Consider the following 245,021-nt stretch of genomic DNA (forward strand, 5'->3'; position numbering starts at 1 on the left):
TCAAGAGTCCAGAGCCCTAACCACTACTCCACACTGCAGCCCACAATATATGTGTTGTGGGTTTGTCTTGAACTACCATAGTGATTGAGAGAGGCAACGACAGCATTATCAGTCCAGAGAGGACAGACACAGAGAAGGAGAGGTGATGCCTTTTATTGAACTAACTAAATAATAATTAATCACAAGTTCGTGTTGACCTTTGAGATCTTGAAAGCTTGTGATTATTGTTTAGTTCTTCCAATAAAAGGCATCACGCCTCCTTCTCTTTGTCTTTCTTGAACTACTGAACTACACTGAAGTTTACAGGCAAAGTGTCTGAATGATGGGAGCATTTGGACACAAAATGAGTTAGCAGACCATAGATGGGGTTCCACTGCAATTGAGACAGACTGAAAATACCACCAATAAAAAAAATGAACAAAGAGAATCATCTATTCAGGGATACCAAGATATTTAGTAAGTTAGGGGTGTGACTGGGAATAAAAGGGGCAATAAAACAATTCTAAATAAACTTTTATTGTGTAAAAGCAGCTGTGACATCAACTGGAGCCACAATGCTGAATATAGTACAGCGCAGGTAACTCACACAGCACGGATTCCTTCCTCAGCTGCCAATAATCCTACTGTCTCCCTCTTTATTTTATTGATTCCGGAATATATGACTGCGATGATCAATATCTTATGAAAATTCAGAGCACTGCACGTCTCTGCTTAGCTTTCCGGTAAGTCAGCAATTGTTACAAGATATCACATTATTTTTACATACAATTACCCATTTATACAGTTGGGTTTTTACTGGAGCAATCTAGGTAAAGTACCTTGCTCAAGGGTACAGCAGCAGTCTCCCCACCAAGGAAAACAGTGCCACCCGCTGGATGTGGACTGTCATTACAGCTTAAGGCACAAGGGATTTATGTGTTCCACAAATAAAATGATGCCAACTTTCTTATTTTTGCACAAAACAGAATTCACAATGTACCGACAGGTCCAAATCTTACTGTTGAGTCCATGTCTGCTGATAAAGATCTAGGACTGAGTACAGATTGCAGTATTAAAAAATACTCGCTCAGCAGCACTGAACAGAAAAATAGTTCTATAACTCTAAACACACACATATTGTAGACAAGATAGAACCGAGAAGTTTAAAAATCTACTTCCTCTGTAAAGGGTTCCCCCACAGTAAAATCATAGCAAAGTGTAATAAAGCACAGTGAAAGCACAGGAAAGCATTGTGAAGCACAGAGAGGTATGTTAAATCATATTAAAACACGGAACACTATGGTAAATGCATTCTAGAACCATGGGAAACGTATGGTAAAACTGCAAAAATAGTGTGGTAAACTTTTATAAGGGATAACGTGATTTATTTTCAAAGCTATATATAAAAAAAAAAATGCATTTGGAGAAATCAATTTATGCACATTTTAAACTTTCCTTTTTGTTCCTTTACAACTTCAGGTACAAAGAAACCAGTCAAAACATACACAGACACAAGAGAGGGAGAGAGACTTCTCTTTACTATATATTTATTATTTAAAACAAATAAAACAAAACTTAAAAAGGCAATACATCTTCAGGACAATGAAATAGACTTCATTTACATTAACAACAGCGCCCCCTGCCTGACTCTGTGATCTATACCAACAGCGAACTGCGCTCTCAGTGCAACTTAAAACAGGGAGGTATTCATCAAACCATGTGACATCACAGACTATGAACAACATCATCACAGGCACTAGTGTAATTAAAACCAAAAAACTAAATAAATAAAACTGAAGGAGGCTTCATTATTTGTACCCAAGTCCCTTCTCACTTTTTGCTTCTGTTTTCACACTAGCTGTGAGAATTTCACAAAGCTTTGATTAAAAGGAGCTAAAAAATAAAAAAAAAATAAAAAAGAAAAAAAATCGTCAGCGCAGTGTCTAAAAGACACGAAGCACCCTTAACATCAATGCACACTGGCACAGTTGAGCCTAAAAGCACTTACAATGATTGTAGTTAATAAAATACAGTCCCTTCATAATAAACATGGACTTGGATTAGCCGCAGTTCCTGATGCTATGAATCTTCTACATGGTCCCAGTCACATTCAGCAGTCGCTTGTTATAAATGACTTCTTACAATACAAATTCACTTAACATGAATTTCCCGTTGGTGTGAATTATTTTGGAGCCCCTGAAATAAATGATTTTGTTAATCCTGTAAACCTTTTGTCTACAGGGAAGAAAAACGTTAATTTCAGTTTGCTTGGCTTGACTTCCAAGAAGCCTCTTCCTGCTTTACTTCAGAAGCATCTTATTGGCTGCAAAGCGTGCCAGTCATTAGGGGAAGCAGCTGGTTGGTTACAGACTGGAAAGACAGCTCGGAAGGGGTCGGGGGGACAGTTTCCCTCTCCAAAATGACAAAAGGAAGCGCGACACAAACAGAAAGCACGGCTTACAAACAGAGAACTTAGTGTAGTTCCAGAAACAATGTTTGCTTAGACTGTGTTTTCCATGGAGATCTGTATATTGAGGAGATGCGTACGGCAGGGAAAATTCGTTGTGTTTTCTTTTGTTAGCGACAATAACTTCAAGGAGACAAAGTAAAAAAAAAACAGATCTGCCTTTCTCTTTCACTGTCAACTTGCTGACTTTGAAATCTCCGAAGATGCAAAGCTACACAGTGGCAGCTCCCCATGTTGGTCCCCAAGTATTACAGCCCCCTCCCCACCCCAATAATGCCTGGTTAGGAGACACTAAAAAGGTGCGGACCAACATGGAAGAGACAGAAACTCCACAGTATCTTCAAAGTGAACAAATTGGAGGAGGAGGCGAGGAAAATAATCCTCCACAATGAAAGCTAATACAATGTAAAATAAATAAAAGGAAGGAGATTTAAAACCATGACAGCAGAGATGTCAGCTTCTTCAGTTTCCAGCAGTTTGGCAGCTCCGTGCCAGAATACTTCAACACCCAGGAATCCGGTATACTTGAACTGTATTAAACAAGGTAGCAGCTGTACTGGCTCAGCAACACCATCCACAGCCTCTGTGGGATTACCTGAATCTCACTCTAGCTGCTGTGCAGTGTCCCAGTGCTATAAAGTGCATTTATACAACAGTGAAACATCTCTAGCATTGTGCGTCTGTCCTTCAGAAATGAAGGAGGGAGGAGGTCCTACCACAAGAATAAATTTCAGCATCACCAAACGGACCGGACAAGACAGGATACTGTAATTACGGAAACTGTAACCCCTTTTAAACTGGTAGCTCTAGCTTTACTGTCTGCAAGCAAAACAAACACGTATGCATGCTGTATAACGACACAACTCTGTAGTTTTAAAAACGAACGCAGTGCAGACTGTCACGTTGTATATAATGACAATTATTATAGTTTTAATGAGTCGTTACCGCCTGAGTCTAAACTAATACCAAACAGGAAAGCACTGCGTGAGGGGCAGCATGATTCAGTTAGGAATGTTGCTTTTTTTTTTTTGTGAAGATCTCCTGTGGTTTTTTTACACAGCAGAGCTCGGCTGTATTGTAGCAGGGGAATGTTTCCACGATGACACTATAAAACCTGGAAAATTACAGCAGCCCAACCTTTTTAAAAAACTTTTCAAGCCAATATTGCTTTCCTGGTTTGTTATTCCTTACCGTTTATCTTTGATTCTTAGACAGATTTCTTTGTTTGGTACAGTACTTGGCACATGTTGGCGCAAGCATGCTGTTTTTGTCTGGCACTGAATTTGGTCCTGGTCTGCATCAAGTTTTGCACAGCGGGCACTGATTACGATGGCAGGAGGCTGTCTGGCAATGCTCAGCTTCTCCTTTTTACAGAAAAGATGATAAGCATTTTCCTGAAAATCAAATCAAAACCGAGGTATGGATTTTGCAGCACACTTGTCTCTGGATTTAACTAGTATTGACCAGCCTGGAATTAGATCGCTGGAAGTTCCAGACTCCAAATAGAGGGGCTGTAAACTACACATGGGATTCCAAAAACCTGTTCGGCCAATCAGAGAGCGAACAGGTTTGGGTGACCCGAGCCCCCTATCGTCCCTTCACGCCACTGTCAATCAATGGTGCAGCCAGTGGCCACGCCTCCTCCGTTATTCCTGTAGTACCTCCCACTGTCCACTTGAGGGAGCTCCGGGCACGTCTGTCAGTTTATCAGTAAGGCGTCTTCGTAGGTTGTGGTTCTAAAAAAAAAAAAAAAAAGGAAAATATAAAAAAGATAAAAATGAGTCTTGTAAATTTGTTTAGGGAACTGTTTTTTTAAAACAAACACCCCTGACCAGATGACCCAGAAAAAATCAGAACACAAGCTGGATTTATGTAATTTGATACATTCTAAATTTCTCCACAGAAAAATAAATAAATCCTTTGTTTTGGCTACAAACTGCTTTGTCCTATTCTGAGACAGGTTAACATGCCCGTAATCAGAACAGCGAAATTTCACGCTGGCTATGAAGCTCAACACATACATAACCCTCTCTCCCCCTCTCCCAGGTCACTCACCGGTCACAGCAGCAGAATATGGAGCAGGCGGAGGTCTCGATACCCCGAAACTTGCCGGAGTTTGGGGTGTCCTTACACGACGCTATGAAGGAATGGAGCTCTGTGATGTGCATAGACTCCATTGTCTGGTGCTGGAGAGAGAGAGAGAGAGAGAGAGAGAGAGAGAGAGAGAGAGAGAGAGAGGGGAGAGAAAGACGGGAAGAGAGGGAAAGGGAGACAGCGAGAGAAAGAGGTAGAGAAAGAGGGGAAGACACAGACAAGAAGAGAGAGGGAGAAAGAGAGGGAGAGGGAAAGGGAGAGAGAGTGGGTGTTAGATTTTATTTAGTATCCCAAGCCAGAGCTGTACAATGTTATCATCGATGACCAGCAACAAAAAATAACAAAGTGAAATGGACGAAACACTGCTTCAGCATTGCTGAGCTCACTAAACAGGATTACATGGCTCAAAACACTTACACTTTTGCACCTTCTGCTGAATGAAGCGAGAGCCGTATTGAGGAGCTCAATTAGACAACCGTTTCTTAAACATTTAAACATGTTTTGCCGATAAATACTTCTTAAAGGCGATTACTAGTATTATTTCCATCCCTACAGTGAGCTTTGCCCTGCAAGTCCTGCCTACCTTGATGGTCTCATAGGCTCCGGTGATGAGGGCGATGAAGAGGCTGAGCACCATGTAGATGAAGAGGCTGATGAAGGTGTACAGGTACACCTGGCTGAAGAGCCACACCAGGAAGTTGTTCTGCTGCATCTCCGAGAAGGTGACAAACATGTCGTCCCCGTTGATCAGGGAGAAGAGGCACTCCGAGACCATGGACAGGGAGCGGAACTGGAGAGAGAGAAAAAAAAAACACTCACACACACACACACCGTGTTTACAGCAGTATTTTTTTTTTTTTTTTTTTTAATTTAGTCGTCGCCAATTATTTTTACCCCGGTTTTCACCCCAATTTAGCATGCCAAATTATTATCTGTATCCCCGGCTCACCGCTCGCAACCCCCCCCGCCGACTCAGGAAACGGAGGCTGAAACACGCGTCCTCCGAAACGTGCTCCTTCCAAGCCGTCATTTTTCGCACTGCAAATCCACAGCAATGCTACCAGACCTATAGTGCCGGAGGACAACACAGATCTGGCAGCTCCACTGCAGAACCACAGGCGCCCTATCGGCCACAGGGGTCGCTGATGCGCGGTGAGCCGTGGATTCCCCTGCCGACCTAAGCCCTCCCTACCCGGGCAGCGCTCAGCCAATTGTGCGCCGCCCCCTAGGAACTCTCGGTCACGGTCAGCTGTGACATAGCCTGGATTCGAACCAGTGATCTCCAGGCTATAGGGCACATCCTGCGAGGAGCGCCTTTACTGGATGCGCCACTCGGGAGCCCCCGTTTACAGCAGTATTTCTGCAGCTTTCCCATGCTTTTCCCCTGGGGTCAATTCCTTGTTTTCAATTCCTATTCCATGTCCAACTCCTTTTAAAATCAATTCCCAATTCCAAGTTGTATTGAACCGTATTGTATTGCACTGTACTGTATTGTATTGAATTAAATTGTATTGCATTGCTTTGTATTGCACTGAACGGCACTGTTTTTCACTGCATTGCACTGTATTCTTTTGTACTGCATTGACCTGTATTGTATTGCACTGCATTATGAGTGTCAGTGGTCACCTTGACGTGGTAGGGTCCCAGCACGATCCAGCCACAGAAGCAGTATCCCAGGTAGATGAAAGCCACGCAGCAGCAGAACCGGATCACATTGGGGAAGGCAGCTCTCAGTGTCACGATCAGGACCTACAGAGCACAGCGAGGCGTTACACACTCCAGGGCTGGAAACAAGGGAGGCTCCCTGTGGTTACACTATGCCTTCACCACAGCACAGCTTACCCTGGTTTGTTTTTCAATAGGTTTTTCCATACCTCTGTGTGCTTTACTGCACTTTGCTATGCTTTTACTATAGGTACCATTGTCCAGTCCAAAATCTATGTAAAACTCTATTGAGGTGTGTGCAGCAGGGATCAAAATAAGACTCCCTGTTGCATAGCAGTTTCACCCATTCCAGGTTTTACGACGAGCTTGATAAGCCACAGTGTGTAGAGGTAACAAGCTCAGGTGTCTTACTAAACTCACAGTAAAACCTGGAGTGGATTAAGCTGCTATGCAATGGGAGTCTCATTCTCATCCCTGAACACACTGCTCTGCAGCAATGGAGCAGGACCGGAGTGATTTTCCCCTGATGTTTCACCGTTCCATAATTCACTGATTTTTTTCATCACACTTTGAACAGAAGTCAGCTCTTTCAGGTAAAGACGCAACACACGCACACAGACAGACAGGACCTTATAAAAGCATAGCAAGGTGTAATACAGCACAGTGAAAGCATGGTAAAGCATAGGGAAGCATTGTAAAGCACAGAGAGGTCTGGTAAAGCATAGGGAAGCATTGTAAAGCACAGAGAGGTCTGGTAAAGCATAGGGAAGCATTGTAAAGCACAGAGAGGTCTGGTAAAGCATAGGGAAGCATTGTAAAGCACAGAGAGGTCTGGTAAAGCATAGGGAAGCATTGTAAAGCACAGAGAGGTCTGGTAAAGCATAGGGAAGCATTGTAAAGCACAGAGAGGTCTGGTAAAGCATAGGGAAGCACTGTAAAGCACAGAGAGGTCTGGTAAAGCATATTTACAAAAAAAACCAAAATAAACATGGCAAACCAGTTCAGTGAATGCAGTAAACTTTTATGAGATGCTGGGTAAACGACAGTGAATGCATAGCATTCTCTGTCTCTCTCTCACTCACTCTCACTCTCACTCTCTCTGTCTGTCTCACACAGGTGGACACTCACATTGTATTTCTGGAAGAAGCTGAGGTATCGGATGACTCCCACCCAGACCAGCAGGGTGGAGGTGCCCAGCAGTATGCTGCACTCGTCATAGGAGGCCAGGTGCTGAGAAAGACACACACAGGCAGGTTATACACAGAGCAGTGTGCTATACAAGGTGTGCCCATGCCGGGATGCTGGGATTCCTGTTGTACAGGGTATATTATAAACATTACGGGAAAACAATGTCTTGCTGTGATCACTCACCTTGGACTCGATGCCCATCTTAATGAAGCTGCCAGTGATGGTCAGGACATCGCTGATGACCAGCAGGATGTACCAGCCGTTGACGAACTCCATGCGGTCAGTCCAGCTGATCGTCCGGCCAAAGTAGACCTGGAAGTACTGAACGAACTCCTAGAGATGAGAGAGAGAGAGAGAGAGAGAGAGAGAGAGAGGTGAGAACAATGCACACGCTGTCCCAAATTATCTATATCTTCAAAAATACTCAATCCTGGTAAAACTACTCAAGTCAAGAAGAAAACGTTTTGGCTTTCTTCAATTTTGCCTTCTTTACAAATTAGTACACAGAAGAAGCCACTGGACAAAACGTCTGTCTAATTAATACACTGGAAAACTACAAAGCGGTATGTAATTCAATATGTTAACATAACATTATTCAGCAGCTTTCATTCCATTTTATGGATGCAAAACGTGTTCATTTTATTGGGTGATGCCAAACTTTTGGCCATAGCTGCATGTTTTAATGTTTTCTGATTTGTGCAATGGGAAATGTCTGACTGCAGCATTCACATTGCGTTTCCACGGCTGTGTCACTCACATATTGCAGCATCAGTCCTCGGACGATGGAGCGGCCGCACAGCACGAGGGAGAGCACACAGACAATCACCACGAACACGTCAAACGCCAGCCGCGAGTAGTTCTCCGCTGGGGAGGGAGAGAGAGAGAGAGAGAGAGAGAGAGAGAGAGAGAGAGAGAGAGAGAGAGAGAGAGAGAGAGAGAGAGAGAGAGAGGCCTGTGATTCTCAGCTTCAGTTTGCCTACAGGCCTTCAAACACAAGGAAACTGACAACTGTTGCACTGCAGGGATGGAAATGAGACTCCCATTGCATAGCAGTTTGATCCATTCCTGCTTTTACTAGGAGTTTAAAAAGCTTGTTACCTATACACTGTGGCTAATCAAGCTCGTAGTAAAACCTGGAATGGGTGAAACCGCTATCAGAAATATTTCTGAAATATTCAAAAAACTTAGGATTCCATTTGAATTATGGCACTGCTATCCTTACCTGAGGCTTATAAAAAAGTACCGGATAAAAAATAAAAATAAAAAAGCAAACCATATAAACTGTGATACAGCAGTGTGCAAATGTATTAGAACACCTCAAGATGTGTCATTTATATCCTTTATATACCTACCTGCATGAAAACCTCTGGGTGCGAGAATTTACATTTTAGATTATTAAGTGATATAGAAACAATAGACACTCATGGTTAGACCATTTTGTGCTTTAATTAGGCATCTTAAACTACTTCTAAAAAGTGTCCTGCATTTTACCATGTGTGACTGTGTTCCTTTTCTGTTATTATTTTTAATTAATTGCATGTGTGGCTGATTACAGTGAATAATTAAACAAGACCATCACTAATTTGCCTATTTTGACAATTTTCCAATGGGTGGGGTGTTTTAATAAATTTGCACACTACTGTATAGAAAACCGATATATATATATTTCGCATTTTGTTCAGCGTTCACATTAAATAACTGCACCCAGTCCCCACAGCTACAGAGTATTTTTTAAACGCCACTGTAAGGACAGCGCAGTCTAACATTAAAAGGAAATACATTCACAATATTTACAGAGTCCAGTGATGAACAGCACCCTGAAAGGTACAGGATCAATTGAAAATTGAAACGCGATTGATTTTTTGGAAACCCTTTTTCTTACCGTGGCCGGACACGTTGGGGTCTTTACACTCTTCGATCGAGGCTTGGTTGATCAGGCTGATCTTAACCCTTCCGCTGTGAGCTTTATTGTCGAACAATACCTTCAATTAACAAGAGGAAATGAAGATGACCAGCTTGCATTAGGGGTGCACAGCCTGTACATGCATGGACACGACACACAGTAAACGACGAGAAACTCAAGTTTGTACCGAGTCACTTTGATCCTGCTTATCTCTCCCTGCCCAGGAATAATCACTCAAAGGGACAGGGCTCCCTGCTTCTCTACAGACTGTGGAACTCCCTTCCGCTCTCCAGAAGCGCTCCAGATAAGCATTGACAAAATACGAATTACACACGACATTTAAATTTAACGCATAACGAATAAGCAGAGCAATTTTGCTGCATGTTATCAAGCTTCTTGTGGTTCGTTGGTTCCCGGAGTCTCGGTGGTTAATTGTGAATATACTGCATGCCGTGGCTAGAGAATGCCGGGACACTGTAACCTGCCTGGGAATTGCCAGAAACGTGACCAACGTACAGTTGAATCCACTCACTTGCAATGCGTGTTTGTGACGGGTGAATAAGAGACTGGATTCTGGATTTCTCTGCGCTGTCTTAGTCTCCCTCAACCTAATCTACCATTTTACCTGTACATGTCAACTGAATTTTTTTGGAAGGGAAATCTATATAATAAATACAATATTCTGTGTTTGGAGAGAGTCGGGATGCTTTATATTGCTGTAGCAAAGCGATCAGTCAGGAATACAATATTATCGTTTCTTTATAAATATATAGTATGTGAATGCAGACCTTTTGTTCAGTATATTCCATCTGCAGGGTTGGAATTAAAAATATGTATGTTCTGTGTCTGTGTTTATTTGCTTCACAGTCATATTGCTTGTGGTCAATAAAGCAAATAACAATTTATTGTTTTTGTTTGTATTGTGAGACCAAGTTTTTGTACAGTAGTTTAAAGTAGCATTACAGTTAATGCAAGGCTGTAGTTAAAGCATAGACCATAAGTTAGCATTACAGTATGTACAGAAAGTACTCATTATTATTATTATTATTTGTTTCTTAGCAGACGCCCTTATCCAGGACGACTTACAATTATTACAAGATATCACATTATTTTTACATACAGTTACCCATTTATACAGTTGGGTTTTTACTGGAACAATCTAGGTAAAGTACCTTGCTCAAGGGTACAGCAGCAGTGTCCCCTACCAGGGATTGAACCCACGACCCTCCGGTCAAGAGTCCAGAGCCCTAACCACTACTCCACACTGCTGCATTAAAATGCAACATTACCTTGAAGTCATGAGTGACTGCTGCCACTCATGACTTCAAGGTAATGTTGCATTTTACTCACAGTGTCTAAAATGGAGAGTACATTACTCATTGACCCAAAACCTGATCTGTAGTGTTTTCAAATGCAGCCTACAGATTTTTGAAGTGCCAATTTGTGGTGGCCCTTATAAAAGTTGACCACAGTAATTTTGCAGTTTCCCCCATGCTTTTCCCCTGGGTTATACTATGCATTAGTTCACACCACTCTGCTTCACAGTGCTTCCCCATGCTGTGCCATTCTTTCACTGTGTTTTATCACACTGTTCTATGCTTTTACTGTATGTTTCAATGTGTTTGGGATCTACCTCAAATCAAGCTGAGAATGTATTTATCAAGTTTTAAGAATGTGTGCCTGAATTCCACACATTCCCAGCCCTGTTCTTATGACGCAAATACTGTTAATTTCTTCAGAGTCTCTTGTTCTGAACCAGGCCCCTCTAAATGCGCAATACAGTCTCTTAATCCAAGCTGAACAAACAGAAAACCGGGCTACAGTCCTGCTCTGTTCATAAATAGACTCTTTGTTCCTTAAAGTGATTGCTTTGACCAATTTCATTCCACAAATGTCCCCCTACCACGCACTTTCACTCTCTACATAGCTCTCAGATGTGCAGTGTTGAAAGAACACACGTCGGCACACGTGCATTTTTATTTGATAACTTATCTGGTACAACACCAGCTTAAAGAGATCTCTGTTTGCAAGCCAGTAGCCAATCGGCTGCTCGCCCTTAATGACTGACATGATTTGCAACCTATGAGATGCTTTGACCCAGATGACATTACTGGGGAGAAGTGAGTCCTGTAATGTGCTGAAGTGTGGGAGGCGCTCACCGTGATGGTGAACGTGTAACAGTCTGGGATCTCGTTGTTAATGATGGTCTGGATGTTGATCGCTTTCAGTTTAAACTCAATCGTCACATTTATGAGCCTGGAAGTGTGAGGAGACACAAACATTGCAGATCAGTATCAACACACACACACAGAGAGACACAGAGAGAGAGAGAGAGAGAGAGAGAGAGAGAGAGAGAGAGAGAGAGAGAGAGAGAGAGAGAGAGAGAGAGAGAGAGACACACAAACATACAGAGAGACAGACACAAACACACACACACAGACAGACAGACACATACACACACAAATACATACATACAGAGAGACACACGACAGAGACAGAGAGACACACACAGACAAAGACACACACACACACGATGCAGACCTCTATTACGATACGATTTATATCACGTAAAGAAAATATCACGACTCATCGATACACAATGAATCACGCACCCCTACAGGACCAGCCATTCCGCAGTGACATCACGCACCCCTACAGGACCAGCCATTCTGCAGTGACATCACGCACCCCTACAGGACCAGCCATTCTGCAGTGACATCACGCACCCCTACAGGACCAGCCATTCTGCAGTGACATCACGCACCCCTACAGGACCAGCCATTCTGCAGTGACATCACGCACCCCTACAGGACCAGCCATTCTGCAGTGACAGGCACTTACTTGTGGAACTTGAGAGTAAAGTTCTTGTAGCTGCCTCTGAATTCGTTGGGGGACGCCAGGGGATTGACTCCAACACAACCTGCAGGGAATCAAGCAAGAAGGACACGGTTAGGACCAAGGCCAGAAATAAAACTAGCCTTGGGGGGAAAAAATACATAAATAGCAACAATTTGGAACTGAAGCAAGGATTCTGTTTGATTTCAAAAATGTTAAAACTGGTAAACTGTGGCGGTAAATTTAAATATTTAAAATTGTTATTTAAAATTACTTTCCTTAAGTTTTTTTTTTTTTTTTAACCCCTTAAGGTACACTTGTTCAAACGGTTTCTTCTTAAAATACTTTCGAGAGCGACTCGAGTAACACGAGGAGGAAACTGACCATCTGGATGACCGGATCCAACCTGTCAGTACATTGCAAACCCTGTTTCGTGCACCTCCTTGCAAAAATAAGAAAGCTAGCATAATTTTATTTGTGGGGTACATATGTCCCTGGTACCTTAAAGGGTTAAAGAAGCCAAGACATTCTATCTGAGAGTTCTGCTCTCATTTAATGGGTGGTAGTGCCACGCAATTAAACTCACTCACTGGTGGATTAGTAAAGTTCTGAGGTTTCTTACAGAAAATTAAGAAACAACATCATTTAGAAATAGATTTGGCATTACAGTATGGGCCACGAAACTGTGTTTAAGAAAAATAAAATGGTTTCTAAAATCTCGCTCTTCTCTCGTACTCGTGACAACGGTGGGGTTGATATTGAAGGTATCGTTCGCAGGGTCGATGTGCCCTTTCTTGTAGTACTGCTGGCACAGGTAGAGGGCGCTCTCGTTGGCCTTTTGCCCCCAGACGTAGGCGTAGCGTCCCACAGTGGAATCAGAGAGAGCGAGGTACTGAGGGAGGGTAAAGACACAGAATTAACACTCAACACAGGCACGGAAACAAGGCTCCCATTGCACAACACTGTGATCCACTCCTGGTTTTAGTTTAATAAGACACACCTGAGCTTGTTATCCATACACTGTGGCTAATCAAGCTCGTAGTAAAACCTGGAATGACAATCTGCTGTGCAATAGGAGTCTTATTTCCATCCCTGCAACACACACCTCAGATTACACACAAATGAGTTATACACTGATTTTGTACTGGACAATACTACCCATATAAAAGCTTTTCCATCGTAAAAGCATAGCAAAGTGCAATAAAGCACAGTGAAAGCATGGTAAAGAATAGGCAAGCATTGTAAAGCACAGAGAGGTATGGAAAGGCATATTAAAACCATGGTAAATGCATAGTTTACTCATGGGAAAAGCATGGGGGGAAGCCCCCAGCAAACCCTAGCACTGGTTTACCCTGACCAGAACTGGCTACTGTGCTGGTTTTGAACAGGTCATAATGGTTAATCAAATTGTAAAAATGGTTAATGTTTGCCAGTTGGAGAGCTAGCTATGCTGGTGAAATACAAAGTCTATTTTTAAACTTTTTGTGTTCAAGTGGAAAAATTGATTCAGTCATGTTGTCTCAATTCCAGCAACAGACTAATGAGGAAAATAAGGAACAAGGAAGTTCAAAATATATTACTTATCCTTACCAACCTGGGGTTCAGAACTTCCCTCAATGAAGTCTATTATTATTGAAATGATCAGGAGCCAGGAGTCCGAGCAGGGTTACAAACTCACACTAGCCCTGCTGCTGCTGCACCCAGTCCTGGGGTTCAGAACTCCCCTGGTTCAGGCATATTATTAAAATGACCAGGAAGGTGCCAGGAGTTTGATCAATCAGGCCCCTGCTAACCCTATGCAATGCACTTATAAAAGTTTCCCACAGTAAAAGCATAGCAAAGTGTAATAAAGCACAGTGAAAGCATGGTAAAGAATAGGTAATTATAAACTATGATAAATGCTAGGTATTACCATGGGACACACAGTGCAAATTTACTGTGGTAAACTTTTATGAGGCAAACGTTTTGAAAGTGCTTCGTCAGTATCTTTCGTTAAAGTCACAGATGAGCGAGAGAGACAGCTGGTCCACACCCAGTGAAGTCAGTGAGCTGTGGTTGCAGATACTCTCTCTGTGTTCGTGTGTGTCTGCACAGCTGGATTGAGCAGCGAGAGGCTGCAGACTGCAGGCGAGAGACACCTTTGTTTTTCAGCGTCTGCTTGTGGTTTCAAGTGCTGTGTTCCTAAGGAGCTCAGTTCATCCACAGGTTCACCTGAGCTTTCCTTTCACCTCACCCACAACCCTGAGGGGGAAAGAACCGAGGGGTCATTTACAAGGTGCCAATTATTCATCTGTGTCAAAACAGGGAGAAACTCCACTCAGTCGCCTCCTTTTTCTAAAGCTGATCAGAACCATGTTATCCGTTTGAAGATTTGAGCAAACCCAGACTCGGGTGTGACTTCATGCTGTGATGAGAAATGAGATCAGTTCATTCAGAGCAGAATTAGCAGCGGCCCGATAGTTCAGACTCCTGGCACCGACCTGGTCACTGCAATAATACAGCTAAACAAGGGGAGTTCTGAAACCCAGGACTGGGTTGCTACCCTTATAAAAGTCTACCGTGATATTTATGCAGTTTTAAATGGTCACTATGCATTTACCACAGTTTACCCTGGCTTGCCATGTTTATTAACATGTTTTAGTAGAACTCACAATTCTTTACCAATATTTCCACTGTGCTTTATTACACTTTGCTATGCTTTTACTATGGGAAACTTTTACAAGGGTTAGTTTACCATGGTGTTTTTTAATATGCTTTACCATAGGTCACTGTGCTTTACAATGCTTCCCCATGCTTTATTACACTTTGCTATGCTTTCACCGTGCTTTATTACACTTTGCTATGCTTTCACTGTGTTTTATTACACTTTGCTATGCTTTCACTGTGTTTTATTACACTTTGCTATGCTTTCACTGTGCTTTATTACACTTTGCTATGCTTTCATTGTGCTTTATTACACTTTGCTATGCTTTCACTGTGCTTTATTACACTTTGCTATGCTTTCACTGTGTTTTAATACACTTTGCTATGCTTTCATTGTGCTTTATTACACTTTGCTATGCTTTCACCATGTTTTAATAAACTTTGCTATGCTTTTGGGACCCTTCTCAGGGTCACGCTGCAGTAACCCCTGACCTGGTCCACAGTGTAGAAGATGCTCTCGTAGAGGTCTCCCTGGGTGTACACTGCGTAGGTGTCGTCCCCTCCGTCGGAGTAGTCCTTCAGGAAGAGGTGTTTGAAGGACACGGTGTTCTCCTCTTTGAACATGACCACCATCTGATTACTGAGTCCAAACAGCACCAGCTGAGAGAGAAACACACAAACCCAAGCCGCTGTTTCTTTACTCGTTTCACTTGGAATGGTAAGTTAGCCCAATCGACATCGATGACCCTCGCTTGTGGAGAGCTCAACCCTCATAACCGAATAATTGGTTTGTGCAGCTTTGTTTAAACCAGCAGGTGTTAATTAAACCAGTGTTAAAAATGTGTTATTTGTAAAACACACAATGTTGGCAATCTACAAATTAATAAGTACCAAATTGGTGATAATAATGCAGCATTTCTAAATGTTTTGATGAAAGTAACAGGGACAGCTAGTGTACACTGAAGCTGTATTCAAACTGGCCATGTGCTCTTCCTGTAACCCTATCAGAAATGTACAACTTTTCCTGATGTAGAGATTTTTCCACCCCACGCTATTTTTATTACTGTACGATGTATTGAGAATGATTTGCTACACGTGCTGTTTAAATGAACTTGGAGACCGTGAAGGGGAAACCTTTGTCAAACAATTTAGATTTTAAAATGACTACATTTACTAAATACTACCTAACCATTACCAACAAATGAAAAGCATTTATTTTCGTGCTGGTAAGCTAGTTGTAAACAGTTATTAAACTAAAAAGAGAGCTTCTAAAAATAAAAGGTGTGCCAGTTTAATTACTGTTTGGAGGGCAATAAAACCTTCAATTCTGCAAACACCCGTCACCTGAGGGCCCTGGATAACTGGTAGCCTGTCTGCTGTGTGCTGCTCTCTTGCCCTGCCATCATAGAACATGTGCTGATCTCTGGAATGCACAGAAGAGTGAAGTACTACTTGGGTAAGGGGGTGACCCATCCCGGTCCTGGAGGGCCACTCCACTCCAGGTTTAACAGGTCAAATGAGATCATGAACTGCTTCAGGGTCTGGATGGAGGCTTCATGGGTTCAATTAAACAATTTAGAACAGGGTTAGAACCAACCGTGTTCTAGATTGTGGAGCTGGACCAACTAAACCTCCACCCAGACCGTGAAGTAGTTAACGATCTCGTAGTCCTTGTTAAATCTGGAGTGGAATAGCCCTCAAGGACCGTGGCCGGACACCCCTGCTGTAGAGTATCTGCTGTACCTGCACGGTGACGATGACAATCTTCAGAAACTGCAGCACCAGTTTGAACGGTTTGCGTCCCTTTGCGTGGTACTTGTCACAGGGGCTCATGAAGAAATACTTGAGTTTCCTGCGCAGCGCTTCCTCTTCCTCCTGCGACGAACCACATCCTAAGGTCACCGGGGGGTCACCCGCGCTGCCGCTGAGGTTGTTGGTTCCATAGCCGGCGACGGAGGTCAGCAAACGATCCTTTTCTGACAAACACACAAAACAACAACGCCGTAACTATTAAAACACTCCATTTTACAAACCGAATTTCTGAATGCAGAGTTTTTATAGCAGTCTAGACCAAACGAACGTCTTTAAATGGTTTATCCAGGATTGAAAGAGTTGAACAAGCTACATTAAAATGGAAATAAACCCTGGGGTGACTAGGTGGTAGACAGTCGTGTGCAAACGTCTTAGAACCCTTCAGGATTTGTCATTTATATCCTTTATATACCTACCTGCATGAAAACTTCAATTTCAATTTTCAATCAGTAATCAGTGACATAGAAACAGGCACTCATGTGAAAATGTTCGACCACTTTGTGCTTCAAACAGGCATCTTAAACAACTTCTAGAAAGTCTCGTGCATTTTACCATTTGCGGCTGTGTGTTCCTTTTCTCTTACTATTTAAAATGAATTGCAAGTGTGGCCTATTAAAGTCATAATCAATCACTAATCTGCCTATTTTGACACTTTTCCAAGATTTTCAGTTCCAGTGGTTTGATTTCATACGCACAACAAATCCAAACTACAGAAGCAACGAGGCGTTCTAATGAAGCTGCACACTGCTGTAGGACACTGTAATACAAGTCCTCCGATTCATTGTCTTCTTTCCCAGTTTAACAGCAACCGTTTCCATGACAGCAGGTGCTTTATCAACCCATTAAATACCAAATTAATAATAATAATAAAATAATTTAAAACAAGATCTGAGCACAAGTTGTTTTTATGCAACTTGATACATTCTAAATCAATATTTCTTTACAGGAAAAAATGTAAATCCTAAAGTTTTGGCTTCAAACTGTCGTGTCCTGTTTTGAGGAGTCAAGTTAGATGTGCCCGTAATCAGAGCAGTGAAATATCACACTGGCTATGAAGCTCAACACACAGAAAATGGAGCTTCATCATCACTGTGGGGAGGAAAACACCACGAAATAGATCGTTTTTTGGCTTCAGTTTCTTATTTTATATCGAGGCGTCATAAAAGCATCTGAAGGGCTGTATTTGCAGAACAGTTAAATTTAGATGTAACTTTTGCGGTTACAAAATGTATAACGATATATACTGAGCATCAAAAGAAACTTCTCACTATTATAGCACATTTATTTTCGAAAAAAAATAAGGTATATAAATGATGGACATTGACAAAATGTTTTTGGTTTCTTTTTAAATCACTCGATCATTCATCCTTGACCATGACACGCTTGAGTGACTATGACTGAAGCATATGCACTTAATCACCTAATTAGTGAGATAGGTGACTGGACGCTGGATATGGAGTGATTTCAGCTGTTGAATTGCAAGCTTGAACAAAAGCAATAAAGAAAATCACAGAAAAAAAACCAGTATGTCTGTCAAGAGAGCAGCTCCTTCGTGCGATCGGCATGTCGGAGGCTGGACTAGCGCAGCGTGCTGTGGCTCGTCGTCTTGGGTGCTCAGAGCCAGCAATTTCAAACCTGGCGAGACGGTATAACCAGACAGGGTGGCAGTCTCAGAGAGAGAACCAGAGGCTGGAGAAAAGATGGTCTGGCCACTGCTTGTGCTAAACTATCCCACATCCACCCATCTATCTAGGTTTGAAAGGAAAGGCATAACTACAGGGTACAAAAAAAAAAATTAAAAAGGTTGCTCGGAAAAGCTTTGGAACCTCTTGGAATAAACATTCTATTCTGACATAATCCTGACATCATCCAATTCTTGAAAAATAAGTTTACTGATTGCTTTTCTTTCTACACAGCTGAAGAAATACATGATTTCTTAATTGTTTAAACCTTTTGTGTACATCCAAAAAAAAAACTCTTTCTTTCTTATCAAGCATCTCTCATCATAAACGCACTGCTTACAGGTACCTACGTACCAGCTGCTTTGGAGATGACACGCACAAGCTATGGAAATAGATTTACTACGGCATAAAAGGTTAAACATTTTACATGAAGGTATGTTTAGATTGCTTCATATTGAAGTTTAGAAAGATTGATTCATATTGAAGTTTCCAATCAGATCAGAGCACAGGCTCTCCCTGTTTTTTTAGTTCCTGTAAGCTGTGTACAGAGCAACTTCCTACTTTACGTAACTATTTCGCACTGCAGTGGTGTTAACGTTGACTTGCTTGAAGAATGGGAACAGAATGTTCTGCATTTCTAAAAACCTTAAAAAGGTGACAGCACATTGGGACAGGTTGGAGAAAGGCTCCAGAGATTGTGGGATTGTGAGCAACTGCTAACTTAAAAGCATCGCTTTCCACGATCTCCACTATGAAGTGCAAACAGAGAAAGAAAAGCAGTGGTTTAACAGACAATCTTGAGCCCCTTTCACACTGGCATGCTCTACCCAGGTCAGAACCTACCCGGGCAGGACCCGGTGCCATGCGGGTCGGGTACGCGATTTCACACTGCTTTTGATACAGCAGGGTTGACCTGGGTGGCAGATGCAAGTACACAAGGCGTGTATTGATGCCCCGGAATCAGCTTGTTACAGACGCTTCCATCCCAGCCTCTCTGGATTGAACCGTCAGCCCAAATGTTGATTACAGCAAATGTTTCGCCGTCATGCATTTCGTCTCGCTCAACCCGGGTCAAAGCATGTCGACCCACATCCTGAGGTGGGTCGCTGGGACCTGGGTAACCCGGGTACGACCCAGGTACGTGGTTTCACACGACGCGGGATTGTGACCTGGGTAGGAATGTCAGTGTGACTCACAGGAATGCGCTACGAACGGAGTTAACCCTAACCAATACTTCAAAGTCAGCACAGACTCCAGGACCAGAGGACACACAGTCGGAGATGACACAGAGACTAAGGACGGATGGTATAGCAGAGTGGTGAGGGGATGGAATGATTACAGAACCATGTTGTTGATACTGAATCACTGGGATACTTCAAGTGTGGAGATCATTCAGCTGCTAGGAAGCGGATGAGCGCTGATGGGCTGAACGGCCTCCTCTCATTTGTAAAACACCCTTCAGGTAGCTAGTCCAAGATTAGTGCAAAATAGAATCTGTAATGATGCACTTTTTGTTAAAAAGGCAAAATTCAAATTTTCAATTACAAATTTTTTTTTTATCATTTTGTAACAAGTGCTTTTCTCCATGTCCCACGCTACACAATTTCTCATCTTATGAATGCAGTATCCACATTCAACACTAAACATAACGTCCCAATGCCCTGTAAACTACAACAGAAGCCAGCGGCTCAGTCCTGTGGACTGTGTGCCCGAGACCATTCGAACGCTGGGAGAATTACTGAGACGGGGAGCAGCTCTGCTAAGGGGAACATGTCGACACTTCTGCAATTTGGAGAGTCATCACGAGTGTGAAAGTGGAAGTCTAAGACAACAGAGTAGGACATACAGTGTGTGTGTGTGTGTGAGAACTCCACAGAGGTCAAGAAGTTGCCCTGGCATAACTTTGAAAAAAAACATAGATGCATACACAGGAAACTTAACATTAACATGGTACAACTGTGCACACAGTGACTCACAGGGATATATAGTGGGGTTAATTCAGTCCCAGCCAGCAATCACAGGTGTGGCTGTTCCTTAAATAGGTAACCGAGTGCTACCTGGGGAGTGGTCATCTGTATAAAGGAGACGAAAATCCTTTGTTTGTCTGGAGGGAGTCGGGAGAGTTGATAACTGTGTTTATTTGTAACTTAGTAGTGAGGGTGAATGCTCAGCCCATACTTGTGTATTGGCCCTCGTGCCCAGTTACAGCAACCCGAGACGCCGGCATTATGAAGCATTTGGAGCCAAACAATAACATGATTACGGGATTTGTGTGGTTGAGTCACATCAGCAGGAGAAAAAACAACCGAACACGGCCCTTTCAAGCACATGGACTTCCACCCTGCGCAACAACAGTGCCATCTCAGAAGAAAAAAAAATCATGTGTAATGTTAAACTGCTCTGCAGTACGAGTCTCATTTCCAACCTTGCTCCACTTCCGATGTGGTAAGCATCTAACTGGCACGTAGCCTACAGACACAGCCCTGCAGTGATCCACTCACTCTGACACGCACGTTACCACACCCAGCTCCACGACACACAAACACAGCGAGCAGGGCAGTCTGCTAAGGGCTGCAGGGTCGGATTCAGGACCACAACCTCCCGGCTCACACTTTGTTCTCAACACGAGACCACACCGTAATCTCAGCTCCTGCAATAATTGATCTGAAACAGCAATTACTGAGCCAACTTCTCCTTGCTACTTCCCCTTGCTACTGAGAATAACCAGATAAATGGATAAGGAAGAGAAGCAGTAGAGTTTACACAATCAGATTTATACACGAAAGCTTCGGATGTTTCGGACAGCATGTCCTTCTTTGACTGCATAAACCACAGGGATGGAATAAGACTCCTATTGCATTGATGGATGGACGACACCTGTGCTTTCAGACAGTTCTGTTGTCAATTCAATGCTTGTCTTCTTTCTATTCCTTAAGGATATTATCTTCAATTGTTGCTCATCCTTGTTAGACAGCTTTTTTGGGTGGTCACACCAAATATTGATTTGATGTAGATTTTTCTTCTGTTCACTCACTTTGCATTTTGTTAATTGATAAATATAATCTATTAACATGCCTATTTTTGAAAGCATTCTTACTTTACAGCATTTTTTCACACCTGCCTAAAACTTTTGCACAGTACTGTATATATTTTGTTTGGTTAGCTAAATAGTAAATAGCTCTAACAGTCAAATACGGAACGACATTCATATTTAGTCTCGTTTAGACACATTTAGATTAGCAGTATTATTACACAGGTTTTATGTATACAAAGAAAATATACATAAGCTACTAACAACAACAAAAAACATTGACAAAATAAAACGTATCAGTTTTTATTTATTTAAGCAGTTACTATGGTATATGTACGTATTACACTGTTTATTGATATGGTGGTGTTCGAGGGGAGTGTTTTGAACGGGAATTCAAAACACAGCTGAGTGTTTTGAATGTACGCTCATTACACTCAGTGTTATCAACTTACATTGAAAACACTCTAGAGTGTTTATACTGTGGAGTGTTTTGGGGCGTCCTACATTGGGTCACTGCGCTAATACAATACCGCATATAAACACTCACTGACTAGGGCAAAATGTACATGTTTCTATTATTAGGAACTAGCGTACTGGGTGACGAGCAACGCACGTACTCGCCTTTACTGTCAATAACAACTTGGTAGCGTCTTTACATATCCAAAATGAGTCTATGAGACCAGCGTAGGGAAATCAAGAATCATTGCAGAAGCTGATCGCCGTACCTTTGAAGCTAACTTATTCAAAACGTTTAACAGAATGAAACAAAGACAGAGAATAGAATGCGATGCACAGAAAAACAACACGTGTCTCACGTTGTGATCTTAGTATAACGTAAACAGCCGCCTACAACAAATACACAAGCCGTGATCGTACCAGTATTGCTGTAGACATTCATTCATACTTATACAGCGGAAAACATACTGTACCTGAATCTGTACTTCTGTCGTGGTGATCGCAATGCTTATCACCAATGGTAGCCATCTTCTCTGTTTAATAATATAATAGCTTCGGATCGCTCCCCCTCGCCGCCACTGTTTCAATGCATTAAGCTGTACTGTACACCTCAAACGATGTTCCCAAAATACAGCACACTGCCTGAGTGAGTGCGCGCAACACCAGCAAAAACACACTTCCTCCTGGAGATCATGTGACCCGCAAAAACAGACGCGGTGTCAGCTTGCATGCTTTTTTCTTTTTATTTATTTTAAACGCAAGTACAGCTGCCAGTCTTTATTCGCGTGCACTTTGCAGCAAGACTTGTTAAATGAAGCGCAACTGTCTGTCAGCGCCTTGCTCAGTTCGGGTGCGTTTGCTGAAGATCACAAGCGTCCAGGGTCCGCTTCACCATGTGATGTCGCTTCCAAGCGCTGCACTCACGTGAGACGGGTCACAACGGCCGAGGGAGTCTGCGCATTGTTTGCATCGTGTGTATTGCAAACTTGTGAATCAGACTTGCAAAGCGGCACGCCCCGCGGCTTGCGAGATCCGGTTGCAGTCGGCAAGACAATGCCGGTCTTTCACATCGATAAAAGGCTTGTAATACGGGCCAGATGCAGAAGAGACTGTGTGCACACTGTTTGCATTCTGGGACGCCGTTTAATATAAATATTGAAATAACAAATGATTCCACCCTTATGAAAACAAAAAAACTGTCTTAAGCACTGCAATATTAAATAAAAATGCACGTGAATAAATCTTCATTTGGAATTCATTCGCGTACAATTTGATTGTGCTAGGATGTGTCTCAAACGCTGTAATAAATAAACAACAAATAAATTAAACAGGGTAGAAGTCACTGCCTTCTCGTATTTTGTTTTCATGCATGAAAATATTAGCAGGGATGGAAATGAGACTCCTATTGCATAGCAGTACACCCATACCACGTTTTACTACAACCTAGCCTCGGTGTATAGGTAAGAAGCTCAGGTGTGTCTTGCTAAACTCACAGTAAAACTAGGAGTGGATCAAACTGCTGTGTAATGGTTCTTATTTCCCTGTATTAGAGACGGAATATGGATGGGCTGAAGAGTCACCCCATTCAATATCAAGCCCAGTGTTAACTGGTTTACATGAATGACGCGCCACCCTGTTTTATCTTTCTCAGCAGCCTTTATTATTGATTAATATTGATTTATTTCCATGCACAGATGCATACAGAAGAATGGCATGAACATATTTTCACTCGGAACAAAATCCAGCATATTTACAAGGCAGTGACCAAAGCACTGGTCCAGAACTTGAGATGTATAACTATGCAACACAAAAGAAAATGCAACAAAACTGCTTGGAGAGCAATGGAAACTTTAAACTTGTTCAGTCTGTAGCTTGACAAATATAACTTGATTATACCAAACATTTCTGCCTATTTCAAGTTTTATAAAAGGATAATCCAACTGGCAATGCTAATTTAAATAGGAGCCAATGCATTTCTCCTAATGCCAAGTGCTGAAATCATAAACCACTTTCATCCCTTTTTTAAATGCTCCCATTGCATAGCAGTTTCACCCATTCCAGGTTTTACGAGGAGCTTGATTAGCCACAGTGTATAGGTAACTGATGTGTCTTATTAGACTTATGCAATGCAATGGGAGTCTTATTTCCATCTCTGAAATGGACTGCCCAGCAAATAAAAATTGCCCGACTTTATTATTTTAAGATCGGTTTTATTAAGAACTCAAAACAATTTGCAATTCCTCTCACCACCACAAGAGGGCAGAGTAACACACAGGACGAAGCAGGCCTGTGGTGAGAATCCGATATTAGTCACACCCAGCGATATTGACCTAGTTTGTATAACTGAAAAGATAATACAAACCATACATTTTACAAACCTTGAACGATACAATTAATGAACAGCAATTACAAAACACACACATTTGCGCTGGAGCAAAAGCTACAAAAGTGATTTTTTAATTTAATTTGTATTTCATTTTGTTTTATTATTAGTGCAAGTACTTCATGAGTCCCACTTTCTGATTCACAGAAAAACCTGTTTGCAGTTTTGACCGCAATAGGAGTTCCTGCATTAACCATAAACACTGCTCATGCTTTTACAGCACACACAACTCCAGTTCTGTGCCTGGACTAAGAAGACTAGAGAACTTGTCAGCTCCAAGGGCTTCGTTAATGCACAAACTTGTCCTGAGTTGAAGTTCAGAGACTGTTTCCATAAAACGTCTAACAACAAAAATAATAAAGTCCCAGAATGACAGAACTAACCAGGTATGCAGTTGTACAACTTCAAAAACGCAAGACTCGAAGATAAAACTACAAGAAACTAAGTCAAGCAGACAAACGTTTTGTCCAGCGCCTTCTGAAGAAGATGTGAGGTGGTATTTTTATACCAGTAAAGCTGAGGGAACACGTGTGGCTTGGAACTTGGTTTCAGGAGACTAGTTTTCAGGACACTGTGCGGCACACCAGGGGAGACTTGGGGTTTGAAACAGCAGAGTTGCCTCAAAATAGGTTTCCCAGTCTCCTGGAATCAGTTTGTTTATGCTGGGGAGGGGGTGGAGGGTGAGGCAGAGGTTCAGAATCGATGAGGAGGGCTTGTCTACTTGACTCAGGGCCATATTCGCAAAGCATTTAAAATGTTAAACAGAATGAAACAAACTCTTAAATCAAGGGTTAATGAAGAGCTCTTTCGTGTCAGTTCCAGTCCCTCCATCGCGTTACGAGAGAACGTGAATACGGCTCCTTCACTGTAGTTTTACCTGCGTAACTGTACAACGCTTTTGTTCTTCTACAGCAGGGGGGTGTTCAAAGTCAGCCCTTCCACTCCTGGTCTCTATTCCAACCCTGTTCTATATTGTTCGACTGAACCAGTCACTTGACCTGTTAAACCTGGAGTGGAACAGCCCTCCAGGAATGTGGACACCCCCGCTACTGTAGATTCTACAGCGTCAAACTCAGCTCCTGGGGGGCCGCAGTGTCTTCTGGCTTTCGTTCCACCCAAACTCTCAATTAATTAATTGGTCTCATTATTTGATTAATTGGACAAATCGAACGCTTCTTTCCAGGCCTCAAAATGTTTTACAGGGTAGTGTACCTTGAATCAAGTGCATTTTTGAAATCATCAACTGCAAAAGACCTCGATTAAAAAGAAATACAAAATCCGTCCAAATGAACAAATAATTAGATCGATTAAGTGAGAGCTTAAGTTGGAATGAAAATCGGAAGACCCCGTGGCCCTCGAGGACTGGAGTTTGACCCCCCCCCGTCCCCCCGTCCCCCCGTCCCCCCCCCAGCCTTTAGCGGCCGTCGAGCGCCTTGTCCCTGGCGATCACAGCCTCGTCGAACTTGATCATGAGGGTGGTGCCTTTGTGCCAGTGCGCGGTGACCTTGGCAGGGAAGCCGCTGTAGGTGAGGATGGCCTCCACGATGCCCGCGGTGAAGGAGGCACAGTTCAGGGTGCTGTTCTCCTTGGGCACCGAGATGTACGTGTTGATCAGGGGCTCCTTCTCGATGATGTAATAGGTCTTGTCGTCATCGTTCGCCTGCTCCAGCTTGTCGGCTTCCTTCCCGAACAGAGCCTTCCACACATTCACCTGTTCGGGGAGAAAAAGGAGGAAGGAGAGACGCGGGAGTGTTAGAAACATGCAGGATGAAAAAAAGAAAAAAACACTGGAATAGAAATAAGACCAAACATAGCATTTACTTTTAATAAGAAGGCTTTTTTTTTTTTGCTTGTGAGTTGGCAGTAATTCAGTTTTAAAATGGGTTTCCCCTCACCGTAATCTAGCTTGAATTTCTAACATGTTTTGTTGACTTTGAAACATTAGGTGCAACACTTTAGAGCGGTCCTCCGTATTGGTCCGGCAGTATTAAAGTCCTCCAGTGAAGGGATGTTAATAAGATTCCTATTGCAAAGCAGTTTCACTCATTCCAGGTTTAACTACAAGCTTGATTAGCCACAGTGTATAGGTATTAAGCTCAGACATATTAAAACCAGGAATGGATCAAAATGCTATGCAATGGGAGTCTTAATTCTATCCCTGTGAACATGACATACTGTAGTGGTGGCATTCTGAACTTAACATGGGGATGGAAATAAGACTCCCATTGCAGAGCAGTTTGATCCACTCCTGGTTTCACTAGTCTAATAAGACCCGAGTTTGTTGCCTATACACTGGGGCTAATCAAGCTTGCATCAGGGGGTGCACCAGGAGTCTCCTTCCCGTGCCTGACCTTGATGAAGAGCAGGATGTTGATGACCTTGGTCTCTCTCTTTCCGTTCTTCTCCCGCAGCATCAGCACGTCGAGGATGCGCGCCCCCACCTGCTGCCCCAGCTCGGACAGCTTGGCCTGCAGCTCGGACACGGAGTAGACGCGGTTCTGGCAGTACTGCACCATCTCTGAGAAGAGCAGGGCGAAGGTGCTCAGGCTCACCTCCGTCTTGGGCCGCGTCAGAGAGCGCTCCAGGATCGCCGACTTCCCGCGGGTGAATCGCGTGTCCATCGTGTCTGCCTGCCCGGGACAAAACAAGATCAGCGCCGGGAAGAAGCGCCGTGGGGTTTATCGCGATGGAAAATAAAACCTTATTTCGAAATCTGAAAAGGAGGCTCCGATCTGATTTTGAATTGGAACTTAATTTGGGCTATTGAAAAAAACAAAACAACAACAAAAAAAACTACACAGTACAACTAAACTCCAGGTCTGATTTACTGCTGCACAGTCCTGCATCCGATTTTATACAAAACTGCAGGTTTTAATAAAGTGGACCCGAACTCTAGCTAAGAGGATTCGCACCATTCGTGTTTTTAAGTAACAATTCTTAGACACCCGTACTCCCAGTCCAGGAACATGCTAAAACACTTGATTGCTGTAATTAAATTCAAACAATCCCTAAACGAACTGCAAATAGCAAGCTTTACACTTCCTAATACTTTTCCAACAGTCTATCACTTGAGCTGTGATTTGCGATTATTATCTTATGTTAAGAACCCCCATTTTTGTTACAGCAAAGGGAAGTTAAGCTTGCTATTTGTAAAGTGTGTAGTCATTTTTTTTTTCAATTTCACATTAAGCTGAGTTCACATAAGCGGGTTGTTTGTTGGGTTCAGCGTGATTATTATATTGTGCTTGTTAATGGAAACTGGATTTTTTTAAAGACGAGGTGCTGCTAGGATTGTAATTTGCACGTTAAGCGCTTTTGTTTTGTGCGTTTTAAGATGTCCACAAATGCAAACCTATTTCCAAACTAAATGCAATTAAAATGTAAATAGAACAAAGGTACTCGGAGTGCAAAAGTCACTGGCGATCTACTAGTGAGTACGGTGCGGATTTTGAAAGAACATTTTTCGATCACCGTTTTTATTATTAAACTGCCGCGTTTGTACTATCCTGTCTGTGTGTGTGTCAAAAACACAACATTTACCGGTCACAGAGAAATAAAACATTAAAACGACACATTAACTATAACTTGCTCTCATCCCAGGACATACAGAATTACATTAAAATAACATTATAGATACCAAACCCTTCACAATACCTTTCCTTCCCGATTCCAAAACAACACAGATAACCAGTCTGCACTTTCACTTCCGGGTTACCCGTGTCACGAGATTTAAAGGTACAGACTTGAGCAACGAGCACGCGTAGCTGTAGTCATCTATTTGTAGCTGTGGGGACCATCATAAATATGTGATGGGGTTTGAAAAACAGCTCCCTTTACGGGCATACTCTCAGAGCAGCCTCCCTCTATGCTGCTGGAGAAGGAAAAGAGAAAGGAAGGCTCTTATACTCTCTGAACAGCCTCCCTCTGCTGGTGGAGCAGAGAGAACATAAGAACATAAGAAAGTTTACAAACGCTCGTTTGGTTGTTAGTAGCTTATTGATCCCAGAATCTCATCAAGCAGCTTCTTGAAGGATCCCAGGGTGTCAGCTTCAACAACATTACTGGGGAGTTGGTTCCAGACCCTCACAATTCTCTGTGTAAAAAAGTGCCTCCTATTTTCTGTTCTGAATGCCCCTTTATCTAATCTCCATTTGTGACCCCTGGTCCTTGTTTCTTTTTTCAGGTCAAAGAAGTCCTCTGGGTCGACATTGTCTATACCTTTTAGGATTTTGAATGTTTGAATCAGATCGCCGCGTAGACTTCTTTGTTCAAAGCTGAATAGATTCATTTCTTTTAGCCTGTCTGCATACGACATGCCTTTTAAACCCAGGATAATAGTGGTTGCTCTTCTTTGCACTCTTTCTAGAGCAGCAATATCCTTTTTGTAACGAGGTGACCAGAACTGAACACAATATTCTAGGTGAGGTCTTACTAATGCATTGTAAAGTTTTAACATTACTTCCCTTGATTTAAATTCAACACTCCTCACAATATATCCGAGGCTCTTATACTCTCTGAACAGCCTCCCTCTGCTCTGTGCTGGCGGAGCAGAGAAAGAGAAAGGGAGGCTCTTCTAATCTCTGAACAGCCTCCCTCTGTGTTGGCGGAGCAGAGAAGAAAAAGGGCGGCTCTTATACTCTCTGAACAGCTTCCCCCTGCTCTGTGCTGGTGGAGCAGAGAAAGAGAAAGGGAGGCTCTTATACTCTGAACAGCCTCCCTCTGCTCTGTGCTGGTGGAGCACAGAAAGAGAAAGGGAAGCTCTTATACTCTCTGAAAAGCCTCCCTCTGCTCTGTGCTGGCGGAGCAGAGAAAGAGAAAAGGAGGCTCTTATACTCTCTGAACAGCCTCCCTCTGCTCTGTGCTGGCTGAGCAGAGAAAGAGAAAAGGGGGCTCTTATACCCTCTGAACAGCCTCCCTCTGCTCTGTGCTGGTGGAGCAGAGAAAGAGAAAGGGAGGCTCTTCTAATCTCTGAACAGCCTCCCTCTGTGTTGGCGGAGCAGAGAAAGAAAAAGGGAGGTTCTTATACTCTGTGAACAACCTCCCTCTGCTCTGTGCTGGCGGAGCAGAGAAAGAGAAAGGGAGGCTCTTATACTCTCTGAACAGCCTCCCTCTGCTCTGTGCTGGTGGAGCAGAGAAAGAGAAAGGGAGGCTCTTATACTCTCTGAACAGCCTCCCTCTGCTCTGTGCTGGCTGAGCAGAGAAAGAGAAAGGGAGGCTCTTATACTCTCTGAACAGCCTCCCTCTGCTCTGTGCTGGCTGAGCAGAGAAAGAGAAAAGGGGGCTCTTATACTACCAGCTTGCAAATGTAGTTTTCTTTTTATTTATAGCGTTTATTTAACATTACCCTTGATCAAAACAACATTTATTATTTTGTATTTTTAATTTTTTTTTTAAAACTTCAGGAAATGGTTCAGGACAGGTGCAACTTCAAATACCAGACACAGTAAACAGCGGCAGTAATAGGAAACCACAAACTGAAACCCCAAAACTATGCTATTAGTCTGAATGTGCTAAAGAACAGCCTTCCTCCCTCCTCCCCCACACTAGACATGCCTCTGTTTGGAAGAACACTGAGGAGAATCACCATATTCTAGAATCTAGCCAGAGTATTCTCATTCTACCCAGAGGACACCTCAGCTTTATATCACAGACCAAACCTGGGAAAGAACTCACTGCTTCAAACTGGGGTATTGACACAACTTTTTCCTTTGTGTTGTTAAATGTTAAATTGTATATGTTGAATAGAAGCATGAGACCTTTAGAAGAATATGTGTCAGTGTATTAGACTACATGTTCCAATTAGAAATATTGCCGCAACACATTTTGAAATATATTCTGCATACAGAATGATTATGTTTTCATGAAACCCAAATTTCAAAGCCTGAACCCTAATTATTATTATTATTATTATTATTATTATTATTATTATTATTATTATTATTATTATTATTATTATTTAATATGGTTAATATTTTGCCATTTAAATTGGGACATTTATATAATGATTTGTGGCATGGTATGCTGTTGTTTGTTTAATAAGTTGCTTTCAATTGATTGATCCACACTGTGCAAGCCCACATTCAATTAATCTTATTTATTACATTAGATTTAACATAAGATATTGATGTATTAAAATGTACTGAGCATACAATATCACATAGGTCTTTAGACTATAATTACAAATAATGTAATTGTATGTAAAACATAATGTGATATCTTGTTACAATTGTAAGTTGCCCTGGATAAGGGCGTCTGCTAAGAAATAAATAATAAATAATATTTATAATAATAAAATAAAATAAAAGGTTCACACAAAAAGGCTTTTGATGAAATGTAATTTAAGAAATATATATATATATATATATATATATATATATATATATATATATATATATATACTCTAAAAATACTATATATTTAATAACTAAATGAAGGACTAAAATAGTTTATTTTAAATCAGTGAAAATTAGCTTGAGAGAAAAAAAAATAAATTATTGGCTGAATTCAATATAAAAAGCTGATATAAACCAAATCTTTGAGAATTCAGTTCTCTTTTTGTTTCAAATAGGTACGTGTTATTCATGATCAGAATTCAACCAAGATTCAGTATTTATGTTTTTATTTTAAGCCAGCCACGATTGTTGAGATTTACTGACCGGTAATTTGCACAGTGGAAAAGGGGCAAGGAAAACGTTGCAGAGCTTCAAAAAAACTTTATCAAACTCCGCTTTTTGCTTGTTTAGCACACTCCACACAGATGTAACGCTTATCAACGTTTCGTGTGCATTTACCACATACTGCTCTTTTACACTGGGCACAGATATCAGACGTTTTATTTTAATTCATTTAGTTACCTGGCATTGTTTTCTGTTGCGTGTGTCACTTGATGTGCACTGTATCCAGGTTGAGCTGCGTTTCCCTGCCGCTTTGCAGTTTTCTGATCGAAATGATTCTGCCAAAGCTCCGTGGCTAGCATCATAAGATGATATTTTTCCCGGTGCATTCATTGTACAAAACGAATGAATTGATGGCTGCCATGTCCAGTACATTGTAAAATACAGCAACTGGACACCGGTGATTGCTTTCACCGAGAGTTTTGCGCAGATGGTGGAAACTCTCCTCTCGCTTTGTTTACTGTTCCAACCAGACTGTTTTTCTAATTACAGTGAAATAAAAAAAAAAGTCATTGGTAACATTCATTCCTTTTCCTAAGCACGGTTACATCAGCCTAAGTATCACGTTCTCAACCAGTCTCTGACCAGCCGGGCGAGTTTCATCTTTGCACAGGTAGGGAGGGGTAGGGTCCGCTGCCAGCCAAAACTTGATCCCAAATTTGACAGATTTTGTTGGACATGTATTGTGTCCAGCGACAGCGTGCTTTTGTCGGAAACAGCTGCGTGTCCATATTGTTTTATGGTTAGCTTGAAACAGGCAATGCTGTTTTCAATTAAGTTCTTCCAAATGTCTGGTGCCAAGGCAAAAATATCTGTAGTTGCTCTCAAATCAAAACGCAAAAATCTCAAGATTTCTCAAAGAATTCTTGTAATAGTAATATTATAAGACAACAGACTATATACGCTCACGTAGACGGCAGTTCTCCAAGGAATTGATAGGATTACAATAGATATTTGGATAACACATTCAAATACATACTGCTGTGAACTCAGCGGAGTAGAGATAACAAACTGGCGTGTATACATACAAAAAATTGCCTATTGTCGGTCTATTGACAATAAAAACATGTATTGTAATAAGCCGTCAAAATGACTACTTTTGGCTGTTCTAGAAGTGCTTATAACTTTTTTTTTATTTATTTTTGCGATTCTGACTTTCAAACGCCGTCAGGTTATTTAATATATGTATTTAGGAAAAGTTCATCTCGCTGGGGAGGTGAAATCAACATTGTCTGCGGTCTTCGACAGGGCTTCGTTTAGGTCCTTTGTTATTTTCGGTATAAATGTGCTACCTTTAGTTGACATTATCCGCAGACTTCCATACGCTGGTGATACTCAGCTATATTTGTCTTTAAAGACAGGAAATGCTGTTCTATTTCTACGAACTAGCTTTTTATCTCTTTTTTTTTAATTTCTGTTTTTATCAAATTCTGTATTGGTCTGTTTTTAATGTAACGGTTTATTGTTATTTGAGCGTGTGTGAAGCTCTATAGAAATGTGAATCGTTGTATTAATACAATTCCATATTTATTCTGACTTGTAAGATATGTGATTGATTATTATTATTATTATTATTTAGCAGACGCCCTTATCCAGGGCGACTTACAATTGTTACAAGATATCACATTATTTTTACGAACAATTACATTATTTTTTACACATTATTTTTTACATACAATTCCCCATTTATACAGTTGGGTTTTTACTGGAGCAATCTAGGTAAAGTACCTTGCTCAAGGGTACAGCAGCAGTGTCCCCCACCTGGGATTGAACCCACAACCCTCCGGTCAAGAGTCCAGAGCCCTAACCACTACTCCACACTGCTCGCCCGAATTAATACAGTTCCATATTTATTCTGATTTGTAAAATATGTGATTGATTATTATATAGTCACATTCTTTTCAAAAGAAACTGTCAAGGTTAAAGTTTCTTAAAAGTAATTTTACAAATACACCAAATAATGATAATAATTTTAACAGATTTAACTATTACGTTGAATGTGATGCACTAATCATTAGATGCAATATAAGGTAGTGAATAAGTGACCATTAAAATAACTTAAAATAGTAAACATTTCCATATATATATATATAAGTTGAATAGCAGGCGTTTTCTATTTGTGTTTATTCTTTATATTTTCTGGTTTCGTTGTGAGTCATTTCTATAACAATGCACCCAAATGACTTGCATTGCAGTATTACCAGGTATCACCAAGCTCGTAGACTTCTTCTCAAACACCAGACCAAACCGACCCTTTTAACTTTTAATAACTTTTTTTTTTTTCTTTTTTTTTTTTGCACCAACCTAGGTGTCACACCAGTGTCACACCACACAAAACTACAGGACTGTTTCAAAGAATGATTGGCTAAAGACTTTTTTCAAAGCCCATTTTGACTCAATCGAGTTTGCAGTGCATGAAACCCTTTTCAATGTTATAAAGCAACGTTTAATCTAAAAAAAATGTCTGTTAACACTGAAAAAAATAAATAATAATAATTCTTTAAAAGTCCTGCAGTATGTATCTTAAGCAGGTTAAAATGGACTTTGAGTAAAAAACAAAGTTGTACATTTTATAACTTCTCTACTGAAAATTCCAGTTGGAAAGCTGGTACCAGAAAGAGTCTTTACTGGTTTCCAACACAGCTGGTATTTTATATAAATCCCAGCACTGGTTTCCAACACATCAACTAACACTGCAGACAACACTCCTCTGAATTTGACAGTAAACTTCATTGATTTTCATTCCTTTTTTATTGAACCCTTGTAGGCAGTATTACAATCTCCTGAACCAGTATGACCATGTGGAAACCAGTTCAGCTTTCAGCTTTGACTGGGGTAAACTGGCCATTTTAACACCTGCTGCTTTGCCTCTCAGTTTTCAGATCTCTTCTTGTAGTGCCTGCCAGTAAAACCCGGTCTCTCTCTGTTCTGTGATTGTGTAAGGATGGCAGATGAGATTGGGAGAATGTCTCCCGATGTGCAGAGCTGCAGCACAGGTGAGCGTAAAGGAGCCTTGAATTTGAAAATAATATTTCCTTACCTCTCATAAGCAATGCGCAATTCACACAAGTTCTTATTGTTTTTTTTTAAATATAAATACATACGCTTCTGCTTTACCTGCTACTTCAAGTACAACTTCAAGAAACCTATTCCTATTATTATTATTATTATTATTATTATTATTATTATTATTATTATTATTATTATTATTATTATTAGTTTAGAGCTCTTTAACACACAAAACAATTGCTTTGTCTAATAATTAATGCATCATTAATTCATGTTAATATTTTCTATGCAATTAACGTGCACACAAACGCCACCGCCATACAACCCTTAAATATATCTATGGCGGCACTATAGACTTTGTTTTCATTCAGACTTGGGAGCCTTGCAAATGACTTGAGATTAAAGAACACACAGAAATGTCAATATTGTATTGATGTGGTGTCGTCTGGTCCTGCATCAATACCAGATCCGGTGGCGCTGAATCACCCACCACAACACTGATCTGTCATGTGTTCAGGTTACAGGCCCGTCCTGGCCAGCGAGGATCCCGCGCAGAGCCGTCCATCTCGTTGCCTGTCCTGGACACTTCTGCTCCTGTTAGTGGTTGACGTTTGCCTGCTGATATCTGCGCTGGTCTACCGTGAGTGACGCAACAAAGGCTGTGAAACCCTGTCCAATACCTGTCAGATACTGTCAAAGCATTTGTCTTTGAACTTCTTATTAAGGTTCTTTAAGTATTTCTAAATGTTGGTGTGGTTAAAAGTGTTTTATTTCATTTAATAAAAGTGTGCAGCCACATCCTCTGACTCCTGCTCCAGTGTTTCAGCACTGGCAGCTGTTCTGCCTTCGTCCAGCTCGGTCAGACCCTCACATGTACCCTGATAAGCCACAGCTGGATTCTATTAGAGTGTTTTTACAGCAGTGCTGGGAACCCCTCTGATGATGCAATCCAGGGGGATTCCCCAGTGTTGTAAAGGGTTCCATTGAAACCAGCCTGGGGTATTTGCAGTAGCACTTATCTTTTACTTGTGTGTTTATTTCAAAACGTGTGCTTTTACCAATTTACTGTCAAAGTGGCCCAACAGTATCAAATGAGTGTATTATTGAAGGGTGAAATACCTAAGGGAGCACTGCACATACATGATCACAGCGCTTTGATAAATGAAACCAATAAGCTCTCTCGAAAACAAATGGCAAACCATATTACTTAAAAGTACAATGACGTACGATGTAGCAACACACCGTAACTGCCCCTTGTTTCCCAAAGCATAGCAAAATGTGGTAAAGCCTTGGTAAGCACTGTAAAGCACAGATAGGAGGAGGCTGTGTGGCCCAGTGGTTAAAGAAAAGGGCTTGTAACCAGGAGGTCCCCAGTTCAAATCCCACCTCAGCCACTGACTCATTGTGTGACCCTGAGCAAGTCACTTAACCTCCTTGTGCTCCGTCTTTCGGGTGAGACGTAATTGTAAGTGACTCTGCAGCTGATGCATAGTTCACACACCCTAGTCTCTGTAAGTCGCCTTGGATAAAGGTGTCTGCTAAATAAACAAATAATAAGATAGGTATGGTAAAGCATATTTCTAACCGTGGTAACCTATATTATGGGAAAATCCTAGCACACTGCAAAATGACCATGCAAATGTGCCATAGTAAATTATTATTATTATTATTATTTATTTCTTAGCAGACACCCTTATCCAGGGCGACTTACCATCGTAAGCAAATACATTTCAAGTATCACAGTACAAGTAATAATACAATAAGAGCAAGATAAATACAAGATAAACTTTTATACGGGTGGCTACACTTAATGAAAACGATGCAGCAATCTTCATAAAGCAGGGCGTTTTGTGCTTCAGTATTAAGTAGTTTGTTCATAACGAAAGGTCAGATAAGGGGATCTGGGGCTTCCAAACTGAAAAACAGACTTCCAATGACTGAGACGCAAACTGTTACTACAGCAGGTTCAAGCACAGTAACACACTGCTTTTCAATTCCAGTTTCAGGACTTCCTGGTGAGCAACTGAACCTGAAGAAACAAATCTCTGATCTGACAAACACAGGTAAGCCATCTTATAAAAGAGACCATAGTGAAAGAACATCAGAGTCATACAGCACAGTGAAAGCGTGGGAAAGCATAGGCAAGCACTGTAAATCACAGAGAGGTATGGTAAAGCATAGGCAAGCATTGTAAAGCACAGAGGTATGGTAAAGCATAGGCAAGCATTGTAAAGCACAGAGAGGTATGGTAAAGCATAGGGAAGCATTGTAAAGCACAGAGAGGTATGGGAAAGCATAGGCAAGCATTGTAAAGCACAGAGAGGTCTGGTAAAGCATAGGGCAGCATTGTAAAGCACAGAGAGGTCTGGTAAAGCATAGGGCAGCATTGTAAAGCATAGAGAGGTATGGTAAAGCGTAGGCAAGCACTGTAAAGCGGTATGGGAAAGCATAGGGAAGCATTTATGAGGGGGATTTTATCTTCTGAACTATTCTAAATTTATCAAAATGCCTTAGCTCTTCATTCCAAAAGAAAAGACAACTTGTTTAGTATCAAAGAACAATAACTTAAATACTGGAAAGGAGAGAAATGTCCAACTTTCAGAATGGAAACATCTATGCGTTACAGCTGGAGAGGCTCTACCAGACAGATACAGCAAAATTAAATGACTTCCTTCAAATGTGAGGCCCGTTTATAAAAGACTTACACACACACACACACATATATATATATATATATATATATATATATATATATATATATATATATATATATATATATATATATATATTACTGTCGGCGTACTACAGTGACTTTTAAAAAGCATTGTAATATGTGTTATCGTACTAATCCTATTATTATGTAATAATTCTCACTGAAGGTCTGGGTTTAGGTTGTGAGTTTAGATTTATACATGTATGAATGTTAAGTTATATATTTGAGAATATGTTTGTATTATAAGATTGCATGCATGTTATTTAAAAATGTAATACAAATATTTATAATAAAAAGCAAGAAAGATATTTGCAGAAATCATTTTTCTTCACAAGCATACAAATCCTGCAGACAATTCTGATCCAATTTTGCAACAGTTTTCTTACTTTGCGGCCATTTCTTTACGTTAGCGCCATCTTTAAACAGCTTCAGTCTTTGGCACGTTGTCTAGCATTATGAGATGTGATGCATTTTAAAAGATGATACTGTTTAACGATGTGCTCACTATGAAAGAAAATGGATGCAATGTCGGAAAAATGACACATGCTGGACCACGCAGTATTCGAAAAAGACAACGTGGCAAAACTAAAAAAGCTAATTCCTGCAAATATGCCCTGTGGTCCCTGTCGGTGAGATGAGAGGAGGTTAAACGCTTCGTGTTCCCTCAGCTTAAGAGATGCCATTTCAAACTGAGAGAAAGAATGTCTCTTAAAATAACAGAATTCTGTCCTATGTTCTAAGCAGGGAAAATCAACCAATCAGTGGTTCGTGTATTAGAAATCAACCAAATCCTTAACAGTGATTGGTTGATTTCTTAATAGGGGATTTATAATACTCTGCAGCCAGGTTTGATGCGTGAAATAAGAAAGAACTGAGGTGGTCTGCTTGTGACGCTGTTGAGACCCCCAGTTGAGGCCCCTTGCCTTTGCAAATGAATCCTGTTTGTTTTGTAGCTGAAGCCAGTTACAGCAACGCAACAGAGCAGCACAATGAAACCAGAACGAGACTGAGAGCAATGGACTCTAACAGTAAGTGCCTCTTGACAAGCAAACTGTAACCAGATTGATACCTTATTCATTCTCACTGTCACTGTCTCTCTGTCTCTCTTTCAAGTTCAAGTTCCAGTTCAAATACTTTATTGGCATGACAAGTTGAAGTATTGCCAAAGACACAATGTGTTAGAGAACACAAAATAACAGACATTAAATAAACAGTGGTATTTGTGTGTGTCTCTGGCTCTTTGGCAGGACACTACAAACTCTGCAGCTGTTACTGCTCCCTCTCTCCTCTCCCCCAGAAAGACCTGCAGTTTATCTCTCTCTCTCATGTATAGTACAGAAAATTCTACTGGAATATATATATAGGTTTGTGTATATTTCATTCTGTTCTGCAGAAAATCAGTTGCTGCATGTCCTCTAAGAGTATTGCTGCAACAGCAATTTTATTCCACCGGGTGTCGCTGTGTGTTATGCATGAATCCTATTTAAAGCATTTCAACTTATAGCATTGATTTGTGTTTTCTGTGCTTTTAACTGTGCAACTGAACTAACACAGCTATCATATGTTTATACCTCTCAGTTTCATCTTGTAGGGAAGCTGTAATCAACGTTTCAAATTCGTTGAGTGACTCTGGTGAGTAATAATTTCCTAGCCGAACCAATTCCAGAAAAATAAATCATGATGTAGTGCAGTGTTCCTTTTGTGTGTATGTTGCAATAACTCCTGTATGTTCCACAGGCTTGCAGAACGCTACAGAGGTATATAAGATGTACATAAGAGACTTCTGTTCCAAGAAAGCCCATGAAAAAGGTAAGATCAGGGAACTGAACCCCTTGTCCTGTTTTTGAGCCAGAATTGTATTAAACTGTCCTGAGACCCCAGCTCTCCTTCAGAAGACTTCTTTACAGCAGATCACAGTTTACTGTCTCATCTGAAACGCTGTTGCCCCAGTGGTGTAGCTGAGCTGGAACACGCATAATAGCCAAGCCAAGTCACATGACTCCCATCTCCCACACACCTGTCTGATTCACTCATCAGTCCTCTTGATGCAATGGAAAGAGCATTAGGAACTTCTTCTATTACCAACTGCTTCTTTAAGAAGGCTGAAAATACCGACAAAGACTGAATACGACTGTGGACACGAACACAAATGAAGCCACTGACACACACACACAGACAAGTAACGTAAAGCATTCTGACAAGGTGGAGAAAGACACTTACTAAATACTTTTAGAAATGAGATAAATGCATCACCTATTGTATGTGCTGCTAGAAGTTCAGTATACCTATAGAAAAAAATTGTAAAATAACTTGTTTAAGAAAATTAAGTACTGTGTTGCCCCTATATTAACACCATGCTGGGGCACAATGGTTGAGCTGCAGCACAGAGGGAATAAAGAGCCCTCTACGGACTGGGTGTAACCTGGCTTAGCTTCTGAGACCTGACTAGTTCAGACTCCACCTTTGAATGGGCTGCTGATACAGCGATGGCCAGAAGTTTGCATCTCCATATAGAATGAACTAATGTTGCTTCATGAAGCCGAAGCAACATTAAATAAAATATCTAAGTTAAGTTCATATAGTTGTTTTTTTAAATTATGTTTCAATCCTAAAATGATAGATGATGCAAAACCTTTGGCCATAGCTGTAGAGTCTGCATGGTGTTGCATACTGTATACTGTAACTATATCGCACCTTTCTGTGTGCGCAGTAGACAGGGTTCAGAAACTCTCTAGTAGTCCAGTAGTTTAGTAGTAGTTGTAATATATTTTTGTATTATTGGCAGTCGATACCTGCTTCCCATGCCCTCTGGGCTGGAGGCGGACTGGGAGGAGCTGCTACATGTTTTCTGATCAGCAAAAAACCTGGACGGACTCCCAGTCGTTCTGTCAGTCGAAGCAATCAGCGCTGCTCATCATCAACAACGCAGAGGAACAGAAGGTAATCTCTGAACTGTCACCCTTTCAACGCTGCAGAGTCTGTGAACAACATCCTTCCATGAGTTCCATGGGCTCTCAACTCTGTCAAACAGAAAGGAAGTTGTGGTTCACTGTTTACATCACCAACGCTTGAGAACTGCGCGCCACAACAGGCTTTGAGATTCTGCTGTTCTTTGCAGAGGCACTATGCAGTAGGAGGGTATAATACACTAGAGAGCTTTCCTTTTTGTTTTTAGAGTGAATCGGGATCAATGCCTCAGTCCCATTCTAAATCATCTGATGAGCACAGAATTGATTTGAAAGCTTTGCTGATAACTGATAACTTGTGGTCCCCATTGCTTTGTTGATTTGGTTCTCTTGTCTTCCTGGTCATTTTCTATTGAGGTGGATACTGGTTAAACTGCTGCCTCAGGACACTGGCTTATGTCTCATAGTGGTGGAAACTTTAGCTGTTTTGCACCTCGACCATGGAGTTTGTTAACTAGTTGCAGTTGTGCATTTTATCCACTCGAAAGGTTACCTTGTAATCTCAAAGCGCCCCATAGTTATCACAGTATACAATAAAATAAGGTTTACTTGGACTTTCACAGCATTCGTTCAGAAATAACGTTCTTTTTCTGTATGTTTCCAGGACATAATTAGTAAGAGGAGTTCATCTCAGAGCTACTGGATTGGACTCAGTGACAGGGTCAAGGAAGGTGACTTCAGATGGGTGGACAACACAAGCTTCAAGACCACAGAGCAGTAAGTCAGAAGAGAGAAAAATCATAACTCTTACTTCATAGGAAAACAATGCCTGATGCTCTGTGGGGCGATTCAAACTTCAAACACTTACCCTTAGGGTTGAATTTTAATTATGGCGCTACTACCCTTACAACAAATAAAATAAACTATGATAACCGTGGTGAATTATAGTCTGCTAATATTGCATAAAATACCAGTTATCTTTATCACAGTTGTTTATTCTGACATTTGCCACTTTTTAAAAGCTGCTATAAGCAAAGCAGTGCAGTAATTAAAAAGGAATCCTAATGGGGTCCCCGAGGGTCTCCTGGTAAAGGCACGGCCGCATGGTGTGCAGGGGGTCACACAGTCAGCGGAGCGCAGGGGTCCCTGAGGGTCTCCTGGTAAAGGCACGGCCGCATGGTGTGCAGGGGGTCACACAGTCAGCGGAGCGCAGGCGTCCCTGAGGGTCTCCTGGTAAAGGCACGGCTACGTGTTGTGCAGGGGGTCACACAGTCAGCGGAGCGCAGGCGTCCCTGAGGGTCTCCTGGTAAAGGCACGGCTACGTGTTGTGCAGGGGGTCACACAGTCAGCGGAGCGCAGGGGTCCCTGAGGGTCTCCTGGTAAAGGCACGGACGCATGGTGTGCAGGGGGTCACACAGTCAGGGGAGCGCAGGTGTCCCTGAGGGTCTCCTGGTAAAGGCACGGCCGCATGGTGTGTAGGGGGTCACACAGTCAGGGGAGCGCAGGTGTCCCTGAGGGTCTCCTGGTAAAGGCACGGCTACATGGTGTGCAGGGGGTCACACAGTCAGAGGAGCGCAGGTGTCCCTGAGGGTCTCCTGGTAAAGGCACGGCTACATGGTGTACAGGGGGTCACACAGTCAGAGGAGCGCAGGGCTCATTCACAGTTTTGACTTCCTTTTTTTCTGCTCTGTAGGTTTTGGGCAGAACAACAACCAGATGACTGGCACTCCAATGAAGACTGCATCCATTTACGCAACGATGGGTTGTGGAATGATGCTTCATGTGATATACAATCCTATTTCATTTGTGAAAAGGAAACTAGAATGATCTTTTTTTAGAGCAAAGGCTTTGTTTGTAGAGCAAGAATACAATATGCTACTGTGTTTTATTGTGCTTTTTCTTTGCTTTCTCAAAAATTAGATGCCAGTTACATGCTTTTCAGAAGCTGTTAAAGTTATTAGGTACCTGAAGGCAGCAACAGCAGATTTACAGTGTTATGCAGTTGAGCCTCAGAGTTATGAGTACCAAATTGAAAAGGATAACCAACTGAAATGGCAAGTACTGGGGAACACAGGTGTGTTACACGTTTAATTGAAAAAACAAACCAACTTGATAGCAGTATCAGCCTCAACAATGAGAATATGGTATCTGGAACTCAAGTGACATCAAGAAAAAATAATCAAATCAAGGAAACAAACAATTTGCAAAGGAGACTGTGCTGTATCCTTGTGTTAATCTCCAGATTGAGGGTGTAGCTAGCAGGTGTGCACATTCATCAATACCACTGGAAACCCATTTTCAGAGTTACAAACAGCCTCTGTTCCCATGGTGATGTAACTCGGAGGTTTACCTGTATTTTAAATATCTGCATATAAACTGAGTGTTAAAACAAGCAAAGATTTTCAATGCAAAAGCGAAGGACCAGGGATTATAATGTTACTAGTCCTTATGAGAGGTAACATGTATTTTAATACATTGCTTATTGCTCAATTTTCTTTTATTTCATTGCATATTTGATTTGATTTTGGGGCACAAAATGTGTATTTCACAAGCATTGCAAAGATGTTGTTTTCTGTTTGGTGTTTTTTTCTCTTCTTGCCAATAAAAGATAAAAAAAAGGTTTTCATTTTTTGGTTTTTTTTCTGGTTATTAGATAAAGGATACTCCAGTCTGGGGCAGGCTTGAGGCATGGAGACTGAGCTGCTCCCTCCCTCACCCCCCTAAGAGAAAGGGTGCTCCCTCCAGTCCAGGGCAGGCTTGAGGCATGGAGACTGAGCTGCTCCCTCCCTCACCCCCCTAAGAGAAAGGGTGCTCCCTCCAGTCCAGGGCAGGCTTGAGGCATGGAGACTGAGCTGCTCCCTCCCTCACCCCCCTAAGAGAAAGGGTGCTCCCTCCAGTCCAGGGCAGGCTTGAGGCATGGAGACTGAACTGCTCCCTCCCTCCCTCACCCCCCTAAGAGAAAGGGTGCTCCCTCCAGTCCAGAGCAGGCTTGAGGCATGGAGACTGAACTGCTCCCTCCCTCCCTCACCCCCCTAAGAGAAAGGGTGCTCCCTCCAGTCCAGGGCAGGCTTGAAGCATGGAGACTGAACTGCTCCCTCCCTCCCTCACCCCCTAAGAGAAAGGGTGCTCCCTCCAGTCCAGGGCAGGCTTAAGGCATGGAGACTGAACTGCTCCCTCCCTCACTCCCTAAGAGAAAGGGTGCTCCCTCCAGTCCAGGGCTGGGTAGTGCGAGTATTATTATTATTATTATTATTATTATTATTATTATTATTATTATTATTATTTTATTTATTTCTTAGCAGACACCCTTATCCAGGGCGACTTACAATTCTTACAAGATATCACATTATTTTTTCATATAATTACATTATTTTTTACACGTTAATTTTACATACAATTACCCATTTATACAGTTGGGTTTTTACTGGAGCAATCTAGGTAAAGTACCTTGCTCAAGGGTACAGCAGCAGTGTCCCCCATCTGGGATTGAACCCACGACCCTCCGGTCAAGAGTTCAGAGCCCTAACCACTATCATAATATTTTGATAGAAGTCAGGGCTAAGTTTGTCGTGCACACTATGTTTCAACAAACATAAACACAGTGTTACTGACAGCACAGTAGCACAGCGCACAGATGTTTATCTTATCTCTAGCTGGAACAGTTCATCTCACCGAAGTGATATGATTAATTTAGCAACAGCAGTGGTGTAACCTTGCCTGTGATTAGTACCCAGACAGCTCTAAACAGTAACTGAGACAGGTTCCGGCATACAGCACTTTAAATAAATAAACCTGTTTATTTAATTTTAATAACTGTAATCAGACCGCTGCAAGGAAGTTGGTGGCACAGCGATCTGATAAACAGTTATAAAAATAATCTAAACCATTATCGGCACCCCAATCTATCCCTATATGATGCAGTTCAAGAGACACCATGTGATGCAACATGGGTGGAAGGAAGCAGAGTGTTTAAAACATTCAGTAACTTTGCAGCTCGGAAAGTGGAAAGTGCTGTAGCCTGATCCTGTGCTGCTCTTGAAGGAAAGAAAGAAGGAGAGAAAAAGAGGAAAGAAAGAAGTGAAAAAAGAAAGAAAAAGAGGAAAGAAAGAAGTGAAAAAAGAAAGATAAGATAGAAAAAAAGACAGGAAGAAAGAAAGAACCCAGGACATGTTTTTTTAAAGGGGTTATAGTATTTTTTTTTACAAAATGGCCAAAGAACAGTTTTATGTCATACGCAACCCGACAACAGGCAAGATCAGTGAAGACACCAGTAAAAAGGAGAAACCGAAGAGAGGTAATGTTAACACATGGATTCATTCGCTCATTTACTTCATCCTTTTCTTTACTGTATATCAGCCCCCTCTCTCTCCCTTCCTCCCTCTTCCCGTCTCCCTTTCTTTAGACACATTACTGATTGATTTCACATTTTATCAAATAGAAATATTTAGTTTACATGAACTCAACTGTAATAACAAAGTCTCTGCTGTGTAATTACATTGTTATTAATGTAACCTCACAATAAAACACAGCCAGCACTACTGCTGTATATAACAATAATAATAATAATAATAATAATAATAATAATAATAATAATAATAATAATAATAATACATTTCTTATGGTTAGCAATACGACGGTCTTTCATTAATTTCTTAGGGCAATATTCTAAAATCTTTTTTTTTTTTTAAATCTTAAATTAAGAGAATAATACCTCAATTTTTGGTGCTATTCACATTGTTTTTTGGGTTGTGGTATAGAAAACTTTAAAATATGTTTTTTAGCATTGACTTCAATTAAAATGTCTATCCCGTAATTTACATTGCTATGAATCTTATTGAAAAAGTAAACAACAACACATATCTACAGTATAAACACACACACACATACACACACACACACACTGTGAAATCAGTGATTGTACAACTCAAATTGACCAGTAGATGTGTGAAATATTGAGGAAACTCAAACATGTCATGCATTCACTAGGGATTGTATAGAGTCACTGGCAGCACTGCATAGATGACCCGCAGGGTCAGGGCTGCTGAGAGCCCTCACGGGCCCCGAGGAAGGACGCTATCATTATAATTCCCAAGCAGTATTTTCATCGATTTGGACTCTATTATAATTCTTGCTTTTTTATTTACTCTTATGAATTCTATGAACATTTTACACGCACTTCTAGTTTGAACTGCATGCTCATTTTACACGCACTTCTAGTTTGAACTGCATGCTCATTTTACACGCACTTCTAGTTTGAACTGCATGCTCATTTTACACGCACTTCTAGTTTGAACTGCATGCTCATTTTACACGCACTTCTAGTTTGAACTGCATGCTCATTTTACACGCACTTCTAGTTTGAACTGCATGCTCATTTTACACGCACTTCTAGTTTGAACTGCACGCTCATTTTACACACACTTCTAGTTTGAACTGCATGCTCATTTTACACGCACTTCTAGTTTAAACTGCATGCTCATTTTACACGCACTTCTAGTTTAAACTGCATGCTCATTTTACACACACTTCTAGTTTGAACTGCATGCTCATTTTACACGCACTTCTAGTTTGAACTGCATGCTCATTTTTGGAACTGTATTATAATTTGTGCATTTCCTTTGTGTTTCTACTCTATGGAGATTTTACGCGCCTCGATCGTGTATTACATTTTAATTTGTTTCAAGATGAAGTTGATCCCCATATGTTTGTTCATTTTGAATACTACAAGTCTATATGTGTCTTGTATTTTGCATATATTCTGACTGTACTAGCTTATAAGAATCATTTTAAAAATAACACTATTATTGATTTGGACTAAATTATGAGAGCTGATGTTGTAATAAATACAGTACAGCAGCTCCTTTATTAGTACAAATCTATTTTCTTTTTAATTGTGTTATTTTGTATGAGTTTATACATGTATCATACTTTCACTAACATGTGACAGTGAATGCCTACAACACAGTTCAATACATTCACTAAACAGGCCACTGGATTTCACTTTTACTGTAGCATATATATATATATATATATATATATATATATATATATATATATATATATATATATATATATATAATGTTTAAAAGGAGATATAACAGCAGTGTATAAAAATGAAATAAAATGTAAACACCTTTTTTGGATGTACACATAATGTTTAAATGTTTAAAAAAAACAACAACATTAATTTCATTTCTACGATTAAAACGATTTGCGTGAACTCTTTGGAGTTGGAGAGGTTGCCCTGACGAAACTGCATAGTTAACGTGGTTTACTTACACACACACGCACATAGTGACTGAAGGGAGTAGATTTGATTCAAATACTTTAATTATATAACAGAACGAAGGTGCTGGAGAACACATCGCTATCACACGCGTGGCTGTCTGTAAGGATTAATTCAAATATTTGCTAGACGCCATTGATACTGCCTTTATAAAAGTTTACCACGGTATTTTTGCACAGTAATTTTGCAGTTTTCTCAATGCATTTCCTATGGTTATTCTATGCATTTGTCGTAGTTTACCCTGGTTTGCCATGTATAATATGCTCTACTATACCCTTCTGGTCTTTACCATGCTTTCACTGTGCTTTATTACACTATGTGCTTTTACCATAGGAATTTTACAAGAGTGAATTTGATATGCATTTCAAATTATTATGTCAGTATATTACAACTCCCACGGCATGACACATACAAGAATACACTGTGATATAGGCATCTCACAGACTTCTCGTTCAAATGCTCTATAGTTTAAATGTTTTCAATAAGGTTTTTTATTTTATTTTTCTTACATTCAGCCACCGTCTATAACGGTGTCCGCTTTTTTTTGCAAGCTGTTTAGATGCAGACAACAAATCCTAGCATTGTAACATGGACCCGACACAACTAACATCAAATAATACATCACGTTTAAAACAGCAAACCTGTCTTTGTTTTACTCCCTGGAAGTAGTTTCTATACCGGTATTTTTATTACAGTGTTAATAATAATAATAATAATAATAATAATAATAATAATAATAATAATAATAATGTTTCAGAGTAATATGATGCCACCTCGATCTGTTACAAATATTATTGCTAATCAATATTAAACAACTCTGGTTGTATGGAAAAGTAGATACATCCTTAAAAAAAAAAAAAAAAAAACTTACATTAACCTTGTTATTTATAATTATATATACATGGTTCTTCATTAGTACTGGAAAAATATTTTTTATTTTTAATCTTGACAATTTAGTGTCATTGTGTTCATTTGAGGACAGGCGCTTTGTAATTTCTTAACTGGCATCTACCCGTTATTTAAATGTTCTCTTTAACTATACTGTTATGAAAAATTATTGTGTTAATCGCAAAAGTTAAGTCTAAATGTAATGTATCAAATAACATAAATACATCTTGTGTTCTAGTTAAAAATCTTGATTCTTAATGGGTTAATAACTGAACAATCGATCTTAATGTTGTTATGTTGTTATGTACTGAATGACAAGGCATCGTAGAGATATCGCAAACTTTAAAATAAAATAAAAACTTTTATATTAAAATCAATCTCAGCAATACGAGGACAAATACAGCTGATGCAGGAACATTTTTCAAATGAACGCGAATTTAATGCACTGCAAGAGCTGGCATTTTTTTAATACAGTGCTTACTAATTTAACTCATACAAGTAATTGATGACGTTTTAATGGTCAGCAGCTAACCTGTGTGATTAGTCGGTTAAAGCCTCCAGCTCAGCAATCACACACCCCTGGTCCTTTCTAGATTTCTAATACACAGCTGAGTGGTGCCAGTGCTTTCAGCCGCGAAGCTCCAGAGTTTAAATCAATCAACTCAAAGATTTTAAAAAAACTGCATTTCAAGTTACAAAATGAGAGATAAACAGCCGCACTTACTTGACCTGCCTTTCATGAAATACCTGCCACTGTGTTTATTTCCAGCTGTGGAACGTTCCCTTATAAAAGTTTACTTACAGTATTTTTGCACGCTTTTTGCAGTGTTCCCCCATGCTTTTCCCATACTGTGCATTTACCATAGTTTACCCTAGTTTGACATGTTTATTAATATGTTTTACCCCACATTGCTTTTCTTTGCTTCCTCTGTGCTTTATTACACTTTGCCGTGCTTTTATAAAGGTCAACAGGAGTTTTTCTCCTTTTGAAAAAAGCTGAGTGATTTACTCTTTGCAGTAAGTTTTTGATTTAAGATTAGACTGATCTTTTTTTTTTTTATCAGGCTTTTGCTTGAATCGTGTTCTGTAAGAGAGACTTTTGCGAAGCTTTATAAGTGCAACTGGCACGGCACGGTATGGTATTGTGATACACAACTAATGACAGCCTTTTATTTATTTATTTATTTATTTAAACTCTACAGCTAAGCCAAAAGTTTTGCATCACCTAGAATTTTAGGATTGAGGCATAATAATAATTATATATATATATATATATATATATATATATATATATATATATATATATATATATATATATATATATATATAAATAAATAAACAATTTTTAACATAAAAGAAAACTACAAAAGGATACTGCAAAAGTCTACCGGAAGCCATATAGCAGTACAGTATTTCATGTTAGATTTCAAAATGTCACATTTTTTCAATTTTTTTCATGGAAACCTACAGTAGCGGTGTGTAATTCAATGTTAACACTAACCAGCAGGTTTCATTCGACTTTACGAAGCAAAATGAGTTAATTCTGTAGACTTTTGGACATATTTCCATAGCTGTATATGGAAAAGACTGAAGAAATATTCACTACAGTAGTTCCTCGCTAAACTTCACACGTGGGGAGACAGACAGGTTGAACGAAATCAAATAAAAAATCGCGCACACACACATTTATAGTGTGCAACTTATTTTAAATTTATAAATCATTGCGCTGCAGTAACATTAATGTGTTCTCTGTACACACTGCATTAGGTGCAAATATACATCTGTACATATTTCTTTATTTTTTATCCTGAATGAAGGTGAAAACTTGTCATCTTCTGCGGAATGCCAGTCTGACAGGCGAGGCTGGGTCCTGACCGTCATCCTGCTGGTCGTGTTGTCCTTCATATTACTGGTCGTCATGGCGACCAAGTGTGAGTACCTTCATCTACTTTCAAAGCGGTGTAATCAAAACACACGTGAACTGCTTGTGCCGTTTCGCTTTTATACGCGAGGCTAGGCTAAATGGTCAGTTCATTTTCCAATTTAGCCTGGCCACAACCCCCACAAGGATGGATTTACCCCCTGCCCCTCCAATTAGCACAGGCCTCTCATTTAAACCTGTTTTCTGCTGTAGTTTCAGGCGTGAAACATGAACAAAAGCGACTGGACAAGGAGGCGATGAAGTGCAGAAGTGAGGGTACGTACCTCTACAATGTTAAATGTGTATTAGTGCCCTCTGAGGGTGTTTACAGATTTCATTTTTACATCAAAGTGCAGCAGAACCACAGAGTTACTTGTAATGGAGGGTGTTCACACCCTTATTAAAGTCTCCCATAGTAAAAGCATGTGCCATATATAACACAGTGAAAGTATAGGGAAGTATGGTAAAGCATATTAATAACCATGGCAAACCAGGGTAAACTATGGTGAATGCATAGTATAACCATGGGAAAAGCATGGGGGCAAACTGAAAAACTTTTATAAGGGTAATACTGAAATGTCTGTGACATTTGTATGATATATACATTTGTATAATTGTATAATTTTCAAGGGTTTAATGTATATGTGTTGTGTCAATAAAACTTTTACATCTGTAACATGAGGAAATATAATAAGGAAACAACAAAGCTAAGCCAGGAGAGCAGAGGGAGATCTGCACGTTTTTTTGGCTCATTACCCTGTTTTCAGTTTCAAGTGGCCTGTTCGGTTGATCTGAGTTTGTAACTTTGGTTTGTACATACAGAGCAGGCAGGAAGCCCGCGCTTTTTAAGGAGATTCATTTACTAACAATGCTGAATGATGGTGGAGCATTTGTTCTCTTTTTTAACCAAAAAATAATTTTCTTGAGTAATGACGGCCAAGACTGGTACAATATTCATTGCAGAGTTGTCCTTGCAAGCCTCAACCAGAAAACTATTTTTGACGCTAAGAGAAAATGTCAAACCCAGTCACTCCGCATTGTTGTAAGTGGATCATATTTGGGGGACCACAGCACTTGTGGGACTGTTTGTTAAAATGTCCTGCATATTTTTAAAGAGGAGACGATTTTCTATTCAAGGATACCAAGATATTTAGCAAGCAAGTAGCCTGAATTAAGTTATCGGGCAACAAACTCCCCATCCCCAGCTGCGCTGCTTTCCTAGAACATTTCGGGGGACCATTCTACTTGTGAGATGTCGTGCATCAGTATTTTGCATATTTGTAAAGAGGAGACGGTTATCTATTCAGAGATACCAGGGTATTTAGTAAGCAAGGGGTCTGAGTGAGGAGACATGGGCAATACAATCCCCAGCCCTAGTCTTGCTGTAAATTATTTGTTGTTGCCATAATTTGTACTGTATATAAATTCAGTGGGACAGTTTACAAGGTTATGCAGCTCAAACTACATTAAAAAAAAAAACACAAACAAAACTGGATTTGACCCGAAGGAGCTGAATGCCATTCGACACTCCCCTGAGGTTAATGGTGAGCTGGCAAGAGAAAGCATTTGGAAAATATAATCCCCATGTTTCAACACAAGTGTGTTTTTACTCTCTGATTGCTCCTAGTGAAAGCATTCAACCTCAACATTGCGAAGAACCAAAAACAGGTCGCACATCAGCTGGAAGAAATGGAAGCAAACAGTAAGTCCCTGTCGTTACTGGCAAGGTCTTACCTGAAGAGCCCAACCTCTTACTGTATCCTCGACCAACATGACAGCTGATCGTTCTTTTTTTTTTTTTTTAAGGATCTGTCTTATTTCAGGAAATGGAAAAACTGCAAAACGATTCCTCGAGCAATTTAGCAGAGTTCCAGAGCGGTAAGTCAGAGCTCTCCCTGCTGCATTTACCAAGGATGGCCAAAGTTAGCTCTTCCACTCCTGGGCTGTGTTCCAACCCTCTTTAATTGAGACAATTAAACCTCCGTCCAGACCCTGAAGTGGTTCATTATCTCATTTGACCTGATACACCTGGAGTGGAGTGGCCCTCCAGGACCGTGATTGGACCCCCCTGGCATATATGATACCTGCCTCATTTCAATTGAATTCAGATAGAAGCTATTCATGCAGAGGAATCGGTTGATCCCATCGACCCCTAAGATAGGGGGACGGGGGGGGGGGGGGGGGGGAGCTAAGTGGCTTAATAATAATTAATATCCACCAATTACAGCAGGGCTTCTCAACCCCAGTCCTGGGGACCCCCTGTGTCTGCTGGTTTTCATTCCACCTGAGCTCTCAGTTACTTAACCAAACCCTTAACTAAGCGAATAATTTGCATAATCTGACCTTTTTAATTGTTTTCAGCTCTTAAACAGTTGGCGATTTTCAAGTTAACGGTAACATTTTATAAGTAACTTAATCTGCAACTTTTTAAGAACTGAAAACAATCAAAAAGCTAAAATTAAGCAAATTATTAGTTCAATTAAAGGTTCAGTTAAGTAATTGAGAGCTCAGTTGGAATAAAACCCAGAAGACACAGGGGTCCAAGGACAGGGTTTGGGAAGCCCTGAATGCAGTACTATTTCATTGCACAAATCTACAATCATGTTTATAGTTAATTTACTCTCTCAGTTCAACTGATTTTTAAAAAGCTTCCTAAATACTGTCACGCATTCTTTTTACAGTTTTGAAGAGCGTTCCTTCGGAGCTGTGGCGTGATGTGTTGAACGAGATTAAAGACGCCTGCACCAGGACTGAAAATGCTTCAGGTAAAACAGGGTGTAAACTACAACTAAAATAAACAAGTACGCCAGTGCTCACTAAAAAAAGAAAAAAAGAAAAAATCCTCTGAATTGTCAGCTGTTTAATTTAGGTTTAAACAAACTTGCTTAATATCACTCTGGTTAATATCACACCCTGTTTATTATCACCATTTTGAAATGTCCCGTCCGCCAATGGAAACAGGCTCCTGATAATATCACTGTAGTTGATGTCACACTGCGCTTCATATCAAGGGAATGTAACACAGTCATAGAATTGTAGCCTTGTGGTCACATGACCACCCAGCTTGACTTGTGGAGATCAAAGGTGTGTGCTCAGTGTTTTAAAATGAAAGAGTCTCGGAAACGAAAAGATTTAAACAGAGCCGTGAAGGCTGAAATAATTGCTCTATCAGTCAATGATCTTAAAGATTCTTAAAAATAGCAATGCAATTTTGGGTGCCGATCACAACTCTCTAGTGGCTTCTACTACTAAAAGAATCCATACAGGAAAGCACGAGGAGTTAGAGAACTTGTTACTGTGGTCGTTTGGTTTGTTCGGTTATTGACAAACTCCTGATAATGCCAAGTCTAATTGTCTCAATGTAGGGCAGCAGTGTGGAGTAGTGGTTAGGGCTGTGGACTCTTGACCGGAGGGTTGTGGGTTCAATCCCAGGTGGGGGACACTGCTGCTGTACCCTTGAGCAAGATACTTTACCTAGATTGCTCCAGTAAAAACCCAACTGTATAAATGGGGAATTGTATGTAAAAATAATGTGATATCTTGTAACAATTGTAAGTCGCCCTGGATAAGGGCGTCTGCTAAGAAATAAATAATAATAATAATAATAAAAAAATAGTATGCTCAGTCCCTTTGAAGGGGATTTGACTGGACTTTTTTTCCATGCATTGTACATGAATACTCCATGAACATTCCTGGAACGGGTGTAAACAATTCACTTGACCCTTCAGGGGCTCATCCGGGTAATTCATACAATTACTACAGTTCTCAATGAAACCTCATGAAGTATCCTCTACATGCCCCCTGATTCTGTCGCTCTGAATAACTAGTGCTGAAGAATGCCCTTAGCAAGCTTCACTGGAAACTGGTGCTTCTCTCCACATACAGAGATCTATTTAATTGATCTAAACAGAAGATACCTTAATATGCTAATGTTCAATATTAAAAACAGGATCAATGCTGGCTGACACAATTACAGCGGACTCACTCTCTCTCACACACACACACACACACACACACACACACACACACACACACACTGAGAGATGTTGGTTTTCACACTGTGCCCTTTCTATTAATGATTGAATCGATTGATTGAGATCCAGCCGTTTAGATCAATTGAAGAGACCCCACAGTAAGTAATACTAAAGTGTGAGTCACGTACGTGTCTGGGGATACACATGTTGAAAGCCTGTCCTCTCTCTCTGTGCAGGGTACACATGCCAGCCATGTTCTGCAGGGTGGCACCACAGTGGCAGCTGCTACTACTTTTCAAAGCAGACCAAAAACTGGATGGAGTCCAAAGATGAGTGCGAAAGGAAAGCCTCTCATCTGATTATCATTAAGGACCAGGACCAACTGGTAAATAAGACAGCTTTTTAATGAGGCACTGCTAGGGGATTAACCATGATGCCAAACACACCTCTCAGAGTAATTACAATCTCAGATCTCAGGCTGTTCTAAGTTTCACAATTCCTAAAGACCGTAGGGAATTTGGGGAAAAAAGGCATTCAGTTTGCTTGGAATAAACTTTTGGATGAACTGAAACTCAGTGTGTTGATATCTCTAAAGGAACTGAAACCAAAAATGTATGTAGGCCGATGCTTTTTAAATTATTTTTGTAATTTTGTTTAACTTATTTGTATAGGTTGTGGTCATTTGAACTTCTGTTTTTTGTATGGTATGACACCTTCTTGATCTGTCTCCCCTTGAAAAAGATCTCAATCTCAACGGGACTTTCCTAGTTAAAGAAAGAAAGAAATTATTCAAACACAAACGCTTTATACTCTGAAGTGTACAATACTTAAAAGGTAAGTCTTTACGCTGCGTCACCTGACCACACACACACGCACACACATACTAGGAACCTTCACAGCATGTTCAGGTTTCACTCTGTGAAGCTGACACTTTATCAAGGTCTTGTACCGAGAAGCTTGTGAAATGTGAACACTCACAACACAGAGCTGTGTCAGATCTAGTAATGGTAAGCCACAACTTAGGAGACTTCAGGGTCGTTAATGATTTTTTTTTTTTTTTTTTTTACAAAAATACCCACAAAAATGCGGGTGTTTACTTTACAGGACTTTGTATTTGGCCAGATGAAAGGCAACAATTTCTGGATTGGACTAAGCGACAAAGACATTGAAGGAAACTGGATTTGGGTAGACGGTTCCAACGTTACAATACCGTAAGTCATTTCTGTCAGGTCACAAATTGAACCACACACTTTAAGCATTCATTCATACAACTTATATGTTATTATCACATGGTTCAAGGTTTTACCAGGATACAACTCTGCACTTTTTCCCCCAATTCTTTCCCCAGATTTTGGAGTAGCGGTGAGCCAAACAATGCTAATACAAATGAAGACTGCGTCGAGGTTTTACCGAACCAGGCGACATGGAACGACATTTCATGCGATCAACTCAAACACTTTGTTTGTGAAAAGAAAGCAGTGGCGTTTTTCATTTAATTAATGACAAATCGTAATGGTACAGAACTAGCTATGCTGCTGCGTTAATGTTCGAACTAGTTTCTTGCTTGCTCTTTCTTGTTACAGTCATTTCAGAATTGGTCTTTGTCCTTGAACGGTGGACTGTTTCAGCACAGACGCAGCCATTTGAGTTCAGTGCCTGATTTATTTTATTCCTAATTTTCTACAAAATGTCCAGTTCCTCTCAACAGCTCAGGAGACCTAAAGGTCAGCGGTTTTTACTTCCAGTTGTATAAATAACCATTTTAAAAGATCTGAGGGTAGTGGTGTAGAAATGATTGATGTGTGAATAATTTTACAGTGATGTGTTCTGGAAGTTATTTAAAACTTATTAACATGTTTTCTTGTTCATTTAATTCATTTCCAATGTTTAAAATAAATAAATAAATAAACTGTTTTATTTATATTGTTTTGTGTTTGTATATTATTTTTAAAAAGCTTTTGTGTTACGTGTGTGTTTGAGAGCTGAGAAGATATAAGATGTAATAACTACTGTAGTTTGAAGCTGCTTCACTATTTGCCTGCAAGCAAGCGTCATTTCAGAATCTCACTGCTTTAAAAACATATATGGTGTGATCTTGAAGAGCAACTTGGTACAGGTATAAAATACAAGTAACGACATATCTGAACTAAAGCACAGTATTCTTCTTAATGTGTAGGTTCTATCATGTTCTGTTGCATTCGACTCACCCAGGTAATCTTTTACATGGCTGGCAATCCTTCATGATACAAATCAGTGAAGTGTCTTCTGATTAAAACCCAAATCTAGTGGACAACCAAACCATGTGTTTACCAAATAAATAAATCAATCAATCAAGAAAACTGAATAGACCTTAGTGTTCTGTGAAACTGTTTCCCAAAGTTAAAGCACATGAGTGTGATAAAAGCATGGTTAAGCACAGTTAAGCACTGGACAGCACTTTTTTGACCTGAAAAAAGAAACAAGGACCAGGGGTCACAAATGGAGATTTGATAAAGGGTCATTCAGAACAGAAAATAGGAGGCACTTTTTTACACAGAGAATTGTGAGGGTCTGGAACCAACTCCCCAGTAATGTTGTTGAAGCTGACACCCTGGATCCTTCAAGAAGCTGCTTGATGAGATTCTGGGATCAATGAGCCACTAACAACCAAACGAGCAAGATGGGCTGAATGGTCTCCTCTCGTTTGCAAACTTTCTTATGTTCTTACAGCCTAGAGAGGCATGGTAAAGCATATTAAAAAACATGACAAGCCAGGGTAGACTATAGTAAATGCACAGTATAACCATGAAGAAAGCATGGCAAAATCTACAAAATTAGTGTGCAAAAATATCATGGCAAACTTTAGTAAGAGGGGAACGTGTGTGTGTGTGTGGGTGTGTGTGTGTGTGTGTGTGTGTGTGTGTGTGAGTGAGTATTCTGTGTGGGTGTTTGTCTTGTCAAGGTGTTTGTGAGTGTGTAGCACAGTGTGTGTGGGTGTCTGAGTGTGAGTATTCTGAGTGTGTGGTCTGTGTGAGTGTATCACGGTGTGTGTGTTGTCTCAGTCTGTGTGTATAATGTGTATGCTACTTCCAAAGTTTCCCAACAGTTCTTCCTGTCAGTGTATTTCGAAATGCATCAAGGCCAGGATCTGACCAGGACAGAAACATTAACACATGTATACCGAGTGCTCTCAAGCTCTCTGTACGAGCGCAGTTACTTATTAACCTATACCAGCGATTCCAAAGAGTCCTGAATAATAATTGTAGTAGATAGCAGGTACGAATGTGTCCTGAACAAATGCGATGCCAGCTTCCCCGACTTAACTGCACGACACGATGTCAACTGTTTCCGATAACACGCATACAGACTGCTGCACCGAATGCAACACCTGACATTTTAAATACATAAAACCCATTGGACTGTACAGAAGTCAGCTTCTCTTCTTTGTTTTGGGGTCCTTCCAGTGCGTGAGGTTCAAAGGGGACAGAGCTGCTTGACCTCTTACCCAAACAAATAGTGTTTTTTTTGTTGGCAAGCTTTAGAGTGCTCTCTCATTACACCCTGTGTTTTTCAGCACAACGATGACAACAGGGCATTCTGTACAGTGAACAACATGGAAGATAACGTGCCAAAGTTTAAGCTCTTACTTTTTCTGCATTTTAGTTGGTTTTGGGTATCATCCCTTATAAAAGATTACCAAAGTATTTTTGCACAGTGATTTTGCTGTTTTGCTCCAGTGCTTTTCCCATGGTTATAATATGCAACCACAGCTTACCCTGGTTGCCAATGTTTATTAATTTGCTTCACCATACCTCTCTGGATTTTACAATGCTTACCTGTGCTTTACCATGTTTTCACTGTGCTTTATTACACTTTGCTATGTTTTTACTTACAGGAAACCTTAATAAGGGGTGCTGGTGGTAAAGCGAGTTGCGTACATTTGCTGAGCTTGTTGAATTGACAGATATCAGACAACGCCTACATGGAGAAACACAGCAGATCGATTGCTTGCACACAACACCCACCCCTGGAACCCCTGGAACCCCTGGAACCCCCGGAACCCCTGGAACCCCTGTCTACATCACATGGTGTATGTATAATCTTCACCATCATCGTCATTATCATTAATCACAAATGGAGGCCTCTCCAGGATTCGGTCCACTTGAGCTGGGATGATCCCTTTGTTTTATATTTCTGGCCCCCCAATACCAACAGGACACTGTGGCCGTGGAGATCCAGTCCATTGAAGAAAAACCACCAGAAGTTCACAAATAGTACAGCAGAGTAGCTACAGAAATCCATCCTTACTCTCAAAAACCCTCAATCATAGATTATGAGGTAAAACAAGTCCAAATGTTTTGGCTAGAGCCCTCATGGTTAGAGTTCTGAGTTACGAAGATTCCATTTAGAACGACACAAGATTACGGGGGACGTGATTGAAGCTCCAAGCCAATTCCAGATCAGAGTGCAGGAGGCGCTTCTTCACACAGACAGTGGTGAGAGTATGGAGTGTGTAACCTAGCCATGCTGCTGATGCTGCAATCACTGGGATCCGGTAAGAGAACCGATGGCCTGAATGGCCTCCTCTTTATTTTATTTTTTTATTTATTTATTTCTTAGCAGACGCCCTTATCCAGGGCGACTTACAATTGTTACAAGATATCACATTATTTTTACATACAATTCCCCATTTATACAGTTGAGTTTTTACTGGAGCAATCTAGGTAAAGTACCTTGCTCAAGGGTACAGCAGCAGTGTCCCCCATTGGGGATTGAACCCACGACCCTCCGGTCAAGAGTCCAGAGCCCTAACCACTACTCCACAGTGCTGCCTTGTTTGCGATCTTTTTTTTTTCTAACTACAGCTGCAGTGTTGCACTGCGCACTCCGATGCTCCTTTGTTATTTACTCAGCTGAATCAGTAAACAAAGTCCTTGACTGCGAGTGACCAACAGAGGAGTGGAACAAAACAAGTTAGGAAATTCCCACAGAACACAACATGTGTCTGATCCTACCAGACGAGACCACCGCAGAGCCTTCACATGAGACTCCGCTTATCTGGGAGAAGTCTGCATCCACTGTGCTATAAAAGGCAGGACTGGCAGAAGGACAGACAGAGGCTCTGCACGTCTCACTCAGCTGTGGTGCAAGATGGCAAAAGTTCTTCTCATATCTGTTCTGCTCGTTTTCATGACTTGGTGCGGCCCGCATGGCAATGAAGGTAAGATACTGCACAAACCAAACTTAGGTGCTGTAGAATATAGGTGCTCTAAAATACACAAACCAGCACTCACGCGCACACACACACACACACACACACACACACACACACACACACACACACACACACACACACGTATTTTATTTATATAGACCATAGTAAAATGACAGCACTGTAGAAAAGCATAGGCAAGCATACTAGTTTGCAAATATATATACTGGCCTACAGTTATTGAGGAGTTTAGGGTCCAAATTCTGTTTCTTAAGCATAGGCTTTAACACAGCTACCTTAAGTGCTAAGGGAACGATACCGGAGAAAAGTGAACCATTTATAATTTTTTTAAATGTGGGTATTAATAGCACCAGAAACTTGTTTTAAACGTTTTGTAGAAATAGGATCAAGCGAGCATGTGGTAGATCTCATATGCTGCCAGTTCTTGTAAATGAATCAAAGAAAAAGCCTCCATAGTATCCTGAACAGTTCTTATTGATCATATTGCGCTAGAATCCTCCTTAATAGAAGGTGCTGTGTAATCTGATTTCTGGTGTCCAGTATTTTTTTTTTTAAAGTTTAAAAAGTCATTGCAGCTAAGAGAGGAGCCAATGTCAAGGGAGGGACTATTGGGGGGGGGGGGGGGGGGGGGGGTAATTAATTTGTCTAGGGTAGCAAAAAGAAATCTAGGATTATTTTAATTTGTTTCAATTAAATTAGAATAATATGATGATCAAGCCAACTCCAGAGCCTTCCTATATTTAACCAGCTGGCCCTTCCATGCGATGTAATGAACGTCCAGTTTAGATTCCTGCCATCTCCATTCTAGTTTACGACCCTCATATTTCATCTTACGAGTTGTATCATTAAACCACGGTGAGCTTTTTTTAAAAGACGCTCTCTGAGTTTTTATTGGCGCTACAGTATCTAAGACACCAGTCAAGGTGGTGTGGTAGGTATTAACCAGCTCATCTACTGATAAGGACTCAGAGAGTGGTCATTCGGTCCAACCCAAGTTTCAGTTAAAAAGAGAATATCAATGTTGTAATCCTGAATAAAATCACTAATTAATAGACAGAGACCCGACATTAAATAAACCTAGACGTAGATCGGTCCAGTCAAGACCATGTGATTGAGCAGGGAGAATAGTAATTTGATTGCTGTAGCACACACCTCTGTGATTACTCAGCGGGTGGTGGGGATAGTAGGATACTTTAACCTCAATTGTAAATACCTCTTTAGATCCCCCCCCCCCCCCCCCCCACTCCAGCACCTAGTTTATTTTCTATAGTACACAGATTATTATTTATCCTGTATTTAAAAACCTATTAGAGCGCTGCGTATGCTGGCATGAAGCCACATTGATTGTCTCTACCTCTAAACTATGACTTGCTCCCTTTCTATCCCCTGGATAGGTGGTTTTCAATGTTGGCTGCTAGTATGCCTGCCATGACAGTTCAAATGCAACCCATCTTTCCTGTAACAGTTTGGCCGATTTGTCATTAAGCCAATATTTTCCTGAGCACACCATACTGAAAGCTACTTATTTATTGCCAAAATCCTACCTACAACTTTGTATTTACCTGAGAAAATTACCCTGCAGTTTTTCCTTCAGTTTACAATACAACTGTTTGAATTCATTCTTTAAAACTTCAGTCTGTTTGTCACGTAAATCATGAATCCCTACGTGTACCAACACAACTGAAGTTCTTTTAGAGCCTCCCAAGAGTAAATCAACTCTTTACTCAATATCGAGAACTTTTGCTCCTGGAAAACAGACAAGGGACTTGTTTATCTGGTCTTTCCTACAAAAAGTGCAATACAGAATCCTCCACAACTGTAACTCGCTTCTCAGTATTACCAGGCTGATCCAAAGCATTTTCACAACACTGCTGACTAAATCATTTCCGGTATTGCTCAAAGCTATAAATCTGGTACATAATGTCATTTGTTCTGATGATCTATTTTCTGTCGGCTTTACTCTCCTTCCAGCTCTCTTACTTCTAACAGGAACCCAGTTCTCTTATAACTGCTGTTTCTTCACTCTTCTTGGTGGTGGCACTCTTGAAGCATCCAGTTCTGAATCCAAGACCAACCATAAATTGTTCAAACACTACGTCAAAGGTTTTATCAATGAATTTCTCATGTAGACTTATGTCTCTTAGTGTAACAACCTGATGTTCATGTTCTACAATTCAGGTTTCCAGGACAACAATGAATTGCCATTGTTCACATTATTATTATTTATTATTATTTTTTATTTCTTAGACGCCCTTATCCAGGGCGACTTACAATTGTTACAAGACATCACATTATACATTATTTCACATTATACAGATATCACATTATTTTACATACAATTCCCCATTTATACAGTTGGGTTTTTACTGGAGCAATCTAGGTAAAGTACCTTGCTCAAGGGTACAACAGCAGTGTCCCCCACTGGGGATTGAACCCACAACCCTCCAGTCACGAGTCCAGAGCCCTAACCACTACTCCACACTGCTGCCCCAGCTGTCACAGCTGTAGTTATCATGATAGTCCTCAGAGTTTACAACAGTGAACATTCCACAGCTAACACGCCTCATTGCACATTTAGAAGGATCCATACTAATCACAGACATAAAAACAAATGAAATAAGTGAATGACAGTCAACACCAACTGTTTCTCCGTACTGTAAGTGCAAAAGAATGGATGGGCCTCCTAGTGCAATGCATCTTCCTGCTGCTGGATTGAAGCTGGGCCTCTGTTGCAAATGCAGGCTGAGCTTCATGGTGCAGGTGGTTGCCTTGGGATGGCCGATAGGTGTTGCACACATGAGGGGGGGGATGTGTGGCAGAGCGGAGGTTTTACACGTGTGTGTGTGTGTGTGTTATTGTGGTTGGCTCAGGTGTAGAGGAAAGGCTAGGGGCCGAGATGAACACCTTTGCACAGTCACCCACTGTACACTGGTTTGGGGGAAATGTTTAATTGTCTAATTGCCAAAGTGTGTTATAACGGTTAAAAAAAGTGTGGAATGTGGCCAGCGGGTAATTGATTAATTGGCAATTAACCCCTGGCCACATAGTATACAAGAACAAAAGAACAAGGCTTGGCTCCATCCTACCTGAGTGACTTACTGGCGCCATATGTTCCAGGGCGGCTGCTCCAATCCCAGGATGCTGGTTATCTAACCATTCCAAACATTTTAACAAGAAAAACACGTGGTAGCGCATTCGGCCATGTGATGTTCTGCATATGTTAAAGCGCTGTGGCAACTTATTGTGAAAGGCGCTATAAAAAAAAAAGTTTGTCTGGTGAGTGTGTAGGAGCGTGCAGCAGAGTAGAGAGAAAGAAAGAAAGAAAGAAAGAACGAAAGAAAGAAAGAAAGGAATGCAGAGAGCATCAGGTTGTGCTCTCTGTAACTGTACACCAAGACATCCGCAGCTTGGGTGTATTTTGGAGTGTTTTGTTTAAAGGATTTATTTTGTTCCTGTGTTTTGTTTATTTGTTAAATAATAAAAGTGCGCGAGAGCGCTAAACTGCAGTTTCAGTGTCTGAGTCTACTAATTCAAGGGCGCAGACCAGCCTTGACCGGGGGGCGATACCACACAGCTGTATTGGTCCAGAGATGAATATAAGAAATCATGTTAAAGCAAAGTTGATATGGCTCATTTATTTCATGTGGTAAATCTGTTCTGTGGTAAAAATCTATATTTGAGTAAGGTAAAAGTATAAGAAACTAAATCAATTAGATGAACGTTTCAGCTCGTGCCTTCTTTAGCAGACACTTGTCTGAGTTTCTTATCGTTTAACCTGGATCAAGTCGATTGTGATTATGGAAGTTATTGACTGCAAAATGAAGCACAGTGAAGTCTGAAGCTACTTTACAAATTTTAATCTGAAACACACCTTCCCCCTTTTCCCAGGTGCGTTCTCCTTCCACATGGATGACGTAATCCGAATCGTGGAGGACCTGGAGCGTTTGAACCCGGAGCTGGAGATCCTCGATGCTGTGGAGCTCCTACGCTCAGCGGGACGCTACGACAGCGCGTACCTTCGACTCCTGCTGGGAGACGGGACGAGGGGTGACCGCAAGCCTGTGCCTTCAGAGCTGAGCCAGGATCAAACACACTTCATCAGCAGCCTTCTTAACCATGAGGTCTCGGGGGCCAGGGAGGGAGGGGTGGTCTTGACTCCAGATGGCACTTCGGTGGCTGTCGCCCCTCTTCTCATTGGCATAGAGGCCGGGCTGAAACGGAAGAGGATTGCCCTTGAAAAAGTAGATGTCCTGTACGCAGCGTCCCTGGCGAAAAATTTAGCCTTGTCCTTCGTCGGTCACCACAGGAGGCAGAACAGCGAGCGTCTGGGGCCGGACGGCTGCTGGGATAACGTGAAGACGCCCCAGGTTTTTACCCTGATGGGGGACCCTTCTCCAACCACCGACGCGCTTATTAACGGAGCGCTGGATGGCGTGATTTTGGGGGACCAGCTTTCGAAAGGGGGCAAGCCCCCCGTACTGAGCGCCCTGCTGAAGAGGTATTATCAGTACGGGGCTGAGGCAGCAGCAGGAAGCTCTCCCGGACTGCAGAGTCGTTTTAGACGAAGGAATTTCGCAGCGCTGGTCAGTATGCCGGTCCTGCAGGAGCAGACAGTGAAGTCCTTTATTCTGTACCGGGAGCTCAGCAGCCTGCTGCCCCTGAGAGACATCGAGGGGATCGTAAGAGAAGGGCTGCAGGATTTCCAGCAGAGGTACCTTGGTAAGTGAAGACGGCTCCTTATCATGGTTTTCCACACATTCACTTAGCCTCAGTTATAACCCCTTCTCTAATGATTTCTTAATTACATTTTATTTTAATTTTGTGAACTCCATGGAGTTCGAGTTCGAGAAGTTGCCCTACCAAAACTTTGAAAAAAGAGATTATAAAATAGATATTAACATGCCACAATCATGCACGCAGTGACTGAAGGGAATAATATTGATACACCAGGTTTTCACAATGCCCTGCCTTGCTTCCAAGTGCTTCCCTAAACTTTATTATTCTGCCTAACATTCACCATCATTCACTTATCTATCACCACACGCAGCGCTCCAGACCTGCCGTCTTTACACCTTAACAACTACATCTCCCAAAATGCAATGTCTTTAGTTACAAGGAAACCGTACACAAGAAAAACCAAACCAACACACATTATCCAATAGCCCTGTTGTCTTTGCAGCCAATCACAGTAAGAATAAGAAAAATTCAAAGCTACACAGGTTGAAGCGTAAACACCCCAGTCCAGCTACAAATCCAACTGGAACAATCGTCAGAGGCAACTGCTAAAAAAAGGTGCCTGTCATATTAAACTAACTGTTTCATAACTAATTAATGCATTTCCTTATTTTATTTATCTGTATGGCTTTATATTGAAGTTTTAACATGTTCACCGAGTTTAAGAATTCAATGTTAAAACATAAGTAACGTAACTCAATTTGCAGAGTCATAAGAACATAAGAAAGTTTACAAATGAGAGGAGGCCATTCGGACCATCTTGCTCGTTTGGTTGTTAGTAGCTTATTGATCCCAGAATCTCATCAAGCAGCTTCTTGAAGGATCCCAGAGTGTCAGCTTCAACAACATTACTGGGGAGTTGGTTCCAGACCCTCACGATTCTCTGTGTAAAAAAGTGCCCCCTATTTTCTGTTCTGAATGCCCTTTATTTAATCTCCATTTGTGACCCCTGGTCCTTGTTTCTTTTTTCTGGTCGAAAAAGTCCCCTGGGTCGACATTGTCTGTACCTTTTAGGATTTTGAATGCTTGAATCAGATCGCCGTGTAGTCTTCTTTGTTCAAGACTGAATAAATGCAATTCTTTTAGCCTGTCTGCATACGACATACCTTTTAAACCCGGGATAATTCTGGTTGCTCTTCTTTGCACTCTTTCTAGAGCAGCAATATCCTTTTAGAGCCTCGTAGAACACACGCGTGGTTGTACAGTCGTTCAAAGTAACATTGCAGTTAATATGGAAGGCTCTTTGTTAATGTCTACCCCATTACCATTAAAGATTGTAAAGTATTTATCGAGATTACTCATGACTTCAAGGTAATGTTGCATTTTACCCCCTGAAAATACATTTTACTCCCTCAGTGTTAAAATTAGAGGGTAAGCTACTCCCAGACCCAAAACCTTTACCATACCTTGTTATTCTTTACAATGATCCCCTATGCTTTACCCTGCTTTCACTGTGATCTTTACTACACTTTGCTATGCTTTTACTATGATAAACTTTTATAAGGGTTACTATTACTATCCAATAGCTTAGTTCTGCATACAAGACCTCGTGCCTATCTTGTGTAAAAGTGCAATCCCATTACATAAGCGCTTGCTCCTACTTGCGTGACCATGCTGTAGAAATCTTTGCAAACTCATAGCAAAGCACGAATTCATGCAACACACACACAACCAGGGAAGAATCGAATATCAGGAAAACGCAGATGATACACAGAGAGATATCTCTTGAACCTTGCAGACTGCCCCCCGGTGATCCCGCGATGTATGTGGGGGGCTCAGCCGTACCGGGGTACCCCCACAAACCTGACGCTGCCCCTGAGCTTCCTGTACATCCACCACACCTACCAGCCAGCCCAGCCCTGCACAACCTTCAGCCAGTGCGCTGCCGACATGAGGAGCATGCAGCGCTTCCACCAGGAGGACCGCGGCTGGGACGACATCGGATACAGGTCAGCAACCACCAGGGGGAGCCGTAGGGAGAGCGTTTGTGTTGGTTCAGGTCTTCACTTTCATTTGTAAGACACAGAGAATATGGTACAGGGTGTTGTACGATTGTGGAGCGGTAGCGCCACAGCCCAGATGGCATTTGCAGGGAGAGAGAGACTCAGACACAGAAAGCTGCAGGTTTAATGCACTCTTTATTACAAAAAATAACACGGACAAAACACTAAACAAACCACACTTAACAAAGTAAACAGCACAAGGGCCAAAACAAAAGGGTCTACAAAAACACACACACAGGACGAAACAACATAGCACGGTAACGCCAAACATGGACCTCCACCTCTATCACCAGCATTAATTCTCTATTACCACCCGTGACCACCTATTTTATATACCTGTTATTCAATTTTCGGCTCTAGCCACATTCCCACGTGTTTTGACAGGGAGAAATTTAACCCCCTCCTTGCCAACCCAATATTCCACACACACGTTCAACTCAGCAGGGCTTAACGATACAAACTAATATCCACTCCATAGAGGTCAGAGCAGCTACCTATACATACTAGTCAGCTAGTTTTAAACGGTTACAGGATAGGTGCGCAATGCCTACCTGAACCGGGAGTCATTCTCACAGGTCAGGATAGGTGCGCAATACCTACCTGAACCGGGAGGCATTCTCACAGGTCAGGATAGGTGCGCAATACCTACCTGAACCGGGAGGCATTCTCACAGGTCAGGATAGGTGCGCAATACCTACCTGAACCGGGAGCCATTCTCACAGGTCAGGATAGGTGCGCGATGCCGACCTGAGCCGGGAGGGGTTCTCACAGGTCAGGATAGGTGCGCGATGCCGACCTGAGCCGGAGGTGTTCTCACAGGTCAGGATAGGTGCGCAATACCTACCTGAACCGGGAGCCATTCTCACAGGTCAGGATAGGTGCGCGATGCCGACCTGAGCCGGGAGGGGTTCTCACAGGTCAGGATAGGTGCGTGATGCCGACCTGAACTGGGAGTCATTCTCACAGGTCAGGATAGGTGCGCAATACCTACCTGAACCGGGAGGCATTCTCACAGGTCAGGATAGGTGCGCGATGCCGACCTGAGCCGGGAGGGGTTCTCACAGGTCAGGATAGGTGCGAGATGCCGACCTGAACCGGGAGTCATTCTCACAGGTCAGGATAGGTGCGCAATACCTACCTGAACCGGGAGTCATTCTCACAGGTCAGGACAGGTGCGCAATACCTACCTGAACCGGGAGTCATTCCCACAGGTCAGGATAGGTGCGCAATACCTACCTGAACCTGGAGTCATTCTCACAGGTCAGGATTTGGAGGATGTCGTCTCAGTCCAGAATAAGTCCTATTAACCCTTCTTCACTACTTGCAAATATAAGCTTTAGTTGTTGCTCGGTAAATGTGACAGTTTTCTACCTGCAGCTTTGTTGCGGGTTCTGACGGCAACCTGTATGAGGGTCGCGGGTGGGAGTGGCAAGGTGCCCACACCAGAGGGCACAACTCCAAAGGCTACGGCGTGAGCTTCATCGGCGACTTCACCTCTGTCCTCCCGGACGCCTCAGCGCTCGCCCTCGTCAGGGACAGCTTCACCAAGTGCGCGGTGGAGGGGGCGCGCCTTGTCCCCGACTTCACCGTGCATGGGCACCGGCAGATCGTGAACACCTCCAGCCCCGGGGACGCGCTCTACTCCGAGATAACGACGTGGAAGCACTTCAAGGTACGAGCTTCCAGAATACCTGAAACTACACATTTAGTGTGTCCAATTATTATTTTCCCTCCCAATGCTCTCCCAATTTGGAATGCCCAATCACCTTTCCCCTCACTGCAGAAATTCCCCACATGGCTCAGGAGACCCGAAGGTTCAGTGGGCATCCTCCGATCCCACGACCGAGCCAGCTTCCTTTTCAACTCAGGAACTCGAGAATGGATGTCAGCGAGCTACTGACGTCTGGAGGACAAAGGCCAGCCCTGAGAGTGTCCTCCTTTCAGCTCACTGGGCGCCTGACCAGCAGGGTTCGCTGTAGCGCGATGAGGAGAAACAGTCCCCGACGGTTTTGCATCCCTGACCCACGGGAGCGCCAGAGCCAATGCGATTCTCCCTTCGGAGTCTCCAGTGAAGACCAGCCTACTTCACCCACTTAAATTACTTTCAGTGCCTTTTGTAATTTAGTTGCAAACATGGTGAACAAACATACCATAGTTCCCTGTCTTTTCATATTTGGAGTTTACTGACATAGGCTTAAAAAAGAGATTATTTGTGATATTTTAAAGAATTGCATTATTAGGGATGTGGAACCAGTACTGCTGTCCACAATGCTATTGTAAATATTGCATTGCACTGTGTTGAACAAAGTACTGCACTTCTGCAATAAATTGCAACATGTGAACAACTCTGTCATCTGCGTGTGTCTTAAATTCCTGTTTAACTCTTTTTTTGTATTTTATTTTACAGGAAGTCCAAGCACCAGGAAGAAAGCCCTTTGAATTAGAAAAACAGAATAAAAGTTCAGTCAAATAATATATATTTTTCAATGCAGATTTATGCAAGCAGCTGTGTGTTACATTTATTAAATGCACTTGTTTCATTTGAATGATAACGGTAGTGAAACACAAATACCAACAGAATATACAGTGTAAAATAAAGGCTATATTAACTTGTAAAAGGTACTCAATTGTAAAAGGTTCTAACACATTAAGTACTAAATTAATTTTTCTTTGACAAAATAAGAACACAAGCTGTATTTATGTAATTTGATGCATATAAAGTAAGAAGCAACTTTACAAACTACATGTAAAACACACCTTCCCCCTTTTCCCAGGTGTGTTCTCCTTCCACATGGATGACGTAATCCGAATCGTGGAGGACCTGGAGCGTTTGAGCCCAGAGCTGGAGATCCTCGATGCTGTGGAGCTCCTACGCTCAGCAGGACACTATGACAGCACGTACCTTCGACTCCTGCTGGGAGACGGGACGAGGAGCGACCGCAGGCCTGCGCCTTCAGAGCTGAGCCAGGATCAAACACACTTCATCAGTAGCCTCCTTCACCACAAGGTCTCGGGGGCCAGGGAGGGAGGGGTGGTCTTGACTCCAGATGGCACTTCGGTGGCAGTCAGCCCTCTTCTCGTTGGCATAGAGGCCGGGCTGAAACGGAAGAGGCTTGCCCTTGAAAGCGTAGACGTCCTGTATGCAGCGTCCCTGGCGAAAAATTTAGCCTTGTCCTTCATCGGTCACCACAGGAGGCAGAACAGCGAGCGTCTGGGGCCGGACGGCTGCTGGGATGACGTGAAGACGCCCTGGGTTTTTACCCTGATGGGGGACCCTTCTCCAGCCACCGATGCGCTTATTAACGGAGCACTGGATGGCGTGATTTTGGGGGACCAGCTTTCGAAAAACGGCAAGCCCACCATACTGAGTGCCCTGCTGAAGAGGTATTATCAGTACGGGGCTGAGGCAGCAGCAGGAAGCTCTCCTGGACTGCAGAGTCGTTTTAGACGAAGGAATTTCGCAGCGCTGGTCAGTATGCCGGTCCTGCAGGAACAGACAGTGAAGTCCCTTATTCTGTACCAGGAGCTCAGCAGCCTGCCGCCCCTGAAAGACATCGAGGGGATCATGAGAGAAGGGCTGCAGGATTTCCAGCAGAGGTACCTTGGTAAGTGAAGATGGCTCCTTATCATGGTTTTCCAAACATTCACTTAAGGCCGCGACAAGCGAAAATGTTGAATAGGATTGAATCCTATTTTTGTACGATTTCTTCATGCAAAAACTAGGGAATTGAGAAATTCCAGAACAGTTTCAAAATGACAGAGGAAAAAAGAATATTTACCGTTGAAAAAACTTTATTACAAAGATCATCACAATTATAGAAATACAGAGATGAATCACAGTATGTGGGAGGAACTGGATAAGCCTGGTGTGTGTGATTTATTGCCATATATGAGGAAATACTATCAGAGAAGACACTCATAATTTCCACATCATGTTAACAAATACGTAGCAGTCTTGATCAGTTTTGTCAACAGCAATTTTGAATAGTTTTATAATTCTGGCAGTTTTCAAATCTGTCGCATCGTGTCTGTGTCGCTTCAGGCGTGTCTGGTCATGTTGTTGCGAAAGTAAAGGTCTCCACACACTCGACGCAATACGATTTGTCCTGCGATAAAATGGGTCCTTTCGCTGCAACACTACCTTCAGACCAGTGGTGACAGGCACTCGCGATGTGATAGGCGACTCTCCTGATTGTATCATCAGCTGGGATGACAGTATGACAGTCCTGTTATACAGCTCATAAAAATGTAAAATACATAATAGCTTTTCAGAATACTTATTTCAGTAAAGGTAAACGAATCATACACACCAGCTATATCCAGTTCACTGGAAATGGACGGCCAGATGTTCTCCCTCATCATTTTTGTGTGCAAGAGAAGCTGTTCCTCATTGGTCAATCCCCTATCTGCCGCGCGACAAAATTGCAAAAATAGACACCAATCCCATTTTCTTCTCATCGCTTCAGTGTCTCTACAGTGTCGCCCGTTGCATCGCAGGCAGTGTGAGCGGCTCGTATCAAAAATATATGTTTTGGTTTTTTTTTGTCGTGATGCAGTGTGTCGTACAACACATTCGCTTGTCGCATCGTGTCGGGTTTGTAGACGCCGTAACTTGTCGTCCGATGAAAAATCGCATCATCTTGTGTGTATCGGCCTTTAGCCTCTGCTAGAACCCCTTCACAAATTATTTTTTACTTACATATTTTAGAAATTTTGTGAACTCTATGGAGTTCGAGAAGTTGCCCTGCCAAAACTTTGAAAAAAGAGGCATGCATTATAAAATACATAGAGATATTAACATGTCACAATGCCCTCCCTTGCTTCCCTAAACTTTATTATTCTGCCTAACATTCACCATCATTGATTTATGTATCACCATACGTTTACTACAGTATTTTCACACTGTATTTTTGCAGTTTTCCCATGCGTTCTCACAGGTCAGGCAACCCAGGGTAAACCATAGTTTACCCTGGGTTGCCATGTTACCATACCTCGCTATTCTTTACAATGCTTGCCTATGCGTTACCATGCTCTCACTGTGCTTTATTACACTTTGCTATGCTTTTACTATAATAAACTTTTATAAGGGTTACTATTACTATCCAGTAGCTTAGTTCTTCATACAAGACCGCGCGCCTATCTTGTGTAAAAGTGCAATCCCATTACATAAGCGCTTGCTCCTACTTGCGCGACCATGCTGTAGAAATCTTTGCAAACTCATAGCAAAGCACGAATTCATGCAACACACACAACCAGGGAAGAATCGAATATCAGGAAAATGCAGATAATACACAGATAGATATCTCTTGAACCTTGCAGACTGCCCCCCGGTGATCCCACGATGTATGTGGGGGGCTCAGCCGTACCGGGGTACCCCCACAAACCTGACGCTGCCCCTGAGCTTCCTGTACATCCACCACACTCACCAGCCAGCCCAGCCCTGCACAAGCTTCAGCCAGTGCGCTGCCGACATGAGGAGCATGCAGCGCTTCCACCAGGAGGACCGCGGCTGGCACGACATCGGATACAGGTCAGCAACCACCAGGGGAGCCGTAGGGAGAGCGTTTGTGTTGGTTCAGGTCTTCACTTTCATTTGTAATACATAGAGGATATGGTACAGGGTGGCTAAGACACAAGCTGATATCCATACTGTTTATTACTCATTATTAAGGCTGCCACGTTTACATTTTTACTACCTGCACTAAACTAACGGCACTGTTAGGGGAGCCTTTTCAAGAAAATAAAAACTGGTATATTAATAAAAAAAAACAATAGCTTTCAACTGGGTATTATTACACATTATTGCACATATACTATAGTAGTAAGCAGTACATAATACACTTTTCTTTTAAGATAGAAAAAAATTAGATACAGAAGTATTTTGTGTGCTTCTGTGTTGGAATACAGAGCATTCGAAAAGCACGTGGCTAATTAACATAAAGCAGGATTTCATTATAATAACTTGCCAGTGAACTTTTTGGATGGGGCCCCACAGATAAAACAAATTCCAGTCTGGCAAATAGAAGTGTCTTTAAAGAAAGCTAAGAGAAATGTGAAAAACAAACTCTGCAAGATGCACTACCTACACTGCTAATGGTAGTCCCCCTGACACCAATAAGGTTCTTGTGTAAAAAGGTTTTACATCAGTAGATGAGTTTTTAAATATTTAGGATGCATGCTATTGTATATGGTACAGCTACTTATAAATACTGGTGTGCAACAATCTCACATGCAATAATAGCAACAGAGATAAGCCTAACAAGTATTCCTGTTGCTATCGTCAAAGGAAACACATATGTAAAAGAAATCGGAGTATAATGCAGTTTGCAAAAAAAACAAAAACAAAAAAACATGAATTTTAGGGCATTGTGGTGGTATTATTTATTTATAGTTCCCAAGTTTTATATTAATTCATAGTTATTTTATGTGAATTATTAAATATCAATGACAAATCTTGAACAATGGTAAATGTTAACAATCAAATTTTATTTTATTAAAAGTTAATATCCATTGGTTATTGATAAAACACAAACAACACAGTTATTGCAAAATATACTCCCAGCCGCAATATACTAGTCAGGTAGTTTTCAACGGTTACAGGATAGGTGCGCAATACCTACCTGAACCGGGACCCATTCTCACAGGTCAGGATAGGTGCGCAATGCCGACCTGAGCCGGGAGCCATTCTCACAGGTCAGGATAGGTGCGCGATGCCGACCTGAGCCGGAGGTGTTCTCACAGGTCAGGATAGGTGCGCGATACCTACCTGAACCGGGAGCCATTCTCACAGGTCAGGATTTGGAGGATGTCGTCTCAGTCCAGAAAGAGCCCAAAGAATTGTATATTGGACCGGTTTATATATGCATCTTAACTCCGGCGATGCCCTTATGTGGCTAATTGGCTAGTGTATCGTCCACGCTCCTGCTTCTCAGCAGCTGATCACCCTATATTAAGACATCATAAGACTGACCCAGTTTCTCATCTTTCTTATACGTTATTATTAACACTCTTGTGATTTACATTACCACATTCTTACCACCTGAAATTCCATGAATTTCTGACTGTATTCAACAGTAGTATTTCCTGTGTTAGCAGGGCGCCTTTTCTTGGTTCAACTAAAGTACACAAGGTTAGACCTCTCTCTTCTCCTCACATGACAAACACACAACTTGATTTTTAATATGATCCCTTCTTTAGTTCATTTCTAACTCTACAGCAGTATTCTAAAGGTGCTGCGTTTAAATATTGCAAATATTAGTTTTAGTTTTTGCATGGTAAATGTGATCGTTTTTTACCTGCAGCTTTGTTGCGGGTTCTGACGGCTACCTGTATGAGGGTCGCGGGTGGGAGTGGCGCGGCGCCCACACCAAAATGCACAACTCCAAAGGCTACGGCGTGAGCTTCATTGGCGACTTCACCTCTGTCCTCCCGGACGCCTCAGTGCTCGCCCTCGTCAGGGACAGCTTCACCAAGTGCGCAGTGCAGGGGGCGCGCCTCGTCCCTGACTTCACCGTGCACGGGCACCGACAGGTCGTGAAGGGCACCTCCTGCCCCGGGGACGCGCTCTACTCCGAGATAACGACGTGGAAGCATTAAGGTACGAGCATTTACAATACTTTATCTGCAAAATTATTTTTATTTATTTTTTCTAAATTTTTTGTGTTCAATTATTTCCCCCCCCCCCACCCCCCCGATTTTCTCCCAATTTGGAATGCCCAATCATTTTCCCATCACCGCAGCAATTCCCCACATGGCTCAGGAGACCCGAAGGTTCAGTGGGCGTCCTCTGATCCCAAGATCGAGCCAGTTTCGTTTTTTTACCCAGGAACTCGACAGCGGATGCCAGCGAACTACCGAGCTCCGGAGGACAAAGGCCCGTGCACGGTGAAGTCGGGGACGAGGCTTGCCCGCTGCACCGCACACTTGGTGAAGCCATCCTCCTTTGAGCTCAATGGGAGCCTGACCAGCAGGGTTCACTGTAGCGCGGCGAGGAGAGCCAGAGCCAAGTTTACTAACATAGGGGATCATTTGTGATATTGCATTATTAGGGATGTGGTATTAATTTGACAGAACCAGTACTGCTGTGTCAATGCATTCCACTACGTTATCCAAAATACTGCACTTCAGCAATAAAATGCAACATGTGGATACTCTGTCGTCTGCGTGTGTCTTAAATTCCAGTTAAATGTTTTATTTTATTTTATTTTACAGGAAGTCCAAGCACCAGGAAGAAGGCCCTTTGAATCGGTTCCATGCAAGCAGCTGTGTTTTGTTTATTAAATGCACTCGTTTCATTTGAATGATAACGACAGTGGAACGCAAATACCAACAGAATATACAGTGTCAAATATAAATAAAGGTTTATTAACCTGTAAAAGGTACTAGATTGTAAAATGTTTTAACCCATTAAGTACCAAACAAAACTTTCAAACAAATAAGCTGTATTCATGTAATTTGATATATCTAAATCAGCATGCTACCGTTCTAAAAGTTTTCAGTCTTTTAGAGGTGTAAAATGACAGGTATATTTACAGCATATATTCCCAGCATCCTGTTTTGAGGGCAGTCAAGTCAGACGTGCCCGTATTCAGAGCAGTGAAATTTCACACCGGCTATGAAGCTCAACACATAGAAAATGGAGCTTGATCACCTTGTAAAACATAAAGAAATGTAAAGCTCCAGTTTTTATTTTATATTGGGGCATCTTAGTATATTTCCAGAATTAACAGTTACATTTAACAAAATTAGAATAAGTTATCATAACAATATAGTTAAAGAGAAAATTAAAATAACAGGTAGATGCCAGTTAAAAATGCTTAAAAACATTACAAACTAGCCTGTCCTCAAATGAGGACAACAGCACTTAATGGGTTAAGCAGAACCCTGTTTCACATCTATGCCCATTGGCAGGTCTTGTATAAAGACAATCTGCTCAATGTCACCCCTGTCAATGTCTCTGCTCAGTATCACCCCATTGAAATGTCTGGGGCACAATATAACGGTGAATGGGGTCAATGCTTCTGATAATATCACTGGTTAACATGACTCGCATTTAGCAGTTATAGAAGTGATTTTCACTGGTCTCAATTACAACTGTGATTGTGTAATTCATAACTCATTCTAATTACAATGTAATTGCAATTGAATTTGGCACGTCTGTGTAATTGTAATTATACCACATCACTGATCAATTACAGTTCAATTACACATGTATTTGTCATTTTATCATCATTTTCAACCACTTTTTCTGACCCCATTTGATTGAAAAAAAAATTAAATAAAAGTTAGCTAGTAGGTTTATGTATTTGTACCTGTGATTGCTGCTGGGTTATTTCAAATAAATAAGAGTAAACATGTTAACAAGTCTTATGTTTACTTTTTAGCACGTTTGTAATTATAATTGTATTTACTGCAGCATAATCATTGAAGTCATTGAGTCATTGAGTAATTGCAAAATGAATCCCAGTCAGGTATAACGTCCAGTACTTTTAATCATTTTAATATTTTAATACACTACTATAATACTCATTTAATTGCCTAACCCTGTCTTGCTGAGAACTTGTTTTTATGCATTTAATGTCTGAGAACCTTCAAGAGAGGTAGCACCTGTTCTTGGTAAGATAAAGGAGTTACTGACTGCATGCCAAGTCACGATAAGCCAAAACACATTGAAGGTAATGGGAATGTGAATCCGGAGTGACTGGAATTGTTTCTGAACACAATAGGATTGTAACAGTAATGGCAATTTCAGAAAAACAATTCTGCTGTAACTAATTATAATTGAATGAGGTTGCATGCCTAGGCAATATGGCCGCCTGGTTTGCATACTGCTGCTGGGAGAGTTTTCATGGGTGTGTCTGATCGAATCCTTCTATATCTATGGTGTCTAGCCACTGTAACACATAGGCAATGCAGGGCTTGCCATTGCACACACACACACAATACAACGACACAAAACACACCAGACAAGAACACCATAATGGCACATGTACACAACAGCACATCACAAAAAAAAAATACTATGGGACTGATTGGGCGCAACCCGGGGTTAATCAATCAAATGACGCTAATAGCAGTGTTTGTGATTTACTAGTGCAGCATGCGCGTTCTTTAAGGGTAACAGCAGAACTGTCACAAGGCAAAGAAAAGTCAGAGGGAAAATATAAAAGGACAATTGAATAATTATTTAGCACGTGTATTGTATCTGACTTCATTATAATTGTGCCATATAATGTACTCTCACAGGGAAAACATTGAGCCAAGACAAAGAGGTGCATTTGCACTGCTTCACTTGAGTTTAGAAAACCAGCTCTTATTAGTATTATTATTATTAGTATTATTATTATTATTATTAGTAGTAGTAGTAGTATCAATAGCAGCTAAATCCCAGTTGCTTGAATGTACAATATGTAAATCTTTTTCATAATCGTGGTAGAAAGACACAGTGGTCAATAAGGCATGATAAAAGGCACACGACTGTAATATTTACCAGATGTCACTCGCGCATTTCCTCCAAAAGAACTGTGTTTTTCCGACAAATACTTGACCCTCTTTCGGCATGTTCCGTTTCTTCGGCAATGATTTTGGCAAATAAAGCAAAAGAACACGGACAACAGCACATCATGTAAAGTATTCTCCATGTTGGGCATGATGGAAAAGGGTTTTTTCCAGGGAGAACTTCTGCTCTAGTAATCAGCGAGAGAGCCGAGTGCGTTTGGAAAGTGCAATGTGAAACCAATAGAACTCTAGTCTGGATGAAGCTGCAAGTGAACCAAACAAGCAAATCTCAATGCACTTTAAAAGCAAAGCAAGTTTCGCTTGAATTTTTCTGCTGTGAAACGAAACAAAGCAAACCTGAAAAAAATTAGCCTGTTTGCAAGCGAACCACGATTCGCCTCACTTGAAAGTGAACTGGGTGTGAAAGTGCCCTTATTTAACAATCATAGCAGACCAACTGAGAACAGATTCTGAATTACAGTGGTGACCCTGGGAAAAACAGATAAGGAGACTTCTCAAGGTTCTAGAGAATTGATCTAGGACACTGAGGTTAGTGAACCCCAGTGCATCACACCCAACTGGAGGGACCATTAAAAAAGACAAACCATCTACCAAACTAAAACTGTGGATCTCAAGCCTGCCCTTAGAAACGTTTAGGAAAACCATAGCAAAGTAATAAAGCCTAGCGAAAGCGCTGTGAAGCGTAGGCAAGCTTGGGAAAGAATAGTGAGACCTGAATGGCCTCCTCTTGTTTGTGATCTTTTTATAACTACAGCTGCAGTGCTGCACTGCGCACTCTGATGCTCTTTTGTTATTTACTCAGCTGAATCAGTAAACACCGAGTCCTTGACTGCGAGTGACCAACAGAGGAGTTGAACAAGTTAGGAAATTCCCACAGAACACAACATGTGTCTGATCCTACCAGACGAGACCACCGCAGAGCCTTCAAATGAGACTCTGCTTATCTGGAGGAAGTCTGCATCCGCTGTGCTATAAAAGGCAGGACTGGCAGAAGGACAGACAGAGGCTCTGCATGTCTCACTCAGCTGTGGTGCAAGATGGCAAAAGTTCTTCTCATATCGGTTCTGCTCGTTTTCATGACTTGGTGTGGCACGCATGGCAATGAAGGTAAGATACTGCACAAACCAAACTTAGGTGCTGTAGAATATAGGTGCTCTAAAATACACAAACCAGCACACACGCACACACGCACACACACACACACACGCATGCACACACACAGACGTATTTTCTTTATATAGACCATGGTAAAATGACAGCACTGTAGAAAAGCATAGGCAAGCATACTAGTTTACAAACATATATAGCCAAGCAGACTAACTACAGCAAATCAGCCATACCTTCAGAAACCCTTAATCATAGATAATGAGGTAACTCAAGTCCAAATGTGTTGGCTAGAGCCTTCACGTTAGACGACAGCTGGAGTAAGCGCTTAGTACAGCATGGGAAGGTAAGAACTGATTTAGATACTTCCTGTAGTTGTCCTGTTGTTGTGTCTTGAGGATAAAAAATATTAAGACAACGTGTAAAAGCAAGCGGCGTCCATTTCACCAGCCAGCAATACAAAATTAAACTTGATTCATACTAGCTGTTCACAAGATAGAGCTGCTCGTACAGCTATACAGACACTGTGACTGATCCAGCCTGTGTTACACACATCTGTGGTTGAAAATTGTTATGATAGCCGTATTGGACCAGAGATGAAAAATAAGAATCAATGTTAAAATAAAGTGTGTCATTTATTTACAGTAGCGTGCAGATTTATTCAAACACCCCATTGCTTCTGTAGTTTTGATTTGTTATGCATATGAAATCAAACCACTGGAACTGGAAATCTAGGTAATTAGTGATTATCTAATTTAATTGATGACTTTAAAAGGCCACCTTTGCAAATCATTTAAAATAGTAAGAGAAAAGGAACACATAGTCACACATGGTAAAATGCAGGAGACTTTTTAGAAGTAGTTTATAATTAAAGCACAAAGTGGTCTAACATTTTCACACACTGGTGCCTATTCTTTCTATATCACTGATTACTGACAGAAAATTGAAATTCTCACCCCCAGAGGTTTTCATGCAGGTAGGTATACAAAGGATATAAATGACACATCTTGAGAAATCACTGCTGGATTTTAGATATTTCTGGTAAACCTGGCAGCTCCTGAACCCAGGTCAAAAGCACCTGGACACAAACTATATAAAAAGATAGATATATACAGTATATCTGAGTAAGGTGAAAGTATAACAACCTAAATCAACTAGACAAACATCTAAGGCTTAAGTCGATTATGATTATGGAAGTTATGGATTGAGTAATTACTAAATAACGTCCAGTACTTTTAATCATTTTAATATTTTAATACACTACTATAATACTCATTTAATTGCCTAACCCTGTCTTGCTGAGAACTTGTTTTTATGCATTTAATGTCTGAGAACCTTCAAGAGAGGTAGCACCTGTTCTTGGTAAGATAAAGGAGTTACTGACTGCATGCCAAGTCACGATAAGCCAAAACACACTGAAGGTAATGGGAATGTAAATCCGGAGAGATAACTGAAAGATCAGCACAACCCATTGCCGGCTGCTGCTTCTTCCCAGACAATCCATCATTATAGTGGGGTAGTGGGGGGGGGGGGTGACGCAACTAAGACAGAGAGTGGAGAGATAAAGAACAGAGCTAGCGAAACCGAGAGACTCAGACTTTGAAGAAAAAACACAGAGCTATCTGACCTTTTCCGAAGCTACCTACCGATTGAAGGACAGACGCCCGTCACCTGTGCTCCCGCCTAGAATCTGGGGTGATGTCCATTCTCAGTGTTAGACTTACTGCTTATATATTTGAATGCGGACTGACTGTCTTTGCTTTGCTTCCTTCTTTCTTCCTACACCATCGGCACCTATTCTGAAATCATTAAACGGTGCAGGCACCCTTTGTGGTCCCATAATCTTACAGAAGCTACTTTACGAACTACAATGTAAAACACACCTTCCCCCTTTTCCCAGGTGCGTTCTCCTTCCACATGGATGACGTAATCCGAATCGTGGAGGACCTGGAGCGTTTGAGCCCAGAGCTGGAGATCCTCGATGCTGTGGAGCTCCTACGCTCAGCGGGACACTATGACAGCGCGTACCTTCGACTCCTGCTGGGAGACGGGACGAGGAGCGACCGCAAGCCTGAGCCTTCAGAGCTGAGCCAGGATCAAACACACTTCATCAGCAGCCTCCTTCACCACGAGGTCTCGGGGGCCAGGGAGGGAGGGGTGGTCTTGACTCCAGATGGGACTTCGGTGGCTGTCGCCCCTCTTCTCGTTGGCATAGAGGCTGGGCTGAAACGGAAGAGGATCGCCCTTGAAAGCATAGACGTCCTGTACGCAGCGTCCCTGGCGAAACATTTAGGCTTGTCCTTCGTTGGTCACCACAGGAGGCAGAACAGCGAGCGTCTGGGGCCGGACGGCTGCTGGGATGACGTGAAGACGCCCCGGGTTTTTACCCTGATGGGGGACCCTTCTCCAGCCACCGACGCACTTATTAACGGAGCACTGGATGGCATGATTTTGGGGGACCAGCTTTCGAAAGAGGGCAAGCCCATCGTACTGAGTGCCCTGCTGAAGAGGTATTATCGGTACGGGGCTGAGGCAGCAGCAGGAAGCTCTCCCGGAGTGCAGAGTCATTTTAGACGAAGGAATTTCGCAGCGCTGGTCAGTATGCCAGTCCTGCAGGAGCAGACAGTGAAGTCCCTTATTCTGTACCGGGAGCTCAGCAGCCTGCCGCCCCTGGAAGACAATCTCATTGAGGGGATGGTAAGAGAAGGACTGCAGGACTTCCAGCAGAGGTACCTTGGTAAGTGAAGACCATTCTAAGCGCTTCCCTAAACTTTATTATTCTGCCTAACATTTACCATCATTCGCTTATGTATCACCATACCTTTACAATGGTATTTTTGGACTATATATTTGCAGTTTTATCATGATTTTTCTGTGGTTATACTATAAATTTACCATAGTTTACCCTGGGTTGCCTTGTTTATTAAAGAACTTTCCTATACCTCGCTATTCTTTACAATGATCCTCTATGCGTTACCATGCTCTCACTGTGCTTTATTACACTTTGCTATGCTTTTACTATAATAAACTTTTATAAGGGTTACTATTACTATCCAATAGCTTAGTTCTTCATACAAGACCGTGCGCCTATTTTGTGTAAAAGTGCAATCCCATTACATAAGCGCTTGCTCCTACTTGCGCGACCATGCTGTAGAAATCTTTGCAAACTCATAGCAAAGCACGAATTCATGCAACACACACACAACCAGGGAAGAATCGACTATCAGGAAAACGCAGATGATACACAGAGAGATATCTCTTGAACCTTGCAGACTGCCCCCCGGTGATCCCACGATGTATGTGGGGGGCTCAGCCATACCGGGGTACCCCCACAAACCTGACGCTGCCCCTGAGCTTCCTGTACATCCACCACACCTACCAGCCAGCCCAGCCCTGCACAACCTTCAGCCAGTGCGCTGCCGACATGAGGAGCATGCAGCGCTTCCACCAGGAGGACCGCGGCTGGGACGACATCGGATACAGGTCAGCAACCACCAGGGGGAGCCGTAGGGAGAGCGTTTGTGTTGGTTCAGGTCTTCACTTTTCATTTGTAAGACATAGAGAATGTGGTACAGGGTGGCTAAGATACAAGCTGACATCCACTCCATAGAGGTCAGAGCAGCTAACTATACATACTGTATATTACTCGTTATTAAGGCTGCCACGTTTATATTTTTTTGTCAACATGTAAACTATCTGCAATAAACTAACGGCACCGTTTAAACGATGGGTGGGTCCTTTTCAAGAAATATGAAACTGGTAAATTAATATTTTAAAAAAACAAACAAAAAAAACAATAGCTCTCAATTGGGCATTATTACACAATATTTCACATTTATTATAATACTAAGCAGTACATAATACACTGTAAATTAGATACATACGGAAAAGTTAATTGCACGTTTTATAACACAAGTATCCCTATTGGCATTGTAAAAGACAAAATCTGTAAAAACATATTTTTTTGCAATGAATTGGAGTATATTGCAATTTGCCCCCAAAAAATAAATAAAATAAGAAAGTTAATAAACATTAATTTTAACCCACAGCAGTACTCTAAAGTTGCTACGTTCGAATACTGCAAATATTCGTTTTCGTTTCTTCACAGTAAATGTTATATTGTTTTATGCATTTTTTTTATTTTTATTATTTTTACCTGCAGCTTCGTGGCGGGTTCTGACGGCTACCTGTACGAGGGTCGCGGGTGGGAGTGGCAAGGTGCCCACACCAGAGGGCACAACTCCAAAGGCTACGGCGTGAGCTTCATCGGCGACTTCACCTCTGTCGCCCCGGACGCCTCCACGCTCGCCCTCGTCAGGGACAGCTTCACCAAGTGCGCGGTGCAGGGGGCGCGCCTCGTCCCCGACTTCACCGTGCACGGGCACCGGCAGGTCGTGAAGGGCACCTCCTGCCCCGGGGACGCGCTCTACTCCGACGTAATGACGTGGAAGCACTTCAAGGTACGAGCATTGAGAATACTTTATCTGCAAAATTATTTTTAAGTACCTGGAAACATGCTGAAAAATGCATACCATAGTTTTCTGTCTTGAAATTTGAAGTTTACTGACATGTGCTTGAAACAGTGATTATATGTGATATTTTAAAGAACTGCATTCAGGGTCATCCTTTCAGAAAAACACACACACAGAGACAGGCAGAGAGACTGAATCACACAGACACGCAGAGAGACTGAATCACACAGACACGCAGAGAGACTGAATCACACAGATACGCAGAGTGACTGAACCACACAGACACGCAGAGAGACTGAATCACACAGACACGCAGAGAGACTGAATCACACAGATACGCAGAGTGACTGAACCACACAGACACGCAGAGTGACTGAACCACACAGACACGCAGAGAGACTGAACCACACAGACACGCAGAGAGACTGAACCACACAGACACGCAGAGAGACTGAACCACACAGACACGCAGAGCGACTGAATCACACAGACACGCAGAGAGACTGAACCACACAGACACGCAGAGCGACTGAATCACACAGACACGCAGAGAGACTGAATCACACAGACACGCAGAGAGACTGAACCACACAGACACGCAGAGCGACTGAATCACAGATACGCAGAGACAGACTGACAGACAGACACACAGAGAGACTGAATCACACAGACACGCAGAGCGACTGAACCACACAGACACGCAGAGAGACTGAATCACACAGACACGCAGAGAGACTGAACCACACAGACACGCAGAGAGACTGAATCACACAGACACGCAGAGAGACTGAACCTCACAGACACGCAGAGAGACTGAACCACACAGACACGCAGAGCGACTGAACCACACAGACACGCAGAGAGACTGAACCACACAGACACGCAGAGCGACTGAATCACACAGACACGCAGAGAGACTGAACCACACAGACACGCAGAGCGACTGAACCACACAGACACGCAGAGCGACTGAATCACACAGACACGCAGAGAGACTGAACCACACAGACACGCAGAGAGACTGAACCACACAGACACGCAGAGAGACTGAACCACACAGACACGCAGAGCGACTGAATCACAGATACTCAGAGACAGACTGACAGACAGACACGCAGAGTGACTGAATCACACAGACACGCAGAGAGACTGAATCACACAGACACGCAGAGAGACTGAATCACACAGACACGCAGAGAGACTGAATCACACAGACACGCAGAGCGACTGAACCACACAGACACGCAGAGAGACTGAACCACACAGACACGCAGAGCGACTGAACCACACAGACACGCAGAGCGACTGAATCACACAGACACGCAGAGAGACTGAACCACACAGACACGCAGAGAGACTGAACCACACAGACACGCAGAGAGACTGAACCACACAGACACGCAGAGCGACTGAATCACAGATACGCAGAGACAGACTGACAGACAGACACGCAGAGTGACTGAATCACACAGACACGCAGAGAGACTGAATCACACAGACACGCAGAGAGACTGAATCACACAGACACGCAGAGAGACTGAATCACACAGACACGCAGAGCGACTGAACCACACAGACACGCAGAGAGACTGAACCACACAGACACGCAGAGACAGACTGACAGACAGACACACAGAGAGAGGTATGACACAGGCCCGGTTTTTGGGATGGAACCGCATAACAGTCTCGCGTTTTGATTGGTCCATGTCTGTCACATGAATATGTCGTCACACGAGTGGAAAAGCGTGCAGGCATTTTAACATTGTGATCAGAGAGAGAGAGAGTGATCTGCTTTCCACAACCTTACCATTAAAATATAATGTGGTATTACACTGTACTGATATTACAAACTATGAGGAATTACTTTATATAAATTATCATGTTATGCACGAATGTAAGAATTGGCTTTCTGTGGTGGTGTACTTTTTTCTTTCAAGTAGCATATATCTATAATCGTTTTTGCGATATATTTTAATATAAAACATATACGCTATTGCAGTTTTGTTACAGGATACATTAGTTTATCTGTAATGTAATCACAGTTTTAAATATAGACTGCCCCTGTTTTCATTTACGTCCCAAATTCTGGGCCGCTTTGCTTTTCAGATAATGTCCCAAATTCTGGGCCGCCTTGGTTTTTAGATAACGTCCCAAATTCTGGGCCGCCTTGGTTTTTAGATAACGTCCCAAATTCTGGGCAGCCTTGGTTTTTAGATAACGTCCCAAATTCTGGGCAGCCTTGGTTTTTAGATAACATCCCAAATTCTGGGCCGCTTTGCATTTCCGAATTCAGCCCAGTTTTGGGGAATCAGCTGACAGCCGAGTTTCTAAGTCATGCATGCACAGTTTACCATAAACTGGATCGTGAATTCATTTGAGAGTAACCCTTAGTACATTAATCAAAGTTCATGTATTTTTTACTCTCCCCAGAAATCTTTTTTTTTTTTTTTTTTTTTTTTTAATGAAAAAAACAAAAATGTAAATGTTAAACGTATTTCTTATTACATGAAGAAACTACATTGCACTGAAATAGATACATGAAAATTAATTTAAGCAGTCGTTTTCCTTTATTAAAGGCTAATATTAAAACACATTTTTGGGAAGGAACATGGTATTCCGGAAAAAGGACATCTCGTTTTCTTATGTAACGTCCATCAATATATTGTAGTGTTTCAGGTTCTTTTTGGACAGAAATGAGACTGCAACTGTGAGTAGATGAAGGCCGTTTATTTTGACAATAATTAAATAATAACAAAAAAGGTGTGGTGGTTCACCCAAAAACTCATGTCATGACGAAAAAATTCACTTTGCCAAGCCGTCCTGGCATTTGAACCATGAAAATGGTGACTCCTTGTGCGGGGCCCCATGGGGCCCCAACACAAAAAAGAAATCAAGTTCCTAACCCCCACAGAACCCGAGATACGCCCTGTCAAAAATGTCCAAAAACTACCCTTTTCGGGGTCATATCTCCATGACCCTGGGGACTAGAAACCGGGTTGAACTTCCTAGGGTCATGTTTGGGGGCCCTCTTTCACAGGGAGCCACCCGTTTTCAAATGCTACATTTTCAACAAATTTTCACATTTTCAGCATGATGGCATGTCAAGGTTGCATTTCCAATAGCTTTTGAGCTCCAGGTTGGCAAAAAAAGTCTAAACTGGTGTCCTTTCTAGCTGGGGACACGTCGCTTGGAGGGATCGACAGGGGCCCCGAGGTGGACCTCCATACCGATTTTCAAGTCTTGGGGACCCCCGGAACCCGAGATACAGCACCCTGAAAAATGTCTATGGGAAATCCCATTATAAAACACCTTTGGGGCAACGCCCACCATCTGGCGGTGGGGTGACGTTTGAACCCGTGGCTGATGTCTTTCTTTAGCTAAGACTCTTGTGCACGCAAAGAATCTCCTTCTGAGTTTGTTGGCCCAGGGGTCGAGGAGATACGGGTACGATAAGAGACCACCCCCTTCCCTATGGCAAATTCCATTATAAAAACACCATCGGGGTAAGGCTCAGCTAATGGCGGTCGTGGGTCTTACGAACTCGAAGGAACCCATTTTCTTTAGCTAAGATTGTTGTGCATCTAAAAAGAGTACAGAAGCACCAATTTAAGTCCATTCCAAGTGTTTTGTGATCACAGTATCAGCCTGAGTGTATCAGAGCACAGTTTTGCACCAAAAGCGAGGGGAGGCGAAAAAAAGGTATTGGCATTTTGCTTTATATGCAGAAACGGGCAACTACAAGAGGGTGTCAAACAAGCTGTGAATGTCCCAGGAGGCTACAGAGTACCTCTGAGTATGAATCCAGATGCTCGCAGTACCTGTTCTTAGATGTATGAAACCACTGTATCGCTGTATAACTGTATACCCTATAAATATCACTTTTTATTGTGTATTTGAGTAACACAACCAATTACAAACTTCATTTGAATTGCTGTGCTATCAGAATATCAGTGTATAACTTTGCTGGGTATTGCAGAGTATGCTGGGTATCAAAAAGCCTTCAAACTTTTACAAAAGGCCGTCAAAGTTACAAAAAAATAGGTGTGCTCCTAACCCAATACTTGTCTTTTTAATTCTGTGCATACAAATACTTGTAGTTAAAAGTTTTAAGCTTACTGTTTGTTGTTCTGTCCTAAACCAGCAGTTTGTCACCCAAATTTATTAAATAAACGGGGGGGGGGGGGGGGGATCTCATCAGATTATTCTCCATTTTATTGTAACTGAGGTACCATTCAGTTGAGCGAAAATTGTAAAGGGGTACTCGAGCTGAAACCTCCAGATAGAAGGGGTACAGTTTCAAAAAAAGGCTGAAAACCCCTGACCTACAGTATAAATGATCAGGAATAGATAAGGGAAATGCTGACTAATACAATACAATAGGATTTATTTGAAGTTGTTGAAGGGCACTGGTCACTTAAACCCAGAAGTTCTGATAAACCCCTACACCTCACTATATATTGATGGACATTACATAAGCAAATGAGATGACCTTTTTTTTTTTTGGTATACCTTTTTTTTGTTCCTAAATGTTTTCTGAGGAGAGTAAAAAATACATTAACTTTGATTCATGTACTCTTAAATGAATTAACGGTCCAGTTTATGGTAAACTGTGCATGCATGACTTAGAAACTCGGCTGTCAGCTAAGCAGAATATCTCAAAAACTGGCCTGAATTCGAAAATGTAGAATTCGGAACGTTATCTGAAAACCAGAGCAGCCCAGAAATTGGGATGTTATCAAAGCGGCCCAGAATTTGGGACGTTATCTAAAAACCAAAGCGGCCCAGAATTTGGGACGTTATCTAAAAACCAAAGCGGCCCAGAATTTGGGACGTTATCTAAAAACCAAAGCGGCCCAGAATTTGGGATGTTATCTGCAAACCAAATCGGCCCAGAATTTGGGACATTATCTGAAAAGTAAAGCGGCCCTGAATTTGCGACGTAAATGAAAACAGGGGCAGTCTATATGTAAAACTGTGATTAGATTAGAGATAAACTAATGTATCCTGTAACAAAACTGCAATAGCGTATATATGTTTTATATTAAAATATATCGCAAAAACGATTATAGATATATGCTAGAAAAAAGTACATCACCACAGAAAGCCAATTCTACTTTCTTGCATAACATGATAATTTATATAAAATAATTCCTCATAGTTTGTTATATCAGTACAGTGTAATACCACATTATATTTTAATGGTAAGGTTGTGGAAAGCAGATCACTCTATCTGATCACAATGTTAAAAATGCCTGCACGCTTTTCCACTCGTGTGACGACGTATTCATGTGACAGACATGGACCAATCAAAACGCGAGACTGTTATGCGGTTCCATCCCAAAAACCGGGCCTGTGTCATACCTCCACAGAGAGACTGAACCACACAGACACGCAGAGAGACTGAATCACACAGACATGCAGAGACAGACTGACAGACAGACACGCAGAGTGACTGAACCACACAGACACGCAGAGGCAGACTGACAGACAGACACGCAGAGCGACTGAATCACACAGACACGCAGAGAGACTGAATCACACAGACACGCAGAGACAGACTGACAGACAGACACGCAGAGAGACTGAATCACACAGACACGCAGAGAGACTGAATCACACAGACACGCAGAGAGACTGAATCACACAGACATGCAGAGACAGACTGACAGACAGACACGCAGAGTGACTGAACCACACAGACACGCAGAGACAGACTGACAGACAGACACGCAGAGCGACTGAATCACACAGACACGCAGAGAGACTGAATCACACAGACACGCAGAGACAGACTGACAGACAGACACGCAGAGCGACTGAATCACACAGACACGCAGAGAGACTGAATCACACAGACACGCAGAGAGACTGAACCACACAGACACGCAGAGAGACTGAATCACACAGACACGCAGAGAGACTGAACCACACAGACACGCAGAGAGACTGAACCACACAGACACGCAGAGAGACTTAATCACACAGACACGCAGAGAGACTGAATCACACAGACACGCAGAGACAGACTGACAGACAGACACGCAGAGAGACTGAATCACACAGACACGCAGAGAGACTGAACCACACAGACACGCAGAAAGACTGAATCACACAGACACGCAGAGCGACTGAACCACACAGACACGCAGAGCGACTGAATCACACAGACACGCAGAGACAGACTGACAGAGACACACAGAGAGACTGAATCACACAGACACGCAGAGACAGACTGACAGACAGACACACAGAGAGACTGAATCACACAGACACGCAGAGAGACTGAATCACACAGACACGCAGAGAGACTGAACCACACAGACACGCAGAGACAGACTGACAGACAGACACACAGAGTGACTGAATCACACAGACACGCAGAGACAGACTGACAGACAGACACAAGAGAGACTGAATCACACAGACACGCAGAGACTGAACCACACAGACACGCAGAGCGACTGAACCACACAGACACGGCAGAGAGACTGAATCACACAGACACGCAGAGAGACTGAACCACACAGACACGCAGAGAGACTGAATCACACAGACACGCAGAGACAGACTGACAGACAGACACACAGAGAGACTGAATCACACAGACACGCAGAGAGACTGAATCACACAGACACGCAGAGAGACTGAACCACACAGACACGCAGAGACAGACTGACAGACAGACACACAGAGTGACTGAATCACACAGACACGCAGAGACAGACTGACAGACAGACACAAGAGAGACTGAATCACACAGACACGCAGAGACTGAACCACACAGACACGCAGAGCGACTGAACCACACAGACACGGCAGAGAGACTGAATCACACAGACACGCAGAGAGACTGAACCACACAGACACGCAGAGAGACTGAATCACACAGACACGCAGAGACAGACTGACAGACAGACACAGAGAGACTGAATCACACAGACACGCAGAGACACTGAATCACACAGACACGCAGAGAGACTGAATCACACAGACATGCAGAGACAGACTGACAGACAGACACGCAGAGCGACTGAACCACACAGACACGCAGAGCGACTGAACCACACAGACACGCAGAGAGACTGAACCACACAGACACGCAGAGACAGACTGACAGACAGACACGCAGAGAGACTGAACCACACAGACACGCAGAGACAGACTGACAGACAGACACGCAGAGAGACTGAACCACACAGACACGCAGAGAGACTGAACCACACAGACACGCAGAGAGACTGAATCACACAGACACGCAGAGACAGACTGACAGACAGACACGCAGAGAGACTGAACCACACAGACACGCAGAGACTGAATCACACAGACACGCAGAGACAGACTGACAGACAGACACACAGAGACTGAATCACACAGACACGCAGAGACAGACTGACAGACAGACACACAGAGAGACTGAATCACACAGACACGCAGAGACAGACTGACAGACAGACACACACACACTAAATCTCATTTTCAAATTTATGGTACCTTTTCTTTAGATCAGGGGTGTCAAACTCCAGCCCTCGAGGGCCGCAGGGTCTTCTGGTTTTCATTACAACTCAAGCTCTCAATTAACATAATTGACCTAATAATTTGTTGAATTTGACATATTTAATATTTTTCAAGGTCTCTTACAGTTGATGGTTTTAAAAATGCTCTTGATTCAAGGTACACTACCTATGAAACATTTTGAAGCCTGGAGAGAAGTGTTAAATGTGTCCAATTAATCAAATAATTAGACCAATTAAGTAACTGAGAGCTTGGGTGGAACGAAAGCCAGAAGACACTGCGGCCCCCTCTCCAGGAGCTGAGTTTGACACCCGTGCTTTAGAGCATAGATTTATAAATATTGTACCTGAGCATAAGCAATGTATGTACCTGCCACCAGGGGGTCCACAGAATTAATTGTAGAGGGCGGAGGGGCAAGGTGTTTAAAGGTTTTCGGGTAACATGATTTTGTATTGCATAATAATTCTTCTTAGCCTCATTTACATTAACAACTCAGACTTAAACGAAAATCCGATGAACACCAGTACTGTAAATGTGCCTCCATTAGGGTTGCCCCTAATTTTATTTAAATATAGATGCTCAGAAATAAATAAATAAATAAATAAATAAACAAACTAACTTTGCCCAGTGGAGCTTTGAGAGAGTAGCTCATACCCACACAGCAATGAGCAGTGGTGACTCTAGCCTTCATATTGACTCAGATTAGCAAATTCAGACTAATGAACGTCCAGAAATACAGAGTAACATTGTTTAAGCATTGTTTACTGAGACAGGTAAGGTTTAAAAATAACACCGATAGATTTTTTTGTTTTCTCAGTATTTATTATTTAAGACATGTAAAGTAAATTACTAACAATTAATTAAGATTGGGTCATTTTATATGCATTCTGAGACCCCAAAAAAGGTCAAATTTCAGGGTAATGCATTTTAACAAGACAAATATCTATTTACATATTTGTTCTTAACCATTTTTTTTTGTCTGAAAAATATGACTGCTTTGAATTTTGTTTTGTGAACTTCAGCAAAGACATCCCTAATTGGTTTTTGCATAAAAATCTTAATATATAAATTAGTCTGCTTTCTTTAGCCTTCTATGGCGTACAGAAAAAAAGTAATATGGTGACATTTCAATTTTATAGCTTTAAAACATTTCTTTACATCTATTCTTTGAAACAAAAAAAAAAATGCATGTCTTCTGCAAAATATTAAGATATAATGGATTATATGCAGTAAAAAGCACTCGTGAGTAAGTGTCAGTCAGCACAAGGATTTCCTACAAAAAATCTGTTTTCAGGAATTCAGAAATGCTCTCTGTATCTGTGTGCCTCACAGTTACTCTGTGTTTTAGAAGCAGTGTTAGCCCAATCAGTCCATCACTTTTGACCACTTTGTTACACTTACAGGCAGCACATTTCGTGTTGACATCGTAACAGGATTTCTGAGAACTGCTTGCTGTAGAGTGGTGTGTGATTTTTTTTTTTCAGTGTGTCTTTTTTTTTATATGATCGCTCGTTGTGATCACTTCAACTTCCTCAGCTGGTGCATGTGTGATCGAGGACTTTTTTCTAAACAGAATGAGGTTTAAAATCATTTGAAAGCAAACTTTCCTTTCACTCTGGGCGCTGGCATGCTATCAGAACTGCAGTAAATGGTACAAAATACAACACAAAACGTATGCAACGTACGCTCACGTGACCTTTCCTTAGCCCTACCTTAAATTAACATAATATTAATCTCAGGAGTCATTTACTCGCCAGCATCTGTGTTTTTGTCGTGTTTAACTGTATCTCCCTTTTTTAAATGACCCTGAGCACTGTTTGATGTGTTTTGGTTTCTGAATTAAAACAGAGAAACTGTTAATTGCAAGAAGTCACAAGAAAACACCGAAAGCCAGAAGCTCTATTGTGTGTGCGTGTGCGTGTGTATGTGTGTGCGTGCGTGCGTGTGTGTTTGCGTGCGTGCGTGTGTGTTTGCGTGCGTGCGTGTGTCTGTGTATAACTCGTCTCGACACTTAAGAGAGGGAGGATGTCTCTCGGAGATAGAGGTAGTCTGTCAGTTCTGGAAGTATTTGCCAATGATTGTGGCAATAATCATATAATTGCCCAAGGATTGTGGCAAATTGAGAAACGCTGTGAAACACAAAGAAGAACCGGAAACTCTGAATATTTAAAAACTTTTTGACCGGCACTTTTTGATTTGTTTAGGTGTGGTGGGTACGGGGTTAGGGTTAGGGAGAGCTGTGTGGTGGGTATGGGGTTAGGGTTAGAGCTGTGTGGTGGGTATGGGGTTAGGGTTAGGGAGAGCTGTGTGGTGGGTATGGGGTTGGGGTTAGGGTTAGGGTTAGAGCTGTGTGGTGGGTATGGGGTTAGGGTTAGGGTCAGAGCTGTGTGGTGGGTATGGGGTTAGGGTTAGGGTTAGAGCTGTGTGGTGGGTATGGGGTTAGGGTTAGAGCTATGTGGTGGGTATGGGGTTAGGGTTACTGTTAGGGAGAGCTGTGTGGTGAGTATGGGGTTGGGGTTAGGGTTAGGGAGAGCTGTGTGGTGGGTATGGGGTTAGGGTTAGGGAGAGCTGTGTGGTGGGTATGGGGTTAGGGTTAGGGTTAGAGCTGTGTGGTGGGTATGGGGTTAGGGAGAGCTGTGTGGTGGGTATGGGGTTAGGGTTAGGGAGAGCTGTGTGGTGGGTATGGGGTTGGGGTTAGGGTTAGGGTTAGAGCTGTGTGGTGGGTATGGGGTTAGGGTTAGGGTTAAAGCTGTGTGGTGGGTATGGGGTTAGGGAGAGCTGTGTGGTGGGTATGGGGTTAGGGTTAGGGAGAGCTGTGTGGTGGGTATGGGGTTGGGGTTAGGGTTAGGGTTAGAGCTGTGTGGTGGGTATGGGGTTAGGGTTAGGGTTAAAGCTGTGTGGTGGGTATGGGGTTAGGGAGAGCTGTGTGGTGGGTATGGGGTTAGGGTTAGAGCTGTGTGGTGGGTATGGGGTTAGGGTTAGGGTTAGAGCTGTGTGGTGGGTATGGGGTTAGGGTTAGGGTTAGGGAGAGACTGCAGGAAAGATAAACCACTGTGGGCCGTGGTAACACCAAAATAGTTTTCAGTGTGTCGCCCCCCTTAAAAAGCTTTCCATTACAGGTCTCAGCAGTGTGGAGTAGTGGTTAGGGCTCTGGACTCTGGACCGGAGGGTTGTGGGTTCAATCCCCAGTGGGGGACACTGCTGTTGTACCCTTGAGCAAGGTACTTTACCTAGATTGCTCCAGTAAAAATCCAACTGTATATATGGGTAATTGTATGTAAAATAATGTGATATCTGTATAATGTGAAATAATGTATAATGTGATATCTTGTAACAATTGTAAGTCGCCCTGGATAAGGGCGTCTGCTAATAAATAAATAATAATAATAATAATATAACCAGGCTCCCCATTAGTCAAAAACAGTCCTGCCGCTGACATCACAGATGCAGTTACAGTTCAGGGGCTGCAGAAGACAGAGCGCGAGAGACCCCCTAGTCACATGACCCACCTGGTTTCCCCAGTTCTGCCCAGCCGATGTTACACAGCTCCCCCCTAAGTTGCCTCAACAAAGTCCTGAAAACGACGGGTGGTCTGGGCTGGCGTTGGAGTCTCAGCTGTGCAGGTGACCCAGGGCTGTCCGTGCCCGCAGGCAGAGGGTTGTCAGCTCTCAAGGGAGGGGAGCCCCCTGGTAAGGGAGAGCTGGGTCCGGACTGGAGGGGAGGGGAACTTTCAGGCAAGGGGGAGGCCCCCACCCCCGGTACAGAGCAAGTCGGTCCCAAGGAAGTGCCAGCGGCAGTTGGGCGTACCAGAAACGATTCAGATCACTGTCTGCACGAGTTTATGAAAACCTTTTCATTTTCTTTATAGTAATTTGTGAATCTAAAACTGGGAATATAATGTCTGTCTTTTTATATCACTGCAATTTACTTCATGTGTTGGGAATTGGAGACCTTCTCTGTGGAAGTCCAGCACTTGGAAATCAGGTTGATTCACGCATTTGTTTTTTGGAGTTTTACTTTGAAGTGTACTTTTATGTAACTTCCTAGTTGGCTACTGAAACAGAAAAACAAAACGTGTAAGAAATACTTATAAAACCTGTCAAACAAATTGCTTTGGTTTAAAATAAAATAAATGTAATTGCTTTAAATTATCCTTTTTTTTTTTTTGAGATGAGCGGGGCGGGAATTCGTGGCTGGCGGTTGGGCTCCGGGAAATATTCCATGAGAATTTAAGCCCTGGTTGCAGTGCTGATCGTCAACTGGACCGCGAGCGTAGGGTTGAAACGCTCCACCAGGCCGTCACTCTGCGGGTGGAAGGGGGTCGTCCGCGTTTTGTGGATCCCCAGCAGCCGGCACATCTCCGAAAACACCTGGGATTCAATGTTCCACCCCAGGTCATTGTGGAGCTCCTGGGGCACCCCGAATCGTCTGAAGAACCCCTTCAGCAGTGCTTCAGACACTATCCCCGCTTCCTGGTCGGGCAGCGCGTAGGCTTCAGGCCACTTAATAAAGTAGTCGAGGGGAACCAGGACGAATCAGTTCCCCCTGTCCGAGCAGGGGGAGGGGGTGGAGACGGGCCAAGGATTTCGACCCCAATACTCTCCATTGGACCGCTGATGGGAAACTGATGGAGGGGGGCGTACGACCGATCCGAGGGTCCCTTGAGGGCTGTGCGGTTATCTCAGCACAGACTGCAGTAAAGATAAAGCAATGTGGGCCGTGGTTACACAAAAATAAAAGTGTGTACAACAATTAGGGGTCTTGCTCTCTCACCAGTCCCAAACCAAAAGAGAACGTTTTCAGCGAGTCGTCCCCCTTAAAAAACTTTTCCATAACAGGTCTCTCCCTATAACCAGGCTCCCCATTGATCCAAAACAGTCCTGCCGCTGACATCACAGACGCAGTTACAGTTCGGGGGCTGCAGCGAGAGCATGCAGGACCCCCAAGTTACCTGACCCACCTGGTTTCCCCAGTTCCGCCCAGCCGGCGTTACAGTATTATCACTTTCCGTTCAGGGGTATTATTACACAAGGTATTTTGTATGACGCACAGTAGTATTATTTTCGGCCTATCGATATATTACTGTAGAAATAATACATGCAATGTAATCCTGTGATGTCGATAGAATCACTGGACAACGGTGAACTATCAATCAAAAACGAATGAATGTCTATGTCAGCTGACAACTTGAGAACTCTGAGTGTAAGCAATTACCAGTGCATCACATAGCAACCGCCACGCCCACTTCCGGGTGTTTGAAAAAAAGTATTTTAGTCGTTTGTGAAGATCTTATATGTGATTACAGTATATTATATCATGCAGTGTCTGGTGGGGTGGGAGGGGGGGTCAGAAAGTGGAAGACACAATGGAGCATACAGGCCTATGAATGTCAGGGGGGTGGGGAGGGGGCTAGCTCCACGTGTGTCTTAAATTCCTGTTTAACTCTTTTTTTTTTGTATTTTATTTCACAGGAAGTCCAAGCACCAGAAAGAACTCCCTTTTGAATTAAAATAACAGGAGAAAAGTTCAGTCAAATAAAAAAAAAAATAACCAATTAAATGAAGATTCATGCAAGCAGCTGTGTGTTGTGTTTATTAAGTGTCATTTGAATGATAACGGCAGAAATACCAACAGAATACACAGCGTCAGATATAAATAAAGGGTATATGAACTTGAAAAACACGTCAAGGACTAAATGAATGGTTCTGTTCTCCAATGAGGACAACGGCACTTAACGGGTTAAGCAGAACCTTGTTTCACATCTATCCCCATTGCTAGGTCTTGTATAAAGACAATCTGCTCAATGTCACCCCTGTCAATGTCTCTGCTCAGTATCACCCCATTGAAATGTCTGGGGCACAATATAACGGTGAATGGGGTCAATGCTTCTGATAATATCACTGGTTAACATGACTCGCATTTAGCAGTTATAGAAGTGATTTTTACTGGTCTCAATTACAGTTGTGATTGTGTATTATTATTATTATTATTTATTTCTTAGCAGACGCCCTTATCCAGGGCGACTTACAATTGTTACACAAGATATCACATTATTGTATTTTTACATACAATTACCCATTTATACAGTTGGGTTTTTTTTACTGGAGCAATCTAGGTAAAGTACCTTGCTCAAGGGGTACAGCAGCAGTGTCCCCCACTGGGGATTGAACCCACGACCCTCCGGTCAAGAGTCCAGAGCCCTAACCACTGCTCCACACTGCTGTGTAATTCATAACTCATTCTAATTACAATGTAATTGCAATTGTAATTGAATTTGGCACACCTGTGTAATTTTAATTGCAATTGTACCATACAATTACCATGTAAGTAAGCTGCTGTACTGTATTGCACCGTCCCAAATATAAAGCAGGAGCAGCTTGGTGTTTCTGTTTTATATCATTGCAATGTGTTTTGCAGGTACAGTGTAATAGACTGTACATTGAAACTCTTTTTTATTATTATTATGAATGAACACCTCTGTAATCATTGCCATGCTTAGTAGTATATGTGTGTTCCACAGTAAGACAGGCATGCTTGTTGCATCACCGTTTGATATAATGCTTGTTTTTCTAGGTTACTGGTTTGGCTTGATTTTTGGGGAAGCAGTTACAAAATGAGCCCACTAGGTGGCATAGTTTTTTTTTCCTTTCTTTTAATTAATGTGAGTGCAAATAAAAAGGTTTAAATAAAAAGTTCTGTCTGCAGTCCCAGTCCAGTCCTGTCATTAAACCAAGCAGTTCAGATATTGGTTTATTGTGAGTGTCATAAATAAGGATTTGATTAACATGCAATTAACCAGTTGCTTTAGTGACATGTTAATAAGCAGATATGCCATGCATGTGTGTGTCTATCATTAGGCTGCCATTGGAGCTCATATTTAATATGCATGTTGAGTATGTTTTTGAGACTTGCTAGTTTTCTGCTCTAGTAAATAACAGACTTACACAGACTTGTATGTAGCGTTAGTGATATTATTATCTCAGCTATCCACACCACCTCAATAATGCGCATTTAAACCCCATGAATGTCATTCAGAATCACGATTTCAACTTGCGATGATCATGTGAATAGGGCATTAGTAGCTTTACATACCAGACTTTGCAGGTCTTTGTTTACTGGAGCAGGAAACTACCAAGTCTCAAAAAACATGAATATGAAATATGAGCTCCAATGGCAGCCTAATGATAGACACGCACATGCATGGCATATCGACTGCCTGCTTATTAACATGTCACTAAACTCCAGCAAATGGTTATATGCATGTTAATCAAACACTTATTTATGCCACTCAAAATAAGATATTACTGGAATCATTTATTTCACCATCATAGGCTAAGTGGTGACCCTGGGAAAAACAGATAAGGAGACTTGTCAAGGTTCTGGAGATCTAGGACACTGAGGTTAGTGAACCCCAGTGCATCACACCCAAGTGGAGGGACCATTAAAAAAGACAAACCATCTGCCAAACTAAAACTGTGGATCTCAAGCCTGCCCTTAGAAACGTTTAGTAAAACCATAGCAAAGTAATAAAGCCTAGCGAAAGCGCGGTGAAGCGTAGGCAAGCATTGGAAAGAATAGCAAGGTATGGTAAAGTACATTCATAAACATCTCAACTGTGTTAAATGTACAGTATAACCATAGGAAAAGCAGGGTAAAACTACAAAATAAAGAGGTAAACATGTATAAGGGTCTGAGATTACATAGTGATCTACAGCTATGGCCAAAAGTTATGCATCACCTGGAATTTTAGGACTGAGACATATTAAAAAATATATATATTATCATTTAGATCTTTTATTTAACGTCATGTGACCAAATAAACTATAAAATTATTTAGCAAAAGTCTCTCGTTATGTATGGTAAACTACAAAGCGGTGTGTAATTCAATATGTTAACGTAACATTATTCAGCAGGTTTCACCCGACTTTATAAAGCAAAATGAGTTCATTCTATAGGGTGAGGCAAAACTTTTGGCCAGAGCTGTAGCTGCTTGAAAGAAAGACAAAAACTCTAAAGTTTACTCAAGTCACGACTTCAAATACAACCCAGGAAGCAGGACGACGGGCTGCAAAGGGAAAATGAGTAAAAGTGCACTTCAGAAGCCTGGAAGCAGTTTCTTATTTTTTTGGTTTTTATGCTGAGTAATAAAGGCAGTAAGGAGCCCTGTGCCTGTGTGGCGCAGTGGCTGAGTGGATACAGGTGCGGGGGTGATGCAGTGTGGTAATGAAACAGACAGAGATGTTTGTAATCCAGTTTGGAAAGGGTTTTTATTCTATATCCAGGTCTGGCGACCAAAACAATAATCCTCTGGCAATACACAACAATGTGTACTGCACGGGGTAGACAATAACGGGATTGCAGTCCCAAAGAATAAACTATAAATATCCGCCCCACAATAACACTGACACGGTCACCAGTCCTGGGTGTGTGCAGTAGTGCTCGTGGTGGGGGATACAGTTTATTTTGTGACAGTAGTGCAGTGCTGTTATTATTATTATTATTTTTTGTTTATTTAGCAGACGCCTTTATCCAAGGCGACTTACAGAAACTAGGGTGTGTGAACTATGCATCAGCTGCAGAGTCACTTACAATTACATCTCACCCGGAGCACAAGGAGGTTAAGTGACTTGCTCAGGGTCACACAATGAGTCAGTGGCTGAGCCGGGATTTGAACCGGGGACCTCCTGGTAATAAGCCCTTTTCTTTAACCACTGGACCACACAGCCTCCTTCTAGCTTAGGGCTGGCCCTTGGCGACAGCTCCGGAATCGTGTTAGCCGTCTAGTAATTTACAAACAAGACAAATTACACACAGACAAACAAACAAAACACTCACGACGCTGTTCTTAGTACACGGGGTCTCTCACAGTCCTTCTCCGTTCAAAACACAAACCAAAGCAAAGGAACAGATTGTGATTCTCCAACCCCTTTTATGCCGTCACACATGACCCCTTGGTAAACGAGTGCAACCACCTCTCCAATCTGCAGCTGCCACGTCGTTTCCCTTCCGGGTCAATGCGTTACGGAGTCCCGCCCCTTTTCTAGCTGGTCGACTTCCCTTGAACCCTGGGAAAGAATTGTCAGGCCAGCCCATCCAGGGAACTCTGTTCTCGCTGCTTAGCGCCCTCACAGGACGGGAGGGAGATTTACAACCAAGAATCAATGTATTTCTGTCACAGCCTGGTAAACAGACTTTCAAACAGACTTTCTCTGTGATGTTCTACAAGACCGTTTTATTTTTGCAGCTTTCAGCTTGCTGCAGTACCTCAAGAGGAAGTGGTTTCTGATATTAGCCAGACTGACAGGAAATAGACCAGGTCTGACAGGAAGCAAGGTTGTGACAAATAACAGAGGGTGTTTGGTGTGGGTGGGGATTGTGTGTGTGCGTGTGCATGTGTGTGTGTGTGTGTGTGTGCGTGTGCGTGTGTGCGTGTGTGTGTGTGTGTGTGTGTGTGTGTGTGTGTGTTTGGAGGAATGCATATAATTTAAACCCCCCCCCCAAAGAAAATTGATCTAGGAGACATACAATATTTTCCAGCAGCCTCTGAAATTCTATTCCAATCACTGTGTCTCCTAAGGGTCTCATAACAGGAATGTCAAATGGAAAGAGGATGATTGACGTTACTCTGGGTCAGGTCTGTGGGTGAAGAGAGAGGGAGTTTCTCACAGCTATACAAAGCTGCCATCACAGAGGAAGGTGGAAGCTCGGTTTAACACGAAGCGCCTTTCTGTGAAGTCGCTTTTTCTATGCTGAACGATTTTTAAAAAAATTAAAAATAAAACCTTGTGGCTTTCAGAAGTGTAGCCCGTTTAAAATCGTCCCTGCCTCCTCCGCCGATTTCTGATTGGCTAAACCCCAGCCCCAAGCCCCGCCCCTGCTTCCTGCTCCCCGCGGAGATAGAAAAAAAAGGTAGCACAACAAGAAACCACAAAAACGCTGCACAGGAACAAAAGAAGAAGGAGAAATAAATAAATAGAGCAGAGGAGAGATAAGGACTGGCAGCTTCTGCGATTGCTGGGCAGCATCTCGAACTGGGATACTGATAGACACGGCACAGAGAGGATAACGAGAGAGAGAGAGAGAGAGAGAGAGAGAGAGGTATCGAGAAAAGAGCGGGGTAAGAGAAGGGAAAAAGCAACCGAGAGAGAGAGAGAGTGAGAGAGAGAGAGAGAGAGAGATAGATAGAGAGAGAGAGAGAGATAGAGAGAGAGAGCGATGGGTATCGGTACGGAACTAGAGATCGAGCCCCAGGAACCCCAGCAGCCTGGCTCCAGTTTGCCAGAGGAGACCCCGCCAGCACCCTCTTGCAGCATGGATGACAACACCCTGCTGAAAACCTACAAGTGGCACACCGGCACAAAGCCAGGCGTCGAGGGATTAAAAGCCGAGGGGGTGAGCGGGGAGAAGGGGGGCACCAAGTGGGCCAAGATGCAAACCTGGCGCAAGGCTCTCAGCGAGGACTCCGGGAGCGACAGTGCGACAAAGCGGAACAAAAACGTCAGCGCCACAGCGCCCCCTAGCAAAGCGGAGGACCCAGCCGGCGGCCATGAAAAGCCTCCCCGCAAGTCGCCCTTCAGGAGAGCCCTGTCCGAGCCCCCCGGGTCCATGATGGCAGTGATGAGTTCCAGCAAGGAGCAGCAGAGGAGCCCAGAGGGACAGTCCCCCAGCGAGGGGCCCCAGCAAAAGGGGGCCCTTCTCCGCAAGTACCTCAGATCGGTATCCCAGCGCTTCCGCAAGCCTCGGGCTCAGAACAAACCAGAGGCCACTGCATCCATGGACATCAGCACAGACGGTAAGGGCCTTGGAGTTGTATTATTTTATCATCAAAGCACATTGCAGCCAATCATGTCCTGGAGGACCATTCTATTCCAGATTTAACAGGTAAAACGATACAAGTAACTGCTTCAGGGTCTGGCTGGAGGTTTAATTGGTTCAATTAAACAATTTAGAACAGGGTTGGAACAAAGAATGGCCAATTATGGACACCATGCACTACAGGTTGTCAGCTTTGATTTAACTTTAGAATGTGCAGGGCGTTTGGATTTTCCTTTTCAGTCCTGCTGGCAGTTCCTGTACTCTACCACTTGGTGGCGCTGTGTGCTATGACATTCTGGTGGTTGCAATCATGCTCAGTGATTCTTATTATTTCATTATAAGTCTGCTTTCACCAGAGCTTAGACTCTTCAGTTCTAGTTGCCTGCCATAGAGGAGTGTAACACAGGCTAGATAAGGCCAAGTATCTTCACAGAAGTAAGAGCCAGCGCCATCTAGTGTCTGCCACTTTGAGTGAAGTTTCCTTTTGTTTTGCTGGAACCAACTCATATAAAAACATGGCAAGCAAACAGAACAGAAGCACAGCTCCTGAGCTCATAGTTAGGGCTGTATTTATTTCACAGTAAAAAAATGACTCATTTCACAGCATTTCAAGAAGCAGTGTTGTCCCCATTCAAAATGTATAATTTTCTCTAGAGTTAATCTATACAACAATTGTTCCTAAATGTTTAAATGCTTACCTGAAAAACAGCAAATGCTAAATTTTCAAAAATTCTAAAGTCATTCTATTTTCACCATCCGTTAAATAGCAAACAGAATAAAACCATAAATAAATGTAAAGATAACTACAGGCATGTGAAATGTCCCCTTCTTTTACTGGACAGAGCAATCTTTAGCAGAAATATTTCCGATCTTCGATGCAGCTGCTTTTCGTTTAAGAAATCGTGCTGCTCTCTGCAGCGTGTTCAAGCATTTACCGGAAGCAAACTAAACCGGCTGCCAGGTTCCTGAATGTGACAGGCAGTGTGTCTGTAAAGCAAGCGTTTGCTGTATTTATTTGTAAGTGATAACAATTTGTATATTTACACTATTCTTTCAGAAATGGGAATTTTCACGGGGAACTCCATATTACACGGCAATGGGCCAGGTTCACGGAAATCATGAAATCTGTGACAACCGTGAAATACATGCAGCCTCACTCACTCATAGTGTAAACACCTCACCCAGAAAACAGCATTCGAGTCAATGCAAGAAGCAGCAGGCAGAATGACTGCAAAAATCATCCAAGGGTAAAGTGACAGTACAACACAGAAAGTGGAGCTCTGTATCATTCACCTGAGCACTGCTGGATTGCACCACTTGGTGGCACTGTCTGATATGACAAAAGCCCCTTTAGTGAGCGTAGGGATGAACAGTCTTAACCGATACAGGCGGTCTACATTATTCAGAGGAGATAGAAGTAACATTTCTAGCCATTTCATTTTTGTTTCCTCAACTATAAGTGTGGAATAGTGGTTAGGGCTCTGGACCGGAGGGTCGTGGGTTCAATCCCAGGTGGGGGACACTGCTGCTGTACCCTTGAGCAAGGTACTTTACCTAGATTGCTCAGGTAAAAACCCAACTGTATAAATGGGTAATTGTATGTAAAAAATAATGTAATTGTATGTAAAAATAGTGTGATATCTTGTAACAATTGTAAGTCGCCCTGGATAAGGGTGTCTGCTAAGAAATTAATAATTATAAGCTGTGCAATAGACCTTAGGAGAAAGATGTGATCACATATTTTTTGCAGAATTTTGTTTAATATATATTCTATGTTACCATGGCAACAGACCCCTAAACTGGAAACTAATAAATATTAGTTATGATATTAGTTCCGTTCATCCGCTGCATTCATAGTTATGTCTGCGCAACGCTGCTAAGAATGCAAACAGGAATAAGAAGTGAGATTACATCAACACTGCTTCCCCTTCTCTGAGTGTGCACTGAACAGCACTTTCCACTGTCGACAGCACGGCATGCTGGCACCTTTATCATGTGTGTCAGTGTTATTAAGCAACTTCATTAAGCAACATGATGATTTCAAAGATAACTCCAGGGCATATCAAGTACACAGGGAGATAACAGGCTTCTGGGCACATAAAACAAGAGAGCTTTATCCTAGCTCCCTGTTGCTATAGATATTATATATAAATAATTATCTCGCCTTCATGTTGTTTCCCATTCTCGTTTTGCTTCTGTTTTTCATCACATCTTTTATCAGCACGGTTCACAGCAATATCTACTAAGATGCTTCTAGTTAGTTACTTTTTGCCTCATCAATATGGTTCAAATCCCACCTCAGCCACTGACTCATTGTGTGACCCTGAGCAAGTCACTTAACCTCCTTGTGCTCCGTCTTTCGGGTGAGACGTAGTTGTAAGTGACTCTGCAGCTGATGCATAGTTCACACACCCTAGTCTCTGTAAGTCGCCTTGGGTAAAGGCGTCTGCTAAATAAACAAATAATAATAACTAACAGCCTGCTCCGGCTGCCACTAAACATCAAGAAGTGTCCTTGAAACCATATTGTCTGCTAGGGGTGTGCTGATACTTGTCACTCATACTCAGAATTGCTTTGTCAGCAGGTATTCACTAAACCCATTCATTAACATGTCAATTTCAAAACAAGAAAAGCTGTCCTTCCCCCACATTTACAATTGAGTACCACTCTCAAGTCCCGACCTCAGTTTACGGCCTGGGCACGGCAGTACAGCAGTACGTCAGCCCCCCGGATGAGCGGAAAATAATCTTCCAATTGGCTTTTAAAACACGGAAGTTAATTGCGATTGATTGGCGCTCAATTGCAAAGGTGAGGGAAGGACGGCTTTTCTTGTTTTGAAATCAACACATTAATGAACGGATTTATTGAGCACCCGCAGACAAAGCAATTCCAATTACGAGTATCAAACATCAGCACTGCTTATAATTCTAAGAAAACATAAAGAAGACTGTACAGGATGTATTTGTAGGGGAGTGTACAGCTCATGATGAGTGACAGGAAGTCAGCATGTTGCACTGAATCTGTGACGCTGATTCCTTTAACTGCATGCCATAGCCTGCTATCTGCTCATCCAGCTCCTCCTGGGAAGTCTGCGGCTACAAGGTGCAAGTGTAGGTGCCTCATTGTAGCTTCAGTGTGTCCCACAATGTGTGTGTTGCTTGCACAGGAAAATAAAATCGCCTGCCACTTCTATACACCTAATCATACTGTACCTTAAAGAAAACCGCCTGCCACTTCTATCATTACATTTAAAGCCTCAGTGTCCTGGAGTTGCATTTTACACCAATGGAATGTCCTTGATGCCTGGAGCCTTCTATTTACAATAGTGGAAAGAAAAACACATCCATTAATGTCGAAACGTCGCTCCTGCTTGGAATAGGGGTCGGCTAGTTGAACAGTGAAGTGACAGTCGACCTCAGAAACTGCTGGTGGACTAATCGCACGTCATGGGATTGTGTAGTGCACATGCACACGCGTACATGTATACGGAATAGATAGATGTATATATATGAATACATTGCTGTGTTTACTTTTCTTTCAACACAGCTGAAGAAGGGATTTTGTCTGCTTCTGTTTGCTTCTGTTAATGTGTGCTGCATATATTTTGCGAGAACCAATTACATTTATGAATTGCCCTGGTGAGAAACGTCAGAATCTAATGAAAAAAGCGTTTTTTTAAAAAAAAGGTTATGATGGATACATTTTATTAACATGCATATTCGTTTGTATTAATATGCACATGCAGGTTGTATTTGTGTGCTACACATGTGTTTTCTTTTTTTGCGTCTTGCAATACAAAAGTGTTCTCAATGCATCTGGTTTTTTTATTGATTAATTGTCCGATATATCTAATTGCACCGCACTCTCTTCGAGCTGATATAGTAAAAATACTTCAGTACAGTGCAAAAAACTCCACAGTTTCCCATAGTTAACGCAGTCCTGGGTTTGTATGACAGTTTTCTACAGTGTTTTAGGACAGCACTATAGTATTGGTTTATATATAAAAAGGAAACATTAATAATGAGAACGGTGTAGCCCCTGCTTGACGGTGCTGACTCTCTTCTTGTGTTCTCAGAGCCTGCGGTTGCCCCCCTCCCCCTTCACCTGTCCTGGGCCCCCCCTCAGGAGGTGCCAGTCTGGGACATTAGTAGCTGCAGCCTGCTGGACGGACGCATGGTCATCTCACGTGAGGATGAGGTACCCAGAGACTCACAGTAGGGCACAGCCAGGGCAACTGTAACCCACTGGTCACATCCATACCCTTGAATTACCTAACTGAACCATTTATACTTCTAGTCTGGATAATGTGTTATTCCTTGATTTGTAATCTCTAAAACCTGATGAGGAATGAACCACAAGGACTGGAGTTGTGCACCCCTGGCTATAGAGAATAACTACACAGATGTCTTGAAACTCACGCTAGCCCGGCATCCAGTCCTGGGTTTCAGAGCTACCCTTGCTTCAAATGATCAGGATCATGCTTTGATGAGAAGTGTGGTCAGTTTATTCAGAACAGATTTACTGGTTGTTCAAACTCCTGGCACCTACCTGGTCATGCCAATAACATACCTGAACAAGAGGAGTTCTGAAACCCAGCAAAACGTGAAATAAGCATTTGTGAGCTGGCAGCTGCAATGCTGTCCATTTCCACCGCTTAATCATCATTCCATAAGTCTTACTTGTACTTATAATGGTACCAATTATTATATAGCTTTGAAGGAAACATATAGCATTTCTATTTTATAACCTGATATGGTTCACTTGGTTTGCAAGCCGTGTTTTCAGTTAGCGTTGCACTTGCTTGGTCACCTGGAGGGTGAAATTGTCCCCGCCCCTTTACTGGCTTTGTTCCTGTCATCAGCCAACCAGCTGCTGCTTCCTATATTGACTGACATGCTTTCAGCCAGTAACATGGCCTAGAATACATTGCTGAAGTGACGTGACCAAGAAAGTGCAAGTGTACCATATATCCTGAGAATATGGCACGTAAACTGAGAACATTCTTTAACCTCAAGTAGTACCATATAGATATCATGTTTGAAAATAATTTTGCTATAATATGTGTTGCCTTCGAAACTGGACATTCAAGGCTTACTGTATGTAGCTGATGAAAGTGCAAAACAAGTAAGGTTTTTGGATTTTTTTCTTTGTTACGAACCTAACTGACCCCTCTCCTCTCCCTCTTCATAGCCAGTCTATCGAATCCGGAACAGAGTGAGCAGCTGCCTGTCTCATTTAAACCTGGCTGGGAGTCGCTGCAATCTGGGTGAGTTCTCACACTCACAGGCCTCGGGGCTTTGTTCTGTATAACTGTGGGAATCAAATAGACACAGATGAAGGCCCTTAGCCAAAATATTTGTATACTTCCCTTATAAAAGTTAAAAAGCATAGCAAAGTGAAATCATGGCAAATCATAAGCATGCACTTTAAAGCATAGTTAGGTATTGTGAAGGCCAGAGAGAGATATTGTAAAGCATATTAAAAAAAAAACATGAATGGTAAACTATGGTGAATGCATAGGACAAACATGGGAAAGGGAAGTACAAATATGTACCATGGTATAAATTTGTGCAGGAGATTCCATTCTCCTGGGCAGGGAAGGAAGAGTTCAGTCTCCATGCCTCAAGCCTGCCCTGGACTGCAGGGAGCACCCTCTCTCTTAGGGGATGCTGGAGGGAGCAGTCCAGTCAGTTCAGCCTATCTTAAAAAATCAGATTCAGGCCTTGTCAGTACTTGGAATCCTGCCACATCCCAGACCTCAGAAAGGCAGGCTCTTCTGTATCCTTGACTTGCAAAACCGACAAAAATTGAAAAATTGAAAAATGTGACATGTGCAGTTTATCAATCAAATATTGTTCCATGCAAAAATGTGGTTTACGCGTTTGTTTGTTTTTTACAACATCTATAGCATGTTTTTTTTTTTGCAAGAGCAATCAAATCATGACCACTAGATCGTTAGCAGCAGAGAGTCCCCTTGTGTTTATGTAAGAGATACCACACAGAGCACCCTAGTGGTGCAGCTCACATCTACTAGAGACAGTGTTGCAGGAGGGGCAGCTTATTGGTTACACGCTGCTGTCCCTGAGGTACTGAGGGTTCAGACATGATTCTGAGAGCTTTACGGGGACCACATGGGAACTTTTTTTTTTTTTAAGTCCCAAGGAGGTGATGACGGAAACAGATAAGAATATACAAAGTGAATCTAAACCAGAATGAAACGGAAGTCTGTGCTGCATACGAGGGATACAGAGATGCTGATACATGTATTCCTAACCGTTTTGATTATTGCAATTCCTTGTTTGTTGGTAAACCTGTAACAAAACTCAGAAGGCTTCAACTTGTTCACAACGCAGCTGCCAGACTGCTTTCTCACATTCGTCTTTCTCAGCATATCACTCCAGTGGTCAGGTCTTTACATTGGTCATCAGTGAGCTACCGAATTAATTTTAAAGTTGCTGTAATAACTTCATGGGTTAGGACCATCCTGTCTGCAAGAACTAACTCTGTATATTCTTTAAGATAAGAAAATGCAGAACTCTTGGCTGTTCCAAAAAAACATTTTAAATCATGTGGAGCCAGAGCTTTTTGCTGTTGTGCTCCTCGCTTGTGGAACTCTATTCCGGTTGACATTAGGCAGGATGATACGATGGATTCTTCCAAGTCTAAATTGGAAACATACTATTTTGAATGTGCTTTTATATGATTGGTTGTAACTGGAGAGTATTGTACATATGAGCTCTCTTGTTTTGTTTTTAACTTTGTACAGCGCTCTGGGATGCCATGGTGTGAAGGGAGGGCGCTGTATAAAAATACATTTGTATTGTATTGTATTGCAAACCAGAATGCATCAGTTAAGATAGCTGCGATATTTCATACCAGTACAAGTTGGCTTTTAAAGCCCACGACTGCCTGCCTGCGTGTATCTCTGCCCAGGATTGAGCTGCAGAATCGCACATCCACCAACATCAGAGGTCATTTCCAGTCATTTGAAGAAAGGTCTAACTGCCAGCAAACTCCCTTTCTAGATAATACAGGAAATGTTGACGACAGGCAGATTAGCTGATGCAAGTTTTAAATACTTCCTCCGATGCTGAGATAATGTGTGTGTGTGTGGGGGGGGGGGGGGGGGTGTTGCAGGGTTGTAATGAGCACAGAGGTTTTTTGAAGATTTTGGCATCTTGTGTTGAAGTGTCCTTCTGAGTGCTCGGCTCAGGACAGAGAAAGAACAGAGAGACAGACAGACAGACAGAGAGACAGACAGACGGACAGACAGAGAGACAGACAGAGAGACAGCACTCTGGTACGGCATACTGCCTGGGTCGTGGCATGTCGTTTGCAGCTATGCACAGAGAGGCTGGGGAGTGCTGAGCAGGATACAAGAAGCAACACCTCAGTTTTCATCAACCCGAGTCCAGAGCCATGGGGCTGAAGAAGTGGCTAGTTTGCGGAGCCCCACCAGGTAAGATCGTGGGTTAATGACACTTGGGACACTGAGTTTTCTTCATGCAAGCAGTGTAGTTGGAGTTTCTAATTTCTTGGTCTTGAGAGTGCGGATTTAAATACTGCAATCTCCAGTTTACTCTTTGAGGGTTTGCGCTCCTTCACTCTGGAACTCATTTCCAGTTTTTATCCAGAATCCGGAGTCTGTCAGTATTTTTAAATCGAAGCTCAACTTCAAATGGGACTTAGTAAAATGGTCAATAATGGGGTGGTCCTACCAAAGAGAAATCGTCAGACTGAAAGGGACTGACAGACAGAGAGAAAGAGACACACACAAAGAGAGGGGTATTCATCATGAGCTGCTCTTTGAATGTCACTGGTACTTTTTTAAATCCTGAACTATATTTAATAAAATTGTTTTTAAAATATTTTTTAGAACGTCTTGTAGCTAAATTCAGTTGGTGACGCTGTCCTTTTGAAACCTTGGAGGTGAGAGATCGAAGTCTGTGGTCATGCTGTGTGGTTTTGCCGAGTGTGAATGACAACATTGTGAAAACAACGTCGCGAATAACGTTGTGTTTATCTGCTCAGTAGAGCTGTCAGTATTCCAGTCGTTATTATGTATTTTGTCACTTCAAAGAAAGATGTGGATTGTTTTCAGTTGTATATTTGGGAGCAGTTCAGTCTCGGTGCGTCAAGCCTGCCCCTGGACTGGAGGAAGCACCCTTTCTCTTTGGGGGGAGGGAGGGAGCAGTTCAGTCTCGGTGCGTCAAGCCTGCCCTGGACTGGAGGGAGCACCCTTTCTCTTAGGGGGGTGAGGGAGGGAGGGAGCAGTTCAGTCTCTGTGCCTCAAGCCTGCCCTGGATTGGAGGGAGCACCCTTTCTCTTTGGGGTGAGGGAGGGAGCAGTTCAGTCTCCATGCGTCAAGCCTGCCCTGGACTGGAGGGAGCACCCTTTCTCTTTGGGGGAGGGAGGGAGCAGTTCAGTCTCCGTGCGTCAAGCCTGCCCTGGACTGGAGGGAGCACCCTTTCTCTTATGGAGTGAGGGATGGAGCATGCCTCTGTCTATCCAATACAAGCCAAGGATCAAGCCTTCTCAGTCATACATGCATTGTGATCCAGCCAGATCACAGAAAGGCAGGTTGTTCCTTATCCTTATCCTTGACTGCAGAAATGATTGCTCCTTCATGAGGAGCCCTCTCAAAAGTGAAAGAGATTTCCACCCCCAGAATAGGAATCAGAGACAGGGGAATCACACACCTCTCTGGGCTTTACAATGCTTGCCTGTGCTGTCCCATGCTTTCACTGTGCTTTATTACACTTTGCTATGCTTTTACTATGGGAAGCTTTTATAATGGCAAGCAGATTGGTTACTGAAGACAGGGGGGTTGTCTACAGAGGTTCCCCACCTGCTCCAGAGCCCCCCAAAAATCACCCAAACAAAGCTGCTGCATCTCCCCATTCCCACACTCCAAAACCATTACACTGTCTACAACTAAAGGAGTGTTTCCACAGTAAAGGAAGTTGGATCCAAGTTGGGTTCTGGTTGAACCAGTTTATTGGAAGCTCTGTTTTCAAGGTCAAATGAATTGGATCAAAGCTGGATTATCTGAAGAGCAACGCACTGGATATATTAAAATGGTGCTGGCTATGTCAAAAACAAGCTGAGTGTGTCACTGCTAGCCTGTCAGCCAATCAGAGGGCATGTGGATGTGATGTTTCTTCAAAGAAACTGGACGAGTTTGAGCATGTTCAGAATAAATTAGACCATCTCAACAAAAAGCTGTATCCTTTCATACAGCATCCCAGACACATTGAAACTCATGATGGGTTAACAGCAATATACCAGCACTTGAAAATATAAGTCTGATTAATGAGTATGATCGCCATGGCTTTAATTTTGCCAGCCTCAATAAATCATTAATTAATTGATTAATCATTCTGGTGCCCTATTCTAGACTGAAACGACATCTAATGAAAAAAAAGGCTTGCTAGCTTGGATGTCCTTTCCCTTCTAAAAGTCTCCCATAGTCAAAGCATAGCAAAGTGCAATAAAGCCCGGTGAAATCACAGTAAAGCACAGGTAAGCATTGTACTGGGGTAAGCTTATAAAAGGGTATGCACCGTTGTATTAGTGCAGTAGACAGACAAACGTTTCTCTGTGCAAAAAGGCAAAGATGAAACCCACATCCTGCCGCTCTGAAACTCACGCTTCCTCCTGAAGTAACTGGATGAGAGGCTGGCTGTTAGAAACCCCATCATACAGTGATCAGATACCCAGCTTCCTGTAGGTGTGGGGAGCAGCCCAAATAACAAGCTCTCAGACCTGACGAATAGGGAGAACCACATGGAAGTTTACCCTTGTAGAAGTGTCTCTAATCACTGTGTCTTTACATAGTAGTTACTTAGTAAATGCATGTGTCCTTACACATCATTACAATGTTATTATGCATAGTTACAATGCACTTAATGTGAAAATCTTTTTTGCACAATGTGTGGTGACAATTGTATCAGAAAAGGGTTAGGGTTAGTGGGGTTAGAGTTGTATATTGCTTCCCTATGCTTTACCATGCTTATACTATGCTTTATTACACTTTTCAATCCTTTTACTATTGTACATTTTTATAATGGTAATCGTGGTTTTTACAATAATCTACCATACTTATCTGTGGTCCCCCATGCTACACTGTGCCTTATAAATATTTGCTTTGGCTCTGATTCATTCCACTCTGCTGTGCTTTTGCTATGAGCACTCAAGTCTGTGTCAAGGCTATTGGCTTTTGTAGCGTGTGTCTGGTTTCAGTATCTTTTTAATCTGGACATTTTCTATTGATCGAGTAATCATCCGATCTGCAGTCGATTAATTGATCAATCACTCCTGATTGCTAGTGATATGACCTTGTATTGAAAGACAATTACAAGAAATACAAAGTATTAACATCATGATATTTACTGCAAACGTTTCATAATACCAGCTCATGTTTAAACATATTTACTTACATGTAATGTTGCAACTTGCAGTCTTCATTGTGAAATATTGGGTACACCTTTCAGTTGCTCTTTTGCCATTCTGTATTATATTACCCTCTGGCATTTTTCAAGATTTGTTTTTTTCACGCACTGTTTTTTGATACTGCAGCCAGGTAGACAAGATTAATCTATCAATTATTTTTAAATCGAATAAAGCCCACAGGCGTGATGAATCAGTTATTCATGAATTGATTAAAACCCCTAACTTATCGCAGTGTGCACATGTATTAGAACTCCCCATTGCTCGTGTTGTTTTGATTTCTTGTGCATACGAAACAGGCAAATTAGTGATTGTCTAATTTAATTGCTAACTTTAATTGGCCACACATGCAATTAATTAAAAATAAGAGAAAATTAAACACATAACCACAAATGGTAAAATGCATGAGGCTTTTTAGAAGTTGTTTAAGATGCCTAATTAAAGCACAGAGTGGTCTAACATTTTCACACATGAGTGTCTATTGATTCTATATCTGATTTGCTGATTGAAAATGTAAATTCTCAGACCCAGAGGTTTTCGTGCAGGTAGGTATATAAATGATCAATCTTACGGGCCTCCCGAGTGGCGCATCCAGTAAAAGTGCGCTCTATAGCCTGGACATCGCGAGTTCGAGTCCAGGCTATTCCACAGCCGACCGTGGACGGGAGCTCCCAGGGGGAGGCGCCCAATTGGCCGAGCGTCGCCCCGGGGGAGGAAGGGTTAGGTCGGCCAGGGTGTCCTCGGCTCACCGCGCACCAGCGACCCCTGTAGTCTGGCCAGGCGCCTGCAGGCTTGCCTGTAAGCTGCCCAGAGCTGCGTTGTCCTCCGACGCTGTAGCTCTGAGGCGGCTGCACGGTGAGTCTGCAGCGTGTAAAGAAGCGCAGGGGTGGTAGGAGTGTCAGCGCAGGGGTGGTAGGGGTGAGCTGAGCCTAAAAATAATTGGGCATTTCAAATTGGGGAGAAAATAATAATAAAAAAACTAATTGGCAACGACTAAATTATTAAATAAATAAAAATAAAATAAATAAATGATCAATCTTGAGGTGTTCTAGTGCTGCTCTATATCTGTAACAGTGTGTTTGATGTGAATTAAAATGTTTACCACTAAAACGACTTTCTAGTTGCACCGATGTTGTTAAAGAATCAGTTTCAAAGTGATATTCTATTCTTATTAGTAAGTCTGCATACCTTAAAATGTCTTCAGTGTAACAAGACCACCAGCGATTAGTTCATACTGCTATTACTAAACACATTTGACCACATTAGACCAAACAAACCAGGGGTGGGGTGGGGTGGGAGCATTCCAATCTGACTGCAAGCTTGATGGGGCTCGCCTGAGCTTTTGCTCTGTCTGGTTTGCAGGATTACACTCAGCTGTGTCCAGTTAAGCTCACAAAATGTAAAACCTGGACTGGATTCAAACTGCTCAGCTGTCGGAGTCTCATTTTCCACCCCCCCCCCCTTAGAAAAGTGTAGTTTAACCAGAGATACATAAATCTGAGCATGCAATTCTGTTATTGCCTGTTGGTAAAATGTAAAGAAGGGACAGTGCGTGATGCTGTAATTTATGGGTGAATCTCCGTTGCCATGAAAACAACGTTGACTGAGGTTTGACAGTTGTACTCACATGATCCCTTTGGTTGTGTGAAAGGGTTATCACGGTATTATACCAGCATAGATTGTGCAATTTCGTGCTGTGTGAATGGGTATTTTAAAGATTTTTTTTAAACGTCTCTGAGACGGCTCAGTAGCGGCATTTGTGTGTGAAAGTGGCTGAAAACAAGCACGCTGGTTCTGTAGTGCAGGTTACACCAAGCACGCTGGTTCTGTAGTGCAGGTTACAACAAGCACGCTGGTTCTGTAGTGCAGGTTACAACAAGCACGCTGGTTCTGTAGTGCAGGTTACAACAAGCACGCTGGTTCTGTAGTGCAGGTTACAACAAGCACACTGGTTCTGTAGTGCAGGTTACAACAAGCACGCTGGTTCTGTAGTGCAGGTTACAACAAGCATGCTGGTTCTGTAGTGCAGGTTACAACAAGCACGCTGGTTCTGTAGTGCAGGTTACACCAAGCACGCTGGTTCTGTAGTGCAGGTTACACCAAGCACGCTGGTTCTGTAGTGCAGGTTACACCAAGCACGCTGGTTCTGTAGTGCAGGTTACAACAAGCACGCTGGTTCTGTAGTGCAGGTTACAACAAGCACGCTGGTTCTGTAGTTCTGTTTCCCGGGTGCGTGGGAGTGCCTGTGAAAGCTTGGCTCGCTGGCCCCTGTTCGGGCTCCCCTGCTCCTCAGGATCGTCGGCAGCGTCTGCAGCAGACAGACTGGTTTATTCAGCTGAGTGGAGGCAGCAGAGCTGCAGGAAATGTGTTGTTCACCGCTGTGCTTCCTGATGCCTGAGATAAAGCTCCAGGGCTTGAGGTTATCACACACAACAACAACAGCAACAGCAAAGCATCGAGACAGATTTCAGATTTCTTCCCCTTACAGTCACGTCTCCACCAGGAACATGGCATCACTTCACTTTACATTGTGTCTCTAATTACTGTGTATTTACATAGTAGTTACTTAGTAAATACATGTGTACTTACACATAATTACAATGTTATTAAGCATAGTTACAATGTACTTATGTGTAAATCTTTTTGCATGATATAACCCTAACCCTACCTCAACCCTTTTCTGATGCAATTGTGTACTTACATACATCGTGTACACAGATTTACACATTGAGTAGTACTGAGTAACTACTATGTAAATACACAGTAATTAGAGACACAATGTAGTATATTTTTTTTGATCAATCAATTCTATATAAGACGTGCAAGAAGTACCTGACAAGCACATCTCTCCTTTATTGCTGCAAACCTAACCTGACCCAAGAGATTTACAATTCAAGACCAGCAGACCACAGCTGCATGCTTTCACTGTTCTCAAGATATTTTGACAATCTGTTCCCAGTTTCTTGGTGCTATGATAGTATTATTATTATTATTATTATTATTATTATTATTATTATTATTATTTATTTCTTAGCAGACGCCCTTATCCAGGGCGACTTACAATTGTTAAAAGATATCACATTATTTTTACATACAATTACCCATTTATACAGTTGGGTTTTTACTGGAGCAATCTAGGTAAAGTACCTTGCTCAAGGGTACAGCAGCAGTGTCCCCCACCTGGGATTGAACCCACGACCCTCCGGTCAAGAGTCCAGAGCCCTAACCACTACTCCACACTGCTGCCTTGGCAATTGGTAAGAGCCTTGACATGAGTGATGTAATATGTACAAGATGATTCATAGTTGTGTCAGTATTTGAAGCCGTTTCCAGTTCAAGGATGTATGCAGTTGCTGGGAATTACAGAATGTGGATAAAAGCTACTGGTTTCTATTTAAAAAGGTGCACAGGTTTACAATGGGCCGGACACAAGGAACAATCCAAACAGACTTTGTTTGAAAGTTTGAAAAAGTTTAAACCTCTTTTTTTGTTTCCAGAGGGTCCCACTGAAAATGCATCACCTTTGGGTCAGAAGCCAAAGGGCCAGTCTGAGGGAGGGGTCAAGGTAAGCCACTATTTCCTGATAAAACTTTCAAAACTTGATACTTCCTGTTGAGATATTATTTAATAATGTTCTAAACACCATGTATATATGAAAACACTAAAGAGTTTAGGTTGAAGAACAAAATCTGATTTATTTAATGCAGTCAATTTTTTTTTTGTACTATCCCTCCTAGTTTAGAAAAGTTTTACGAATGCTAAACTTCATTTAATCCCTCTTCACAGACTTAATAAACAAAACTCTTTAAATTGCAATTTAAATTAGCGTCCGAATTTAAACTTTAAAACACTTCCAAATAATAAATAAAAAAAACAACTATAATTGAATTTTAAAATGCAGAAACACCAGTTACCTTTATCGCTGTTGTTGTCTTGGTACTTCTCAGAAGTCGCTACAAGGACACACGCTACAGGGGTGTAGAGAAGAACATGTATTGGTAATCATAAGAAAGAAAACGTGTTTGCTGGAGGCGACTTTGGCATAAGTAAAGTTTCTAAGACAATTTAGGTTTAAAATGATTGAAGTGATAAAGAATATGCAACAATGTATGGGAAGGGAAATATGTTATACAATTAACCACAGTGACCTTGTAAAATAGAGTAGTTAGTGGTTGGTTGCACTTCAATGGAGCAACAGCTGAATAACACATTTCTATTATAATTAGTAAGATAATAGAAACAAACTGTAGTCATGTATGCTCTGAGCTACTAGAGTAGAAATAGCAGGCGTAGAGGAGACACAGGCAGAGAAGCTCCCAATACCTCCAGAGACCATCGGGACCATCTGTGTAGCGTCTGAGGCTGTCTCTCCAGAGGTTCATGTAACTGGATCAATTGTCTATGTTTGTTAATTCTAGCGGCACGTATTGGATCTAAACAATAACGTTCAAGGTGGAATGGAATGTGGGTATTTTAAACGTGGTCTGGGTCCTTATATCGTAACAGAGTTAATTCCATCTTTACCTTGATTCCTAAACCTTACAGGGGCACCGTAATTCAAATTCAGTTGTCAGGTTTATTTTGCTAGTTTTGTGATTTAAAGGCAGGTTGTCTTCTTTTCCGGTTTAGGGGATGATTATCAGGAGGTTCAAGCAGGGTCCTCTTGCCAGGAGCAGCAGTCAACTGAACGACGTCAATGGCTCCTTAGACAGCGTGAGGTGAGAGCCCTCCTTGTCTGTCACGTCATGTATAAAACAATATACTACATTGCTATTACCTCACACTCCCAACCCCACCCCGTGTCATTTCACTTCTCCTGCAATACGAGCACCTTAAAAAAAAATCCTAGAATTGAAGAAATTTCACCCTATCCAGGTGGAACTACATATAAACATGCAAAGTTTGTGGGGAAGCAATTGTTAGCTGCACTGTACCAATGCATAGCTTCCTGGTAGTACTTGAGAAATTGTTTTAATTTTGAGCACCTGAAGAAACGTCTCACGACTCTGAGAAGCGCTGAAAGGTTTTTGTTTTTCATTCCTTTTTTCCCTGTCCTATCACAGGCCGGCGAGTGTCCTCGGTTCGCGGGAGTCCCTGACGATGCCCGTTAGCATGGCAGAAAGCCTCGATCTGAGCAACGACAAAAACATCGTCATTCGCCCGCTCCACAGCAGCATCCTGGGGGAGAAGTACTGCTTCGAGGTAATCGTGCGCCCAGCCAGCTGCACACGCGCATGGGGATCTCCTTTGTTTAAATATTTATTTGATTTAACCTTTATTTAACCAGGAAAGGCCAGTTGAAATTAAAACATCTTTTTAAGGGAGACCTGGTCAAGAAGGTGGCATATAATACAAAAAGCACACACATTTGAATGAGCAGAACCAATACAAACAAGTTAATTAAATTACAAGAGCGCCGGGAAAACAACAACACATCACTTTTTTGTTTGAACTCCTTTAAAGGTATCAAGACAGTAAGTTTATTTCAAGACCACGGAGCTAGAAACCCAAATGGATTATTTCCAAATTCCGTATGAACCCTAGGAACTGAAAAAATGTAGAACAGTCTGAGATCTAAGATTCTTTACAACTCCTGCTGGGGATCCACTAATAAACCATCTGTCTTAATTCCCAACTACTGCTGGTCACCAGATTACCGGCACTCAAACTCGTCTCGCTCCCAGTATTAAACTGGGGCTGCAGCCGGTTCCATCAGCAGTCAAGGTTCTACAAGCCCATCTGCTACTGGACATCACACCAAAAGTCACCTGTGTGTCCCGTGTTTTGTATAACTGCAACTTAGAAATGAATTCATCATCCTCCAATGTTTCCCTGACAGGTTTCAAAGCCTTCATGTTCAGCATATCTTTTTTTTCTGCAGTCAGATTCAAACCCTGCCTCTCTCTTGCATTCTCCTCATTGGATGCTCATTAGGTAACTTTCACCAGCAGTGTGGAGAGATCGAGTTCTGCCAGCCCGCACCTGGGGTCGACTGTCCCAGCTGAAATAAAAAAAGAAAATAATGTATGAAGGGAGGCCAGTCAGCCCATCAGTACCCGTCTTGTTCCTAGTAGCTGCTTCATCTAAAAACTGTTTCACTTCATTTCCAACGGTGTCCTCTGGTCCTGGTTTCTGTGCTGTGCTTACAGCATTGGTTAACATCAGGGTTGGGGCCAAGTCCTGTTTTTCAATCAATTCACAATTCACAATTCCTAATTCCAATTCCAATTTCCAATTCCAATTCCAATTCCAATTCCAATTCCCTTATAACCACCTCCAACACATCATTCATCAAAATTGCAATTAACAGTACTTTGTTGAAATGAGCTTCTCGCAGTGGCAACAAATTTCTAAATTGAAGTCGCTGTTCGTCAGTTCAAATTGGCTTCAAATGAAAGCAGTTGAACAATCAAACAATTATTATGTCTCTAAAATTTTTGGAACTTTTGGAAACTGGGAATTTATTTTAAAAAGGAATTGGAAATGGAATTGGAATTGAAAAACAGGAATTGACCCAGACCCTGGGTCTACACCAAATGAGCGAGTCTGATTTCAAAGCGCTCTGAAGTCAGTACCGGTGGCTGATGGAAAAATGGCAGATGATGCCCGCAGCCCTGGTCCTGCCCTAGTTGACTGTGGCTCTTGTGCCCCCAGGTGATCAACGCGGAGGGGAGCCGATGTTTCGGGTGCACATCTGCAGCGGAGCGAGACCGCTGGATTGAGAACCTGCGGAGAGCAGCTCAGCCCAACAAGGTAACAAGCACGTCAGCGAATCAGGAACGAAAATGAAATAGGAAAACAATTATAATAATTATATTATCTGCAGGTCATCTGACTGTATCCAGCGTTGTACTGCATGTTGGATCGCTTGCCTTTGGTAAACCTTTTGTATCCCCCTCTAGGATAACTGCGAGCGCACGGAGAATATGCTGAGCTTCTGGGTGAATGACGCCAAGGACCTGGCACCCAAGAAGAGGTACTTCTGGGAGCTGCACCTGGACGGGAGCCTGTACGCCAGGACCACCAGCAAGACGAACACCACGGGCACCCTCTTCTGGGGGGAGCTGTTTGAGCTGGACAACCTGCCCCCGGTTTCCCAGCTCACCCTGCACCTCTTCCGGGACGAGGAGAGCAAGAAGAAGTCCAAGGAGGACAACTCTCCTCTGGGGAGCGTCTCCATCTCGCTCCCCGAGCTCACCGGGAGGCAGTTCGTGGAGCGCTGGTACCCCGTCGCCGGGCACTCTGGCAAGGAGAGGAACAGGGAGGGAGGGGCGGTGGTGGCGTCTATCAGGATCAAGGCCCGCTACCAGAACGTCAAGGTCCTGCCCATCGAGCAGTACAAGGAATTCGCAGAGTACATCACCTTCAACTACATGGAGCTCTGCACGGGGCTGGAGCCAGTCATCTCGGTCAAGGAGAAGGAAGAGCTGGCCTGTGCTCTGGTGCATGTGCTGCAGAGCATTGGCAAAGCCAAGGTATGACTAGAGCTCTGTAACATCCAATCACCGGGGTCTATCATTATTATTATTATTATTATTATTATTATTATTTATTTCTTAGTAGATGCCCTTATCCAGGACTACTTACAATTGTTACAAGATATCACATTATTTTTACATACAATTACCCATTTATACAGTTGGGTTTTTACTGGAGCAATCTAGGTAAAGTACCTTGCTCAAGGGTACAGCAGCAGTGTCCCCCCAGCTGGGATTGAACCCACGACCCTCTGGTCAAGAGTCCAGAGCCCTAACCACTACTCCACACTGCTGCTATCATATTACCAAATTAAAATTGTTTTGAAGACTAAACTGTGTTTTTTGTTTCCCGCCATATCCCTTTGTTTTACATTTTCCATAGAAAAAATGGATGGTAATGTTAAGCAAAATGAGATGAAGATGAAATCGTAGGTCGTTACATTTTTCTGTCAGTATCCGGTTCACTTGCCTGCCTGGTTCATCCTAGCAGTGTGCTGATACCCGTACTCATAACTGCCTTTAAGACGTATTTATCGGCAGGTATTAAATAAATCTATTCATTAATGTGTTGATTTGAAAACAAGAACAGCTGCCCTCCCCTCACCTTTACAACGAGTACCAATCAGTGGCCATTAAGTTCCATGCTGAGTGTTTTAACCCCTTCAGGTACACAAGGGATTGAGCGCTTGTTCAGAATCTTTTTCTTAAAATGCATTTGAAAGTGACTCAAGTATCACGAGGAGGAAACTGACCACTTGGATGACCGGATCCAACCTGTCAGTACATTGCAAACTCTGTTTCGTGCCCCTCATTGATAAAAATAAGAACGTTTGCATTTTTATTTGTGGGGCACATACCTCCCTTGCACCTTAAAGGGTTAAAAGCCGTTTGGAAGAGATTTTTCCTCTCATCCAGACTTTATTACCGTCGTACTGATGACAAGGAAAAATCAGCATGGCCTCGGCCCTAGTTCACCCTCTTCCCTGTTCCCCACCCCCCCCAGGATTTCCTGAAGGACCTGGGCATCGCGGAGGTGGATCGATTCGGTGAGAAGGAGTCCCTGATCTTCAGAGAGAACACGCTGGTCACCAAGGCCATCGACGAGTACATGAAGCTGGTGGGGCAGAAGTACCTGATCGACACGCTCGGTAAACACGCTGTCCGGGTACAACACCAAAGGACTGGTTTTCTGAAGAGTATACCTAAAGGCAACATAGCTTTGTTAATTGAGAATACATTTCTAAACCTGCTTTCTTAAACATTTGAAAACGGTTCAGTGAACTCCAAACTTTTTTTTAAATTTCATGAATCAAAATGGGCTTTAAAGAAATAACTATGCTTAGAGTTTTAAAAATTGGGCCCTGATTCTATGTCTGGGATTGTTTCAAAGTCTGTTTGTTTGGTGTGAGTGCATGAAGGTGTCTGTCAGCATCTCTGCCTGTCTGTCTTTGTGTGTGTGTGTGTGTGTGTGTGTGTGTGGCTGGTTCTGCTTGTCTGTATTTGTATGTCTGTATGAATTTTGCGTGCGTGTTTGTCTGTCAGCCTCTCTGCCTGTCTGTATGTGTGTGTGTGTCTGCTTTTGGTTCTGTCTTGGTGTGTGTGTGTGAGTCTCTGCCTGTCTTGGTGTGTGTGTGTGAGTCTCTGCCTGTCTTGGTGTGTGTGTGTGAGTCTCTGCCTGTCTTGGTGTGTGTGTGTGAGTCTCTGCCTGTCTTGGTGTGTGTGTGTGTGAGTCTCAGTCTGTCTTGATGTGTCTGTGTGTGTGTGTTTCTGGTCTTGTCCTGTGTGTGTTTACGCGGGTGTCTGTCAGCCTCTGTTCCTGTCTCAGTGTGTGCATGTGAAGGGGTGTGGATGTGTAATGAAGTACCAGACTGTACCATCTCCTCTCCCTGCACAGGGGACTTCATTACCGGGCTGTACCAGTCGTCGGTGAGCTGTGAGGTGGACCCACAGAAGTGCTCCCCCAGCGAGCTGCAGGAACAGCAGCAGCACCTGCGTAGCGGCTGTGAGGAGGCTTTCCAGAGGATTACAGAGGCCTACAGGTGAGGACAGACCGAGGGGCTGTAAGCTGTATGAGTCAACCCTGTAGTGCCCATTTCTGTATCACATCTGATACAATGCTTAGCCACCCATCTATATTATTATTTTTTATATCCAGCCTCACAAGCCCAAATTTTTCATATGCAGAACATTTTGTGTTGCCGGGCAGATGAAAAAAAAATGTTTTGAACAAGAAACGGAATCTAATTACATAAATAAAGTCGCTGTTGTCATTTAAAAAATGTGTGGGCATTACAGGGTTAAGGTTAACATGGAATTAACTACTTTGTTACGCTATAAGGGTGAGACCATGTTTCAAATTTGAACAATGTTTACCATTTATTATCCAGATACCCACATTACATTCTGCATTGAATGTTATTGTTTAGATGCAATATGTGCCACTAGTAATAACAGGGATAGACAATTGATGGGATTACCTCTCCCCTGGAGAGAGCCCTTAGACTGATTCACCGATGGTCCACGATGATCCTGGAGGTATTAGAGGTTTCTCTGTCTGTGTCGCCTCCATGCCTGCTATTTATACTATAGTAGGCTCAGAACATACATGACTACAGTCTGTTTTTGTCATCTTATCAATTATCAATAGTATTTCGCCCCTTAGCTGTTGCTCCATTCAAGTGCAACCAACCCCTAACTACTCTCTTTTACAAGGTCACTGTGGATAATTGTTTACCATATGTTCCTTCCCCATACATTTCTGCACATGCTTTATCGCTCCAATCATTTGAAGCCTAAGTTACCTTAGCAACTCTCCTTGTGCCAGTCACCTCCAGCAAACTAGTTTAGCATTACCAACACATTTCACTCTCATATGCTACAGGCCAGAGGGCGTGGGGGGGTGGGAGGATTTGGTGTCAGGGTAGCGTAACTGAAATCTGAAATCTGCTGTTTCAATTGAGAGCGGTTTCATGATCCGTAGCTCTCTCTGTCTCTCTCTCTCTCTCTCTCTCTCTCTCACTCGCTCTCACTCTCTCTCTGTGTCTCTCTCTCTCTCTCTCTCTCTCTCTCTCTCTGTCTGTCTGTCTCTCTCTCACTCTCTCTCACTCTCTCTCACTCTCTCTCTCTCTCTCTCCCCCCACCCCCCCAGCTCATTCCCAGGGGAGCTGAACGAGATCTTCTCATGCTGGCAGGAGGAATGCTCAATCCGGGAGAAACGGGACATCGGCACGCGGCTCATCTGCGCCTCGCTCTTCCTGCGCTTCCTGTGTCCCGCCATCATGAGCCCCAGCCTCTTCGGCCTGACGCAGCAGTACCCCCCCGACGGGACGGCCCGGACCCTCACCCTCACCGCCAAGGTCATCCAGAACCTGGCCAACTTCACCCCGTGAGTCACCCTGCAACCACCCCATTGAAACGTGTAGCAGCAAATACACCTAGAATCAGAGTGCAAATCTGCACCAAGAACGGCAACGACAAGGCATTCAAAACCTTTCAACCACTGCATGCATAAACTATATAAACTGAGTTAATAGTTTTAATGGCTTATAATATGTTTCTAAGTGTTTGGTGGCTCCCTCTAATCAAGTCGAGAGCGTGCTTTCATAGAGGATACAGCATAAGAACATAAGAAGCACTTTCCTGGTCATTGCACTTCAAATTCTGAAGCACGTGCCCAAGCAGGGATGCAGAATAGCTGCACACGCTCACAATATGCACCGAAGGATTTGATCGGGATCTAAAGAGTTTCTTCCTGCTGTAATTTTTGGGAGCTGCCGGGAACGTTCTCATGTCAGCATCAGCTGCCTTCGGAAACCCTCTTCTTCGCTATTTTTTGCACAGCTAAGCGAATCTCTTATCAGATTCAAAGTGAAACAGAACTCCAACATCTAGCCTATAGCTTTTGGCTTTTGTTAATTATAAATGAGCACTTGCTTGGTTGTGGATGGTCTGCAACGTCACACCTGTTTGTCTGTCTGTCTGTCTCTCCCTCCAGCTTCGGGGATAAGGAGGAGTACATGCTGTTCATGAACGAGTTCCTGGAGCAGCACTGGGATCGGATGCGCGCTTTCCTGCAGGATGTCTCGAACCCGGACAGCGAGGTCCACATGTCTCGCTTCGACGGCTACGTGGACCTGCCACTTCAACTGTCCATTCTGCACGAGCTGCTGTGCGCCATCATAGCACCTATAGACCAGGTCAGTATGCAGAGAGACAGCAGAGTCTCTCACAGCAATATGCATAGTGTCTATAGACCAGGTCAGTATGCAGAGAGACAGCAGAGTCTCTCACAGCAATATGCATAGTGTCTATAGACCAGGTCAGTGTGCAGAGAGACAGCAGAGTGTCACACAGCAATATGCATAGTGTCTATAGACCAGGTCAGTGTGCAGAGACAGCAGAGTCTCTCACAGCAATATGCATAGTGTCTATAGACCAGGTCAGTGCACAGAGAGACAGCAGAGTCTCACACAGCAATATGCATAGTGTCTATAGACCAGGTCAGTGTGCAGAGAGACAGCAGAGTCTCTCACAGCAATATGCATAGTGTCTATAGACCAGGTCAGTGTGCAGAGAGACAGCAGAGTCTCTCACAGCAATATGCATAGTGTCTATAGACCAGGTCAGTGTGCAGAGAGACAGCAGAGTGTCACACAGCAATATGCATAGTGTCTATAGACCAGGTCAGTGCGCAGAGAGACAGCAGAGTCTCACACAGAAATATGCATAGTGTCTATAGACCAGGTCAGTGTGCAGAGAGACAGCAGAGTCTCTCACAGCAATATGCATAGTGTCTATAGACCAGGTCAGTGTGCAGAGAGACAGCAGAGTCTCTCACAGCAATATGCATAGTGTCTATAGACCAGGTCAGTGTGCAGAGAGACAGCAGAGTCTCTCACAGCAATATGCATAGTGTCTATAGACCAGGTCAGTGTGCAGAGAGACAGCAGAGTCTCTCACAGCAATATGCATAGTGTCTATAGACCAGGTCAGTGTGCAGAGAGACAGCAGAGTCTTTCACAGCAATATGCATAGTGTCTATAGACCAGGTCAGTGTGCAGAGAGACAGCAGAGTCTCTCACAGCAATATGCATAGTGTCTATAGACCAGGTCAGTGTGCAGAGAGACAGCAGAGTCTTTCACAGCAATATGCATAGTGTCTATAGACCAGGTCAGTGTGCAGAGAGACAGCAGAGTCTCTCACAGCAATATGCATAGTGTCTATAGACCAGGTCAGTGTGCAGAGAGACAGCAGAGTCTCTCACAGCAATATGCATAGTGTCTATAGACCAGGTCAGTGTGCAGAGAGACAGCAGAGTCTCTCACAGCAATATGCATAGTGTCTATTGACCAGGTCACTTTGGTGGTCTGCGTTTAAAGTTCGTGGTTCGTAAATGGAATTTGAATACTGGGTTCATTTGCTTTCATTTTATTTTTAAACTTGAGGTACAAAGGGTGCAGTTTGTAATCGCTATAGTCCCTAAATAGCTAGTCATTGAATTTCATCCATATTATGTATTTATCATACTTATTGTTGACCATGCTTTAGCAGGATGTCACCATACAACCTCAGCTACACTTTGCAATTACCCTAGCACACCACATTGCAATTTTATAAATGCCTCTCCCTCTCTGTTCTTTAAGTCAACTCATGAAACAAAATTCCCTGTGAGCAATTGCAGTCCCCAATGGCATATGCACAGCTAATAAGCATGTTGCTATGGTGCACAGGTAAAGAAGGGTGCTGCATCCACAGAGAATCAATAAGGTGTTAATCACGTCTCTTCTTACTCGTGTGTTGTTGATTCTGCAGCCCGCCATCGACAAGCTGCACCCGCTCCCTTCCGTCCTGAACAGGATCACAGACTCGCTGGGCAGCAGCGCTCCGAGAATAAGCATCGGCAGGTACCGTCCCATGGGGGGAATGAGGGGGGACCCTTTGAAACGTTGCTGTATTTTTGCAGTTTTCCCATGCATTTATACTAAGCATGTACCGTAGTTTACCCTGGTTTGCCACGTTTATTAATATGCTTTACCATGCTATTCTTTACAATGCTTTCTTATGATTCCTCATGCATTCACTATGCTTCATTACACTTTGCTATTATTTTACTGTGGGAAACTTATTTTTATCTTACCAACAGGCAATAATAGAATTGCATGCTCAGATTTATGTATCTCTGGTTAAACTACACTTTTCTAAGAAGGGGTGGAAAATGAGACTCCGATAGCTGAGCAGTTTGAATGCAGTCCAGGTTTTACATTTTGTGAGCTGAACTGGACACAGCTGAGTGTAATCCCGCAAAAGCTCAGACGAGCCCCATCAAGCTTGCAGTCAGATGGGAACGTTTCTCTCTCTCTCTCTCTCTCTCTCTCTCTCTCTCTATATATATATATATATATATATATATATATATATATATATATTTTTTTTTTTTGGCTCAAAAAAGCCAACTTCCCAATGTTCCGGTATGTTTAACATGCCTGTGCCAAGGGAAAGTGTGTTTGAAAACAAACAGTGGAGGTACTTGCAGGCTTTTGATGCCATGGTAACTACACACACTTATTTCTATTTAAATCTATGAATGTGCTTGTGATGTAATTTACTACATAGTAAATGTAGTAAATTACATTTCTTTCTATTTAAACCTTCAGGCATCGTGATTTTGAGTCTATCCATTTATTTTCCTATATTCTTCTGTATTCTACATTATCTAATTTCATTTTGTCTATATATATATATATATATATATATATATATATATATATATATATATATATATATATATATATATATACAATCAAACACTGCAAGAAAGGAATACAAGGGAGCAACAATCAATAACAGACAGCCCATTCAGAATTCACAAAACAACACCACTAGACTGGAAACGTTTCCCACCAAATATACAATTCTTTCCCATCCGCTCTCTTTTCTGTCTTTCCTATACCTTCTTCTCTTCTGCTCGAATCATTGCTCTAAATCAGAAAACAGGTTCTTTATTTTACCAACACCAATAATGGCAAGAATAAAATCATCAGGAGGTCAGAACGCTAAACTCAGTATCTTTGAAAGCAGAGGCATGTGATTCTTGTTATTTCATCCATAACGGCTAAACGTTCAATGACAATGAGAGTTCAATGAGAAACGTTTCAACTAGAAGTGTTTCAATGAAGACATAAAGGGCTACATTCTCAAAGCTGCTTCCTCCAAATCGTCAACACCAGATTAAACATCTAAAACGAATAGGAAGCCCCTGAACTCAAAGTCTGAGCTGTTTATTTCTGGTGTGGTTACTTTATTGGGTACATTTGTGGTTTTAGAGCTTAGCCCAAAGTTTATTTTCATGTTTCTAGATTCCTGTCCCATAAAGCTTTTACACCTGCCCTCCCCTGACAGCATGATTGTTGAGCAGAGCAAACCGGTGTACGTGCCTCCCAAAGACCTAGTGAAGTACAGCCCGGTGAACAACTCCATGCAGCAGATCTACTGCGAGGACAAGTACCGAGCTCTGGGCAAGGAGCGCAGGGCAGTGCAGCGCACCCAGAGCGTGCCAGCCAGGAACAAGACTCACAAGGGCCTCCCTGCCCGCCAGGCCAGCACGGAGGAGCTACCCCCCTATCCGGAGACCCCCCAGCTAGACATCTCCTACCCAGCCAGCAGGCAGGACCGCCAGACTCAGGTACACGTTGTCTTGTTTACATTACAATGCTATGCGCAGTGTGGAGTAGTGGTTAGGGCTCTGGACTCTTGACCGGAGGGTCGTGGGTTCAATCCCAGGTGGGGGACACTGCTGCTGTACCCTTGAGCAAGGTACTTTACCTAGATTGCTCCAGTAAAAACCCAACTGTATAAATGGGTAATTGTATGTAAAAAATAATAATAATGTGGAGAAGGCAAAATTACTGTACCACCAAATGTATACAGACAGAGGTGAGGCAGATTTCAAACCAAGTATGCATTGTGTTTAAAACAAGCACTGCATTAACCCAGGCATTCCTGGATGTTTAAATCTGTGTTTTTGTAGCAGTTTCAGTGGTAACTTCAGTTTAGCCTTTCTCCATGTATAATACTGTTTTAAAGACTTTAGAACCATAAGAATGTGACTATTGCATTAATGTGCCGTATCCTTGTATTATTCTTCAGGGTGTAGATAGCAGGCGTACACATTTCTTAAAACCATTGAAAACTCATATTCAGAGTTACGGGCATTTCAGACTTACGAACAAGCTCCATTCTCAAGGGGTTTGTAACCCTGAGCTTATACTCTATATATGACTTGCTTTTCGTGATCGTGCGCACGGCCAAGAATCAACACTGACCTTACATTGAATCTCACATGACTGTCGCGGATCTGTGGGTTTTAATGTCAATTTGCGGGTCTGACCCCTGAAATGAGGGTCACTTGAGTGGTCTGTATACACAGCCAAGCTCAGGTACACCCCAAGTACACCTAGTCCGATGTGAACAAATATTGGTTCCCCCGAATTTCTGTTCACCCAGAAAGAGTGCAAAGAAGAGCAACCAGAATTATTCCTGGTTTCAAAGGCACGTCATATGCAGACAGGCTAAAATAATTGAATCTATTCAGTCTTGAACAAAGACTATGCAGCGATCTGATTCAAGCATTCAAAATTATAAAAGGTATCGACAATGTCGACCCAGGGGACTTTTTCAACCTGAAAAAAGAAACAAGGACCAGGAGTCACAAATGGAGATTACATAAAGGGGCATTCAGAACAGAAAATAGGAGGCACTTTTTTGCACAGAGAATTGTGAGGGTCTGGAAGCAACTCCCCGGTAATGTTGTCGAAAAGCTGACACCCTGGGATCCTTCAAGAAGCTGCTTGATGAGATTCTGGGATCAATAAGCTACTAACAACCAAACGAGCAAGTCGGGCCGAATGGCCTCCTCTCGTTTGTAACCTTTCTTATGTTCTTATGATATAGTACTCAAAGAAAGATGACTTTGTACAAAAATGAGGGGGTACAAATATTTGGAAGGGGAACATATATTCTCTGACAGTGGCAATAGGAATTGCTGTTACAGATACTGTATCTCCATTGGTTTCTCTGGTCATGCAGACAGGCTGCCTACATCTATTCTTGTATTCATTTTTTAAATGTAGGTGCTTGTGTAACGGTGTGTTCTCATGGCCAAAAGTCACCGTGCTCAGACTTCTTTGAAGTCACATTCAAAGAGCCTGATTGGTCAACAGGCTTCTAAAGGGAAAGGGAGGAAATTGAGAGTCTAGGGAGTCAGCCCGTTTCCTGTCTGCGCCACCTAACTCCTCTACCTGTCTACAGTTTCAGAAACATACTTCAAAAGTAGTTTTACTGCGTCAGATCTAACTTGATCATAAAGGAATGATTAACTAAGAGTGCAAATAAAAGTAATTGGTGAATGAGTCTGCAAGGTGCTGCCTGGGTGAGATGATAAGCATGTCTTGTCTTTTGTTTGGTTTATTTTTCTAAAGGACCAGGCTGGGATGAAACAGCTATCCAAGACCGTTCCCTGGATTAACCCACCTCCCGAATCCTTGGTAGACAAGAAAGAGAATGAGGGATTACACCCACTGGAAAAGGTGAGCGCCACACTGAACTAGAGACTCATACTCGTAATTACCTTTGAGAAGTATTCATCGGCATGTATGCAGTATATCCATGCATTAATGTGTTGATTTTAATGAAGCTGTCCTTCCCTCACCTTTACAACAGAGTGGAAGTGAATTTTCCTCTTATTTAGGACGCTCAATTGCCATTGATTGGTACTCAGTTGTAAAGGTGAGGGAAGGACAGCTTTTAAAGGCAATTACGAGTACCAGCATACCCTAATGTCAATGTCACTATAAGAAGCTAACTGACCTGACCCTTCTCCCTACAGCACGATCAGGAGCTGTCAGAACTGCGCAGAGATCTGGACTCAGCGGCAGACAGAGAAATGGAGCTGGCAAAAAGGCTGGAGGACTTCATCGCTCAGAGCCAGGACCAGAATGCACTGCTGCACAGCCAGGTGCAGGAGCTGAGAGGCCAGCTGGATGCCAGGGATGAGCAGCTCGCCAGCACCACCTTCAGGTGAGAGGGGGGTCATTACAACCTAGTGTGCACATGGGGATTGGAAAGCAGTGGAGATTGGAGCAGCCGGTGGGGTGGAGAACACAGACTCAATGTTTTATTTTAAAAGCATCAATTTATCAAAACTATTTGATTATTGAAGATATATATTTGTACGGACGCTACTATTTTGCCATACATTGTTTTGAGAAACAACTTGTCGTCTTTGAAATTAGGCAACAAGATCATTGGTTAAGAGAACAATGGGGATCACAGACAATGCAGTAATATTTTGTGTCAGTTACTACAGGGGGATTTGTGTTCCACTGGGGCTGGGAGTAAAGGAAGCATGGCTTATCGTGATACTATTGATAATAACGTTAGTCTTTATTGTTTATTTTACTGAACATTATTATCATATTGTCAGCGTTGACTGTTTCTGCAGACAATGGATTTGTCCATAAAGAGTTGGGGGGGGAGGGGGTTGTAAAGAGACATTTAATTAAACCTGGAATCGGAATATAACTTGAGTTCAGTCCCCCTCTACTGTGAGTAAAATCAGTGGTCCGACTTTATTTTAAAAAGCTAACGAACGTAAATCAGACCGAGAGACAGAAAGAACTTGAGAATTAGGGAAGTCACAATTGCTACAGGGAGTTAAGCCCGATTGAAGATGATTGTGATTCTCGTAATAGTTGTTAAATCGCTAAGTGATATTTTCACTGTCGTCCTCACCCTTGTTGTGTTGCAGGCTGGGGGTGATTGAAGAGGAGCGGGGAGAGGATCTGGACAAGCTGAGCGCTGCCTCGGCTGCTCTGGAGAGAATGAACATGCTGGTGAGTCCAGACAGACTCTGCTACGGTTACATCGAATAACACACACGCCCAGTCAGGAAACTCATGCCGTAGAATAAGTATTACAGCTTAGACTCCATTATAAGTGTTTTACAGTCCCTAGGAGCTGGTTGATCTCTAAGCTTTGTAGGAGGTAACACTCCAGCTGTGTTTACTCCTAAAAAAACTCAGGTCATCATAAAAATAGACAGACCTGTAAATTCTGATATAAACTCCAACGTCCTTTTTTCCTCTTTTTTTCAGGAACAACAATACGCCGATTTGGTTAACGTCATTAACCAGCTGAAGGAGGCTCAAGCGTCGAATCAGACCAGCAACCACGTCGCTCCTTCAAACCCCGAGAAGGAACCACTAGAGAACAGGGATGATGAGACCAAGGGACCTTAGCTCTTTCTACAAGCATTCTCCAGGGGCACCTCACAGATGGACCCAAAACATTCTGGCATTCTACCCGGGCGCCTAAAGCCCTCCACATCATTCTGAAATGCCGCGATTGAATTTATTTAGGGTGTACAATTTCAAACTTAATCTGCAGCAGATTAGAATTGTTACATTTGTCCTTTGCTGTGTAAGCATGAAGGAATCCCTGATGTAGTTTAATTCCTCGAAGGAGCATCAAACTGCATACAAAACCAAAGCACAAGCATCTATGAAGTTAGGCAGAGGCATAGGCTGGGATAGGATGGTGTTTGAATTCTTTATCACTGTTATTTATTATGAATATAAGCCTTGTGCTGAATCTGTATCGTCCGTCATCTTGAAGTGCATTAGTGACGTCGACCAATACGTTGGACCACACACACAATATTTACTATTAAGCACGGCCCTATAAACACACAGCTTCACACTGTAGACTATAGAAGCACCCATCACTGCAGTGTATCTGCATTTGGTAGCATGTGGATGCGTTTTAGCCAGGATCGGTTCATTTCAGCGTGATACAGCTTTGCAGATCAGCTCTCCCTTATTGTTTTGTTGGGATTCGCTGATTCACAAACCTGGTTCATTCCCAGTTAAGCCATGTTGATTGTAGATTGCCACACACTTGACTGCACCATAATATTGCATGCAAATGTCTCTTCGATAATTCCCTGCTATTGATATTTGCATGATTTTTTTTTACATGCAAGTCAGATTGCGGGACTGTTCTGGATGTTGTCTTGGGTAGTAGGAGTTTGAATTTATATAGAAACAGAGTCCTCAAAGGCTGGTCCAGCGATGGGAAGAGTAACACAGCCAGCCAGTGGGGTAGAGAGAGGGGAGCAATCAGCATTGTGAAGTCAATTTACAACTCCACCAAGGAAATCCCAGCCCCTTCAGCGTTGCAACCAGAGATTTTTTTTACAAATGCATCTAATTTTGCCACCATGTAATGTATTGAAGATTTTCTTTTTCTTGAATAATGAACCTTGATCAAAGTTTCCCAATAACGATTCTATTTCGAGTACCGTAAAAATCTGTGTATAAGTCGCACCAGTGTATAAGTCGCGCCTGCCCCTTTTTGAGACAACAATTTCAGGAAGAAGCCTATAGGGCACACCAGTGTATAAGTTGCTTCCCCCCTTTTAGGACCCCCTAAAAACACCTAGAAAATAGACTTATACAAAGGTTTTTACAGTATGTGAGTATTCGAGGACTCGCTATAACTCTACTGGTACAGCTGTATTATTGTCACGGTTATGATGGATTTCTGTTAAATGTATCCAGTGCTGTGCAATATGTAGTTACCTGTGAAAATTCCTATTTCTGAAATAAGTGTAACTATGCCTATTTTTTATTAAAATAAATACAGAAAATGTTTGCCTTATTGACGCACTACCTGTTTATGTTAAAGTGCATCAGGAACCTGGCAGCCGGTTTAGTTTGCTTCCAGTTAATGCTTGGGCACACTGCAGAGAGCTGCACGATTTCTTTGAAATGTCTTCAACGAAAAAGACACCAGCTGCATCAAAGATCGGAAATATTTCTACTGAAGATCACTCTGTCATTGTATTATTATTATTTTTTTACATGTATTTATGTTTTTATTTTGGTTACTAATTCACTGATGGTGAAAATAGAATGTTTAAAAAGCAGACGTAAAAAACAAAATATTCCAAAATTCTGCATTTACTGTTCAGGAAAGCATTTAAACATTTAGAAACATTTGTTGTACAATAACTCTGGAGAAAATGGTCAATTTGACAATGTGACAAAGCTATCTATTTTTCTGCTTTAATAAATATTATGTTATTATTCATGAAATATGTTAAAATACCTATTCTAAAGAATGCCGTTTTCTGTCATGAAAGAAATGCAGCCCTACCTATTGGGCAGCAGGTTGATGGCTTGGAGGACTGCATTAGCGAGCGACTCTGCTGTGAGATGAATAGATGGATCAATAAATAGCAACTAGGGCATTGTTCATTGAGGTGCAGCACTGCATGGAATGAAGCAGATTCATGGTTGTGGGTTGCAATATGTGAAGATGCAGTTGTGTAATATGGGGATTCATTTCAGGACTTTAGGTTGGAAACATGGACAGTGATTCCATTACAGAACCCATAATGAGCTAAGAAGGTTTTCTGGGATGAACTGCAATGCTGAAGTGGTCATGTCTTTCTGATCTTGATTGCATTTCCCTGCTTCTCATGCCATGATGCCTGCAGCTGGTTCGTTGTTTGTTATCATTTAATCACTTTTATTATACATGTCTTCAAACTCGTCTGTATAACAACATGAATGATGCTTTCAGGGGCTGGGAAAGGAAGGGAAAAAAAAAAACCTTGTAGATTAAATTGTGTTTTTTATCAACAGCATGTTCCATTTTCTTATTTTTTCCATTCTGCCCCAGCTTCAAATAACATTTTCACATTATATTTAGAACCAACAAACGGTTCAAAGATACCAAACTTAGGATTTACAGTAAAAAAAACAAATCTCAATGTTTTTTTTAAACAAACTTCAGTCTGTGGAAATGATACAGTCTACACTGGCAGTCACACCAGCACACACCAGCGTGCACATGTATTACAGCACCCCATTGCTTCTGTAGTTCAGCAGTGTGCACATGTATTACAGCACCCCATTGCTTCTGTAGTTCAGCAGTGTGCACATGTATTAGAACACCCCATTGCTTCTGTAGTTCAGCAGTGTGCACATGTATTAGAACACCCCATTGCTTCTGTAGTTCAGCAGTGTGCACACGTATTAGAGCACCCCATTGCTTCTGTAGTTCAGCAGTGTGCACATGTATTACAGCACCCCATTGCTTCTGTAGTTCAGCAGTGAGCACATGTATTACAGCACCCCATTCCTTCTGTAGTTCAGCAGTGTGCACATGTATTACAGCACCCCATTGCTTCTGTAGTTCAGCAGTGTGCACATGTATTAGAACACCCCATTGCTTCTGTAGTTCAGCAGTGTGCACATGTATTACAGCACCCCATTGCTTCTGTAGTTCAGCAGTGTGCACATGTATTAGAGCACCCCATTGCTTCTGTAGTTCAGCAGTGTGCACATGTATTAGAACACCCCATTGCTTCTGTAGTTCAGCAGTGTGCACATGTATTACAGCACCCCATTGCTTCTGTAGTTCAGCAGTGTGCACATGTATTACAGCACCCCATTGCTTCTGTAGTTCAGCAGTGTGCACATGTATTACAGCACCCCATTGCTTCTGTAGTTCAGCAGTGTGCACATGTATTAGAGCACCCCATTGCTTCTGTAGTTCAGCAGTGTGCACATGTATTACAGCACCCCATTGCTTCTGTAGTTCAGCAGTGTGCACATGTATTAGAACACCCCATTGCTTCTGTAGTTCAGCAGTGTGCACATGTATTACAGCACCCCATTGCTTCTGTAGTTCAGCAGTGTGCACATGTATTACAGCACCCCATTGCTTCTGTAGTTCAGCAGTGTGCACATGTATTAGAGCACCCCATTGCTTCTGTAGTTCAGCAGTGTGCACATGTATTAGAGCACCCCATTGCTTCTGTAGTTCAGCAGTGTGCACATGTATTACAGCACCCCATTGCTTCTGTAGTTCAGCAGTGTGCACATGTATTACAGCACCCCATTGCTTCTGTAGTTCAGCAGTGTGCACATGTATTACAGCTCCCCATTGCTTCTGTGGTTCAGCAGCATGCACATGTATTAGAACACCCCATTGCTTCTGTAGTTCAGCAGTGTGCACATGTATTACAGCACCCCATTGCTTCTGTAGTTCAGCAGTGTGCACATGTATTACAGCTCCCCATTGCTTCTGTAGTTCAGCAGTGTGCTCATGTATTACAGCACCCCATTGCTTCTGTAGTTCAGCAGTGTGCACATGTATTACAGCTCCCCATTGCTTCTGTAGTTCAGCAGTGTGCACATGTATTAGAGCACCCCATTGCTTCTGTAGTTCAGCAGTGTGCACATGTATTAGAGCACCCCATTGCTTCTGTAGTTCAGCAGTGTGCACATGTATTAGAACACCCCATTGCTTCTGTAGTTCAGCAGTGTGCACATGTATTACAGCACCCCATTGCTTCTGTAGTTCAGCAGTGTGCACATGTATTAGAACACCCCATTGCTTCTGTAGTTCAGCAGTGTGCACATGTATTACAGCTCCCCATTGCTTCTGTAGTTCAGCAGTGTGCTCATGTATTACAGCACCCCATTGCTTCTGTAGTTCAGCAGTGTGCTCATGTATTACAGCACCCCATTGCTTCTGTAGTTCAGCAGTGTGCACATGTATTAGAGCACCCCATTGCTTCTGTAGTTCAGCAGTGTGCTCATGTATTACAGCACCCCATTGCTTCTGTAGTTCAGCAGTGTGCACATGTATTAGAGCACCCCATTGCTTCTGTAGTTTTGTTGTGCGTATGAAATCAAACCACTGGAAATGAAAATCTTGGAAGTATCAAAATAGGCAAATTAGTGATTGTCCAATTTAATTGATGACTTTAATAGGCCACACATGCAATTAATTTAAAATAGTAAGAGAAAAGGAACAGTGTCACAAAATACTAAAATGCAGGAGACTTTTCAGAAGTTGTTTAAGATGCCTAATTAAAGCACAAAGTGGTCTAACATTTTCACCCACGAGTGCCTATTGTTTCTATATCGCTGATTACCGAGTGGAAATTGAAATTCACACACCCAGAGGTTTTCATGCAGGCAGGTATATAAATGACATAAGTGACATATCTTGGTGTTCTAATAAATCGGTACACTAGAACTGTATTTCCATTTTTCTAATTCTAGGTTAATTAGGAAGAAGCGAGACTTGACAAAATAATCTTTCATATAAATCTTTTAATCAACATTTCTGTTTACATTTTAAACTTCTGCAAGAAAGCCCGGGTCTCATCCAGGCTACAAAACTTTACATTCAACAAACAGCTCAATCCCTCAAATCACCAGCCTTTTATACAAACACACAGAACCCGCACCCTCCCCTCTTCCAAACTCCATCAAGAAAAAAAAGAAAAAAAGAAACTGAACTATGAATTACCCAGAACTTACAAATAATTATAACAGATATACAGGGCTACCAAAAAGAAATGTATTAGTTGATTTGATCACAACCCTGCTGGGTTTAAGGATCTTTTTAAAAGTACTTGGAAATCACTCTGGATCGACATCAACCAACTGTCCAGTTATCCTGGGAGTACCACTAAAAAATACATGGCTGATGCAATTCAGGGCGACTCCTGATGCTGTAAAATTCTCTAAAACTCAGCTGTGGACTGTCAGGTACAGGCTGATCAAATCAAGCCCTTAGTTGTAAAATTAGACAACCATTTCAGCGTGGAACATCTGATCTTTCTAATCAATACTATCGTTTTTAGTACTAGTGAATTCTGAACTAGTAACGCTGACCCTGGCTTCGACTGGAGGGAAGAGAAACACAAATAAGGTATTGTTCATTCACATCTTTCACGTCACAGCGTGTTAGCATTAGCACCGGCTGAAAAGAAAACATTTCAAGGTTTTGAATCTATTTGGGATTGCACACCGTGTAGGTTACAACCCTTTTGTTTCGTTGCAAATGCTTTTTAAAAAGGTCAGAGAAGGGATCAAATTGCATCATTTTCAAACCTACATTGAAATCAAGGCTGTTTTGTGACTTCACATCTTCGGTCAGTTCTGTGTAGGTATATATAGAGGATGAGACGAATACTGCGGTTCCTAATAATTTTCCTTTAAGGTCTCACTGAACCGACACATTTCAATTGAAAGCTGGTTAAACTTTTAATTCACACAATTAGGTTGTGCTGTAGTGTGTAACGTCTTCATGTAGGGTTCTGCATAGTGCTTTCGATTCAAAGGGAATTGCCAGATTTTAACTGGCCAATTATCATCATGTATGTTTTGCCTCATCTCAATTTAAAACTTTTAAACCTCAACATCAATAGATCGAAGAATTGTAACATGAGGGATCTTTTAAAACCCTACCTGAAGACGTTGCACACTGTTGTTATGCTTATGTGTTTATAATGTGGATCTGCATCGGCCACACGAAACTCACCTGTCTACACATTAAAAGGCAACAATTTGTTTTTAATTGAAAGCACTTTGGCGATTGTAAACACAGCACAACCTAACTGTGTGAATTAAAAGTTTAACCAGCTTTCAATTGAAATGTGTCGATTCAGTGAGACCTTAAAAGAAAATTATTCGGAACCGCTGTATTCGTCCCATCCCAAATTATATATATATATATATATATATATATATATATATATATATATATATATATATATATACACAAACACATGCTTTTTAATGTTACTTTACAAACTTAATTACTTTTAATGAAGCTTTGCAATAGTTTGACTCCCGTGGCCCGAACATTGAGTTTTAACATCTTTCCTATAGCTGTCTATCGTCCACGTTCTGCTAAATTCAGTGCTGCTGTGGAATGCTACCTTCCCTATTTCATTTGTGCAGTGCAAACTGCCAGCTGCCCTGTGTTTTACATTTCAACTACGTTGGCTTCACCTGACCAATACTGCGGAGTGACTTCAAAGATAACAAGCACGAGACGACTAGTAAAACTGGAGAACTGCTCCGATGGATTACAAACTCCAGAGCCAGACAGGGTCAATCACAGAAATCAAAGGCTTTTAAAACTTGTTAGAGGTCACGAGGGGTCACGAAGGCTCAGGAGCTTCATAGAAAAATCAAGGCTTCATTATCTGGGTTATGACAGCTCTCGTAGTTAAAATCAAATTCTACTCAACAGTGGACAAATTACTGGTAGGGCTGCACCCTAGAAACTACTGCAAACCCGTTCCACCACCTTAAAAGTTTAAAGCTTAAAGGTGTTAAAATACACCTTGGAAGTCCTTGATTTTGTTTCTAAAGCAAATAACACTTTTTACAGGAGCTCCTACCTACTCCCGTCATGTATTCTGTACAGGGATGCAAAGAAGACTCCCACTGGATAGCTGTTTGATCCACTCCTGGTTTTACAATGAGTTGAACAAGACACACCCAAGCTTGTTATCTATACACACTGGGGCTAATCAAGCACATATTAAAACCTGGAACGGGTGAAACTGCTATGCAATAGGAGTCTTATTTACATCCCTGCTTTACCAAGAGCAAGAGAAGTGTAACTACCTTGTAAATGCCTCCACCCTCCTGCAACACAGGTTAACAATATGCTCCTTTTAAATGGATTTCACTGCTATTAGATCATTTAAATGTAAACAAAATCCAGTTTCTAAGTAGCATGTCAAAAAACAGCCATTTCTTTTAGACACATTTATTTTTTCTTATCCCTCGATGTGCAAAAACAAACATTAAGAAGCTTTAAGAAGCTTGAACATTAGGGAGAGAAAGAAATGATGGAAGGAGGGAGGGGCAGGAGAAGAGGAGTGGGGAATGTTTATATATATATATATATATATACACACACACACACACATTTTTTTATTATTTAACTTGCAATCAAAAACCTTAAAACAGTAACATTTTTGTAATATTGCTGATTGTTTGTGAACACAAAAAAGCAGAACCTACCGAAACACACAAGGCTGAATTAAAAAAAAACAACAAACAAAACTGAAATACAATCTCCCGTAATAAAATAACGCCTTCTCTACTTTGTCTTAATTATTAACATATTCTTTTTTTTTTAAAGAAAACAAATTAACTAGAGCGGTTATGTTTCTGTTTGATGCACGTTCACCTCCTGCCGGGGTGTCCAAAGCTGTCTCTTCCACTCCTGGTCTTTGTTCCAGCCCTGTTCCTGAACCAATGAAACCTCCGTCCAGACCCTGAAGCAGGTAATCCTATCATCTTACCTGTTAAACCTAGAGTGAAATATGATTGGACACCCCAGACCTTCAGGGTTGTTATAACAAGGATTAATTAAAAGATTTGTTTTTGCGACACGCAGCATCTCAGATCTCACGCCATGGGGTTCTCTTCCTCCAAATCCTCTTCGTCTTCCTCCTCCTCTCCATCAGGACCAGCCTGCTCCTCCTCCTCCTCCTCCTCCTCCATCATCACATCTCTCCCTTCATCCCCTCCCTCCTTCCCCTGTGTCCCTTCCCTCTCTCCCTCGTCCGTCGCGGTTGTCTCTTCTCTGGCAGCCGTGGCGTCAGCGCCGGCCTCTGCCCCCGGCTGTCTCTCCTCTTCATTCCTCTCCCCGGCTGCGCTCGTCTCCCCCACAGCGCCCCCTGCAGGAGCCCCCTCGACGCTCTCGTCCAGCTCCACGTCATGGTCGACGTTCTCATCGGTGAACGGATCCTCGCCCTGCCATGAGAAACAACAGCAACGCAGGAGCGGCTTAGTGGCTCAACCAGCGCAGAACCCCAGCCACGTTACACAAAAGGTGGACAACTACACTTTGTGTAGGGCAGGGCTTCCCGAAACCCAGTCCTCGGGACCCCTGTGTCTTCTGGTTTCATTCCAACTGAGCTCTCAATCACTTAACCCTTAACTGAACTAATAATTTGCCTAATTTTACCTTTTTGATTGTTTTCAGCTCCTAAAAAGTTGCAGATAACAATTAAAAAGGTAAAATTGAGCACGTTATTAGTTCAATTAAGGGTTTAGTTAAGTAATTGAGAGCTCAGTTGGAATGAAACCAGAAGACACAGGGGTCCCGAGCCCTGCCATAGGGGGAGTTATCTCTTGAATAAGCTATGCTGTCAATGACACAATTTCCACGTAAATTACATTTGGGGTCTAATCGGTTATAAACGGATACATTGTTACTGCGTTTGTAGTTTGATACAACCACCAAAAATCTCTGTCACTAAAATACAGCAGCTTACCATTTGGTTTAACAGCTGTCTGAATGTCTTGCTCTGTGTGAAAGAGACTCTCATATAATCAATCCCCTTGGTAACCTGTCCTGGAGTGTGCTGTGCTCTTCTGCACTGCTGTCACAGAACAAGCTCAACCTGCTTGCAGTCTCTGGTATTCACAGTACAGTGCGGTAATGTTATACATGCAGATGAATTATATCTGTATTTCGTGATGGGGAAAGTCATTCCCGAAACGATCGGAAAATGGAAACGAGGAATACAGCCCTACCTTTAAATACTTCTCCAGCATTGTGACAATGTGCTTGTTATTCAGCACACTCTTGGCTACATGAAGGCTGGACTTCTTGAACTGTTCTGCAATTCCCTGGAAGACAGGAGGGGGGGGGAGGATATTAGGGATGTAGATTCTGTTTCATTTCCTAAAACGTTTCAACTTTAACACATTGGGAATGTTTGTAACCAATCAGAATTGTGAGAAGCCCTCCATCAGAGAGCTGTTATTTTTCAATGATGTTAGCATTAGTGTGGACGAGACTCCCTGTGCGCACTATCTATGTGTGCATGGAAAAGACTTTGAATAAATACAGGAATGAAAATAAGACTCTCATTGCACAGCAGTTTCATGCATTCCTGGCTTTACAACGAGTTTAATAAGACCTCAGCTTGGTACCTGCACAGTGGCTAATCAAGCTCGTAGTAAAACCTGGAATGGGGGAATCTGCTATGCAGCAGGAGCCTTATTTCCATCCCTGAAATAGCTTGGCCCTGCACACATCCTACTGCATAAACACTGCAGCTCACCTCTATCTGACAGTGGTTAAAAGTTAATGAAAAATGAAAAACGTTTAACATCTGCAAAACGTTTAAGCTCCAAACTATCAGAAAGTGTTGCGTGCCTGCCCCGCCCCGCCCCGCCCCATGCCCCATGCCCCACCCCCTGCTCCACCCTCACCCCGCCCCCTGCTCCACCCCCACCTTGCGGTTCCGGTTGTGTTCAGGAGAATGCAGGTGTCTCTGGAGCAGATGATACTGTGCAGGGATTATCATGTCACAAGCCATGCAGTGAGCCGCCTCGATCCTCTTAAAGAACTGCTCCTGGGCAATACCTGCGTAGAGATGAGCAGACAAGGGTCAGACATGCTGTGCACAGCCTTCTGAACACCTCTTCAGAGTGACAACACAGCAGAACCTCTGAAAGTTACGAAAGGCAACACCTCGGGAACTGCCTAGTCAAACACATACGCTTGAGACTGGATCTGGAGCTACTGGAAACAACAACAACAACGATCAGAGAATGAGGACCTCTTAAACCAGTCTTGATTTAATGTGCAAGTCCCTTTTGAAGCCAGTCATTAAACCATTGGTAATAACACAAGTTCAGATTTACGATCGCCCTCCGTTTCCCCCGTGTGCTCCCGGACTTTCGAGGTTCCGCTGGCAAAACCAAACTACCGTACCTAACGAGAATGGACATGCAAGAAATGAAATGTTTAATTAAAACCCTGGAGGAAAACTGACGCAGAGCGGCAAGCCCGCAGCAAGGTTCGTTTGCTTGTCCAGGCTGCTTGGATGTACAGCGCCAGAGACGGTGCAACACACAGAACTGACAGACCTACCCTTGAAAGGGTCTTGCTTCTGTATGGGCCCCTCTTTATCAATGAGCTCCTGACGGCGCTTTTGAATTTTCTTATTCCTATTCACTATGTACTCCTGGCAAAGCGAGGGGAGACAGGAGAGGAAAAACATGTATAGTTTCATCTCTCAATGTGTGAAAGATTCTGACACTGGCACTGAAAGTATTCATTCACATGCCCCTCTTTCCCCCTCCTCATTTGTGTTTTATACACAGTTTCAAACCAGCAATCATAAGATAAAAAAAAAAGAAAAAATTGTACGATTTGTATGTTGCAAAGCAAGAAAGAAAGATTTCAAATATTGTTGCGTATGTCTCTAACAAGGATCATTACTCTTATCATCATATTATTAGTATTACTTACTGACTTGGTGCCTCATACATATTCCTTCCTACCTGTAGAAATTCGACAGTCTTGTCTGGCAGCTTGGTGTTGATGAATTTGAAAATCTCTTTGTGGAACTTGCTTTCCAAATGTGCTTGCACTTCTTCCTCCTCCACGGTACGGAATTTACACAGGGAGCAGGCGAACTGCATTCTGCAGACCGCACAAAACAGAAAAACAAGAAAACGTATGAAACTGGAAAGGCGGGATGGGTAAAATATATATTCTTTTTTAATTTAGGGTACTCAATTATCCCCCGCCCCCCATTGTCTCCCCAATTTAGAATGTCCAATAATTTTCCCCTCACCGCAGCATCTCCCCACACAGCTCAGGAGAACTGAGGGTTCAGCAGGCGTCCTCCGATCCCACGACCGAGCCAGCTTCCTCTTCTACACCCAGTAACTCCAGAGCAGATGTCAGCGCGCTACTGACCTCTGGAGGACAAAGGCCTGCCCTGCAGGTGTCCGGCAGATCTCACTAGGTGCCTGGCCAGCAGGGTTCGCTGTAGCGCGATGAGGAGAAACAAACACTGCTGGTTTTGCCTCCCTAACCCACGGGAGCGCCAGAGCCAATGCGATACTCCTTTCAGAATCTCCAGCGAGGACCCACCACTCCACACAGCCAGGACGTGATCCTGCACTCCCGACTGTATGACTCGCCCTGCACACCACGCAGCCAGGATGTGAACCTGCGCTCCCCTGACTGTATGACTCGCCCTGCACACCACGCAGCCAGGATGTGAACCTGCACTCCCCTGACTGTATGACTCGCCCTGCACACCACGCAGCCAGGATGTGAACCTGCGCTCCCCTGACTGTATGACTCGCCCTGCACACCACACATCCAGGATGTGAACCTGCGCTCCCCTGACTGTATGACTCGCCCTGCACACCACGCAGCCAGGATGTGAACCTGCACTCCCCTGACTGTATGACTCGCCCTGCACACCACGCAGCCAGGATGTGAACCTGCGCTCCCCTGACTGTATGACTCGCCCTGCACACCACGCAGCCAGGATGTGAACCTGCGCTCCCCTGACTGTATGACTTGCCCTGCACACCACGCAGCCAGGATGTGAACCTGCGCTCCCCTGACTGTATGACTCGCCCTGTACACCACACAGCCGTGCTTTTACCAGGAGAGCCACTCAGGGACCCCATGGGTCAAATATTCTAATATTTCAAAAACGATCACTGGTAAAAATGTACTAATGCCTTAGAAAGTTGACATTAATATTAACCAGAGCCCACAAACTGTGTAAGAAATCGCACAGCATGTGAACAATTAAAAATATCTGAATTAAACTGAGAGTTTATCAGATCACAGCCAAATGCAATCTGAAACGTGTACAGAAGGCCAGGAGTGTGCGACAAAATTGTGGGCGAAAATCAAGCCAGTTATCGTACTAACCATAATCACCCTCATGTTTTATAAAAACTGGATTAATTGACTTCTGAAATAAAACGCATTTAACCCTACTGGACAGTAGGGTGACCACCCGTCCCTAATTGGGCAGGACGGTCCCGAAATGTAAAGATCAGGTCCCGGTCCTAGGCTTAATGCCTCTGGGACGGCATTTGTCCCGAATTCGTAGACACAGTGCAATCTTACAGTTTAGCGCCAGAGTCAAACCATAGCATATCTGTTTATAGCGCATCATAACACCGCTCCTGCTGTATTATTTTGCAATGCCTTACACTCGCCAGTTAAAACAATAAAATAAAAAACGTATGGATATATCCAGACGCGCCCCCAGAAACCTTTCACATGGTCCGCACACCTGAACCACACGGACATCTCATCTCATGCCAGTAACGACTCTGCATGGTCCGTACAACTGAACCACACGGACATCTCATCTCATGCCAGTAACGACTCTGCATGGTCCGCACAACTGAACCACACGGACATCTCATCTCATGCCAGTAACGACTCTGCATGGTCCGCACACCTGAACCACACGGACATCTCATCTCATGCCAGTAACGACTCTGCATCAGCACGCTGTAAAGTGTTTCAGTCAGAGTGCTGCATTTCTGTTCTTTCCTGAGTTTCCCATTTTAACCACTTCAATACCATGACGTACGCACGTACGTCAAATGAAAGTCCACTTTACTGTACCATGGCCGTAGCTGCGTACGTCAAGTTTCCCATTCTATTCTATGATCGGTTTCTCAGTCTAGCGTTTCAGGTTTCATTCTCTAAGGCAGTGCTAGTACTGTGGAATGTGCAATGAAAGTCGGGGGAGGGTCAGGTGACATTTGTATCCAATTGCGTGTCATGTAGCGATTCCAATCTACCTGTGGGCGTTTAGAAGACTGAGATATATTTAGGGAAGCCATTCAGCTTTCACAAGTATATATATAGTGTTTTAAATAATTATTTTTTGTTTTATTATTAGTTTTACTTGTTTAGTTTAGTTTTTAGTGAAAGCTAAACATGCCAACGTACGTGGTCTTTCTATAATGAGCAACGGGAGTGAAGTTGGTTCGGAGGACTTCGATACCAGCGACAGTGATGCTGACTTATCACTCAGCGATGATGATGAAGAGGATGTGGAGCCAAGAACAATACAAACAGAAGAGCATGCAGCTACTTTACAGGTAAGCCAGCTGCAAACGGGAAGCTATTTGGTTTGAAATGGCATTGCTGTGACGAAAATACTATCAAAACACAGCACTGGGTACAGGCAATGCGGCAGCCAGATCCATCACAATGCCTGTGCAAAGTAGCTGTGTACACGCATTTGTGACTATCCGTCCAACACAAGCGAAGCAGACACTGTAAAAAAAAGGTACAGGGTCTGCTACGAAAATTAAAACAAACGACAAAAGAAAAATGTGCAGTGGTTGCGAAGGCAACCCCGGGTTCTGTTGTATTGAACGTTTCAATAAATGGCACAGAGCAAGTCGATAATGGCACACGTTTTGATGTTGTTTGATTTTTATTTGATAATTACTGTTTACTGATTATTATTATTATTGTTAATTTGAAGCGTTTTTGTTCTCATTGTTCAAAAAAAAAAAAAAAGTTTCTCTATATTGAATATGGGTATGTAGTACACAGGAGCATAAAGGGTTAATGAAAAACACAGTTTAGTTAATTTATTTGTGTTTTATTCATCATATGTTAACATTTTATAGCAATTACAGGTTTGAAAACATTATTATTATTATTTTCAAAATCTGGTACCTGGGAAGGGGTTTCATTTTTACATCTGGAGTTGAAGTGGTTAAAAATTAATAAAGACAGAACAGAAACTACAGTGATAGCCAAATAGTCCACAACAACAATAAAAGCTACAAATAAACCTGTTTGAAATAGAGTTAAAGGAAAAACTAGCTCACAAATCTGTTATGCTGGTTCCATTTCTAATCATTTTACACTCACAATCACTATATCTAATCATTATGTGCAATTAGCTTAATGCAGAAGCGTCCAATCGTGGACCTGAAGGGCCATTCCACTCCAGCTTTAACGCGGAAAATGAAACACTTGAGGGTCAGGGTGGAGGTTTAATGGGTTCAATGTATTGATCCCTGACGGAGGCTCCTGCTAGGCTAAGTATTCATCTACCTGTCTCAGTTTGCACTTCACAGCCAGCCTGTACAGGAAAGGGAAGCTCACCGTTTATGCTCTTTGATATCCTGGTAGCGGTCTTTCTGCCGTTGGTTCTGCCTCTCCAGCTTTCTCTTCTCTCTTTTTTTCTTCTTTGCTTCTTCGTCCTCTTCCTCTCCCTCAGCAGCTGTGAGAGACAGGGGGGGGAAGCAGTTCAGAGGAGGAGTCTGATCGGTGTTGCTGATCAATCAGACACCTCCTCAAATATCACAGCGCCCATTGGTTCAAAGAGCTTGAAACAAGGCTTTCAAACCAGTCTTCCTCTTGCCTCTTACTGGCTGAAGCACAAGAACATTTACAAACGAGAGGAGGCCATTCGGCCCATCAGTGTTAATCCGGGTGGGTTTTTAGTAGCTGATTGATTTCAGAACTTTGTCAAGCTGGGTCTTAAAGGACAAACGTGATTCTGCCTCAACAACATGACTGGGTAACTATAAGTTTAACATGACACACCTGAGCTTGTTACCTATACACTGTGGCTAATCAAGCTTGTAGCAAAACCTGTAATGGGTGACACTGCTATGCAATAGGAGTCTTATTTCCATCCCTGATTAAGTTAACAGGACTATCCGATTGTCTTATTCTATGCTTTTGAGAGTACACTGAACAACTGATGGATAAGAAACAGTGGCACAGGCTTCAGCATTTCATTTATCTAACAGCAGAAAGGTTGAAAATGCTCTGCTGGAGGATGGTCTTGCTGTGTGGAATGTGTCTGGGTTTTAAACAGCACTCACTCTTCTTTTTCTTTTCTCCATCTTCACCGACAACCTCTTCGGTTTCCTGCAACAAACAGAAGAGATCTATTCAATTTTCACAAGTCCCGTCGCGGACAGACAGAAGCGGACCGAGTCGCCTCCACTGTGGCAGCAGCGGTACTTCAGCGTCAGAGTAAAACACTCACTTCTTTATCTTCGTTGTCATCGTCTTCTGAAAGAGAACGAAAAGAAAGTCTTATCAGCAAACACCGTCCATCTTTAACCTCCCATATTCACAGGCTATCATACAGTAAAAGACATTGAGAAACATTTCCTGACAAAACTTTGAGCAAAGTTTCTCTTTTTGTGTTCTATTTAGTTCTACGAGCTTCTGTGAAGTTTTATGTTAAGGTTATTTGGAAATGGCTAATATCAGCATCAGACCTAAAAACGATTTCTTAAAAAACCACAGCTTCTGTTAACTGCTGTGACAACCTTTTGCAGTTCTCCTTTGTAGCTGCCTGACTTACACACGGGTTATAATACCATAAAGAAATATCATGGATTGGCTAGAAACTAAGACTAGCCCTGAAGCACCCAGTCCTGGGTTTCAGGACTCCCCCCTCAGTGAAGTCTATTATTATAACTGAAATGATCAGGAGCCAGGAGTTTGAGCAGGGTTAGAAACTCACACTAGCCCTGCTGCACCCAGTTCTGGGGTTCAGAACTACCCCTCAATGAAGTCTATTACTGAAATGATAAGGAGGCAGGAGTTTGATGCTACTCCCTAATAGTTGTATGAACAACTCCCATCAGTAAGCCTGCAGACTCGGGTGCAACTTCTTCATGCTGTGATGAGAAGTGCGATCAGCTCAGAGCAGATTTAGCAGGGCCCGATAGTTCAGACTCCTGGCACCTGGCCATTTCAATAACATACCTAAGCAAGGTATATAAAAGGTATATAGGTTTCTTGATTGGGGAAAGTCATATTAACAATTTCACTTTTACTAGTTTCAGAACAAGTTCAGAGTATACTTTACTCTACAGTATTACTGGCTTAACTGGAAAACTACAGAATTCGGGGTGCCCTAGAAAAGTGTTTCTCAACCCTGGTCCTGGGGACCCCGTGTCTGCTGATTTTCATTCCAACCGAGCTCTCAATTACCTAACGAGATCTTTAATTGAACTGATAATTTGCTTAATTAGACCTTTTTAATTGTTTTCAGCTCTTAAACAGCTGCAGATTTGACAAGTTAGCTATAACATTTCATAATTAACTTGAAGGCTACAACTGTTTAACAGCAATTTTAAAAGGTCTAATTAAGCAAATCAGTTTAATTAAGGATCTAGTTAAGTAATGGAGAGCTTGGTTGGAATGAAAACCAGCAGATACAGGGGGTCCCCAGGACCAGGGTTGAGAAACATTGCCCTAGAGCAAATATTAACAGGGATGGAAATAAGACTCCCATTGCATATTAGTATGATCCATTCCTGGTTTCCGTAGCTTAATAAGACATACCCTGAGCTTGTTACCAATACACTGCAGCTAATCAAGCATGTAGTAAAACTTGGAATGGATGAAACAGATATGCAATGGGAGTCTTATTTCCATATCTGAGTAGTTCCTGTGTCAGAAAGGTCAGAATGTCACAGTTTGACCCAATCCTGGTTTTACTATGAGTTTAATGTGGCTAATCAAGCTCGTTTTATAAACCTGGATGAAACTGCAATGCAATGGGAGTCTTATTTCCATCCCTGGTTAAGGTGATCAATGGAAGGGTGGATTCTCTCACCACAGTCCTCCTCCTCCTCCTCGGAGTCAGTCCTGCGGTATTTACTGTCGAGCTCGTCTGAGGTCTGGGACTGCCTCCTTTTCCGCCCATCGAAGTTTCGGAACATGGGGCCCCCTCGCAGTCTCGGCTGGGGACAGAGGGCCACAAAACATCATCGTGCTGCTTCAACTCTGTTTAAAAACCATCATCGTGCTGCTTCAACTCTGTTTAAAAACCATCATCGTGCTGCTTCAACTCTCTTTAAAAACCATCATCGTGCTGCTTCATCTCTCTTTAAAAACCATCATCGTGCTGCTTCAACTCTGTTTAAAAACCATCATCGTGCTGCTTCAACTCTGTTTAAAAACCATCATCGTGCTGCTTCAACTCTGTTTAAAAACCATCATCGTGCTGCTTCAACTCTGTTTAAAAACCATCATCGTGCTGCTTCAACTCTGTTTAAAAACCATCATCGTGCTGCTTCAACTCTGTTTAAAAACCATCATCGTGCTGCTTCAACTCTGTTTAAAAACCATCATCGTGCTGCTTCAACTCTCTTTAAAAACCATCATCGTGCTGCTTCAACTCTCTTTAAAAACCATCATCGTGCTGCTTCAACTCTGTTTAAAAACCATTCCCGTTCCGGGATGGATGCAAGACTCCTACTGCACAGCAGTTCACCCATTTCAGGTTTTAATACGAGCTTGATTAGCCCGTGTATAGGTAACAAGCTCAGGTGAATCTTATTAAATTCCTAGTAAAACCAGGAGTGGATCAAACTGCTATGCAATGGGAGTCTTAGTCTAGAAGTTTGAAAAACTAAGAACTAAGTTTCAGCAAACACGTATTTTCCAATTAACATATCTGGCAAACTGAGAGCTTTCATTGACATAGCGCAGCCATGTTCAAAAATGAAAATAAATGTGTTTCTTAAAAAAAAAAAAAAAGGAGACCTATAACGTAATTGAAAGCAGACTTTAAGAGGAGCGGGCATTAAGCTAAGAAATACAAAAAAGGTCCTTCCCTTTAATATGAATTAGAAGTCACTTCCCCATTGGAACTTATTAGCTGCAACTACACTTATAATTTTGCTGAATGTAGATCTTGCACTCAGACTGTCAACGACAAAGCATTCTGAACGGTTAAACCACAGCAGAATCGACATGAACACATTAAACACATTCGTGTCACAGGGTTCTCCCCAGGAATACTGTACAGCCAGGGGGCAGGACATTACAGCCGGGAGCACTTAACGGAAAAATAAACTTGCCTTACCTTCAATATATAATACGACAAATAATTTGAATAAAGTGTTGTCTTTCGTTGATTATATCTGCCTGCTGTTTTTTATATTATACATTTTGTTTCTCATTTCTGTTTTTTATTATGGTAAATTACTGTGCTTATTTAGGCACTCTACGAATTGACTGGGGAAAGATAACGTAGGGTTATTGGAGTTCACAAAAAAAAAAGGTAACCTTTTCACTGTTCATTTTAACCATTTTTTTTTAACACAACAGTACTCACACATGTTTGGTCACCATCATAACTGTCGCATGAAACCGGACTGTAATAATCCAGCACCTCTGCACTTGTATGTCAGTTTACCAGTGTTCAGCTGACATCCCATCATGCCTTTCTTCGTAAAGGCGTACAGCCTCTATAAATGAACTCCCAATACCTCTCACAAGCACCTGGGTGCATATTGTTACGATATCACAACAAAAGGAATAAGCTTCTTTTTTTGTATAGCTATTATGTACTGTATATCACCTTACAGTACAATAATACGACAAAAAATGGACTGAATGATAATACCCGAAAATAATCTTAATATGTTTTTAATAAAGTAGCCGACGCAAATATAGTATTAGTGCTTAACACAGAAAACCCGCCCCTTCAGCTCTCTGATTGGTTAAATGTTGTGTCACGACGTAACACAGCTGTCATTTGGTTCCAAGATTTTCTTTCACCCAGCAGCGCGCAACTGCCTAGTCTGCTAGAAGCGCAATCAATCCTTATTGGTAAAGGCACAGCAGCATTTGCAAGACGGGCGGATCAGGTTTTTTCAGACGGGCGGCGACAGGGAGAATGGCCTGGGGAGAAGCCTGGTATCAGCTTGTCATCTGTTTTTTTATTTAGATTTAACCCATTAAAAGGTACAAGGGACATACGTGTCCCACAAATACAATGATGCAAACGTTCTTATTTTTGCAGCGAGGAGCAGCATCCAAACAGTCAGCTTCCTCCTCGTGATGCTTGAGTCGCTCTCAAACGCACTGTAAGAAGAAACCGTTTGAACAACAAGAGCTCAATTCCTCGCGCACCTGAAGGGGTTAATGGCTTACAATCTGTTTGTAAGTGTTCCGTGGCTGCCTCTAATCAAGTTCAGAGTGTCCCTTCTCTTGCACTCTTTGTATAACCGACAAAGCAAAGAGTGTGAAATACACACTCCGCCCGATTAGAGGCAGCCACCGAACACATAAAATACATGCACAGAGCTTGTGGGGGTCCAGGCGTACTCACTCGGTTGTCTCCTTCGTTTCGCATGCGGTTTCTCCCGTTGCGTTGACGGCCTCCTCCGTAGTGGTTGCCCATGGGGAACCTTCCTCCCATTCCTCCTCCTCCTCCCATCCCCATCCCCATTCCCATCCCCATCCCCATCCCTGGCATGGGTGGCCCGCTGCCATGCATGCCGGGATAGTCAGGAACCAGGGCTTGGGAGAAGAGAGAGGGGAGCCTGTTGCCCATGCCCATGTTGCACCCTCCTCCTCCTCCTCCTCCACCTCCCATCCCCATCCCTCGGGGTCCCATGTAGTTGAGCTCATTCCATCGTGCAGACAGCCTCTCGGAGCTCGACGGAGGCATGTTGTAGCGACCAGGCGGCGGTGGCTGTTGGTGGTGGTGCTGTTGCTGGTGATGGGGCAGGTGGTGGGGAGGGTTGAAGTAGTTGCCCCGACCGCGGTTGGGGGGGCGCTGGTGGTGATGGTTTTGCCCCCTTCCTCCTCCTCGGTTGCTGGGAGGGCCCCCATAGCCTTCACGGCCCCCTCTGTCGCGACCCCCTCTGTCGCGGCCCCTTCTGCGGCTCCCCGAAGAGGCTGAGGAAGAGGAGGAGGAGGGGTTGTCGAAGCGACTGCCGAAGGTGGACTCAGCGTCGGGCTGCGCTGCTGGAGCTGGGAGTCCCCCTGTACTGCCCCCCTCTCCGTAATCATAGCCGGATCGGTAGAGGTCCCGGTCGGGCAGCGGCGCTCTGGAGTCGTGGGACTCGAACGACTCGAACCTGAAAGAGCTGCACAGCAAGAAGCCGGATCAGTACCGGGTACAACAAACACACGTACAAGAAACGGAATCTAGTTGCATAAACAAAGTAGCTTTTCTTATTTCAAAAATGATTTCTTACTTCAAGGCATTACAAGGTTTTCCTTTCCTTAGAGATTTGTTACTAAAAAACGGAGTGAGACAAACATTACATGGGGAATTTATCAATATCTGAAACAGATCATGCAAAAGAAATCCGTGAAATAGCATCTAAGAAACAACTGACAATGTACTGCCCGGATGGGAATAAGACTCCTATTGCACAGGAGTTCATCCATTCCACGTTTTACTACAAGCTTGATAAGCCACAGTGTATCGGTAACAAGCTCAGGTGTGTCTTATTAAACTCTTAGTAACACCAGGTATGGATGAAACTGCTATGCAATGGGAGCCTTTATTCCCAGAAATCGGTCATTTGATGGGACACCAGATTTATCTTACTCCAGAGATTCATGTTACTAAAATTTGGTATTACATTTCAGTTTTCCAGGTATTTCAAAGCGAAAGAGTATTTCGGGTTAATTTCAGTGTAGAATATCTGAACATGAAAAGCCCCTGCGTGTCCCAGTGCCCCAGCGATCGCAGTCACCTCTCCTGGCTGTCCGGCACTCCGCTTTCCTTGGACAGCAGGTCCAGTCTCTGGTTGATCTTGGCGATGAGGGAGTCGGACACCTCACTGCTGGTCTTGGCCGCGCTGCCCATCGACCCGGCCGTGTTCATGCTGGTGTCCCCGCTCGTCGAGCTGGGGTCTGTCTTGGGAGCCTCCCAGGTGCCTGCTGTGCCGTAGTTATAGGTGGCTGCTGTAGAGGCGGTGCCTGTCTGTGTGTTGTAATAGTCATAGCCCTCGTATCCTGAAACAGATCAATCGATTACTGAGTGCTGTGGCTTTTCAACATTCATTAAATTCGATGAATCGCTCTGGTGGAGTATTTGGAACCTCATGTAGCTAGCTTACAGAAACACATGCTTTCCTTACTACTGTTTGTGTTTGTTTCGTCACTGTCACCTACCAGACAGCAGAGCCATCACAGAGAGGCCCTATCATTTAAATAGTACCAATAGCTCTGCTAAGCTCTATTCACGTTAGCAGCACATACATAGTTCATAGGGTTTAATGACACCATTTTTGTTTGATTTTTTAAATTGGTTTTTTTGTGTGAATTTCTTTGATTTTTGTTTTTTCCAGGGCAGCGTGTGTAACATTTGAAAAAGCTGTGTTAACTTGGCTTATCACTGCCTGAATGCATGTACTTTCTGCTGTCATTCAAACCACAACCCACTGAACCAGACTGAGAAGTAAATTAAAACATAACAGTCACTTGCCTTGCCAGCCTGTGGTATTTGCAGAAGAACCTGAAAGAAAAATATTATTATAAGAAATGAAAGCTGCAAGGATTGGTAATCATGTACTACTACTTTTTACAGAGTTGCTTCTAGCTGGGCTTTTAAATCTTCTTAAAATGTTTGACACATAATGTAAAACCATATGCATTGTAGGTTTAGAATATTCATCTATCATCATAGAGTTACCGATAGCTAGAAGCAGTCCAAATCTGCAGGAACATATGCAAGGCATTTGTATTAACCCTTTGCAGTCCTATGATGGACCATGTCCGGCATTACAATTTTTCCTTTCCGGTCCGATGTCGACCCTGTCCGACATCATCAAAAAGATGTCAAGCACAGGTCCCTAGTCGTTTTTTCTCCAGGAAAAAAACGAGAAAAGCTTTCAATGGCCGAAAAAAAAAAAAAAAAAAGATCTCAGCAATACACAGTCCCTTCACCACAGACATAACACAGACATAAACAAACAAGAGAGCTGCTTCTGCATCCAGCGCTCAAAGAATATCACAGACATGTGCAGAGCTTTTTGACATGTTATAGTAATAAAATAATGACTTGGATCTCATTATTGAGGAGTTTGGTTGTAAAACGAGTGATCAGGAGATGATTTATCGGTATGCACCACTATCAAGAGGTATGTGAAAAATACAGCAAACGAGGGGTGGGGCGGGGCTGGAGATGCAGTACTGAGTGTCCTGTTGATATGCAGTGCCTTTTAAACCTGTTTTACTATGAAAAAAAATACTTTTAACCCTTAGCGGTCCATTTATTCAGCGCCTGTCAGGCACGTCAGGTCCAGTTTATTTTCACACGTGCTGTTTAAAAGTAACTTTTAAACAGTGCGTGTAAAATAAACAGCTAAGGGTTAATAATGGCTTGTAAAAATGTAAATGAAGTCAACATAATCATATCAAACAGTTTAGGGGTTAAGTGCTTCCAATTTAATATAGCAAGCACATTTTCAAAGCCTTAACTCCAGTCTTAAAAATGAACTCCGACAGCGGTTTTATCACCTGCAGTAAACAGACGTGCTCGAAAAACATGGATAACTGAAGGTCGTTCTTTTATAAACCGACAACGCCCCAGTCATACTGACTTGACTTGTGAAGTTCGTGGAAAGACCGCACAGCGAATGGACAGGCTGTGGAGGGTCTGTGGCCTCGAGGCTCACACTGAGATGTACATACCTGGAGTCCCTGTGGTGGTGGAGGCTGTCGCTGCTGCTGATGCTGTAGCTGCAGGATTGGCAGCTGTTTCAGCACTGCCCCAAGATCCAAAATCTGAAAACATACAGGCAACAGGTCATTCGCTGCAACAAATGAATCATATCACAGGGCTTGAATTTCACAGCGGGATTGCGGGAATCGCGCATTTTCCAAGTTGCTCCTGCATATCTGCAACTTTCAGTGCGGGAAAATCCCGCAGAGATATTTTAAGACACCCAAGCTACTGTATTTTTCACCCAATTTAGAATGCCTGAAACGCTACAACAATCTATAAGGAAGAGGTGTCAGTGATGAAAGCACTATGAGCCGCATTCTGAGTAGTTCTGGTTAAAATATATAAATAAATAAATAAATAAATAAATAAATAAATAAAAGTGCTGGATATTTTAAGTGCTGCGAGACTTTATTCTCTCGTATGTGATTCTCGGCCGCTATCTTTAAGGATTATAGAAACTCAGTACACTGCAGTAAGTAAACAGTTTTGAAGTCTATCTAGGTGTCGTTTTGCAAGCGGTGACTTTCGCGTTAACTCTTAAAACTCAGCCCCACTCATTTTGGGGTGCAAGCGCACCAAAGGTTACGCACATATTACTCAGGCACTGTAAAAGCCACCTACCTGGCTTGTTTAAAAGTACAGACTCGGGGGCTTTCCAAAGACGTATTCAGTGTGTGTATGCAGTACTCCTAGCCGGAACTACGATCGCCTGAAGTTAAGCCTGTCATCATGTGACAGAGTTCACAGCTTAGGTTTCGTTTTGAGTCTATTGCTGCTTCATTGTAGCAGCTCATATTGAGGTTCAATGCTGCAGGTTTATTTATTTTTTTAGCCATCTATGATTACAATATATATAATCAGTGACCAAACATGATTTTTTTTGGAAAAGCGTTCCCCCCCCCCCTCCATATATTCTCATCTCTACCACATATGCCTGATCCTGTTGCAACTTACATAATATGAAAGGCCATTTTGTGGCCTTTTAATTTGATATGTTACATGCATGCATTCAACAAACCCAGCTAGACTGTGCACACGGTCTTATAAAACATTTTAACAGTACATATTTGCTGGACAGCTGCAAATCCCTCAAGCTGTCAGACTTAGCAGCCTGCTCGCCAAAGGAGACGAGAACGGTCCCCTCGTATATTCACACAAAGCACACCCTTTGAACTCCTGTAAAGCAAATCCATCAGCAGCTCACTGCCGACAAGTGAACATTGCATAGCAGTTTGATCCATTCCTGGTTTTACTACAAGTTTAATAAGACTCACCTGAGCTTGTTACCTGTGCACTGTGGCTAATCAAGCTCATAGTAAAACCTAGCATGGGTGAAACAGCTATGCAATAGCAGCCTCATTTCCATGCCTGAGAATACCTGACCAGGTACTACAATCCAACTCTTTCCAGAGACGCTGTAGAAACGTGTGGGGACTTGCTGGAGTTTTAGAAGGTCAAAGCTATTGTCATTTATATTAAATCTTTTACAGACCTACTTCATTTATCTGGCTACAATTCAAACTGGCAAGCTTCCACGACAAAGACAACGCAATAGCTACAGCACAGGAAGCTACATGAACGAGACACACTGTTTTATTAAAAAATATATCCCCAACACAGAATTGTAAACTGTGATCCATACAGTTTTTAAATATTGCAGTTATATTTTGCTGTAAAACGGTATATGATTACATATAAAAGTCAAACACAGAACTAGGACATTTGAAAAGCTAAATGCAGCATGCAGAACATGACGGATGAAAAGCCTGAAACCGGACAGACTTCTCATGATAGCGGAGCTCGATTCTGACATCGTCAACGAGTTTATACAGGCATTCGATATGCAACTCCCTCTTCAACTTCTCAGAGCAAAGTTCATGTAAAACCACGCCCTCCCCCACACAGGAACCAGCATTAAGTAACTTTGCAGAAGGACTGCCCCATTTACTGATTAGGGTGACCATGTGCATCCATGTTCACAGTTTGGGTCAGTTCAGGGTTTTAACTCATATCCCAATGCATTCTGGAAAGTGTAGTCCTGCTTCTCATAAAGAAAAGAAACAAGTGAAAAGTACCTGAGACAGGTAAAAAGTACCAGAATGCACTGCGATGGGAGCTGAAAAGCCTGAGCTGACCCAAACTGTCCGGGTGAACATGGAACCATATGGTCATCCTAGTAAAAATGAAATATGCATCTGGAACTGTGAAAACATTTCGAGACACAGAATTTCCCTCACCTGTGTTCTGCTGGTCTGCAATGTTTGCTGAACAGCTGAGTATATGCATGAGCTGCAACTCTTAAAATAATAACAATACAAAACAGCACTATTAAAAATACTACCACTGTAATAATATATATACATATATTCTGCATGCTTTTTCTTTAAAACTATTTACAGGGTTGAATGTCTACTCTGGTAGCCAACTTCCACACAGTATTATTATTATTATTATTATTAGTTTATTTAGCAGACTCCTTTATCCAAGGCGACTTACAGGAGACTAGGGTGTGTGAACTATGCACCAGCTGCAGAGTCATTTACAACTACGTCTCACCTGAAAGACGGAGCACAAGGAGGTTAAGTGACTTGCTTAGGATCACTCAATGAGTCAGTGGCTGAGGTGGGATTTGAACCGGGGTCCTCCTGCTTACAAGCCCGTTTCTTTAACCACTGGACCACACAGCCTCCTATACACAGTAAGAAGAATTCATATTCTCCACTTAAATGCCAATAGTTCTGGGTTCCAATACAGCAACAACTGCCAGCTTCCTTTGCATGTGATGTGTTGCATGAGTAAGAGCTCGTGGAACATGCTGTGCATTAGTCGCTGCAGATCCGTGGCACAGCACAAGTTCAAAGGGAGAACACAACTACTGCACTAGGCAGGCAGCACTCGCTCAAGGGTTACTGAAACAAAAAATGCTTCTTGATATTAAAATAAGAAAGGGAAAGGCGGGTTTCCTACTTGACTGTATACAGCTGTTAACTGCGGTCAAATGAACCCACAAGGGAATATGATATAGCTAATGGAACGGATTTAAACGCCACACCGCTACTGAACTTTCGTTTTTGGCAAAGCGGGGTCATTTTTCTCGTGGGATTTACTCACGGCTCCACACACGTGCTGTTGCACACACAACACTGTGCACTCACCACCAACACAACCCATGCATGCAACCCTCCTTTATGAAATACTGCAGCTATCCTGTGAACGGACGTTTTATATCACAGAATGTGCTTTCAGCTAATCTTATTTGAACCAGAATAGCAAGATGCAATTGGACCAATACCCGTTTACTAAGACACAAATTCAGTTGGGAGGGAAGCATGGTCACATCTTACAGTATAACCATTTTAAACCCCCCGCACATACGCAGCTGTGTTGGCAATAATTCCTAAAAATTGTCTGCACAGTATTGGGAGCTGAAGCAGCAGCGGCCATTTTGTGATGTGCAGAATAAAGAAATAAACCACAGCTCCATTTTATTACACAGAGACATTTTGATTTATTTATTAATTTATTTTTTTAAAATAACGAATACAAAATGTAATCAAAAGATAGACGGACTGCCAAATACACAGCGGTGTCTACGCTACAGACTGTACTAGGAGCGGATTACACAACCGTAAATAATGTTAAATATTACAAGCAGACGGTGCATATTAATTATTACATACAATAATGGTGGCACTAATTGAAATATGCATTACACAGACCGCAAGCAGAGTGTTTTGATTACAATGCACGATGTTCAACTGCAATACGTTAACTGTTAGTATCAATATGATATTTCAACGTTTACAAAAATAAAAAATCAAATAACGTAAAGTGTCGTATCTTTGTGTACGGTAAATAAAAACGATATGTTCTAAAATGTCGTCCGTTTCGTTTGGTGCTGACGTGCATGGGGATATATGGCTTGTTTCACTTGATATTTTTTTTTCTGTGTGCGTAATAATATTTATAACAACACGGTTTGCAATGGAATGAGATCGCTGGATTTTAAACATAAACACGGCTGCGTGAAAAGATCTGGCTGTTGAAATAATAATAATAATAAAAAAATGATCATCATAAAAACTGAAAACTGGAGGGGGGGGGGTGTGAAATATGTTTTGGGACTGACCTGCGTAACTGCTGTTGTTATCCATTTTTGCAGCCCCTCTTGGTTAGCAACAACTCGGTGCGTCTGAAGTGTACACCCGCAAAGAACCCCGGTCCGTCGCGGCGAGGCGAGCTTCGACTTCACCGATAGGATACCTCTACCGCCAATCAAAAAGGAACTAATACCATTGGTTTAGGGGTTTGGCTCTCATTGGTGGGTTGAGGTGTCATTTGGGTTTACGGCGGGGGAGGAACTTCGGATTCACGGAGTAGCGTTCTTGTAAGAAAAGGGAGCTGTCCAATCAGACTTAGGTTTAAGAAGGAACGGGTTTTTGATTGGTTACTTTTCTTACCAGTCTCACATGGACCTGTCATTAAGCAGTGACGTCCAGTTGAGGTCAGCGTAGAGATTAAAATAGCACATGGTCTATAATGAGTATTTATTTAGTTAGTTAGTTAGTAATATAGACTTGTGTATCAGTCCTTATCTGACCTTTACAATTTGAATATGTTTTTACAGAAAGAATAAATGTATTTCAATAAATACATTGGACCCTGTTGACAAAACTTTAAGGAATTTTTAAAGGATTTGTTTTTATTTAAGGAACGGTTTTTAAATCATTCTTTTAGGTTAAACATTTAGTTTGTAAACCAAGAATAAACTTCTGCAACCACAAACTTGATTTAATTAATCAAAATAGGCTTAAAAAACAGTCCTAATGAAACATTCCTTAAAACCGTTCTTAATTGTTACTTAAAAAGGAAAGAATCATCATTATTATTATTATTATTATTATTATTATTATTATTATTATTATTATTATTTTGATAACAGATTATGAATTACTGAGATTAATTGATCAATTGAATTATTTAAGTATTGCTTTTTAACTTCTACCTTTTTGCATATGATGTTATAAGATGCATGTGATGTTATAGTATTTAAGTGGTACCATTCTTGTATAGTCCTCGTAATAAACAACACTGCTCAGGTATCAATCACACTGTAGTGAGTGGCCCAGTTTAGCCACACTCAACATGGAGGCGGAATCCTCCTCTCCCTTGTGACGTCATCGCCGAGGGTTGAGGGGGGAATCATGGCGTCCTGCAAACTGGCTTTGGGAAGCGCTGAGGAGGGATTTAAAGGGACAATGCACCCAGTGACAGCAAAATAACAGCTACAAAAGCATGCAACTCTGCGTTTAAGCTATCAGGAGCGACTCCGAAGCTGACAAGCCACCTGCTGTAAGTCGATTATGTCAGAATAAGAGGCAGTTCACATCATAAACACACACTCACCGCAAGCAGCATCGGGGTCCGTTCATACCACTAACGTTGGCTGACCCTTTCCACCGATATTTTGCACTGTGCCACAGACAAAGCAAATCAGGGCTCGACAATTTCGTGCAAAATTCGCACTGTTTGGCATATTCAGATTAGGTTGTGATGTGTATTTTTTCAACTAAGGTGCGCGGCGCCAGAGGTCCGCGGTCATTTGAAATGTTGTTTTTTTTTATCCTGGGATGGAAACCAACTCGTGGAATGGTCATGGGCAGGCCCACAGCGCATTGGACTGCGAGTATGGTTCGGTGTCAGGCGAGACACCGTGGCGGTGGTACCCGGAGCTTGCATACCCTTTTACGGGCAGCCAGGTTCTGGTCTGTGTGATGTCTGATTAGATTAGCCATAAAGTAAACAGACTTGTCACCCACCAAAACAAATATATACAAAAAGCCTGACTGGTGCCAAGGCATACACGCGCGATCACAGCTGCGGCGTGGGGGTGATACTATTCCACTTTTTTGGTTAGCCACGCGTGAAGTTTTGGTGGAGTCGCGCCCCCCACTTCAGAGTTCTGAAGTCAGCCGCAAAGAAGTACACGCCCCAAAAACGTGCACGGGTTTATTACTGTCTCCTTGTCAACAATAAACCCCTCAGTGCAGTGCGGAGGGTAATTTGCACGCACGTGTTTATTTTGTACTTGCTTTATCAAAAGGTTTTAAAAATCCTGGTTCATAGGTAACGGTGTTGCCTCCGCGTACTGTCTATGGTCGTGTTTCTTTATCTAAGGAGCCACTGACCTGAATTGACATGTATTACCGTAGTAAATAAACCGCATAACACTGTGCTGCGAGTAATGACTTGTGTGGGTGTACAGTGCGTGTGTTATTCAAAATCTCACCACGCTGGTTATATACGAAATAGTAATACCAAAAAATGTAGGGAAAAAATCATATTGAATTACATAACGCGTTGTAGTTTTTGAGTTTAGTTTTTGATCACATGATGTCCCTTTAAACTTATTTTGAGCCGATTCGGTTTCCTAATTAAACTCAGAAAAAGTTGTTAATTACAAAACAATCTCACTTGTTTTTAGGTTTATATCTTGACGGAGCCTGATTTCGCTTAATATTTATTTCAAACAGACGTGACAAATTACATGAATTGCTCATCGCTGCTCCTAATTGGATTTCATTCTTGCAGTGTGCTTGTGTTATTTTCATTGGATTAACTGAGTTGTCCTGACAGATTTTCTTTTCAGCCTGAAATGCCCAATACAGAGTGTCCACTGATAGCAAGTCCATCATTTAACATTGCCTTGATTTGTAACAAACAACAAAATGATCTTAAACCCAGTCTTTAATTAGCAGCGTTCTCTTGATTAGGACGAAGAGGAATCTTAACAACGACTAATTAACATTTAAAGGGAGGTAAAGATTTGGAAAATAAAAACTGACAAGCCCTACATATATTTAATGAAAAACCGACAAAAACAGAAAAATGTGACAAAATCTAACATGGAGTACTGTACTTCTATTATGGCTTCCGGTAGACTTTTTGCGATATCATTTTGTAGTTTCTTTGATTACATGGTGTTAAATAAAAGATCTAAATTATGTACATATAGTTTTTTTTTTCAATCCAAAAATTCTAGTTGCTGCTAAACTTTTGGCCGAGCTGTAGATACTAGTGAAAACAAAACAGAAATTCTGTGCAGGATGACAGCCCTGAGGGAGGACCCCTGCCAAGTGAGTCTGCGTTGTCAAATCCTGTTCACCTGCATCGCCTCTTTTTAATTGACAGTGACTATTATAAACGTGTAATAACGTTGACACTGGTGTGAAATAAAAAATACAGTAACCAAAAACACAACGGTAGTGTTTATAGGTGTCAGGATACCTTTTAAAGAAGATTAGAATTTACATCTCCATTGGAACCTACAGCAGCAGCTACACCTGTAACAGCACTGACAGCGTGGATCACACACTCACAATGTCAATGACAGAACCTACAGCAGCAGCTACACCTGTAACAGCACTGACAGCGTGGATCTCACACTCACAATGACAGAACCTACAGCAGCAGCTGCACTTGTAACAGCACTGACAGCGTGGATCTCACACTCACAATGTCAATGACAGAACCTACAGCAGCAGCTACACTTGTAACAGCACTGACAGCGTGGATCACACACTCACAATGTCAATGACAGAACCTACAGCAGCAGCTACACCTGTAACAGCACTGACAGCGTGGATCTCACACTCACAATGACAGAACCTACAGCAGCAGCTGCACTTGTAACAGCACTGACAGCGTGGATCTCACACTCACAATGTCAATGACAGAACCTACAGCAGCAGCTACACTTGTAACAGCACTGACAGCGTGGATCACACACTCACAATGTCAATGACAGAACCTACAGCAGCAGCTACACCTGTAACAGCACTGACAGCGTGGATCTCACACTCACAACGTCAATGACAGAACCTACAGCAGCAGCTACACCTGTAACAGCACTGACAGCGTGGATCTCACACTCACAATGTCAATGACAGAACCTACAGCAGCAGCTACACCTGTAACAGCACTGACAGCGTGGATCTCACACTCACAATGACAGAACCTACAGCAGCAGCTGCACTTGTAACAGCACTGACAGCGTGGATCTCACACTCACAATGTCAATGACAGAACCTACAGCAGCAGCTACACTTGTAACAGCACTGACAGCGTGGATCACACACTCACAATGTCAATGACAGAACCTACAGCAGCAGCTACACCTGTAACAGCACTGACAGCGTGGATCTCACACTCACAACGTCAATGACAGAACCTACAGCAGCAGCTACACCTGTAACAGCACTGACAGCGTGGATCTCACACTCACAATGTCAATGACAGAACCTACAGCAGCAGCTACACTTGTAACAGCACTGACAGCGTGGATCTCACACTCACAATGTCAATGACAGAACCTACAGCAGCAGCTACACCTGTAACAGCACTGACAGCGTGGATCTCACACTCACAATGTCAATGACAGAACCTACAGCAGCAGCTACACTTGTAACAGCACTGACAGCGTGGATCTCACACTCACAATGACAGAACCTACAGCAGCAGCTACAATTGTAACAGCACTGACAGCGTGGATCTCACACTCACAATGTCAATGACAGAACCTACAGCAGCAGCTACACTTGTAACAGCACTGACAGCGTGGATCTCACACTCACAATGACAGAACCTACAGCAGCAGCTACACTTGTAACAGCACTGACAGCGTGGATCTCACACTCACAATGTCAATGACAGAACCTACAGCAGCAGCTGCACTTGTAACAGCACTGACAGCGTGGATCTCACACTCACAATGTCAATGACAGAACCTACAGCAGCAGCTACACCTGTAACAGCACTGACAGCGTGGATCTCACACTCACAATGACAGAACCTACAGCAGCAGCTACACTTGTAACAGCACTGACAGCGTGGATCTCTCTTGCAGGCCTGACAGCAAAGAGTGAGCGAGAAATACACTCTGAGCTTGATTAGAGGTAGCCACCCAACACCTGGAAGCATATGCATCTGTATGTAGTGGGGCACCAGTTTGAGAAGCGCTGAGTTAGATCACTAAACGTGCCCCCATCTTCATCGCTCTTCTTGGAAGGACTTGTGTGTGCAGTATTAGCCTGTGCATGCATGCTCTGTTAATATATCACACAAAGACAACAGTGCAGAACTCCAGTCTAAAACTTTGTCTGTGCTTTTCTTTCTGTAATATTATCCCCTTCACTGTCTGCATACACTGTGCACTGTGCATGTATAATTGGGCCATGTTAAGTGTTCTATCCATGCTATACTTTATAATGCAAGCATGATTTTTTTATGTCTTGTCAGAACAACTCCTCCTCCCCATAGAGTTCACACAAACAGTAAAAAAAAAAAAATTATAATAATAATAATCCGATTAGCGTTATATTGTATCGACAATTTGTTTAGTCTTGATTTATTTATTTATTATAATGTCTCAATTTAATAATGTCCAATTATTTTTAGGCTCAGCCCACCGCTACCTCCCCCGCGCTGACTTGGGAGGGGCGAAGACGAACACACGCTGTCCTCCGAAGCGTGTGCCGTCAGCCGCCCGTTTCTTTACACTCTGCAGACTCACATGCAGACACCTCAGAGCTACAGCGTTGGAGGACAACACAGCTCTCGGGCAGTTTACAGGCAAGCCCGCAGGAGCCCGGTCAGACCACAGGGGACGCTGGCGTGCAGTGAGCTGAGGACACCCTGGCTGACCTAGCCCTCCTCCCCCCGGGCGACGCTCGGCCAATTGAGCGCGGCCCCCTGGGAGCTCCCGTCCTCGGTCGGTAAAGGAATAGCCTGGACTCGAACCGGCGACGTCCAGACTATAGGGCGCATCCTGCACTCCATGTGGAGAGCCTTTACTGGATGCGCCACTCGGGAGCCCCTTTGATTTATTTATTTAATTGAATTATTGTTATTATTATTAATAACCGTGTTTCTGACAGCGATCTGATGCTCAAAAGGATCAACATGACTGCTACAGAGACTTTTCTGTATTTAAAAGTAACAGGACCTATGGGTTTTAAAGTACTGGATACATACAGTATCGAACTAATAGCTTCTAACGTCTTTCCTCTCTTTTGCAGCACCGATCTCAGCCCAGACTATGTAGACGAGGGTCTGGGTTCGAGGACAGCGAAGATCACGGAGCTATGGAGAAGGGAGTCCCTGAGCCAGGCCCCGCAGCACAGAGGGGAGGTCCTCCCACTACAGGGGGGGCCAGCCACCACTCCCCGGGAGAGGACGGGCCAGGGGGGAAGGCCGGGCCCTTCAGCAGCACCCCAGCCAGAAGAGACGCCAACTGGCAGGGGCCACAGGAGGCCGAGGACAGACCAGGTAGCGGCACAGCTGGGGAGCCCAGAGCGGAGCTGGGTCCTCAGAGGAGAACTCAGCCCTCTGCCTTCCCCTCAGCACAGGCGTGGGACTCCGACTCGGAGAAGGAGACTTTAGAGGGTGCGTTGGCTTGAAAGGGCAGTTCTGTATTGTTATTATTTTCTTTTATGTTGAACTTCATTTCAGAGATAAAATGCCATCGCTGTGGCGAGTTACAAGGTAATAATGACAGCAGTAATGGAACTCCCAAGTGATTACTGGAACGAGGGAGTTTCATTATTAGAGGAACAGGCCACAGCAATGCCAGTATCACTGTTATACTAGAGAGTGTTCAAGTGGTTTAGTTATTTACCTCTGTGTGAAATCTACTGCAAGAGTTCTCGTTTGGGGAGCAAAGCTTGAGCACCCACGTGAAGCGTTTCATCGATACAGGTGTCGTTTAATTAGTGTCATTTCCATAGAAAGAGGAGAGCATTGTCCGGTTGCTGTATTAATGAACAACGTGTCAATTTGAATAACTCTGGAGTAACTTTTTGTCCTCCTTTTAGTTTTTTTGTTTTGTTTTTCTTTTTCAGAGGAAGAACTGCAGCACTTTTCGAACCCGCACGGGCTTGCTTCCCACAGTCCAGAACCGCACCACAAGGTTCTAGATGTCTGGCAGAAGCCAATCAGGTAAAGAGAAGGGCAGATGCTATATTTTGGTACTGGCGCAGTGTAACGGATCCTGGCAGTTGTTAACACTGACATCGACACATAAACACGCACTTGCCTCTCGACTACAGAGCTTGCTCTTCGGTTGAATAGTTTAATTCAATGGGCTGAGATGCCCAGTGAGCTAGGCTCCTGACCCCTGTGGTTGAAATAGGGGGCGTGTGGTCGCGGTGATGATCCAATTGCTGAAACATACACCAAGCTAATAGCTCAAACAAGTTCTAATAAGTGTAGCAGGCGGTGTTGTGTGATGCAGTCCTGTTACGGATTCTGACCCCCTCTATAATGCCACTCTTTTGCATAGTGGTTATCTTGTGCATCATAGCCAGCCACAAACTGTAAAGCCCAGATCATGTAGCTAATATCGCACACTGACTATTTTGTAATTATTTCCATTACTGGGTGCTACCTCCGGGATCAGTTTCCCAAATATCCCACTCTCCTGTTTTCATCAATAGAAAATCACTCAACAGAAAATCAATGTGGATTTGCCTCTTGCTTTTTCTCTTGCAGGCCCGACAGCGAGGGCAGCACAGCACCTGAGCACGAGCACTTGCTTACCACTTTATCAAACAGCCCCGGCACTAAAGGGCTCCGCGGGGGCTCGGAGCAGCACCCCCGATCAAACAGCACTTCACCCTCCCCGTCTGGTGAACAGGAGGAGGAGGGCTCGAGCAGAACCACACCAGTCACGTCTAAGCACTTAAGCAGCGGCACACTACGCTCCGCCACGAGACTCGAGGAACCCGATCCGGAATCAGAAACATCGCGAGATGTGAAGGCGGCCGCTACCGATGACCCAAAGAGCACAAAAATAAACGACGCAACGTCTTCCCAGGGCCGCACGAATGAAGAAGGAGAAGGAGAACCAGAAGAGGAAGTCTGGGCCAGTCCAGTTAAAATGGTCTTCCCAGAAACAGCTAAACCAAAGGATGAGAAAGAGCACTTGGGAAAGGAGAGGTGGGGCAGGGCGTCTCCCTGCAGTGGCTCCTCAGAGGCGACATCGGAGCCCTGGTTGGAGACTGGGGAAGAAGAAGAAGACGTTTACTCTTTTCCCCGGTCGGACCGAGGAAGCCCTCCTTCGCTCTCCTGGCCACCCAGCACCTTTCCTGAAACACGAAAGCAGGTCCCCAGCATGCGAGCTGGCACTGCTGGAGGAACTGAAAGAGAAGAAGAAGAAGAAGATGAGGAAGAGGAGGAGCAGGAGGAAGAAGAATTAGGAGCGATTGTCACAAACAAGCCATCTCGTCCCTCTCCGGAGAAGAGCTCCCTCAAGGGGGAAAGCAGGACCCCAAACTGGGACTCCAGGGATCCGATCAGCAAGGGGACGGCATCTGCTGCCTCCCGTTCCGCGGGGTCCGGCTTCGAGGTGGGAGGGGGGCGCTACGGCTACAGCATCTCTGCGGAGGAGCTGAGAGGCAGAGAGGAGGATGAAGACGATGACGAAGACGGCGGTGAAGAAATCGAAGAGGAAGCACTTTCGGATGAGGCTGAGCAGTCGGTCTTCACTTGCGTGGAATGTAGCATCTATTTCAAAAAGCAGGTGCACTTGCAGGAGCACATGCTCCAGCACTGCAGAGCACAGCAAGGGAGGGAGGGGGGAGCGGCAAAGGAGGGGGCTGGTAGTGAAGGAGGAGGGGCAGGAGCAGGGGCAGGGGAGTTCTGTTGCCCCGAATGCGGGTGGGAGTTTGAGGATCGCGGCTCGCTGGGGCAGCACCGCCGTCGACATCAGGAATCCCGGGAAAAGATTATGGAGGAGATCCAGAAGTTGAACGAATTCCCGGACGAGGGGAGCGAGCCCAGGCTGCACTGCCCGAAGTGCCGTTTCGGGACCAACTCCTCTAAAGTGTTCGTGGAGCACGCCAAGATGCACATCAAGGAGAGAAACGAGCAGGCGAGGGACAGGGGCTACCAGCCATCACCCCTGGGCTTGTACCGGCCAGTCAACCCCTCCTCCGCCATCCCTCACCTCCCTTTGAAAGAGCGCTACGCCTGCCAAATCTGCAGCTTCCCGGCCCCCAACGAGAGCATCCTGAGAGAGCACATGAAGTACACCCACTCCCATCGGCTCCCCTGGGGAATGGACCAGCCGGACGAGAGTGAGGAGAGTCTGCCGGGGACCAGCAAGGACTCCTACAGCTTGGCCAAACCTTACCCCTCACCCACCAAGACCCCTTCCATCCCTTCGTTCGATGGTGTCCGATTCGGGCCGTCCTCGGGACTGAAAACCAGGGCAGTAGTTGTGCGAGATTCCCCCTTCCGTACCCAGACTCCGATCCTTGGTGGCCCATTTGGCCAGAGGAGTTTGGGGGTCCCCACAGCTCTCAAAGGTGGCCCGTACCGCCCCAGTGTCCAGCAAGGCCCAGATTCCCACCAGCCTCTACCCAAGAGGAAAGAGGTTGCCTTCAAAAGCATCGGGAACCGCAGGAGCCATGCCATGCCGGCCCACCCAGGGATGGGAAGCCCAAGCGGCCTCAGCTGGCCTGACAGTGGCCTGGAGAACCGGGAGACCCAGGAGATGGGGGGTGACGAGGCCTCCTCCGGCTCCGAGTTTGAGGACCATGTGGATATCTGGTTCCCAGAGCAGCTGGAGGTGCCTCAGAGAGCTCTGGAGCTCAAGTGGGAGTTCAGGGAGGAGCTGCGAAGCGCCGGGGAGAGCCTGGGCCAGCAGGACCAGCTGAGGAGGATGGTACCCATGGTCGTACTGGAAACTCTCAACCTCTTGCCCAGGATCCCCCAGCCGTTCCCCCTCCGCAAGCCTGGGCCAAAGAGTGTGATGGAGGCCCGGCGGCTAGAGTGGGAGAGAGCGGTGAGGAGTAGGATGCACTCCTCCTCCTCCTCCCCCCCGCTCCTGGAGCACCTCCTCTCCTGCCACCCCGGTGACGACTGCTTCCTGGACGATTTCCAGGAGGAGGGAGCTGGCTCGGAGCCGGGGGCGCTGAGGAGCGTGGAGAGGAAGTGCCCCTACTGCCCTGACCGCTTCCACAACGGCATCGGGCTGGCGAACCACGTCAGGGGCCACCTCAACAGGGTGGGGGTCAGCTACAACGTGCGCCACTTCATCTCCCCCGAGGAGGTCAACGCCATCGAGCAGAAGTTCTCCTACCAGAAGAAGAAGAAAAAAGGTGAGCCAGCACCGCTGCGGTGCTGCCTCTCGGCTGCGCTGTCTGATGGAGCTGCACGAACCAATTATCTGATTACTCGACCTTTCCGCAGAAATCAGGTGCTGACAATCAGAGGAGGATGGCTAGTGTTGATCAGGTTAATAATTTACCACTGCAGGCGAAACAGCTGGAGAAACAGCTGCTTGGATATGCATGGATCGCTGTTCTCTGCAGAGTCGATGAAAAGCAGCAACCATTGCAAATCCAAGCAGCTGTTTCACTTTGAATGGGAAATTAGCTCAATGACCCTCACTGTCCGCACCTTATTTCTGTGGAGAGCTCAGTCCGAATCATCTAATAATCGGGTCACGCAGCACTACTATCTGACTTGCATCTGACTTACATATAAAGAAATCTGAAGTATTGCAAACTGAATTAGTGAAGGGCCCTCATACAGGGTAAAAATAAAGACTTCTGCAATTTACTGTCAAGGTTGCCTCACAGTGAAATAACCCAACCTGTGAGCTATCTAATGGAGAAATATTAAGGGAGTGCTGTATAAGAAGCTATAGGACCTTCCTGGGTGTTACACATTAGATGAATTGCTAGCTTGTAGAAGCGTGTCATTTGCTGAATTTAATTCAAAAGGAAATAGTTATTTAAATTTACTCATGTACTGAGTTTAACAAGTCTAATCAAGCTCGTAGTAAAATCTGGAATAAGGGAAACTGCTATGCATTAGGACTCTTATTTCCATCTCTGCAATATGTCATGTGTAGTGTGTATATCAGGAATCCTTATAATAATAAGAGACAGTCTGCACACATGATCTATACTTCGTGAAATAACGTCCATATTTAAGTAAATATCTAATTCAGTCACTTGTAGGCAAAATCTGCATCTTCCTGGTCCTTTTTTTTTATTTTTGTCTCTGCAGTTGCGAACTTTGACCCGGACACGTTCAGCCTGATGCGCTGTGAGTTCTGCAGCGCTGGCTTTGACACGCGGGCCGGCCTCTCCAGCCACGCACGGGCGCACCTGCGAGACTTCGGGATCACCAACTGGGAGGTGACGGTGTCTCCCATCAACATCCTGCGCAACCTGTTCTCCAGCCGCCCCGACCTGGCCTTCCCCCGGGACGCAGCCCCTCCCCATTCTCCCCAAGAGCAGGAGCCAGCAGAGGAGGGGCCGGGGTCGGGGGGCAGCCCCCCTCGCTCCCCCTTCACCTCCCCGTGGAGAGAGGAGCCTGGATCACTCTTCAGTGAGGGTAGGCACAAGCTTCTCTTATAACTTCTGGTTTTATCAGTTAATATGTTGTGTCTCACTGTTATAAGCAGGGGTGAATTTGTGAACAAAAAGGTGTAGGATTCTTACAGAGGGACAGCATTTTTGTTTCCAGACCTAATGTGCTGACCTTGATTTATAGCAGCTCCCGTATATGCTTCAAGCTCTCCTCTGCTTGTTGGTTTCGTGTCTTATTGTTGGTGTCGGTAGCTGCATGCTGACCTTCCCCTCGCCGTGTTTAAACATAATCTCCAGGTCTGAACAACACCATTGGTGGGGCGACTGATCTGATGAACAGGAGTGACGACACTGCTGTTACTCCTAGACATTGCATCCTAAAATGTAATGTTACAGTTACACTTGATTGAGAGGGAAGTGAAGCAGGGCTGGCTACTCAAGCTGGGTTGTTATTTCTGTCCTGATAAGAGGCCCCCTACACACGAAGCATTAGATTATTATAATTCCCCAAAACAAAGATTGTCCTCGGGAACTGCTGTTAGACAGGGCTGTGCTGTGACTTGTACTCGCTGTTTCGGCAGGTATTCAATAAACCCATTCATCAACGAGTCGATTTCAAAACAAGCTGTCCTTCCCCCAGTTTACAGTTGAGTACAAGGCAACTAACACTGAGTGTTTTAACCCCTTCAGGCCCACAAGGAACTGAGCGCTTGTTGTTCAAACGGTTTCTTCTTAAAATACATTTGAGAGCGACTCGGGTATCACAAGGAGGAAACTGACCATTGGATGACCGGATCCAACCTGTCAGTACATTTGTTTTGTGCACCTCATTGCAAAGATGAGAAAGTTTGCATCATTTTTATTTGTGGGACGCATATGTCCTTTGTACCGTATAGGGTTAAAAGCCCACTGGATGTTTATTTTGCTCTGATCCGGGGCACTGACATTTTCACTGGTGTCCCAAGCCCCTGTAACGGAGTCACTGATAACAGTGATTGTTGGTTTTCTCGTATAACATTTATAATCGGTTTTAACACACGACATAGAATATTGTTTGGGATGCTGTACAATACAAGCTGATAACCGTCCCATGAGTGGGCTTACTGACCTTGAGTGGGTGAAAATCTGCTTGTATCTTATGCCTTGTTTGCACTGCCTGTCCCCAGGTATAGCTGAGCTGGCCAGTCTGGGAGAGGGATAGTTAAAGATCCAGTGGAATTGTCAGGTAGAGCTGACCCAGGAAGCAGTGGTGCTGCAGTAAAAGGTCATAGTGTTATTATCTTTAATCTTGTATTCATTTTTACATTTTTTTTTTAAATCTCAACATTGAATAGCAGTGCAATCGATCCTTTGCTGCCGCAGAGTTCCAGTGATTTTGTCAAACCCTTTCAGATTTCTAACTGTCAGCTGCTCTTCAATGTGATTTTGTCAAACCCTTTCAGATTTCTAACTGTCAGCTGCTCTTCAATGTGATTTTGTCAAACCCTTTCAGATTTCTAACTGTGCTTGACAGCTGCTCTTCAATGTGATTTTGTCAAACCCTTTCAGATTTCTAACTGTGCCTGACAGCTGCTCTTCAATGTGATTTTGTCAAACCCTTTCAGATTTCTAACTGTCAGCTGCTCTTCAATGTGATTTTGTCAAACCCTTTCAGATTTCTAACTGTGCTTGACAGCTGCTCTTCAATGTGATTTTGTCAAACCCTTTCAGATTTCTAACTGTGCTTGACAGCTGCTCTTCAATGTGATTTTGTCAAACCCTTTCAGATTTCTAACTGTGCTTGACAGCTGCTCTTCAATGTGATTTTGTCAAACCCTTTCAGATTTCTAACTGTCAGCTGCTCTTCAATGTGGTTTTGTCAAACCCTTTCAGATTTCTAACTGTGCCTGACAGCTCCTCTTCAATGTGGTTTTCCACCCACATGTTGAGGAGAAGCTGGAATTTCTTCTGCGTCCCACGAAGCAATAACTTTGTCGGGTTTGTGTTCAGCACAGCCTTCGCTGACAGCCTCCATTATTCAAAACCGTTTGCCTCTTTAGCACGCGCCTTTCGATGACGTGCTTCCGCACAGCACAGTTTGACGCTGTTGGGTATGAGATACGAAGCTGTGCTGTCTGAGGTGTAGCTGAGCATCAGTGGAAACAGCCTCCAGCTACACCTCTCCCAGACTGGCCAGCTCAGCTGTACCTGACTGGCAGTGGAAACGAGGCATTACAGCACCCTGCCCTATATGTACACAGTCAGCTCTCACTAATACAAATTTCAAAGGACCAGCAAAAGAAATGGTTTTATCAGTAATTCTTATTATGAGGAGTCCAAGCCAAATGCATTCTGTCAACTTTTATTAAAGTTACAATACAAGTACAATGTAAAGTATTATACGTTTAAAAGTAGTGAGCATTTTATTGAAAATACGTCTGTAATCAAACTTTACATATAGATTTGGAATTGTAAATGGAGTTTGTTTTCCTTTTTTCTAGGTAATTCACCCATAACTTCAAGCCCTCACGTGATAGATGAATTAGCCTAAATGTGTGTGTGAGTTTCTCACCTGACAGAAGGGCTCCAACTGCTCTGCAGTGGGAGTCTTATTTCCAGCCCTCAAATGTAACATTGTATTTTAATGACAGCACAAGTGTCTGGCCAAATTTATTTGATCTGTGCTTTTGAGGGGGAAAAAACAAAAACAAAAAAAACAATGTTACACCAAGCACAGCACAGTGGCTTTTACTGTGTAGAAAAGTCACTTAGTTTCTAAACACCACCGTTGTAAGAGGCGTTCAGTATTTAAATAGATTTAGTGAGATTATGAAAATGGAGCTTTATCATCACTGTGGGCAGGACAACACCAATAAATTGATCATTTTAGGCTTCTGTCTCTAACTTTATATTGAGGCGTCATACAAGCATCCGAAAGGCTGTATTTGCAGAATTACTTTTCGACTTAACTTTTGCAGTTAACAAAAATCAGAGTAAGTTATCATAACAATATAGTTAAAGAGAAAATTAAAATAACAGGTAAAAATGCTCCAAAACATTTTACTAAGTAGCCTGAGGACAATGGCGTTGTAGTTTGAATTTTGGGTTATTATTATTATTATTATTATTATTATTATTATTATTATTATTATTATTCGTTTAGTTATTGATAAATGTAGTTATTTATATATTGCAATACATAAATGTACACGTATCCTGCACTGTAGTTAAAATTAGCTTAAAACAAGCCGAGCGCTAAATTCATATTGATATTCATATTGAGAAAGCGAGTGAGCATATCTCCTTCATAGAATTTGACATTAGATTTGTGACCCCCCTCCCAAAAAAAAGAGAAATTCTCCGTTAAAAAAAAAGAAAAATAAAGAAAATCTGAGTTATTCCTTAATTCAAATAAAATGCTAAAATTGCATGTGTTGAAGATTAATATAAGTGTATTGGTTATAAACAACCAAAAAAAAAAACCCTTGCATGTTTTTTGCAAATGTAAAACTAAAAATCCTCCGACTGCAGCAAACGGATTCCTAGGATCCCTGCTCGTTAGACGGCATGCCTTCTTATTGGAATAATTGTATCCGATTGGAATCTGTACATCCCTCCGTCTCTCTCTGCGCTCTGCGCTCTGCTGTTCGGTCTGGGATCGCGGTTTCCATGTCGCGCTCGTTCGATTGGTCATGCCTGGTCACCCCAATGCATGTGGATGGAGCAAAATGGCCGCCTCCAGCTCCCCGCAGACTGTAACAAAAGCAGGGAGCGACTCTCTGATTTTTACAGCGAAGGAGATCTCTCAGTCTGCTTACGGTGAGGAAGCGGGGGTCGGGGATAAAATCTCGAGCAGGGGGGGGGGGAAGCAAACAAAGGGGAGCAGCTGTCTGGGTGATGAGCTTTATTTAATATTATTTATTAAATTAATTTTTAGATTTTTTTTTTTGATTCGTGCTCTGGGAACTGTTCCGTCTGCGGTGACCTGTTGTTGTGGTGCTAGTTACACTTTCTTACTTGAGATCTGTACTGGTTTAGCAACTTCGATCGTGGGGAAAATAAATAAAACACTAATTGTGCTACAAATTTAAACGCGACGGGGATCCGACCTCTCTGCTCGGCTTTTTGAACCGAAGATGAATCGGTGTTTATTTACACTTGTGCTTTCGTGACGGGCCCAACGCGCAGGGCACGAATCTCTTGCATTATTAATCTAACAACAATTACAATGGATCACAAACGTTATTAACAGTTTATTACTTGTCTTTAATGGAATGATAAAAGCAGACGATTTTCTATTTTTTTTTTTTTTTGGTATATAATAAACAGTTGAAGAAATCGTGAGTTTTTTTTTTAATGAAAGTTGAAACCCTAGCTAGTACGAGGCGCCGCCGTCACATTTTAATTTTATTAAATATTATGAGACTGGTTATTGTTGGAGAGTTTATTTTCAGCGTGCGTGCTGGTGAATGGGTCGTTTTTGCTGTGCGGCGGTCCATTCTCAGTTAGTCCTTATCATGATTAAATCAGTTGAGAAGTTTTCCAAACCGCTGAAAAGTTTCCCTGATGCTCCGTGCCAGTGTCCAGATGGTTCACGGGAAGCTGCCAGATGTTTAGCAATGCCGGGGTACATTTTTAAAATGTTTTGCTCGGTCGGAATGCTGTGTTGTGTTTTTCTAGCTGGAGAGAGGGTATGTGTGGAATGTATGATAACAGCTTGACTATATTGTTTGTGTTATTAGGTTTTAAACTGCCAGTTTTTTTTGACAGCCGCGTTGAATCTGGTTTGTGTTGAAATCAGTTTCGTTTTTAGATTGTCGTGACTCAAACCATTTTACTGAATGGCACAAACGTGCAAAAATGAGCGGACAACAAAAAACCTTCTTTTATTTTTCAATTGCAGTTCAACATTTACATCTGGATTGCCGTTAGTCTTTTTTTCAAGGCTGCAGCAGGGAGATTAAAATTTTTCGGTGCTTTGACGTTTTAAGTAGGTGCGCCTATTAGATGATGGTTAATGGTCTTGTTGTCATTTAACTTAAGGCTCTATTTTAAAGATCTAAACAAAATCCTGCGTTATCTGTATGTTGATCCTGCTAGTGTCTCCACCAAACTTGGAAAAGTTATTGACATAACCAACAGGGATGGCAAGAAGACTCCTAATGCATAGCAGCTTCATGCATTCCTTGTTTTAATACCAACTTGATTAGCCCCACTGTGTGTGAGTCTACCAAGCTCAGGTGTGTCTTATTAAACTCAAAGTGAAACCAGGAATGGATCACACTGCTATGCAGTGGCAGGGCATGAAGTCGAGGTCATGAAGGGCAAGGCAGTGTTGCCTTCGTTGGGCTTGGAGACTCAGGGGCACCAAGGCAGTTCTAGGGGGCAGAAAGGCAAAACAAATCCAACCCAAGGGCACCAAGGCGATTTCATACTCATTCATAAAACAACAACAAATAAATACAGACAGCCTGTTATAGTGATGAAATTAATTCAAACAAACACAAATCAATGCTTTTTAAGTGATTCGCACGTTACTAATTGTTATAAAAATAAAATATAGGTCACTTTTCCATTATAAAAATGAAATGGTATAAAAAATCCAATTTAAAAACAACAAACTTTTATAATGAAAAAGTACAAAGGGTAATTTGGCAGAAAATAAATATTCAGGGTATTTCTTTTTACTAAACTCAGTCACACACCACTGACTAATACATAGATTAGATTAGAGGCTTAGATACAGCCTTAGTGAACAACAGCACAAATAAGCGATGTCAGTGAAGGGAAAGTTAAAGATAGATTTTCAGGCAAACGGGTTGCAGATTTAATCATGGCTGGAGTTTGAGTTTGTGTTTTTTATTTATTTATTGGTGTAAGAATTTGAGCAAAACTAATAATTTTCTACCTGTTGTGTGTTCATTTTTAGCGTTGGTGTTTTAGGGGGGGTAACACAATTACAAAAGAGCAACAGTCATTGAAATGTCTCTATAAATTAGCAATATATATAAACTGAAGACATGGAAGGAGTCAGAATGGGTATTGCACCGTTGCATTTTAAGTATTGCAATTTTAAGCCCGTCTCACAATTCAATTTAACTGTCTAATCTCGTCCTTTCTGCAGTACTTGACAACTGTAAGTTCATATTCTTATTATTGTGGGAGATGAATTGTTGTGCAGCCATTGCTTACCTGAACGTTAGGTAAATCCTAGAACACTTCACTGCCCAGTTACAGCTCTTCCTTCTTAAACGTTTACAGCTCTTCTTTTTAAACGTTTTTGAGTTAACGTGGTGCTCACAGACGGAAAAGCCACAGTGACCCTGCCAGTGCACACGTGTGATTGAAAATTCCTGGAAGCGCGGTCATATTGAGCTCAGTCTAACAGCATCCCTCCCTCTGTTTGCCCGTCATTAACCAGTGATACAGTACGTCTTTCTCATGGCTTAGTGCTGGGAGCTGCACTGTAAAATGAATGGCAACAATAATACATTCTGATAAGGAGTCATTTTCTCGCAGGACAAGATTAGACAACATGAAATTAAACTGTGCCAGAACAGGCCAGCTAACGCTGAGCCAGTTTGTGAAAACAATACAGTTAGGAGTCAGAATTTGGATCAGCTACTTTTTAAACAGTTAGTAACGATGTAATTTAACCTGTGCATTGTGAAGCTCTCTATTACACAGTGTTGTGTTGTTTATTAATATCTTTAGCAGCAGTCCCCTAGTGGGATTTTTTTGTGTTAACCTTTGTACCCCCTGCAGGGAACCATTTAGAGGTACTGAGGCACATTTGTTAAAGAAAAGAGCTGAAGCACAGTGATCTGATCAATTCACTCCTGCTTGCCGGATCATTTCTCCGCATTTCAAGGGTTTAATTAAGAGGCTTCCACCCACTCTCAATTAAAACTGCTGCAGCTTTGAAGTGCATGTAAAGGATAGCCTCCTCTAATTGCAGGTGAATACTGGGCACCCGTTAAAGCCAGGTCCATACAATCTGCACCGGATTTGGAAGTGAATCTTGATGCAAGAAATTCCTGGGATGGGAAATAAGACCCGTTACGTAGCGGTTGGAGACATTCCTGGTTTTACTTCGTGTTCAATAATACCTTGTTTCCATGAGTCCGAGCTGATCCGGGTTCTCCTGCTTTCCTCCTGCCCCCCCCAGTGAAAAGACTCTGTTTCCATGCAGTGCGAGTTTGAGACGGATGTTGGCGGTTCTTTCCCAGCAAGCCTTGCAGCAAAGGTCACATTCATTTGTTTCGAAACCCGAAAAGGGCAGATGCTGTTGCTTTGCTATCGACAATCCTCACAATTCTTTGTAGCTTTTTGTTACAGACAAAATCTTTATTAAAGCACAGAGAAGCCTGCTCACCCCGGCAATGTTTACGCCCACATGTCACTTGATTGGGCAGTGCTGCGAAGTACTTCGGCCCGTTCTGCATTGACCCGCTTTGGGAAAGGGTCAGAAAAAAAATCCGGTCGGATTGGCTAAATGAACATGGAAACGCAGTATCAGGGCCAGCAGGGTTGAGTGGTGTGTGGAAACGAGGTACAGTAGAGTATCCGACTGCGCTGGGACCAGAGTAAGGGCGGATATGTAAAAAAGGTAGATGAATGAATCCTGTTTTAAATACCATTATACACAGCTGTAACAATTACTATAGTCACACAATTATTATTTTGAGATTCAGCTTTTATTAGAGAGCTCCCCTAAATCCCTTGTTTAGAAAGATACAGGGTATTAATGCTTGTGACAGAGTAGCCGTCTGCAGTGTGGGTGCGTGCATTCGCTGCGGTGGGATCTACAATCTCTGAACAAATCTCTGTTCAATAATAAACGAGTGTTGCTGAAGAGCTTGATCATGGCAGATGGATTACTGTATAAGGGAGAAGGAAGGACTCACCACCACGGTCATCTTGCCCAGAATCCTCTCTGGAATGGGGCCCTGGATTCGTTTCTTCAGCTTCTCCGCACACGTGCCCATGAGCTCCATGGCTATGAACACGTCCAAATACAAAGAATAAGACACACGGGCTTCTTACTGACACACTGTGGCTAATCAAGCTCTTAGTAAAACCTGGAATGGGTGAAACTGCTATGCAACAGGAGTCTTATTTCCATCCCTGAAATAAATATGGACTAGGGCAGTAGCTCTCGGCAATAAATACAGGTAGAATTGTTAATATTTCACGTGTGAAATAAGCAAAGAGGAATGAAATGAGATTGCTGTGGTTGCAGGTGGTCACCTGGGTGTGGCTGCCCAGTCTAACAGAGAACACCTAATCGGCTTGTGATACTGCTGTGGATACCTGATTCATGGAACACCTTGTGTAATGTTTCTCATGTAATACAGTACTTGTTTTAGTGCACTTGTGAGCAGCGTTGGAGTTGACTATGGATAGCAATTGAATATGAAGAAAAACGACTTCCCTTTTATTATCAGCCCTGCAGGCTCCATGTTCTCTCCTGTCTAAGCTGACCTGTGTCTTGTCTGTGTCTCTGCCCAGGTGGGGAGGAAGACGACATGTCTGCTGTGGAGGTTCCATCCCCGGAGACAGGTGTGCGCAGCGAGACCGTCTCCCAGGGGGAACCCAGCGGCAGTGCAGCCAGAGTGGGCCCCAAGCCCCCCGCAGAGGCCCCGGGGGGCCGAGAAGATCCACAGGATATCAAACGTGAGAATGTAAAGTTGTAAGAACTCGAAGAGGCTGTTCAGCCCTTCGTGTAGATAGATTTGATATCAGTCCGCAACTATGTTGTTATGATAACTTACTCTAATTTTGCAAACCGCAGAACTTGAAATGTAATGCATCAAATCACAGAAATACAGCTTGTGTTCTGATTTTTTTTTTTCAAAGAAAAATGTATTTGGTGCTTCGTGGGTTGAGTTTCTTTTTGTATTTATCAAGTCTTCGATTAGTAATGGAGGAGTTTTTAAATCAAATCAAGAACACCACACGTTTTCTCCCCCCTCAGCCTCCAACCTCCTGACCTGTGCGGTGTGCAGCGTCCCCTTCGAGACCCGCAAGGGGCTGTCGAGCCACGCCCGCTCACACCTGCGCCACCTGGGTGTGGCTGAATCCGAGAGCAGCGGGGCTCCCATAGACCTGCTCTACGAGCTCATGAAGCAGAGAGGCAAGCTGGAGCCCCTGCCACCCCCACAGAGCAGCGCAGCCAAGAAACAAGCAACCTCAGCAGGGGCCACGGGGGCCACAGCGACCAAGGGTGCGCAGGAGCCCAAGCTAGCCAAATTGGGATCCCCAGCAGCCTTCTCTCCCAAGGCGATGGCCCCCTCGCCCTCCCCTGTGCTGAAGAAGGCTCCCGTGTCGTCCCTCCTGCCCAGCGCCTCGCCTCTCGGGGGCGGGGAGCAGGAGAAGGGGGTCAAACCGGCAGCAGCAGGGACCCCCGGAGCCACGACACCCAAACCGTTCTGGGCACCCCAGGAGGACGACGCCCCTCTCAACCTCAGTAAGTTGTGTCTGTCCGTGTGTCTCTGTAACTGTATGTCTCTGCTGTGTCTCTCCGCCTCTCTGTGTTGTTTCTCTGTCTGTGCTGCTGTGTGAGAGGATTATTGAATTTTGTACACCCTTTAAATTCTACTTTTCTAATAAGTGCTGCCTGTGTTTTTTCTCCCTCTGCAGCTGTGGATTTGGATGCAAACAAAGACATCGTGTGCCAGCTGTGCGGCGCCTGGTTCGAGACCCGCAAGGGGCTGTCCAGCCACGCCCGCGCACACCTGCGGCACTTCGGAGTGGTGGACGCCGAGACCAAAGGCTCCCCCATCGACTACCTGCACGAGCTCATCAAGAGGGACGACTTCAAGAAGCGCCTGTCCTCCCTGCAGCCCCTCGACGCCTCCCCCCCGCCGGCCCTCAAGCGCCCCGGCCCCCCCCGGGGCTCCACCCTGCCTCCCCCGGCCAAGAAGCCAAAGAGGGCCCTGCAGATGTTCCGGCTGCCGTCTGGACAGCTGAGCCCCATTGCACACAGTAGGCCTCTTTCTTTTAACCCTTTGCAGTCCATTTATTAAGTGCGCGTCAGGTCCAATTTATTTTCACACGCGCAGTTAATTTTAGACGCGCTGTTTAAAAGTATTTTTTTTCCACAGTCAAACAGGTTTAAAAGGCCCTGCATATCAACAAAGCACTCACTAGGCATCTCCAGCCCCGCCCCACCCTATAGCTTTCACATATGCTAAGAAATAAATAATAATAATAATACTAGTCGTACATACCGATCAATCATCTCCTGATCACTCGTTTTATCACCAAACGCCTCAATAATGCGATCCAAGTCATTATTTTATTACTATAACATCTCAAAAAAGTTCTGCAAATGTCCGTGATATTCTCTGTGCACTGATTCAGTAACAGCCAGCTTGTTTCCTTATGGCCGCCCCTATCTGATGTCAGGGGCAAGTATGACTATTCATGAGATACGCCCTTTTGTTTTTTTTTCGGCTTGTCTCGGCTCCTGTCGCTCCCACTCGGCCATTGAATGGTTTTCTCGGCTTTCTCCGGAGAAAAAACGACTAAAAACCCGTTTTTGATGATGTCGGACAGGGTCCGACATTGGACCGGATAGGAATAATTGCAATGTTGGTCCAGGTCCGACATAGGACCGCAAAGGGTTAAACTAAAAATGAATGGAATGAATCCATTTGCAGAAACATTTTTACATCTGTATCCAGACCTGCGGTCCGTTACAATCCCAGCAGCCTTGTTTGCTAAAATTGCAATTACCCCTACAATGCTATGTTGTTCAATTACAATTAGTTACGATTTACGCTGCAGTCAATACAATTATAATTACAAAGATACCAAAAAGTAACATAAACAACTACACACATTAACATGCTTACTCTGTTTATTCTTAGTAGCCAAGCAGTAATCACAGGTCACATAAGAGTTGATCAATCGCATGGTGTCATTACAATTACAACTAGAAGCTGCAACCAACTTTACAGCTTCCAAGGAGTTCTTGTGAAATGTAAGCATTTTGATTGGTTGCCATTCACTCAGTTGTAGACATCACTTTCTGTACATTTGACCTTAAGGAGAGGTCAAAGGTCAAGGCAATTTTTGAATAGGGCATATATGGGTTCCTATCTGTGTTCTGTAGAAACCATGACCCTATCTGAACTCTTGTAAGGAGTTATAAGCTAGTTTTACAACTTGGTCCATCTTTGCTTGTTTGCATATATTCAGTCAATCCCACAATCCAACGTGACCTTTTGCTGCCGCACTGTGACCTTTACTGACGCACTACTACTTCCTGAGTCAGCTATACCTGACAATTCCACTGGAACGCTGACAGCCAGCTTTAACTACACCTCGCCCAGACCGGCCAGCTCAGCTATACCTGGGACAGGCAGTGGTAACAAGGCAGTATCTCTCCTTACTCACGGGTGCTCTGCATTTCAGTCACAAATTCACAGATTTCCTTCTTTGCCCAGTGTAATCACAATTGGCTTGTGCAGGATTTAACAAGAGAGCATCGATTTAAAGCTAAGCCAGTCTGAATTTCCAACAGCAGTACAAAAAGCCTTTCATGGAGTTTCCTTTGCTGTTGCATATCTTATTCTGTGATTCAAAGTGTATTAGTTTCAGATACCAAACCAAAAAAAAGTGTTGTTTGTTTATGCATTCGGCACGGCAACTGATGCAAAAAAGGAACCTGTGTTCTCTTGGTTTTGACTTTAACTTGAGACTGGGGTTCTTGTTGTTTCTCTATCTTCTTTCTCTTGTGTCCCCCTCCCCTCCTGATCAGACACTCTGAAGGAGATCGGCTGTGAGTTCTGTGGCGAGTACTTTGAGAACCGCAAGGGCCTGTCCAGCCACGCCCGCTCCCACCTGCGACAGCTGGGCATCACGGAGTGGACTGTGAACGGCTCCCCCATCGACACCCTCCGCGAGCTCATCAAACGCAAGGGGCTGCCCTCTGCCCTGCCCTCCCCCCAGCCCCCTACCCCTCCGGCCGCGGGGCACAAGCTGCTCCCCAAGCCCCAGCGCCACCTCTCCCACCCTCCCCGGCCTCGCCTGCCCCCACCTCCCAGCACCCCTGCACCCGGCTCTCCTTCCCCTTCACCCAGGTCCCCCACTCACTCCACCCCTCCCTCTTCCTCCCCCTCGCACTCCCCCTCGCCCAGCCTGCTTAGGAAGCTTCCCTTCGGTCTGGGTCAAGCCAGGAAAATGCTGACCAGTCTGAAGCCAGAGCCGGTGTGCCTAGAGCTGGGCAGAGAGCGGGGAGTGGGAGGGTTCCACAATGATTCCCTGCAGGGGCACCGTGGCTGGGCTGGCCCGGACAGCATCCTGCCTCTCAACCTGGGTAAGTGGATCTGCTGAGTAAGCTTTGCTCCTTTTTTTAACGTTTCCTTTTCAGGGGCTGGTAAGATACCGTAGAAAACAGTTTCTCTAAATTCACGATTTTCAGTTAATTATTCCCTTTTGACCAAGTGTGTCTAGGGGCTGAGATACCAAGCTAAGCGAGTTCACAGCAAGTAAAACGCGTGGCATTCATACTATACCAGACACCTTCCTGCTGTTGACTATGGATATCTCCGCCCCACTCAATCGCTGCTTGTCATCGGCTCAGCTGATCAGAAACGACTAAACTGAAAGTGGCGAAACCTGCACCCAGTACGTAAATGTTTAACCCTAAAGTCTAGGTAGTTAAACAGAATCCAGCATTGTTGCTGATATGTCTGTCTGTCTGTCTGTCTGTCTGTCTGTCTGTCTGTCTGTCTGTGTCTCCTTCCGCAGTGGCAGACAGGGAGCCGGTGCGCGACATCCGCTGTGAATTTTGCGGCGAATACTTTGAGAACCGCAAGGGTCTCTCCAGCCACTCCCGCTCCCACCTGCGTCAGATGGGCATCACGGAGTGGACTGTGAACGGCTCCCCCATCGACACGCTCCGGGAGATCATGCACAAGAAAGGGAAGCCCCTCATCATCAAGAAGGAGCCCGGGACCGGGGCTGGCTACAGGGGGCCTCCCTGGGAAGAGCGAGGGGGGTGCCACCAGCAGCACAAACCCTACGGCTCGCCCAGCCCCTCCTCCTCCTCCTCCTCCTCCAACAAGCCCCAGCTCCAGTCCAGCCCTCCCCGGTTGATGAAGCCCGGCCTGGGGAGCACACTGGCGAGCAGGGAGGTGTCCCTCTCCCCCATCAACGGCAGGGCCCAGGGCGGCTTCCTGTCTCCCCTCGCAAAGAGGCCCCTGCAGGACGGCAGGAGCCCCCCGGGGGCCAGTGGGGAGCCCCTGCGCCAGCAGGGAGGAGGCAGCAGCAGCAGTAAGAGCTACGTTCAGACAGAGCTGTCCTTCAAACCCAAAGCCCTGTCCTCTCCAGAGAAGCCAGCCGCGGCACACATGCGTAAGTGTACAGGCAGCTGGAGGAAATGAAACGAAGCAAACTTTGGCCAGCGGAAGAACTTTTTTTTTTTTTGTAAATCTGACCCAGAAGTGCTGCCCCAGCATTTTGATCCACTCCTAGTTTTATTATGAGTTTAGTAAGACCCACCTGAGCTTGTTACCCATACACTGGGGCTAATCAAGCTTGTATTAAAACCTGGAATGGGTGAAACTACTTTGCAATAGGAGTCTTATTACCATTCCTGTGAGGGCTTGTCATGACGGCTGTTTTGATTGGTTACAAAAATTCTCAAGATGGTTAAAACCTGGAAATTGATTTTAACCCCAAACATTTTAGGAAACGAAACAGAATCAGACACCCCTGTAAAGCACGGGAAAGCACAGCGAGGTATGGTAAAGCGTATCAAACAAACCATGGTAAACTATCCCTGATAAGTTTCCCACAGTAAAAGCATAGCAAAGTGTAATAAAGCACGGTAAAGCCCAAAGAGGTATGGAAAGCATACAGAAGTAAACTTTATCAGGGACACCCTGTCGTTGCTGTTTTAACCGCTTGTTGTTCTGTTGTCTGCAGTGCCAGATGCGAGCTGCGAGCTGTGTGGATTCTACTTTGAGAACCGCAAGGCTCTGGCCAGCCACGCCCGCGCGCACCTGCGTCAGTTCGGCGTGACGGAGTGGTGCGTCAACGGCTCCCCCATCGAGACCCTGAGCGCCTGGATGCGCAGCAAACCCCACAAGGTGGCTGAGGTGCACCGGACCTACATGCAGGGGGGTGGGCCCTACCCCAAGAAGGTGAGGATCGAGGAGGGACGCCCCCAGCTTCACACCCAGCATTAGGGTTAGTGCTGCACGAACCGGTTATTCAGATAAGCTCTCCGCAGGTGTTGACTGCACACATTTTCCATGCCAAGTGAAATGAGTGAAGAAACAGCTGCTTGGGTTTGTGCTGATCGCTGCTTTTCTTACTCTGTGGAGAACAGCGATCCACACAAACCCAAGCCACTGCTTCTTCACTCATTTCGCTTGGAATGGCAAATTAGCCCAGTCAATTGACTCTCACCTGTGGGTAGCTTCTCCGAATAATCGGTTTGTGCAGCTCTAGTCAAAATTGCATCTTAGCGCTGAATTTACAAATACTAAAAGACACTATTTAATAAATTCAACAACAAACGCGTGTGTTTTGAAAACATTGAAAAAGACTTCTAGTCGAAACGCTTGTGTCTGGATTTAAATGGTGTATGGGACGGCATCGTTCTAAAGTTAAATACAGTCCTTTTTTAATATTTTTATAGTTCATTAGTAGTCTTGCTTTTTGTGGTTCATGAGAAGTTAACACGTTGCGTGTGTGGGCTGTCTATTACACTAATCATTTTGCACAGTTCAAGCAGTGAGCTGTGTCTTGCTGTCCTCTTGCTCAAACTGCAAGAGACGACATCGCTGATATTCATAAAGCTGAGGGAACATGAAGCCACTTTGTGGCTTGGAACTTGCTTTCAGGAGACAGTGTGCGTACATTTTCATGAACCGACATGATTATTATTGTATGACACCTGAAATGAATAAAAGGCATTGGCTTGTGAAAAGCAGGTGCTAATCGATGGTCTCTCCGCGTCTGTTGCAGATGCGGGCAGCCTCTCTCCCCTCGGCAGAGCTGGATTCCTCCCCGTCTGCAGTTCAGCGCTCCCCAGTGGGCAGGCAGACCCCTGGCACCCCCCTGGGGAAGCGAGTGAGCAGAGAGCTGGGGCGAGGGCACTGGGAGATGGGGAGGGGGCCTGAGTGTGGTGGAGTGGGGGTCCCGGGCTCCCCAACATCACCAGTGTTGCACGACCTGACAACCCAACATCAGCTTCTTCATCAGCAGCAGCAGGGAGCTCGGAGCGAACTCAACATCCGCTCACCCAGAGGTAAAGACTGCCAGGGTCACACTTACAATGTCAATTACAATTATAATCAGTGTTAATTACAATTACAATGTCAATTACAATTACAATGTCAATTACAATTACAATCTCAATCACACTGCTATTCTGTTCAAATACAATTACAAGTATGCTGCAGTAATTAGAATGTCAATTATATATATATGTATAAAAAAAAGTAACAAACAACTACTAATGTTAAATACATTTTTAAAAAAGTAAGAGTACATATTTTAAAACTGTTTTAAACAGAGAGGGGAACATTATATATATATATATATGATAACAGATTTAAATGATTCAAAAATAATTTATTTGAGGACGTTTTGGACAAAAGATTTTCAGCTGTGTAGAAAGAAAAGTAAATGGTGTTATGTGGAGTAGTGGTTAGGGCTCTGGACTCTTGACCGGAGGGTTGTGGGTTCAATCCCAGGTGGGGGACACTGCTGCTGTACCCTTGAGCAAGGTACTTTACCAAGATTGCTCCAGTAAAAACCCAACTGTATAAATGGGTAACTGTGTGTAAAAAATAATGTGATATCTTGTAACAATTGTAAGTCGCCCTGGATAAGGGCGTCGGCTAAGAAATAAATAAATAAATATAACTGTGGTTTATCCCAGCAGTTTTAAATGGAATAGCTTAGTTTACTTTACTTTAGAAATACTAAAAAGAACAACAAACGTTGTCGTGAAAGTGTGTCTCTAGGCTCAGTGAATGTGTGAAGTGTCTGAGTGTTTGTGAAGTCAGCTCTAGGGAGTGTTGTGTTTCTGGATGACGGCTGAGTTTACTGCAGTAGGGGAATCTGCACGTTTATCAAAATCAACCTGTCTGCTTGTCTGTTTGTTGCGTGCTCAGGGTTCGAGAGGAGACCCCTCAAGCACCCGGCCCACCTGGAGGGGGACGAAGCCCTGGAGAGGTGCCCCACGGCCCCCCGAGTCCGCACCATCCCCTCCCTCGTGCCAAAGCCCCCCGCCACTCCCCTCGTCAAGATCTTGGGCAATACATACTGCCTGAAGTGCCGGTACGTGCTCTGCCACTCCCTTTAATCCTGCGCAGAGCAGGACGAGACACTGTGTACAGCAACCACACCAGCTGCATGTGTATATAGAAATCTCTATCAGTGCTCTAAAGAGGTTACACTTGAAGAATAAACACGTCTTTAAACCCTGGAGACCTGGTACAGTCCTAGGGCAGGTAGCTCCACTCACGACTGCAGAACATAGTCTTAGTGCAGTGCTCCCTCTTTATAAGGCTGCCCTTTATACAGCAGAGCAGGTTATAAGGCAGCCTGGTTGTGGCTCCCGCTTGCCCCATAATGCCAGTCCAGCAGCACTAGTGTTCTCGTTATAAGGCAGAGCACTACGGCTCCCGACCGCAGCGTTATAAAGGGCTTGCGCTGCATTTTATTTAGCAGTGTTAGTATTTTTGTAGTAGGATTGTAATTAGGATTTCATTTTACTATTTGTGTTTTATTTAGTAGTAGTTATTTTAGTTTTCGTTGCAGGGATGGAAATAAGACTCCTGTTGCATAGCACTTTGCCAGGTTTTACTACGCACATGATTAGCCACAGGGAATAGGTAATAAGCTCAGATGTGTCTTAATAATAGTAAAACCAGGAATGGATCACACTGCTGTGCAATGAGAGCCTTATTTCCATCCCTGCATTAAATAATACTTCATTTACCTGTGTGCCTTTTTAAAATAACTAAAAGTAAAATATCACATCATTACAATACCACCCTCCACCTTACACCACACCAGGCTTGTCAGTAACAGTGTGTCTGTCTCTGTGTGTGTGTCCGTGTTGCAGGTTCTGTGACGTGCAGTTTGTCGGTCCGCTCTCCATGCAGGAGGATTGGATCAGGCACTTGCAGCAGCACATCTTGGAAATGAACTTCCCCAAATCCGTCCCCCCTCTGGAGGAGAGCAGCCCCCCCGCGGAGTCCACGGACACCGCCGCACAGGTCCTGTAGGGGGTGCCACCAGCCAACCATAGTCATTTTATACTTTTAAAAAAAAACTTTATGAACTCCAAAGAACAGGTCTGACTGGTGCCATTGTTTTTGGTTGGAAGTGCCCTGTCTCCCTGCCTTGGGGGGTGGGGGAGGAGGAGAGGGGGGGCTTACTTGTTTTAACTGGGAGCTCTTCTTTTGTCATCGAGGGTCTGACCGTAGAAGAACACACAATAGTGAATACATGTCACTTCACCCTTGAGGAATTGATTCTATTATATAACCGCGACACATACTTTATTAAGTGGCTTAGACTCTTAACTAGTATTACTGCTTCTACTGCTGCGTCAAAATGTCTTACATTTCTGTATGTTTCTTTCTGTTTTTGTTTTAAGAGAAACGTCCTGAGAAGGTTTGAGGGGAAAGGATTATTATTATTATTATTATTATTATTATTATTATTATTATTTTTTATTTTATTTTGCACAATGTTTTAATAAAATAACTTCTTTAAAGAAATGCAAATCTAAGGCAGGGATACAGGGAATGGATTGTGTCAACTCCCAGTAGACCTGCTTTTTTGAGAAGTCTAATCCAGCCTGCAGTGAATCTCGCCATTGATTGTAGATCTTGTAGGAAAATAATTAGGAGGTAACTAATTCCACGTTGCCATCTGCATCATTAAACCAGTGTGTTAAACATCTCGTTTGCAGTATCAAACTGGGGCTGCAGCCACTTCCATCTGCAGTCTACAATCCAATCTGCATCCGGACATTACACTGAAATCAAAGACTGCTCATGCATCATGTGTTTTACTCTTTCTAAATGAAGTTCCCCCCCGACCAGTATAACACATCGATTTAACTTCTGACGATTTTCTGAAATGTGAAAGCACGGTGCATTGTGGGATATCAAGACCTTCCAGGACAATCCCTCACACGAAAACGGGAGTGAAGTACGACTCGAAAGTTCCTCGGTGTGGTAAATCCTGGAGATTATCTGCGGACCCAGTGTTATAAAATGTTCGTATTCCAAGGACCCCTGAGGCTCTGGTGCTATAGATGAATTCTGTATTAATCCCACAGACCTTGTTAAAGACCTCTTCCCAGGCAGTTCCCTCGCAGGTGTGTAGCGCGTCCTTCTTACAGACTTGTGATTGTGAAGTAAAGGGCTTGGGTCTCTCTAGAGGTCCAGATGCTAACATAATAAAACACACTGTTGTTGTTTTTATATTTTTAAAAGTCCAGGTCAAATGGGACTCTAAAAATACAATTTAATTAGAAATATATATAGACACACATACGTTTTATATATCTATATATAATGTATGTACCTCTTCTCTTGGTTTCTGTTGGCAAATGAATGGTATTGCGGAAGCTTATTCCATTTATACAGTAGCATTTCTGTCTCCTGTCTTTTGAAGCACTTTTGATCTGCCAGTTTGGGACATGGCACAGAAAATATACCTTGTGTTCCTCTTAAAACCTGTTCGCTCTGTTCGTTTTTGTCTCTGGTGCTGGTAACACAAACTGAAAAGTATTTGTCTTGATTTTAAGTATTTTTCTTTTTAAATGGTCTTCCTTTTTCCTTCCCTAACAAAATATTTCCGCTGTAAAACATTAAAGGTAAAACAACTCTAAGAAGCAGACAAACGTTTTGGTGACACTGAACAAGGCACTACCCGACACGTTTGTCCACAGCGCTTGCTTTCTTACAGTTTAAGTGTGATTGGGCGTTTTTGAAGTGGTGGAAGCTGTAAACCAATTAATGGTGGGCTCCTATCGTCTACCTGTGCTAGTACAGCACAGTCCTGTGCTTCAGTACTAACTTAGGGACCAAATGCCCCAACTCTCCTTTCCTTGATTCTGAATGACGGAGTATGCCCTGATCGAGGGGGCTCCATTCACACTCGCAGGTGTGCTCTCTGCAATATTGATGTCTCAGGAGGCAATAAAGACATTCAGTCTGGAAGCCATTGTTTCCTGGGTTCAGGCAGGGCTGGAAATAAGACTCCCATTGCATTGCAGTCTGATCCATTCTTGGTTTTACTACAGACCCAAGCTTGTTGCCTATACACTGGTTAATCAAGCTCATAGTGAATCCTGGAATGGGTGAAACAGCTATGCAATAGGAGCTATAGGGATGTAAGGCAATATGTCCAGTTGACCCTGTCTCTTATTGTATAGAAGTGTCCTCTGATGAGTACTGCTTTGGTTTTGGCCCCTTAAAGTGAGAAATGAGAAGACACTGCTGCAGCATAAGAGACAGGGTCAAAGCACGGTTTATTAAAACAATAAAGCACACAGTTAGTGCCGTTATCTGTATTTGCTGGATTTCTGGCAGTATCTGATTGGAAGCAGGAGTCAGTTCCCTTTTTTCAGTTTCAATTTCCTTTTCCCTTTGAGTAAATTCCAATTCCTTCAAAGGATGGAGCGGTACTCGATTGTAAAAGTGATGGAAGGACAGCTTTTCTTGTTTTGAAATGTTCAGATTGGATGTATGTACTACCTGATCAATAAACGGTAACTACTTCTTAAAGGTAGTTACAAACAGAAGTATCGGCACACCCCACCAACATCCGAAATAAATCACACTTGTTTTACCACAACAGAATGGTTTCCATCACTTTGTTTAGACGAGAATTCAAAGGTGTACCAGCTTTATATTCATCCTTTCTTTACTGCAAATTCAAAATGAAAGGAAATGCTGTATTAAAAAGCATAGTCAAGACTGATTATTAAATGTTTGTTTCAGCACTGTTTGTCATTCAAGTTTTCATTAATCTTCCAGTCATGGATGTATTATTATTATTATTATTTTGAATCACCTGAGAAATCACATTGAATTAATAAATGAAGTTAAATAACGATTCCATAACATGAAATGGCATTGTGTTATTTTATTATAAGCTGCACGGTTTTAAGGTTTATTCAGATTTACCAATAAAATACTCAGGTATGCACAGATATAAAGCGACAGGTTATGAAGAAGCGCATAAATAAATGAATTTACATTTTTCAAAGGTAGATATAAAGATGTAAACCTCTGTGTTAATATACATTAATAGAGGAATTCGTATGGGGTTACATATTCACACACTGTATATTTAAGCTTCCAAGCCAAGGGATGGGAAGCCTATTATGTTTATTATTATTATTATTTTTCCACACAAACACCATCGCAGAGTCATGAAAACGCATACGTAAGTAGATGCCTATGGCTGGAAAACCAGACTGGCGTCCCCGAATGAAAAAGTCACATGGTTTGACCGCCATATTGGATCTCGTGGAAATTTTGGGAATTTTTCAAAACTCTTGCCTTTAAAAACAATTTAAGGTAGGGCAGCAGTGTGGAGTAGTGGTTAGGGCTCTGGACTCTTGACCGGAGGGTTGTGGGTTCAATCCCCAGTGGGGGACACTGCTGTTGTACCCTTGAGCAAGGTACTTTACCTAGATTGCTCCAGTAAAAACCCAACTGTGTAAATGGGTAATTGTATGTAAAAATAATGTGATATCTGTATAATGTGAAATAATGTATAATGTGATACCTTGTAACAATTGTAAGTCGCCCTGGATAAGGGCGTCTGCTAAGAAATAAATAAATAAAAAAGGTGGAACTGTGACAATGGCAGCAGATAGTGCAGCAATGGCCTATAAAAAACATACGTTCAACCGAGGTCGATTGAACAATTACTTTGCCCACAACGCTGGATTGGCGCCAAATATTCAACAATCTTCTTAAACCGCAACGTCAATCGACACCTAAATTGGCACGCATGTTCATGACCAGGTCCTTTCTACCGTTTGTAAAATCCAAGCTTTTTTGCTAAAAAAACATGGCCGTGGCCCGCAAATAACCGTTTCACGATGGCTCTATTTTCATACATTCGTGCATAAATCCAAGGTGCAATACACTACAGTCATGAAACTTTATATGACCATAGAGACTCACGTAAAGTACTGGTGATATGAAAATGACACATTTTGGTCACATGGTTTGGCGGCCATATTGATAATTGTAAGAAAACTTTTGCAACCCATAACAAGAACACTGTTGCGCTTATGCTCTTCAGTGTCAACACAATTGCACAGACCGTTGGAAAGTAATAACTGCTGAAGATTGAAACCGATGGCTCACACGGTGTGGCGGCCATATTGGAATTTACGTTGAAATTTTAACTCCTAGGGCGTGCCGACAGGGTCATAGTTATAATGGAACACGTATAGGAAGTCATATGTGCTCTGTGAAAAAATGTCATCGCCCGTGACCTCTGACCTCTCCTTAAGGTCAAACGGTGATGAATGACATCAACATACGCACCTGGCTATAAAACTGCCTATAACCTCTGATTGGCTGCACCAAAATGTACGAAATTTGACATGGATGTAGAGGACTATGGGATGCTGTGCCATGGTCAATATGGCGGCCTTTGGTCACATGGTGTGGCAGCCATCTTAGATTTAATGACAATTTCGGGGAATTTTCAAAAGTATTCTCATATTTGTGCCAAAATTTACATAGTTAGCACAGTTGTGATGATAATGTTTCATCTATAATAACCAATGCGCTTAAATTTCACGATAACGGCTTGGAAGCCTTTATAGTTGCTCGCAACTCTAGTTATTGTTCTGGGAAGTTGGCTGTGTTGAGCAAAACCTTTTTGTGTGAACCTTTTTCAAAACAATTCCTATAAAGGAGTTGAATGGAGGAAAGTAGAGACCAATTCTTTCCACGTTCGCCAGGCAAAAGGATATTTTACTATAATTCATATATTGTTTACAGTTTAGTATGCCCCCTTTTTTAAATTAGCAAACGGATCATTCAGTATCATCAGCCAATCCGCTTCCAGCTCTAACAGGTCTAATACACAGAAGATGCCCGCTGGAACGTCACCGCATCACCTGTGAATCAAATTTAAAATCGATCCGCGCAAGGAAAACGTTTTTTGTTTAAATATATATAAAAGTTAATGTTGTTGAAGCTGACACCCTGGGATACTTCAAGAAGCTGCTTGATGAGATTCTGGGATCAATAAGCTACTAACAACCAAACGAGCAAGATGGGCTGAATGGCCTCCCCTCGTTTGTAAACTTTCTTATGTTCTTATGTTCTAATGAAATCCCTCCCCCCCCCCAAAAAAAAAAAATTGCATTGTTTATTTTACGAATGATGTTATTTAAGGGTTGCAATGTTTTAGTTTGCCATCCGATGGCAGCATAACACACACCACCAACTAATGGTGCGAGGTGACCACTAGGTGGTGACAAAGCTAATTCAGAAATTACTACTGTCGTGTACGTGTCACTATTTAATCATTCTCGTAGCTGATGCACAGGTAAAGCCCCACTGAATCATCTATTAATCAATGCACAGTATCTGCATCAGTGTGTTTGATAGAAACGGAGTGGTCTGCAGTTTATATCAATTAAAGCGACGCATATCTCTTGTTTTAATTCATATTTAGTGGAATAGGGAGAGATTTCAAATGATTAGTTTCTGATTAATTCAGTTCTTAATTGGCCACTTAAATGATTGTGGTCAATTAATTTCAGAAGACAAGCTAAACAAACTAGGTTCACGTTCCTCCCTGCGCACGGTATCCAATTTAGCAAGGTTTGTAATGTACGTTTACGCCGCTGCATGTATCTCTAAATACCTATGCGTGTTTTGTTTTAGCAGTGCCATTTTCACCACACTATTAAAAAACAAACAAAAAAACGATATAGAAGTATTTTAAAATAATTCCGTGTCAGTGGACATTATGAACACGTGTTAATGCTTACACGCTTCAGACTATAGAGGCACATAAACACCACACTAAACATCTGGGCGGGTATGAAGAATGAAACGTGTTTATATCTCGTTGTGTGAGATTGCTGTGTAATTAGCATTATCTTTTTACAAGAGCTGTATTCCTTTCAGGGAATTTGATAGCGAGGGGGGAGTTAAACCGCGAATCAATACTGTACTCCAAACGCGCGGTTAGTATAACAGCAAAGTGAATATTAAATCGGCCGCGTTTCAAGCAAGGTTAAAGATATTTTCTGGAAAGAATGAAACCCTTTAATGGTATAAAACAGAGACGAATACAATACCCGGAGAAATACCGAACTCGTCCGCACCAGCCGTTTAAATATACCTTTCTGAAAATGAGCTTTTAGTAATGTTTAAACTTTACAATGCATTAGTAAGACCTCACCTAGAATATTGTGTTCAGTTCTGGTCACCTCGTTACAAAAAGGATATTGCTGCTCTAGAAAGAGTGCAAAGAAGAGCAACCAGAATTATCCCGGGTTTAAAAGGCATGTCGTATGCAGACAGGCTAAAAGAATTGAATCTATTCAGTCTTGAACAAAGAAGACTATACGGCGATCTGATTCAAACATTCAAAATCCTAAAAGGTATAGACAATGTCGACCCAGGGGACTTTTTTGACCTGAAAAAAGAAAAAAGAAGGACCAGGGATCACAAATGGAGATTAGATAAAGGGGCATTCAGAACAGAAAATAGGAGGCACTTTTTTACACAGAGAATTGTGAGGGTCTGGAACCAACTCCCCAGTAATGTTGTTGAAGCTGACACCCTGGGATCCTTCAAGAAGCTGCTTGATGAGATTCTGGGATCAATAAGCTACTAACAACCAAACGAGCAAGTCGGGCCGAATGGCCTCCTCTCGTTTGGAAACTTTCTTATGTTCTTATGTTCTTATGTTCTTTTTTTTAGTGCTTAACGCGTGTGTTTGGAGAACGGGAGTGCGCGGTCGTGGAAGATGCGTTTAACTGTGTTACACCTAGTCCGCTTACTGAAGTGCCCGCTGTACACAGCAGTGCAGACTCGACTAATAATAACTGCGCTGTATGCATTGTGGATTATATTTATAACAATGCGATGCAATACGGAACGTACTTTACTGCAATAAACACGTTTAATGAAAGCAATTTCAATATCTACCGTCACGATCAATAGCAACTCCGTAGCAATGCATGCACCTATTATTATTATTATTATTATTATTATTATTATTATTATTATTATTATTATTATTATTATTAACAATAACAATAAAAATAATAACAATTTAAAAAGCATAGTTTACTACGTTTCTTTTTTCTAATTTAATTCTAAAGTTTGAAACACCCAAAATCTAAAATTATTAGTATTAGCATCTACAAGTATTAGCAATGTTTAATATTGATGCGTGTCATTTGTATAGGAGGTAAATTATATTATTATTATTATTATTATTATTATTATTATTATTATTATTATTATTAGTAGTAGTAGTAGTAGTAGTAGTAGTAGTAGTAGTAGTAGTAATGTTGCAAATACCTCATTGGATTACAAGATAAAGGATATATTGTATGCTGCCCAGTATCAGTACTACATTGTTAAAATAAATATCTACAAAATAAAAAAAATCTGTAGTGACATCTTTCCGTACAGTATCGCCTCCTTCATAGTTAACATAAAACATAACCCTGTCTTCAATGAAAGCATGTCCAGGTGCGATATTAACACTGCTGTTCAGCTTGCTTCAGGAGGACGTGCGCGTTCATATTATAATTAGACACAGTGCGGAGTCCAGTCCCGTGTACCCGAGTCCGAGCTGCGATCCGCGCTCACACAAACATTGGAGTTCATGCGCACGATCCGCCTAATCGCGGAATGTCTTAATGTGAGTCACACCCGGTAACACAGCATGCATTGCATGTACTGCCCCGTTATTCTATCATTTTAATATATTCCGGCTGTTCCCGTTTTTAAATTCTCCTACAGCACACCCGAAAATAATGTCACGCGTGTGCTGTGTTTTAACTATAAATAGCAAATATTCCGAAATTATTATTATTATTATTATTATTATTATTATTATTATTATTATCACCGGTATTGCAGTAAATTCTACGATTGAAGCGATTTTACATACAGTGAAAAAACTGTTGTATACATGTTTTTAAATATGTTAGTATCTTCAGTGTTTTCCTTGTCGGTGTAACGCGCTATTAAAACACCGCCGGTTATTCGTCTGGTTTATTGTAGAGTATTTTCTATTTTGTATATAATACAGTTAAGCACCGCTGCTGGACCGCGCGCAAAAAATCACTTTACGTGTTAAAATTAAAATCAAAACAAACCCTGGGTTGTTTTCATGATATTAGGTGAGCTGGTTTTAACGGGGCGCGCTGCTTCCGAAACGCTTCGTGCAATGCCGATTAAGAGCTGGTTTTGTTAAGCGAAATGCAAGCAACCATTTTAAAAAAAAGATACAGAAAGTAAACGCGTTCCATGTGCCTGCTTCAATTGGATTTCAGGGTACGTGTTCGAACCATGCTTGTTACATCTAAAATGATTCTGTTTGTTTGTTCTGGAAATGTAAACGCGTCTTGATAAAGAGAGATGGTTAGATAGTAGGTTTACCACACCATATCACTGATGTGGTAAAAGTACTTTCTAATCACCTTGTATACGCTCAATACAAATGTGCAGAATATCAAAGGTATGGTAACACTCAGCAAGCTTCTGAGGAGACTGGATTTTTCAAGAAACAAACAAACCGCAGCATACAAATAATGAATTCCAGCCCATACGATTAAACAAGCTGTTGGGTCCATTCTAACACAGTGCCACGAGTCGGGGGTGTGATGAGTGATCATCGAGATTCCTGTCTTTAGCTTGTATATCGGCTTTATTGGAAGACAAATTCAAACATGATGAAATTCGAGTCAGAATTTGTTTTTTACCGATAAAGTTACAAAGCTCCACGCGTCAGGACTATAGTCCAGTCTGACCGAAAAGCACTATCTATAACAGAGGCTTCTTTAAAAGCCGGTATGCACCGTTTGAAAAATACTATAACATAGTAAAATACTATAACATAATAGAGAGAAATCCTTTTGCTGTTGCACCTTGTTTGCTCTATGGTTTCATGCACGGAAGAAACACACACACACACACAGACACACAGACAGACACACTCACACGCACACACTCACACGCACACATAGACACACACACGCACACACTCACACGCTCACACACTCTCACACACAGAGACAGACACACTCACACACACGCCCGCACTTAAATCTTGCATTCCAGTACCAACATCAAAAATGCAGATTCAGAAAAAAAAGACTGCATGAAAACATTATATTAAAACTTCATACGTTACAGCGAAGAAAGTCCTATGTGTTTCTTTAAAAAAACAAAAAACAAAAAACGCACCGCACTGTCATTGTATTCCGATCCAAAGGCAATGATGGTGTGCTAGAGCCACAGTTTAGCCTGTAGCCCTTCCTGACTGAAGTGAGAACCACAGCACTACTCAATTTCTCCTCAGAACTGGATCGGAGACACGCGCGACGATTCTCCCATTCCCTCCTCCCTCTCCCCCCTCTCTCTCTCTCTCTTGCTCCCTCCCTCTCTCTCATCGTCTCACACTCTCTCTCCTTCTCTCTCTGCATCATATCTCTCCCAACTCACAGGGGCTGCATTTCCTCCTGGAACTATCATCAATAACAGCAGCGAGGAAAATTAAGTTCTCTCCCCGCTTCAGATTGGAGCCACACTTCATTTTGGAATACCGTTACAAGCCAACAGAAACAACTTATTCGTCCTCCCCTCCCCGCTTCCTGGAAGCAAATACAGCATTGCCCGGTTTCCTTGTTTTTCATACCCAGGTAGGTAGTTTTCTGTGCGTGTGAATGTGTACAGTGTTCAGCATTCGCGGTCTGTGTCTCGTAAGAGGTATGCGCTTTCAAATGCGCCAGGATATAATACCGACAGCGCGCACAACTGCAAAGTATTTGTTTTACAATATTGGTGCAACTTTTGTATGTAACGCCTTTGTTTTCACAGCCGTTTCTCTTGTGGAGTGCAGTGCTGTTTGACTTGCATTGCCTTTCTTCGTATATTCTTACTTGTTTAGTTTTGTTTGGCACACGCAGCTACAGACCTTTCCAAACCTTGTACTATTTTTGTAACGTGCCGTCAACACTCCGTGTGTTTTTATGCAACTTCTGTGCCACATCATTCGTAACAAGAACTCCAGTCTGTACTGTAGTCTATCGTGGATTTGTAAGAAAAACGTGTTAATATCTTGAAGTCGCGCATATCTTACAGTCGTCTCAAACCGGTTCACACCGTGTTCATATATCAATACAGCCTAATTCATGTGTTCTACCCATTCTACAAGCAAGGTGTTAGCATATCAGACAACACAGTGACATAACTGGTGTCCTGTCTGTCTGTCCCTACATCCAATAAATTATTATTATTATTATTATTATTATTATTATTATTATTATTATTATTATTATTATTATTATTATTATTATAGTCACAGGCAGTTCCCGTGTAATTATAGCTCCCTGGAATAATTTTAATAATTTGCATATCTGCTAAGTGGTTTACGCTGCCGGTGGTGTTAATCTAACGCAATTAAACCCTGTCCATTATTGCATACAGCGCTCGCGTTAATAACCATGGCATAATCTTACCATTAACTGAGCTCTGTATAACCAAGTGCTGTTTTCCCAAATTGCATTAGCGGTTCCAAATAAGGGTTCGCGTGTGTTTAGTTGAAATACCCACGTGGTTCCAGGTTTACGCTCTAGAACCCTTGTTTTACTAGATTCTATAAAGAACCGTGCTTTTTAATGGACAGCAAGGCGTTGCACACACTGGATTGAAAAGAAAGGTAAATAGCGATGCACAGAACAGGTGTGTCAAATACGGATATATGATTCTATTATAGAATGCGAGCGTTTCCACGGACCCAGTTATATAGAAATCTATTATTATTATTATTATTATTATTATTGTTATTTATTTCTTTATTAAGTATAATACAAATATTTAGCATAAATAACAAAATAGGGATTAAATGGAATTTTACGCATATGCTTTTTTTGTTTTTTAATTTTGGATTACAAAATATAGCCTATAAAAGCCCTGACTGGTATACATGTCTTTTTAAAATATTTTATTACCACTAATCAAGATATTATTAAACCTTTTTAGTAAAAATACCCACGTAATTATTATTTTTTGTAACACATTTTGTAGTAATGTTTTACAGTTCAATACAAACTATACATTTCGAAGCGTGACGCGAATATAGTTCTAAATGACGCACTGACTATAATTCCGTGTCACAATCATGTTGGGCTTGTCTTCCAGTTTATATACAAAATTAAAAAAATAATAGAACTTGTATTTTTAATTATAAGAAATCGGATTCTGTAAACTGGTGAGGATAATAATTGCGTTAGATTAACACCACCGGCAGCGTAAACCCCTTAGCAGATATGCAAATTATTAAAATTATTCCTGGGAGCTATAATTACACGGGAACTGCCTGTGACTATAAATTATAATTATGATTGTTATAATAATAATAATAATAATAATAATAATAATAATAATAATAATAATAATAGCATTTTCTTTTGCCTTAACCGTTTAAAAATATATTGTTAGTGCCGTTAATAATAATAATAATAATAATAATAATAATAATAATAATAATAATAATAATAATAATAGTCTACTGACCAGTTCAAACTGTTTTCCAAACTCAGTTCACATTGTTACTGTAAGTACGCCCATAAATTTACATAATAATAATAATAATAATAATAATAATAATAATAATAATAATAATAATAATAATAATAAGCGCTTGTGTTTAAGTCTACGACATCTCAATCTGTAGTCTGTTGATGATGATGATATATTTTTATTTATATATATGTATATATTGTTATTGTTATTGTAGTTTTTATTATTATTAAAATAGTATTGAGACCGCTTTATTATTATTATTATTATTATTATTATAAAGCGGTCTCACTCAATACTATTTTATAATTTAGACTGCTATAGTAACAAACGAGCAAGATGGGCCGAATGGCCTCCTCTCGTCTGTAAGCTCTCTATATTTAATGTAATGTACAATATATATATATGTTTATATTTTAGTTTTCTACATTTCCCCTTGAATGAATTTCAGTTCTCAAATGTTTTAATTTAATGGAAACATCGTTTAGATCGATTCCATCGTTAAGATAGACTTAAAATAAAGTTATAGTTTTCAAATACTGGCTGCGTTTTCTTTCTTTCTTTCTTTCTTTCTTTCTTTCTTTCTTTCTTTCTTTCTTTCTTTCTTTCTTTCTTTCTTTCTTTCTTAATGGAAGTTTATTCATTTATCAAGCCATGCAAAAACCATTTCGCTTTCCAGCATCAAGTGAAAACATATGTAAGGAAATAATGCTTACTAACATTATTTTAGCGCAATTGTGAACCGTGACCGTTGAAAAATGTATTTGAATGCGGTCTTCTGTAAAATAAATAAAAGAAAATAAATCGTTAAAACAGATCCACCTAATTGATGATTTCGTACATTTTCTTAGGGTTAGCGGTAAGACGCCTTAATTCAAACTGTAATAATAATAATAATAATAATAATAATAATAATAATAATAATAATAATAATAATATCAATAATACTACTACTACTACTACTAATAATAATACTACTAATAATGCTAATAATAATAATAATAATAATAATAATAATAATAATAATAATAATAACAGAAAAAAAACACAAATTGTGACATGTAAACCATGTTACATTTTATTCCACACGAACGTCATGTAATCAAAGAAACTACAACATGATATCGCAAAATAATTTTTCAATTCTTGTCAGTTTTTCGTTGTGTATCTGGAAAGCTACAAAGCGGTGTGTAATTCAATATGTTAACGTAACATTATTCAGCAGGTTTTCATTCCACTTTATGAAGCACAATTAAGTAATTTCTTTCAGCCAAAGCTATATTCACTGTTCGACCGCGCGGTGTACAAATCGCGTCATACAGAGCCTCTCGAACGAATGGGATCATTCGAAAAACTCATTTTAACGAGTGTCACTCCGCGTGAGCGAGATCATATGATGGGTATTTTATTAAGATTAAGTAGCCCTATGCATACGTTTTAAGTCATCAAATTAACAGCCCGTTCTTATCAGTTTGCCAGTAAGCTGATACAAGTCTGCCCTGACAAACGCTGCATTCTGGCTTGCGATTGCCTACGAGAAAACAACCAGCAAAGAAATAGCGGAATGCTTCACGAGTCTCTGTTTCGTTGTCCGTTTAATTGTCGGCTGTGAATAGCAAGCTTGTGCACCGCAGCGTTGATTGAGGCGATTTATAATGAAGACATTGAATTTGACAACTGCATTGTGTGATAAATAGATCATTATATATATATATATATATATATATATATATATATATATATATATATATATATATATATATATATATATAATTATTAGTAAAACGTTGCCATTGTCACATGCAGTCATGCAAACAATGTATGAGATTATTATATTTAGTAGGACAGTAAACTCGTTGACGTTTCGATTCTTGTCGCATAGCTTTTTTTTAATATATATAATGATATTAATAATAACTAGCGAGATTTTGCTCTATTATCTACATTAAATAAGATATTTAAAAATAACTACAACTTCTATTATTATGATGTTATTTAATACTAATAATACATTTTAGTTATAGTTATACATTATCTGATTTGATCTAGAATATGATATCCAAATACCTTATTAATAATAATAATAATAATAATAATAATAATAATAATAATAATAATAATAATTAGCCTTACAATAACACATTATACAATTGTAAACTATATTAACCCATTAAGTGCCATTGTTATTATTTCAGCACAGGACTTTGTAATTTGTACCTGTTTTATTTTCTCTTTAACTATATTTCTAAAGGCCAGAGAACGATTGAGATGTATTATTATTATTATTATTATTATTATTATTATTATTATTATTATTATTATTATTATTAGTAGTAGTAGTAGTAGTAGTAGTAGTAGTAGTATACAGTAATAATTCATGTGTACAGTTAAACTATGTAGTTGAAGGTATACACAATGCGTTATTGAGTGTCGAGGCGTGCAGAAGCGGAACTGTGATTATTCTGAGTGGGGGTCTGAGCTGATAAAGCGCCCCACTCCCGAGTCATTAAACTGCTCGCTAATGCGCTTCAAGGCTGGACTGCAAGCAGTCCATTTATACTGTTATTTTATATCCATTTACCATGGCCTTGCAGGGGACCCCCTGTTATTTCTGTTGATAACACTTCCAGCCTCCAGTGTTTCCATTTCAAACACAACAATATGAACGTATGAAAGCACAATACGAATCATTAGGAGTTATGTGACCATATGCTTAAACTAATGATTACATCATTTCTGTTTCAACAACACGACTATGGGTAGCACATTCCATCCCCTCACTGCTCTCTGTGTGAAGAAGAGTCTCCTTCAACAACATGACTAGGTAACCCATTCCATCCCCTCACCACTCTCTGTGTGAAGAAGAGTCTCCTTCAGCAACATGACTATGTAACCCATTCCATCCCCTCCCCGCTCTCTGTGTGAAGAAGAGTCTCCTTCAGCAACATGACTAGGTAACCCATTCCATCCCCTCACTGCTCTCTGTGTGAAGAAGAGTCTCCTTCAGCAACATGACTAGGTAACCCATTCCATACCCTCACCACTCTCTGTGTGAAGAAGAGTCTCCTTCAGCAACATGACTAGGTAACCCATTCCATCCCCTCACCACTCTCTGTGTGAAGAAGTGTCTCCTTCCCATTGTCCTAAGTCTATTGCCACTTCATTTTTAACTGTGTGTCCTCTGCTCCAGGTTGGGTTGTGCTTAAAGTGTTGGTCTGGGTTAATTATGTCAACTCTCCCCCGATTCTTCTTAGTTCCAGGCTAACTCGATTGAGTTCTTGACTGCTCCAAAGCGAGAGCTTGGTTTTGATCAGTTACCACAACTAGATGATTTGGTTATTTAAGCTTCTAACAACTCCCACAATGCATACAACCGCTATCTTTAATGTTACACACACTGTCCCTCAATCGTGATCAGTTTTATACAGAGATAATACATTGGAGTCTCTACTTTTAACACATTTCTTCCAGAGTTTAGCCTGCTGTGCACTATACTATCAGAAACCAAGCACAGGTTGACATTTTCCACAAGTCGTTTTAGCTGTACAAGTTGTTCTATCCTTATAGAAGTTTACCATTGTAAAATAGTAGCAAACACAGTGAAAGCATGGTAAATCATGGATTTCACTTTTATTAAAAATCTGTGAAATATACATGCTTCAAAATTAGCATGATTACTCTCTTCAATTTATGTACAGTGCATGTACATGTGTAAACGTTTGCTCTGGTAAATATGTTCGTAGTGAGATATCCGTAAAATGAAGTTGCTGCAGATGTTTGAGAGAGAGCTGCTTTAATCACTGATCTTGCTGAGTCTGAGTCTTTAAGTGTCATAACTGCTCTTCATATTCTTCATATAAGAGAGTCTTAAGTCTGCTTTCTGCTCGCTTGTCGCTGGTTTCAGTAACTACAATACAGCACTGTCCGTTGCCTTGCACTAGACTTTACTCAATTTAATTCAATTCAATGATGACCGTCCGCTTCCGCACAGATACTCTGATTTCCACACTAATAAATCTTGTGAATACCCGCTTCTACATAGATCCGATGATTTCTGCACTAATACATTTTGATAATGTACTGTATTAAACCACACAGATTATCAAAACATGAATTATTGAAACACGGATTAACGGGAGTCTGCTGTATAAAGGATATAACTGACAAGTCTTGAGGTGTTCTAATAAATGTGCGCACTGCTGTATATAGAAGAGGGTTTTAATTAGGATATTATAGGGGGTTCCACAACTTGAAGCATCATGAAACGACAGTTCTGTGAGAATGCCCATATGATTCTAAAAAAAAAAAACAATTCCCCATCGTGACGTCACAATCTAGGCTCACATGACCTTAGAGTTCTGAGGTTAGAGCCTTCTACACCGCTTGGACCCCAAGCGTATGTCGTGTTTGTTTTGGGGTGTTTTGGGGTGTGCATTACAGATCTGTACACGCCGGGTGAGGCGCACCTGTCACACCCTCCTTTGACAGTGGCTATCACATGATTCTAGAGAAGTAGCCAGACTACGCCAACTGGGATTTCAACTGAAAATATTTCTGGATTTTACCAGGTGTCTTTCTACAGAAGCAGTCTGGTTCTTTAAACGAGATACAGTCCAGCTATTAACTTCCTGAAGGACACTGAATCCCCAGTATTAGCATGTTGTACAAATTCTGTTATAGAAATTTTTCATTTGGACAAAATTAGCTATGATAATTTAGGAATAAATCGAGCATCTTTTTATTTTAGAGATATGGATTTTGATTAAAATATTATACATGAGCTATCCTAAAGCATACTACTGTTTTTAAGAAAACACTGAAATAGGTATAATTCACATGATACAAACGCAATTAATCATACACAAACTATGCAGGCAACTAAGCATACACTGGAATATAAAACATCACAGTAAAATAATACAGGACATCAAATTCACATCCTGGCACACAGCCTGCGATACAGGGAATGGAACACATGCAGTGACATGGTAAGGTACCCCCAATGCTTCCAGTGCTTACCCATGCTTTACCATGCTGTAAATAGGCTTTATTACATTTTACTATGGGAAACTTTTATAAGGGTTAGTTCACCATGGTTTGTTTTTTAATATGCTTTACCATCCCTAGCTATTTTATTTTACAATGCTTGCCCATGCTTTAACTGTCCTCTATTATACTTTGCTATACTTGTAGTGTGGTAAACTTGAATAAGGGTGAATACAAACAAACACAACGTGGGATAACTCAATAACAAAAGTAAAAACGCAAAGCAGCACACACCAAACTCCTTACACTGCTGGCTTAAGAAAGTGACGTGCAGCCAGAGGTCTCAGGTTAGCGTATCAGCCCAGCATTACCCAGGCTTGTGCAGGGTTGCTCCAGGACGGCTGCCGGTGACACGGCGCTGTTTACTCAAGACGGGACAGGAAATTTCATGGGCTTTATCATTGTTATTCTAAGTTTTATTGTTCCTCTGTAAGCCCAGCGTGCATTCGTAGTTTTTACATTGTGAGCAGCTGCGTGCGTGATTGATCTCTGTGTTTATGACGCAGAATGAAGACAAGAGTCCTGAATACACAGTCCTGGTAAATAGGGCAGTCGTCTCCACTGTATATTGAAAGTATGGCAATAAAGCAATAAACAGCAGCCAGTGATTAAACGTGCGGCTTGGTTTTAAAATGAACACAGATGTGATTAGATAGAGGCTATGGTTTCTATAGCGTGGAACATAAGCAACGTCCCAGTCAGTGTTTCAAATGCATTTTTAAAATTGAACTCAAGTTACGTTTCCACTTGCCATTGGGACTGACTTTGAAATCAGCCTTTCCATCAGGAGCAAGTCGAGATCAAATCCATTTGAATTGGGACTCTGTCAGCCTCAGTTAGGATTGCAGGCTGGCAGAACTTGATCTCCACATTGAGGGTGGAAGTTACCCAATGAGCGTCCAATGAGAAGGACTCTAGAGAGAAGCAGGGTTTAAGTCTCTGACTACAGCAAACAGGCTGAACATCAAGTCTGTGAATATATTATTGGAGGCTGGTGAACTGACTTATAAATAAATAGCAATGACATTAAATACAGGTCAGCTTTGACTTTAGACTAATGTCCGATTGCAGATTGGGGTGTAGAGTGCAAATGGAACCTGCCCCAGTTTGATACTGGGAACGCTGGTTTCACGGAGCTGATGGAGACATGGAATTAGACAAACTGTGTTCTGAGAGGTGGGGATTTTGGGAGATGGGTCTGAGAGATGGGGATTTTGGGAGACGGGTCTGAGAGATAGGGATTTTGGGAGATGGGTCTGAGAGATGGGGATTTTGGGAGACGGGTCTGAGGGATAGGGATTTTGGGAGATGGGTCTGAGAGGTGGGGATTTTGGGAGATGGTTCTGAGAGATGGGGATTTTGGGAGACGGGTCTGAGAGATGGGGATTTTGGGAGATGGGTCTGAGAGATAGGGATTTTGGGAGATGGGTCTGAGAGATGGGGATTTTGGGAGATGGTTCTGAGAGATGGGGATTTTGGGAGACGGGTCTGAGAGATGGGGATTTTGGGAGATGGGTCTGAGAGATAGGGATTTTGGGAGATGGGTCTGAGAGATGGGGATTTTGGGAGACGGGTCTGAGAGATAGGGATTTTGGGAGATGGGTCTGAGAGGTGGGGATTTTGGGAGATGGTTCTGAGAGATGGGGATTTTGGGAGACGGGTCTGAGAGATGGGGATTTTGGGAGATTGGTCTGAGAGATGGGGATTTTGGGAGATGGGTCTGAGAGATAGGGATTTTGGGAGATGGGTCTGAGAGATGGGGATTTTGGGAGATGGGTCTGAGAGATGGGGATTTTGCAATAGCCAGTCACCTTTAATAGAACTGCCACAGGGTACATTTTGCAGAAAGGTACATGTCTATTATTTTCCACGTGTATGGAAGCCTATGCAGCCCCACTTGTACAATTTTGATAATTTTAAGGTCATTCTTCCTACTTTCCATCCTTTTTGTAATGTCTTCAGCCCTTTCCAGTCCTGAATGATTTTTGTCACACTGAAGAATAAACTCCTTTATTGAGTATACATGAGAACAGGACCACATTTTTTTTTCCATATATTTCTACACAACCTCAGACTGGGACCTCGGAGTCCCGTGAGGTTCCAACGTGATTTCCGACGCCATATGTTCACCTGCGGTGCTAAGATAAGGCGGGACGTTGAGGTCACGCCAGGACTGAAAGGGTTAAACAACTTCAGTCTACAGCATGGTGTTTAGCATGCGATAAATATTTAAAGAGGCGCTCACTTAACCAATGGATGCATAGGATTTGAACAGGCAAGAATGTGGCAAAAGACAAGTTCAGTTCATCAAATATATACAATGGGAGTTTCATAAAAAGTGAAACAACCTCCATAGTAAATATTGTATTTATCGTTACTTGTGCAAATTACCATCCTATAGACTGTCCTAAAAACCTTTATTACACTCTTGAACAGATTTCTTTGAAGGGTAGAAATACACAAATCGATATATAATTACAGACCCATATAAACATCAACCTGGAGTTAAAAGAATCCAACCACACAATAATCAATATTCTCTCTATTGCTTCTCCAACACCAGCCAATCAGTTTGATTCAACAAGAGTATTGATTAGGTCATTTAAAAAGGCAATAAAAAAGGCAATAGATTATTTTAGAGATGAGGAGCATTATATAAATTAAACTGGATGCCAGAACATGTGTTTCATGCATCATAGAGACAACTGGTATCATTAGACTGTCGACACCCTCAGGGAAATCCCAGAGCACTGGTGTATTCTTGTCGTACTGGTTCAGGAGCTGGTGAAACTGGTCGACCATAACAAATCCCTACTGTGAAGTTTAAAAGCCAACTATCCACTCCCTAATGAATCTGTTTGCTGTATCCCTTGTTTCCAGAGTGAGAAAATAGGATTTTTCTTTCCAACACATCGAAGCTGTAGCAACTCTGAAGCAGTTAAAATAACAGTATATGATAACACAATCATAATATAAAAGTGAAACATTGGGTGTATTTATTGCAGATCACACACACACATATATATATATCAGTTATAAAAATGGCTGTGTTAAAATGACACAACTGGGACTAACTTAAAAGGCAAACTTGGCTGATGGCCCTCCCAAGATCAAGTTTTTAAACACTAGACAGGATCCAGGAGGTCGAAGAGAATATGAATTATATTAAATAAATAATCCCTAAGATGTATGGCGCTTACACAACCTAACACATGACTCTGCTGTTAACTTGCTGAGCGCACTTATACAGTTCTGTAAAAAAAAAAAAAATGCGAATACAAAATAGCAAAACCGGGATGATTGAACAATTGTACTATTTCTGACGGGACAAAAAATGAAGGCTGAAAACTGGGACAATGCCAGTTTTCCTGGGGTCTTGGGTAACTCTACCCGGGTGCCTAGCCCCATGCCAGTAAATATTTGTCCCACGTCCCAATTAGCTGGACACGACAGCAGTGGCTGGAATTTCCATCATATAATCCAGTAAAATAATATTTATAATTCCTAACGAAGCATGTAATATACACCCTGAGAATTCCCTAACCTTTTATTGACGGAGGAATCAGGGGTTGCTGACATCACAGGCCGGGTGAGGCGGTATTTCTAGCGGTTTAATGAAAGAAGGTCAAAGGCTTAATCTAATTGTCCCCGCGACAAGGCAGAGATCATTAAAGGCCTGAGGCACAGTATGCAGGTCTAAAGGAAGTGGCCCGCTCCCCAGCACACTGACCAACACGAGGAAAAACCAGCAATAATCTTCACAACCCTCCTTAGCAACGGGACTCCTTTGTGTGGGTTATTACCTTGGGCCTCACTCACGACAGAGAGCTTAATTCTAGAGTCAATAATAATTCAGTAATGAGGGGATGTAAGAAAGCACTTTGATATCTAAACTAAATATTTTAATAAACTTAAAACAAAAAAAAAGAAAGACAACGACACTCTTTAGAATGGTTTCATGGAAATGACCTTGTATCTTATTCATTAAATCTTTAAATAACACAATACAAACGTGGGTTAGATTCTCATGTCGTTATGAGCTCCATTTATTTCTGAATGGGGAAAAACAATAATTCTAAAAAGGGTTAAAAAAAAGATTGTTTACAATCCCCAGAAAGTTGTTCCTGTCTCATGAACATTGGTACTAAATGGCTTTATTTACTCCAAACCATCAGCAGCACAATGTGTACCTGAAAGAAAGGAAACAGTATTACAATTCTAAAATGACTAAGAAACAACTTAACCCTACTCTCAAGTTCCTGAGTGAAAAGTCTGAGCTGTTTATATGTGGTTTTGTAACTTTATTGGGTGTATTTCCTTTTCTGAAAAAACCAAACAAACAAAAACATGCTAATGAACTTTAAAACGTAAGCCTCGCTCCCAGACAGACAGTGGACATTAATGTGACCCAGTTGACTAAACAAACACCATGCAATGGTCAATCTCTGCATGAGAGCGGCCCAGGACCAGTGGTTAAAGTGAGGGGGGGTCCGGGTGGGGTCCAGCCCCCCCCCAGCTAAGAAAATCACTCAGGAGAGCCCCTCCAGCTATATGGAACAAGGGGCCATGGGGAGCTGACACAATATTATAGGATAACTGAAAGTCTGTGGAGGAACTACAATGAGGAGCGTACGGTTATAACACAAAAACTGTACAGTTAAATTGTCATTGTGTGGGATAATCTTAACAACTGTTATCTGAATAAAACACACCAACTCTTCCCAAGCAGTGGAATCCAGTACCGCATGTGAAGTCTTGGACAGAAAAAAACACAGGAGCTGATTTTCACCTTAACCACTTCCCAGGACTGAACGGCAGGCAGGCAGGCAGGCAGGCAGTGTTCAGTTCAGGATTGAGATGCTCTGTGAGGGGGAAGCTCTTAGATAGCGATATCATTTTAATGCATGGTTTGTGCATTACACATTCAGGATAAGTTTAATTACCTCCATTAGAGATCTGTTACTTTATGATGCAGCATTAGTGTGGATGAGACTGCATGTGCACAATGTATGTGGACACGGAAAAGACTTCATAATTGAACCTCACAATGCACCCATCCTGCTGTACAAGCAATACAGCTGACCTCTGTATTTAACATGCATATCTTTGACAATAGTAAAGGGATATTATACCCTTGAACACTTGAAAAACAATGAAGCATTTACATATCTATATCCCCAATACAATCATACACAGACCCGTGCAGAATGTGTGTGTGTTTATTTGTATATACTTCAGTAATATTATTACTATTTGGACAGTGGATTCTTCACTGCCTCTTTCCGCTCATCAGGTCAAGCATGTCCAGTATTTCTCCACAGGCCATGCAGTGAGCGGGTCAGACACAGGCTCATATAACTCCTGTGTTGGCCTCACTGCACTGGCTTCCAGTGCGTTTTCAAATTGATTTTAAAATCTTACTGTTAACATATAAATACCAGACATCCTGGGAAAACTGTCATTGTCCCAGTTTGCAGCCTTAATTGTTTGTCCCGGTTTTGCTATTTTGTACAAAACTGTGGCAGTGCGCTCAGCAAGTTGACAGCACAGTAATGTATTATACAAAAATAAAATAAAGTTATAGATTACTAGTTTAATAATTCTGATTATGTTTAATTTTTTAATTTAGAGTGTGTTATTATATACTTATTTTAACTGCTTCAGAGTTGCTACGGCATCAATGAATTGAAGAAAAAAAAATCCTGGGTTTTCACTGTGGAAATATGGTAACCCTACATTTAAAGCGCTAAACAGCTTGGCATCGAATTATCGAAGACAGATTCTGGCTCCATATAAACCTCTGTGCGCTGGTCTGCTAATGCTGGCTCTGTGCCTCCCACAGGTGAAATGTAAAGGAGAGGAGAAAGTGTGTTTAGTTATAAAGCCCCCAGACTCTGGAATTCACTGCCCGTCTCTAGTAGAGACACTGCGTCGGTCAAGATTTTTAAGTCAAGATGAAGAACTTACTTTTATAGTTTAACCTTTCAACCTGACTTACAAACATTATTTGCTTATTTTAGCAATCTTATGTTTTATCATTCTTATTAATTTCTTTATTTAGATTTTGTATTATTATTATTACTTTATAATATTTGCTACTTTCTGTTTTATTATTTATTTATTTCTTAGCAGACGCCCTTATCCAGAGCAACTTACAATTGTTACAAGATATCACATTATTTTTACATACAATTACCCATTTATACAGTTGGGTTTTTACTGGAGCAATCTAGGTAAAGTACCTTGCTCAAGGGTACAGCAGCAGTGTCCCACACCTGGGATTGAACCCACGACCCTCCGGTCAAGAGTCCAGAGCACCTAACCACTACTCCACACTGCTTAACCGACATGTAAAGCGCTCTGAGATACTGTGTTATGAAAGGCGCTGTATAAATACCATACATTGCAGTAGAGTCCTGACGTTCTCTCCCTGCTGGTTCCTGTGCTGAGCTGTAGGTGTTTTTGATTAATAATTATGCAGCACAACGCCCCCCACCCCGGCTCCACTAGCACATGTTAAATTATTCATGTCGGTGAGTGAGATGTAGAGCGTCTCTCTCGGCATAGCGCGACAGATATAATAATAATTATTATTATTATTATTATTATTATTATTATTATTATTATTATTATTATTCTATTATTGTTATCGGGTGGGACACCTTCTGTGGGTAATCTTGCGTTTCAGGGGCTGTGGTGACTAGGGGTCTCAGAGAGGGTCAGGAGAGTCGCAAAACAACAGCATCACAAGCAGACTGACTCTTTATTTCATTTTATAATTTTATACCAGCTCAGTCGATTACACTGGATACTGTGTAGAGTTGTGGTATGCAAGTGTAGATTGAGGAAAAATAATAATAATAATAATAATAATAATAATAATAATAATAATAATAATAATAATAATAATAATAATAATAATTTGCTATGTCTATATCCTGAGATCATTTATCTAGTGACTCAACATAACAATTTTTTTCCCACTACCCTTAATGAGCCAGCATACAACTCTACCTGATTTATGAATAATAAAATAAGTCAAAAACAGTACACATAGAAGTATCTCTCTAATATATTAATAAGACAGTAATTAGGAGGGTCGCGGTAGACCCAGATCACTTCAAATGTTAACTAACGTTTTACCATTCAACTGAAGAGCAAGCTCTGTGGTCGAGTGTCAGTATTATTAACTCATCAGCCGCTGAGAGGAGATTGATAACAAGGTTTCACGCATGCGAGTAATGTTAATATATAAAAGTATTTGTTTTTCCCTCTGTTTAGTCGAGTGCTCGTGGACTCCTGGACGGAATGAAAACGGAGGAGACTCGATCGTGTTTACAACAAGCTCCCTCGGCCCTGGCTTTCGGTAAGGAAATCGCTCCGAGCATTTTTGTAAGAGCTGCAAAGGTTTGAACTGCAGACCCCTGCAGCCTGGCTCAAGAGCCTGTATTTCTGAATAACAATGACCTGTCTTTAGTTTAGAGGACCTATTTAACCGCTGCACAGTTTTATGGCTGGTCTGTAAAGCAAGTCTGCCCAGTCAATGAATGGAGTGAGAAGGAGTTCAACTGCAGCTCTCTAACCCTGGGTTTATTCAACTGTTTTAAACAGTGACGGATCAAAGGAAGAAAGAAAGCGACCTCAGGGGATTAGCATAATCACATGACTCGGAGGAGACACAGCGGTTGCGGCTTGCTTGCCAAGTCTGCTGGGATTATCCTCTTGGCAGCCTTTGGAACTTCCAATCCCTGTGTCTCCTATTAATCACTGCATGCGGTTCTCTTATTGCTTTCAGGATTCGAGCACAGCTTCTTGTATGTCGTGTTTGTATTGCCCGCCCCTGACGGCTGTGTGTTCTCCCCTCTCTCTTTCCCAGAGGGGCGGGAGCTCTGTGCCGGCTGCGACGCTCCAATCGCGGACCGCTTCCTGCTGCGGGTCAACGAGCGGTCCTGGCACGAGTCCTGCGTGAAGTGCGCCGTGTGTCTGCAGACACTGTCTGGGACGTGCTACTGCCGCAATCGCCAGCTCTACTGCAAACACGACTACGAGAAGTAAGAGAGACCTTCCTTTAACTCTTTAAAGGTACAAGGGACATACGTGTCCCACAAATGAAAACCAAGCTAGCTTTCTTATGTTTGCAATGAGGTGCGTGAAACAGGGCTTCAAATGTACCTGTCTCGATGACCGTGCAGCTGCTTCCAGTCTCTCTTGACGTGCGTTTCCCAAACCCCCACGTCAAAGTGCAGCTTGTGCATGATGTTCACGTGCAGCATTAGGCTTTGAAGAGCTTCTTCAGGGCTTTGTTGGGAAACACATGGAGTAGCCTAGATATTAATGATATTTTTATTGTAAATCAAACGATAAATGCACTGCTTGTTGAAAATGCAAGCTAAAGAAGTGAAAAAACTAAATATATTGACCCAAAATGAGGTAGAAATATTAATCAATGACGTAGAAATAACCAAGGATATATTATTCTTCTGTAAACTGAAAAATAACATAACGAATCAAACAAAAAAGAAGTGGGAAGAAATTGCAATGAAAGTAAAAGCTTCAAACACTGGTCCTCCGCGAGGCAAAGAGGTTTGCAAGAAATGGCAGGATTTCAGTTAAGTGAGCGTTTATTGCAGCGAGCCGACTACGAGGGCGTCTGCAGGGTTGCTGACGATTCAAAGCAACTATCCTCCGAATAGCAGCCCTCGCTAAGTTCTGTCTTTACAATCCCACGATGCATTACAACCTCCACGAACATGTCAAGATCACGCCAGATCACTCAAGTAGTCGTTCAAGAACGACTGGATATCGGATGGTGTTCGGGAAACACTGCAGTTTGCAAACGTTGCTCTTGGGACGGTTTGATGAGGCTGGTTAGGTTAAAGTTGCTTTTTCGCACAGATACAAATTACACCGCGTTGCTTGATCTAAGGAAAGAAATTCTCCGACCTCAGGTGTTTAATTACTACATGCTACATGAACGCTCCTGGAGGGATGTGGTTATTTCACTCAGATGACTGTAAACAATACCTCACAAAATACTGAGAGAATTCGCTCACCTTTTAGAGTAACATATTTACTATTGAGCTGCCCTCAAAACGTCATGAAGCCGTTAATGGTGTTCCGAGTTGCAGGGACTTTGCTACTCAATGCAGGGATTTTCAGTTGCGGCCGGGGAGGAGAGAGATATCCAAGCTAAGGAAAATCACAGCAAAGAAAAGAGTGTTGATCAAACGTGATGCTTTCCTAGTGCTGACTTCAGAGTAACACTTTACATTAAGTTTCTTTGCTTACTATGTATTTATAGTAGCTACTTAGTAAATACATGTGTACTTACACATAATTACAATGCTATTATACATAGTTACAATATACTTGATGTGTCACTTTTTTGCATGATATAACCCTAACCTAACTCTAAACCTAACCTCACTAACCCTAACCCTTTTCTGATACAATTGTGTACCTACATATTTCCACATTAAGTACACTGTAACTATGCATAATAACATTGTAATTATGTGTAAGTACACATGTATTTACTGAGTAACTACTGTGTAAATACACAGTAATTAGAGACACTTAATGTAAAGTGTTACCAACTCTGGATATCTCCGCCCCACTCAATCAGGGCTTGTCGTCAGCTCAGCTGGTCAGAAACGACTCAGAAACTAAAAGTGGCCAAAGCTGTTGTATGATTAGCAGGTTTCACAGTGTTCCATTGAAGAACCGCAGTCAAATAGGAAACAGTGAGGTATTTATTACGGTATTTGGAAACCCCCTGAAAAACAAACGTGGAAAAGGAGGCAGCCTAGTTCTAATATCAAATCATATTGAAACTAAACTAACAACAGAGCAGTGAGAGCCCTGTATCTGCGAGACTGTGTGGGAGAGAGTCCTGGCCTGGGAGAGTGTGTCTCTCACTGTCTCTGTGATCCTGCACCTCTACTGGGTCCTGACAGAGAAGAACACAGCCCCCGTCTCAGCTCTCAATCAACTTCAAACACGCCCAGGACACTCCATCACAACCAGCAGAGCGGACAAGCAAACAGACAGCCAGCAAACTCCCTCCCACAGCCAGGGACGAGAGCAGCCAGGTCCTGAACTACAGGGAGGGAGGAGGCTGGAGGAGCAGGTGCTTTTACACACTAGATACAGTCACATACTGCACATTATTTAAGAACTCTATTCATGCACAGTTCTACAATCTTTTATGTACAGTGCGGTGATTATTGTGGTTAAATTAAAGCACATCCAGACAGATTCTCGCCCCGTGTTGCAGTGAGGTTTAACGCTGCTCTTGATTTTTGTTTTTGGTCAAAATCGACGTTAGTCTGACAAATCTCTCCCTTGCTGACACAAAACCCCGTCACCCTACTCCCACTCACGCAGGCCTCTCTCACACTCTCATACCCGGTATTCCTCAATAACTGCAGTTGTCCGGAGTCTGTAAAAAATCATTTCTGTAAATTCTATTGTTCAGTGATTGAGGAATCGTCTTTTTTCTGGAGCGACGATACAAAGCAGCTCATTAGACACTGAATCTGAACTTGTGCTTCTGAGCTGAAGCTAATTTCAAGAATGCTGTTATGCGTTAAGAGGTGTCAGTATTTGTGAAAATGCCGTCTTGCTCCATTTTGAATGTTTCATCTCGAAGTCTTTGTGAATAATGACTGCACTATTGTAGCAGTTATCCTGCATTTTGTTGTTGTGGTTATTTTTATCTGTAAAGCTCTTTGAGGAGATTATCATGAATGGCACTATATAACAAATAAAGATTGATTGATTGATTGATTGATTGATTGATTGATTGATTGATTGCATCGATCACCCGTCCGGGATTATCCTGAAACACAATTCCCAGATTCCCGGGTACTGTAAACTGCTTAAAACAAATCAGCTGTGGCTTGAGGGTATTAGGCTGCTCTCTTCAAGCCCCTGGGGGTTGGAGATTGAAGGTGAAACTATTAACAAAGTTAAGCAGACAGATGTTTCAGCGTGCGCCTGAGAGAAGATATTGACAGCAGCGAGCGAAACATTTGTCTGCTTGACTTTTTCAATAGTTTTATCTTCAGCTCTAATGGGTGAATGATTGTATTGAAGTTGCAGGAAGGTTGAAAAAGAATTGCAAGGCTTGGAATTCAAGACTCACTCTCTCTCTTTCTCTTCCTCTGTCTCTCTGTCGCTCTCTCTGTGTCTGTCTCTTTCTCTCTCTCTCTCAGCCTTCTTTTTCCTTCATTTTTGATTTGCGCAGCCACCAGAGTGGAATCACAGCAGGGCTGGTCCCACTGCAATAAGCAGGGCCCCGCCTGCCCCAGGGCAAAAGGCCTGGCTCCCGGTGTGAGAATTACTGTAGTCTGGGGCTTCGGGGCCTACCGCGCGCATAACTTAGGCCTCCGTGGCAGCCCAGATTGAAAAGAAACAGCAGGGAGACATTAAAGAAACATTTATTTAAACAGCCAGGCTCGGCGGGAGGGTGACAGAATCGCTGTCAGCGAGGAGCGTGGTGTCTCTGGGCCGCAGACATGAAATGTTTAATATATATACTAACTAATACAAAAGCAGGGCTGGATTTTTTTAATAAAAACAGGTTATTAGGAGCCCGGGAGGGAGAGACGTTCAGTTAGTCAAAACAGAATTTGGTCAGGTGGCGATTGCACGGAATATTTTCTCCAAAGAAGATTTCAGAGCTTGGAAATGCCTGCACTGGTGCATTACCATTGCCTAGGCCTCTGTACAGCAGTTACAGACTTGCATTGAAGATATCTAAGATGTTAGAGATTTTAACAAAAGAAGATAATTCTGACATCTTCTTTGACTCGCTGACAATATAAACAGCTGCAGCGCATTAGGAAGGAAAAGGGACAGCGTTTTTGTTTCTAGACCTGATGTACTGCCCTTGATTTACAGTAGCTTCCATATATGCTTCCTCTGCTTGTGGAATCCCCAATTAAATATAAAAACAATAGTAAAAACAAGTGCGAAGGCTAATAAGAGGCATCAATCTTGTCGTCTCTAACAAGTCGTCTCGTGCTTCTCTTTAGAGTTCAGAAACGCTGTTAATAGCCGCTCGTTCTTCACTGTCTGCTTTGTAATCATATTTCCCTCCAAACCTCGTTTCCACGCAGTGAGATTGATGCCCCAGGTGACGTGAATCCGTTTATCTGTGATTATCCCTCGCCGCTCTTAATCAATTACCCGCCCTGTCGCTTTGTGCCGCGCCACGCGGGGGGCTGTTGCTAGTGGGGTGTGTTTTGTCAGGTGGCTCCGTCCTCTGTGATTTTCTATATTCAATATTAAAGCACTGGTGAAAACTGTGACACTTGGAGCATAATCACTGCTGACTGTTACATAATGCTACACGTTTTATATTTGCAGCAATACGTTGCACCCCTTATAGAAGTTTACCATTGTTTTTGCATGGTGTTTTTGCAGTTTTACCATGTATTTCCCCTGGTTATACTATGCATTTACCATAGTTTACCCTGGTTTGCCATGCTTTTTTACCATACCTGTCTGTGGTTTACAATGCTTACCGATGCTTTACCATGCTTTCACTGTGCTTTATAACTTTAATACAGGATACACTGAGAAATACTAAAGTTGACTTTAAAAAATACTAGACTAAACGTTTGTCATTGAAACCTCTACATTTCGTATTGAATTCAGCAGTACAGTATTGAGTGTTCTGTAGATATAGATTAAATAGTTTACAGAAAGAGCCATGCTTATACACAGTGGACAAATTCACCCGGATTTAGCAAAATGCGTTTTTTTTGTGAAAGTAAAATGAAATAAGGAAGGTAACACTAACACTATTTAATGTTACAAAACAAATATAATCTGTTCTCAAAGTTCCCACAGAACCAAATGGGTGCCTCCTTTGTGTTCCTTGTTTTGTAGCATTGATGCTTGGAAGGGACAGCAAAAGTATGTGCTACATGTAGCAGGTGCTTAGGACGCAGTTGACAGCGGGCACGACTGAGATTTTTAACAGCGCTTTTTTATTATTATAGCTGAATAAAAAGCTGGCGTGTGTGTGCGTGTGTGAGGAGGGGGGGTGTTGAGCTGTCTCTAATTGCTGTGCTAATTATCACAGCCTCAATGGATCCCCTGACATCACAGATAATCAAGAATGAACAACGGGCAAAGCACAAGAGTATTTCTTTCATTTTATTTGTTTCCGAGCTTCTTTCCTGGATTTCATTTGGTTTGGGTAACACTGCGTTACACTGCAGCCGCAGGGCTCCACTTCTGGTCTTTGGATGTGTTTTGGAAGATTAAAATCTTGATCATAAAGTGCGGTTATGATCAGAAGCTGCTGTTTTGTGTAATGAGATGCACACGCTTAGCAAATGATATCTACAAACATACAGTTAAAACTCCGACACATTTCTGCGATTCGTGTCCAGGTAGATTGGTCACTATACATTAACTATAACAGGGCAGTATGAATATGCCACACCTCAGGCTGTAGGTTTACTAAAGGGATATCTAACATCTAACTCCTGAAATACGTTTGGTAATAAAACGAAAAGAGGGAAGGAATTAGTTTCCAAGCTAGCAATGAGGATGCTGGTGTGCTAATGATGGCTCTGAAGCCTTGGTTTAATTACCCCCGTGAGTGTAGAAGCTGTCTGAAGGGGAGGCTGGGGTGTTGTTCTGATCGGGCCTCGGGGGCTTGGTGCTGGGATAGCATGTCTGCTCTATCGTGTGGGAGGATCTGTCTGCACACTGAATCAGGACTCGTCACTTGGAGTGTGGCTGCGATATTTCTGCCCTTTTCGCTAGAGGAGATATTACGCTGAGCCGTTAACTGGCAGGCAAACCAAATCAGCCCACCTCCTCAGCAGCTCCTGACTCTTTCCAACATGCACAGGAACACACTCCCTGCCCACCCCAGCCTGCGTGGCTCTTTACAAGCGGACGCTGCTCTTCCCATTGCTTTCTATGGAGGTCAGCCGTTCCATTATTACTCAATAACCGAATGGAAAATAAAGCAGGGCTGAGAGATGTCACTGATAAGCGCACCTGTCCTAAAGCAAGTTAACTCTTTCAGTGGACTGCTACGATTATTTTCAGACAAACAAACGTAAATAAATCAATCATTTTGAAATGTAATGATAACAGAAAATATAAATCAGATATTCCAGAGACAACGCGATAGAAGTATTATTATTATTATTATTATTATTATTTATTTCTTAGCAGACGCCCTTATCCAGGCCGACTTACAATCGTAAGCAAATACATTTCAAGTGTTACAATACAAGTAATACAATAAGAGCAAGAAATACAATAACTTTTGTTCAAGCAAAGTACAAGTGTGACAAACCACAATTCAATAATACAGCAGATAATAGTGATAGTTACATCAGGATATGATTAAATAGTGATGGTTACATCAGGATATGATTAAATACAAAATACTACAGGTTAAACACTAGGCAGATTACAGTATTCTGAAGTACAGGATTAAATGCAGTAAAATAGGGGGCAGATAAGAGCAAAATAAAGCACATTTAAATGAAGGGTGATAGTGTCCCAGGATACAAACAGAGGAGTTCTACAGGTGCTGTTTGAAGAGGTGAGTCTTAAGGAGGCGCCGGAATGTGGTCAGGGACTGGGCAGTCCTGACATCTGTAGGAAGGTCATTCCACCACTGCGGAGCAAGGGTGGAGAAGGAGCGGGCTCTGGAGGCAGGGGAGCGTAGCGGAGGTAGAGCCAGTCTTCTAGTGCAGGCGGAGCGGAGAGGTCGAGTGGGGGTGTAAGGAGAGATGAGGGTCTGGAGGTAGCTGGGTGCAGTCTGGTCAAGGCATCTGTAGGCTAGTACAAGAGTCTTGAACTGGATGCGAGCGGTGATCGGGAGCCAGTGGAGTGAGCGGAGTAGTGGAGTATCGTGGGCGAAGCGAGGCAGAGAGAACACCAGGCGGGCAGCAGAGTTCTGGATGAGCTGGAGCAGACGGGTGGCGGACGCAGGGAGGCCAGCCAGGAGGGAGTTGCAGTAGTCTAGGCGGGAGAGTACCAGGGCCTGGACCAGGAGGTGGGTAGCGTAGTTAGTGAGGAAGGGTCGGATTCTTCGGATGTTGCTCAGGAAGAATCGGCAAGTGCGTGCCAGAGTGGAGATGTGCTGGGAATAAGAGAGGCAGGGGTCCAGGGTGACTCCGAGGTTCTTAGCAGAGGAAGAGGGAGAGAGTGTGGTAGATTCCAGAGGAACAGATAGAGAGATCAGAGGAGGGGGAGGAGGAGGGAAAGAAAAGGAGGTCAGATTTAGAGAGGTTGAGTTTGAGGTGATGCGAGTGCATCCAGGAGGAAATAGCAGACAGACAGGTAGAGATACGGGAGGAGATGGTGGAGTCAGAGGTGGGGAAGGAGAGGAAAATCTGAGCATCATCAGCATAGAAATGGTATGAGAAACCATAGGATGCGATGAGGGGGCCCAGGGAGCGGGTGTAGAGAGAGAACAGGAGAGGACCCAAGACTGACCCTTGGGGGACTCCAGTTAAGAGAGGGTGAGGTGTGGAGGTTGCTCCACGCCAGGTTACATGTTCTATTGCTTCCTGGAGTAAAGCTATAGACTGTAACACCTTGGCTAAAGTTATCTTGTTTTGTAAGTAAGTGAATTCAACGTCAGGCATAACACTTCATCTCAAAGTAACAATTAAAAACATGTATAAAGCATGTCTTGGGAATGTTTGTTTGAATGCCGCCATAGAAAGGCGCTATATAACGCAAGTGCTGTATTTTGTGATTGATTCCCACCTGTTTTCTATAAACAACTTATGAGAAATCAACCCCAAAGGATTTCTCAACATTCAAAAGGATACCCTGTTCACAGTACTCATGACAGTGCCCATAGTTCCCTATAAGCAGTATTTATCGACAGGTATTCAATAAATGCATTCAATGACATTTTCATTATCCGTTTAAGGCCTCGGTACGGCCGTACGGCAGTAAAAACATCAGCGCCCCGGATGAGAGGACAGTTCACTTGCAATCGGCTTTTAAAACACTCACTGTGTTAGTTAATTGCCGTTGATTGGTACTCAATTGTAAAGGTGAGGGAAGGACAGCTTTTGCTTGAAATCAACACATAAATGATAAATGATAAATATCTCAAAGGTAATTGCGAGTATGAGTATCAGCACACCCCTAGTTCCAGTATACTTTAATTCAATATTTGGTTGTTTATTCCTGTTTGCTCGTTTGTCTTTTGGTTTCTCTGTAGCGATTACTATCGCGTCTGTGTAGATTCAGTTCTCAATCGTTGATCGCCCTCCCCTCCCTGCTCCACCGCCGCAGTTTTTCTTGGAAGAATAGGAGAATATATTTTTTTCCTCCCCGCTTTGCGTAGTTATATTGCTGCTTTGCATAATATCCGATAATCTCCCTCGCCCGGCTCCCTGCATCTCAAACAACAATTTAATTAGAGCCGGCTAATAAATGTTTCATGACTTGCCTCACTGCTAGTCCCGTCTTTATTAAATCTGTAATAATAAAAGAAGAAGAGGAACAAAAAAAAAAAAAAAAAAAAACGCAACACAACAGCCGAGAGATCATCATTACCGCTCCTCGCATCCCCGGTTACCGTGGCAACGGCCGCTCTCCTGCCCCCCTGCACTCACAGGATATGAGAATCTCAGAAACAGGAAATTGCGTTTGGGAGGACTGGAGACCGAGTCGTGTTATCTTTACACAGGCACACAGCTGATAGCTGACTGAGACACACACTGTGCTAGGGATCCTTATACACAGGACGCAGTGGCATATCGGAGACATGTGACATTTTGTGTTGCACAAGCAGTATGTCAATTCATGGGTTACATTTATGAAATAACAGCAGGAACTTTAATACAGCATCACATGTGATCAATGGCCATGCATGTACCTACAGCAGTGTGCACATTTATTCAAACACCTCAAGATGATGTGTCATTTATATCCTTTATATACCTACCTGCACGAAAACCTCTGGGCGTGAGAATTTACATGTACGGTCAGTAATCAGTGACAGAAACAATAGGGACTCATGGGTGAAAATGTTAGACCACTTTGTGCTTTAATTAGGCATCTAAAACAACTTCTAAAAAGTCTCATGCTTTTTATCGTTTGTGGCTGTGTTCCTTTTCTCTTACCATTTTTAATTAATTGCATGTGTGGCTGATTAAAGTCATCAATTAAATTAGACAATCACTAATTTGCCTATTTTTACATTTTTGCAAGATTTTCAGTTCCAGTGGTTTTGCACAACCAATCAAAACTACAGAAGCAATGGGGTGCTCTAATAAATGTGCACACTGCTGTATATAAATGCATGCGTGTGTAATATTAGATTTTACATGTGAGTGTGTTTTCATACATGAATGCACTGTGTTGGGTTTAAAACAGGGCCACCAGGGTTCCATATCTCAGTACCGGGACACATAGATTAAAACTAGTTTTAAAAGCATGCTTATTTGAATGCAGTGCTTTGATCACAATCACCGTTTTCATATTAAACAAACAACAACCTCTGAGTGCTGCACAGCCGCTGCACCTTCCCTTTCCAATTCATGACCTCCTTTAACTACATGTTATAACCATACCATCGGGATTTTTACCATTAACTTCTATCATTTGGCATATTTTTATTTAGTACAGTAACCAATATGGAAAATATTATTCTGGACCCATATTTTAATGTGATTACTGGTTGTTTTACATAAGGGGTGCTGTCTGGCACCTTTTGGGACACCATTTTGGGACTGGTCACAAGGGGACTGTCCCAGTCAAACTGGGACATCTGCTCATCGTAGTTTAAAATTATTCAACCACGATTATCCGAAATGCCACCTTCTATCCATGACTGCACAGTATCTGTTAAGAAAATACCCGTTCACACAACGTGTAGATGTTCATACCCCGGCGTGTATAATTGGACCATGGTAAGTTTCCTATCCATGATATACTGTCCTGTGCATGTCTGTTTTTACAAAGTCCTGGCAGAGCAACTTCTTGCACCCCGCTGAGTTCCCACAAACAGTTTTAAAAGTTTCTGAAATGTGTATTTAAGAACTGGGGCGGCTGTCCTCTTCTGCCCTGTTGCCATAGGAAATGTGCAAAGCAGCCCCCAGTCTCTGTATTATTATTATTATTTATTTATTTATTAGCAGACACCCTTATCCAGGGCAACTTACAATTATTACAATATTATTAGGGCTGTACTGCATGCTATTTATTTAAAGATGAATGTTTTTCAGGAGGTTTCTTGATTTAGGACAGACATACAAAATATATATATTTTTTATGTGACACACACAAGTCACTGGTGAAAGTTACTGACTCACAGAACTGGCACAAAAGGAGAAAAAAAAACGGCAACAGATTTGCCCCCCACCCCCAGAAGAATGTTATAAATGTTGCAATGGCTCGGGATTACCACACTAATTTTGCAAAGTAATTTTCCAATGCGTTCCAGTGTTGTACTATACGTCTCTGGGCTGTACAATGCTTGCCTATGCTTTACAGTGTAATAAAGCATAGGGAAAGCATGATAAAGCAGAGGTAAGCATTGTGAAGAATAGTGAGGCATGGTAAAGCATATTGATAAACATGCAAACCAGGGTAAACTATGGTAAACGCAGAGTATAACTATGGGAAAAGCATGGGAAAACTGCAAAATAAATGTTCAAAAGTACAGTGGTAAACTTTTGTGAGAGAAGACTAGTGTTGTAAACACTGTACCACACACACCTAACAACAACCCTTACAACAGTAACAAAAATAATAATAATAATAATAATAATAATAATAATAATAATAATAATAATAATACTAGGAGCCGCACAGCGCACAGGTCCTGTGCATTTGCTCAGTTGCTCTCCAGCCAATATGCAGCGAGTCAGAGCAAAGGATGCTGGGATATTTTAATAAAGAAGCCAGCGCAGGAAAATGTAATAAAGAGAGTTGATGAGATTATAGAGTTCTGGCTCCCAGCCACCTCACACTGCAATATCCGCTCACAACAACAGGGGAGGGGGGGGGGGCTTAACCCTTCGCTTACCTCAACAAAGCAGCTGTACAGATAACATATGAGCCTGTGTGAATGTCTCTCTTGGAAACAGATTGATGATCTTTGCAAACCGTGATTGAGAAGTGTCTGTTCCCTTTATCTTTAGAAGGGATTTGTGTTTTTATAGCCTGCTTGAATGCAACTTTCTTTCTTTCTTTCTTTCTTTCTTTCTTTCTTTCTTCCTTCTACCAAAGTGTTTGAGACTTGTTTGGGGAGCCCCTTTTAAAAGCAGTTTTAAATAGGGAACCCCAACTGAAAATCCTGTGCCGTGAATAAAAATGTGCAATACTGCCTGCAAGCATCACAACACCTGCCTGCAAGCATCACAACACCTGCCTGCAAGCATCACAACACCTGCCTCTCAACATAATAGCCATAGATCACTTTTCATACAATAAAGTCAAAGAAATACCCAATATTCAAGCAGACGTTTTATATCCAGTATACATATCACCAGACGTACTCTCTCAGCACAGTGAAAGGACAATATGGTCCCGAATCAAAGCTATTTACTCTTAAAATGTCACTAGCGCAATTTTTTTCTTAAAAGAAAAACACACCAATTACAACTCAAAACAAGTAAAAAAAACAAACTTATATACTTGTCTATATATTTGTGGTTTGCTAAATCAGATATGTTATTGCACCATTAAAAATAAACAAATCCGTCCAATTTTGCTTTATTGTCGAGCAGTGCAATCTCCTGCTGCCTGCTGATTAGCGCTGCGCGGCATTGCAGAGCTGAGCAGCACAGGGGAGCGGAGCGGAGCTCTGCAGGGGAGCAAGCAGCTTCACAGCAGCTCTGTGGAGGACCAAGCAGCTTCACAGGAGCTCTGCGGAGCAGCACAGGGGAGCGGAGCGGAGCTCTGTAGGGAGCAAGCAGCTTCACAGGAGCTCTGCGGAGGACCAAGCAGCTTCACAGGTGCTCTGCAGAGCAGCAAGCAGTTTCACAGGAGCTCTGCGGAGGAGCACAGCTTCACAGGAGCTCTGCAGAGCAGCACAGCTTCACAGGAGCTCTGCAGGGGAGCAAGCAGCTTCACAGGAGCTTTGCGGAGTAGCAGCACAGCTTCACATGAGCTCTGTGGAGGAGTAAGCAGCTTCACAGGAGCTCTGCAGGGGAGCAAGCAGCTTCACAGGAGCTCTGCAGGGGAGTAAGCAGCTTCACAGGAGCTCTGCGGAGGACCAAGCAGCTTCACAGGAGCTCTGCAGGGGAGCAAGCAGCTTCACAGGAGCTCTGCAGAACAGCAAGCAGCTTCACAGGAGCTCTGCAGAGGAGCACAGCTTCACAGGAGCTCTGCGGAGCAGCACAGCTTCACAGGAGCTCTGCAGGGGAGCAAGCAGCTTCACAGGAGCTTTGCGGAGTAGCAGCACAGCTTCACATGAGCTCTGTGGAGGAGTAAGCAGCTTCACAGGAGCTCTGCAGGGGAGCAAGCAGCTTCACAGGAGCTCTGCAGAGCAGCAAGCAGCTTCACCGGAGCTCTGCAGAACAGCAAGCAGCTTCACAGGTGCTCTGTGGAGGAGTAAGCAGCTTCACAGGAGCTCTGCAGGGGAGCAAGCAGCTTCACAGCAGCTCTGCAGAGCAGCAAGCAGCTTCACAGGAGCTCTGCAGGGGAGCAAGCAGCTTCACAGCAGCTCTGCAGAACAGCAAGCAGCTTCACAGGAGCTCTGCGGAGGACCAAGCAGCTTCACAGGAGCTCTGCAGGGGAGCAAGCAGCTTCACAGCAGCTCTGCAGAGCAGCAAGCAGCTTCACCGGAGCTCTGCAGAACAGCAAGCAGCTTCACAGGTGCTCTGCGGAGGACCAAGCAGCTTCACAGGAGCTCTGCAGGGGAGCAAGCAGCTTCACAGCAGCTCTGCAGAGCAGCAAGCAGCTTCACCGGAGCTCTGCAGAACAGCAAGCAGCTTCACAGGAGCTCTGCAGAACAGCAAGCAGCTTCACAGGAGCTCTGCGGAGGACCAAGCAGCTTCACAGGAGCTCTGCAGGGGAGCAAGCAGCTTCACAGCAGCTCTGCAGAGCAGCAAGCAGCTTCACCGGAGCTCTGCAGAACAGCAAGCAGCTTCACAGGTGCTCTGCGGAGGACCAAGCAGCTTCACAGGAGCTCTGCAGGGGAGCAAGCTGCTTCACAGCAGCTCTGCAGAGCAGCAAGCAGCTTCACAGGAGCTCTGCGGAGGACCAAGCAGCTTCACAGGAGCTCTGTGGAGGACCAAGCAGCTTCACAGGAGCTCTGCAGGGAAAAAAAGCAGCTTCACAGGAGCTCTGCAGAGGAGCACAGTGTAACTGTCTCACTTTATAATCACATGGCGGGGCGTGGAGAATCCGTTATGGATTATTGAGATAAGGATGTCTGTTTTACTGGTCTGAACTGTGTGGGTCTTATTAACACACCTAGAAAACTGAAAACTACTCTCCCTAATGTTGTGCTGTTTTCTTATGTGTTTAGGGGGTCCATGAATGACCCCAGACTACCCAAGTGACCCCCATTGTGCAGGTCATTATCAACATATGAGTGCATGTCCACTCCATTCATTGATGGGTTCTTAATTTGAGTTGCAAATTATATCATTTTAAAATATCTAATGTTGTGGTTTTCTTTTTCTTATATTGATTCAAATGTAATTGTAGGTCAGATTAATCATTGTCCAACATGTTCTTGAGGAAGGGGGATGCCCCAACCCCAACTCCATATTAAATAAAGCATATTAAAAACATTTCAAACCATGGTAAGCTATGGTAAAGTATTAAATACATTGCATAACCATGGAAAAAGAATTGGAAAACTACAAAAAAACACTGCCGAAAGCTCTAGTAGTATAGGAAAGAGAACTCCACTCAACACTGCAGAGCGCTCTAGTAGTATAGGAAAGAGAACTCCACTCAACACTGCAGAGTGCTCTAGTAGTATAGGAAAGAGAACTCCACTCAACAATGCAGAGTGCTCTAGTAGTATAGGAAAGAGAACTCCACTCAACGCTGCAGAGCGCTCTAGTAGTATAGGAAAGAGAACTCCACTCAACACTGCAGAGCGCTCTAGTAGTATAGGAAAGAGAACTCCACTCAACACTGCAGAGTGCTCTAGTAGTATAGGAAAGAGAACTCCACTCAACACTGCAGAGCGCTCTAGTAGTATAGGAAAGAGAACTCCACTCAACACTGCAGAGCGCTCTAGTAGTATAGGAAAGAGAACTCCACTCAACACTGCAGAGTGCTCTAGTAGTATAGGAAAGAGAACCCCACTCTCAACAACGCAGAGCGCTCTAGTAGTATAGGAAAGAGAACTCCACTCAACACTGCAGAGTGCTCTAGTAGTATAGGAAAGAGAACTCCACTCAACACTGCAGAGCGCTCTAGTAGTATAGGAAAGAGAACTCCACTCAACACTGCAGAGTGCTCTAGTAGTATAGGAAAGAGAACCCCACTCTCAACACCGCAGAGCGCTCTAGTAGTATAGGAAAGAGAACTCCACTCAACACTGCAGAGTGCTCTAGTAGTATAGGAAAGAGAACTCCACTCAACACTGCAGAGCGCTCTAGTAGTATAGGAAAGAGAACTCCACTCTCAACACTGCAGAGTGCTCTAGTAGTATAGGAAAGAGAACTCCACTCAACACAGCAGAGCGCTCTAGTAGTATAGGAAAGAGAACTCCACTCAACACTGCAGAGTGCTCCAGTACAAAATATACAGTGAGACTTCTAGCTTTGATCTGCCGGTGTTACTGAACAAGCAGAGTGGTTCATTGCAACGCCAGTGCCAGTGATGTAGACACCAATATAGCTCTCCTCTCACACAGCTGACACATTCTGCCAGGGCACTTCTCATGCATGTGAGGCTGTCAGGATACCAAGGGTGCCAGGAGATATTTATAGAGAGACTACAAGGCCAGGACCACCAAGACCTACATTTATACAGGCGTGTGCACATTTATTAGAACACCTCCAGATTTGTCATGTCTATCCTTTATATACCTGCTTGCATGAAAACCTCTGGGCGTGAGAATTTCGATTTTCGGTCAGTAATCAGTGATATAGAAACAATAGCCAAATGTTAGACTACTTTGTGCTTTAATTAGGCATCTTAAACAACTTCTGAAAAGTCTCATTTGTGGCTGTGTGTTCCTTTTCTCTTACTATTTTAAACAACACATTTACAACACATTATGTTGATGGAAAAGACAGTAGGAAGAATGGAAAATGAAATTGGGGTACAGGGTAGGGTGGAGAGAAGGGAGAAGGAAGAATGGAGAAAGGAGGAGGGAGAAGAGGTGGGGGAGAGGAGAGGGGAGGAAGGAGGTGTAATTTGACAGCTCAGGCAATTGAGTGGCCCACTTCAGCTTCTTGACAAAAGAAACCAATTACTTACCTCACTGAAGGACATTATTAAGGCCCCTCTGACTTAGTTGCTCCTCGGTAGAAGAGTGAAGGGTTTGGGTTTGGGATTGGGGAGGGGGGTTCGGGGGTGGGGGGGTTAAGAGGCTAATTTGGTTTTCTCAGCTGCTCCCGTCAGATTTTGGGGACTCTTTCCCAGCTCTAGATAAACAGTCTGTTGTGTGAGCCAGGACAGACTCCTCTCGGATTAAACCCTAACCAAACAAGCTGGCTCAGCCCGCAGCTTGCCAAGAGCGCAGAGAGAGAGGGAGAGAACAGGAGAGTGTAATTAACTGCCCCTGCACACGGGCTGTATCGCCATTGTATGTGGGATACCGGATAGGGAAGTCTGGTCAATTATCCTGTGCTTTCACTACTTCGGACTGTGAGTTATTGTTTTCAATGTACAGGCCGTTTTGCTGTCCACTGTTTTCATGTTTCAAAGGTGACTAGCTTGGGGATCCAAGGACGCCCGCTGACCTTCAGTTCTCTGTTAATGTTGTTGTGTTTAAATGTTGCGCTTCTGAAAGATGGAGCAGGACGGTCGACGGACTACAGGCAGGAAGCATTGAAAAGATTGCAGCTCTGAAACCCAGCAAGACCATCTCATCCTGACCTGAACACCACTGGGCCTTTCTCAAGCAAAGCCAATGGTGCCACTGAATTGTGTGCTGACGAAAGGCTGGTTTCCGACTGCGACCCAGTTTTTGGTCTCAGTCAGTGGTCTCCGACATTCGGAATGACATCATCTGCACTGCCACAAGCTGCGTCTTTTTTGAAAAGTCGTACGGCCTTTTCTTGTGTGTCTGCGACCGCAAAACACACAGGCACAGGTTGGAAAAATCCAACATTTGTCGCACGGTCGCAGTGAAGCATGATAGAGCAAGTTTTTGAGGAACCCAATAAACATGAACAACAGAACAGGATTTTAAACTTGCCTCTAAACTGAATGAAATTAAAGCGTAAATGAATCTTTGCTAAAATGAATATTGGTGCTCACATAGGCTACCATCGCTATTTATTTTCTGTATGCAATTACTTTCCCCATCAAATCAGTAACGTTGCTCAGCTGTTCAATACGTCTGATCGGAGGCAGTATGGAGAACAGCTGATCAGTTTTACTTCTTTGCTGCTCATAAAAATATATATGAGCCAATTTACACTTTCACTTCATTCATGAGACGGGCAATTTAAAATCCTGTCTCAGTGTCGCAGGATTGTGGAGCCTGTTGGCAGCCCTAGTCACAATTACACACCAGCAGTAACGCAGACTGGCTGAAAGTATGACCGACACCTATGACCACTTTGCTGCGTCAAAAAGTCTGCGAACTTGGGGGGGCTTCAGTCCTTCTGGCGCACCCGTAGAAGTGTGTGCAGCTGACGTACAGCTTTTGCCTGCGAGAGAAGTATAAACCAACCTTTAGATACTACAGTCCTGGGCAGCGACTGAGACCTCTAAACTCATCTCCCTAATGACGTTAGCAGGCGTATTCAAAACCAGGCCTTGTGTTGCTTTAAGACATAATATCTCGCGTTTTGCTTTTTATCATATCATGGTATTCCAAGGTGAGCCAGTCAAATTTCCCCTGGGGCGTTTTTTTGGTTTTTATTTGCATTGACCTGTGAGAGCTGTGGGCCTCAGCATACTGTAGCCCCCCCCCCCCCCCCTCCTCCTCCTCCCTGCCTCCCCTCCCCAGGTCTCTCTTGCCAGGCAAACCCACACTTCTCAGGCCCCTGTCAGCTCAGATCCGCGGGTTACAGCCAGCCAAGGAATTTTTCAATAAGTTGTGGATCAGCCGGCGTCTCACACATAGGGGCCAGCTTCAGATGGGCTTAATTTAGATTGTGCTGGAGATGTATCAGAGAGAGAGAGAGAGAGAGAGAGAGAGAGAGAGAGAGAGAGAGAGAGAGAGAGGGGGGGGAGAGAGAGAGAGAGAGGGGAAAGGAAAGCAGGGGGAAGGGGAGAGGGAGAGAGAGGGAAAAGGGGAGTGGGAGAGTGGAAGAGAGAGGAAAGAAGGAGATAGAGAATAGGGAAGAAAGGGAGGAAGACAGAAAAGAAGAAAAGGAAGGAGAATGGAGAAGGGGACAGGAGAGGGAGGAGGGGAAGAGGCGAGGGAGAGGGAGGTGAGATATGTCATAATAAAGAGAATATAAGAGAATCCGTGTCCTAGATTTTAGTCTCCAGTGCTGCTAAAATTCAAAATTAAAACAAACAACCAAAAATAAATGAAGAGAAGCCCAGAGGCACTGAACAGTGAACGCATTCCAGAGAGGAAAGATGCCTGAAAAAAATATATATACATATATATATATACCCTTCCAAATACATCCTAAAATCCCTCAGAGACCATCCACTGCTCTAACAATATCCTAATCTCCTCATATACTAATGACTTCTGACCCGATGAGCAGAGCTGAGCCCCTCCACCCCACCCCAGAGTCCTGGGTAGTCCCTCTCCTCTCCTCCTCTCCCCCTAGACAATTGGAGACAAGGTTTGGGCCCGGAGCTCATAAACTGAATGTCAGCTTGCATTTCGACAAATTAACATCGCAAGCGAGCGAGCCGCGGTCGGCCCTGCGTGGGGATATTCCAGAAGAGCAAGGCTTTCTTTTTTTTAATATCTTCTCAATCACATTAGGAGGTGGCTAATAAAATCTGGGTTGCTGTGGAAACCTGGCTGTATCTTCTTTCCTTCCATTCTCTCATTTTGCTATTGTGTTCTGCTAAGGCTGCGTGTTCTGTACCCTGGTTTGAAGGAATGGGCGAGACAAGCCCTTGTGTGGTGATGGGATCTTGCCCTGCCCAAAGAGAGGTGCACCTTAATTCCTTAATGCCTTTCCTTTGTAAAAGTTTACCGCAGTAAATCTGCTCTGTAATTTTGTAGTTTCCCCATGCTTTTCCCATGGATTTACCGTGCATTTCCCCTGGTTTGCCATGTTTTTAAATATGCTTTACCATGCCTCTCTGTGCTTTACAAAGCCTGCCCGTGCTTTACCATGCTTTCACTGTGTTTTATTCCACTTTGCTGTGCTTTTACTAGGGGAAACTTTTATAAGGGTTGGTTTAGCATGGTTTGTTTTTTAATATGCTTTACCATACTTTGCAATACTTTGACTCTGTAGACTTTTATAAGGGTTGGAGCACACCGGCATCTTTTTTTGTTACACACAATGCAACCGTTTCCAAACATGAAGGCTGGGGCTGTAATGCATCAACCATGTGTGCATTATCTTTCTTTGCCAGCCCTGGGAGTACAATAGCAACGGTACCACAGTATGCTGACTACACCCTTATCAATTGCCCTTCAATGGCAATGCAGACAGACGGTGACACTTGGCATGGCAATGCAATGGGTTCTGTACTGAGGGGCAATGGTAGCACATTGGCTGCTGCAATGGGATGAGGCTGCCATTGGTAGAATGGCATTCAAGTATGCTAACTATACCCCTCCCGAATGGCCTTCAATGGCAATTGAGGTAGACAGTGGCAGGTCAATAGTAATGCAATGGGTTCTGACTGAGAGGCAATGGTAGTCCAGCAACAAAGAGGCTGCAATTTGCAGAACAGTATCACAGTATGCTAACTACATCATTCCTGTATGCTTTTTAATGGCAATGCAATGGTTTCATGTGCTCAGGAGCAATGGTAGCACAAGCTTTAATGGGATGGGGCTACAGTTGGCAGAACCATCATATTTTGACATACCAATGGGGTCACAATGGCATGAACATGCCAGCTACACTGCTGGAAGTCCATTGCAGTACCACGGTACCATATCAAGTAGCAGATAGACAGTGTGCTACCGTATCAGGACTGCTGTCTATACTGATCAATATCTGATCCAAAATCCATGGTGAAACTGCCACAGCAGGTAATTGTCAAAGTTTCGATACTGCAATGACAGCTGCAATGGTTCAAGGCTGCTGGACTGGTACCACAGAGGTGTCTAGCGAAGGGTATTTCAAGGTAATACACCAGGGGTAATACGCCAAGTTTTCTGTGAAGATGAAGTTTTATTCTAGCTAATATTTTTTTCTGAATCTGTTTTGTCCACCTTGGTATAGACTGCACAGTCGGTGAGGATCGAAATCAACCCACCCACCCCGAAATCTTTTCATCTCTTTAGATTTCTCTTCCGTGGCGCTCCGCAATAATAACAGCATCATTTAGCGGCACCTTTGAGTCCACTATCAGCCGTGCAACAAATCATTAGTTAATCATTATTGTTCATGTAAGGGCGGCTGCTAATAAGAGAGGAGGGCTGATCTGAGAGCTCAATAAATCACTCAGCATTAGCGGGCGAGGCTGATGAACCACGGCCACAGTATGAGTGTTGTGTCTAGATCGACCAGGGCACATCCTCCTCCAAATATCACACATGAGGGGAGCTGGCTTTATAAAATAATGACGGAAGCTTTCAGAAATGTTCTGAACTCGTCCAGTGAGTCATTTTTTGCTTCTGCCCAGTACATCCAAGTCTGGTTTTCCAGTTTACTATCATTCCGAAGAGGAGGAAGCCTGTTTAAGCTGGCCGCCACCACACTGTAGATTCACTCCCATTGCAGCCGCATGTGTGAGGGATTATATTGAAGCTTACTTATAAACTGGCCTTCAATCACTCCTTTATAAAAGCTTAGCAAAGTGTAATAAAGCACAGAGAGGTACGGTAAAGCGTATTAAAAAACATGTCAAGCCATGGTTAACTATGGTAAATGAGAAGTATGGGAAAACTGCATTTACTGGGGTAAAGTCTTAAAGAGGCTTTGCACTTCACAATACAGAGCATTTGGTTTAGTAGTGAGTGTTTAGGGTTCAAGACTTCTCAGATCAATGAAGTAGATCCCTGTGTGTTCAGCCTGCTTCTCGTTTCATTTTGTTTGTAATTCCTGTCTGTGTGCTCACACCTGGGCACCAGGATCCGACTTGGCAGGGCCCTGCTCGTGGCTCCTCTCACTCACCTCCTTATCGAAATTCCTGCCTCGTTCAGCCAAGTTCCTCCAGCGTAATCAAAGACCAAACGCTCCGAGCGATCCCAGAGAGTCAGGGGGCCAAGTCAGCACTCTCATTGTTATTAAACATTTTATTTTATTTGATGTGTTTTTCGCTTTTGCTGTGCTGCGCATTTTTTGTTTTCAATGGAAAATAAAATGATCCCCAACCAAAATTTGCAAGTAATCTGCCCAAGGCAATTTTTTTTAACCCCGAAAACAAAGATTTGGCCATCAAAGCTTTTATGAATGACCCTTATTTTAAAAAGTAAAATACTGTGAGATCTCAGTTTTTTATTTAACTTTATTGCCATGTCCTCAATCAGATTAAAATAAATGCATACATATCTACTGCAGGGTTCGGAAACAACAAATGATTTCCAGTAAGACTGGGGTTGGGAATTGTATTGCTCATGTCTCCCTGGGATCTCGAAATAGAGAATCATCTCTTCATTCAGCATTGTTAGAAAATTAATCATATTTAGGGTTCCGCTGAATTTCTGAGACGGATTGCTCATTAAAAGATATTTAGTGAGCAAGGAGTCTGAGTGAAGTTATCAGGCAACAAACTCCCCATCCCCAGCTGTGCTGCTTTCCTAGAAAAAGGAGAACATTTCAGGGGACCATTCTACTTGTGAGATGTAAGCAAGGGGTCTGAGTGAGGAGACAATGCAAAATAAGACATTTGACGCTGTCATAAATCCCTCGGCGTCCTGTTGCATCTTACCTATTCGGTATAGTTTAGCCACTTCTGTGCATTGAGCTTTATCAGAAAAAACCTGAAACCTTGAAACGTGCTTGGCTAGCGTTCAATTGTGTGGTGCTGTTGTAACGGGCAGTGTTGTGTGATGCACTGCCATTACAGATTCTGTCCCCAGTGGGTGAGATGAGATGAGGTTAAAAGCTCTGAAACCACGAATGCAGACGAGCGCGGCTCTTTTGCATTAGTGGTTAGAGGTGCTTGCTTGCAGTGCGCGGGGTCGCCGGATCACTGCCAGCCTCTGTTACAACGCAAAACACTGAAATCTGACAGTCTGGAGGCTAAGCTGAGACTAGCAAACTCAGTACACATGTGACCTGAGCACCCACATTCAAACCCAGACCTCTAGAGGAGGTGAGAGGCAGATAGGAGAGGCTACCAATGCTGTCCCCTTTCAAACCGTACGGTACAGCAATACACCTTTTAAAACCACACCGTTCTTTGAGTCCCCAGTCTCTCAGCTCTTGACTCGACGAGTCCTGGGCAGCAGTGGTAGATGTATTAAATTTCCTCCAGCGTTCTCTCTCTCTCTTTAGCGTTGGGCAGGGTGACCAGAGTTGAAGTCTCTGTGCCCGGGCAGTGAGAGAGGATCAGTTTCTATTTCTCCGCTGACAGATGGAATTATTATGAGGATGAAAGATTAAAAAAACGGCAGATGCTTCCCAGACTTGACAAGCAAAAGATTATCGTATTAAATTTAAATCTGCCTAATTGTCGGATCCTTACCAAGTTTCAGCCCTGGCATAGTCGTAGTTGTAGTAGTAGTAATAATTAATAACCAAACTCAGTGCTTCCCTTAGTAAAGCTTACCACAGTAAAAGCATAGCACAGTGTAATAAAGAATAGGCAAAGCATGGTAAAGCATAGGTAAGCATTGTAAAGGTATAGTGAAGCATATTAAAAAAGCATGGTAAACTGCGGTAAATACATAGTATAAACATGTGAAAAGTTACCATGCCTGGAACAAACTTTTTTAATGGCTATCGCTCTTCACTCCGTGGTAAACTATGGGAATTTGCACATGAAAAATAAGAGAAACCTGTTTATTTAAGGGATGTCTCTCTTCTGTTTAATTAAAAGCTCTCAGATCACTCGCTGGTGTCTGGGTGTTTTCTCTGGGTGCTGTGTACCCCCTCCTCCTGTAATCCCCGGAGTGTTTGTGTATTGGGGAGAGGGATTAACCCCATGATGTCTCCAATCCCTGGTTATGAGTTTGCACCGGCTGGCTTGGCTCTGCGGTGTTTAAACAACAATCCTAATTAATCCCCACTTTATTGCTTTCACTTGTCGAGCGCATTGAGGGGATGATGACAGCTCAGAGAGAGAGAGAGAGGGGGGGAGAGAGAGAGAAAAAGAGAAGGAGAGAGAGGGAGAAAGAGGGAGAGAGAGAGGTAGAGAGGGGGAGAAAGAGAGAAGGAGGAGAGAGAAAGAGGGAGAGAGGTGAAGAGGGGGAGAAAGAGGGAGAGAGAGAAAGGGAGAGAGATGGGGAGAAAGAGAGAGGGAGAAGGAGAGAGAAAGAGGGAGAGAGGGGGAGAAAGAGAGAAAGAGAGGAGAGAGGGAGAGAGAAGGGGAGAAAGAGAGAGAGAGAGACTAGCATGATCAGAATCATTCCTTATCATGTCTAACTCACTGAGTGAGCTTTAGCTATCAGTGCTTTGAAAATGCCCTATATTTTAGCAGGCATCCCTATACACTCCCATGCTTTATAAATGTATTGAATACACAGATTTACAGAACAAGTGTCGAGACACTAGCTTGGAATTACTTTTTTATAGTCGGTGCTGCTGAATATACAGTATATATGTTTTTTTTTTATCAGATCTCATTTTGTGATTTATCTTGCATTCGTTCGAATCAAACCACAAAATCGCTCTGATGCAGAACTTGACCCCTGGACAGCACTTCTCCGAATTCAGCTGTTAAACACAGGTTTAAACACGCTTTCTTTACCACACGTTATACTTGTTATATAATCAGGATACTCCACAGGCGAGGAATAACTCCAGTGCTCTGTGAATCTGAATGATCTAATATCTAAATGCTGACATTCTCATCGAAACATACCAGGTATATGCAATTCATCTAGACCAGGGGTCTCCGATCCTGGTCCTGGAGGGCCGCTGTCCCGCTGCTTTTTGTAAGTGCTTCTAATAAGCACTTAATTGGTCCAATTAAGTAATTTAGGGTACAGTTGGAATAAAAACCAGGAGGGACACCGGGCCTCCAGGACCAGGGTTGGAGACCCCTGATCTAGACCGTTTCAGATGTAAATACTGTTTGGGCCAAACCCTGCATGTTTGTTTTTTTTTGCATTCAGAAGTATATTTAAGAGACTCACACAGACTGGTAGAGACCTAGCCCCTCCTTCGGATGGTTAAAACGACGCTCATATTTAGAACCGGCACCGTCTAACTGGAAATAAAACTGCAGATTTTAGTTTTGGGTTTGTTTTGGGCTCCTCGTTAATTGAAGTAGACCCTCATGCACTGATCGTATACGCCTGTCTGTCTGTCCACACCTATATATTTTCTCACAAATTCATTTGACACTCTCCTATAGACTTTTCATATTGCTCTGTTGTGCATACTACGTTTTTAACCTCGATATTAGTTTTGCTGCAGCTACTCTGTGTGTGTGTGTGTGTGTGTGTGTCCTGCTTTTAGGAGGTGTGTAATCCTCAGATCAATGCTTGTTATTGGCCAGGCTGCCAAAGTGTTAAATCTCAATCAGACCATTTAAAGGTGGTGGTGCCATCTAGTGTCAGGGGCACCACACTACACAAAGTGTAAGATCTGTGCAGGCGGGCTCGTTCTGCAGGGAATACCAGTCATAACAGTATAATAAAATATTATAGGAAAAGAATAGTGTGGTAACGCTTTATTGTGAGTGTCATAAATAAGTATTTAATTCATATGCAATTATTTGCTGAAGTTTAGTGACATGTTAATAAGCAGTCAATTGATATGCCATGCATGTGCGTGTCTATCATTAGGCTGCCATTGGAGCTCATATTTCATATGCATGTTGAGTATGTTTTTTCTTGTAAAAAACAGACATACACAGACTTGTATGTAGCGTTAGCGATATTATTCTCTCAGCTATCCACACCACCTCAATAATGCGCATTTAAACCCCATGATTGCCATTCAGAATCACGATTTCAAACTGTGATGATGGTGTGAATAGGGTAGTAGTAACTTTACATACTACGCTGGATTCGATACGCACAGAAGAATGTGAGAATGTGACAAAAGATCAAGTTCATTTCTGCAAATATACAGTGTGTCTCTGTGTGTGTCTGTGTTATTTACCCGTGTGTGTGTCTGTGTTATTTACCCGTGTGTCTGTGTGTGTGTGTCTGTCTGTGTGTGTGTCTCTGTGTCTGTGTGTCTCTCTGTCTGTCTGTCTTATTTACCCGTGTGTCTGTGTGTCTGTCTGTGGTATTTACCCGTGTGTGTCTGTTTTGTGTGTGTCTGTGTTATTTACCAGTGTGTCTCTGTGTGTCTGTGTTATTTACCCATGTGTCTGTGTTATTTACCTGTGTGTGTCTGTGTGTGTGTCTGTGTTATTTACCCCTGTGTCTGTGTGTGTGTCTGTGTTATTTACCCATGTGTCTGTGTTATTTACCCGTGTGTCTGTGCTATTTACCCCTGTGTCTGTGTGTGTGTCTGTGTTATTTACCCCTGTGTCTGTGTTATTTACCTGTGTGTCTATGCTATTTACCCGTGTCTGTGTGTGTCTGTGTTATTTACCCCTGTGTCTGTGTTATTTACCCCTATGTCTGTATATGTGTCTGTGTTATTTACCTGTGCGTCTGTGTGTGTGTCTGTGTTATTTACCCCTGTGTCTGTGTTATTTACCCGTGTCTGTGTGTGTGTCTGTGTTATTTACCCATGTGTCTGTGTTATTTACCCGTGTGTCTGTGCTATTTACCCCTGTGTCTGTGTGTGTCTGTGTTATTTACCCATGTGTCTGTGTTATTTACCCGTGTCTGTGTGTGTCTGTGTTATTTACCCATGTGTCTGTGTTATTTGCCCATGTGTCTGTGCTATTTACCCCTGTGTGTGTGTGTGTCTATGTTATTTACCCCTATGTCTGTATATGTGTCTGTGTTATTTACCCGTGTGTCTGTGTATTTGTCTGTGTTATTTACCTGTGTGTCTGTGTGTGTTTCTGTGTTATTTACCCATGTGTCTGTGTGTGTGTATCTGTGTTATTTACCCGTGTGTGTGTGTGTCTTTGTTATTTACCCGTGTGTCTTTCCTGGCAGGCTCTTCATTACTAAGTGCAGCAGCTGTCTGAAAGTGGTGAGCCCCTCGGAGTTCATCATGCGTGTGCTGGAGCACGTCTATCACGTCAACTGCTTCTGCTGCTGCGAGTGCGAGAGGCGGCTGCAGCGCGGGGACGAGTTCGTGCTGAAGGAGGGGCAGCTGCTGTGCCGGGGGGACTACGAGAAGGAGAGGGAGATGCTGAGCGCCATCAGCCCCACCCCCACAGAGTCAGGTACGGGACCCACGGCTGCATCGATGCACTCGTAGAAAATCCTGAGATGTGCATCCTTCACTTGGTCCAGTCCACTATACAGGACGGTTCTGATTTAAATGCACTCTGCAGTGCCACACTAAAAGAAACGTGTTGATGTCAATGACAAACTTGAGGTACCAAGAATCAGAGACCTAGACCACTGCAGACACTGGTGCAGGTCGCTGAAAGACTTCCAGTTGAAACGTTTGTCGTTGATGGAGTTAATGGTATCTACAGCAACACAGACCAAGACCGCGAGAGGAGTCTAACTATTTACAAAACTGGCTAACTTGTATTAGACTAGTCTAAGTGACCAGATTCATTCATTATATATATATATATATATATATATATATATATATATATATATATATATATATATATATATATATTCATTTATATATATTTATGTTACAGCATAAATACAACCCAGTCTGTTTGTAAGGTATATAAAGTGAATGCAAACATGGAATTAACTGCTTTGTTACGCTATAAGGATGAGACCAGACCATGTTTCAAATTGTATTTGTTCCAAACACCCACGTTACATTCTACACTGAATGTTATTGTTTAGATACAATACGTTCTGCTAGTAATAATAGAGATAGGCAACTGATCAAGTTACCTCCCCTGGAGAGAGAGAGCCTCAGACGCTACACAGATGGTCCAGATGATCTGGAGCTATTGGGATCTTCTCTGTCTATGCCTGCTATTTATACTCTCGTAGCTCAGAGCATACATGACTACTGTTTCTTTCTGTTGTCTTACTAATTATAGTAGAAATGAGTTATTCAGCTGTTACTCCACACAGGTGCAACCAACCGCTAACTACTCTCTGTTAGAAAGTCACTGTGGTTAATTGCTTATTATATTTCTCCTTTCTTGCATTCCTGCCATTGGCTTATCATGCAACATTCTAAGCCTCATGCCAAGTGGAGTTGTGTTAGCAAACTGGTTTAACATTGCCAACACGTTTTCTGTCATATGACTACCAATACATTTTCATTCTTTCAATGGAGATATAACAATGATCGGTCAGCAGCATAATCCATACTAAAAAGGTTCACAGAAACCAGATGAGTCGATTCCAGATCCCTGTGTAGAGGAGTCAGAGTGACTGTACTGTGTAGAGACAGCAGACAGATCCTAATCCCTGTGCCTGTGTGTGTGTGTGTGTGCGTGTGCGTGTGTGTATGTGTGTTCTTCTGTGGGCAGTGAAGAGCGATGAGGAAGGGGGAGGTCACGCGCAGGGGAAAGGGGGCGAGGACAGCAAGGACCACAAGCGTTCGAAGAGACCCCGCACCATCCTGACTACCCAGCAGCGGCGCGCGTTCAAAGCCTCATTCGAGGTGTCCTCCAAACCCTGCCGGAAGGTAGGGTACCCCATTTCCATGAGAAGACCGCACTGCGTTTGTATAGATTCAAGTTTGTTTGGGGTCCTCAGTAAATTTCACCCCAGTAAATTTGCACATTTAGCATTTTGTTCCCATGCTTTTTCTTTGGCTATACAATGCATTTGCCATAGTTTGCCATGCTTTTACGATTTCATACATCTATGATCTTTACAATGCTTACCTGTGCTTCACCATGCTTTCGCTGTGCTTTATTACACTTTGTTGTGCTAACACAGTGGCAATGCAGACAGACTGTGCAAACGCAGTGGCATGGCAGACTCGATCTAAAAATATGCATTTACATACAGCAGTGTGCACATTTATTAGAGCACCCGTTGCTTCTGTGCTTTTGATTTGTTGTGCATATGAAGTCAAACCACTGTAAGTGGAAATCCTGCAAAACTGTCAAAAAAGGCAAATTACTGATTGTCTAATTTAATTGATTACTTTAATGGGCCACACTTGAAATTCCTTTCAAATAGTAAGAAGTTGTTTAAGATGCCTAATTAAAGCACAAAGTGGTCTAACATTTTCACACAAGCGCCTATTATTTCTATATCACTGATTACTGACCGGAAATGTAAATTCTCACCCCCAGAGGTTTTCATGCAGGTAGGTATATATAGATAAAAATGACACATCTTGAGGGGTTCTAATACATGTGCACACTGCTGTATTTTACCAGGCATGAGTTTTTACAAATACATAGAGATGGAGTGCCTGTGTAAAATGAATGCTTTATCACTGGCTCTGTGTCTGGCTGCAGGTTCGAGAGACGCTGGCAGCGGAGACGGGGTTAACTGTGAGGGTGGTGCAGGTCTGGTTCCAGAACCAGAGAGCCAAGGTGAGTCCACTGCTCCAGCAGCACTGTGCAAAAATAACAGGCAGCTTGTGTTTGCTGGGAGATGCCAGCTGTAGAAAATGCTTTGGCAGCCATACAGGATTTCATGATTGGGTTGTGGTGGATCTCCTCCAAGCGTCTGATGACTCAATAACACTGACATTCCCATAAGAGACACACGCTTGCCTCTCCACCGCAGAGCTGGCTCTTCAGTTGAACGGTAAGACGCTCCTCTTAGAACCGTGTGGTTTGCGCTGTGCATCCAGCCCTCGCCTTTCCATTCAGTTCAATGGGCTGAGATGCCAGTTCGTTCCAAGGTTTTTAAGGTTCCCTGTGGTTGTGTGGTGATGGTGATGAGGAGGAGGAGGAGGATGATGAGGAGGAGTCATGTCTCTCTGGGATTGCAGATGAAGAAGATCGCTCGCCGACAGCAGCAGCAGCAGCAGCAGGAGCAGGAGCAGCTGGGAGCCCCAAGGAGAGGGCCAAGCAGGGGGGGCCGGCAGAGCAATGAGGACAGCGAAGGTACGGAGCACACAGCTTCACCGTCAGGACAGACAGGGGCACTGCAATAGCAATGCAGACACACAGGGGCACTACAATGGCACTGCAGACAGACAGAGGCCCTACAATAGCAATACAGACACACAGAGGCACTACAATAGCAATGCAGACACACAGAGGCCCTACAATAGCAATGCAGACACACAGAGGCACAACAATTGCACTGCAGATAGACAGACGCACTACAGACAGACAGTGGCACTACAGACAGACAGACAGACAGCAGCACTACAATGGGACTGCAGACAGACAGACACACTACAGACAGACAGTGGCACTGCAATGCAGACAGACAGGGGCACTACAATGGCACTGCAGAGACAGTGGCACTGCAGACAGACAGACAGACAGCAGCACTACAATGGGACTGCAGACAGACAGCAGCACTACAGACAGACAGTGGCACTGCAATGCAGACAGACAGGGGCACTACAATGGCACTGCAGACAGAGACAGACAGCAGCACTACAATGGGACTGCAGACAGACAGCAGCACTGCAATGGCAATGCAGACAGACAGTGGCACTGCAGACAGACAGTGGCACTGCAGTACAGACAGACAGACAGCGGCTCTGCCCTGACCTCCTCTTCCTCCTCCTCCTCTCCCTCGTGTCTCTCAGACGGCTCCAGTGTCCACGGACTCGACGGCCTCATGGTCCCGTATCCCACGATGCCCCGGCAGCAGCTCCTCGCTCTCGATCAGAATATCTACGGCAGCGACTCGTACCGACAGGGTCTCACCCCCCCGCAGATGCCCGGAGATCACCTGCACCCCTACGGTGAGGAGAGGGGGTCTGGGAGAGGGTTTGAGGGGGCTGGTGGGGTACAGTACAGCCAGTGGTAAAGTGGAAATCTGGAGCTGGGGGGGACACTGCCTAAACCTTAGGGTCTGACTTGTTTCGATCTAGTTGCATGGAACTGTACATTTTTAAGTCCTAGAAAACTGGCATATATATCAGACAGGGGAACAAGTATAAGGATTCTTTCATAAGACAGAATCTCTTTGTTAGATTCCTTGAATTGTACGAATAGCTTCAAATCAATATACAGCCCAAGAGCCTGTATTTTATTAAACCCAAGAGCCTATATTTTATTATATTTCGTATTGTAATATGTTAGGAGAATATTCTGGAAGTCTTGCTCTTACTAATATATTATTTAGTGTGTCTCTCCTCGTGTAGATGGTCCGAAGTTCCTCACCTGGGATAAGCAGGAATTTGTGTAGTCTTTCTGAAAGCTTTTATATCTCCGGAGTAACCTAGGAATCCATCCTTTTATATTGTTTTATAGAAGGTAGGGAGAAGGAAATTGTTTGGGAAGATTTGGTGGTGGCCTATTACTTGCTTGAGCTGTGTTTTATTTAAATAAGTTGTTAAGATTATCCCACACAATGACAATTTAACTGTACAGTTTTCTCATTAGAATCGTACGCTCGTCATTGTAGTTCCTCCACAATCTTTCAGTTATCCTATAATATTGTGTCAGCTCCCCTTGGCCCCTTGTTCCATATAGCTAGGGGGCTCTCCTGAGTGATTTTCTCAGCTGGACAGGGCCTGCCCTCACTTAACCACTGAGTACAGCCACAAAGCATCGTTGCAAAGAAACCTGTAACTGTGACACTGACGGAGGCCCCCTTATAGACGTTTACTGCCGTATGCCGTGGTAGAAATTCAGCGGGTACAGTGTACTGAAACACAGAGGTAAAGCATCGCTATAATCTGTAGTAAAGTATGCCGAATGACTTACTGGATAGTATAAGCATGGGTAAGGCATGGCAAACTGCAGAATTACTGTGCAAATCTACCTGGGGAAACTTTTAATAAGGAATAGACTTCACTGAAGACTATTCATGGAATAACTACAGTACTCTACGAACACTCATGATGCATGATGCGCTGTGTGTATAATTGCAACATGTTAAGTTTCCTGTCTTTGTTTTATAATGCATAGATGTTTTTTCATAGCTTCGTCAGGGCAGCTTCTTGAACTCCATAGAGTTCACGCAAACTGTTTTAAAATTTCAAATCTTTTAAAAAAAAAACGTGACCAAAGGGTTTGAGTAGGTCTCAATGTCCCCCCTTCTTTCTCTCCTCCCCCACCTATTCTCTTTCTCTCTCTCTCTCTCTCTCTCTCTCTCTCTCTCAGATTCCGAAGCAGTGTTCCACGACCTGGACAGCGACGGAAGCCTGGGTCACCTGGGAGACTGTCTCCTAGCAACGGCGGACACGGGGCTCATGCAGGGCCGGGTGGGAAACCCCATTGACCGGCTATACTCCATGCAGAGCTCCTACTTCACTTCCTGACCTGCCCAGGAAGCACAGAGACCTGGAGACTGGGCCGGGGGGATCTGGGTATTCTATTTATCAAAACGGCAGGTTTTAAAATAAAAACCAACAGATATGGGCCATCCCAGCACAGGCCTTGTTTTTGTTTGTTTTTTTTACATATTGTTATTTAGCTCAAAGGAAAAAAAGAACACCAATTATAATGTCCTGAAAAAACTGGATGCTCTCAGCAAAATGATTTATAGATGGTGGTGGCAAAAAGAAACAAGGATAGGTTCCACTAGCTAAAGAAAATGAAATTGTGGGCTATCATGTTTCTCCAAGACTCTCCTTAATTATAAAACTGGAAACTACTTCAAACTACAAGCCCCTCAGATTAAATATCATTCATTCCTGGTTTGGAATTTTTTAGGAGTTGTTTTTCCTTTGCAGTTAATAAAAACAACAGCTACGTGCTCATGCTGATTTGTAACGTAAAAACTTGAACGTTGGGCATTCCCTTGAGGGGCTGCTGTCTGAATGTTTTGCTGTTTTAATATTCTGAAAAACATTGACTTCTCATCTGTCTGCTGTTCCACAAACCATTGACCAGGCTGAGATGTTTTTTCTTTTGCGTTTACCCTGTCCTGACCCTCAGAGCGTGGGTGAGAGAAGGGGGGCACGTCACGCACCACCCCCTCCTCCCTCCTCCCTCCTCCCCCTCATCTTTAATAACCTGCATGATGACGGATCCCTCCGGCGAGTCTGTTTCATGTTCTGTTTTAAGAAGTCAGGCGAGGGGAGATCCAGCTCTCTCTGCCTCAAGGTTGCGCTCAGAAAGGTTTTATTTTAACCCTTTTTGGACGCTGTCGGAGTAAGGCAGCATGGACTGGTCCACTCTTTCTTGTTCTGTGAGTGGACTGGAGAGCCAGTGTTCTGGTGGTTAAAGTCCAGCAGGGTTTGTGTTTTACCATAACACTCTGGACTACTGGACTGGACTTGCATTGTCTTTTAATTCATCTCGGACCAGGAGGGCCATTCCACTCCAGGTTTAACAGGTAACATTAGATGATTACCTTCTTCAGGGTCTGGATGGAGGTTTACCTGGTTCAATTAAACCTTTTAAAAACCAGGGTTGGAACAAAGACCAGGAGTGGAAGGGTCAACTTTGGCCACCCCTGTTTTCATTGAATTGTGAAGAGTTCTGGGCTGCTGACCCTGGTGTGCCAATGTCTTGGACCTTGGAGTGTCGCCAAAAATGAACCGTAAAGAGGTCACTGTCATTACATGAGGCCACCAGAAGGACTGCTTTGTCACCTCTGAAACTGTGTTGTTGAGCCAGTCTACCTGGAGACTAAAACACAGACCATGACGCACTGACAGACCAAGGCACACCGCCAAGGACAAATACTGTATGAAGGACAGAGGCTTGTGGGTTTTGGTTTACCTGCAGCTGAACTGAATAACTTACACCAATGGACCAATTGGATTGCTGAGACCTCCTCCTGTCATTGTGATGTCATTCCCCATGCCAGTTCCTATTCCTGTGATTTGAGCCACTCCAGGTTTTACACGCCTCACACAGCAGGTATTAGTGGGGAGTGGGGGAGTGGATTTGAAGCAACTCCTGACTGTTGCAGTGGAATTGGAGACTACAGTATCCACGGGCCCTCTTTACAAATCTTTAGACTGGTTAAGGACTGTTTTTTTGTGCAGTGCAATTAAGGATAATCACAAGACATGCCAAGTGTAACTAGAAAACACATTAGAAACGAAAACGAAAGAAAGTTTGCTGGGGCTGACTGGGTAGCAGCTAATGGAGGACAGGAACAGAAATATTTAAACCCTAACTACTGCATTTTTCTTTTTTATAGTCACTTTTAATAGTCTTTGCATAGCACACAGTGCCACTATGTGGCAAAAAATTGTATCAGGTTTTTATTTGTTCAGCACTGGTGATGTTTTTGCACAGGTTTCCAATCGGTTATACTGGTTAAATAAGAAGAAGAAGAAGAAGAAGAAGAAGAAGAAGAAGAAATAGCCAGTTAATTCAATGTTCATCATTGTATAATTTTACAGTGTCTGTTGCATACAATGGCATTCATTCTTGTTCAATGAATCTAGTTGCTTTAAACCCTGAACTGTGGTGGCTGGTCTAGCCAGTAGGAAAACTAGCAGAGCTGTGTTCTAATCCCCCCAGTTACAGTAACACCTCGATTATCTGAACTTGATCAATTTCTCCCGTTTCTCACATTCCTATTCCAGCATCCCTCAAAGTCGCATCCTTGTTGAGGCAGTTTGTTAATTTTGAATTTCGTCCTCCTCAAAACCAATTTGAAATCTGGCCGTGGTTTTGACCTGCTGGTTTTGCCGGTTGGTTTGTGCAGATGTTGTGAGTCAGTGAAGACGCGCGTGTTAAACTACAGGGGGCCAAGCGCAGTCTTACTATCTGACACGGGTCCCTCCACAACCGTAAGTAACACAGCTGGGAACTCTTGAAGTTTATATAGATGTAAATGTTTACTGCTATATCGTGATTCTCCGAATAAGGCACCTTTGTAGACACCCGTTAGTTCAGATAATAGAGGCTTACTGCGTCATCACTGGTAACAGTATAAACCACTTTACAGAATTATAGAGCTACAGGTAGCCCTCTCCTTTTCAACAGTTATTTTTTAGGGGCTCACAAAATACGTCCAGAATACATTTTTGACCCAACTTGACCTTCTTTACTTCATGAAACCTTTTCTACGTAATGCGTTATATATATATATTTTAAATGTATTCTTTGCTTCTGACCAGCAACTGACCAAATGCATCCTGCATATCCAAGCTAAGGCCCTGAAAAATGAATGTTGAAATTGAGTAACGTTGTTATAATAATGGCCGTGAGTAATGGTTGAGAGTAAGGGGGCGCTGCAGTTGACATTTGATGCTGTGAATTGCAGAAAAAAGAGAAAATGTAAAAAAAATGAAATTGTGATAATTTGTCCCCGTCTTAAAAATAATTCTCTTTTACAAAAATCTTTAAAAAAAAAACCCAACAAAAAACGAAAGATCTTGTAAGTATTTTGTATTTTTATTGTGTGTAAAATAACTTAATATTGAACTATTTATGTTGACATCGTGTGTCTTTGTACTGAAGCTCTTTTTTCGCTTGCTGTCCAATAGCTGGTGTAACTCAAAGATGACGTGTGTTGCTGGTGTACTGTTTTAATTCAGGTGACGTGTACATTTTTAATTCTGTATAGTTTTCTTGTTTTGTTTAGTTTTTTTTTTCAAATGAACACACAAGTGAATTAAGCAAATGCTGTAACCCTTAAAAATGTATTTATCAAATTGTGGTCCTGTTGATTTTTTGGCCTCGAATGTACAACCTACTGCATAGAAGTGTCACCCAGTATAAAATGGACGTCGATCCTATGATATCCTGCATTACAGATCAGACCATTACATGAGTGTTTTCAAAACTGATTTGTCAGTTTGACCGTGTCCCAGACTACAGCTAACTCACACTTGTTTAGGGAATGACAAGAGCCCACATTGGACAATATGAGTCAATGTTAGCAAGCACAGTACTGTACAAAGCGGTCCCAATTCAGTTAGCTACTTAGAGGAATATGTTCACCCAACTGTACATAATAAAGCTGTCATTCCTTTGAGGGGATTTGCTCACTTAAAAACCAAGCAAGCGCCACAGTCTTTTCTGTGCAGTCGGGTGAACTTTATTAGTTAGCTGTGAACGATTTGGTGAACTCCTCTAGTTTCTCACATTTCAGTGTCTATTTCACTCAAAGCAACGATGCCTGCTGCAAGCGAGTGTCTTAACCGCTGTGCGAGAGAGCCGGGCTGGTCTGTATTCGTGATTCTAGGGCTTTTAACCTCATCTCGTCTCACCGACTGGGAACAGAATCCATAACGGCGGTGCATCACACAACACTGCCCGCTACACTCGTGAAAACCAAAGGAATGAACGGGCAGATGAAGTCACTCTGTGCAGTCACTGGTGTGAAACAGGCCCCTGGGAGAGCCGTGCTGGATTGACTCATGCAGGGTCGATCCCTTTCATATCTCATCCAGTAAAGGGGTGGGTTTGGTGGTGTGCAGTGTCCTCATAACTCAGCACCTCCCCTCCACCGCTCACTGGCTCTGAGGCAGCAGGTTAATGAGCAGTGAAGATGGAGCGATAGCACAGCATTCCTGGGATTAATATTTACTGGAGCTCAGGGAGGGCAGGACTGCTCGAGAGAAATGGGAAAGTAAAAGGCTGCCCACACTCACAGACAGACAGACAGACAGACACACACACTCACAGACAGACAGACACACAAGAACACACACTCACAGACAGACAGACAGACAGACAGACAGACAGACAAGAACACACACACTCACAGACAGACAGACACACAAGAACACACACACACTCTCACAGACAGACACACACACACACAAGAACACACACTCACAGACAGACAGACAGACAGACAGACAAGAACACACACACTCACAGACAGACAGACACACAAGAACACACACACACTCTCACAGACAGACACACACACACACACAAGAACACACACTCACAGACAGACAGACAGACAGACAGACAAGAACACACACACTCACAGACAGACACACACACACACAGACAGACACACAAGAACACACACTCACAGACAGACAGACACACACACAAGAACACACACAGACAGACAGACACACACACTCACAGACAGGCTGACAGACACACAAGAACACACACAAGAACATACACACTCAGACAGACAGACAGACACACTCACAGACAGACAGACACACACACACAAGCACACACACACTCACAGACAGACAGACAGACAGACAGACATACACACACGCACAGAATTGTGAGCTTTGCCCGCCTGTGTTTTAAAGGCATTTTCATTAAAATTGCTTTTTATTAAAATACTGAACAAGGGGAAGGGCAGTGAAAAATACAGTGGTTCATTTGCTACTGATATGAAAGGTTTAAAGATGTGGCTATTATTATTAGGCTTCCAAGCTGGCTTTGAAAGCCTATTGTTATTGTAAAGATTTTTATTTATTTATTTATTTTTTATTGTCGTTTTTCCTCCCAAAACTTTAAACTGCTCCTGTTCGTGTGCGGTGTGACCGAGGACACCCTGGCCGACCTAACCCTCCCTCCCCCCGGGCGACGCTCGGCCAATTATGCACCGCCCCCTGGGAGCTCCCGTCGATGATCGGCTGGTTTGAGTCCAGGCTATAGAGCGCTTCCTGCACTCCACGTGGAGCGCCTTTACTGGATGCGCCACTCGGGAACCCCCTAACCAACTAACTCTTAACTTGGTAGGCATCATCCTGGGGACAATAGAATTTCCCAGCAAAGTGACGTACATGTGTGTGGTTTATATGCCACCCTCAGACTCCCCCTACTACAAAGAGGAATACTTTCATGACATCCAAAACCAAATTACCCATTTCCAAACCCTGGCCTCTGTGCTGCGGAGTGTAGATCTCAATGCCAGGACTGGCAGAGAGATCGACTTCATCAGCACAGAGGGAAACCCACATAGCGGGGATCCCCTCTCTATACCACACACCTGTCACCCCCCAAAGACAAAGACAAGAAGCAGGTCCTGCAGCTCTGGAAAGGCCTACATAGTGAACAGCAGGACCAGGGGGAACTCTCTGGGGAGATTCACATACAGCTCCGCTCTAGGGAACAGTGTTGTCGATTATGCCATTACTGACATAGACCCAGAATTAACACGTCAAAAAATTTTCAGTCTACAGAATATGAGCCTAATAAAATTGGATTAAATGTAGCAATCAAAAAACAAAATGAAATATTTGAAATGACAGTAAAAAAAAAAATCTAAAATAAAAACTTTCAATACAAAAGGTACAAACAAAAAAAAAACAAACAAAAAGAAATCTGGTTTGATAACCAATGTGCGACTCTCAGAAAGATCCTCAGACAGATATCTAACAAAAAACACCGTGAGCCCCACAATCAGGAACTACGCCTCAGCTACTGCCAGGCTGGACAGCACTACAAGAACCTGCTCCGAGAGAAAAAACAAGAGCACACATCCCAAACATGAAATGACATCCAAGAG

At 42.7% G+C, this 245,021-nt stretch overlaps 11 protein-coding genes across 19 annotated transcripts; 7 read left to right on the forward strand and 4 right to left on the reverse strand.

Annotated features, from left to right (window-relative positions):
* Positions 1-1,509: 1,509 nt before the first annotated feature.
* LOC117402067 (mucolipin-1) lies at positions 1,510-22,810 on the reverse strand. The gene is made up of 14 exons (XM_059007072.1): positions 22,229-22,810; positions 16,518-16,750; positions 15,267-15,434; positions 12,867-13,023; positions 12,138-12,216; positions 11,456-11,552; positions 9,276-9,375; positions 8,151-8,257; positions 7,577-7,726; positions 7,334-7,435; positions 6,167-6,289; positions 5,124-5,330; positions 4,502-4,632; positions 1,510-4,182 (listed from the first exon to the last, which is right to left on the reverse strand). The coding sequence occupies exons 1-14, from the start codon at positions 22,281-22,283 to the stop codon at positions 4,146-4,148; spliced, it is 1,746 nt and encodes a 581-aa protein (XP_058863055.1). The 5' UTR covers positions 22,284-22,810; the 3' UTR covers positions 1,510-4,145.
* Positions 22,811-25,536: 2,726 nt separating this feature from the next.
* On the reverse strand, positions 25,537-27,974 carry LOC117401946 (trafficking protein particle complex subunit 5). Its single transcript, XM_034002699.3, has 3 exons — positions 27,793-27,974; positions 26,490-26,768; positions 25,537-25,849 (listed from the first exon to the last, which is right to left on the reverse strand). The coding sequence occupies exons 2-3, from the start codon at positions 26,757-26,759 to the stop codon at positions 25,553-25,555; spliced, it is 567 nt and encodes a 188-aa protein (XP_033858590.1). The 5' UTR covers positions 26,760-26,768; positions 27,793-27,974; the 3' UTR covers positions 25,537-25,552.
* Positions 27,975-29,688: 1,714 nt separating this feature from the next.
* Positions 29,689-42,048, forward strand: LOC117402028 (CD209 antigen-like protein E). The gene is made up of 10 exons (XM_059007073.1): positions 29,689-29,825; positions 33,688-33,808; positions 34,339-34,461; positions 35,822-35,884; positions 37,488-37,562; positions 38,113-38,166; positions 38,272-38,343; positions 39,320-39,474; positions 40,105-40,217; positions 41,134-42,048. The coding sequence occupies exons 2-10, from the start codon at positions 33,757-33,759 to the stop codon at positions 41,276-41,278; spliced, it is 852 nt and encodes a 283-aa protein (XP_058863056.1). The 5' UTR covers positions 29,689-29,825; positions 33,688-33,756; the 3' UTR covers positions 41,279-42,048.
* Positions 42,049-43,243: 1,195 nt separating this feature from the next.
* On the forward strand, positions 43,244-54,430 carry LOC117402000 (C-type lectin domain family 17, member A-like). Of its 3 annotated transcripts, XM_059007074.1 has the most exons (9): positions 43,268-43,734; positions 48,432-48,545; positions 48,749-48,811; positions 50,163-50,237; positions 50,342-50,413; positions 51,217-51,300; positions 52,746-52,894; positions 53,614-53,720; positions 53,858-54,430. In XM_059007074.1, exons 1-9 carry the CDS (start codon positions 43,647-43,649, stop codon positions 54,003-54,005), a joined length of 900 nt encoding a protein of 299 aa, XP_058863057.1. In that variant the 5' UTR covers positions 43,268-43,646; the 3' UTR covers positions 54,006-54,430. The 3 variants fall into 3 exon arrangements, 2 of the variants coding, with proteins under 2 accessions (XP_058863058.1, XP_058863057.1); XR_009310141.1 differs by lacking the exon at positions 53,858-54,430 and having other exon boundaries at positions 43,244-43,734; positions 52,746-53,343; XM_059007075.1 differs by lacking the exon at positions 50,163-50,237 and having other exon boundaries at positions 43,263-43,734.
* Positions 54,431-57,461: 3,031 nt separating this feature from the next.
* Positions 57,462-72,835, forward strand: LOC117401985 (N-acetylmuramoyl-L-alanine amidase-like). 2 transcript variants are annotated; one of them, XM_034910500.2, is made up of 9 exons: positions 57,462-57,709; positions 61,610-62,440; positions 64,194-64,404; positions 65,836-66,130; positions 66,866-66,917; positions 67,233-68,063; positions 69,778-69,988; positions 71,760-72,055; positions 72,284-72,608. In XM_034910500.2, exons 1-8 carry the CDS (start codon positions 57,640-57,642, stop codon positions 72,052-72,054), a joined length of 2,796 nt encoding a protein of 931 aa, XP_034766391.2. In that variant the 5' UTR covers positions 57,462-57,639; the 3' UTR covers position 72,055; positions 72,284-72,608. The 2 variants fall into 2 exon arrangements, with proteins under 2 accessions (XP_034766391.2, XP_034766389.2); XM_034910498.2 differs by lacking the exon at positions 72,284-72,608 and adding an exon at positions 72,670-72,835 and having other exon boundaries at positions 57,463-57,709.
* A 3,066-nt stretch (positions 72,836-75,901) lies between these two features.
* Positions 75,902-93,641, forward strand: LOC131705043 (N-acetylmuramoyl-L-alanine amidase-like). Of its 2 annotated transcripts, none has more exons than XM_059007076.1 (5): positions 75,902-76,083; positions 77,981-78,817; positions 79,353-79,563; positions 80,243-80,540; positions 92,238-93,389. In XM_059007076.1, the coding sequence occupies exons 1-5, from the start codon at positions 76,014-76,016 to the stop codon at positions 92,298-92,300; spliced, it is 1,479 nt and encodes a 492-aa protein (XP_058863059.1). In that variant the 5' UTR covers positions 75,902-76,013; the 3' UTR covers positions 92,301-93,389. The 2 variants fall into 2 exon arrangements, with proteins under 2 accessions (XP_058863059.1, XP_058863061.1); XM_059007078.1 differs by lacking the exon at positions 92,238-93,389 and adding an exon at positions 93,539-93,641 and having other exon boundaries at positions 75,903-76,083.
* A 4,353-nt stretch (positions 93,642-97,994) lies between these two features.
* Positions 97,995-130,510, forward strand: LOC117965658 (ras GTPase-activating protein nGAP-like). Of its 2 annotated transcripts, XM_059007079.1 has the most exons (18): positions 97,995-98,859; positions 102,958-103,079; positions 104,073-104,148; positions 112,829-112,896; positions 113,961-114,049; positions 114,395-114,533; positions 115,986-116,084; positions 116,234-116,806; positions 117,813-117,957; positions 118,704-118,848; positions 119,958-120,194; positions 120,804-121,005; positions 122,622-122,713; positions 124,209-124,491; positions 126,287-126,394; positions 126,694-126,884; positions 127,615-127,699; positions 127,961-130,510. In XM_059007079.1, exons 1-18 carry the CDS (start codon positions 98,283-98,285, stop codon positions 128,102-128,104), a joined length of 3,375 nt encoding a protein of 1,124 aa, XP_058863062.1. In that variant the 5' UTR covers positions 97,995-98,282; the 3' UTR covers positions 128,105-130,510. The 2 variants fall into 2 exon arrangements, with proteins under 2 accessions (XP_058863062.1, XP_058863063.1); XM_059007080.1 differs by lacking the exons at positions 97,995-98,859; positions 102,958-103,079; positions 104,073-104,148 and adding an exon at positions 106,024-106,341.
* A 2,470-nt stretch (positions 130,511-132,980) lies between these two features.
* LOC117402003 (A-kinase anchor protein 8-like) lies at positions 132,981-155,240 on the reverse strand. 2 transcript variants are annotated; one of them, XM_059007081.1, is made up of 14 exons: positions 155,087-155,240; positions 150,924-151,016; positions 149,716-149,745; positions 148,982-149,243; positions 147,601-148,363; positions 145,096-145,222; positions 143,509-143,531; positions 143,342-143,387; positions 142,614-142,731; positions 138,998-139,139; positions 138,585-138,678; positions 137,944-138,074; positions 137,237-137,332; positions 132,981-136,450 (listed from the first exon to the last, which is right to left on the reverse strand). In XM_059007081.1, exons 1-14 carry the CDS (start codon positions 155,109-155,111, stop codon positions 136,103-136,105), a joined length of 2,298 nt encoding a protein of 765 aa, XP_058863064.1. In that variant the 5' UTR covers positions 155,112-155,240; the 3' UTR covers positions 132,981-136,102. The 2 variants fall into 2 exon arrangements, with proteins under 2 accessions (XP_058863064.1, XP_033858683.3); XM_034002792.3 differs by having other exon boundaries at positions 143,509-143,534.
* Positions 155,241-156,053: 813 nt separating this feature from the next.
* On the forward strand, positions 156,054-186,423 carry LOC117402016 (protein Wiz). 3 transcript variants are annotated; one of them, XM_059007082.1, is made up of 14 exons: positions 156,054-156,309; positions 161,034-161,400; positions 161,856-161,952; positions 162,505-165,116; positions 166,033-166,362; positions 174,828-174,992; positions 175,294-175,785; positions 175,959-176,303; positions 178,084-178,641; positions 179,076-179,681; positions 180,255-180,472; positions 181,302-181,584; positions 182,456-182,621; positions 183,412-186,423. In XM_059007082.1, the coding sequence occupies exons 2-14, from the start codon at positions 161,100-161,102 to the stop codon at positions 183,572-183,574; spliced, it is 6,336 nt and encodes a 2,111-aa protein (XP_058863065.1). In that variant the 5' UTR covers positions 156,054-156,309; positions 161,034-161,099; the 3' UTR covers positions 183,575-186,423. The 3 variants fall into 3 exon arrangements, with proteins under 3 accessions (XP_058863065.1, XP_058863066.1, XP_058863067.1); XM_059007083.1 differs by having other exon boundaries at positions 161,034-161,283; XM_059007084.1 differs by lacking the exon at positions 178,084-178,641.
* A 4,625-nt stretch (positions 186,424-191,048) lies between these two features.
* Positions 191,049-242,409, forward strand: LOC117968263 (LIM homeobox transcription factor 1-alpha-like). Its single transcript, XM_059006857.1, has 10 exons — positions 191,049-191,056; positions 192,861-193,233; positions 207,443-207,527; positions 208,038-208,212; positions 233,586-233,818; positions 235,055-235,212; positions 236,000-236,077; positions 236,482-236,596; positions 237,256-237,414; positions 238,781-242,409. Exons 1-10 carry the CDS (start codon positions 191,049-191,051, stop codon positions 238,936-238,938), a joined length of 1,542 nt encoding a protein of 513 aa, XP_058862840.1. The 3' UTR covers positions 238,939-242,409.
* On the reverse strand, positions 214,339-216,709 carry LOC131705044 (uncharacterized). Its single transcript, XM_059007087.1, has 2 exons — positions 215,743-216,709; positions 214,339-215,642 (listed from the first exon to the last, which is right to left on the reverse strand). Exons 1-2 carry the CDS (start codon positions 215,791-215,793, stop codon positions 214,722-214,724), a joined length of 972 nt encoding a protein of 323 aa, XP_058863070.1. The 5' UTR covers positions 215,794-216,709; the 3' UTR covers positions 214,339-214,721.
* Positions 242,410-245,021: the final 2,612 nt, after the last annotated feature.

Source organism: Acipenser ruthenus, chromosome 34, assembly GCF_902713425.1.
Source record: "Acipenser ruthenus chromosome 34, fAciRut3.2 maternal haplotype, whole genome shotgun sequence".
Taxonomy (NCBI): domain Eukaryota; kingdom Metazoa; phylum Chordata; class Actinopteri; order Acipenseriformes; family Acipenseridae; genus Acipenser; species Acipenser ruthenus.

Bases quoted from the DNA above. Each gene is read 5' to 3' on its own strand.
- LOC131705044 (XM_059007087.1), bottom strand. From the start codon at position 215,793: ATGCCTGACGTTGAATTCACTTACTTACAAAACAAGATAACTTTAGCC. The intron at 215,643-215,742 runs GTGTTACAGTCT...GAGTCCCCCAAG, and splicing joins ACAAGATAACTTTAGCCAAG to GGTCAGTCTTGGGTCCTCTC.
- LOC117402003 (XM_034002792.3), bottom strand. From the start codon at position 155,111: ATGGATAACAACAGCAGTTACGCAG. The intron at 138,075-138,584 runs GTAGGTCTGTCA...ATCTCTACGCAG, and splicing joins GAAGCAAGACCCTTTCAAGG to GTATTGCCCAGGAGCAGTTC. The intron at 137,333-137,943 runs GTGGGGGTGGAG...CCTGTCTTCCAG, and splicing joins AACACAACCGGAACCGCAAG to GGAATTGCAGAACAGTTCAA.
- LOC131705043 (XM_059007076.1), top strand. From the start codon at position 76,014: ATGGCAAAAGTTCTTCTCATATCGGTTCTGCTCGTTTTCATGACTTGG. The intron at 76,084-77,980 runs GTAAGATACTGC...CCCTTTTCCCAG, and splicing joins TGGCACGCATGGCAATGAAG to GTGCGTTCTCCTTCCACATG. The intron at 80,541-92,237 runs GTACGAGCATTG...TTTTTTTTTGAG, and splicing joins TGACGTGGAAGCACTTCAAG to ATGAGCGGGGCGGGAATTCG.
- LOC117401946 (XM_034002699.3), bottom strand. From the start codon at position 26,759: ATGGACACGCGATTCACCCGCGGGAAGTCGGCGATCCTGGAGCGCTCT. The intron at 25,850-26,489 runs GTCAGGCACGGG...CTCCCCGAACAG, and splicing joins ACATCCTGCTCTTCATCAAG to GTGAATGTGTGGAAGGCTCT.
- LOC117402000 (XM_059007074.1), top strand. From the start codon at position 43,647: ATGGCCAAAGAACAGTTTTATGTCATACGCAACCCGACAACAGGCAAG. The intron at 43,735-48,431 runs GTAATGTTAACA...TCCTGAATGAAG, and splicing joins AAAGGAGAAACCGAAGAGAG to GTGAAAACTTGTCATCTTCT. The intron at 48,812-50,162 runs GTACGTACCTCT...GATTGCTCCTAG, and splicing joins GATGAAGTGCAGAAGTGAGG to TGAAAGCATTCAACCTCAAC.
- LOC117402067 (XM_059007072.1), bottom strand. From the start codon at position 22,283: ATGGCTACCATTGGTGATAAGCATTGCGATCACCACGACAGAAGTACA. The intron at 13,024-15,266 runs GTCAGGGGTTAC...ACCCTCCCTCAG, and splicing joins TCTTCTACACTGTGGACCAG to TACCTCGCTCTCTCTGATTC. The intron at 5,331-6,166 runs GTGACCACTGAC...CTCTCTCTCCAG, and splicing joins TGGGACCCTACCACGTCAAG to TTCCGCTCCCTGTCCATGGT.
- LOC117402028 (XM_059007073.1), top strand. From the start codon at position 33,757: ATGGCAGATGAGATTGGGAGAATGTCTCCCGATGTGCAGAGCTGCAGC. The intron at 34,462-35,821 runs GTGAGTGACGCA...TTTCAATTCCAG, and splicing joins GATATCTGCGCTGGTCTACC to TTTCAGGACTTCCTGGTGAG. The intron at 37,563-38,112 runs GTAAGTGCCTCT...TATACCTCTCAG, and splicing joins GAGAGCAATGGACTCTAACA to TTTCATCTTGTAGGGAAGCT.
- LOC117402016 (XM_059007082.1), top strand. From the start codon at position 161,100: ATGGAGAAGGGAGTCCCTGAGCCAGGCCCCGCAGCACAGAGGGGAGGT. The intron at 174,993-175,293 runs GTGAGAATGTAA...CTCCCCCCTCAG, and splicing joins AGATCCACAGGATATCAAAC to CCTCCAACCTCCTGACCTGT. The intron at 176,304-178,083 runs GTAGGCCTCTTT...CCTCCTGATCAG, and splicing joins GCTGAGCCCCATTGCACACA to ACACTCTGAAGGAGATCGGC.
- LOC117401985 (XM_034910500.2), top strand. From the start codon at position 57,640: ATGGCAAAAGTTCTTCTCATATCTGTTCTGCTCGTTTTCATGACTTGG. The intron at 66,918-67,232 runs GTTCAGTCAAAT...CCCTTTTCCCAG, and splicing joins ATTAGAAAAACAGAATAAAA to GTGTGTTCTCCTTCCACATG. The intron at 68,064-69,777 runs GTAAGTGAAGAT...TGAACCTTGCAG, and splicing joins TTTCCAGCAGAGGTACCTTG to ACTGCCCCCCGGTGATCCCA.
- LOC117968263 (XM_059006857.1), top strand. The intron at 207,528-208,037 runs GTAAGGAAATCG...TCTCTTTCCCAG, and splicing joins TCCCTCGGCCCTGGCTTTCG to AGGGGCGGGAGCTCTGTGCC. The intron at 236,597-237,255 runs GTACGGAGCACA...CGTGTCTCTCAG, and splicing joins GAGCAATGAGGACAGCGAAG to ACGGCTCCAGTGTCCACGGA.
- LOC117965658 (XM_059007079.1), top strand. From the start codon at position 98,283: ATGGGTATCGGTACGGAACTAGAGATCGAGCCCCAGGAACCCCAGCAG. The intron at 116,807-117,812 runs GTATGACTAGAG...CACCCCCCCCAG, and splicing joins AGAGCATTGGCAAAGCCAAG to GATTTCCTGAAGGACCTGGG. The intron at 124,492-126,286 runs GTACACGTTGTC...ATTTTTCTAAAG, and splicing joins GGCAGGACCGCCAGACTCAG to GACCAGGCTGGGATGAAACA.